Genomic DNA, 232,283 nt, shown 5'->3' on the forward strand with positions numbered 1-232,283 from the left:
AGCCAGAAAGAAAAAGAAAAATACCGGATGGTCTCACTCATAGCAGGAATCTAGAAAACTTAAATAAGGGACCAGGAAAATGAATAACTATAAGAAAGTGAAAATCAAAATCAACAAAAAACTATGAACCAGAGACACTTTTTGGGGGGCGGGGGCGGGAGGGGAGGGATTGGGGTCAGAATGGGGGGGATGCAATTGTATGGGGAATATAAAAATAAAATTTATTATTTAAAAAAAATATATTGCATTTGCAGTGCAAAACCAGTCTAAGAGGATGGGCACTCTGATGCTTTTCACTAAGCACTCCAGGCATTATTCTGACACTGGACGTATTGTCTCCTGACCTGACTCTAACACATTGGACTTGCTGTACTTTACTGTCCACACTGCATGCACATGGTAGCTGAGGCGCAGGACCCTTAGGTAACTTGCTCAGAGTCACACAGCTCACAAATGGCTTGCTAGGAGGTAAGTTCCAGCGTTTTTAACTCCTGGGACCCTCACTTCTCCTCCTTACTTTGTGTGTTTGATTTTCGAAAGTCAAGGGCAGGGAAGGGTCTAGATGACCTAGGGCAACTTGCCAGCAATCCTGAAGTCCAACTGGACCGCAACGTCATGCCAGAGGCAGACCCAATCAGTTTAGAGAAATCAGCCCACTAGGAACACCAGCCTTTGGAAGCCCACGGTTTTGAAGCAACAGATCCAGGGAGGCATTCGCGAGCAGCGGAGGGATGTACTTCTGCTGGCGCGCGGGTTCTGATCCGCAGGGGCGCAGGGGGGCGGCGGGCCCAGTCCCCGGGAATCTGCGGCAGGCGGCCAGCGGGGAGCGCCACTTCCTGCTGCTGCACAGCGACGGGTCCATCTCCGCGTGCGGGGACAACAGTCGGGGCCAGCTGGGGCTGGGGGACGAGAGGGACCGGGAGCAGCCAGGTGAGCGCCGGGCCCTGGGGCAGGACGTGGTGAGGGCGCTGGCAGCCTGCGGTGCTCCCACCACCGGAGAGCCGCAAACGGTGCTCCCACCACCGGAGAGCCGCAAACGCTGCTGTGGGATGCCCGGGCGCGACGTCCTCAGTTTCGTTTACCAGACGCGCTTGGGGTTTGTTTCACTTTCCAGTTCCTCCAAAGCGAAACTGAGCGGAACTAACCCTGCGCGCGCTGCTGCGGGCGGGGTCGGTGTCCCTCGCTTTCGCCTTTGAGACCAATCCTTGGTCTTCTCAAGGCATCACCTTTCAAATGCGCTTTGTGGGTTGCACAGTTGTAACGCTCTCAGAAATACCCTGAGACAGCTTTTTTCTTAAAATCAGCATATGTGTAACAGCATTTTTACCGCTAGTGAAATTGTAGGAATCGCCTATAATTGCATCACCAGAAGACAACTCCTAGTATTTTGATTCATTTCCTTCTTGCCTTTCCCCCTATTATGTGGCTAACCATTATAAAAAATTATTCATTGTACAGTTTTATGTATGCAGTATTTATACAGCTCTGTAAATTGCGTTTTCACGACACGTAATAATATCATGAACATTTCGTTATGCATTTTTAAAGAACAGTTTAAATTGTCGCATTACATTTCAGGCTCTGAGATTGCTATGATGTAATTTCTCTCCTTTTGTGGAAATTCGACTTTTTTCCATTAGGGCCTTTTATAAATAATACTATGATTGATATAAGTAAACACTTGACCAGATTTCTCATGCTTGCTTGGAATAATCCCCAAACATTTGTCTAGGAGGGAAAAACCTTTTGTCTACCTTATTAGGTCCTTTCGTGGGGACCTGCAAATTAAATAGACTATTTATCTTTTTCAAAGGTTAATAATAGAAAAAAGCATGCAATTTTATTATTTTATGTGCAGGGAAAGGGAGTGATATGCAAGAAGTGGTTTGACTTGGAACTTCCATATCATTTTAACAAAAGAAAGAAGTTGGGCTTTCAGGGCTACTAAATTGTGGGGAAGTGCTTTGGAAATATTTGGAGGAAATTAGTGAAAAACAAGGGGTATTTTAATAAAAGCTGTTTGTGGAGATTTATCTCAGTGCTGACTCTGGTGTTAAGGGTGACTATATTTTTGCTGGTATGAAGAGATACCTTCACAAAGGGAAAATTATGCCTGTCATTTAAGTAGATAAGGGAAGTATAGAGAATTTTTCCTACATCTGTTGCTTCTCAATTGTATTCAGAACAAAATAATTCTATGCCAAAGTGGCATATTGGATGTGGTCTATCCAGATCCCTTTTGGGCAGAAATAAGGGCATCATACTAATGTCAAATTGCTCTCCAGGAAAGTGGTAGTACTTCCCGCCTGCATAGTTTTATGAACTGCTGGATATTCTTTTATTGCTGCATAGTTTGAAAACAAATCATTGAAAAGGATAAGATCATAAAGAATCAGAAAAAACCTTCATGTTAACAAAAGCTTAACTGATAATGGTGTTCTAACTCTTACCCTCTAGCAACTCAGAGACAACACTTTGGAAAAACAGGTTCTGTTCAGGTTATCCTTTGTAGTCATATTTGACCCATTTAGACGCCTAGTACTGCTTCCTTCACTGTGAGAGTCTCTGGCATCTGCCCTTTTACAGGTTCCTCCTTTGCAAGGTAGTTCCTACTCTTACTGTCCAGAGCTGGGAAGCCAAAAGAAGAGAGTGGAGGTGATCATCTCTCCAGTTCCCTTTATTTTTGCTGGATTTTGCTGCTGCTGTCATAGAGATACAAGAGTCACAGTCCCCAGAGATTCCCATTATTCATGATGTGTGCTCCTTTATGTAGCAGCTATGTTCTCATAAAAACAGTATAATACACATTAAACTTTATACACATTAAACTTCTCTTTATACCTTCAGTATGGACTTCAGATCTGATTTAAAAGTTCATTGGAAGAGATAGAAATCCAAGTGATTCGTCTCTTTTGAAGGTAAGTACTCTCTTAAACTTGTTAAGTTGATATCCTAGTGGGCATTGATGTTTTGTTTTGCTTTTGTCCCCACAGCACCAGTTAAGGCATTTAAAGTTCTGCGTATTGGTTTTGTGAGCTGTGGAAAGGAGCACTCTCTGGCTGTCTGCCACAAAGGAAGGGTTTTTGCATGGGGAGCAGGTTCTGAAGGTCAGCTGGGAGCTGGAGAAGATAAGAAAATAAGCCTTGTTCCTGTGTAAGTATTTCAATTCATTCATTCAGTCAGTCAATATTTTTTAGTTCCATGTGCCAGGCACTGTACAAGATGCAGGGTACAAAGATGATTATGATAAGCATAGTCTGTAAGCTCAAGGATTACAACATATTGAAGGAGGAAGGAGGCAACTTATAGCACCAAGTATTATTTAATTAGAGTGAAGTGAAGGAGATGGGTGGGATAAAATGAGAATGTGTCATCTTTTTTGCATAATTTTCTCTATTGGAAATAACTGTGGGGACTCACTTGAAACCTAAGAGTTGGTATAAAGATTCTACCAAAAAGTGAAGGCATTTGAGCCACAGAAGATATAGAAAGATATCTCTCATCTTAAAGCTTCACCTATTGACTAAAATAGAGACTTTCAAAAAACACAGCTGCCCTAAGCTTCTTGAGGTGACCTTTTCTGTGAATTCAGCTACTATGAAACCAGATTGGTGAATCAGCTTAAAAAAAAAAAAAAAAAAAAAAAAAAAAAACAATCGAACCATCCATAGTCTCCCATCCAAGTCCTAAAACACCCTTTTTTACTAAGTAATATAAATAGCTGTTTACTCAGGCTATTCTACAAGTTTTCCATTATTGGGAACCCCCATGTGCATTTGGAAAATAACCTTGGATTTTCTCCATTCATCTGTGCCCCTACTAATTGGACCGATGTTGGAAGAGAGTTTTCTTCTTCTTCTTTTTTTTTAAAGATTTATTTATTTATGCTTACAAGAGCTGGGGAACAGGCCAGAGATCCGGCGAGGGGGTTGAGAGGATTCACCAGAGACAGAGTGGGGAACAGAAAAGGCAGACTGACTGAAATACACTGCTGAGGGGAGCAGCAGGCTAGACAGGAGAGGTCTGCTTCACCATGTGGCTTGCTCCCTGGCCAGCCAGGGATCGAACTCTTGCTGAAGAGGCTGCAGATTGCTTCATAGTGTGGTGCTTAACCCCTTGTGCCACCAGGGAGGCCCAAGAGTTTTCTTCCTAACAAAATCTTTTCCCTAGTCACAAACCACTTAGCGCTAGTATTTTACATAGTAAAATGGTGGGGAGTTGGAGGGAAGGGAGGAAGCCACATATTCATGTTATGTCTGCAACACCACACTGAGAGAACTGGGAGTTGTGGAGCAGGCTGCACAATGCAGGATGCTGCTGAACAAGCAAGGTCCTGGCCTTTTTATTGATAGAATAAGCATATACAGCATCAGTTACAGGGGTAGGAGAACAAGGAAAAAAGATGGGTGAAACTAAAGAATGTGTTTTTGTCAATTAGAGCTTGGGGGAGACATGAGTGTGTTGGCCAGATAATTCTTATCTGCTTGATGACCAAGAGTTGTAATCGAGGGGCCTCCCTGGTGGCTCAAGGGGTTAAGCACAGCACTATGAAGTGATCCACAGCCTCTGCAACAAGAGTTCGATCCCCAGCCTGCCAGGGAGCAGCCCACATGGAGCAGCAAACCTCTCCTGTAGCTCCTGCTGCTCCCCTCAGCCGTATGTTTCAGTCAGTCTGCCTGTTCTGTTCCCCACTCTGTCTCTGGTGACTTTTCTCACCACTCCTCCGCTCCCCGAACCTCTGGCCTATACCCCAGCTCTTGTATGCATAAATAAATCTTTAAAAAGAAGGAGTTGTAATCGAAATCATACCTCAGACCCCCATCCATGGTTCAATCAACAAGGCTTGCCACTGATCAGCTTCTGGGGTCCCTTGTCATACACGGTCCTTGGCCTCCCTGGTGTTCCCAGCCATCCTCATGATGTATGAGTGGGGAGTAAGTTTATGCATCTGTGATTAGCTCCTCAAGCGTTCCCAGTCATACCTCTTTATGATACCCTTCCCCTGATGATCCAGCTTTCTGCTCTTAATTGATTTGATAGGCACCTTGTAAGGTTTGGCTACTATGACTGATTGTCCGGGCAGTTCTGACCTTTATATAGGAATGCAGAACAGCAGGTAACTAAATGGTGGCCAAACAGGCTGCTTAAGTCTAGCAGACCCACCTCTTCACAAATGCCTTACTAGGACAAAGGGTATAACAGTCTGAATTGTGCATTCATGAGCTTCACACTTTGGGAATTTTCAAAAGCATGTGTTTTAATACTATTACCTTCTCCAGTATGAAATTATATGAGAGATAGGATGATCTCTATCATCAAACGAGGAATGAAAAGACCAAAGTGTGAGTCTAGTGCTATGACTTCTTTCTGTGTGACCTTTTACAGTTCTATTAAGTTCAAAGATATGAAATTGCCAACTTTTTTTTTGATTCGTACAAATTGCAATTTAATAAGATTGAACCCAATGATTTCCTTTTCTCACAGGGTTTAAATTAGTTGTTACATATTGATTTTCTATAAAGTATAAAGCCCTGTGCTATCGGTGTGTGAAGACATTTTTCTTTTAGCCAATAAGGATAGAATGAAAGCTAGTGATTATGTCATGCATTAGAAGTTCAGTAAAAGTCACTTTTGCATCATATACTCTTTTGGAGTCATCATTGTGCCTTTGTACATGTGGTTGTCATGTTAGAAACAGTTTGAGGGTTTTGGAATAAAAGTGCAGTGAGAATGGCACATATTAAAAAAACTAGCAACAACTAATGCTGGCGAGGGTGTGGAGAAAAAGGAACTCTTCTGCACTGCTGGTGGGAGTGCAAACTGGTCCAACCACTATGGAGAGCTGTGTGGAGATTTCTGGACCTACTAAACATAGAGCTTCCATATGATCCAGCAATTCCACTCCTAGGTATTTACCCAAAGGACACAGAAACATCAATTCCAAAGAGCACCTGCACCCCTATGTTTATAGCAGCACTATTTACAATAGCTTAGTTTTGGAAACAACGCAAATGCCCAAAAATAGATGACTGGATCAAGAAGATGTCGTACATATACACCATGGAATATTACTCAGCATTCAAAAAAGATAAACACACGCAATTTGCAGCAACTTGGATGGCGCTGGAAGGGATCACACTCAGCGAAATAAGCCAGAATGAAAAAGAAAAATACCGGATGGTCTCACTCATAGCAGGAATCTAGAAAACTTAAATAAGGGACCAGGAAAATGAATAACTATAAGAAAGTGAAAATCAAAATCAACAAAAATCTATGAACCAGAGACATTTTTGGGGGGCGGGGGCAGGAGGGGAGGGATTGGGGTCAGAATGGGGCTGCAATTGTATGGGGAATATAAAAATAAAATTTATTATTTAAAAAATAAATAAATAAATAAAAAGTGCTGGAGAAATACAAGAAAATAAAATTGTTTCCCTAATATAATGCATTACCTGGGATAGTTTTATATATCTGTAGGCTGCTTTGTGGCCCACTCTAAAGAAGGATTAATTTTCTCCATTTCATTATAGGGAGATAAAAACGTTCACTGATATAAAAATAATACAAGTTTCCTGTGGACACTACCACTGCCTGGCATTATCAGAAGGTATGAAAGGCTTTTTTGGTCTCCTACGGGTCATAAGGAAATACCATTTCAATAAAAATAGTATCTGGTGTTTTTTTTTTAAGATTTATTTTTATTTATTTATGCATACAAGAACTGGAGTGTAGGCCAGAGGTGTGTGGAGGTGAGAGGATTCACCAGAGACAGAATGAGGAGCAGAATAGGCAGATCTAGTGAAATACACAGCTGAGGGGAGCAGCAGGCGAGCCAGAAGAGGTCTCCTGCTCCATGTCGGTCAATTCCCTGGCCTGGGATCCAACTGAAGCCACAGTGGCTGGTAATATTATAGTGCTGACCTTAACCCCTTCACCACAAGGCAGGCCCTATCTGTGGATTTTTTAACTCATTGGGGTTCATTGTAATGCATTAGAAGTTTTTAACTCTCCAGATCTGATAAGATGTGTTGCCCTTCATCTTTCCTTTTCACTTTCCTTTGTTCGCATTGTATACTCTAAGTAGTGCCTCATTCTTATCTCACTCCCATAAATGGCCATCTCTGTTCACCTAACCTTACTGCTGACTCAGAATCACTTTATTTCCAGCACTTCACTCTTTATGCTGAATCATTTGTCTACACTGGCAAACTCAGACAGAAAGAAAGACCTGTATAAGGGCAGGACTGGACACTGAGCAGGGTTTCTAGGATCCCATGCAGACCAGGTAAAGGAGGAGTCAGAGTACACGTGGTTTTTTTGCAGGCTTTTTATTGGGATTTACACGGTATACAGCAGGCAGGGGTGCTGGGGGGCCGGGAGGCTGGCAGTCCTCCCAGCTCCCAGCAAGTCCTCACTTTATCAGGGCTCTTTGGTGTTCTCTCTGCTTCTCTGCTCTTCTGTTCATTCTGCTGCTTCTCAGCTTCTCTTTCAGCTTCTGCTGGCGTCCCCGTGATGCTGACCTTAAAAGCCCAGTCTCAGCCCAGGTGAATCCCATCTACCTATGCCCATACCCTACTCCAGGTGCCCACCATCAGGCATGCATTCAGGACCACAGGGTTCCATCATCTATCCTAATGGTGGGAGGGCAGAAAAGCCTGACATTTTTCCTTACCCTACAGTCCACGCCCTCAGGGTTTTCTGCCATATAATCTATATATATACAATTTTCTTAGCAAACGTAAACAATGCAGCCATGGCCCACAAAAGCAAATACATCACAATATAACAACAAAATACAATGGAACACAAATAAGTCCAGGCAGGGCCCCAACCTAGTGCAAAAGACAATTATTGGTACAAGCAGATGAGCCACGAAATCTGCTGCCGAAGGCACTGCTCATACAAGGGAGGGGAATCACTCACGGCATCTACTATATCACACCAGGAGCCGTCAGGCTTCCTGGCCTTCTCTGGCTGTAGTCTCGGCTACAAGCCACACACCGCATCCACCCCCAGGATGCACTCGCTCTGGGATTGGCGATTCTATTCTGTTGGGGGTAATCGGCAACCCTCAGGGTTTCTGTGGCCTTCATAGCCACCAATGCGACACACAGACCCCTGCACTCAGGCCAACCCACTGCACAAGCACATGGGTCGGGGATCCAAACTCTACATGCGGCCTCTTTCAGGTCCCCTCTTCAGCTTGGGCTCCACCCCAAGCCACGTTCCCCAGCCGTCCCCAAGGACGGGTTCCTCAGCTCCTTACCCTCACTCAAAAATGAGCAGGGCATCACCCACAGGTGATTTTACGAGACTCACAGGTCTTCAGCATACTCAGGCTGCTTAACAGCCGCTCAAGGCTTAGCATCAGTACCAGCTTTTGCCTTCTCAGTTGGCTTTTCTCCTCTGCCTGGCTGCTGGGCATACAGGCTGCTTTTGGCCACCAAGGCCCACTGGCCACCCCCAGATTCCCGTCTCCTGGGGTTTACAAACGAAACTGTTCCACCCCCAGGGTCCCAAAACATACCAACCCGCAAGGTCCTCCACCTTCTGGCGGGATTGTCAGTCCAAGTTCATTAGTCCAAGTCCATCAGTCCAAGTCCGTTGGCCTCTCCCTGCGTCAGCAACGGCGAACTCTGAATTGTGGTCCTCTCTTCGCCGATGATTCTTTCTGCCTCAGGGGTCATTGGCTGGTCCTCTCAGGGGTCGTTGGCTGGTCCTCTCGGGCATCTCCTTCATGCCAGGTCTCATCCTGCTTCCAGACCTTGTCCACCTCCTGTGCCGCCATGACGCCTCCAGCGCGGTCACAGGGAAACAGTCTGTTACTCCTCAGTCCCTCCAGGTCTTTCGAGGGCTCCATACCCATCTGCATGGATCATCTTGCCGACTTACGCCAATTGTAAGGGCAGGAACAGGCACAGTGCAGGTTTTCTGATCCCATGCAGACCGGGTAGAGGAGGAGTCAGAGTCCTCAGTGGTTTTTTGCAGGTTTTTTTTGGGATTTACCTGGTACACAGCAGGCAGGGGTGCTGGGGGGCCGGGAAGCTGGCAGTCCTCCCAGCCCCCAGCAAGTCCTCACTCTATCTGGGCTCTCTGGCCTTCTCCCTGCTTCTCTGCTCTTCTGTTTGTTCTGCTGCTTCTCGGCTTCTTCATCAGCTTCTCTTTCGGCTTCTGCTGGCGTCACCGTGACGCCGCCCTTAAAAAGAACAGTTTCAGCCCAGGTGAATCCCATCTACCTATGCCCACACCCTACTCCAGGTGCCCGCCATCAGGCATGCATTCAGGACTGTAGGGTTCCGTCATCTATCCTGATGGTGGGAGGGCAGAAAAGCCTGACATTTTTCCTTACCCTACAACCTGTTTGTCTTTTTTACTTCAGTCAGAGAAAGAAAATCAAAATGTCAAAATCAAGTGTTTTTTCTGCTAACATCCCCCATCCTTCATCTACCCTCTCTCCACATTTCTCAGGGGATGGTGTCTGGGAGGAAGATCTCTTGATGCTGTTTTTTCATTTCTTAAGTCTTTTCATTTCTTAAAATTCTTTTTCTGGCCTTTTTGGAGGTTTTTCTATCCTTTATTCCAACTTGCTGATTCTGTCCTCTGTTTCAAGGCTATGGTCTGAGCAACTGAAAGAAAACAGTTGCCCTTAACTTGGAGGGAGACAGAGTGGGATTTATTGGAACATACTGTGGAAGGTGATATCTTGAGCATCGCCCTTATCTTTAGGTAGAACACCTTAACCTCCTTTATCACTGGGCTATGCTTTAAAGATTTTGAGAATTAGCGTGGTATTTTCTACATGAATTTGGTGTTCCATTGTGAATTTCTCTTCCTTTTTTTTTTTTTTTTTGTGCAGATGGCCAAGTATTTTCATGGGGAAACAACAACTATGGGCAGCTGGGCCTGGGGAAGGTGTCCCCACCCCAAGCAAAACCAAAGAGGGTGGAATCCCTACTGGGGATCCCCATGACTCAGGTAGCTGCCGGAGGGAACCACAGTTTTGCCCTTTCTGTCTCTGGGACTTCATTTGGATGGGGATGGAACAAAGCAGGGCAACTCAACGGGAATGAAAGCCCAGGTAACAAGTCTTTTTCTTGTAATAAATCATTATTCCTTTCCAGTTGAAAGACCAGCTGTGCAAGGGACAGCCTTGAAGCTTAGAAGAAAGGGTTTCAAAACTTTATGACTGTAGGGACAGGAACAAGGCACTGAGCAGGTTTTCTGATCCAGCAGACCAGGTAAAGGAGGAGTCAGAGTCCTCACTGGCTTTTGCAGGTCTTTCATCTAGATTTACCAGGCATATGGCAGGCAGGGGTGCTGGGGGGCCAGGAGGCTGGCAGTCCTCCCGGCCCCCAGCAAATCTCCACTCTTATCTGGGCGCACACGCGCGCTCTCTCTCTCTCTCTCTCCCTGCCCTTCTGTTCGTTTTTTGGCTTCTGCTGGCGTCCTGTTGACGCCACCCTTATAAACTCAGTCTCTCAGCCCAGATGTACCCACTTCAGGTGCCCGCCATCAGGCATGCATTCAGGACCACAGGGTTCCCTCATCTATCCTAATGGCGGGAGGGCAGAAAAGCCTGATACTTTTTCCTTACCCTACAGTGACCCATTAGACACCCCCTGAAATGGGGCAGGGGGAGGTATGTGTGTATATATATATTTTTCACTGTGTAACAAATTACCACAAACTCAATGGCTCAAAATAACACAAATTTATTATCTATTAGTTCTGATACTTGAAGTCTCATTTATGGTCTCAATACATTAAAACCAAGGTTCTGGGAGAAAAACCTTTTTTTTTTTTTTTTCTTGTCTTTTCTGGTTTCTCAAAACTGCCTGCATTTTTTACTTAAATTCCTATTTATTCTTCAAAGTCAGCAATAGGAGGCCTTTGGGAGGCCATTATTCATCTGCCATAAGAACATTTAAAAATTTCAATGCCCAGATCAGACCCATACCAATGAAACAGAATGTCTAGAGACAGAAGGCAGGCATCACTCAGTATTAATCATCCAACAAGTGATTCCAATGTGCAGCAAAGTTTGGGAACCACTGGATAGAAGATTGCTGGCAGTAGGGGAAACTGACCTTGAAAACAAAACTTTAATGACCTTGAAAACAAAACTACTATGAATTCTTCCCCTGAACCCCTGACTTCAACTGAATTCTCTAGATTTAATTAACATATATTTACCAGTCGTTGTCTACCACACTATGCTGAGCATTTAGATCTCCTTTCATTTAACTCTATCAATATTAAGTGGGTCTTTTATTTTCTCACTTACTACAAATTTGCAAAACACCTACCATGTGACATAAATGAATGCAATATGATGCCGATATTATTGAATGAGGGTCTTAAAGTCTAGGGCAATTGCCTCTGTCATTTCCAGAAGATTGGTTTAGGCCCAAAGGCCTAAAGGATTGTTTTTCTCATCTTTCCAAAAGTGGGGCTAGTTATCTCTCTATTTTATAATATATCTGATTGTTTCCTTTTAAATTCTGTTAATAAGGTATAAAAATATTACAAAAGTATAAAAATAGAAAAACTCATGAAATCTGAATCTGCTTCTTGTGCTGTAGAAATCTGTTTGCTTTCTACAGTGCAAAGCCCCAAAACTCTTTTGATCGATGCACTGAAGAATCTCTGTGTGACTTACATCAGCTGTGGTCATGAGCACACCGCTGTCCTGACTCAGGTAATCCAAGATGCCTCGCCATTTTTTTTTAAATCCCAGAGAAAAGTTAACAGGAATAAGCACTGATTACTATTGAGAACAAGACATGTGTCAGTATCTCAAGGCAGCTAGTCTACGGGCAAATACTTCCTGAGGAGAAATGAACCCCATATAAACTATGAAATTTTCAAGGTCATATAACAAAAGCTAATGATGGGTTCAGGAAATATTTTCATATACCTACTAAATTAGAATATGTTTAATCCTTTCAGCGATTATTTATTCATTCATGATGTATTTCTATAGATGAAAATTACGATAGAGGCAACAAGGTCATTTTTACTGGTTTCAGAAGCCCAATTTTACAGAAGGGAACATACATCATTCCATATCCATGTGGCACATTTATGATCTGACTTCCCCAAAGTTTTCCTCCCATTCTTGTGCTGCTAGCACAGTAAATTCCAGGGGGATCCATTCTCTCCTTAGCCACAGGAATAGACTTGAGATAACTATTTGTGTAGCTGAAATATTTATTTAAAAACTAAGTATCTAAAACAATAGCTTTTTTTTTTTAAAGCAAGTATGGATTACATTATTCTTAGCCGGCAGGAGAAATCTAGAGTTATTTTGATGAAGAATCATCTTTTGAAAAGAGCTTATTTTCAGAGATGCGCAAATCAAGAAAGTAACCCTATACTTAAATGGTACCATTACCCTTGGACCAATTAGTTTATCATGATTTCATTCTACAAACACTTAGGTATTTGTGGTGCAGTTAAGAGCTTAAGTACTTCTTTTTGTATTATTATTTAAATATTTTATTTTATGTAATTCTTGCATCTTTTTTTCATCTTTGCACAATTTATGCGTTTTCATTTTGGTTATATTCCCCATACAATTGCACTCCCCACCTTATTTTGACTCTAGTCCTTCCTTTTCCTGCCCTTTCCTCCCCCCACTAGTGTGTCTCTGGTTTATAGTTGCTTGGTGATTTTGATTTTTACTTTGTATTGATTAGTCTTTTTCCTGGTCTCTTATTTAGGTTTTCTAAATTCCTGCTATGAGTGAGACTATCCAGTATTTTTCTTTTTCTTTCTGACTTATTTTGCTGATCATGATCCCTTCTAGAAGAGCTTAAGTACTTCTTAAGAGAATGTCTATTATATTTCATGCTTAGTCTGTTGACTTTATATTCACTATAAGAAATAAAAAATATAGGAATTATCCTATAGATTCTGTAGAATTTATATTTCACTTAGTCTCTCATAACTCTTTTATGGTACCTAGTCCTTTCATTTTTAGTTCATTTTTGCTTTTGTTAACCTGAAGTTATTCTGATTCATACTATTTTAAACAGAAGGGGAGAATGTTCACCTTTGGAGACAATAGCTATGGACAACTGGGACGCAGCTGCACTGCTGAGAAGAGAGGTCCACAACCTGTGGAAGGGATTGATGGGCTTGTTTCTCAGATCGACTGTGGAAGGTAACAGGCTGTATTTTTATGGTTTTCTGTATGAGAATGTTCCTAAAGCGAAAATCCATAAAATATGTAACTATTGTTTTTCTATATCATTTTCCTTTTTGTAAATTTACTTCTTTCAATATAATTTAATTCTCATTTAAAAATTTTTAAAATCTAGACATTGTATTTATCTAATAAGAATTTGTTGGAGGGCCTCCCTGGTGGTTTAGGGGTTAAGTCTCAGCACTATCAAGCTATCACCAGCCACTATGGCCTGCCATCATTCCGGGCCAGAAAGCTGACCTACATGGCGCAGAGACCTGGCCTGTTTCTCCTGCCGCTCCCCTCAGCAGTGAATTTCAGTAGATCTGCCTGTTCTGCTTCACCACTCTGTCTCTAGTGAATTCTCTCACCTCCCACACCTCTGGCCTAGACCCCAGTTCTTGTTTGCATAAATAAATCTTTAAAAAAATTTTTTTAAAAAGAATTTATTGGAAGCCTATTGTGTATAGAAGATATTGACAGTGGGGAGTAGTAGATTTATAACAAAAGTGGTGGTGCTTATCTAGTTAAGTTGATAAGACAAAATAATCTCATGCAAATAGAGGTTGTTGTATATTTGTATACCTACATAGACTTTTATGTAACTTATGTATTTAATCACTTACTTTGAGTATTATCAACCCAATTGATTTAAAAAACTCAGATGTGCTTGCTTTTTAAAACACAAATGACAGAAACCATGATAAAGATCCATTCTAGCTTTAAGATTTTGGGGTTGTTAGATGTTAATACCTTCCATCTGTTTAGCCACATAATTTGATTCCCTCTAACCCTGACATAGTGATAAGGGATCGGTACCCTTAGTATAAGATAAATCTGTTATTTTGTGTTAAGTTATCTCATTTTCTCAAAGCAGAGTATCTTAGGTCTTCATTGTTGTATTTCTTCCTTCCTGAAGTTTTCACACCCTTGCATATGTCTACACCACTGGTCAAGTGCTATCTTTTGGTCGTGGACCCAATCGCACCAGGAAACCAACTCGTTCAGAGACCCCAACAGAAAACTCTGACATTAGCTGCCTGATTTCTCCTCATGGTACGTGTGGTCCCACTCAGTCATGACTTTGTGTTTGTGATGCCACTGGAGAAAAAATATTACTCAGTTTCCTTTCAAAGAAACCTATAGAAATGTGCTTCTTTTAGTGCTTTTATTTTAAATTTGTATATTGTGCACTATTTCTTATGCAATCATTTCTGGAGTGTTAGGTAATCATTGCTAAAAATCAACATAATGCAAAAGAAGATCTTTAATTGGTTATTTAGGCATCCGAAAAGGTCGCGACTATATAATAAATCGAACCTCTTCTAAAGTACAGCAACCTGGTTTCATTATGCAAGTGGGTGAAAAAAATACTGTCTAACTAAGTGGACATATGGAATATAATCTGATAACGTTATGCCATTTTTAGTCAAAATCCATTACAAGGATATAAATTTCTAATAAATAAGTAAATTTAGCTAGGAAATATCAGATATTTTTAAGACTTAATTTTTTTAAAGCAGTTTTATGTTAACTGAAGATTTTTTTTACTTATAAAAAGAGTATTTATGTACACATGTATTTATGACTGTCTTTTAGATCTGGCAGGTGGTCAAGTCAAACACATTTTTGCTGGAACATATGCCAACTTTGTGACAACTCATCAGGTATCTATTACACTTTTTGTTTCCCTTAAAAATAATATTAAGATAGTCAAAGTTCTAACTAAAGTAATTAGATCCTCTGTTGGAATATTTTTTGAAAAACATTATGTACAATAATATGCACTTCCTCACTTGGCTGCCTAAGATTAGATCCCCCCAACCCTAAATTCACTTCTTTTTAACTATTTTTTATTATTAAGTAAAATTATTAACAATGATTTTTACAGTAATAATTAATGTTAATAGTAGGACTGTGTGTTAGGCACCAAATCACTTCATTAATCTTTATATCAATTTCAGTTGCTATGATAGTCTCCCTTTCATAATGAACAACTGGGTTTTTCATGTGTTATTCAGTTACAAAAGGAAGCAAATTCTGATAGATACTACTACAACATGAATGAACATTAAAAACATTACCCAAAGTGGCACTGCTAAGATTCTGGATACAAACTAGAATAATCCACCTCCAAAATTGAAAGAAAGCATCACCCCAAGTGCCGTAATACTTTCCTAATTGTTCGTTTTTTCTGTAACATTTTTTTTTAATTGAGGTCACATTGGTTTACAATACTGTAATGATTTGGGGATATAGGTTCACACTTCTTCAGAGGTATGTGACCACTCCAACAGGCCTCCAACCCCCTGCCATAGCCCTCTGGATTCCCTCTCCCTTTGCTCTTTACTTTTGCTCTTCCCCTTCTGGTAACTTCAGTTCTACAGTCAGATTTCTAGGGTTCATTTGGTTCAGTATTTTTCTCTCTGTTCTGTTTCCCTATATTTCAGGTATGAGTGAAATTATATGACATTTGTCTTTCTCTTGTTGACGTATTTCTCAATACTTTCCTGACTGTTATCAGAGATGCCATTATTATATTTCTGGGTGAGTTCTAAAATGCTCATAGGGAGACAAAAACATAGACAGTTATTTTCCTAATTTGCATTTCTTTCTACTATCAGGAATGTTTTAAACTTGACATCCATATAGACTGTCACCATACTTCCTGGCACCGAAAATGGTCATTGGCAATGGTTTCTGTGCTGCTGGAGGTAGTCAGGAGATTGTACTTGGTTGCTCTATCGTAACTATTCAATTAGCCAGTTTATAAATGCCTCCTATATCTCAGGCTTCTGTCTTGGTGTTTGGATGAAGAGAACAATGCAGAGGAGAGTGCACTCGTTCATGGTGTTTGAATTCCACAGGGAAGGACACACAACCATAGGTGCAGGAAAGAAATTTCCCCTCCCCTTCTGTCTTCTTCTTGGGCTGGATAAGCAATCAAATTCACATCAGACAGATTAGTAGGAGAAAAGAACAAATTTAATTGCATATGTATGAAGAATCTACATGGAAGTAGATTTAGACTGTAAAGTAAATGGGGTAAAATAAGTGTACTTATCCTGCACTAAGAAATGGGATAGAAGCCTGGACTTCAAGTAGAGAGAAGGGAGACTTGCATGATTTCTGTATTAGACTTTTGTCCCGTGAAAGATAGTTTTTACCAGTAGAAAGTTTATTTCTGGGAAAAAGCCTACATCTGGCAATGCCCCCAGCTTTTATTATCCCAGGTAATATAAGGAGTGGTAAAGGTGTCTTGTGAATCTGCAGGGCCCCAACTGACCTCAGTTTGAAATAATTCACATGTCAAAGTAACATCTTCGTGTCACAGTCCAGTCTGGACTTTTGGGAAAAGCCTGTCCTTCACAGTAACATGCACATAGAAATGTAATCAGCTATGTCAGGCAGTGACAGGTGCTCTAAAGAAAACCAAATGGTCCTTTTGAGATGGATGAGGTGGACATATTTAGAAAGGTCAGTCCGAGAAGGCTTTGCAAAGGCTGTGGCCTTAGGGCAGACATCTTAGCCACAAACCAATACAGAGAAAGGGCACTCCAGGCAGAGAGAATCAGCACAATGACAGGCCCTGGGGCAAGAATAAGTGCAGCACATGTGAGGGGCAGAGGGAAAAGTTTAGTAGGAATGGATGAAGAGGTACATGAAGTGGAGCCAGGTATCTGAGGGGGGTAATTTGAGAAGTTCTTGGAGAGGAGATTCAAACCCTTATTTAACATGTGAATCAGGGGGATGTCAGGACCACAGTATACACATGGCAGTAAATAGTTGTCTCAGTGTAGGAAGAAGCAAGAGTGGGACAGTCCTAGACATTGTGGAGTGCCCACTTGAAATTTGTGGTGATAGTCTTCAAGGGAAATCAGTCAGCAGAGTGGTGTGATTTTCTCCAGTGATGTTAAACTTTCATCTAATTTTGGCATAATCCATTGGACTTTTGTGAGGTATACACAATAAGAAAGAGACAACAGAATTATGAGTGTTTGTAAGGGCCCAGTTATAGTATTGACTGTGCTGGGTCAGGAAGAGAAGAGGAGGGTAATGGATCCTGAACTGACAATAGGATGAATGGATTGGGAATCCCAATGTCCTCAAAGACTGGGTTCTCACCTAAACTAAGTGGCTTAGTCTGTTCAGGCTGCTTTAACAAAACACCATAAATGGGTAGCTTACACACCACTGAAATTTCTCACAATTCTGGAGGCCAGGAAGTCCAGCATCAAGGCACCAGTACATTGGATGTCTGGAGAGGGCCTGCTTGCTCCTTTGTAGATGACTTTCTTCTCCCTGTGTTCTCATGGAACAGAAGAGTTAAGAGATCTCTCGGGTGCCTTGGGAAGAGAAAATGGCAGTGAAGGGACGCTGTGGTCACAGGGGTGAAAGAGTTCACCAGAGGCAGTATGAAAAGTAGGAAAGGTGAATTCATTGAATTTCCCTGCAAAAGGATGCAGGGGGTGAGAGATGAAAGTGTCTGCATGCTGGGAGGACTTGCTGCCTTCCTTTATACCCTGAACTCACGGGATTTCTAACATTTAGGACACAGGTATGTGCTGGTTATCCCCCCTAGAGTGTCAGGCCACGTTAGTCCCAGCATCCCTCAGCCTACACATCTGTCTTTTGCGGCCATGGGCAGGCTGGGTGGTCCCTGTTTAAGTAACAGTCATTTGGCTCCCTTATCTGGGGAAGGTCTGAGGACCCCTTTCCTGTGGTAACTCTTCAATTCCCCTACTCTGTTTAAAATGTTCCATCCCTGTCTGCCAGGTAAGAAAGAGACTGAACGTTTAACCTTATAAACCCCCAAATCTGAGGTCTCTTGTAAGAGTCCTAGCTGCATTCTTGAAGTCTCCACCCTCATGACCTGATAGCCCCTCAAAGACCCATCTATTAATACATCACAGGGGGTTAGGATTTCAACATTTCAACTTGAGGGAACATAAACATTCAGGCCATAACATTATAACATTCACCCCAGGCTCCTCCCCCAAATTCATCATCTTCTTGCAAAAAATACACAGGAGCTTGCAAAAAATACAAAAAATTGGAGCTCCCAAAGCAGCAAAGAATGCTGGCCTTGGGTTATAATCTAAAGTTATCAAAATTATGGTGTATAATGATCAGAGAGAAGAGAGTTTCCAATAGAAATTAAGAAGGTGTAGAACAATTTTTGATGATGATGAAGTACAGAATGCTAAGCATTCTGCAATGCAAGACTACCTGCCGCACAAAATGATCTGACTCAAAATGTCAATAGTTTCAGTTTAGAAACTCTGATCTAGGGTGTGGGAGGTTGGGTGCAGCAGTGGCAAAGAGTGGAAGGAGATCAAGACTTGAGAGATCAAGGTGGGAGATATATCGTGTTCATCAATTTTGAAGTTGCCAAGAATGAGAGGAAGAATAATAGGCCTGGTGGTGCCAAGGAAGACCTTCAGAGGTACTAAAGTTTTCAATGAATGGAAATGGCTGACACATTGGGAGATGTTATAGAAGGGAGAGGTGACAGAGTCTGTTGTGGACTTCAAGGAGCTGGGATTTTGAAGAAGAAAGTAGAAGAAATGGAGTGTACGTGTGAATAGGAATCACCCCATTGTCCTAAGTTTCCTGGGATGTAGAGGGAAAATAAGCTTCCTAATGATGGAACTGCAGGGCACATCAAGGACTGATCATAGAAGGAGACCTTAGGAATCATGGTTATGCATCTTAAAGACGTAGTTATTTAAGTATTAAATGAAAATGATCCAGAATTTCCTGACTCATCACAAGTTCAGTGGAGACAGAGGGATATAATATGTAGCAGAGCACGGAAATCTTTAGAGGACTATATTAAAGACAGATTTTTTTCTTCCACACAGTGATTTGACATCTCTGACTGAGCTATTTGGTTTGAAGTATTGTGCTGGTTTTAAACAACAATAATTAGTTATTTTGACAACAAATTGGATCCTATCTGCTCTCTCTTCTGTTATTTGTATACAACTAAGATATGCATGAGCTTCCTCAAATCCAAGTCTAAAAATTCCTTATATTACCTCTGGAGAGCCCCCCTCCCCTTCCAAGTTCCATTAGAGGAAAAAGAGTAGGAGATGCAAGGCATACTGGGACCTGTAGTTTGTGGATTTTGCGCAGGAACGTGCAGTCTCTTTCTAGCCTCCTCACCTAATTAAAACAGAGTTATCACAATTGTATAGAATCATGGTTCTCAGGGGTCCCTGAACCAGTAGAACTAGCATGTCCCAGGAATTTATTAGATACAAATTCTTGAGCTCTACCCTTGACCAGTTGATTCCAAAAATATAGGGATGGGTCCAGCAATGTCTGCTTTAATGATAGTGCTGGATGATTCTAATGCATGGTCAAGTTTAAGAACTATTGATATAAAGTAAAAGTGTGTGGATGACTGACAGGGAAAAAAAGAACAAATGTTTATTGAACACTACCTACCATAATCCCATAGACTTTTTATAACTAGTAACGTTTACTGTTAACAGGGGCCCAAAAATCTAGGTATTGTTTGCCTATTTTTTATTACAGTTGGGAAAAAATGCATATTAATTACAAAATTTGCTATTTTAAGTGTACAATTTAGTGCTATTAGTTATATTCAAAAGTTGTATAAGTATCACCACTATCCTTTCCCCAAATTTTATGACCCCAAACAAAATTCTATAGCCATTAAATAAATACCCCAGCCCATCCAATATCTTATACTTTCTATTTATGAATTTGCCTATTCTATATATTTTATGGAGTAGAATCCATATAATATCTGTCATCTTTTATCTGGCTTATTTTACTTAGCGTAGTGTTTTTAAAGTTCATTCATGTTGCAGTATCTATCAGAATTTCCTTCCTTTTGTCACTGAATAACATGCCACTGTATTCCACAAATACTTCCACAGTCATCTGTTGATGCTATTGGTGGATACTTGGGTTGTTTCTGTCTTCTTGGCTATTGTGAACAATGCTGTAATGAATGTTTGCATATCATTACCTGTTTAAGTCCTTGTTTTTAATTTTTCTCTGTTATTCCATTTTTTAAGTGATAAAAGTAAGATTCTGAACAAGTGGTCAGTCTGGGAATTGGATAGCTGGTCCAGTCTGTTACCAAAGTTCCTCCTGACAAAAGTCACTATCTGAGCGAGAGGGGCTTGTATTCTGCCTCTGCCATTAGCTTTACTGGGTTATTGCCCGGCGCTCACGTATGAATGTGTGTGTGTGTGTGTGTGTGTGTGTGTTTTCCGGATCACTCTTTTTGTCTTTTGAAGGAATGTTCCACAGATGTTTCCAAGAAAACCCTGGCTGAAATAAGCCGAATTAACCAGTCTCTGACAGAGAAATGGATAGCAGTGAGAAACATAGCTGAAGAAAAAGAAGCTGAGAGGTGACTCTGTCTGATATAAACCACTTCAATTTGTTTCTGAAGTCTTGGTCTTTTTTAACCTTGATATAAGAAAGAGGGTTTGGTTTTGTTATGAAGGCGCTTGCCTTTTAACCGTGATGCTCTTCTACCACCTCTTAGTGTGAAGAAGTCTTTGTTGTATTTATTCAGTCATCGTTCATTTCACAGAGGTAGATTGAAGAGATACAACATTCCAGGCACCTTGACAGGCGAGGGAGATGAAGGAGTCAGAGATGCTTTCTGTCTTGCAAAGTCTTCAGTAAGGAAGACAGTTTTAATATTTTCAGCCTATTTTCTGGGACTCTATGAGTTCATGTTTTCAGAAGGATGCATTTCATTTCAACCTACATGTCTCGATCAAGTCACCTAGCAGGGTTTGAGTGAGACTTAGCAGTAACATACAAAACATACCCAGAATTTGGGAAACTTAGGAGAGTAGCTATTTTCACTAATAATGATTCCCCCTAATCTGCTATACTTGGGTTGGATACTTGAATTCAGACACTAGACAAAAGGATGCATGTTATATAGTATGTTGTGACTCAATTCTTGATATTACCTTCACAGTGAAATTAGAACAATATTTTCATCTCCTGCTTGTCTGACTGCAAGTTTTTTAAAGAAAAGGTAATGTTCACAGAAGGTTTACATTCTTTTAAACTGGGGAATATTTAAAATGAAATGTTTTGACTCAGTCTTTTTAATTGTGAATTGTTCACTTGGAAAAAAAGTACAACATGTAACTGCATTAGTTGTTACAGAATTCTTCCATTTTGTAATTTTCTACTAGACCATTCATGGTAAATTGTAATTCCTAATTTACATTGTTTACTTTTCTGCCCTGCCCACCTCTATTATCAGACAGGGAGGACTGGTGGTTTTTCAGCTTTCAGTGATCAGTTCATTCTAACATTGTGTTAATAGTGAGAGGCCAAGGTTGCATTTTGCAGTTTATTGTAGTGGAACCAATAGGAAATCAAATCCTTTTATCCTTCACTAGTTTCATCTCTATAGAGGAAAGTCTAATTTCTCTCATATTTCATTTGACATTTGGTCTGATTCAGTACCTTAAACAACTCTTTTGTGAAATGCTCAACATTTGATCTTCCATTTCACCCCCTCCCGCTATGGTACCCAATACTGTGTTGGTAAGTATAAGGTGATAACTTAGGCATACTAAAAAATTTAATAGTTTATCTGAGCAAACATCATTGCAATGGACAGAGCCAAACCTGGAGTGGTTTGGGGAAACTCCCCTACGGAATCTGGGGGAAAGACTTCCATAAAGAAGATACAGAAGCAAAGTAAGTAAAGCTTTTGATTGACTATTGCTTGAAGCTAGTTGGCTGTTTATGACTGGTTGTCTTAGTTTTCGATTAACTTAGAGGCATTACAGACTTAGACTTGGGCTTGTTTAGGCAGGTACCACTGCATTAGAATGATCTCAGTGTAATTACCTCCTTGTTTAATTAATTTAACAGTTCATAAGGGAGGAGAAGGAGAAATACCAGCATAAAGGGGCTCTTAAGTATTCCTCTGCTTCCTCCATGGGCTGGGTCTCTGCTGATCTGTCCCTAGCTGGTGTAATTCATTCAGGTGGACATCAGCCATATCAGGTCCCCGCTACTTCCTTGTTAATTTGTCTTCAAGATGGCTCACTGGTTTGGTCGTTTTCTATATATCATACCATTCCTGACCACTAGGTGGCTGTAAGTTAACTCCCACTTGCAGGTATTCCTTGCTCCCACAGAATCCAAGTAGCACATTTATTTATTTATACAAGAGCTGGAGTACAGGCCAGAGGCATGGGAGGGTGAGAGGATTCACCAGAGACAGGGCAGGGAACAGAACACGCAGACAGACCAAAAGCACTGCTGAGGGGAGCAGCGGGCGAGACAGGAGAGGTCTGCTGCACCATGTGGGTACCTCCCTGGCTGGTCTGGAATCGATCCTGTGTAGCACAGGCTGCTGACAGCTTCGCTGCCCTGTGCTCAACCCACTGTGCCACCGGGGAGGCCCTCCTTTGATTCTTAACCTGGCTGTAGTCTCAGTCACCCTTCTGTGGTACTGGAGAACTGTAGTTTCAACATCCTCCCCTAGGAACTGGAGAAGCCTAGCAAAGTTCAATGGCATGGCTTCCCTCTGGCTGCTCACAAGGCTGTGTGTTTGGCCAAAGGTCAAAGGCAGAGTGAAAGCATGACACTTGTGTCCTCTTCCTGCTTTCTCAACTATTTTCCTTCCTCTTCTAGATATGCTTCAGCCTGGAAGGGAAGGACTATTATACAAAGTGTCCTGGTTTTTCTCTTCTATAGCTTCAGTGTAATCCTTATTGCCTGTAGACAAAACTTTTCTATACTAAGGCTGATCTTTCAAAAATATAGTGTCCGTGCCTCCCTCCCATGAGAGTTGAACCTCAAGATTTGGACTTAAAATGGCAAAGTCTATAAAGGAAAATAAATGTAAGGAGAATTTTGCAGTACTTTGTTTCGGTGCCTGCTTAAGTGTTTTAGACCTAATATTACAATTGATCCATTAATCCAGCAAACTGGTAAGTAGATTATATATAGGCTTCTCATATATCACCAACACAACCCAGAGGAGCATCAGACCTAGAGGGATCTTGGTCATGTTTCTGAGGGAAATGCCAAGCCTTTAATGTGGGATGGGGAGGCTGAGGGCTTGATTAGGATGGGAGGGAAAATGCAACCATCCAGGAGGAGGGAAATAGCAAAGCAGGATTCTTGGCCGAAGATTCAGATGACCTTAGGGCATAGAATGTCTGTTGATGCTTCTATTAAAAAGTTAAAGGATTGGGCCTCCCTGGTGGCGCAGTGGGTTGAGCGCAGTGCAGTGAAGTGTACGCAGCCTCTGCAGCACAGTTTTGCTTCCCAGCATGGGGATACCCACATGGTGTGGCAGACCTCTTCTGTCTTGCCCTCTGGTCCCCTCAGCAGTGTTTTTAGTCCATCTACCTCGTCTGCTCCCCGCTCTGTCTCTGGTGAATTTGTCACTCTCCACACCTCTGGCCTGTACCCCACTTCTTGTAAAAATAAATGTTTTTTAAAAAGTTAAAGGGTTTTTTCAGAAGTCCCTATAATGAACAATAAACCACTTTCCTGACTTCTTGGAAAAGGAAAGTAATGCTAGTAAAACAGTGGATATCCAAAGTAATGCAAATGTCCCCGGGAAGGCAAGGGGTGGGTAGGTAGTTTCATTCTCAGCGCAGGTGATGAGGGAAAATGGATTCAAATCTCAGCATATAAAATTTTACTATTATAGCTGCCTAAACTTACCTAGAGATAATAGGCTGTTAACAACGTTCTTTTATTTCATTACCTACCTTCTTTTAGAAGAGCGTGTAAAATTTTTATGCCAATAAATTATGTTGAAAGGAGGCAAACTTCAAGAACGTTTGCATCTGATATGTAATAAAGTAATAAATAATGATATATTTTCAGATATATTCCTCCACATTTGTTCATGTAATTTTTGCATTTCTTGTATCCAAAGAGGATCTGGAGAATCACTTTCCATTGATGTGGACTTGGAAATGGCAAGAGATACCTTTGAGAAGTTAACAAAAAAGACATGGATTTCTTCCCTGGTAATAGGCAATATTTACTAAAAAAAAAAATAGAGCAATATAATTTGTTTACAGGAACCAATATAATTGCAGTTGAATTCTGTTGGTAGCTGAGAGGAAACTGAGATAGGGTAGTTAGTTTTCATTGTGAGGTTTACATCCAGAGGCTGTATTAAGTGATGGCATTTATTTTATTCTTGAGCACTTAAAGGTAGTGAGGCTGTTTTGTTTGGAATTGATGAGTTTGGAGTGCGGGGTCCTTGGGTTCATTCTGGGAAAGGTTTCACCAGAGCTCCCCTTTCAGCAGCATGGGGCAAGTTTCCCAGGTGAGTTTCTCCATGAGACAGAGACGTTAGTTATATTTAAAGAACAGGTTCGTTGGGAAAGGGGACAGAAGAATAAAGGACACTTGCATAGACACAGGTGGGCCGATGGGCTGCCCCTTTGTGGGGGAAGTGTTAGGTTTATCCTTTTCCTTTGGTAGGGAGGGGCTCATGTTTGTGAGTGGTGAGATTGTTGCTGATTTTGGACAGCTCTGCAGAATCAGAAAGAGACCAGAGATTCCACTATGGGCCCAATCTCCATATCTTTACCTTCAGATCTGTGCTCCAGACATTCCCCATAGGAGTCTGATACCTACTTGGGTCTTAGGCCCTGTGATAAGGCACTAGGGCCTAAGGATCTTGATTTCTATAGCTGGGTTTATGGTCTTGTTAATCCCCTCTACCCCCACCTCCTTGGGTGAGTCAGGTTTTAGTTTCGTGATGCCTCCTTTAGATTTTCTATTCTTTCCTCTTCAGTATGTAACAGGGTGATCTCCAGGTGAAGAGGAGGTTCCTGGTTCCCTGCTCCACCCAAAGGAGGGTGGAGCTGAGCAGGAAGGAGAAGCTGGAGAAGAGACTGGAGAAGGAATGAAGCAGGATGGAGAGCAAGAAGGAGACCTGCAGGAGGCACATGGAGCAGAGAGACATGTGAAGGCAAGCTGTGCTTGCCTTTTGGTCCTGGACTGGGTGAACAGCTGTGGGTGAGAGACCCATGGGGGGTGACAATGGCAGCTTTTATTTTTATTTTTATTTTTTTAAAGATTTATTTTATTTATACAAGAGCTGGGGTACAGGCCAGATGTGTGGGAAGGTGAGAGGATTCACCAGAGACAGAGCAGGGAACAGAACAGGCAGATTGATGAATTACACTGCTGAGGGGAGCAGCAGCAGGACAAGAGAGGTCTGCTCACCATATGGGTTGCTCCAAAGCCAGCAGGGATCGAACCGGCACTGCAGAGGCTTCAGACAGCTTCACAGCACAGTGCTCAACTGCCTGCGCCACCAGGGAGGCCCTGATTTTGCTCTTTTCTTCCCAGACTTGTCTGGCTGTTTCTGACCCTTTTCCCTGGGTCTCTGCCAGAAGGGTCTTTAAACTCATGGCAGGCTTTCAGGCCTTGCTCTGGGCCAATCCTGTTCGGGTGGACTTTTAGCCATGAGGGATGGGTAACTTCGGGTGCTTGATTTAGGAACTCAGTGGGTAATTCCCAAAGGACTGAACCCGAGTAACAGTAGTTATGAGTTTTTTTATAGAGCTTGGACAGAAAAGCATGTGGAAATGGTACAGTTTGGTACAGGAGAACTCAACTGAACAGGTATCAGGGTTGGCAGGGCAAGGGTTTATATAAAGGCAGTATGTGGTTCTTTCGTGTAACAGAGCCTGGCCTTCAAGTCCCCTGGTCATTTTCCACTTCGCTAAGTTGTTTTTAAGTTCTATTGCAGTTTAGTATTTTGTGATTCTGGGTTGTATTGGGAATAAAACTTTCCCCATTCCAATTTATTTATCCATGTACAAATTTACTTTCACTGATTTACTAATAGGCAGGAGACTGGAAAATAGATCATAGACAAAGGTCAATAAATTTTTATTCTGTTACAGGGCATGGTGAGGGGCACCCCAGGACCCCCAAACCTGCCCAATCTGCCATCTGCCGCATCAAGACAAAACATACTCTAGTAAGTGAGACCATTAATGGAATGGAATACCATTAGTGGACAGTACAGAAAAGACAAAGAAAATAGTTTTCAAATCAAGCACCTGAAGTTCCCCATCCCCTCATGGGTAAATGCTCAGCCAATCAGGGTTGGCCCAAAGCTGGGACCACTGAGCCCAAAAGCCTCCCAAAGTCTAGGGCACCTCCTGGTGGGGACTCATCAGAAAGTGGCAGAAACAGCCAGACAAGTCTAGAAGAAAAAGAGCAACATCAAAATCAAGATAAAAGCTGCCATTTTGAACCTCTCCATGGATCCTCACCCACATCTGTTTCAACCAGTCAAAAACCAAGAAGCAAGTGCAGCTTCTTCACATATCTCTCTGCTCCATGTGCTTCTTCTTGCATTCTTTCTGGCTGTCCATCCTTCCTTCTTCCTTCCTCAGTCTCCATCTTCTACTCCTCCCTGCTCAGCTCCACCCTCCTTTGGGTGGGGCTGGGAACCTGGCACCTCCCTTTTTCCTGAGGACCACACTATTACAAATTAAATGCTTATGGGAGCATTCAGATGAAAAGGTGCTTTGAAAAGTCAGGGATAAGAGTTTTTTGGTTGTTGTTGTTGTTTTATAACAATTTAATAGGGAAAAAGGAAGGAGGAGAAAGAACTTCTTTGGGAAAACAATTGGGACTTCTAGGTTAGACTGATTAACTCTTAAGGAGATGGAAGAGTTACACCTTGTGATTATGTTCATTTATGCAAATTCTCATCCAAATCTTCCTGGCAGTGAAGCCCACCTGCCTGCAAAAGAAGTTATGGCTGCTTCACTCTTGGGGGTTCTGCATCTAGTCAGATAAGGGAAGCTCTGAGGCTTCTTTATCCATCATCTGTATCTCAGATGTCTTCAGCTTGAAGTCATCTTTATATCATTTTGGTGGGCCTGAGTGAGTTCCTATAGTTGGAAAGGAAAGAGAAAGAGGGTTCCTTAATATACAGTAGATATTACACTTATATTTTAAAGAGGGAATAAATGCTTTCAGGTGTATTTTCAAAATAATTTTATTTAGCTGATATGGCAGTGCACATTTCAAGGGACTTTAGTTTCATAGAATGATCCATGAGAAAAGGCTCTTAGTGAAACAACTTTGGCAACATTGAGTCATGATGTACATTAGTAATGAAAGATTCTATGATGTCATCCACCAAAAGAAATCCAGTTTTTTGATCCTCTTTTTCTCAAATGTATTTGACTTTGTGATACTATTGCCCCCTAATATATCTACTAGCTTTCCACAGAAATCATGTTCTTCTGGAGATATGAAGAAACAAATTATGAAAACATGAACAAAATAGCAACCATTTTCCAATTTGGCTGTTGCATATATCATCCTACTCTTATGTGGATCAGACACCTCAGTTAGGAGTATCTCAGATATTTCAGACAGAATAAATAATGCCAGCTGTTATAACCACTTCCAGATCTTGCAGAAATAGATTTCTTTCCCATACCATAGTCTAATGAGGGATGGAGATAGGAGACCCCAGTAGAAGAAGAAAAAATTATTTTTCCTTTACCTATTAGTCTCATTGACTGTGCCCTGCAAATCAGATTGAGAAGAGACAATTTAATAGGAGAAAAAGAAACTGAGGATTAACATGTGCACCCTTCATACACTTGCACTCAGTCATGAGTAACTTAGAGAACACGGACTTGGCAAAGAAGAGTTATTTTGTGGAGAAGTGCCAAGACAAAGAAAAGGAATTTTGAGCTTCCAGGGACAGCAAACTATGAGAAAGCAAAGTAAGCCTCATGTAAGAGTGGCATTTGGGGTGGCATGTTCAGTTCCCCATCCCACCTCTGCAACGCTTCCGTGGGGGGTAGCTATGGCTCCTTTCTGGAGTTCTGAGCCCTGGGGTCATAAGATCCTCCAGCAGATTTTTTGTGTGTTTGGTTGGCAACGAGGATAAAAGAGAACATGGCAGGTCATGGGAAGTTTTATCAGCCATTCCTGGACGTATCATGCATCAGCTTTGTCACGTTCCTTTAGCCCGAAGTCATATGGCCCCACCCCATAGCTTGGGAGGCCAGGTAGTCTTCCGAAGTCTCAGGAGAAAAAGAAACCTGGATAGCTGAGGGGGACAGGTGGCATTTTCTCTGCCATGGTGGATTTTGGGTCAGAGATATCTGGGTGTAGATCCCTGATCTGTCAATTTCTAGTTAAGCAACATCCACAATTCATCAGCATGTCGGCGCACATGTGATTCTTTTATTCCCTTCATGCAGCCCAATGTAGAGAGGATGGGAAATAGAAGTCATGCAGTTTGAGTAAGTTTCAGGGAAACTAAAAGATTATTCCAAATGAAATGTGCTAGAATGTACCCCTAATCCCACTTGTTTGTCACTGTGTTCTGGAGCTAACATTTCCTGGGTCTTTCCCTGGTCCTATTTCAACTGCAGATAACTACATGTCTCCAGAAAGCTCTGCAGACAGATCTTCCATGTCGTTCTCCACACCAAGAAGCATTATCAGTTTTCCTTCTGCTCCCAGAATGTCCTGTGCTGCATGATTCTAGTAACTGGAAGAGGCTGGTAGTTCCATTTGCAAAGGCTGTTTGTAAAATGAGTAGCCAATCTTTGCTAGTCCTAAGTAAGTTTGATTACTTTTATGTCTCATTATCTGTGTTCTCAATTGAGTTATTGTCTAAAGTAGAAGTTGTTACAAACTCTGAGTAGATTTCAAAACACACAAATGTTTGAGTATGTGGTATGTGAATTGTTGAAAAGATTAACCAACACTTTTATAGTTATTCCCATTGCCTTACAAAGCACATGTAATTCTCAGTCTGGGATGTAGCTTTGGCAGCAGGTTGAGAACTAGAGAGCATCCAGGCAAGATAAATCTAGAATTTAAAACTTTCTGTTCATGTTATTTTAAAATGTTAGACATTTTGACCATGGGTGATAAAAAAACAATGTTACTTTGTGTACTTTTTTAATTTATTTAATGCTATGGATCTTACTTTTATAATTTTAAGCTAATGTTAAAGACCAATATTAAAAGGTAAAAGAGAATATATACAGTGAAATAGAAATCATCCAACTCCCCTCTCAGAAAGAAGTTACAGAATGTAGTTTCTTGTGTAACTTTTGAAAGATATTGTATATATTTTAAAAAAACAGAATTTTTATTTTTTAACAGAATTTTATTCTTTGGCAACTTGATTTTTCCCATTTAGCAGTATATCATGGAGATGGTTCTGTTACAGCATCTTCTGAATTGCGTCTTCTATTTAATGGCTGAATGATATTCTAGTGCTAGAATATACTATGAATAGCTCCTTTAAACTTCTGCTATTATTGCAGTGCTAACATGTATTTCTTTATACATATATAAATTTACAAAGCAGGCAAACACCAGAAGACAATAATTACTGGGTGAAATCATTTGTACATTTTTAAGTTTGAGTGATTTTGCCAAATGACCTTCCATAGAAACCATGATCACCATGTTGTCAACTTTAAGTGGTTACCACTCAATTTAGTTCAAAGTAAAGTGTGCCCTTAGACTTGGGCAATGTACAACAGTGTTATTACACTGTGGCCTTCTGGTAAAAAAAAAAAAAAACCTCTTAATTTGAATTTCCTCATGGTGAATGAGATTGCTCTGATACTCATATACCTTAGTTGCATTTGTGGAATGCATTCTAAGAACTATCAGGTCATTTCTACCCATTTTTCCAATTGTTGTTAATATCTTTCTTTTTCACCTAGGAGCATTTAAGTTACAAAGACAATTAATCCTTTATCATTAATATAAGTAGCAATTTTTTCTCTGGGTTATTAACTTTTTTTTACCTTGTGATTTTTTCCCCCATCATAACTATTTTATGCATACACTGTATTAACATTTTCTTTCATGGTTTGTGAATTTAGGTCATACATGGAATAGTTTACCTCACTCTGAAATTTAAAAACTTTTTCCCATGTTCTTATTAGAATATGTTCACTCTTTCATTTTATGTTTAAATCTTGACATATATGGAGTTAATCTTGATGAAGCTTAATTTTTTTCTGGATCAGTGTCCAATTGTACCCATATATTTATTGAATGATCATCTATTTCATTCCCCAGTAATATGCAGTGCCACCTTTAATATATACTTATGTATATATTAATATATACATATCTATACTTATGTATATATTATATATAATATATACTTGTATATTTGGGTTCATTTATGGAATTTCTATTAAATTGATCTATCTTTCATGCATCTGCATCATACTATTTTAATTACATTAGTTTGCAAATATATTTTAATATTTGATAGTTTTATTTTCAAGGATTATCACTTAAATGTACCAAATTCTAACTTGTAACCTCAGTAGTAGCAAAATACTGTTAGTGAGCTAATTTTAAAAATACATCTGTATATATTAGGTGTTCATACAGTCTGGAAAGGTGGATAGTATTATTTTTTTGTTTTACAAACTGAAAATGTCCTTTTTGACATGTTGTGTCTGTGTGTGTGCACATTTCAGAATTTGTATTACCATATTGAATTTTCAGTTTGAAAATAATTAAATTAGTCAAGTAATGAAACATAAAGATGAAGAAATCTTTATTTGAGCTTTTCATTTCAATGATACTTAACCGGGAAAGTTTTTTTTCAACATGTGTGAGTAATAAACATCTAAGATGATATCCTTAGGAAAGGTATTTTTATGGGTTATTGCCTCTGAAATGAAAGATCAATTTCTTGTATTTAAGAACTCAGCAGGAACAGAGAGTTTTGGGCAGGTGTATACTTACGGTTGATGTTTACCCTCAGAGCAGTGTTGGGCATCTTTGCAAGACTCTAGTCTCAACACATTGGTACAGATGCTTAAAACTGCCATCATCGCTCAACTGCAAAACGAAACTGAAGCCCAGCAGGGTTACCCCAATGCTAAAGCTCTTCTGGAAGTGATGAAAGAGGTGTATGAGGTAAGGCTCATCTAAAGGAATGTACATACCATTTCACTAAATCAGAATCCCTTAGATCTCAGCCAATTGGAGTCTAGTTTTGTTTTCTGCAACAGAATTTTTCAGCCTTTATTAATTCAAAATTTTGCTTGCATTACTGAAAAGATACACTCTGGACCAATGTCTTACATGTTGTATATTATATTGATTTACAAATAATTAAATATCAGAAGGATCAGCATTTTTATTAGAATACACAATATAATCTTGAAGTAGCCTAAGGTTAGTCTACTACTATACCAAATGATTGTTGGGGAATAGTAAGGAGCTGTTGCATTTTAAATAAAACAGTAGAATTAAATTGTTATTTTCAATTAAAAAATAATTAACTAAATTAAGATGCATTTATGAATATAAATTGTTAAATGGCAATCAAAGTAAATTTTACTGTAAAATATCAATCTCAGTAGGAAAAATGTATTTTTACAAAAGCAGTATTTCTCTGAAGCTCAAATGTATTGGTATTTCTATATATCAGCTTTATTGAGATATAATGTGTATAAATGTTTAAGGTGTGCAGTATGTCATTCGATACACTTACAGATTATAAAACAATTACCACCAGATTTCTTTAGCTAACATCTATGTCACCTCACATAATTACCATTACTTTATTGTGGTGAGAATACTTTCAATTCTACTTTCTCTCACTGACTTTCAAGTATGTAGAAATATGTTAACTATATTCACTACCCTCCATAACTTATTCATCTCATAACTAGAAGTTTGTACCCTTTGACCAACATCTTCCTATTTTACTACTCCCAGACACTGACAGCCATCACTCTGCTCTCTGTTTCTAGGAATTGGGCTTCTTAAAATTCCACATTTAACGTGATATCATATAGTATCTGTCTTTCTCTGTCTGACTTATTTCACTTAGTGTAGAGTCCAAAGGTCTATTCATGTTCTGGCAAATGACAGAATTTTCTTCTTTGTTGTGGCTGAATAATACCCCACTGTGAGTGTGTATACATACGTATATCTTCAACATACATTCACCTGCCCATGGACCTGAAATTGTTTCTCTATCCTGGCTATTGTAAATAATGTTTTAGGGAACTTGGACCTGCATATATCACTTTGAGGTAGCGATTTCATTCCCTTTGGATGTAAACCCAAAAGTTAAATTGCTACACCACATGGTAGCTCTATTTTTAATTTTTGAGAAACCACTGTGCTGTTGTTCATAGTGGCTGGACCAATTTACATCCCCACCAACAGTGTGCAGGGTTCCATTTTCTTCACATCCTCCCTAACAATCATTATATCATCTTTCTGATGATAATCATTTTAACAGGTATGAGGTGATACCATATTTTAGTTTTGATTTGCATTTCTCTCATGACTAGTGATGTAGACTATCTTTTCATGTACCTCTTGAGTATCTCTGTATTTTCTTTGGAAAAAAGTCTACTCAGATCCTCAGGCCTTTTTTCTAACCAAATTGTTTATTGATTTTTGCCCAGCAGTGTGAGTTCTTCATATATTTTGGATATAAATTGTATCCTATGTATATGACTTATTTTATCCACTTCCATAGGTTGCTTTTTTATGTTGTTGTTTCTTTTGTGATTCAGCGACTCTTTGTTTACTCTAGTCCCATTTATTTATTTTCACTTTTATTGTATTTTTGCAGTTAAGCTCAAAAAAACATTGTCCAGACCTACGTTCAGGAGTTTTACCCCTGTGTTTTCTTCTGTTTTTTTGTTTTTAGGTTTAAGTTTTTAATCCATTGGAATTATTTTTTTTGAATGGTGTCATGTAGGGATAACTTTATTCTGCTGCATGTATTATCCAGTTTTCCAACCTATATTTATTGAAGAGATTTTTTTTTTCTCATTGAGTGGTCTTAGTTTCCATGTCAAATGATGTCAAGCATGCAAGGGCATATTTCATAGAGTTTCATTCTCTGCCATTTGATTATGAGTCTGTGTTTATGATAGTACCATACTGTTTTGATAGCTCTGTAGTATAGTTGTAAATCAGAAAGTGGGATATACTTTCAGCTGTGTTCATCTCTGTCAGTATCCTTTGTGACCCTGGGATCTTCTGTATTTCCATACAAATATTAAAATTGCTTTTTCCATTTCTGTGAAAAAAAAATTCTTTTAATTTTTTGGATTTTTGAGAGCGACTCCATTGAGCTTTATAGATGGCATCAAATAGTATGAACATTTTTACAATATTAATCCTTTAACTCTATGACACATCTTTCTATTTATTTTTGTCTTCAACATTTTTCATCAAATTTTGTAGTTGTCAGTGTAAAGATCTTGAATCTCTTTTGTTAAATTTATTCCTAAGTATCTTACTGGTTTTGATGCTGTTGTAAATAGTGAGTTGGAGTCTTAAGAAGACAAAAAGAATCATGAAGAAAAAATTTTAAAGTAGTGTGTAAACAGAAACAAACAACAATTAAAAACAAAACAATAGTATATAAAAGGAAAATGTTTGGCATGAAACACTTGAAGACTTAAGAAGTAAAAAACTTTATAAGGACTTAAGATGATATTTTGCAATGGATTTTATAAATAACACAAAGTATACATCCCAATCTGTAGTTTTGTCCAATTTTTTTACTTGTGACATTGGTTATTGGCCTTTTTAAATTCTGGATCATCTTTTTAGAGTTTTTTTTTTTCAAGGAACCAATATTTTCATCAGTTATACTCTGTTGTGTTGCTACATTTTTATTTCCTTAATTTATTTGCTTGCATTTCTTACTTCCTGCCCTTATGTTTTTGGATTAATTTGATGTGATGGTGGCTTTTTAGATCATTGGTTTTCTACAAGTGCTTCCTCTGGAAAACCTTCTTGAGCTACAAAGTCCTTCTTCAATAAGAAACTGTACCCTATATGTCTAATAAATTGTTTTTATCTACTAGACCATGGGTTAAGGTCAGCAATCTATACCCACAGGCAGTCTCTTGTTTTATACATAAAGTTGTATTGGATCAAATACTCACTGTTTATGAGCTTTTTAATAACTGTTATATGCTACAAAATGACAGGGTTTAATAGTTGTACCAGAGACTGTATGTGTTAAGCTGAAAATATGACTTTGGATTTGAAAAAGAGCTTAACAACTACTACACCAGATAGTAAGTTTGGCTAAGCCAAAACAAATTTTGCCTATATTTTGTCCCAATCCTGACAAAACGTATGTGCTAAATTTATATTAATTAATTAATAGAGAAAATGCTAGATTTATTTTAAAAGTAACTTGTATTTGTATGGTGCTTTTATTCTTAAGATCCAGAAAATTTCCATATACATGTGGCCTAAGAATTGGCTTATTAATTCCATTGCCAATATCTTATATACTTAATATTATGAAAAGGGGCCTCCCTTGTGGCTCAGGGGTTAAAGACACAGTGCTCTCAAGCTATCGCCAGCCACTGCAACATGAGTTCAGTCCTGGCCAGGGAGCTACCCACATGGCACAGCAAACCTCTCCTGTCTTACCCACTGCTCCCCTCAGCAGTGTATTTCAGTCAGTCTGCCTGTTCTGGTCCCCACTCTGTTTCTGGTGAATCCTCTCACTCCCCCCGCCACACACACACCTCTGGCCTATACCCCAGTTCTTGTATGCATAAAAAATAAGCCTTTTTAAAAAAATTATGGAGAAATTATAGATTAAAAATGAAAGTTTTATAGAACTTTACTTTATCATTTACAAATGCATTGGATATTAGAGCTCTATTCTGACTGCATAACAGTCATACATATACATATATGTATTAATTTGTTGATATAAAATGAAATTCACAGGTTCTATTCTCTCAAAGGTAAACAACAAAGCTAAGTGTCCACTATCAGAAAATACTTTCCACATAAATGAACTCTCTAATTGTTTGGACTTTGTTGCTGATCGAAGAAGACTGTTTATTAGAGATAACATGGTAAGAATAACATCTATACTTCTGAAAATTTTCATACCTTAAATGGAGACACATTAGTAGCTCTGTAGTTATCGCTTTGATAAATCAAGATTTGAAAATTTCTTCATTGCAATACTGAGGTTACTGAATTAAATGGTCATTGAAAACAAACATCCCTTATTCACAAAAACAAATTCACTTTCTTAGCAATTTGTAATCTGAAGTCTTACAAATTCCGAAAAATATAGAAGGAATAGTTTAAGGTGATAAAGTAATGGAATAAAGTTTTTCTTTTACCAAAACTTATTTCTGTTTGATTTTCAGGAACTTGAAAACTTTACTGAAGTTATTTTCTGTGATTTTCCATTTGTCTTTAATTTGCTATCCAAAATTAAATTATTACATGCTGAGTTCAAGTTTCGCCTGGAGGTATGTATGTCTTACTTTTTTTTATTACATAAAGCTTCAAACATAGGCAATATAGAGGGAATGGTGTAGTGAATCCCAAATAAAAAGTTTCAGCAGCCATCAACATTTTGTCACACTTTCTTCATCTATCACTTTTGTTATTTTTGTAGTTATTATTCTTGCTTAAGTATTTGAAAGAAAATCTCAGGCCCAGCTTTACCTCTCCATAGTTCAATGCATTATTTCTGGTAGCTGGCTCTCATGCATGCTGAGATCCATCAATAAGTTTAGGTAGTGACAACATGATTATTCCATTTTAATGACCCCCGTGAAGTTTTATTTAATAATTGTATCCATTATCTTGGGTAAGTTTGCAAAAATCACAATATTTCTAATTTTTATGATTCCTTCCAACGTGATTAACTAAATGCTATAAAGAACTTTTCCTCATCAATTAGGGTCATTTGTGACCATTACCAAACAAAAGGCTTGCTGCCCAATGTGTGTCAAGGCCCCTATTACTATTATTTGAGAGAAAAAGAGTTTATTTATGATGTAAACTGGGAAGGAGGCAGAGGCCAAAGCCCAAATCTGTCTCCCCATTTAAGAAAGAGAGTGGGTTATAATGGTTTTGGGGGAACAGGGTTGAGAACAAAGACTAAGGGGCAGGTTAAGGGCAAAGGAATGTGGACTTGGCTGCAGTGTATTGGTTGGTAAGAATATAGGTCCCTTCATGGTCAAGTAATTTCAGTTGCCTGTTGGCTTAGAATTTGGTTTAGGGCAATTCTTTTTTCACATGCTTGGATTTTATGACCTCACTGCCCCCCAAATCCCTGAAAGGCACTGCAGGTCGCGCCCACATGGAAGCAGTTCCTTGCATCTGCTCCAGGGTTTGTCCCAGGTGACTGTGGACTTCTAGATTCCAGACCAAGGCCCCATGTGCCCCAATGCCATGTTCCCGGCTACAGGCCAGCCAGGAAAGCAGCAGAGCCCCCAGGCCATGTCAGGGCAGGATCAGAGTTAGGAGTTAGGTTTAGGGCCTCCTTGAACCTTTATGTAGTTACATAGTTTTTTTTTTTTTTTAAGATTTATTTATTTATTTATACAAGAACGGGCTTACAGGCTAGATGCATGGGAGGGTGAGAGGATTCACCGGAGACAGAGCAGGGAACAGAACAGGCAGACTGACAGAATACACTGCTGAGGGGAGCAGCGGGCAAGATAGGAGAGGTCTACCATGCCATGTGGGACTCTCCCCGGCCGGCCGGGATCAAACCAGCACTGCAGAGGCTGCATACAGCTTCACAGCACTGCGCTCAACCACCTGCACCACCAGGGGAGGCCCTGTAGTTACATAATTTAGATGATGATAACTTGCTGTGTAGACTCAAAGTCTCTGGCAGTTTTACCTCACTTTTAGCCATAAAGGAAAGCAGGGTGGTAAGAATCAGCAGGTACAGAAGAGAAAATACTCTCAAGGTTGCCCAATTTTAATATCCAGAGGATGAAAAGGGCCCTTGAGGGATTGTCATGTTTTTCCTCACTCTCACCTTGTGGCTCTCCAGTGAAGGAAGCTACTGGAGGCTGTGACCCACCTCCCAATGCCCCAAGGTCACCTACCCACACCAGTCCCAAGACCACACCTACAGGTCATCCCTGATGGCATGAGGAATTAGTGGACAGGGCAATGCGACACCGGTAGACACAGGCACAACAGCATCAACCAGTTTTCACACTGGCCACTCACATTAGCTCTATGTCTTACCCTCACTATGCACTGGTCTCTCCCACATCCTGATGGAGAAGAAGGGGACCCAGCAAGCGGGCAGGTTGAGGAGCAGAAACCTGACATCTGTGTGACCATCTGCCCGCCCTCATGCCCTCTGTTCAAGCTCCTTGGAGCTCTCAGCCCTGTGTCTCTGGCTCCTCTGGCCACAGGTGGCACCGGCTCAGCCAGTCTCACCTTTCTGGGTCACCCCTGCATGACTGCTACCCGCCCCCGCAATGCCCTTTGTCTTACTGGGTTTCTCCCGTGTGTACTGAGGTATCAATCTGATTGACACTTATTTGATTATTTGGCAGTGTAGAAGAACCCAGGAGGGTATGGGAAGATTTCCTCTTTGCCCCTCTAAAGCAATTGTTTACAGTGCTGTAGGAAATTCATACATATTTTGAGGCAGACTTTGCAGACTTATATTCATATTTACTGCTCCATATTGTTTAGAATCAGAATAGTTGGTCATCTTTTGCAGACAGGAAAAAAAAAGCATGAGTTTTATTTACACAAACAGAGAAAGTGAAAAATATATGCAATAAAGGCTTTCAGGGGCCTCCCTGCTGGTGCAGGGGTTAAAGACAGCACTATCAAGATATCACCTAGCCACTACAGTGCAAATTCCATACCTGGCCCGCCAAGGAGCTAACACACCTGGCACAGCAGACCTCTTCTGACGGCCTCTGCTCCCCTCAGCAGTGTATTTCAGTAGAACTGCCTGTTCTGCTCCCCAGTAGAACCACCTGTTCTGCTCCCTGCCTCTGGTGAATCCTCTCACCCCCCTGCATCTCTGGGCTGCATTCAAGTTCTAGTAGACATAAATAAATTACTCTTAAAAGACCAAAGAATTTCATTAATTAAAATATTTTAAAATCAGGGTCACTTGGTTACCCTGAGAAATCACTCAGATAGGAAGATAGAAGTGTAATGAGACCTAACGTGGGCCCTTTGCCCACTGCACACAGATGGCCACGCCATGACAGTGGGTTGCACAGCAGGGAGAAAGCTTTGTTTATGTAACCAGTTAAGTATAGCAGCAGAAACGGGTGCAAACCTGCCCTTCCACCCCTACAGGACTAGCAGCTTTAGGGAGAGAGAAGGGCTTAGAAGTGCTCGGACTGGTCAGGGGTGGGGGAGTTCCCAACGTGCAGGTGTAAGGACTTCATTTTCTTCCCGGGTCACATTTCCTTTAGGTTGGGCTTAGCATGTGCCCTGTGCAGGGTTTCCAGCGTTTGGCATCTTAAAGCTACTCCTGGTCCACCAGAACTGCTTGATAACCTGCAAAACCCTGCGTTGCCTGGTTGTTTACTCATCAGACTCTGCTAGCCTTGCAAAAGAAGCCTGCCAGAGTGTGAAATGGGAGGAGGGAATATACACAGGAAGAGAAGGATGAGAAGTCTTTGACCATCCTTGTGAGGCAGGGTTGGACTTTGCAAAAATAGTTCCTGACCAGTTTCAGAATGATGTTTAATCTTTTTCATAATTATTACATGTTGCTCAATTATTATACATAGTGATTGCACCAATTTATGTTACTACCAGCAATGCATGAAATGCCTCTTTTATACACTTTCACCTGTGTGGAGTGCTACCAAGCTTTTCCAATTCCGTGGGCTAATCATGATACTTCATTGTAATATTCCATTTCTCATAATACAAAACCCAAATCCTTATTTACTATAGATAATATTCACAGTTTTCCTACTCTGAACAATACTGAAATTATCTAGTAACTGTCCCACGCCATTCCCTTACTTACTCAATCCAATTTCAGTTGCTATTATATTCTTAGTTTTAGTCTTTTGGTCTTATATTTGCTTAAAAGTCTTGGAGCTTGATTTATATCAAGTTCCAACTGATTTTTTTTTTTTATTTCCAGATAACCCCTATGAGCCAGTGTTTGTTTTCCACTCACTGTATCCCTTCTGCTTCTTGTCTGGCAGTTGCATTATTCCACATATCATTTATATGGTGGTCTAATACCAGGGTACCGTTAGAGCTATAGGGATGAAAGACTCCACCAGAGACAAGTGGAGAACCGGAAAGATGGATTTATTAAAATAACCTACAAGGGAACAATGGGTGAGACGGGAGATGTCCATGCGGGAAGGATTTGAGGGTCTCTTTTAAACTTTGTTTTCTCAGGCTTTCTTACTTGGGGCACTGGTTTGCACCAGTGATCTGCTGGGATGTCTGGTCTCAGGCCCTGCCTTTGACACAGAAGGTGTCCTGGCCCTGCTTCTGCATTTCTGGAGCTGAGCTGGTTTTTCTTGTCTTGGGGGTTGGTCTTAATGGCTCAGTTCCCATAGCATCCTTATCAATTCCCGTTTCTATTCAAGCCTCCCAAACTTGCCTACTGGGGAGGGAATGGGGGCTTAGTGGCTTAGTTTTAACCTTATTAAATGATACACAGATAATTTAAACAGTATTTTGTCTTTCCTATCAACATCAGCCTTAGTTCTCAGTTAAGAATATACATAATGAAGGGTCTACTGCACCCTCCATTCCAAGGCATTGTGCTATAGGTTTTCCAAACAATTTTTTTTTTGATTGCTAAGGCTTATTTTCTAAGCCATTCCTCATGAAATGTTCATGTTCATGATTTAAACTCTAAAGACTTCCAAGAATCCGAAATAATATCCATTACTTACTTCCATTAGTACTTGAAAGGATACAGGTCATCTTAGGTGAACAGGAAGACATTTGGGGCATCACATGCACACCAGGAACCTCTTCAGTTACAAAATATTTTATCTTTATAGTCTATTAATTACATAGCTTAAATGATATTTCCCAATGAACCATGTTTTGTAAAAGATAAAATCCAGTTTTATTTGTATTTTAAGTTATTCAGAGAGACAGGGTCCATAGCATTCCAGAGATAAGGACTCACCCACAAGTTACTCATATTAATACCTGTCATCAGCATGTTTCTTTTTTTAAAAAAAAATTTATTCTATATAATTCTTACATCATTTTTCACAATGTATGTATTTTGCACAATGTATGCATTGTGCAATGTATGCACAATGTATTTTGCACAATGTATGCATTTTCATTTTGGTTATATTCCCCATACAATTGCACCCCCCCCTTATTTTGACCCTAGTCCTTCCTCTTCCGTCCCCTCCCCGCCCCGTATTGTATCTCTGGTTTATAGTTGCTTGTTGATTTTGATTTTTACTTTGTATTAATTAGTCTTTTTCCTGGTCCCTTATTTAGGTTTTCTAAATTCCTGCTATGAGTGAGACCATCTGGTATTTTTCTTTTTCTTTCTGACTTATTTCGCTGAGCATGATCCCTTCTACCTCCATCCATGTTGCTGCAAACTGCATGTGTTTATCTTTTTTGATTGCTGAGTACTATTCCATCGGCACATTTCTAAGATTTGACTAGGCCATCCTTCTTTCTTAGTCATCTCTTTTTTTAAAAAAAAAACTTTCCTAAATCCATGGCAATGGGAGAAAGTAGATGGTCTTTCCTCCTCAAACCTAGCGTCCCCTTAAGTTTCCTTTAAACAAACAAGTCCTTTCTTCCATGGTGTTTCCTTTTCAGCAATGTTCTAATCTGTCTGCTCTGTCAGTGAGGGCTGAGTGGAGAGTGGACCCAAACAGGTTGCTTATCATGAAGAATTAGGGAAGGTTTGATGATCAGAAAACCCTTAGGTGTAGTTGGCATGGGTGAAGTTAGAAGCAGACTCCAGAATCTCATCCTCTAAAGGAGAGATGATGGGCAGTCAAATCTGTAAGTTCCAAATTGGGGTACTAATGCAAATGCATAAATGTAGAAAGGGACAAGCAATCCAGGAAGACCTGGAGTAGAGCAGCAGGGAATTATGATAGCATGCAGGTTTCCAATTCAACTTTTGTTAGGAGAGAAAAGGTTGAGCCTGCAGCAGCCACACACACCTCTCTCTGTTAAAGTCAGTAGGGGGCTTGCTGCGACTTGCTGTCACACAGGGCCAGGGAATGCACTGCACCATAGTGAGGGACGTTCAGGTTTCCCAGGAAGTGATGACTCATGACCATAAAGGCCCATTAATGGACTCTTCCCATTTTCCAACAAACCCAGAGCTTCTTTACAACCATCTTGAGGATAATCCAGAAGAATCCAGTGGAATCATATATAAATTTCCTGGTAGGAGAGACTTGGGAGAGGGCTAGCCCCAGCTCAGAGCCACATATGCATTTCTCGTGGATATTTGTAGAACGCTGCTATGTGCACCCACAGCCAATCTGGAAACACAGGCTGAGATAGTTACTCTCTACCATCTTGTCACCATTGTTGGACAAATCCCGAGAGGGATGAATTGGTTTATGTTGAAGATCAAAGCAAGTCAACACTAGATTTCTAATCTAAGAGAATTCAAAATGAGGTCACCAATAATTTTAGGTAGTTCCCAGGAAGATTTGGTAAAGGATTGCTTTCACAAGCAAGTCTTTACTGACATTTAACACTATCTCTGAGCTGCTAGGCTGCCATTCTGTTCTTGAGGATTATAGCGCCAACATTCTTCTTGTAACATATGGTAGATGAATGTCTTAACATGCTGAATATCACTGTTGCCTTTAAGTATCATGTTTTTATAAGTGGTGAGAGGTGACTTTTCATTACTTATCTATAATGCATGGGAGCTAATTTGGTGCCATAATTTCTCTGATTCTAGGAACATGTCCTCTTCCATAGTGGTGATATAATGCCCTTTCCCTTAAAAATGGCAATATGAATACATATAGCAGTGGTATGCATAAGGGTATTCTGTATAAACTTTTATTTGAAATATTAAATGCTTCATAGTATTCCTATGAAAATTCCTAAAATATTTCTTTTCCTAGGTGTTAAATGCAATTAGATTTCTTGATATCATGCAAGGAATCTCGACAAGTCATATATTACCTCTGTATCTTCTTAAAGTCAGACGTAGTCACCTAGTTGAAGATACTCTGCGCCAGTTGAGCCAAGCTGAAGATACTGATCTCCACAAACAATTAGTGGTACAGTAAAAAGTCTCATTGGAAATTTTTACTAAAGTGGGAGATATTTACTTTTTACTAAAGTGGGAAATACTTAATAAGGCATAATGAAAGAACCTGCAATTGCAACTATAGTTATCAGGCTTTAGTTTCCATTCCTTGCTTAACTTCTGAGAAAATTATGGAATGTTTAATTGAACACTGGGGTTATGAGGTAACTATTAATTATTATGCCTACAAAAATGCTACAAAATCCAAAAGTTTAATAAGTTATTTTTTTCAATAAGTCTCAATAGTTTTTTCAACAATCCCTTTATTTAATTATTTAAAATATTTGTTTATTTATGCATAGAACAATGGGGTTTAGGCCAGAGGTGTGGAGGGTGAGAGAATTCACCAGAGACAGAGTAGGGAGAAGAACAAGTAGATCTACTGAAATACACTGCTGAGAGGAGTCACAGGTGAGACAGGAGAGGTGTGTTGCACTATATGTGAGTAGCTCCCTGGCCTGGCATTGAACTCACGCCTTGGCAGTGATATCACTGAAACTTAACCCCTAGGCTAACAGGGAGACCTCCAAACTTTAATAGCTTATAATAATAATAATAACTTATTTTAGAAATCTACAATTCAGCTGAAAGTCTGCTGATCTAGATTGAATTCATATACGAGGCTTTGCTGATTTTGCCTGCACTTGTTTACATGTCTTGGAGTTGAGTAGGGTTCAGTTGAGCTAGGCTAGGCCTGAGTGGGGCAATTTAGTCCAACTTCTGATGTTTTTCATCTTCTTCTGGGCTATCATGGTGTTCTCAAAGCAGAGCCACAGACACAAGGTAATAAACTCAGTCACACAACAAACATCACTTTAGTCAAAGTATGCATGGGCCACTCCCATGTAAGCCTCCTTCTTGGAACGAATTGCAAAGTCACAGGCAAAAAACATGGATGAAGAAGGAAAAGAACTGAGGCTATTAATGCAATCACAAGGTGCAAGGGAAGCAGATATTTTTCTATATTTTGGCTCGAGTTTTAGTCATATGCTTTCTACTATGTTGGTTCCAATTCTGGCCATTTTCACTTCATCCATTGTGGACTCCAGCAGGGCTTTTATTGTGTGTGGTACCTCAGACCATTTGTCCTACTGAGGCAATAGAATAAGTCTAGCTGACTGTAGGTAATAACTAGAGTCTGTCCAGAAGGAGTGGATTTTCCTGATCAACCCCAAGAGAAAGAATTAGGTTATCAGAGAAGAAACCAGAACCTGGAGGGTGAAGAGACCAGATCAAGAGGGTATGTCCCAGCATGGAATTCCAATGAAAAATGAAGAAACTACGTTGTAATAAAGGCAGAATTTCTAGTTTCTCTCCCTGTGTGTATTTTCCTTTAAATATTGATTATGAGGAAACCAACAGAAAATATTTCTACCTATAGGAAGTGACTGAGGTGACAAGGTAAACTATAAGATAGAGCCAAACAAAAGATAAAGCCTGAGCAAGGTATGATCATCTAGGCCCATTATGAATGGGTCCTGTACACAGCAGATATATTACTATAAATGTGCAAAAATAAGGCAATTATAAATTGTCTTAATTTGTTATTGGAATATTTAGTTGGAATCTGAAGCAGGCCTTGGAGATGATAGTCTGCAGCCAAGGAGTTGGAATGATCAAATGGGAAGGTAATATCTTCCAAAGTCAGCAGAAAGGAAACTCTTAGTGAAGATTAGTAATTTCCACATTAAAATGGATAAAAAGAAATTAGCCAGAAAAGGAAGTAGGGAATAAATTATTGGAGGCATAGGATGAAAGCCAGTACTGGCCACAAAGTCCAAAGCTGGGCTTTAGAAAGAAGGACTAGTTCCTACTGATTTCCCACATGAAGTCTATGCACAGTCAGTTCGGAGGATTCCTGCAAAGTACCATGTCCAGGCTGATTGTAAGGTTGTTTATCAGAAATCCTAATGAGGGTAGAGGCAGGAGAAATCAAGTAGTTGTAGACTGAGCCAAAGTGGCAAATCTAATGATGAGATGAAGATAGATAACAGAACGGAAGAATCAGGAAATTTAGTGGCCTCCACCAACTTTGAAGCACATAAATACTTGGTTCTGGATGCTGGTCAACATAATTGGTGAATACTGTGTCTTCCCAGAGTCCCCCTTCATCAGATGAAGTAGCAGTGTGAAGGACCAAAGCACTCACTATACAGTAATCTGACAATAAATAGGTTCATGACATCCACTGCTCAGTAGCAAGATGAAGGAGAGCAGATGGCAGTGAGGTGAGGGAGGTGGGATTCTGGGAATCCTGGTGACTATAGGAGGTTTAAAACTTTTCCATGAAGATCAGGCATATATTTGAAATATAGACCTGGGAGTATATTCTCTTTCTTCAGATTGAATTTGTAGAAGAAATTACTTCCCTGGGTGAAGGAGTAATATCCGAGTTCTTCCACTGTATATTTGAAGAGATGACCAAGGTCGAATATGGAATGTTCATATATCCTGAAGAGGGTTCCTACATGTGGTTTCCTGTTAATGTAAGTTTTTAATGAATTTTCTTGTATTTCAAAACAGAAAAGAAATACCAGATACTACAATATGAAGACCTTACATAATAATGTAACAATAGATGACAGCTACTCAAAATGTGGCTCAGCATCACCTGGAATGGTTAGATAAGTAGAAACTGAGACCTACCCAGTTCTGAACATGAATCTTGTAAGATCCCAAGGCGATTCACATGCACATTAAATTTTCAAACAACTTTAATGTAGTGTACTTGATACACATGTGCACAGATTTAGTATTCAATCTGCTAAGTTTTGATATACACATATATCTATGAAACTGTCACCACAATCAAGAAAATGAACATTTCCATCATCCCCCAAACTTTTCTTCATATCCCTTTTTAATATTACTCTCCCCTTACTTGTACCCCTTCTCCTGTCACTGAGTACCAGGGTTGACTGCTTGGAGTATATCAGCTAATTAACCAGACCAAGTGGAAGATTTGTGGTAAATAAGATTGGATTACTTGAATCAAGTTGGAGGCAGAGGGATTGTTCCCAAAATACAGTCTTGCCTTCCTAAAAGATTAGTTAATATTTTTATAGGATTTCTGCTATTGGGCTGGGCTGGGCAGCGTGGAACATCTGGAATTTTTGCTTCGAAGGCACAGTGTAGTTTCATTACCAGATCACATCTCTTCATGGGGTGCTTGTTCAGGAAAAGATCCCCAGGTTCCCTCTTTATTTGTCTTAAGATTTATTTATTTATACATACAAGAACTGGGGTACAGGCCAGAGGTGCTAGGCATGTGAGGATTCACCGGAGACAGAGTGGGGAGCAGAACAGGCAGATCTACATAAATACACTGCTGAGGGGAGCAGCGGGCAAGACAGGAGAGGTCTGCTGTGCCACATGGGTTGTTCCCTGCCGACAGCCTCGTAGTGCTGACACTTAACACCTTGCACCACCAGTGAGGCTCCCCCCAAGTGCCCCCTTGATGGGGGATTTTATTAGGTAAATGAACCTAAGATGATATTAGGTGACTGTAAACTTCAATAGTGAAAACTGGCTCTATAAGACTACCTGAACATATATATATTTTTTTTATATTCCAGATGCAGTAACAAAAAGTAAATTCATTTAATAGCCTGAATTGTCCATTTGTATTTTAAAGTATGGATTAAGAACCTCAAATTATTATTTTTTTAAGGTCCATTTTGTTTTTAGTTTGTGACTTTTAGAATCAGGAACCAAAATCATTTTCACAATCTAATTATCCCTTCAGATTATTGATTATTTATAATACATTAAAGGATTTGTTTTCCTTTTCCAGGCTATATTTGAGAAGGAGAGATATTACCTCTTTGGAGTGCTGTGTGGACTTTCCCTACTCCATTTAAATGTTGCCAATATCCCTTTCCCACTAGCTCTGTTTAAGAAACTTTTGGGTCTCAATCCATCATTGGAAGACTTAAAAGAACTCAGTCCTCTTTTGGGGAAGTAAGTAGTTAGTCCTTATAATATCTAGGTCATTTAGATATAAATCATGCCCCTCCATACACACACATACATGCACACACTCACAGTCTTCAAATTCAGTAAATGTATGCCCTTTATATGAATTTGAATTTTAGCATGGCATAATCAAGTAAACCTTCAAAAATAGGAAAAAGCCAAATATTCCTCTAATTATAAAGCAATACACAGCTCTGGTCTGATCTCTTGATTTTATCCTGGTAGAAACAGTTGCCTGGATAGTTCATAATATTCTTAGTGAGAATCTTTCATGCTATATTTATTTTAAATGTTTTAGTATTTCATCAACTTTATTTTTTAACAAATGAAAAATAGTTTTTTAAGTTCAAAGGCAAGCTATATACTGTGAGGAGAATACTGGCAATATATATGATAAGATTGATATCGCTGATATATAAACATATATGTCCATGTAAGTACATTTATAGGTAATTTTAAGATGAAGACATGCTCAACTTCACTAGTAATGGAAGAAGTACAAAATGAAAAGGAGAGGTCATTTTTTGTTTACAGATTGACACCTGTTAAAATGTTTTTTCATAAAACATGGTGTTGGCCATAGACTGGGGAAAAGGACTCTCTTCTCATGGTGTGTTAGTGGAAGAATCAACTAGCTATATTTATACTGCTTGCCCTGACAGTCAGGAACAGGGGTTCTCAATATTTGCAATACTGACATTTTGAGCTGGATGACTCTTTGTTGTGAAAGGCTGTTGTAGGCATGGAGAGACACATAGGGCTTGTTTAGCTGCATATGGGGTTGATACCCACTAGATGTCCGCGACAACCATCTCCCTAAATGTGACAGATATGTTTCCAGATTTTTGTCAATATCTCCAGTCAGGGCAAATCAGCCCTGGTTGAAAATCACTGGTCCAGAGGAAAGGTTTTTTATTGTAATTGCCACAGAGACACAGTCTGACTGTGAGGTGGCTTGGGCCAAACAATCAAACTGTTAAGGTTAATTCTTAAGAGGGAGTGGGATGCTAGAGCAGAGGATTTACATTGCATTTTGTACATTTTCTAGATTGTTCAGAAATTTTTCCACTGAACATTTATAACTTTTATAATTACTTTTACAATCTCAATAAATATATTTTTTCCAATAAATATAATTTTAAACCAAAATTCTCATTAGGGGCCTGCAAGATGTTCTAAACTATGAAGCTGATGACCTTGAAGAACGATTTCAGATATATTTTTATGTGAGTACTGATGAAAGCCAGATTGTAGCTTAGATTTAATCTGCTTTTTTATTTTTTTTTAAAGATTTATTTACTTATACAAGCACTGGGTACAGTCAGAAGCGCGGGAGGGTGAGAGAATCCACCAGAGCCAGAGTGGGGAGCAGAACAGGCAGACTGATGAAATGCACTGCAGAGGGGAGCAGCGGGCAAGGCAGGAGAGGTCTGCGCACCATGTGGGACCCTCGCCAGGTGGCCGGGGATCTAAACGGCGCTGCGGAGGCTGCCAGCAGCTTCACAGCCCCTCCGCAGCCCTGCGCCACCAGGGGAGGCCCTAATCTGCTTTTTTAAAATAATTTTTATTATATTATCTTAAAGATGGGATTCCTTCTTTGATCTTGAAGTATGTTTTACACCTGTACGCTAAGACTTTCCTCCCACCTGCTACTTTATGTCCATCTACTCTTCAATTATAAGTAAAAGTGATTTTTTTCAATCAATGTGAACAATAAACAATAAAATAACACATGCTTAAAAACAATGGGCAATATATACTAAGGTAGACTTTATATTTTTACCTATTTTAGAAGACTGTGCTACTGAATAAATAATTAGGCAGCTTCCAGTTATTAAAACTTTATAGGAAAGAATGTACCAGCAATAACAGTAGTGTGGTTGATTATTCAGACTTTCCTTCATGTTTGGTGCAGATACATTGGGACCAAATTGATAAGGCTTTAGTTCCAGATGGATTCTCTATACCTGTGGACCAAACCAACAAGTAAGTTTTGAGATCTAGAATATCTGCTTTGAACACACATAAAATGTTTGTATTGTTGTATTTCATAAATGTGTTTTAGCTTCTCACATGGTCACTGAAGTGCCTCATCTTTTAGAAAGATAAAAAGGTGTGGGGTAAGAGGAGAAAGGAAACATTAAACATTTCCTTCGCAGCACTTTTCACTAATTATTATTGTAACAAAAATTCTTTTTTTAAAAGATTTGTTTATTTATGCATACAAGAGCTAGGTTGTAGGCTAGAGGTGCAGGGGGTGCAAGCATTCACCAGAGAGAGAATGGGGAGCAGAACAGGCAGATCTGCCAAATACACTGCTGAGGGGGGCAGTTGGCCAGCCAGGAGAGGTCTGATGAGCCATGTGAGTAGCTCCCTAGCCTGGGCTGTGATAGCTTGATAGTGCTTAGACTTTTAACCCCTTGTGCAACTGGACAAACAACTCTTTTTTAGCCTCTTGTCTGCATCAGACTTTATTTTAGGTGCTGGAGATACAGCAGGGCAAAAGATAGTCAAGATCAGGAGCATAAATTGCAATGGGGCAGAAAAACAGTGCATAAATAGATTATGTAATATAATGTCAGATAAGGATGAGCACTCTGAAAAAAATTAAAATCAAGATCCTAGAGAGTTACAGGTGAGCTATGCCAGATTGAGGACCACCTTATGAGAGCTGATTGCTAAATTTTCAAAAATATTGACAGTTTATTATTAAAATTTAGTTTGAAATCAGCCATGATGGTAATATTTATACCACAGAAATCAGCAAATTCTGCAAACCAGGGTTCCATCTCTCTTTTTTTGAGTGAGCTGGTTGTTGACCATTTACCAGTACCCCACTGGTCCCCAGGAAAGGCGAGGGGGTTGGTTTAGAAGGGATGGTTTGAGGCTGATCAGAGGATGTGACCCAAGCACATTCAAGTGAAAATGGCTTTGGTAGCAGACTTGCCAGCTGGAAATTCATCATGCAGTGAAGACAGACTTTGCAGAATAACTGTATGGTGACATGGGTTGGGAGAGGGGGGAGGGGAGGAACAGAGGACCAACCCTGAGAGGCATGTTTATACCTAAATGATGAATCTCAGAAATTGCAGGAGGAAATACCTCCTCTGTGTCCTAGCTACCAGATAAGACAGTGAGGCTGGTGACTGATGGTTAGTGCAGTTAGAAGAGGCAAAGGTCAGATCATGGAGGGTTTTATGTTTATGTTTTACATATTATTATTGCAGTGACGTTGGGGGACAATACTGTATATGACCTAGCCGTACAGGATCACACTCTTCAGTGTGTCACCACACCACACCCATTACCAAGGCACAGATAGTTCACCATGGTCCACTAGCCCCCCTCCACTTTGTTCTACTCCCTCTCCCCTCTAGCAGCCTCAATCTACAGTCAGATTTCTAAGGTTTGTTATGGAGGGGTTTGGGTTTTTTGATCCTCTTAAGGAGGCTTGGGATTTACTCTAAGGAAAATGGGAAGCCTTCAAAAGATTTTAAGCAGTGTGACATATTCAGATTAGTGTCTTTAATAATCGTCTTGACTGAAGCAAGGAAATAGAAAGTAGGGTTTCTATAAACCCTGTCTTCTTCAGGGTTTATCCTTTTAGCTGGCCAGATATTTTTATATTGCTGGTTCTTAAAGGCTTGTGTCCTAAGCATAACTAATTTATTTTCTGTTAAAATAAAAATGATAAAAAATGCAAACTAGATAATGTATTTAGTCACTTTGGTAAAGTATGTATCTTTTTTTTTCACTTCCCAAAGGAATGACTATATTCCTAAGTGTATCGACTACATTTTTGACACTTCTGTAAAGGCAATTTATGAGGAATTTCAGAGAGGATTTTATAAAGTCTGTCACAAGGAGATACTTAGATTTTTCCAGCCTGAAGAACTAATGACAGCAATGATTGGAAATACTGATTTTGACTGGGAACAATTTGAAAAGGTCAGTGATAACCAAACTGTCCCGAGTTTTCCCAAGAAATTTCTTACTATTCCTCCTAAAAATCATTTTCTCCCTCTTTTTCTCAAGAATTCAATTTATGAGTGTGGCTATCACAAATCACATCCTACTATACAGATGTTTTGGGAAGCTTTCCATGAATTAACTTTGGAGGAAAAGAGGAAATTCTTATGTAAGTATTGCTAGTAGATGGATCATTAATTATATACATTTTATTTATTTATTTTAAAGATTTCATTTATTTAGCATTCCTTAGAAGATCTGGGGTGTAACTGTCCGGAGCCGCCTGGCGCATGGGCCGTGTTTCGCATGCGCGCGATAAGTTGTTTCTTTTTTTTTTTTTTATAATAAATTTTATTTTTATATTCCCCATACAATTGCAGCCCCCCCATTCTGACCCCAATCCCTCCCCTCCAGCCCCCGTCCCCCTAAAAGTGTCTCTGGTTCATAGTTTTTTGTTGATTTTGATTTTCACTTTCTTATAGTTATTCATTTTCCTGGTCCCTTATTTAAGTTTTCTAGATTCCTGCTATGAGTGAGACCATCTGGTATTTTTCTTTTTCTTTCTGGCTTATTTCACTGATCCCTTACTGTTTCGCCTTCTGAGAAACCCTTCTGAGAAACCACTACGTTTTCCTGTAAATCACGTGGGACTGGGAGGTACGATGGGAGGAGCTAGGAGGATATAAGAAGGGAACCATGGGAGAGAGTAGAAGAGACTGCGTAGAGGATAAGGAGAGGAGACTTCGAGAAGGAGACTGCAGAAAGGATACTGCGGAGAGACTTCGAGAGAGAGACTTCGAGAGAGGATACTGAGAGAGGTTACTGCGAGAGGAGCAGGGAGAAGGCCAGGGAAGGTAGAAAGAAAGGGAAAAGAAAAACATGTAAAAGTAAGAGAAGGTAAAGGAAAAATAAAGAAGCAACCGCTAGCGGCAAGTCGTCTCAAGCCCCTCATTTCAATCCTCAGCCCTTCTCTTTTCGTGCCTCCGAATCCCGCGGGTCGGGACAGTAAGCCATAGGTGCAGGGGGTGAGAGGATTCACCAGAGACAGAGTAGGGAGCAGAACAGGCACATTTATGGAAATACACTGTTGAGGGGAGCAGCAGGCCAGACGGAAGAGGTTCGCTGTGCCATGTGGGTTAACTCCCTGGCTAGAGATCAAACTCAGGACATCATGGTAATAGTGCTGAGATTTAACCGATAGGCCACCAGGGAGGCCCCAATAATGTATTTCTTAAAAGATAAGTATCTTATTTGTGATGAAATCATTTACTAATGACAGGGACACATTAATAGCTATGCTATTATATTATTCACAGCTAACAGCTTGGCAGGGTTAGAACCCCAGTACCTACCTTCTAGATCAGTGTGTTTTTACTTACATAAGCTTACATTGCATTGACCAAAAAAAAAAAAATAATAATAATAATAAAGTTATTACTATTTTACTACCTTCTGTACATTATTTCTAATCCCACATCCAATTTTTGTTTGTGTCTTCTTTCCTCAGTTTAGTTGGCTCCTAGTCAAGCCTTTTAATCTCATATTCCTATCTTCATTGTATTATCTAAGTCCTATGGGCCAGTGTAATCTGTTTCCAATATTATTTTGGAAATAATAATAGCAAAGTCCACTGAAAACGATGATGATGATAACAGTGTTTATTTGCACATTTTATGCCAGGCATCGATCACTACATATCTGTTACTTCCCTCTATCCTAGTAGCAGCTTTCTGAGGTAGCCACTAGATTTTTCCCCATTTCGGATCTGAGGAAAAAGAGGTTTGGATCATTCAGTAGCTTGCCTAATTTCAGACACCTGGTGATTTTAGAATCAGAATTTGAATCCAACAGATTGATCCAAAGCCCAAGCTGTTGGTCGCTAAGCTCTGTGGCCTTATGGTGTAAGAACTTCTCTTGGGAATCCAAGATAGCCACTTTTCTTCTGTTATTTGTGTTGTTACTGAGGCTTTTGGAGGATAATTCCAGCTTTTTTTCAAACCTAACCTCCTATTTCTTCACTAGACAAAACTTCCAATATGGGGGAATCTGCTTCAGCACGCTGGTTCCATTGTCTGTACATTCAGTGAATTTATGTACATCTTCCTGCCTCTCTGACTTTTTTCTTAGGATTCACCCCCCACACCTTGAAATCTAACTCCTCCCTTCTCCTTGAGAACTAGGTAGAGGTGAAGTCTCCTGACTACCCCAGTCTGGTCTTTGTCCCTGTCCTGAGTCTTAGGGCTTTTGCTAGGCTCTATGCCTCATACTTCTAAATGAGCTAAACTGAATTTTCTTGTATCTTGCTGCTATGATTTCATGTATCCTCCTCCCCCCACTCCCACCGCTAGACCAGAAACACACTAAGGACAAAGACTGGATGTCATGATTTTTCCATGCTCTAAAAGCACCTATGTAGTTCTTTCTGTACAGTGTACACAGCAAATATCCATTGAATGAAGTGATTAGTTTCCTATTTTTCATTTTAAGTTCTTTTTTCCTAATATTTTAACTAAAGTTTATGCCTTTCTAGTTTTTCTTACAGGAAATGACAGGCTACATGTAAGAGGCTTGAAGAAGCTGGAAATCAAATTTCGCTGTCCTGATAACTTGAGTGAAAACCAGACACCAAGATCATATACATGTCATAATGTTCTGTACTTCCCTAAATATTCTACCATGCAGAAAGTGAAGGAAGCACTTCAGTTAGCAATCATTTTTAACACAGGATTTATAAATGCTTAGAGAATTCAGTGAGGCCTCGCTCTCATGCCCTTTCACCCCTGTATTCTTTCACTCTTCCTTAGATCCAAGAGGACCAAGGTTTGTTGGATTTTAGTGAGAATTAATTGATAAATGTTGGGATAAACAATAAAGTGATGAGTGAGTCACTTCATCATTAATGAACCAACATTTCCTAATCCCTAACTTGCAATTACATTATTTGCCATTACTGAACTTTTTTTCTGGACAGTCATTATCATTTAAAAATAAACCACATAACAAAGATAAAATTACTGCCATTGCAACAAGGATAGACAGAATGTATTATACTTCGTGAAACAAGTCAGATGTAGAAAGACAACAGTATATTTCACTTATATGTGCAATATGAAGAAACAAAGACATGAATAAAATAAAATTAAAAAAAAAACTTTTAGATTTAGAGTGGTGGTTACAGAGCAGGGAGGGGACTGGTAGGTTGGATAAATGAGTAAAGGGTGTCAACTGAATGGTGCTGATGGAAACTAGATTTTTGGTGGGGATCATGATGTAATATATATAGATATTGAACTATAAAGCTAATACCAAAACCAAACAAGAACAACACAAAAAAGAAAACTACAGGCCAATCTCTCTCTAATAAACACAGATGCAAAAATCCTCAATAAAATTTTAGCTATCAGAATCCAACAATGTATCCATAAGATAATTCACCATGACCAAGTAGGATTTATTCCAGGGACACAAGGATGGTTCAACATCTGAAAATCAATCGATGTAATCCAACACATCAAAAAAATATATAAAAACCATATGATAACATCAATAGATGCTGAAAAAGCTTTTGACAAAGTACAGCACCCATTTATGATAAAGGCCCTTGAAATTCTTGGGATACAAGGAACATACATCAACATCATAAAGGCCATACATGACAAGCCCATAGCCAGTATCATTCTCAATAGTGAAAAGCTGAAAGCATTTCCATTAAGATCTGGAACAAGACAAGGATGTCCACTCTCACCACTGCTTTTCAATATAATACTGGAAATCCTAGCCAGAGCAATAAGACAAGAGAAAGACATACAAGGAATCCAAATAGGGAAGGAAGAAGTTAAACTATCACTATTTGTAGATGATATGATAATATACATAGAGAACCCCAAAAACTGAAAAACTAATTAAACTAATCAATCAGTTTAGTAAAGTGGCAGGATACAAAATCAACACACAAAAATCAGTAGCCTTCCTATACACAAACAATAAATCTGAAGAAGAAATCAAGAAAACTATCCCTTTTATTATTGAAACAAAAAAATCAAATACTCGGGAATAAACCTAACAAAAGAAAAGTGTAAAACAATGTTAAAAGAAATGGAAGAAGACACAAAGCAATGGAAAGACATCCCCTGCTCATGGATTGGAAGAATAAACATTATCAAAATGGCCATCCTACCAAAAGCAATTTACAGATTCAATGCTATGCCAATAAAAATTTCAATGAAATTCTACAAAGAAATAGAACAATTACTGATGAGATTCATATGGACTCACCAAAAACCCCAAATAGCCAAAGCTCTCCTGAAAAAAAAAAGAAGGGAATGGAGGCATCACACTCCCAGGTTTCAAGCTATACTACAAAGCCATAATAATCAAAACTGCATGGTATTGGAACAAGAACAGACACAAAGAGCAATGGAAACAAATAGAAAATCCAGAAATAGGACCTCCCTGGTGGCACAAGGGGTTAAGCACCACACTATGAAGTAGTCCAAAGCCTCTGCAGCACGAGTTCAATCCCCGCTTAGCCAGAAAGAAACCCACATGGCGCAGCAGACCTCTCCTGTCTCACCCACTGCTCCCCTCAGCAGTGTATTTCAGTCAGTCTGCCTGTTCTGTTCCCCACTCTGTCTCTGGTGAATCCTCTCACCCCTGCATCTCTGGCCTGTACCCTAGCTCTTATATGCATAAATAAATCAATCTTTAAAAAAAATGAAAATCCAGAAAAAAACCCACAGATTTATGGTCAACTAATCTTTGACAAAGGAGCAAAGAATATGCACTGGAGCAAAGAAAATTTGTTCAATAAATGGTACTGGGAAAACTGGATCACTACATGCAAAAGAATGAAGCTGGACTACTACCTCACACCATGCACAAAAACCAACTCAAAATGGATTAAAGAACTAGACATAAGACCTGAAACCATCAAATATATAGAAGGAAATATAGGCAAAACATTATATGACATGCACCTCAAAGACATCTTTACAGACACATCACCCAAAGCAGTTGAGTGAAGGCAAAGATAAACAGCTGGGGCTACATCAAATTAAAGAACTTCCGCACAGCAAAAAAGAGACAATAACCAAAACAAAGAGAAACCCCACCGACTGGGAGAAAATTTTTGCACACAGCACTAATGATAAAGAACTCATCACAAAAATCTACAAAGAGCTGATGAGAGTCAAAAAAAAAAAAAAAGAAAAGAATCCAGTCAAAAAATGGGCAGAAGAGCTAAAAAGAAACTTCTCTGAAGAGGAAATGCAAATGGCCAACAGGCATATGAAACAATGTTCAACATCACTTGTAATCAGGGAAATGCAAATCAAAACTACAATGAGATACCATCTTACACCCGTGAGAATGGCATATATTAAAAAAACTAGCAACAACAAATGTTGGCGAGGATGTGGAGAAAAAGGAACTCTCCTGCATTGCTGGAGGGAGTGCAAAATGGTCCAACCATTATGGAAAGCTGTGTGGAGATTTCTTAACCTACTAAAGATAGAGCTTCCATATGATCCAGCAATTCCACTCCTAGGTATTTACTGAAAGGACACAGAAACATATATTCAAAAGGGCACCTACACCCCTATGTTTATAGCAGCACTATTTACAATAGTTAAGCTATGGAAACAACCCAAATGCCCAAAAATAGATGACTGGATCAAGAAGATGTGGTATATATGCACACTGGAATATTACTCAGCAATGAAAAAAGATAATCTCATGCAATTTGCAGCAACATGGATGGAGCTAGAAGGGATCATGCTCAGCGAAATAAGCCAGAAAGAAAAAGAAAAATACCGGATGGTCTCACTCATAGCAGGAATTTAGAAAACCTAAATAAGAGACCAGGAAAAAACTAATTGCAATAAAGTAAAAATCAAAATCAACAAGCAACTCTAGACCAGAGACACACTACAGTGGAGAGTAGGGGGAGGAGAAGAGGGATTAGGGTCAGAAAAAGGAGGTGGGAATTGTATGGGGAATATAACCAAAATGAAAATACATACATTATGCAAAAATGAAAGATGATGTAAGATTATATAAAATAAAATAATCTATTTTTAAAAAACAAAATTAAAAGGAAAAAAATAAACAAATTTCAAAAAATTATACACCTAATGATATTGTCCATAGTTATGAAAAACATGGTAAAGTTTGAAAAAAATAAAAATATAAACTAACTCAACATGATTCTGAAGCATGTGGATGTAGAACTTATATTCTGGAATGTCTTCAGAGTTTTGTCTTAAGCCAACTGCTGAAAAATGTATTTGAAAAATCTAAATGCTAAAGGATTCATTAATTCATTGAATAACTACTTATATTCAATATTTTGTTCCAAGAATCATTCAAAATGATCATTGTTTCAGTTAAACAGTGAACCCAACTAGGAAATCCTACCTCATTGTGGTTGGGAAATGCCTCAGCATAATGGCTATAGAGTACATTAAAAGAAAAATATGAATATGATTGGCTATGGTGAATGAATTTTGTAGACAGGTTTTATTTAATATTATTTTTAAAAAGATTTTTATTCCTTGATGCATAGAAGAACTGGGATGTGGGCCTGAGTTGGGGGAGATGAGAGGATTCACCAGAGACAGAGTGGGGAGCAGAACAGGCAGAACCACTGAAATACACTGCTAAGTGGAGCAGCAGACAAAACAGGAGAGGTGTGCTGTGCCATGTGTGTTGGCTCTCTGGCTAAGAATCAACCCCAGGCCACCGCAAGCAACATATGATAGCACTGAGACTTAATCCTAGGCCACCAGGGAGGCCCTAACATTAATTTAAAATTGCAGGCTGTTCTATAAATGTCTGCTGTTATACCCAACCATACACAAGAAATCTTGTGTCAGTGGTACTTTGGGAAAGGTAAGAGTATGGGCCAAAGACCATGCTGGGATGCTGATGTGAAAAGAGGGCAGGAATCACTTGAGGACAGAAAAGAGAGAGATAGAGGATCCACCAAAGACACCAGAAAGTGAGAGGGCCAGTAGGAATATAAGGCCCCAATGAATCCTCAGTTATTATTATTTTTTAAAGATTTATTTATTTATTTATTTATTTATTTATTTATACAAGCAGTGGGTACAGTCAGAAATGCAGGTGAGAGGATGCACCAGAGCCAGAGCAGGGAGCAGAACAGGCAGAAGGACAGAAGTACACTGCTGAGGGGAGCAGCGGGCATGGCAGGAGAGGTCTGCGCACCATGTGGGACCCTCACAAGTGGCCGGGGATCGAACTGGCGCTGCGGAAGTTTTGCAGCCCAGCGCTCAACTGCTGTGCCACCAGGGGAGGCCCAAATCCTCATTTATTTTAAACATACCTAACTTCTTACAATAAATGGAATGATGGTTCAGATGCATTCTATTTGAATCAGAAGAAAAAAGATAGTAATCTCTAAATCTCAGGGATATCCAGGCACCAAGATTTTGGGTTGTGTTTTTCAGGCCTTTTGTCTCCAATAGTACCTTCCCAAATGCAAAGGGAGTGACTAAACATTTAAGGAAGTGAGAGTACCAATTCTTTATGTACGTTTTCATAAAATAAGAGACACTTACCAATTAATTCTATAATGCCTGTATTATCCTAATACAAACCAGACAAAGACATTACAGGAAAAGAAAAGTATAAATGTCTCTCAAAACAACATAGGCGCACAAATCTTTTACAAAATGTTAACAGGTCAAACACAGCCAACAAAATAGTACAAGGATAACCTCTTGCTCTCGAATGAGGTTTAGTTCAGAAATACATTTGAAAATCCATTATATCTCACCGTATTAGACAAAGGAAAATCACATAATTACCTCAATAGAAAAAGAAAAAGTTGACAAAAATTGACTGCCATTCATGTATGATAAATACTATTAACAAATTAAGACCAGAAAGTAATTTCCTTAACCTGATAAAGTCTGCATAGAGGTAACCTCATACTTCTGGTGGCACTAATGTCTTTCCTACTAAAACTGGGAAGAGGACAAAAATGTCTTTCACAGGTTCTATTCAACACTGGTCTGGAAGTACTAGTACATATTATAGCACATGTCATAGAAAAAAGAAAAGGCATACTGATTGGATAGAAACAAAACATCTCATTTATATACTACATGATTAACTGTAGAAGATTCTAAGGGATCTACAAAAAGCAGCAATAGTGATGGAGGATACAAAATGGATAGAAAATGGAAATGAAGACCAGAAACCTGGCTCACATAATGCCAAGAGCTGGAGGTGGGGTAAAGGGGATTAACATAGCCATTAACCCAGCTATAGGTACTAAGATCTTTTGGCTCCAATGCCTAGATCACAAAGCACAAAACCCAAGCAGGTATCAGACTGCTGGAGGGGGTGTCAGGAGCTCAGACCTGAAGGTGAAGATATGGAGACTGAGGGCCACTGTAGAAATTGGCCACTTTCAAATTCTACATAGTTTATTCAAAGTCAGCAACAAACAAACCACTCCATTAAGGAGTGAGCCCCTCCCAAAGAAAAGACTGTATCACAACAATCTCTGCCCTGGCATGGGGCAGCAGTCCTTCTGCCCACCTGTGACTAATCAGGTGCTCCTTTTCGCCCACTCTCTGTCCATCTGCAAGGCAGCAGCCTTCCTGCTGGCCCATGATCTGTACCTGCCGGGACTTCTCTTCACTGACCTCCCTAAGCAAAGGCAGCTCTTCTCAAGGCTGCCCTCCAGTGACCATGCAGGCCTCTCTCAGAAAACCTGTCCTTTTAGGGGCAGCCCTTTCTGACCGCTTGTATCTATGCAAGTGTCCTTTATTCTTCTCTCCCTTTTGTAATAAAGCTGCCCTTCTGGATTTAGCTAATGTCTCTGTGTAGTGGAGAAACTTGCCTGGGAACTCACAGGTGCTGGTGAAAGTGGAGCTCTGGTGAAACCTTTCCCAGAGTGGGCCCAAGGACCCCACTCTTTGAACCAAACAACTCCAAAAATTACATCATCTGGTGCCCAGCGTGGGGCTTTTCACTTTGGTAAGATTTCTCCAGTTTCTCTATCATTTTGCTCTTGTGGACTCTCTTTCCCTGAGAGGAGTTGGTGTTCAGCGACTGCTGGCTGTCCTATGTGGACTGAGGGGCTCAGGCCAATGCTACTATTTGGTGGGCCCTAAAGCATGAGGAACGGCCTTCCAGTTGCCCTAGGCCTGACCAGGTGATCACCTCATGCCTCTCTCTTTGCCTCACTACCTCACTAATCTATTTCAGCTGAGCTGCCATTCCCACTCTACCTCAGGAAAAGAGCAGGATCCTGAGTTCTGTTTTTAAACCAGGTCTTGTTCTCACTGCTAAAATTAGTGGGCATGGGTCAGAGATGGTAAGAATCTATTAGGGCCAGCTGCCACTCTCTAGAAGACTCTGGTGAAAGGATAAGTTGGTGTTCACCCTGCGTTAGCTCTAGTCCCGCCACCCACAAGACAAAGGGTGCAGCAATGCAGGAACTCATACTAAGCACCCACATGTCCCATCCCCCACAGTTTTCCACCGCTTAGGATTATAACACGAGACCTGGACCTGCCTTTTACAACTGCCTCTCTACTGTTCTTCCCTAACTTGGGCTACAAGCTTTCACTGTTTCCTTTGTCATTGTAAGTAACTGCAAGCCGGACACACCTGACTAGTGAGTAACCCACCCAGCTTTTTTTCTTGCTCAGATCACGCCTCTCCTTGGTTGATACATGGACCCCAAGCCTTTAATTTGAGATTCAGAAACACTAGTGCCTATCCTACACAAACTCTTTCAAAAAAACTGAGAAGGAAGGGAACTACTAAATACGTTTTATGAAGCCAACATTACACTAATACACGAAACCAAACAAGGACAACACAAAAAAGAAAACTACAGGGTAATCTCTCTAACAGAATTTGACAATGCATCAAAAAGACAATTCACCATGACCAAGTGGGATTTATTCCAGGGTCACAAGGATGGTGCAACGTCCAAAGATCAATTAATGTAATCCAACACATCAACAAAAAGAAAAATAAAAACCATGTTTCAGATCAATAGATGTTGAGAAAGCATTCGACAAAGTTCAGCATCCATTTATGATAAAGGCCCTCAAAATTCTCAGAATAGAGGGAACATACATTAACATAATAAGGCTATTTACAACAAAAGCATAGCCAATATCCCTCACAATGGTGAAAAGCTGAAAGCCTTTCCCTCAAGATCTGGAACAAGACAAGGATGCCCACTCTCACCACTGCTTTTCAATATAATACTGAAAGTCCTAGATAGCAAAAGACAAGAAAAAGGCATACAAGAAATCCAACTAGGGAAAGAAGAAGTAAAACTATCACTATTTGCAGACAATATGATAATATACATTGAGAACCCCAAAAACTCCAAAGAAAACTAATGAAAATAATCAGCCAGTTTAGTAAAGTAGCAGATACAAAATAAACACACTAAAATCAGTTGCCTTCCTATAGACATCAAAGATAAAGAAGAAATCAAGAACCATCCCTTTTATAATTGAAAGAAAAAAATCAAATACTTGGAAATAAACCTAACAAAAAAGGTTAAGGACCTAAACAAAGAAAATTATAAAACAGTGTTAAAAGAAATAGAAGACACAAAGATATGAAAAGATATCCCCTGCTAATGGATTGGAAGAATTAACATTATCTAAATGGCCATCCTACTGATAGCAATTTACAGATTCAATGCTATTCCAATCAAAATTTCAATGACATTCTTCAAAGAAATAGAACAAATATTGATGAAGTTCATATGCAAGCACAAAAAGCTTTGAATCACCAAAGCTCTCCTGACCAAAAAGAAGGAGAATGGAGGTATCATATGCTCAGACTTCAAGCTATACTACAAAGTCATAATAATTAAAACTGTATGGTACTGGAACAAAAAACAGACACACAGACCAAGGAATCAAACAGAAAGCCCAGAAATAAACCCATATATTTATGGATGACTAATCTTTGACATGGGTGCAAAGAAAGTACAATGGAATAAAGACAGTTTTTTCAATAATTGGTGTGGGGAAAACTGAAGCCAGATTACTGCCTTACTCCATTCACAGAAACCAACTCAAAATGGATAGAAGACTTGGATGAAGACCTGAAACCAAAAAATATATAGAAGAAACATAGGCAAAAGACCATGACATACATCTCTGTAACATCTTTATTTTTTTTTAAAGATTTATTTATTTATGCATACAAGAACTGGAGTGTAGACCAGAGGTGTAGGAGGTGGTGGTGAGAGGGTTCACCAGAGATTGGGGGGGGGTGGGGCAGAAAAGGCAGATCCACTGAAATACACTACTGAGGGTAGCAGTAGGTGAGACAGTAGAGGTCTGCTGCGCCATGCGGGTTACTCCCTGGCCCAATGGGGATTGAACTTGTGCAGCAGTGGCTGGCGATAGCTTGATAGCGATGTTTCTTTAACCCTGCATCACCAGGGAGGCCCTGTAACATCTTTAAAGACACATCTCCCAAAGCAACAAAAGTGAAGGAAAAGATGAACAGCTGGGACAACATTAAATTAAAAAGCTTCTGTATAGCAAAAGAGACATTAACCAAAACAAAGACACACCCCACTGATGGGGAGAAAATTTTTGCACACAATACTACTGATAAGGAACTGATCACATAGATCTACAAAGAGCTGGCACGACTCAATAAAAACAAGGTACACAATCCAGTCAAAAAATGGGTAGAAGATATTTATTGCAGCACTTTTTACTATAGGTAAGCTAGGGAAACAACCCAGATGCCCAAAATTAGATGACTGGATGAAGAAGATGTGGTATACATACACAACAGCAATATTAGTCAGCACTCAAAAAAGATAAACTTATGCCATTCACAGCAACATGGATGGAGCAGGAAGGGATTATTATCAGCGAAATAAGCCAGGAAGAAAAACGAAAGTATCTGGCAGTTTTACTTATAGGAGGAATGCAGAGGAACCAAATTAGGGAACAGGGAAAGAAAGTAATTAATAACAGGCAACTATGAATCAGACACATTCTGAAGGGGAGGAGGAGGGGTGGGAAGAGCACAAGGAATTATGGTGACGGTACAGGGGTGAATTGGTGGTGGGAATTTCACGGGGACGACACCTGAGGGGAATAGCATACAGTATACAAAAGTAAAGAATGATGTAGAATATATAAAATAAATAAATAAATAAATTTCATAGTTATTCATATTTTTTTCATTTTCTAATTTATACATAAAATACAAATAAGTGAAGATAACATTTTTTTTAAAGATTTATTTATTTATACAATAACCGGGGTACAGGCCAGATGCGCAGGAGTGTGAGAGGATTCACCAGAGACAGAGCGGGCAACAGAACAAGCAGACTGACAAAATACACTGCCGAGGGGAGCAGCAGGCAAGACTGGAGAGGTCTGCCACACTATGTGGGACCCTCGCCGTCGGGCCGGGATCAAACTAGCACTGCAGAGGCTGCGGACAGCTTCACAGCGCTGCGCTCAACCGCCTCCGCCACCAGGGGAGGCCCAGAAGATAACATTATTTCATGTGACTTACACATTATTTCAATGACTTACACAAATTGGTCTAGAAACAATCCCTGTCAAGATACTTGAGTAAAGGTTATATGACTCTGATCACTCAAAGTTTCTTTCTTCTGGAATGTTTTTGATTATCGTTTTATATCTGAGTCCCAGGATGATGGAGCCATTTCTGTCTGGAAAATGACCAGTTGTTCTAAGAGAGGACAAAAGAATAGGTAAAATAAGTACTGGCTTTTAACCATCTACCTAGCATTTGCTTCCCTTTTGCTTATCATTGGACAGAACGAATTCCCATACTCAAGCTTCATGTCCAAGTGTGAACACCACAAATAGCTTTGAGTATAATAATGCAACTTACCAGTAAGTTTTCTTTTTGCTCAAATAAGCTTAGGTCATGTTTTCTAACACTTGCAACCAAAGTGCAAGAATTAAATTATGTATTTTATATAAAATTGTCAATATATGGTAAACAGTTAATAAGTGGGAGCTGTTATTTCCAAGTGCATGAACTCAGATGAATTGAGAACTAAATCTTTCTCAACTGTACTCAGTTTAAAGAAACTACTCAGTTTCTTTCATGTAAATGTTATCCACTTATCTCATTAACATGGAGACACAGTGCTCGGTGGTGGGGACAGAAAATGAGTACATTTATCTAAATTTTCCAATAGATTTTTTATAAACAAAATAACAATGTGAGAGCTCACTGTCATATGCTAAAGAAATCAAACTCTGAACGTTTATAACTGAGGAAGAAAATAAACATTTAGGAAACTGATATTTAGAAAAACGCTATAGGCCCTCCCTGGTGGCAAAGGGTTAAAAAAATTTCAGCACTATCAAGCTATCTGCAGCCACTGCAGCATGAGTGTGATCTCAAACCTGGGAGTTAACACACATGATGCTGCAGACCTCTCCGGTTTCACCTATTGCTCCCCTCAGCAGTGTATTTCAGTAGCTCTGCCTGTTCTGCTCCCCACTCTGTCTCTGGTGAATCATCTCATCCCCTCCCCCCACACCTCTGGCCTACAACCCAGAACTTGTATGCATAAATAAATTTTAAAAATCTTTAAAAAAAGAAAAATGTTATATATGGCATATGCTGAAATGAAACTAGCAGTATAAATGCTACTTCTACCATTCATCAACTCATCTGCCCAATACATGCTTACTAACATCTGCCATGTGCCAGAGGCTCCTGAGATAGCAAACGTATTTTGGGTTGTTATTATTATATATTACTATATCACTGTTGTTTTGTCATTACTATTATTTTGAGAATAAAAAACAGTCTCCTCTTTAGAGAACTTAAAATATAGTGGCACAGTCACACATTGCTTATGTCAGATACCTTCTGAGAAATGCATCCCTCAGCAATTTAGTCGCTATGCAAACATCATACAGTGTAAGTACCCATCCCCAGGTAGTTCAGCCCACTGTACACCCAGGCTATATGGTGCAGCCTATTGGACCACCATCGTATATGCAGCCCATAGTTGACCAGAACAGCATTAAGTGATTTGTAACTGTAAAGAGAGGTAAGCTGAAAGTATATAAATGGATGAAAAAAACAATGTAAGTGTAACCAATGGCTGAAGCGGAAGCAGGTGATGGCCCCTGGAGTGGGGCACTGATGAGGATAGTGAGCTCCAGGGAAAACGCGAACAAAGTATCAGTGGAGTGGAGGCTCTGATGGGGTATGTGGAGCACGGTGAGGGTAGCTCCCAGGAAAAGTATTTGGGATTTCAGGATTTTCAGATCTTCAGCAATTCGAGCGTCAGCAATTTCTGTCCCCACCGTGCTGATCTTCCAGAAGGTTGTTGAAGGCCTTGAAGGACACAAAGATGCTTCCAGCTGCCAACCTCAGAGAGGAAAAGTTTGGAGGTTTTGCAAGTAGCTGAATGACTGAAAGTGTGCCCAATTTACAGCCTGGCAAGGAAGGCAAAGTCCCAGAGTGGGTGCCTTGTTGAGTTGCGTGAGTGTGGCCGTTTGTCCTGTAGTTGGCTGCTTCAGCTGCTGTCTTGAGTGTCACTTGTCTAGTGCCATGCTGGGGCATCTCAGCAGTGTCAGTGAGCATCTCCTGTTGTGTCTTCTGTTGTCTTTGTGAATTGGAACCCAGACTAGTCTGGCTGCCACGTGCTCTGTGTCCACACTGGCTGGAAGACACCATCTTGGGAGATTTTGCAGTTAGAGCTTTAAAACACTGAACACTGCTTTGGTTGAGGCAAACGGCCATTTTTGGCCTCAGTGACTCTTTGCTTTTCCCTGGTTTGTTAAAAAAAATCCCATTGTTGTTGTTCTCTAAGCCTGAGTAGTCTTGAAATTGTGCACTCAGGTAAAGAACTCAGACAGTGACTGGTAAACTATTTGGGCAGCGTCCTTGTCAAGTTTTAGTGCCCCTTGCTGCCCGGTATCATAAATAAAACAATGCTGATGATGGTTAATTTTATCAGTTATCAGTGACTTCCATTTTGCAAACCAAAAGACCAACATACAGGGGCCTCCCTGGTGGCACAAGGGGTTAAGACGCAACCTATGAAGCTAACCGCAGCCACTGCAGCACAAGTTCCATCCCTGGACAGAGAGCTACCCACATGACGCAGCAGACCTCTCCTGACACCCACTGCTCCCCTCAGCAGTGTATTTCAGTCAGTCTGCCTGTTCTGTTCCCCACTCTGTCTCTTGTGAATCGTCTCACCACGCCGCCCCCCCCACCCCCCGCTCCCCGGCACCTCTGGTGTGTATCCCAACTCTTGTATACATAAAAATAAAATAAATCTTAAAAAAAAAAAAAGACAAACACACAATCCTTATCTTGCCCCACAAGCCATTGACAGAGTTGATCTGTCCCTTATGCTTCACTGGTTTGGACACACCAGTCCTCCCGAACCTCTTCTTAGGATCCCCTCTGTTAGGTGTTAGCCACACTCACCCCCTGGGTCACCTCACTCAGCCATCTGGTTTAAGTATCAAGTACCAAGTTTATGACTCCACTGTGACTTCTTTCCACTAAAAAATGGCTGACTCTTTTCCTTTTATAACAACCACCTCACTGTTATTATCAGATTGGACTCCTGACCTACCACCCCAAACTAGCACCTCCCTCAGTTACCCCATCTGTTGTGTACTGACTTAGGATTTCAAAGCCATATTTTGAAAGCTTCTTTTAGATGCTTTGAACTTGTCATGAGTAAATGGCTTTAATGAAAATGTTTTATTTATTTATCCTTTTTAAAATTTTATTTTTTTACTTTTGTATAGAACTGGGGTGTAGGAACAGCTATACTTATATCAGATTAAAACAGATTTCAGAGACACAGTGGGGAGCATTGCAAATTTAATGAAATATACTGGTAATTATACTGGTAATGGGAGCTGCAGACAAGACAGAGAAGCTAGCTGCTTCATAGGTGGGTTTGCATCCTTGTTGGGGATCAAACTCAGGCCGTAGTGGTGATAGCACTGAGATTTAACCATATGCCACCAGGGAGGCCCGAATGAAAATGTTTTAAGTTGGATAGAAGGACTTTCTTATCAATATGAGCATGTCAGGATAATATCAGCAATAGTGTTATGCTCCTGACTGCTTATGCATAATAATGTCAACAAACCTCATGATGCTACCTAGTACTTATCAGTATGAACATACAGGGGACCATGTCACTGATGCTATAATAATGACAGTAGTGTCCATGGTGTAATGGACGTCTATACTTTAAATACTGAAAGTTTATGCATGCGTGGCCTGGGCAAGGCTACACATCTCATCTAATTACTTCTTCAACAACCTTGGGGCAATAGCCATTCCTGCGGCAAAGTCTCTGCTGCAGCAAAGGCTAATCTCTGTTGCTGGTGGGAGGGTCTGTGAGGCAACCCCTGAAGGATCTCGCCTATAAACACAGTGCCTCCCCTCCCTCAGCATAAAGCTCTAGCAGCAAAAGTCTTGTGCTTTGGCCTGGTGACTGGACATCAGCCCCTGGCTAACAGAGTAACACGCCTGAGTACCAACTCAGACAGGCACTCCAGGGGAGAAGGGAATGTCCTTCTTCCCTTCTAGGCTTTTCTTGGACTGGCTGAGTAATCCTAGCAACATCAGATAGATTAGCAGGAGAAAAAAGCAGTTTAATTATTTACTTATGGGAAATCTACATAGATTATGAGGATTTCATTTCTCAGTGGGGAAAGGGCATATATCCTGTGTTAGGGAGTAAACGGGGGCCTGGGCTGCAAAGAGAGAAGAGGGCTCACATGATGAGGAGAGGGTAACTAATGTGACCAAAAACCCAGATGCTGTGTAATTACATTGTGGTCCTGCCATAGGGGTTTTTTTCTGGTAGAGTGGTCATTTCTGGAGCTAACCCTAAATCTGGGTAAACCACCCCCCCATTATCATCCATCTATGTAGTTAAGGGAGTGGTTATTGTTCCTCTTGAGCCTGTAGGCCTCAAATGACCTTAGCTTGAGATAATCTGCATGCCATAGTGACAAGTCTTTTGAGGTAGACTCTTCTGAGATCTTTCAGTACACCTCCACTAAATTAGGACTTTATTTCTTACACACACACACACACACACACACACACACACACACGCTGCCAGCATCAGTGATCTATTATTGGTATGGAGCCTGTTATTCCTATACTAACTTGTTAAGAGATTATTTTGTGTGTTATTGGTTTGTGTTATTACAATACATTGCATATCCCACAGAGACCTGTGCCACATAGATTACTGACAAAAACAGTTACATTGCTCAGTCGCTGAGTAAGAATTTGAGCTTCCCCTGTAAAAAGAAAACACTATCCAAGTAAAGCATACCATCAACAAATCTGTGGTTCCCACTTGAAAATATCTTGAATCTGGAAATATTGTCCTCTCCTCCCCTCTACTTCATCACCTAAGTCCCCACATCTTCTTTTGGGCTTAGACTCCCCAGGGGTAACCAGAATGATTCTTTTCATACTAAAGTCAGCTCATTACACTTCCCTGTTCAAAACCTTCCAACTGCACACAAGAGCTGGGGTACAGACCAGAGGTACCGGGGTCGGGGGAGGTAGGGGGGTGAGAGGACTCACCAGAGACAGAGTAGGGAACAGAAAAGGCAGACTGACTGAGATACACTGCTGAGGGGAACAGCGGGTGAGGCAGGAGAGATCTGCTGCGCCATGTGGGTAGCTCCCTGGCTGACCCAGGGATCAAACTGGTGCTGTGCCGCAATGGCTGAGGATAGCTTCATATTATTGCTGCGACTTAACCCCATGTGCCTCCGGGGAGGACCCAGAACAATTCTTTTAATACTAAAGTCAGCTCATGTCACTTCTCTGTTCAGAACCTTCCAACTGCTCCAGGTGCTCTCTGCCCCTAGATAAGAGCATGATGCATTTCCTCACTTCCCATGTCCCCTCTACTCTCTGCTCAGTTGCCATTTCATCAGAGAGGTCTTCCTGATATCTTGTCAAAAAAGTACTGGTTGTCTGCTTATGTTTTGTTGTGGTTTGTATTGATAAATCAAAGACATACTATAGGGGAGGAGGAGGGAGAGGGATCAAGGGAGGGAGAGAGGAGGACCGGGGACTGAGATGATGGTGCACGGGTGCACTGATGAAGGAAACTCTACCAGGACTACACCTGAGGGGGGGGCGGCAAGCAAACATTGTTTAAAAATCAACAATGATGTAAAAATAAAAATATAAAAACAAATTTGTGTAACCCTAAAAATATACTAGTTCCTTCTGCCCGTACTGCTTTATATTTCTGTACTGTTTTATTCTTCTTCATGTTGCATTGTTATATTAAGTATTTATTGATCAGCTTTATAGGAGAATGTAAAACTGCATTTGCAGTTTGAATTTGCAGTGCAAAACCAGGCTAAGAGGATGGGCACTCTGATGCTTTACACTAAGCACTCCAGGCATTATTCGAACACTGGACATATTGTCTCCTGACCTGACTCTAACACAGTGGACTTGCTGTACTTTACTGTCCACACTGCATGCACATGGTAGCTGAGGCGCAGGACCCTTAGGTAACTTGCTCAGAGTCACACAGCTCACAAGTGGCTTGCTAGGAGGTAAGTTCCAGCGTTTTTAACTCCTGGGACCCTCACTTCTCCTCCTTACTTTGTGAGTTTGATTTTCGAAAGTCAAGAGCAGGGAGGGGTCCTGATGACATAGGCACCTGGCCAGCAATCCTGAGGTCCAATTGGACCACAACGTCATGCAAGGGCCAGACCAATCAGTTTAGAGAGATCAGGGCACCAATGACACCTGCCTTGGGAGCCCAAAGCAACAGATCCAGGGAGGCATTCGCGAGCAGCGGAGGGATGTACTTTTGCTGGCGCGCGGGTTCTAATCCGCAGGGGCGCAGGAGGGCGCCCGGGAATCTGCGGCAGGCGGCCAGCGGGGAGCGCCACTTCCTGCTGCTGCACAACGACGGGTCCATCTCCGCGTGCGGGGACAACAGTCGGGGCCAGCTAGGGCTGGGGGACGTGCGGGACCGGGAGCAGCCAGGTGAGCGCCGGGCCCTGGGGCAGGACGTGGTGAGGGCGCTGGCAGCCTGCGGTGCTCCCACCACCGGAGAGCCGCAAACGCTGCTGTGGGATGCCCGGGCGCGACGTCCTCAGTTTCGTTTACCAGACGCGCTTGGGGTTTGTTTCACTTTCCAGTTCCTCCAAAGCGAAACTGAGAGGAACTAACCCTGCGCGCGCTGCTGCGGGCGGGGTCGGTGTCCCTCGCTTTCGCCTTTGAGACCAATCCTTGGTCTTCTCAAGGCATCACCTTTCAAACGCGCCTTGTGGGTTGCACAGTTGTAACGCTCTCAGAAATACCCTGAGACAGCTTTTTTCTTAAAATTAAAATATACGTAACAGCATTTTTACTGTTAGTGGTAACGTAGAAATACCTGTAATTCCATCACCCGAATAGAACTCCAAAATTTTGAGTCATTTCTTTCTTGCCTTACTCCTATTATAAGGCTAAGCATTATAAAAATTATTCATTGTACAGTTTTATATACGCAGTATTTATACAGCTCTGTAAATTGCGTTTTCACGACACATAATAATATCATAAACATTTCATTATGCTTTTTTTAACTACTTTTTTAAATATTTTTTAAGATTTATTTATTTTTTATACAGGAGCTGGGGTACAGGCCAGAGGTGTGGGAGGGTGAGAGCATTCCCCAGAGACAGAGCAGGGACAGAACAGGCAGACTGGCGAAATACACTGCTGAGAGGACCAGCGGGAGAGACAGAAGAGGTCTGCTGCGCCATGTGGGACTCTCCCTGGCTAGCCAGGAATCGAACCCACGCTGCAGAGGCTGGGGACAGCTTCACAGCGCTGTGCTCAACCCGCTGCACCACCGGGGAGGCCCTCATTATGCATTTTTAAAGCACGGTTTAAATTGTTGCATTACATTTCAGGCTCTGAGATTGCCATGATGTAATTTTTCTCCTTTTGTGAAAATTCGACTTTTTTTCATTAGGGATTTTTATAAATAATACTATGACTGATATAAGTAAACACTTGACCAGATTTCTCATTACTTGCTTGGAATAAATTCCAAAGCATTTGTCTAGGAAGAAAAACCTTTTGTCTACCTTCGTAGGTCCTTTCCACGGGACATGCAAATTAAATAAAGACTATTTAACTTTATCAAAGGTTAATAATAGAAAAAGCATGCCATTTTATTATTTTATGTGCAAAGAAAGGAAATGAAATGGAAGAAGTGGTTTGACTTGGAACTTACATACCATGTTAACAAAAGAAAGGGGATTGGGCTTTGAGGGCTGCTAAATTATGGGAAAGTGATTTGGAAATATATGGAGGAAATTTTAGTGAAAAACAAGGGCTATTTTAGTAAAAGCTGTTTGTTCTAATTTATCTCAGTGCTGACTCTGGTTGTAAGGGTCACTATTCTTTTCCTGGTCTGAAGAGATACCTTCACAAAGGGAAAATTGTGCCCTTCATTTAAATAGATAAGGACGTATAGAGAACTTTTCCTACATCTGTTGATTTTCAATTGCATTCAAAACAAAATGATCCTATGCCAAGGTTGCATATTGGATGTGGCCTATTCAGATCCCTTTTGGGCAGAAATAAGGGCATCATACTAATGTCAAATTCATAAACATAGGTTTATGAATCGTTGGAAATTCTTTTATTATTGCATAGTTTGAAAATAAATCATTGAAAAGGATAAGATCATAAAGAATCGGAAAAAACCTTCAGTGTTAACAAAAGCTAAACTGATAATGGTGTTCTAACTCTTACCCTCTAGTAAATCAGGGAAAAACATTTTAGATTGACTTGTAGGGAGATCTGGTCAGGTTATCATTTGTAGTCATATTTGACCCATTTAAAAGCTTAGTACTGGGCCTCCCCGGTGGCGCAGCGGTTGAGCGCTGGGTTGCGAAGCTGCCCGCAGCCTCTGCAGCACCAGTTCGATCCCCGGCTGCTCCCCGGCCATCGGAGGAGGGTCCCACATGGTGCGCAGACCTCTCCTGCCGCCCGCTGCTCCCCTCAGCAGTATACTTCGGTCCTTCTGCCTTTTCTGCTTCCCGCTCTGGCTCTGGTGAATTCTCTCACCCTCCCATGCTTCTGACTGTACTCAGTGCTTGTACAAATAAATGAATGAATGAATGAATGAATAAATAAATCTTTAAAAATAAATAAATAAATAAATAAAAGCTTAGTACTGCTCCCTTCACTGTGAAAGGATTTGGCATCTGCCGTTTTACAGGTTCCTTCTTTGCAGGGCAGTTCCTACTCTTACTGTGCAGATCTGGGAGGCCAAAAGAGTAGAGGTGATCATCTCTCCAGTTCCCTTTATTTTTGCTGGATTTTGCTATTGCTGTCATAGAGATACCAGAGTCACAGTCCCCAGAGATTCCCCTCATTCATGATGTGTGCTCCTTTACATAGCAGCTCTATTCTCATAAAAGCAGTGTAATACACATTAAACTTATTTTCTTCATACCTTTAGTATGGACTTTAGATCTGATTTAAAAGTCCATTTGGAAGAGATAGAAATCCAAGTGATTCTGGGCCTCCCCAGTGGCGCAGCAGGTTGAGCGCTGTCTGCAGCTTCCCTAGAGCCAGTTCGATTCCTGCCGGCCAGGAAGAATCCCACATGGTGAGGCAGACCTCTCCTGTCTTGCCCGCTGCTCCCCTCAGCAGTGCTTTTAGTCCTTCTGCCTGTTTTGCTCCCGGCTCTGTCTCTGATGTATCCTCTCACTCTCCTGCGACTCTGGCCTGTACGCCAGCTCTTGTATAAATAAAAATAAGTCTTCAAAAAAATAATAATAGGGCCTCCCCTGGTGGTGCAGAGGTTAAGCGCTGGGCTGCAGAGCTGCCCGCAGCCTCCACAGTGCTGGTTCGATCCCTGGCCACCAGCTAGGGTCCCACATGATGCACAGACCTCTCCTGCCGTGCCCGCTGCTCCCCTCAGCAGTGTATTTCATCAGCCTGCCAGTTCTGTTCCCCACTCTGGCTTTGGTGAATCTCTCACCCTCCCGTGCTTCTGACTGTACCCAGTGCTTGTATAAATAAATAAATAAATCTTAAAATAATGATAATAATAACAATAACAATAATAAAAGTTTGCCAAAAAAAATCCAAGTGATTTTTCTGTTTTGAAGGTAAGGACTGTCTTAAACTTGTTAAGTTGATATCCTAGTGGCCAATGATGTTTTGTTTTGGTTTTGTCCCCACAGCACCAATTAAGGCAATTAAAGGTCTGTGTATTAGTTTCGTGAGCTGTGGAAAGGAGCACTCCCTGGCTGTCTGCTACAAAGGAAGGGTCTTTGCATGGGGAGCAGGTTCCGAAGGTCAGCTGGGGGTTGGAGAAGATAAGAAAATAAGCCTTATACCTGAGTAAGTATTTCAATTCATTCATCCATTCATTCAGTCAGTCAGTCAGTCAATATTTTTCAGTTCCATGTCCCAGGCACTGTACAAGATGCCAGGGTACAAAGATGATTATGATAAACATAGTCCGTAAGCTCAAGGATTACAGCATGTTGAAGGAGGAAGGAGGCAACTTATAGCATCAAGTATTATTTAATTAGTGCAAGGAAGGAGGTGGGGGGGATGAACTGAGAATGTTTGATCTTTCTACATAATCTTTTCTAGTGGAAATAACTGTGGGGACTCACTTGAAACCTAAGAGTTGGCATAAAGATTCTACCAAAAAGTGAAAGCATTTGAGCCACAGAGGATACAGAAAGATATCTCTCATCTTAAAGCTTCACCTATTGACTAAAATAGAGACTTTCAAAAATACAGCTGCAGTAATCCTCCTGGGAGTGAGCTTTCCTGTGAATTCAGCTACTATGAAGCCAGATTGGCAAATCAGCTTCAAAAAACAAAAAAACAATCGAACCATCCATACTCTCCCACTCAATTCCTAAAAAAACCCTCTTTAAATGAGTTGATATAAATAACTGTTTACTCAGGCTATTCTACAAGTTTTCCATTACTGGGAACTCCTGTGTGCATTTGGAAATAAAGCTTGGATTTTTTGCATTCATCTGTGCCCCTAATAATTGGACCCAAGTTAGAAGAGGAGTTTTCTTCTCAGCAAAATTTTTTCACTAGTCACAAACCACTGAGTCCTAGTATTTAACTTAGAAAATGGTGCATAGTCGGAGGGGAGGGAGGAAACCATATCTTCACAAATGACTTACAGGGACAAAGGGCATGACAGTCTAAATTGTGCATTCATGAACTTCACACTTTGGGAACATTCAAAAGCATGTTTTTTAATACTAAGAAATTACTTCTTGTTTCCTTCTCCAGTATGAAATTATATGACAGATATAATGATCTCTTATCATTGAACATGGAATGAAAAGACCAAAGGTTCAGTCTAGTGCCATGACTTGATAGCTGTGTGATCTCTTTCAGTTCTGTTAGGCTCAAACATGAAATTGCCAATAGTTATTTTTTTTTATTTATACAAATTGCAATTTAAAAAGATTCAACCTAATGGTTTCTCTTTCTTACAGTGTTTAAACTGGTTGTTCTATATTAATTTTCTATAAAGTGTAAAGCTCTCTGCTGTCTGTGTGTGAAGACATTATTTTTCTTTTGTGCCAATAAGGATAGAATGAAAGCTAGCGATTGTAATGCATTAGAAGTTCAGTAAAAGTCACTTTTGCATCATATACTCTTTTGGATTCATCATTGTACCTTTGTACATGTGGTTGTCATGTTAGAAACAGTTTGAGGGTTTTGGAATAAAAGTGCTACAGAAATACAAGAAAATAAAATTGCTTCCCTTATATAATGTGTTACCTGGGATAGTTTTAAATATCTGTTTGGTGACCCACTCTAAAAAAGGATTAATAAATTTTATCTTTTTCATTATAGGAAGATAATGTCACTCACTGATATAAAAATAATACAAGTTTCCTGTGGACACTACCACTCCCTGGCATTATCAGAAGGTATGAAAGGCCTTTTTTTTGTCTCCTAAGTGTCATAAAGAAATAACATTTCAGGGCCTCCCCGGTGGCACAGCAGTTGAGCGCTGGGTTGCAAAGCTACCCGCAGCCTCTGCAGCGCCAGGGGTCCCACATGGCGTGCAGACCTCTTCTGCTGCCTGCTGCTCCCCTCAGCAGTGTACTTTGTCAGTCTGCCTACTCTGTTCCCTACTCTGGCTCTGGTGAATTCTCTCACCCTCCCGCGCTTCTGACTATACCCAGTGCTTGTATAAATAAATAAAAAATAAAAAAAGAAATAAAGAAATAACATTTCAATAAAAATTATATCTGTTGGGTTTTTTAAGATTTATTTTTTATTTATTTATGCATACAAGATGGGGGTATAGGCTAGAAGTGTGGGGGGTGAGATAATTCACCAGAGACAGAGTGGGGAGCAAAACAGGCTGATCTATTGAAATACAATGCTGAGGGGAGCAGCCAGTAAGACAGGAGAGGTCTGCTGTGCTGGTGGGTTAACTCCCTAGCCGGGGATTGAATTCATGTTGCAGCTGATAGCTTCATAGTGCTGATGAGACTTAATCCCTTGGGCTGCCAAGGAGACCCTATCTGTTAATTTTTTAAATCATCGGGATTCGTTTTAATGCATTTAGAAATTGTTAACTCTCCAGATCTTATAAGATGTGTTGCTCTTCATCTTATCTTTTCAATTTCTTTTGTTCTTACTATACTCTAAGTAGTGCCTTATTCTTATCTCACTCCCGTAAGTGGCCTTCACTGTTCACCTGAGCTGACTGCTGCCTCAGAATCGCTTTATTTCCAGCACTTCACTCTTTACATTGAATCATTTGTCTACACTGGCAAACTCAGACAGAAAGAAAGACCTTTTTGTCTTTGTAAAGGCAGGAATGGCCACGGTGCAGGTTTTCTGATCCCATGCAGACCGGGTAAAGGAGGAGTTCTGGAGCCCTCAGGGGTTTTGCAGGTTTTTATTGGGGTTCACCAGGCATATGGCAGGCAGGGGTGCTGGGGGGCCAGGAGGCTGGCAGGCCTGCCAGTCCCCAGCAGGTCTTCACTCTGGGCTCTCTGGCCTTCTCTCAGCTTCTGCTTCTCTTGCTTCTTTCTCGGCTTCTCTTTCAGCTTCTCCTGGCGTTCCCATGACACCGCCCTTAAAAAAGCACAGTCTTAGCCCAGGTGAATCCCATCTACATATGCCCACACCCTACTCCAGGTGCCCGCCATCAGGCATGCATTCAGGACCGCAGGGCTCCGTCACCTATCCTAATGGCGGGAGGGCAGAAAAGCCTGATATCTTTTACCTTACCCTACAGTCTTTATTACTTTAGTCAGAGAAAGAAAATCAAGATGTCAAAATCATGAGTGTTTTTGTCTGCTATCACCCCCCATCCTTCATCCACCCTCTCTCCATATTTCTCAGGGGAGTGTGTCTGGGAGAAAGATCTTTTGATGTTGTCCCTTAAGTCTTTTCATTTCTGAAATTCTTTTTCTGGCCTTTTTGGAGGTTTTTCTCTCCTTTATTCCAACTTGCTGATTCTTTCCTCTGTTTCAAGGCTATGGTCTGAGCAACTGAAAAAAAAACAGTTGCCCTTAACTTGGAGGGAGAAAGAGTGGTATTTGTTGGAACATACTTTGGAAGGTGATATCTTGAGCATCGCCCTTATCTTTAGGTAGAACACCTTAACCTCCTTTATCACTGGGCTATGCTTTAAAGATTTTGAGAATTAGAGTGAATTTGGTGTTCCATAGTGTGTGCAATTCTGAATTTCTCTTCTCTATTTTTGCAGATGGCCAAGTATTTTCATGGGGAAACAACCACTATGGGCAGCTGGGCCTGGGGAAGGAGGCCCCATCCCAAGCTAATCCACAGAGGGTGAGGTCCCTGCTGGGGATCCCCATGACTCAGGTAGCTGCAGGAGGGAACCACAGTTTTGCCCTTTCTGTCTCTGGGACTTCATTTGGCTGGGGATGGAACAAAGCAGGTCAGCTGAGCCTCAGCGGGAATAAAATCCCAGGTAACGAGACTTTTTCTTGTAATAAATCATTATTTCTTTCCAGTTGGAAGACCAACTCTGCACAGGATAGTCTTGAAGCTTAGAAGAGTGTTTCAAAATTTGTGACGCATTAGACTCCCCTGAAATGGGGCCGGGGGGTAGTATATTAATTTTTTTTTATTGTTGTGTAACGAATTACCACAAACTCAATGGCTCAAAATAACACAATTTATTATCTATTTGTTCTGATAGTTGAATGTCTTATTTATTATGGTCTCAATTGATGAAAACCAAGTTCTGGGAGAAAAACTTTTTTTGTCTTTTCTGGTTTCTCAAAACTTCCTGAATTTTTTACTTAAAATCCTATTTATACTTCAAAGTCAGCAATAGGACTTCATCTGCCATAAGAACATTTAAAAATTTCAACACCCAGGTCAGACCCATATCAGTTAAATCAGAATGTCTAGAGACAGAAGGCAGACATCACTTGTATTAATGATCCAAAAAGTTATTTCCAAGTGCAGCAAAGTTTGGGAAACACTGGGTAGACGATTAATAGCAGCAGGGAGACAACCAGTTCTTTTAATAACCTTGAAAACAAAACTTCTATGAATTCTTCCCCTGAACCCCTGACTTCTGTTAAAATTCTCTAGATTTGATTAACATATATTTAACAGCTATTTTCTATCACACTATGCTGAGCATTTAGATCTCCTTTCATTGAACTCTAACAATAATAAGTGGGTCTTTTATTTTCTCACTTTTATTACAAATTTGCAAAACACCTGCCAATGAATTCATATATGAATACAATATGATGCCAATATTATTTGAATGAGGGTCTTAAAGTTTAAGGTAATTGCCTTTGACATTTCAGAAGACTGGTTTCCAGAAATAAATGCTAAAGGATTGTTTTTCTTATCTTTTCAAAAATGGGGCTGATGATCTCTATTTTATAATATATCTGATTGTTGGCTTTTTGAATTATGTTAATGAAGTATGTTAATGAAGTGTAAAAATATTTGAAAAGTACAAAAATATAAAAGCTCATGAAATTCGAATCTGTTTCTTGTACTGTAGAAATCTCTTTGCTTTCAACAGTGCAAAGCTCCAAGCCTCTTTTGATCGGTGCACTGAGGAATCTCTGTGTGACTTACATCAGCTGTGGTCATGAGCACACCGCTGTGCTGACTCAGGTAACTCAAGATACCTCGCCATTTTTTTTTTAAATCCTAGAGAAAAGTTAACATAAGGCATTTGAACTGATTATTATTGAGAACAAGACATGTGTCAGTGTCTCAACGCAGCCAGTCTATGGACAAATACTTCCTGAGAAGAAATGAACCCCATGTAAGCCATGAAATTTTCAAGGTCGTATAACAAAAGCTAATGTTGGGTTCAGGAAATATTTTCAGAGACCTACTAAATTAGAATAAGAATTAATCCTTTCAGCGATTATTCATTCGTAATGTATTTCTATAGATGAAAATTACAATAGAGGCAACAAAGTCATTTATACTGGTTTCAGTAGCCCAGTTTTACAGACTGGAACATACATTGTTGTATATCCATGTGGCACATTTATGACCTGGCTTCCCCAAAGTTTTCCTCCCATTCTTGTGCTGCTAGCAAAATAAATTCCAGCGGGATACATTCTCTCCTTTGCCACAGGAGTAGACTTGAGATAACTATTTGTGTAGCTGAAATATTTATTTAAAAACTAAGTGTCTAAAATAATTGCTATTTAATTATTTAAAATCAAGTGTGGATTACATTATTCTTAGCTGACAGTGGAAAGCTAGAATTGTTTTAATGAAGAATCATCTTTTGAAAAAAGTTTATTTTCAGAGATGTGCAAATAAATAAAGTAACCCCATATTTAAATGGTACCATTACCCTTGGACCAATTAGTTTATCATGCTTTCATTCTATAAACACTTAGGTATTTGTGGTGCATTTAAGAGCTTAAGTACTTTTTTTTATTTAAATATTTTATTTTATATAATTCTTACATCTTTTTTCATCTTTGCACAATTTATGCATTTTCATTTTGGTTATATTCCCCATACAATTGCACCCCCCCTTTATTTTGACTCTAGTCCTTCTTTCCCCGCGCCCCCCCCCCCAGTATGTCTCTGGTTTATAGTTGCTTGTTGATTTTGATTTTTACTTTGTATTGATTAGTCTTTTTCCTGGTCTCTTAGGTTTTCTAAATTCCTGCTATGAGTGAGACCATCCGGTATTTTTCTTTTTCTTTCTTTTTTTTTTTTTATGTTTTTCTGTGAACGGTTTATTCAGATTTTTTTTAAATAAATTTTATTTTTATATTCCCCATACAATTACAATCCCCTTATTTTGACCCCAATCCCTCCCCTCCCTGCCCCCCACCCCCCATAGAGTGTCTCTGGTTCATAGTTTTTTGTTGATTTTCATTATCACTTTCTTATAGTCTTATAGTTATTCATTTTCCTGGTCCCTTATTTAAGTTTTCTAGATTCCTGCTATGAGTGAGACCATCCGGTATTTTTCTTTTTCTTTTTGGCTTATTTCGCTGAGCATGATCCCTTCCAGCGCCATCCATGTTGCTGCAAATTGCATGTGTTTATCTTTTTTGTTTTTTTAATAATAAATTTTATTTTTATATTCCCCATACAATTGCGACCCCCCCATTCTGACCCCAATCCCTCCGCTCCCGCCCCCCACCCCCCAAAAAGTGTCTCTGGTTCATAGTTTTTTGTTGATTTTGATTTTCACTTTCTTATAGTTATTCATTTTCCTGGTCCCTTATTTAAGTTTTCTAGATTCCTGCTATGAGTGAGACCATCCGGTATTTTTCTTTTTATTTCTGGCTTATTTCGCTGAGCATGATCCCTTCCAGCGCCATCCATGTTGCTGCAAATTGCATGTGTTTATCTTTTTTGAATGCTGAGTAATATTCCATGTATATATGTCCCACATCTTCTTGATCCAGTCATCTATTTTTGGGCATTTGGGTTGTTTCCAAAGCTTAGCTATTGTAAATAGTGCTGCTATAAACATAGGGGTACAGGTGCTCTTTGGGATTGAAGTTTCTGTGTCCTTTGGGTAAATACCTAGGAGTGGAATTGCTGGATCATATGGAAGCTCTATGTTTAATAGGGCCAGAAATCTCCACACAGCTCTCCATAGTGATTAGACCAGTTTGCACTCCCACTGGCAGTGCAGGAGAGTTCCTTTTTTTCCACACCCTCGCCAACATTTGTTGTTGCTAGTTTTTTTAATATGTGCCATTCTCACTGGTGTAAGATGGTATCTCATGGTAGTTTTGATTTGCATTTCCCTGATTACAAGTGATGTTGAACATTTCTTCATATGCCTATTGGCCATTTGCATTTCCTCCTCAGAGAAGTTCCTTTTTAGCTCTTCTACCCATTTTATGACTGGATTATTTTCTTTGTTGTTGTTGAGTCTCATCAGCTCTTTGCAGATTTTTGTGATCAGTCTTTTATCATTAGTGTTGTGTGCAAAAAATGTTGTCCCAGTCAGTGGGGTTTCTCTTTGTTTTGGTTATTGTCTCTTTTGCTGTGCAGAAGTGCTTTAATTTGATGTAGTCCAAGCTGTTTATCTTTGCCTTCACTATCACTGCTTTGGGTGATGTGTCTGTAAAGATGTCTTTGATGTGCATATCATGTAGTGTTTTGCCTATATTTCCTTCTATGTATTTTATGGTTTCAGGTCTTATGTCTAGTTCTTTGATCCATTTTGAGTTGATTTTTGTGTATGGTGTGAGGTAGTGGTCAAGCTTCATTCTTTTGCATGTAGCGACCCAGTTTTCCCAGCACCATTTATTGAACAAACCTTCTTTGCTCCAATGCATAGTCTTTGCTCCTTTGTCAAAGATTAGTTGACCATAAGTCTGTGGGTTTATTTCTGGATTTTCTATTCGATTCCATTGGTCTGTATGTCTGTTCTTGTTCCAATACCATGCAGTTTTGATGATTATGGCTTTGTAGTAGAGTTTGAAGTCTGGGAGTGTGATGCCTCCATTCCCTTCTTTTTTTTTTCAGGAGAGCTTTGGCTATTCGGGGTTTTTTGTGATTCCATATGAATTTCATCAATAATTGTTCTATTTCTTTGAAGAATGACATTGAAATTTTGATTGGAATAGCATTGAATCTGTAGATTGCTTTTGGTAGGATGGCCATTTTAATAATGTTTATTCTTCTAATCCATGAGCAGGGGATGTCTTTCCATTTCTTTGTGTCTTCTTCTATTTCTTTTAACAGTGTTTTATAGTTTTCTTTGTATAGGTCCTTTACCTCTTTTGTTAGATTTATTCCCAAATATTTGATTTTTTTTGTTTCTATAATAAAAGGGATGGTTTTTTTCATTTCTTCTTCTTCAGATTTATTGTTTTTGTATAGGAAGACTACTGACTTTTGCATGTTGATTTTGTATCCTGCCACTTTACTGAACTGATTGATGAGTTGAATTAGTTTTTCTGTGGAGTTTTTGGGGTTCTCTATGTATATTATCATATCGTCTGCAAATAGCGATAATTTGACATCTTCTTTTCCTATTTGGATTCCTTGTATGTCTTTCTCTTGTCTTATTGCCCTGGCTAGGACTTCCAGTATTATATTAAAAAGCTGTGGTGAGAGGGACATCCTTGTCTTGTTCCAGATCTTAATGGAAATGCTTTCAGCTTTTCACCATTGAGAATGATACTGGCTGTTGGCTTGTCATATGTGGCCTTTATGATATTGAGGTATGTTCCTTGTATCCCAAAAATTTCAAGGACTTTGATCATGAATGGGTGTTGCACTTTGTCATAAGCTTTCAGCATCTATTGATATTATCATATGGCTTTTATATTTCTTTTTGTTGATGTGTTGGATAACGTTGATTGATTTTCGGATGTTGAACCATCCTTGTGTCCCTGGCATGAATCCTATTTGGTCGTGGTGAATTATCTTATGGATACATTGTTGGATTCTGATAGCTAAAATTTTATTGAGGATTTTTGCATCAGTGTTCATTAGGGAGATTGGCCTGTAGTTTTCCTTTTTTGTGTTGTCCTTGTTCGGTTTTGGTATTAGTATAATGTTGGCTTCATAGAACGTGTTTGGTATTGTCCCTTCCTTCTCAATTTTTGGAAGAGTTTGTGAAGGATAGGCACTAATTCGTCTCTGAATGTTTGGTAGAATTCATTTGTAAATCCATCAGGTCCTGGGCTTTTGTTTTGGGGGAGGTTTTTGATTACCATTTCAATTTCACTGCTTGTAATTGGTCTGTTTAGGTGTTCTATTTCTTCTTTATCTAGCTTTGGGTGATTGTAGAGTTGTAGGAATTTGTCCATCTCCTCTAGATTTTTGAACTTGTTTCCATATAACTGTTCATAGTTACTGATTATTCTTTTGATTTGTGCTGTGTCCGTTGTGATTTCTCCTCTTTCATTTATGATCCTGTTTATTTGTGCTTTCTCCCTTTTTTCCTTTGTGAGCCTGGCTAGGGGTTTGTCTATTTTATTGATTTTTTCAAAGAACCAGCTCTTGGTTTCATTATCTTTTGGATTGTTTTTTTAGTTTCAATTTCATTTATTTCTGCTTTGTTTTTTATTATTTCTTTTCTTCTACTGGATTTGGGGTTCTTTTGTTGTTCTTTTTCTAGATCTTTGAGCTTTGAGATTAGGTTGTTTCTTTGAGTTCTTTCTTGTTTCTTGATGTGAGCCTCTATTGCTATATATTTTCCTCTTATTACTTCTTTTGCTGCATCCCATACACTTAGGATATTGGTGTCCTCCTTGTCATTCAATTCAAAGAATTTTTTAATTTCTTATTTGATCTCCTCATTAGTCCAGTGGTCTTCCAGTAGTGTGGTTTTCAATCTCCATGAGGTAGGAGAGTTCCTTGCCTTCTTTTTATGGTTTATTTCTGGTCACTAGGTGGCGCCAGAGATATCCCCTAGTGTCCTTGGGGAGCTGTTTTTTTCTCCCCGTGGGACGGGGAACAGAGTGGGAATGGCTTTGGGGTGCTGTGTCTGCCTTGTGCCCCACCGTTGTGGGGATCCCACGTCCCGAATTTCATGCCCCGGGTCTCAGTTCCAAAGCCCTCAGGTCCAGGACGCGGGCTGTAGCCCAGTTCAGTGTCCGCAGAAATGGAGCCTTTTGCACCCTACTCCCGTGTCCGGGCACCTGGTTTCTGATTACTCAGTGAGGGACATTCACCTCAATGAGGGCCCCCGCGCATCTCCCCGCAAGCCTAGGTGGCAGGTGTGGGGACCTGGCAGCCGCAATCCGCGTTTGCTTTTCAAGTGCGCCGCTTTTCCGCGCAAGCTTACCGGCCGGCCTGGGGCTGTGTGCAGGTCTCCAGAGTCTTTTTTTTTCTCTAATGGCACCTGGAGCCGTTCGCTCACCTCCGCGGCAAATCCTACAGGGTTCTCCACAGCTCCAGTTCTTGGGGTGTGGTGACTGAAATAGTTCCTTTCCATTCACAGTCCCACTTGATGCGTAGTTTGTTCTTGTTGGTTGTTTTAGTTTTTTTGTTGTTGTTGTTTTCCTCCTTTCTGTTGGTTGGAGAGTGCCGACTTTGTCGGTGGGGGTGTGTAGCAGGGTTCTGCGCTTTCCTCCCTTCTAGGCCTCTTTTATGGCAACTTTCTTTTTCAGGTAGTTTGCTGGAGTCGTCCGTTTATCTTCTGTGTCCCAGTTCTCACTGGGACCTGCCGCTTTTCCTCCCTTTTAACTTTTTTTTAATGGAAACTCTTACTCGCAGTGTTTCCTCGCTGCCATGTTGATCCGCCATTCCATTTTTCTTTTTCTTTCTGACTTACTTCGCTGAGCATGATCCCTTCTAGCTCCATCCATGTTGCTGCAAAATGCATGTGTTTATCTTTTTTGATTGCTGAGTAATATTCCATGGTATATATGTACCACATCTTCTTGATCCAGTCATCTATTTTTGGGCATTTGGGTTGTTTCCATAGCTTAGCTATTGTAAACAGTGCTGCTGTAAACATAGGGGTGCAGGTGCCCTTTGGAATTAATGTTTCTGTGTCATTTGGGTAAATACCTGGGAGTGGAATTGTTGGATCATATGGAAGCTCTATGTTTAGTAGTTCCAGAAATCTCCACACAGCTCTCCATAGTGGTTGGACCAGTTTGCACTCCCACTGGCAGTGCAGGAGAGTTCCTTTTTCTCCACAACCTCGCCAACATTTGTTATTGTTAATTTTTTTTAATATGTGTAATTCTCACTGGTGTAAGATGGTATCTCATTGTAGTTTTGATTTGCATTTCCCTGATTATAAGTGATGTTGAACATTTTTTCATATGCCTGTTGGCCATTTGCATTTCCTCTTCTGAGAAGAGCTTAAGTACTTCTTAAGGGAATGTCTATTATTTTTCATATTTAGTCTGTTGACTTTACATTCACTATTAGAAATAATAAATATAGGAATTGTCCTATTTGTATAGAGGTTATATTTCACTTAGTCTCTCATAACTCTTTTACAGTACCCAATCCTTTCATTTTTAGCTCCTTTTTACTTTTGTTAACTTGAAGTTAATCTGATTCGTACTATTTTAAACAGAAAGGGAGAGTGTTCACCTTTGGAGACAATAGCTATGGACAACTGGGACGTAGCTCCTCTGCTGAGAAGAGAGGTCCACAACCTGTGGAAGGGATTGATGGGCTTGTTTCTCAGATCGACTGTGGAAGGTAACAGGCTGTATTTTTTTGTTTTTTTGTATGGGAATATTCTTAAAGCTAAAAAACCTAAAATATGTAACTGTTGTTTTTCTACATCATTTTCCTTTCTGTAAATTTACTTCTTTCAATATCATTTAATTCTCATTTAAAACTTTTTAAAATTTAGACATTGCATTTATTTATTGAGAATTTATTGGCAGGCTTCCCTGGTGGCTCAGGGGTTAAGTCTCAGCACTATCAAGCTATCACCAGCCACTGCAGCCAGCCTTCAATCCAGGCCAGGGTGCTAACCCACATATGGTGCAGCAGAACTCACCTGTCTCGCCCACTGCTCCCTTCAGCAGTGTATTTCAGTCAGTCTATTCTGCTCCCCACTGTGTCTCTGGTGATTCCTCTCACCTCTCACCTCTTGCTTAGACCCCAATTCTTGCATGCATAAATAAATCTTAAAAAAATTTTAAAAAGAATTTATTGGAAGTCTTATGTGTATAATCCATCTTATTAGATACTGAGGGTGGAGAGTAGATTAATAACAAAAGTAGTGGTGCTTGTCTACTTGAGTTGCTAAGACAAAATTAATCTCATGCAAATAGATGTTGTATATTTGCACACCTGCATAGAGTTTTATATAACTTAAGACACTTAGAGTACTATCAACCAAACTGATTAAAAAAAAAAAACTCAAAAGTGCTTGCATTTTAAAACACAAATGACAGAAACCAGATATAGATCCATTCTATCTTTAAGATTTTTGGGGTTGTTAAAAGTTAATACCTACCCTCTGTTTAGCAACATAATTTGATTTCCTCTAACACTGACATTGTGATAAGGAATTGGTACCCTTAGTATAAGATGAATCTGTTATTTTGTGTTGAGTTATCTCATTTTCTCAAAAAGCAGAGTATCTTGGGTCTTCATTGTTGTATTTCTTCCTTCCTGAAGTTTTCACACCCTTGCATATGTCTATACCACTGGCAAAGTGCTGTCTTTTGGTCGTGGACCCAATCGCACCAGGAAACCAACTAGTCCAGAGACCCCAACAGAAAACTCTGACATTAGCTGCCTGATTTCTCCTCATGGTACGTGTGGTCCCACTCAGTCATGACTTTGTGTTTGTGATGCCACTGGAGGAAAAATATTATTCAGCTTTCTTTCAAAGAAGCCTGTAGAAATGTGCTCGTTTTAGTGCTTTTATTTTAAATTTATATATTGTGCACTATTTCTTTTTTTTTTTTAAATAATAAATTTTATTTTTATATTCCCCCATACAATTGCAAACACCCCATTCTGACCCCAATCCTTCCCCTCCCGCCCCCCACCCCCCAAAAAGTGTCTCTGGTTCATAGTTTTTTGTTGATTTTGGTTTTCACTTTCTTATATTCATTTTCCTGGTCCCTTATTTAAGTTTTCTAGATTCCTGCTATGAGTGAGACCATCCGGTATTTTTCTTTTTCTTTTTGGCTTATTTCGCTGAGCATGATCCCTTCCAGCTCCATCCATGTTGCTGCAAATTGCATGTGTTTATCTTTTTTGAATGCTGAGTAATATTCCATGGTATATATGTCCCACATCTTCTTGATCCAGTCATCTATTTTTGGGCATTTGGGTTGTTTCCAAAGCTTAGCTATTGTAAACAGTGTGCACTATTTCTTATGCAATCATTTCTGGAGTGTTAGGTAATCATTGCTAAAAATCAACATAATGTAAAAAAAAAGATCTTTAATTGGTTACTTAGGCATCAGAAAAGGATACTTTATATAATAAATCAAACCTCTTCTAAAGCACAGCAACCTGGTTTCATTATGCAAGTGGGTGAAAAAAATACTTTTTAAGCTAAGTGGACATATGGAATTTAATCTGATAATGTTAAGCTCTTTGTAGTCAAAATCCATTACAAGGATATAAATTTCTAATAAATAAGTAAATTTAGCTTGGGAATACCTCAGATACTTTTAAGAATTAGGGTTTGTTTTTTTTTTTAAGATTTATTTATTTATTTATACAAGCACTAGGTAAAGTCAGAAGCGCGGGAGGGTGAGAGAGTTCACCAGAGCCAGAGCAGGGAGCAGAGCAGGCAGACTGACGAAATACACTGCTGAGGGTAGCAGCAGGCAAGATAGGAGAGATCTGCTCACCATGTGGGACCCTTGCCGGCGGCGGGGGATCGAACCTGCGCTGCAGAGGCTGTGGGCAGCTTTGCAGCCCAGTGCTCAACTGCTGCGCCATCAGGGGAGGCCCAAGAATTAGTTTTTTAAAGCAGTTTTATGTTTACAACCGAAGATTATTTTTACTTATAAAAATAATATTTATGTATTCATATGTTTATGACTGTCTTTTAGATCTTGAGGGTGGTCAAGTCAAACATATTTTTGCTGGAACATATGCCAACTTTGTGACAACTCATCGGGTATCTATAACACTTTTTGTTTCCTTTAAAAATAATATTAAGATATTCGAATTTCTAGCTAAAGTAATTAGATCTGTTGGAATATTTTTTAAAAACATTATGTACAATAATTTGCACTTCCTCACTTGGCTACCTAAGATGAGATGCCCCCCCACCTAAATTTACTGCTTTTAGACTATTTTTTAATAATTAAATAAAATCATGAACAATGAAAATAAAAGTAATAATTAATGTTAGTAGTAGATCCATGTGTTGGGCACCAAAATACTTCGAAAGGATTGACCCATTAATCCTTACAGTAGTTTCAGTTGCTATTATTTGCTCCCTTTTACAGAGGAAAATCTGAGTTTTTCATCTTACCCAAATTGAACTTATCCAAAGTGGCACTGCTAAGATTCTGGATACAAACTGGAATAATCCATCTTCAAAACTGAAACCATTACCCACATGCCATAATACTTTGCTAATTGTTTGTTCATTTTTTTCTGTAGCATGTTTTATTGATGTCACATTGGTTTACAACACTGTACATGATTTGGAGATATAGGGTCACACCTCTTCAGACACACATGGCCACACCACCCCACAGGCCCCTGTCCCCAGCCAGAGTCCTTTGGACCCCCTCCCCCTTTGCCCTCTACTTTTGCTCTTCCCCTTCTGGTAACTTCAGTTCTACAGTCAGATTTCTAGGGCTTGTTTGGTTTAGTTTTTTCTTTCTTTCTTTTGTTCCTCTATATTTCAGGTATGAGTGAAATTGTATGGCTTTTGTCTTTCTCTTGTTGACATGTTTCACAATACTTTCCTGACTACTAACAGAGAGATGTCATTATTATATTTCTGGGCGAGTTCTCAAATGCTCACAGGGAGACAAAAGCAGAGACAGTAATTTTCCTAATGTGCATTTCTTTCTATTATCAGGAATGTTTTAAACTTGACATCTATATAGACTCTCACTATATTTCCTGGCACCTAAAAGGGTCAGTGGCAATGGTTTCTGTGCTGCTAAAGGTAGTCAGGAGATTGTATTTGTTGCTCTGTCATAACTGTTCAATTAGCCAGTTTATAAATGCCTCTAATATGTCAGGCTTCTGTCTTGGTGTTTGCATGAAGAGAACAATGCAGATGAGAGTGCACTCATTCGTGATGTTTGAATTCCACAGGGAAGGACACACAACCATAGGTGCAGGGAAGAAATTTCCCCTCCCCCTCTGGCTTCTTCTTGGGCTGGATAAGCAATCAAATTCAGATCAGATAGATTAATAGGAGAAAAGAAACTTTCCATCTCTGTCTGCCAGGCAAGGAAAAGACTTAATATTTAACCCTATAAACCCCCAATCTGAAGTCTCTTCTAAGAGTTCTAGCCACATTGTTGAAGTCTCCACCCTCATGACCTGATATCCCCTCAAAGAGCCGTCTATTAATACATCACAGGGGGTTAGGATTTTAACATTTCAATTTGAGGGAACACAAACATTTAGTCCATAACATTATAACATTCTGCCCCCGGCTCCTCCTCCCAAATTCATAGTGTTCTTGCAAAAAATACACTAATTCCACAGGAGCTCCCAAGCATCAAAGATTGTTGGGCTTGGGGTTACACTCTAAAGTGATCAGAATTAAGGTGTATAATGATCACAGAAGAGAGTGTTTCCCATAGAAACTAAGAAGGGGTAGAACAATTATTGATGATGATGAAGTACGGGGTATCACCTTACATAGGAGAGTGATTTTCAACTAGGGGTGATTCTGTCCCAAGGAAATATTTGGCCATGTCTACAGGTCATTTTACGCCTGCAGAGGGGCGTTTGTGTTGGAGTGGCTGCTACTGCCATCTAGTGGTAGAAACCAGGCACACTGCTAAGCATTCTGCAATGCCCAGACTACCTGTTGCTCGCCAAAGAATGATCTGACCCAAAGTGTCAATAGTGTAAGTTTAGAAACTCTGATACAGGGTGTGGGAGGTTGGGTGCAGCAGTGGGCAAAGAGTGGAAGGAGATCAAGACTTGAGAGATCAAGGTGGGAGATACATTGTGTTCATCAGTTTTGAAGTTGCCAAGGATGACAGGAAGAACAACAGGCGTGATGGTGCCAAGGAAGACCTTCAGAGGTACTAAAGTTTTCAGTGAATGAAAATGGCTGACACATTGGGAGATTTTATAGAAGGGAGAGGTGACAGAGTCTGTCATGGACTTCAAGGAGCTGGGATTTTGAAGAAGAAGTTAGAAGAAAAGGAGTGTATGTGCAAATAGGGAGCACCCCATTGTCCTAAGTTTCCTGGGATGTGGAGGGGAAAAAAAGCTTCCTAATGATGGAACTGCAGGGCACATCGAGGACTGATCATAGAAGGAAACCTTAGGAATCATGGTTACACAACTTAAAGAGGTATTTATTTAAGTATTTAACAAAATGATCCAGAATTTCCTGACTCATCACAAGTTCAGTGGAGACAGGGATATAATATGTAGCAGAGCACGGAAATCTTTAGAGGACTATATTAAAGACAGATATTTCTTCCATACCAATGATTCTGACATCTCTGACTGAGCCATTTGATTTTAAGTATTGAGTTGATTTTAAACAACACTGATTATTTATTTTGACAACAAATAGGATCCTATCTGCTCTCTTCTTCTGTTATTTGTATACAAGTAAGAGACACACAAGCCTTCCCCAAATGCAAGTCTGACAATCCCTTATATTACATCTGGAAAAACTCCGGTCCTCTTCCAGCTCCATTAGAGGAGAAAGAGTGGGAGATGCAAGGCATGCTGGGACCTATAGTTTGCTGATTTACACAGGAACGTGCAGTCTCTTTCTAGCCTCCCGACCTAATTAAAATAGAGTTATCACAAATGTATAGAAACATGGTTCTCAAAGTGTGGTCCCTGAACCAGTAACATTAACATGTCATGGGAATTTATTAGATGCAAATTCTTGAGCTCCACACTTGACCAATTGAATCAGAAAATGTGGGGCTGGGTCCAGCAATCTGTGCTTTAATGATACTACTAGTTAATTCTAATGCATGGTCAAGTTTAAAAACTATTGATATAAAGTAAAAGCCTGTAGATGACTAACGGGGAAAAAGAAACTAGTGTTTATTGAACACTACCTACCATAATCCCATAGACTTTTTTTTTTTTTTATCAAATCTCCATTACTTTTATTTTTTTTATTTTTTTTTTATAAATTTTATTGTTATATTCCCCATACAATTGCAGCCCCCCCATTCAGACCCCAATCCCTCCCCTCCCGCCCCTGCCCCCCTAAAAGTGTCTCTGGTTCATAGTTTTTTGTTGATTTTGATTTTCACTTTCTTATAGTTATTCATTTTCCTGGTCCCTTATTTAAGTTTTCTAGATTCCTGCTATGAGTGAGACCATCCGGTATTTTTCTTTTTCTTTTTGGCTTATTTCGCTGAGCATGATCCCTTCCAGCGCCATCCATGTTGCTGCAAATTGCATGTGTTTATCTTTTTTGAATGCTGAGTAATATTCCATGGTATATATGTACCACATCTTCTTGATCCAGTCATCTATTTTTGGGCATTTGGGTTGTTTCCAAAGCTTAGCTATTGTAAACAGTGCTGCTATAAACATAGGGGTGCAGGTGTTCTTTGGAATTGATGTTTCTGTGTCCTTTGGGAAATACCTAGGAGTGGAATTGCTGGATCATATGGAAGCTCTATGTTTAGTAGGTCCAGAAATCTCCACACAGCTCTCCACAGTGGTTGGACCAGTTTGCACTCCCACCAACAGTGCAGAAGAGTTCCTTTTTCTCCACACCCTCGCCAACATTTGTTGTTGCTAGTTTTTTTAATATGTGCCATTCTCACTGGTGTAAGATGGTATCTCATGGTAGTTTTGATTTGCATTTCCCTGATGACAAGTGATGTTGAACATTTTTTCATATGCCTGTTGGCCATTTGCAATTCCTCTTCTGAGAAGTTTCTTTTTTAGCTCTTCTGCCCATTTTTGACTGGATTATTTTCTTTGTTGTTGTTGAGTCTCATCAGCTCTTTGCAGATTTTTGTGATCAGTCCTTTATCATTAGTGTTGGGTGCAAAAATGTTCTCCCAGTTGGTGGGGTTTCTCTTTGTTTTTGTTATTGTCTCTTTTGCTGTGCAGAAGCTCTTTAATTTGATGTAGTCCAGCTGTTTATCTTCGCCTTCACTATCACTGCTTTGGGTGATGTGTCTGTAAAGATGTCTTTGATGTGCAAATCACGTAGTGTTTCGCCTATATTTCCTTCTATATATTTTATGGTTTCAGGTCTTATGTCTAATTCTTTAATCCATTTTGAGTTGATTTTTGTGTACGGTGTGAGGTAGTGGTCAAGCTTCATTCTTTTGCATGTAGCGACCCAGTTTTCCCAGCACCATTTATTGAACAAACTTTCTTTGCTCCAATGCATAGTCTTTGCTCCTTTGTCAAAGATTAGTTGACCATAAATCTGTGGGTTTATTTCTGGATTTTCTATTCGATTCCATTGGTCTGTATGTCTGTTCTTGTTCCAATACCATGCAGTTTTGATGATTATGGCTTTGTAGTATAGTTTGAAGTCTGGGAGTGTGATGCCTCCATTCCCTTCTTTTTTTTTCAGGAGAGCTTTGGCTATTCGGGTTTTTTGTGATTCCATATGAATTTCATCAATAATTGTTCTATTTCTTTGAAGAATGACATTGAAATTTTGATTGGAATAGCATTGAATCTGTATATTGCTTTTGGTAGGATGGCCATTTTAATAATGTTTATTCTTCCAATCCATGAGCAGGAGATATCTCTCCATTTCTTTGTGTCTTCTTCTATTTCTTTTAACAGTGTTTTATAGTTTTCTTTGTATAGGTCCTTTACCTCTTTTGTTAGATTTATTCCCAAATATTTGATTTTTTTTGTTTCAATAACGAAGGGATGGTTTTTTTGATTTCTTCTTCTTCAGATTTATTGTTTGTGTATAGGAAGGCTACTGACTTTTGCGTGTTGATTTTGTATCCTGCCACTTTACTGAACTGATTGATGAGTTGAATTAGCTTTTCTGTGGAGTTTTTGGGGTTCTCTATGTATAATATCATATCGTCTGCAAATAGTGATAGTTTGACTTCTTCTTTTCCTATTTGGATTCCTTGGATGTCTTTCTCTTGTCTTATTGCCCTGGCTAGGACTTCCAGTATTATATTGAAAAGCAGTGGTGAGAGTGGACATCCTTGTCTTGTTCCAGATCTTAATGGAATTGCTTTCAGCTTTTCACCATTGACAATGATACTGGCTGTTGGCTTGTCATAGATGGCCTTTATGGTGTTAAGGTATGTTCCTTGTATCCCAAGAATTTCAAGGGCTTTTATCATGAATGGGTGTTGCACTTTGTCAAAAGCTTTCTCAGCATCTATTGATATTATCATATGGTTTTTATATTTCTTTTTGTTGATGTGTTGGATAACGTTGATTGATTTTCGGATGTTAAACCATCCTTGTGTCCCTGGAATGAATCCTACTTGGTCGTGGTGAATTATCTTATGGATACATTGTTGGATTCTGATAGCTAAAATTTTATTGAGGATTTTTGCATCAGTGTTCATTAGGGAGATTGGCCTGTAGTTTTCCTTTTTTGTGTTGTCCTTGTTCGGTTTTGGTATTAGTATAATGTTGGCTTCATAGAACGTGTTTGGTATTGTCCCTTCCTTCTCAATTTTTTGGAAGAGTTTGTGAAGGATAGGCACTAATTCGTCTCTGAATGTTTGGTAGAATTCATTTGTAAATCCATCAGGTCCTGGGCTTTTGTTTTGGGGGAGGTTTTTAATTACCATTTCAATTTCGCTAATTGTAATTGGTCTGTTTAGGTGTTCTATTTCTTCTTTATCTAGCTTTGGGTGATTGTAGAGTTGTAGGAATTTGTCCATCTCCTCTAGATTGTTAAACTTGTTTCCATATAACTGTTCATAGTAGTTACTGATTATTCTTTTGATTTGTGCTGTGTCCGTTGTGATTTCTCCTCTTTCATTGATGATCCTGTTTATTTGTGCTTTCTCCCTTTTTTCCTTTGTGAGCCTGGCTAGGGGTTTGTCTATTTTATTGATTTTTTCAAAGAACCAGCTCTTGGTTTCATTGATCTTTTGGATTGTTTTTTTAGTTTCAATTTCATTTATTTCTGCTTTGGTTTTTATTATTTCTTTTCTTCTACTGGTTTTGGGGTTTTTTTGTTGTTCTTTTTCTAGATCTTTGAGCTTCGAGATTAGGTTGTTTCTTTGAGTTCTTTCTTGTTTCTTGATGTGAGCTTCTATTGCTATATTTTTCCTCTTATTACTGCTTTTGCTGCATCCCATACATTTAGGATATTGGTGTCCTCCTTGTCGTTCAATTCAAAAAATTTTTTAATTTCTTCTTTCATCTCCTCATTAGTCCAGTGGTCTTCCAGTAGTGTGGTTTTTAATCTCCATGAGGTAGGAAAGTTCCTTGCCTTCTTTTTATGGTTTATTTCTAGTTTGATGCCTTCATGGTCAGAAAAGATGGTTGATATGATTTCAATCTTGGTGTATCTGTTGATGTTTGTCTTGTGCCCCAGTATGTGATCGATCCTGGAGAATGATCCGTGTGCGCTTGAGAAAAATGTGTACTCCGTTTTTTTGGGGTTTAGTGTTCTATAGATGTCTGTTAAGCCCAATTGCTCTAGGTCCTTATTTAGAGCTTTGGTTTCTTTACTTATTTTTTGTCTTGTTGATCTATCCATTGTTGATAGTGGTGTGTTGAAGTCTCCCACTACGTATGTGTTTTCTCTGATGTCTGTTTTCAGAGAGGACAACAGTTGTCTGATATATTTTGGTGCTCCTTCGTTTGGTGAGTATATGTTAATGAGTGTTATTTCTTCTTGAAGTATTGTCCCCTTGATCATAATGTAGTGACCATTGGGGTCTCTTTTTATCTTTTTGAGTTTGAAATCTGTTTTATCTGATATAAGTATAGCTGTCCTGCTTTCTTTTTTGGTCCATTTGCATGTAGGATTGTTTTCCATCCTTTAACTTTGAGCCTATTTTTATCTTTTGTAGCTAAATGTGTTTCCTGGAGACAGCAAAAGGTTGGGTTTTGTTTCTTAATCCAGGCTGCAACTCTGTGTCTTTTTATTGAAGAGTTTAGTCCATTTACATTTAGAGTTAATATTGATATGTTAACATCTGTATTTGCCATTGTGTTTGTCTTTCCTTTGATTTTATTTATTTATTCTTTTAATAACATTTTTTTTTTGGCCTTCTTTCATTGTTATTCGTCCCTCTGAGGTTCTGGCTTTAGGACTCCTTGTAGTATTTTTTGGAGTGGCGGTTTAGTTGCAATGAAATTCCGGAGTTTCTGTTTGTCTGGGAAAGTCCATATTCTTTCTTCAAAGAGGAAGGAGAGCTTTGCGGGATAGAGTATTCTTGGTTGGCATCTGTTTTCTTGGAGTCTGTTGACTATGTCCCTCCACTCTCTCCTTGCCCGTAGTGTTTCTTCGGAGAAGTCTGATGTCAGCCTGATTGGCTTTCCTTTGAATGTTATCTGTTTCTTCCCTCTTGCCAGCTTCATTATTTTTTCCTTGTCCTGGATTCTTGGGAGCTTTACTATTATGTGTCTTGCTGTATTTTTCCTTTCGTCGTGGAAGTTTGGTGTTCTTCTTGCTTCTTGTATATCAATTTTCAGCTCCTCCTTCACATTTGGGAAGTTCTCTTCAATTATCTCTTTGAATATTTTCTCTGTTCCTACTTCTCTCTCCTCTCCTTCTGGTATTCCTATAACTCTTATATTTCCTTTCCTCATGGAGTCAGATAGTTCCCGAAGTCTTTGTTCATTCTTTTTCCTTCGTACTTCTCTTTCCTTTTCTGTTTTGGTTCTTTTTATTTCTGTGTCTTCAAGAGTACTTATTCGTTCTTCCATTTCATCAATTCTGCTTTCATTGCTTTTCCCAGAATTCTTTAGTTCTTCCATTAATTCTCCTGCATTTCTTTTACTTCCCTCTTTAGGGACTCAATTTCATTCTTCTGATCGTTGATTATTTTTCCCTTATCATTGTTTTCCTTTATGACTTCTGTCAGTTTTTTAATCACGGCAATTTTAAATTCTCTTTCTGGAAGGCTCAGAAGTTCTTCCAAGTTACTGTCGTTGCAATCTGGGGGCTGGTTTTCTTTTTGTGGTGTGCTTTTTCTCTGGAGAGTTGCTAGGTTGCGTGTGGTTCTTCTCCTCCCTACTGTCTGTTTTCTAATTTGCCGTATGCGTTGGGACACTGTGTTGTTGGGACTGGCCGGCATCTTGGGTGGGCTTCTCTGCTCCCCTCTGGTTCCTCCAGGAGTCATCTGTCAGTTTCAAGCAGTCTTTACTGGAGAAAGGTCCCTGTTCTAAAATGCCGATGTGGGGACACACTCCCCTGTGCGCCTGGTCTGCCCCGGCGGTGGGTTCCTGCTCCCCCTCTGGGCTTGGACTGTAGGCCAGAGGGGGTCTGGCGTGGGCGAACTTCCCCCGCTCACCTCTGGCTCCTGAGGAAGCCTTCTGCAGGTAGTCTTTACTGAAGAAATGTCCCTATTCTATAATGGTGATGTGGGACCCACTCCCTGCACGTCCAGTCTCAGGCACACTCTACTGCGTGCTTGGTCTGCCCCGGCTGTGGGTGCTCGCTCTCCCTGTGGGCTCAGACTACTTGTTCGGAAGGGGCCCAGCGTGGGCTAACTCCCCAGCTGGCCACTAGCTCCTTCAGGAGCCTGTGCTGGCTTCAAGTCGCTAGGTGGCGCCAGAGATCTCTCCTAGAGCCCTTGGGGAGCTGATCCTCCACCCCGTGGGACAGGGAGCAGAGCGGGGATGGTAGGGTACACCTCAACGGCTTTGGGGTGCTGTGTCTGCCTTGTGCCCCACCGTCGTGGGGAACCCACGCCCCTAATTTCATGCCCCGGGTCTCAGTTCCAAAGCCCTCAGTTCCAGGACTCGGGCTGTAGCCCAGATCAGTGGCACGGGAATGGCGCCTTTTGAATCCCACTCCCGTGCCTGGCCGCCTGGTTCCTGCTCACTCAGGGAGGGCCTCCGCGCGTCTCCCCGCAAGCCTAGGTCGCAGGCGCGGGGACCTGGGCAGCTGCGATCCGATCTGGATCCGCGTTTGCTTTTCAACCGCACTGCTTTTCAGCGCGATCCACGCCGCTTTCCGCGCAATCCTGACCGCGATCGGCGCCTGCTTTTCCAGCGCGCCGCTTTCCGTGCAGGCTTACCGGGCGGCCGGGGCTGTGTGCTGGTGCTGGTCTCCTCCTGGGCGGGGCTCTCTTCAATGGCACCCGGAGCTCACCTCCACGGCGGATCCTGCAGGGATCCTGCAGGGTTCTCCACAGCTCCCGTTCACGGGGTGTGGTGGCTGCAATAGTTCCTTTCCACGCACAGTCCTGCTTGCTGCGTCGTTTGTTCTTGTCGGTCGTTTTGGTTTGCTGTTTTCCTCCTCTCTGCGGGTCAGAGAGTGCCGCCTCTGTGGGCGGGGGAGGGGAGCAGGGTTCTGCGCTTCCCTCCCTTCTGGTCCTCTTTTACGGCCACTTTCTTCTTCGGGCAGTTTGCTGGCGTCACCCGTTTATCTTCCGTGTCCCGGTTCTCACTGGGACCTGCCGCTTTTCCTCCCTATTAACTTTTTTTTAATGGGAGATCTTACTCGCAGCGTCTCCTCGCCGCCATGTTGCTCCGCCCCCTCCCCCATAGACTTTTTATACTGAATAATATTTAATCTTAACAAGAGCCCCAAAAGTAGGTATTGTTAATTCATTTTCTTTGTTATAGTTGGAAAAATCCATATTAATCACAAAATTTGCTATTTTAAGTGTACAATTTAGTGCTATTAATTATATTAAAAAATTTTACAAACATCACCACTATCCTTCCCCAAAATTTTATCACCCCAAACAAAAATCTGTAACCATTAAATAAATAATCCCAACCCATCCAATCTCTTATAACTTTCTGTTTATTAATTTGCCTATTCTATATATTTTATGGAGTGGAATCATATAACATATGTCATCTTTTATCTGTCTTATTTTACTTAGCATAATGTTTTTAAAGTTCATTCATGTTGCAGTATCTATCAGAATTTCCTTCCTTTTGTAACTGAATATCATGCCACTGTATTCCACAAATACTTCCAGTCATCTGTTGATGCTATTGGTGGATACTTGGGTTGTTTCTGTCTTCTTGACTATTGTGAACAATGAATGTTTACAATGCTATTGTAATGAATGTTTGCATATCATTATCTGTTTAAGTCCTTGTTTTCAATTTTTCTCTGTTATTCCATTTTTTAAGTGATAAAAGTAAGGTTCTGACCAAATGGCCAATCTGGAAATTGGACAGCTGGTTCAGTCTGTTACCAAAGTTCCTCCTGACAAAAACCACCATCTGAGTGGAAGGGGTGTATTCTGCCTCTGCCATTAGCTTTACTGGGTTATTGCCCGGTGTGTGTGTGTGTGTGTGTGTGTGTGTGTGTGTGTGTGTGTGTATTTTCATGATCACTCTTTTTTTTTCACCTTGAAGAAATGTTCCACAGATGTTTCCAAGAAAACCCTGCCAAAAATAAGCCAAATTAACCAGTGTCTGACAGAAAAATGGATAGCAGTGACAAAAAAAGCTGCAAGAAAAGAAGCTGAGAGGTGACTCTGTCTGATATTAACCACTTTGATTTGTTTCTGAAGTCTTGGTCTTTTTTAACCTTGATTTAAGAAAGAGGGTTTGGCTTTGTTATGAAGGCACTTGCCTTTTAACCGTGATGCTCTTCTACCACCTCTTAGTGTAAAGAAGTCTTTGTTGTATTTATTCAGTCATCGTTCATTTCACAGAGGTAGATTGAAGAGATACAACATTCTAGGCACCTTGACAGGCAAGGGAGATGAAGGAGTCAGAGATGCTTTCTGTCTCACAAAGTCTTCAGTAAGGAAGACAGTTTTAATATTTTCAGCCTATTTTCTGGGACTTTATGAGTTCATGTTTTCAGAAGGATGAATTTCATTTCAACTTACATGACTCGATCAAGTCACCTAGCAGGGTTTGAGTGAGACTTAGCAGTAACATACAAAACATACCCAGAATTTGGGAAACTTAGGAGAGTAGCTATTTTCACTAATAATGATTCCCCCTAATCTGCTATACTTGGGTTGGATACTTGAATTCAAACACTAGACAAAAGGATGCATGTTATATAGTATGTTGTGACTTAATTCTTGATATTACCTTCACAGTGAAATTAGAACAATATTTTCATCTCCTGCTTGTCTGACTGCAAGTTTTTTAAAGAAAAGGTAATGTTTACAGAAGGTTTACATTCTTTTAAACTGGGGAATATTTAAAATGAAATGTTTTGACTCAGTCTTTTTAATTCGTGAATTGTTCACTTGGAAAAAATACAACATGTAACTGCATTAGTTGTTACAGAATTCTTCCATTTTGTAATTTTCTACTAGACCATTCATGGTAAATTGTAATTCCTAATTTACATTGTTTACTTTTCTGCCCTGCCCACCTCTATTATCAGACAGGGAGGACTGGTGGTTTTTCAGCTTTCAGTAATAAGTTCATTCTAACATTGTGTTAATAGTGAGAGGCCAAGGTTGCATTTTGCAGTTTATTGTAGTGGGAACAATAAGGAAATCAAATCCTTTTTTTTTTTAAGACTTATTTTTATTTATTCAAGAACCAGGGTATAGGCCTGAGGCGCGGGAGGGTGAGAGGATTCACCAGAGAGAGAGTGGGGAACAGGACAGGCAGACTGACGAAATACACTGCTGAGGGGAGCAGTAGTTTAGACAGGAGAGGTCTGCTGCACCATGTGAGTTGCTCTGAGGTCAGCGGGGATCGAACTGGCACTGAAGAGGCTGCGGCGGACAGCTTCACAGCGCGCGCCCAACCGCGTGCGCCACTAGGGAGGCACCTCAAATCCTATTTCTTTTATCCTACGCTAGTCTCATCTCTATAGAGGAAAGTCTAATTTCTCTCATATTTCATTTGGCATTTGGACTGATTCAGTATTTAAACAATTCTTTTGTGAAATGCTCAACATTTGGTCTTCCATTTCACCCCCTCCCGCTATGGTACCCAATACTGTGTTGGTAAGTATAAGGTGATAACTTAGGCATACTAAAAAATTTAATAGTTTGTCTGAGCAAACATCATTGCAATGGACAGAGCCAAACCTGGAGTGGTTTGGGGTACCTCCCCTATGGAATCTGGGGGAAAGACTTCCATAAAGAAGATACAGAAGCAAAGTAAGGAAAGCTTTTGATTGACTGACTATTGCTTGAAGCTAGTTGGCTGTTTATGACTGGTTGTCTTTAGATTTCAATGAGATTTGGGTTTGCTTAGGCAAGTACCACTGCAATAGAACCATCTCATTGTAATGAGATGGTTTTAATAATTAATTTAACAGTACATAAGGGAGGAGAAGGAGAAATACCAGCATAAAGGAACTCTTAGGTTTCCCTCTGCTTCCTCCAGTGGCCGGGTTTCTGCTGATTTGTCCATAGCTAGTGTAATTCATACACATGGACATCAGCCTTATGAGGTCCCCACTCCTTCCTTGTTGATTTGGCCTATATCTTATACCCTTCCTGACCAATAGGTGGCTCTGACTTAACTCCCATTTGCAGGTATTCCTTGCTCCTACTGAATCCCTGTGGCCCCTTTGATTCTTAAGCTGGCTGTAATCTCAGTCACCCCTCTGAGGGACTGGAGAACTGTCAGTTTCAACATCCTCCCCTAGGAACTGGAGAAGCCTGGTGAAGTTAAATGGCATGGCTTTCCTCTGGCTGCTCACAGGCTGTTTGTTTCTAGAGGCCAGAGGCCAAAGGCAGAGTGAAAGCATGACACTTATCTTTTCTCAACTGTTTGCCTTCCTCTTCTGGATATGCTTCAGTCTGGAAGGGAAGGACTATTATACAAAGTGTCCTAGTTTTTCCTCTTCTCTAGCTTCAGCATAATCCTTATTGCTTATAATCTAATCTTTTCTATACTAAAGCTATTATCTTTCAAAAATGTAAAGTGACCATGCCTCCCTCCCATGAGTGTTGAGCCTCAAGGTTTGGTCTTAAAATGTCAAAGTCTGTAAAGGAAAATAAATGTAAGGAGAAATTTGCAGTACTTTCTTTTTTTTTTTGGTGCCAGCTTAAGCATTTTAGACCTAATATTACAATTGATCCGTTAATCCAGCAAACTGGTCCGCAGATTATATATAGACTTCTCATATATCACCAACACAACCCAGAGGAACATCAAACCTAGAAGGATCTTTGGTCATGTTTCTGAGGGGGAAGGGCAAGCCTTTAATGTGGGATGGGGAGGCTGAGGGCTTGATTAGGATGGGAGGAAAAATGCAACCATCCAGGAGAAGGGAAATAGCAAGGCAGGATTTTATGGCCAAAGATTCAGATGACCTTAGGGCATAGAATGTCTCTTGATGCTTCTATTGAAAAGTTAAAGGGTTTTTTTCAGAAGTCCCTTGAATGAGCAATTAAGTCATTTTCCTGACTTCTTGGAATATTAAAGTCGTGCTAGCAAAACAGTGGATATCCAAAGTAATGCAAATGTCCCCAAGAAGGCACGGGGTGGGTAGGTAGTTTCACTTCTCAGTGGGCAAGTGATGAGGGAAAATGGATTCAGATCTCAGCATATAAAATTTTCCTATTATTGCTGCCTAAGGTCCTTTTTTTTTTTAAAGATTTATTTTATTTATTTATTTATTTTATTATACAAGCACTGGGTACAGTCAGAAGCCCGGGAGGGTGAGAGAATTCACCAGAGCCAAAGCGGGGAGCAGAGCAGGCAGAAGGACCAAAGTACACTGCTGAGGGGAGCAGCGGGCGGCAGGAGAGGTCTGCACGCCATGTGGGACCCTCCTCTGGTGGCCGGGGAGCAGCCGGGGATCGAACCGGCGCTGCAGAGGCTGCAGGCAGCTTTGCAACCCGGCACTCAACCACTGCGCCACCGGGGAGGCCCCTGCCTAAGGTTTTTGTAACTACTGTAGACATACCATGCTGTTAATAACTCTCTTTTATTTCATTACCTACCCTCTTTTAGAAGAGTGTATAAAAAAAATTTTTGCCAAGTAAATTATTTTGAAAGGAGGCAAACTTTAAGAAAGTTTTCCTCTGATATGTAATAAACAATAAATAATGATATATGTTCAGATATATTCCTCCACATTTGTTTATGTAACTTTTTGCATTTCTTGTATCCAAAGAGGGTCTGGAGAATTGCTTTCCTTTGATGTGGACTTGGAAATGGCAAGAGATACCTTCAAGAAGTTAACAAAAAAACCATGGATTTCTTCCCTGGTAATAACCAATATTTACCTGAAAAAATAGAGCAATAGAACTTGTTTACAGGAACCAATATAATTGATAATTGCAGTGAATTTTGCTGAGGAAATTGTGATAGGGACAGTTAGTGTTTATTGTGAGGTTACTATTATCCAGAGATTGTATTAAGTGATGACGTTTATTTTATTATTGACCCTTAAAGGTATTGAGGTCGTTTTATGGAGTTGATGGGTTTGGAGTTTGGGGTCCTTGGGTTCACTATGTGAAAGGTTTCACCAGAGCTCCCTGAGACACAGGGCAAGCTAGGAATTAGGCAGATTTAGGGACAATGCAGGAGGAGAACTCCTCGGAGAATTGAGGAAGGCTTCAAAGATAAGGGCAGCAAGAGGAGTGTAACCAATTCCACTAGGAAAAACAAACATCCCAGGACCAAGGACAACATTGTTAACGCTGGTCCTGGTTTCCTTCAGATGGTAAAGGGAGGCAGAGATTGGAGAAATGGAGAGTGGTTTAATTTATGGACAACTTAGAAGGGCAGCTGTTTAACTTCAACGCAGGGATGCCCATCCAGAGGACTGGGCCATAAAGATAAAGATGTAACAAATGGGGAAAGACAAAGCTGTTAGATAAGGAATGTGAAGATCCCCCACTCAGTAGCAAATTAAGTGAGACAGCCGAGAACTGACCAATCACAAAGAGACTGGTGGAGCTTTAGAATAATTAGGGAAAGAAGGTATATATTCCCTGAGACACGACTCCACTTTGGGCTTCCTTGCCTCTCCCTGGCCTGTTTTCATGGCCTGGGAGTCCCACTTTATTTCTGTTCTTTTTCTCCTCAATAAACTTTTTCTTTCTTTAAACTTTTAAACAAACCTGTCTCTTCTTGCTTGCTTGCCTGAGAGTCTGCGAAGTTCCTGCTGCGGCTTCATGAGACACCAACCCATGGTGGTCTAGTGGCTGGGACTCAGCACTGCCCCTGCAGCCTGGGATCTGTTCCTGGCTGGAAGACTAGGCCTGACAATTCCGGTATCATCCCCAGGCGAGTTTCTCCATGAGACAGAGATGTTAGTTATATTGAAAGAACAGGTTTGTTAGGAAAGGGGACAGAAGAATAAAGTACACTTGCATAGACACAAGCAGGCAGATGAGCTGCCCCTTTCTGGGGGACAGTGTTAGGTTTATCCTCCTCTTTTGGTAGGGAGGGGCTCATCTTTGTGACTGGTTAGATTGTTGCTGATTTTGGACAGCTCTGCAGAATCAGAAAGAGACCAGAGATTCCACTATGAGCCCAATCTCCATATCTTTACCCTCAGATCTGTGCTCCAAACATTCCCCATAGGAGTCTGATACCTACTTGGGTCTTATGCCCTGTGATAAGGCACTAGGGCCTAAGGATCTTGATTTCTATAGCTGGGTTTATGGTCTTGTTAATCCCTTCTACCCCCACCCCCTTGTGTGAATCAGGTTTAGTCTCGAGATGCTTCCTTTAGATTTTCTATTCTTTCCTCATCACTATGTAACAGGGTGGTGCCCAGGAAAAGGGGAGGTTCCAGGTTCCCTGCTCTACCCAAAGGAGGGTGGAGCTGAGCAGGAAGGAGAAGAAGCTGGAGAGGAGACTGGGAGAAGAAGGGAGCAGGATGGAGAGCAAGAAAGAGACCTGGAGGAGTCATATGGAGCAGAGAGACATGTGAAGAAGCTGCGCTTGCTTTTAGGTCCTGTACTGGTTGAAACAGCTGTGGGTGAGAGACCCCTGGGGAGACTAGCAATGGCAGCTTTTATCTTGATTTTGATTTTACTCTTTCCTCCCGGACTTGTCTGGCTGTTTCTGCCCCTTTCCGATGGGTTCCTGCTGGAAGGTACTTTAGACTCATAGCAGGCTTTCGGGCCTTGCTCTGGGCCATTCCCGTTTGGGTGGACTTTTACCCATGAGGGGATGGGTAACTTTGGGTGCTTGATTTAGAAACTATATTCTATGTTTTTTTGTATTGTTCCTGATTGCATTCAAGCTCCCTTCATTAAATGTCATATATGTATTTTCTTGATGTGGTAGATGGCAGAACTTTTTTAGAGCAGGCAGTTGGGCATTCTGGGGTGCCCCTCTCCCCGCCCTGTAACAAGTATAGTATATAACATTATACTTTTTTCCAATATGTAAGAAGCTATTTGTTAAGAGGTAAATAATATCTAGCATGACATATGAAAAGTTCACTAGAATGGAGAAACAGAATTCTCTTATTCTGGATTGGGATACTGAAAAGCTCATTCTGTAATTTGATGACTTCAATTCTAATTGAGATGGAATCTGTGTCTGTTATTCATCTTACCTCTTTGGGTCATATTTTCTTTTCTATTGTTATGGCAATTTCCCAGAGAAACAAGATGGCACTCAGAGGTGCAGAGAGAAAGAGAGATTTTTTCGTCACACTGGCAGGCTCAGTGGGGTAATTCCCAAAGGACTTAGTCTGAAAAACAGCGGTTCTGGGTTTTTATACAGCTTGGGCAGAAAAGCATGTGGAAATGGTAGAGTTAGCAAAGCCCAGATAAGCATCTTCTTTGTTTGCTGAGCTCAGCTGAACAGGTATCAGGGTGGTGGTGGGAGGGAGGGCATGTTTAAAGGAGGTATGTGTTTCTTTCAAGTAACAGAGCCTGGCCTTCAAGGCCCCTGCTCATTTTCCACTTCACTATAAGTTGTTTATAAGTTCTATTGCAGTTTAGTATTTTGTGATTCTGGGCTGTGCTGAGAAAAAAACTTTCCCCATTCCAATTTATTTATCCCTGTACAAATTTAGTTTCACTAATTTACTAAGACAGGAGACTGCACAATAGATCGTAGACAAAGTTCAATAAAATTTTATTCTGTTACAGGGCATGGTGAGGAGCACCCCAGAACCCCCAAACATGCCCACTCTAAATAGGTTCTGCCATCTGCCGCATCAAGACAAAACATACTCTAGTAAGACCTTTAATGAAAAGGAACTTTAATACAATTAGTGGGCAGTACAGAAAAAGACAAAGAAAATAGTTTTCAAATCAAGCACCCTAAGTTCCCAATCCCCTTGTGGGTAAATGCCCAGCCAATCAGGGTTGGCCCAAAGCTAGGGCCACTAAGGCCCAAAATCCTCCCATAAGTCTAGGGCACCTCTTGGTGGGGACCCATCAGAAAGGGGCAGAAACAGCCAGGCAAGTCTGGAAGAAAAGAACAAAATCAAAATCAAGATAAAAGCTGCCATTGTGAACCTCCCCCCCAGTCTCTCACCCATATCTGTTTGAACCAGTTGAAGACCAAGAAGCAAGTGCAGTTTCTTCACATGTCTCTCTGCCCTGTGTGCTTCTTCTTGCTCTCCTTCTGGCTCTCCATCCTTCCTTCCTCCTTCTTCAGTCTCCATCTTCTACTCCTCCCTGCTTAGCTCCACCCTCCCTGGCACTGCCCTTTTTTTGGGGACCACACTGTTACAATTTAAGTGCTTATGGGAGCAATCAGATGAAAAGGTGCTTTGAAAAGTCAGGGATAAGTGTTTTTCGGTTGTTGCATTTTTTTTATAACAATAGGGAAAAAGGAAAGAGGAGAAAGAGCTTCTTTGGGAAAACAATCGGGACTTGTAGGGAAGACAGATAAGCTGTTAGGGAGATGGAAGAGTTACACCTTGTGATAATGTTCATTTATGCAATTTCTCATCCAAGTCTTCCTGGCAGTGAGGCTCACCTGCCTGCAAAAGGAATTATGGCTGTTTCCTTCTTGGGGGTTCTGTATCTAGTCAGATGAAGCTCTGAGGTTTCTTTCTCCATCATCTGTATCTAAAATGTCTTCAGTTTGAAGTCATCTTCATATCATTTTGGTGGGCCTGAGTGAGTTCCTATATTTGGAAAGGAAAAAGGAAGAGTGTTCCTTAATATACAGTAGATATTACACTTGTATTTTAAAGATGGTATAAATGCTTTCAGGTGTATTTTCAAAATAATTTTATTTAGCTGATATGGCAGTGCACATTTCAAGGAACTTTAGTTTCATAGAATGATCCATAGGAAAAGGCTCTTAGTGAAACAACTTTGGCAACACAGAGTCATGATGTACATTAGTAATGAAAGATTCTATGATGTCATCCACCAAAAGAAATCCAGTTTTTTGATCCTCTTTTTCTCAAATATATTTGACTTTGTGATACTATTGCCCTCTAATGTATCTACTAGCTTTCCACAGAAATCATGTTCTTCTGGAGAGATGAAGAAACAAATTATGAAAACATGAACAAAATAGCAACCATTTTCCAATTTGGCTGTTGCATATATCATCTTACTCTTATGTGGATGCAGACACTACAGTGAGGAGTATCTCAGATATTTCAGACAGAATAAATAATGCCAGCTGTTATAACTACTTCCAGATCTTGCAGAAATAGATTTCTTTCCCATACCATAGTCTAATGAGGGGTGGAGATAGGAGGCACCTCTGGAGAAAGAAAAAAATATTTTTCCTTTACCTATTAGTCTCATTGACTGTGCCCTGCAAATAAGATTGAGAAGAGACAATTTAATGGGAGAAAAAAAACTGAGGATTAACATGTGCACCTTCATACACTTGCACTCAGTCATGAGTAACTTAGAGAATATGGACTTGGCAAAGAGTAATTTTGTGGAGAAGTGCCAAGACAAAGGAAAGGAACTTTGAGCTTCTAAGGTTAGCAAACTGTGGGAAAGCAAAGTAAGCCTCATGTCAGAGTAGCATTTGGGGTGGCATGTTCAGTTCCCTTCCCACCTCTGCAACCCTTCCTTGGGGGGTGGCTATGGCTCCTTTCTGGAGTTCTCAGCCATGGGGTCATGAGATCCTCCAGCGGATTTCATGTGTGTGTTTGGTTGGCAGATGAGGATAAAAGAGAACATGACAGGTCATGGACACTTTATGGGCCATGCCTGGAAGTGTCATGCATCAGCTTTGTCACATTCCTTTGCCCACAGTCATATGGCCCCACCCCATAGCCTGGGAGGCCAGGAAGTCTTCCTAAGTCTCAGGAGAAAAAGAAACCTGGATTGGTGAGGGGGACAGGTGGCATTTTCTCTGCCATGGTGGATTTTAGGTCAGAGAGTTCTGCGTATAGATCCCTGATCTGTCAATTTCTAGTTAAGCAACATCCACAATTCATTCAGTATGTCTGCGCACATGTGATTCTTTTATTCCCTTCATGCAGCCCAATGCAGAGAGGATGGGAAACAGGAGTCATGCAGTTTGAGTAAGTTTCAGGGAAACTAAAAGATTATTCCAAATGGAATGTGCTGGAATGAACCCCTAACCCCATAGCTTGTTTGTCACTGAGTTCTGAATCTAACATTTCCTGGGTCTTTCCCTGGTCCTATTTCAACCACAGATAACTACATGTCTCCAGGAAACTCTGCTGACAGATCTTCCATGTCGTTCTCCTCACCAAGAAGCATTATCAGTTTTCCTTCTGCTCCCAGAATGTCCTGTGATGCATGATTGTAGTAACTGGAAGAGCCTGGTGGTTCCATTTGCAGAGGCTATTTGTGAAATGAGTAGCCAATCTTTGCTAGTCCTAAGTAAGTTTGATTACTTTTATGTCTCATTATCTGTGTTCTCAATCGAGTTACAATCTAAAGGCGAAGTTATAGCAAACTCTGGATAGATTCCAAAACACACAAATATTTGAGTATGTGGTATGTGAATTATTGAAAAGAGTAACCAACACTTTAACAGTTATTCCCATTGCCTTACAAAGCACGTGTAATTCTCAGTCTGGAATGTAGCTTTGGAAGCAGGTTGAGAACTAGAGAAGATCTAGACAAGATAAATCTAGAATTTAAAACTTTCTGTTTATGTTATTTTAAAATGTTAGACATTTTGACCATATGCTGTCCAACTTTAAGTGGTCACCACTCAATTTACAGTTCAAAGTAAATTGTGCCATTAGACTTGGGCAACCTACTACAGTGTTTTTAAACTGTGGTCTTCTGGTAAAAAATAACTCTTAATTTGAATTTCCTCATGGTGAATGAGATTGTTCGGATACTCCTATACCTCAGTTCCATTTGTGGAACACATTCCAGGAACTATCAGGTCATATCTATCCATTTTTCCAATTGTTGCTAATATCTTTCTTTTTCATGTAGGAGCATTTGCGCTACTAAGCAATTAATCCTTTATCATTAATATAAGTAGCCATTTTTTTCTCCAGGTATTAACTTTTTTTTACTTTGTGATTTTTTTTTCATGCATAACTATTTTATGCATCTACTATATTAACATTTTCTTTCATGGTTTGTGAATTTAAGTCATACATGGAAAAGTTTACCTCACTTTGAAATTTAAAATTTTTTTCCCATGTTGTTATTAGAATATGTTCACTATTTCATTTTTATGTTCAAATCATTGCTGCATATGGAGTTTATGTGGTGAAGCTTTTGTGCCCATATATTTATTATATGATCATCTATATCATTCCCTAGTAATATGCAGTGCCATCTTTAATATATACTAAAATCTTATGTATTTGGGTTCATTTGTGGAATTTCTTTTAAATTAATCTTTCTTTCATGCATCTATGTCATACTATTTTAATTACACTAGTTTGCATTATGTATTTTAATATTTGATAGCTTTATTTTCAAGGATTATCATTTATTTTATTTTTTATTTTATTTTTTTTATAGAAGCATGTTTCATTTATTTATTTGTTTGTTTGTTTGTTTGTTTTTTGTTTATACATGCACTGGGTACAGTCAGAAGCGCGGAGGATGAGAGAATTCACCAGAGCCAGAGCAGGGAGCAGAGCAGGCAGAAGGACCAAAGCACACTGCTTAGGGGAGCAGCGGGCGGCAGGAGAGGTCTGCGCGCCATGTGGGACCCTCCTCCGGTGGCCGGGGAGCAGCCGGGGATTGAACCGGAGCCTCAGAGGCTGCGGGCAGCTTCGCAACCCAGCGCTCAACCGCTGCGCCACCGGGGAGGCCCTCAAGGATTATCATTTAAAGTTACCAAATTCCAACTTGTAACCTCAGTAGTAGCAAAATACTGTTAGTGAGCTAATTTTAAAAATCCATCTGTATATATTAGGTGTTCATACAGTCTGGAAAGGTGGATAGTATTATTTTATTGTTTTACAAACTGAAAATGTCCTCGTTGACATGTTGTGTCTGTGTGTGTGCACATTTCAGAATTTGTATGTACCATACTGAATTTTCAGTTTGAAAATCATGAAATTAATGAAGCAATCAAACATAGAAATGAAGAATTCATTTTTGAGCTTTTTATTTCAATGATACTTAACTGGGGAAGTTTTTTTTCCACACGTGTGAGAAATAAACATATAGGATGATATCCTTAGGAAAATATTTTATGGGTTATTGCCTCTGAAATGAAATATCAATTTCTTATATTAAAGAATCAGCAGGAACAGAGAGTTATGGGCAGGTGCATACTTATGGTTGATGTTTACCCTCAGGGCAGTGTTGGGCATCTTTGCAAGAATCTTGTCTCAAGAAATTGGTTCAGATGCTTAAAACTGCCATCGTTGCTCAACTGCAAGACAGAACTGAAACCCAGCAGGGTTACCCCAATGCTAAAGCTCTTCTGGGAGTGATGAAAGAGGTGTATAAGGTAAGGTTCATCTAAAGGAATGTACATACCATTTCACTAAATCAGAATCCCTTAGATCTCAGCCAATTGGAGCCATGTTTTCTGCAACAGAATTTGTCAGCCTTTATTAATTCAAAATTGTGCTTGTTTCACTGAAAAGATACACTCTGGAGGAACATTTTACATGTTGTATATTATATTGATGTACAAATAATTATCAGAATGATTCAGAATTTTTATTAGAATACACAACATAATCTTGAAGTAGCCTAAGGTTAGTCTACTAATATTCTAAATGATTCTTGGGGGATAGTAAGGAGCTGGACCATTTTAAATAAAACAGTAGTATTAAATTGGTATTGTTCAATTAAAAATAATTAAATTAAGATGCATTTACAAATATAAATTGCTAAATGGCAATCAAAGTAAATTTTACTGTTAAATATCAATCTCAATAGGAAAAATGTATTTTGTACAAAGCAGTATTTCTCAGAAGTGCTAATGTTACTGATATTTCTAAATATCAGCTTTATTGAGATATAATTAATATATGACATTGTATAGTTTAAGGTGTACAGTATTTGATTTGATACTGATTATAAAATGATTACCACCAGAGCTTTTCTTAGCTAACATCTATATCACCTCACATAAATACCATTGCTTTATTGTGATGAGAATACTTTTAATACTTACTTTCTCTGATTTTCAGGTATGTAGAATGATGTTCTTAACTATAAATCACCACCACACTCCATAACTTATTCATCTCATAACTAGAAGTTTGTACCCTTTGACCAACATCTTCCTATTTTACCACTCCCATACCCTGGCAGCCATCACTCTACTCTGTTTCTAGAAATTGGGCTTCTTAAAATTCCACATTTAAAGTGATATCATATGGCATCTGTCTTTCTCTGTCTACTCATTTCACTTAGTGTAGAGTCCTTAAGTTCAATTCATGTTCTGGCAAATGACAGAATTTTCTTCTGTCTTGTGGCTGAATAATATCCCACTGTGAGTGTGTATACATACATATATCTTCATTATACATTCACCTGCCCATGGACCCTTAGGTGTTTTTCTGTCCTGGCTAATGTAAATAATGTTTCAGTGAACTTGGACCTGCATATATAACTTTGAGGTAGTGATTTCATTTCCTTTGGATGTAAACCCAAAAGTGAAATTGCTACATCACATGGTAGCTCTATTTTTAATTTTTGAGAAACCACTGTGCTGTTGTTCATAGTGGCTGGACCAATTTACATTCCCACCAACAGTGTTCAGGGTTCCATTTTCTTCACATCCTCCCCAACAATCATTATGTCATCTTTCTGATGATAATCATTTTAACAGGTATGAGGTGATATCATATTTTAGTTTTGATTTGCAGTTCTCTCATGACTAGTGATGTAGACTATCTTTTCATGTACCTCTTGAGTATCTGTTTTTTTCTTTTTTGTTTGTATTTTTGGTTTTTTTTAAAATTTATTTTTAATGCTATTTTCTTTTTACATCATTGATCATTTTTGAACAATATTTGCTTCCCCCCACCCCCTCTGGTTGAGTCCCCATAGAATTTCCTTCCCCAATGCATCTGTGCACCATCACCTCAGTCCCCTGTGCTCCTCCCTCTGATCCCTCTCCCTCCTCCTCTCCTGCAGTGTGTCTCTGATTTATAATTGTCAGTTTTTGCTTTATTGTGTTTTGTACTGTTATTGTTTTTTTTTGCACTGATGTCTTATTGGTTCCCCTATATTCCTGTTATAAGTGAAATGATCCACTATTTTTCTTTTTCCTGCTGGCTTATTTCACTGAGCATAATTTCTTCTAGCTCCATCCACATTGCTGTGAATGCAATGAGTTTATCTTTTTAGATTGCTGAAAAATATTCCATTGTGTATATATGCCACATCTTCTGGATCCAGTCATCTAATTTTGGACATTTGGGTTGTTTCCAGGTTTTACCTACTGTAAAGAGTGCTGCAATAAACATAGGGGTACAGGTGCTCTTTTGAATCAATGTTTTTGTATCCTGTGGGTTAGATCCCTAGGAGTGGAATTGCCAGGTCATATGGTAGCTCCCTTTTTAGTAGACTGAGGAACCTCCAGACAGCTTTCCATAGTGGTTGGACCAATTTGCAGTCCCACCAGCAATGTAAGAGAGTTCTTTTTTCACCACATCCTCGCCAACATTTGTTGTTGCTTGTTTTTTTGACATGTGCCATTCTTACTGGTGTAAGCTGGTATCTCAGTGTGGTTTTGATTAGCATTTCCCTGATATTAAGGGATGTTGAACATTTTTTCATATGCCTGTTGGCCATTTGCATTTCCTCTTTGGAGAAATGTCTTTCAAGTTCTTCTGCCCATTTCTTGACTGGATTGTTTATTTTGTTGTTGTTGAGTCATGTGAGTTCTTTTTATATCTTTGTGATCAGTCCCTTATCAGTTGAATGGAGTGCAAAGATTTTTTCCCAATCAGTGGGGTGTCTCTCTGTTTTGATTAATGTCTCTTTTGCTGTACAGAAGCTTTTCAGTTTGATGTAATCCCTGGTGTTTATCTTTGCCTTCACTATCACGGCTTTGGGTGATGAGTCTTTAAAGATGTTTCTGAGATGTATGTCTTGTAGTGTTTTACCTATATTTTCTTCTATGTATTTTATGGTTTCAGGCCTTTTGTCCAGTTCTTTTATCCATTTTGAGTTGATTTTTGTGTATGGTGAGAGGTAGTGGTCTAGTTTCATTTTTTTGCATGTGAAGGTCCAGTTTTCCCAGCACCATTTATTGAACAAATTGTCCATGTTCCATTGTATATTCTTTGCTCCTTTGTCAAAAATTAGTTGTCCATATAAGTGTGGCTTTATTTCTGGGCTCTCTATTTGGTTCCATTTGTCCGTGTGTCTGTTTTTGTTCCAATACCAAACTGTTTTAATTATTATGGCTTTGTAGTATAGCTTGAAGTTTTGAAGTGTGATACCTCCTTTCTCCTTTGTTTTCATCAGCGGGGCTTTGGCTATTCGTGGTTTTTTGTGGTTCCATATAAATCTCATCAGTATTTGTTCTATTTCTTTGAAGAATGTCATTGAGATTTTTATTGGAATAGCATTGAATCTGTATATTGCTTTTGTGAGGATGTGGCCATTTTAATAATGTTAATTCTTCCAGTCCATGAGCAGGGGATGTCTTTCCATTTCTTTGTGTCTTCTTGTTTTTTTTTTAAATACTTTTTTTTTTAGATTTATTTATTGATTTATACAAGCACTGGTATAGTCAGAAGCGCGGGAGGGTGAGAGAATTCACCAGAGCCAGAGCAGAGAGCAGAACAGGCAGACTGACGAAGTACACTGCTGAGGGGAGCAGCGGGCAGCAGGAGAGGTCTGCATGCTATGTGGGACCCTCACTGGGCACCTGGGGATCAAACTGGGGCTGCAAAGGCTGCGGGCAGCTTCGCAGCCCAGCCCTCAACCACTGCACCACCGGGGAGGCCCTTCTTCAATTTCTTTTAACAGTGTTTTATAATTATCTTTGTATAGGTCTTTCACCTCTTTTGTTAGGTTTATTCCCAAGTATTTGATTTTTTTTGTTTCAATTATAAAAGGGATGGTTTTCTTGATTTCTTCTTCAGACTGACTGTTTGTGTACAAGAAGGCTATGATTTTTGTATGTACAAGAAGGCTACCGATTTTTCTATCCTGCTACTTTACTGAACTGGTTGATTATTTTGAGTAGTTTTTCTGTGAAGTTTTTAGGGTTCTCTATGTATATTATCATCTGCAAATAGTGATAGTTTTACTTCTTTCCCTATTTGAATTCCTTGTATGTCTTTCTCTTGTCTTATTGCCCTGGCTGGGACCTCCAGTATTATATTGAAGAGCAGTGGTGAGAGAGGACATCCATGTCTTGTTCCTGATCTTAAAGGAAAGGCTTTCAGCTTTTTGCCACTGAGAATAATATGGGCAGTGGGTTTGTCATATATGGCTTTTATCATGTTAAGATATGTTCCTTTATCCAGAGAATGTCCAGGGCCTTCATCATAAATGGATGTTGGACTTTGTCAAATGCTTTCTAAGCATCTATGGATATGATCATATGTTTTTTATTTTTCTTTTTGTTGATGTGTTGGATTACACTTACCGATTTTTGTATGTTGAACCATCCTTGTGCCCCTGGGATGAATCCCACTTGATCGTGGTGTACTATCCCTTTGATGCATTGTTGGATTCTGTTGGCAAGGATTTTGTTGAGGATTTTTGCAACAGTGTTCATTAGGGATTGGCCTGTAATTTTCTTTTTTTGTGCTGTCTTTATTTGGTTTTGGTATTAGTGTAATGTTGGCTTCATAGAACGTATTTGTTAGTATTCCTTCTTTTACAATTTTTTGAAAGAGTTTGTGTAGGATAGGCACTAATTCATGCTGAACGTTTGGTAGAATTCATTTGTGAAGCCGTCTGGGCCTGGGCTTTTGTTTATGGGGAGTGCTTTGATTACTGCCTCAATTTCGCTGCTTGTAATTGGTCTGTTTAGTTGTTCTATTTCTTCTTTGTCCAGCTTTGGATGATTATATTATTCTAGGAATTTGTCCATCTCTTCTAGGTTGTTGAATTTGTTTGCATATAAGTGTTCATAGTAATCTCTGATTATTCTTTGGGTTTCTACTGAGTCTGTTGTGATTTCTCCTCTTTCATTTATAATCCTAGTTATATGTGTTTTCTCCCGTTTTTTCTTTGTGAGCCTGGCTAGAGGTTTGTCTATTTTGTTTATTTTTTCAAAGAACCAACTTTTGGTTTCATTGATCTTTTGGATTTTTTTTTAATTTCTATTTTGTTTATTTCTGCTTTGATTTTTATTTCCTTTCTTCTACTGGCTTTAGGTTTTTTTTGTTGTTCTTTTTCTAGCTCTTTGAGATGTGAGATTAGGTTGTTTCTTTGAGTTCTTTCTTGTTTCTTGATGTGAGCCTGTATTGCTATTTATTTTCCTCTTATTACTGCTTTTGCTGTATCCCATATATTCTGGAAAGTAGTATCCTCCTTGTCGTTCAACTCAAAGTATTTTTTAATTTCTTCTTTGATCTCATTAGTGCAGCGGTCTTCCAGTAGTGTGGATTTTAATCTCCATGAAGTGGGTAGGTTCCTTGTTTTCTTTTCATGATTAATTTCTAGTTTGATCCCTTTATGATTGGAGAAGATAGTTGGAATGATTTTGATCTTCATGTATCTGTTGATGTTTGTCTTGTGGGCCAGTATGTGATCGATTCTAGAGAATGATCCTTGTGCACTTGAGAAAAATGTGTGCTCGGGGTTTTTTGGGTGTAGTGTTCTATAGATGTCTGTTAAGTTCATGACTTCTATGTCTTTATTTAGGGGTCTAGTGTCTTAATTTTTTCTCGTTGATCTGTCCATTGGTGAGAGTGGGGTGTTGAAGTCTCCCACTATATATGCATTTTCTTTAATGTCTTTAATGTCTGTTTTCAGAGCTGATAATAATTGTCTAATATATTTTGGTGCCCCTTTATTTGGTGAGTATATGTTGATGAGTGTTATATCTTCCTGATGTATTGCCCCTTGATCATAATATAGTGTCTGTCTATGTCTTTTTTTACCTTTTTTTATTTGAAGTCTATTTCATCTGATATAAGTATGGCTATTCCTGCCTTCTTTTTTGGTCCATTTGCTTCTAGGATTTTTTTCCAACCTTTTACTTTCAGTCTCTGTTTATCTTTTGTAGTTAAATGTGTTTCCTGGAGACAGCAGAAGGTTGGATTTTGTTTTTTGTTTTTTTTTTTTTTTAAAGATTTATTTATTTATTCATACAAACACTGGGTACAGTCAGAAGCGCAGCGCGGGAGGGTGAGAGAATTCACCAGAGTCAGAGCAGGATGCAGAACAGGCAGAAGGACCGAAGTACACTGCTGAGGGGAGCAGCGGGCGGCAGGAGAGGTCTGCGCGCCATGTGGGACCCTCCTCCGGTGGCCAGGGAGCAGCCGGGGATCGAACCGGCACTGCAGAGGCTGCAGGCAGCTTCACAACCCCGCGCTCAACCGCTGCGCCACCGGGGAAGCCCTGGATTTTGTTTTTTAATGCAGCCTGCTACTCTGTGTTTTTTTATTGATGAGTTTAACCCATTTACATTTAGAGTTAATATTGATATGTTGGCATCTGTATTTGCCATTTTGTCTGTCTTTTTTGTATTTTATTCCTTGTTTTATTCTGTTCTTTTTGTTTATTCCTCTGTTGATTTTGGCTTTAGGACTTCTTGTAGAATTTTTTGGAGTGGGGGTTTAGTTGTAATGAATTTCTGGAGTTTCTGCTTGTCTGAGACAGTCCATATTTTTTCTTCATAGAGGAAGGAGATCTTTGCTGGGTAAAGTATTCTTGGTTGGCATTTGCTGTGTTGAAGTTTGCTGAATATGTTACTCCATTCTCCTCTTGCCCATAATGTTTCTTCAGAGAAGTCTGAAGTTAACCTGATTGGTTTTCCCTTATAAATTGTCTGTTTCTTCCCCCTTGCCAGGTTCATTATTTTTTCCTTGTCCTGGACTCTTGCAAGCTTTACTATTAGATGTCTTGCTGTAGTTTTCTTTTCATTGTGGTAATTGGGAGTTCTTCTCACTTCTTGTATGTCTATATTCATCTCCTTTTTCATGCTTGGGAAGGTTTCTTCAATTATCTCCTTGAATAATTTCTCAGTTCCTTTGTCTCTCTCCTCACCTTCTGGAATGCCTATAACTCTTACATTTCCTCTCTTCATGGAGTCTCATAATTGTCTAAGCGTATCCTCATACTTTTTCATTTGCACTTCTCTCTCCTTTTCTCTTTTGGCTCTTTTTATTTCTGTATCTTCGATAGTACTGATCTGTTCTTCCATTTCATCAATTCTGTTTTCATTGCTTTTCCCAGAGTTCTTTATCTCCTCTAATAATCTTTTAATCTTCTGCGTTTCTTTTCTTTCCTTCCTTAAGGTCTCAATTTCATTCTTCGGTTCAGTGATTATTTGTCTCAAATCATTTTTTTCCTTTTTGTTTTCTTTTGGCTATTTAATCATGATGATCATTAATTCTCTATCTGATAGGCCGAGAAGTTCTTCCATGTCATTGTTGAGCTCTGGTGACTGTATTTCTTTTTGTGGTGTGTCCTTCTCCTGTCAGCTTGCTTGTTTATATTTTTTCTTCTCCCTGTTGTTTGCTTTCTAATTAGTTCTATGCTTTGGGACATTGTGCCACTGGTGGTGGTGGGCATCTCTTTGGAGTGCTCTAAAGCTTTAGGGGTGTTGGAAACTGTTTACCAAACTGAGACCAGCACTGGTAGGCCAAAACTCCACCAGGGTGTTGATGTGTTGCTGGGCATTGTCCCTTACATTTCCCTCCCTCTGTATTTACTCAGTTCCAGCAGGGAATTAACTAGTTGGTGATTTTGTTCTGGTCACTAGGTGGCGCCAGAGACATGTACTTGCTGACCTGTGCTTTTTCCCAGTGGTTCTCTGAGAAATGGAGAAGGGGTGGAGGGGAGAACCTCAACACACAGGGACTCTTATTCAAGCTGGGTGCTTTGTCTGCCCCATGTTCACCCTGGTGCTATGCCCACAGCTATACAGATCCCATGCCCTGAATTCTGCACTCTAGATCTCAGTCCCAGGGCTATCAGATCCAAAACACTAGCTCTCACCCTGTGCAGTGCCCGCTTCTATGGTGCGTCCCACGCCTTTGATCCTGTGCCTGGCTCTCAGTTCCAGAATGGGGTCTTGCTCCACGCCTTATTTCCCTTCTTACCCCCGTTTGCGTGGCCCACACTTTCTCAGAGCCTGAGGGTGTTTTTGGGATCCCTGGTTTCCAACTATCAAGATGCTGGTGATTTGTTCTGGTCACTAGGTGGTGCCAGAGATCTTTCCTAGTGTCCTTCCAGAACTGTTTTTTTCCCTGTGGGTGACTGGTGAAGAGAGTGGGAATAGCATGCAGCGCCTCAACGGTGTGGAAGTGCTGTGTCGGCCCTGTGCCCCGCCATCGTGGGGATCCCATGCCCCGAATTTTGTGCCCCGGGTCTCAGTTCCTAAGCCCTCAGATACAGGATATGGGCTGTAGCCCAGTTCAGTGTACGCAGAAATGGTGCCTTTTGCACCCCACTCCCATGCCTGGGCTCCTGGTTTCTGATTACTCAGTGAGGGACATTCACCTCATTGACAGCTCCTGTGCGTCTCCCCACAAACCTAGGTCACTGGTGCAGGGACCTGGGCAGCCGCGATCGGCATATGCTTTTTGAGCATGCACCGCTTTTCCGCACAAGCTTACCAGCTGGCCTTGGCTATTTGTTGGTCTCTCCAGGGAGTCCTTGTTTTCCTCTAATGGCGCCTGCAGCCTTTCGCTCACCTCTGTGGTAATTCCTGCACAGTTCTCCACAGTTCCTGTTCACGGGGTGCAGTGCCTGAAATAGTTCCTTTCTACTCACTGTCCCACTTGATCTGTAGCTTGTTCTTGTTGGTTTTTTTTTTCTTCTTCTTTTCTGTTGGTTGGAGAGTGCCCACTTTGTGGGTGTGTGAGGGTAGCAGGGTTCTGAGCTTTTCTCTCTTCTTGTCTGCTTTTATGGCAACTTTCCTTTTTGGGAAGTTTGCCAGAGTCGCCTGTTCTCCCAGCGACCTTCCGTTTTCCCTCCCTATTAACTTTTTTTTTTTAATGGGAGGACTTACTCACAGCATTTCCCGTCACCATGTTGAATCGAGTATCTCTGTATTTATTTTCTTTGGAAAAAAATCTATTCAGATCCTCAGGCCATTTTTCTAACCAAATTGTTTATTGATTTTTGCTCAGTAGTATGAGTTCTTCACATATTTTGCATATAAACCCTTTACTATGTATATGATTTATTTTATCCCATTCCATAGGTTGCCTTTTTATTTTGTTGTTTCTTTTGTGATACAATAGCTTTTTTTTTTAATATAGTCCCATTTTAAAGTATTTTTTTTATTTTTTTTTATAGCGGCATGTTTTATTTATTTATTTGTTTGTTTGTTTGTTTGTTTTTTGTTTATACATGCACTGGGTACAGTCAGAAGCGCGGGAGGGTGAGAGAATTCACCAGAGCCAGAGCGGGGAGCAGAGCAGGCAGAAGGACCAAAGTACACTGCTGAGGGGAGCAGCGGGCGGGCGGCAGGAGAGGTCTGCGCGCCATGTGGGACCCTCCTCCGGTGGCCGGGGAGCAGCCAGGGATTGAACCGGCGCCGCAGAGTCCGCAGGCAGCTTTGCAACCCAGCGCTCAACCGCTGTGCCACCGGGGAGGCCCTATAGTCCCATTTATTTATTTTTCACTTTTTTGTATTTTTGCAGTTATGCCCCAAAAATTATCCAGACCAGCATTCAGGAGCTTTACCCCTATGTTTTCTTTTAGTTTTGTTTTTAGCTTTAAGTTTTTAATACACTTGAGTTAATTTTTTTGAGTGGCATAAAGTAGGGGTGTATTTCATTCTCCTGCGTGTATTATCCAGTTGCGCAAGCTAAATTTATTGAAGATATTATTTTTTCTCATTGAGTGAGCTTAGTTTCCATATCAAATGTTGTCAAGCATACAAGGGTATATTTCATAGAGTTCCATTCTCTGCCATTTGTTTATGAGTCTATGTTTATGCTAGTACATACTTTTGATAGCTTTGTAGTGTGTTTTACATTAGAAAGTGGGATATACTTCCAGCTGTGTTCCTCTGTCAGTATTGTTTTTTACTTTGGGATCTTTTGGATTTCCATACAAATATTAAAATTGTTTTTTTCTGTTTCTGTGAAAAAAAAAAAAAAACTATTGGATTTTTGAGGACTACGTTGAGTTTTATAGATGGCTTCAGATAGTATGAACATTTTAACAATATTAATCCTTTTAATCTACGAAATATATATCTTTCCATTTATTTATCTTCAACTTTTTTCATCAAATTCTATAGTTATCAGTGTAAGGAGCTTTCATCTCTTTTGTTAAATTTATGCCTAATTAGCTTATAGGTTTTGATGTTGTTGTGAATGGCCAGTTGGAGTCTTAAGAAGACAAAAAAGATCATGAAGAAAAAAATTTAAAGTAGTGTATAAATGGAAAAAAAACAAACATTAAAAACAAAACAATAGTTTATAAAAGGAAAATGTTTGGCATGAAATACTTGAAGACTTAAAAAGTAAAAGACTTCATGAGGACTTAAGATGGTATTTTGCAATGGATTTCTTTAATTAACACAGAGTACACATCACAATCTGTAGTTTTGTCTAATTTTTTTACTTACGACATTGGTTATTGGCCTTTTTAATTTCTGGATCATCTTTTTTGAGTTGGGTTTTTCTTTAAATAACCAATCTTTTTATCAGTTATACTCTCTTGTTCATCTACATTTTTATTAACTTATGTGCTTGAATTTCTTACTTTCTGCCTTTAGTCATTTGGATTAATTTGATGTGATGGTGGCTTTTTCAGATCATTGATTTTCTACTTGTGCTTCCTCTGGGAAACCTTCGTGAGCTACTCAAATACTACAATCAGAAACTGTACCCTATATGCCTAACAACTTGTTTTTATCTACTAGACCTTGGGTTAAGGTCAGCAATCTATACCCACAGGCATTCTCGTTTTTGTAAATGAAGATGTATTGGAACAAATACACACTTGTTTGTGAACTTTTTAATAACTGTTTTATGCTACAAAAATGGCAGGGTTTAATAGTTGTACCAGAGACTGTATGTGATAAGCTGAAAATATTGACTCTGGATTTGAGAAAGAGCTTGCTAACTACTATACCCGTAAGTTTGTCTAAGCCAAAACAAATTTTGCCTATATTTTGTCCCAATCCTGACAAATAGTGTGTGCTAAATTTACATTAATTAATTAATGGAGAAAATGCTAGATTTATTTAAAAAGTACTTTGTATTTGTATAGTGCTTCTATTTTTAAGATCAAGGTACTTTTTCCATAAACCTTGGCTTAAGAATTGGTTTACTAGTTCCATTGCCAATATCTTATATCCTTAATAATATTTATGAAGGGCCTCCCCGGTGGCGCAGCAGTTGAGCGCTGGGTTGTAAAGCTGCCCGCAGCCTCTGCAGCGCCGGTTCGATCCCCGGCTGCTCCCCGGCCACCGGAGGAGGGTCCCACATGGCGCGCAGACCTCTCCTGCCGCCTGCTGCTCCCCTCAGCAGTGTACTTTGGTCCTTCTGCCTGCTCTGCTCCCCGCTCTGGCTGTGCTGAATTCTCTCACCCTCCCGCGCTTCTGACTGTACCCAATGCTTGTATGTATAAATAAATAAATAAATCTTTAAAAAAAAAAATATTTATGAAAAGGGGCCTCCCTGGAGGTGCAGGTGTTAAAGACACAGTGCTATCAAGCTATCACCAGCCAGTGCAACATTAGTTCAATCCCCAGCCAGGGAACTAACCCATATGGCACAGCAGACTTCTCCTGTCTTGCCTGCTGCTCCCCTCAACAGTGTATTTCGGTAGATCTGCCTGTTTTGCTCCCCATTCTGTCACTGGTAAATATGCTCCCCCCCACACCTCTGGCCTACACCAAGTTCTATTATGCATAAATAAATGAATTTTTTTAAAAAATAATATTTATGAAAAATGGAGAAATTGTAGATAAAAATGGAAGTGTTACAGAACTTTATCATTAACAAATGCATTGGATATTAGAGCTCTATTCTGATTGTAAAATAGTCATACATATACATATATGTATTCATTTATTGATATGAAATGAAATTTACAAGTTCTGTTCTCTCAAAGGTAAACAACAAAGCTAAGTGTCCACTATCAGAAAATACTTTCCACATAAATGAACTCTCTAATTGTTTCGACTTTGTTGCTGATCGAAGAAGACTGTTCATTAGAGATAACATGGTAAGAATAACATCTATACTTCTGAAAATTTTCATGCCTTAAATGGAGACTTATTAGTAGCTCTGTAGTTATCACTTTGATAAATCAAGATTTGAAAATTTCTTCATTACAATACTGAGGTTGCTGAATTAAATGGTCATTGAAAACAAACATCCCTTACTTACAAAAACAAATGCACTTTATTAGCAATTTATAATCTGAAGTCTTACAAATTCCGAAAAGTATAGAAGGAATAGTTTAAGGTAATAAAGTAACGGAATAAAGTTTTTCTTTTACCAAAACTTATTTCTGTTTGATTTTCAGGAACCTGAAAACTTTACTGAAGTTATTTTCTGTGATTTTCCATTTGTCTTTAATTTGCTATCCAAAATTAAATTAATACAAGCTGATTTGACATTTTGGTGGCCGGTAGGTAGCCATATTTTTTTTTATTATGTAAAGTTTCAAACATACACAAAATAGAAAGAATGGTATAATGAACCCCAAATACAAAGTTTCATCAGTCATCAACATTTTGCCACACTTTCTTCATCTATCACTTTTGCTGTTTTTGTGGTTATTATTAAGCAAATATTGCTTAAATATTTGAAAGCAAATTGCAGGCCCAACTTCACTCCTCCATAGTTCAATGCATATTTCTGGTAGATGGCTCTCATGCATACTGAGATCCACCAGTAAGTTTAGGTGGTGACCACATGATTATTCCATTTTAATGTCCCTCATGAAGCTTCTATCTAATAATTCTATCCATTATTTTGGGTAAAGTTTGCAAAAATCACAATATTTCTAATCATTATGATTCCTTCCAAAGTGATTAACTAAATGCTATAAAGAATAATTATTCCTCATCAAATTAGGATCATTTGTGACTGTAACCAAACAAAAGGCTTGCTGCCCAAAGTGTATCAAGACCCTGATTACCAGTATTTGAGAGAAAAAGTTTATTTATGAAGTGGGAAGGAGGCAGACATCAAAGCTCACATCTGTCTCCCCTTTTAAGAAAGAGTGGGTTATAATGATTTTGGGGGAACAGGGTTGAGAACAAAGACTAAGGGACAGGTTAAGGGCAAAGGAATGTGGACTTGGCTGCAGTGTATTGGTTGGTAACAAAATAGGTCCCTACATGGTCAAGTAATTACAGTTGCCTATTGGTTTGGAATTCAGTTTAGGTCAATTGTTTTTTCACATGCTTGGATTTTATGACCTCACTGCCCTATGAGCCAATGTTTGTTTTCCACTCACTGTAAATCTTCTGCTTCTTTTCTGGCAGTTGCATTATTCCACGTATCATTTATATGGTGGTCTAATACCAGGGTACTGTTAGAGGTGTGGGGGTGAAAGACTCCACCAGAGACAAGTGGAGAACCGGAAAGATGGATTTATTAAAATAACCTACAAGGGAACAATGGGTGAGACGGGAGATGTCCGTGCGGGAAGGATTTGAGGGTCTCTTTTAAACTTTGTTTTCTCAGGCTTTCTTACTTGGGGCACTGGTTTGCACCAGTGATCTGCTGGGATGTCTGGTCTCAGGCCCTGCCTTTGACACAGAAGGTGTCCTGGCCCTGCTTCTGCATTTCTGGAGCTGAGCTGATTTTTCTTGTGTGGGGGATTGGTCTTAAGGCTCAGTTCCCATAGCAACCTTATCAATTCCCTTTTCTATTCAAGCCTCCCAAACTTGCCTACTGGGGAGGGAATGGGGGCTTAGTGACTTAGTTTTTAACCTTATTAAATGATACATGGGCAATTGAAACAATATTTTGTCTTTCCTATCAACATCAGCCTTAGTTCTCAGTTAATAATATACATAATGAACGGTCTACTGCACCCTCCATTCCCAGGCATTGTGCTATAGGTTTTCCAAACAATGTTTTTTGTTTTTGGTTTTTTTATTGCTAAGGCTTATTTTCTAAGTCATTCCTCATGAAATGTTCATGTCTATGATTTAAACTTTAAAGACTTCCAAGAATCCGAAATAATATCCGTTACTTTCTTCCATTATTAGTTGAAAGGATACAGGTCATCTTAGGTGAACAGGGAGACATTTGGGATATCACATGCACACCAGGAACCTGATCTTCAGTTACAACATATTTACTCTTTATAGTCTATTAATTACATAGTTTAAATGATATTTCCCAATGAATCATGTTTTGTAAATGCATAAAATCCAGGTTTATTTGTATTTTAAGTTATTCAGAGAGACAAGGTCCATAGCATTCCAGAGATAAGGACTCAGCCACAAGTTACTCATATTAATGCCTGTCATCAGCATGTTTCTAAGATTTGACTAGGCCATCTCTTCTTTCTTAGTCATCTTTTTTTAAAAAAGCTTTCCTAAAATCCATGGCAATGGGAGAAAGTAGATGGTCTTTCCTTCTCAAACCTAGCTTCCCCTTAAGTTTCCTTTAAACAAGTCCTTTCTTCCACAGTGTTTCCTTTTCAGCAATGTTCTAATCTGTCTGCTCTGTCAGTGAGGGCTGAGTGGAGAGTGGACCCATACAGGTTGCATATCATGAAGGATTAGGGAAGGTTTGATGATCAGAAAACCCTTAGGTGTAGTTGGCATGGGTCACGTTAGAAGCAGACTCCAGAATCTCATCCTCTAAAAAGATGATGGGCAGTCAGAACTGTAAGTTCCAAATTGGGTCACCAAGGCAAATGCATAAATGTAGAAAGGGACAAGCAATCCAGGCTGGGAATAACAATAGAATGCAGGTTTCCAGTCCAACTCTTTGTTAGGGGAGAAAAAGTTGAGCCTGCATCAGCCACATACACTTCTCCCTGTTATAGTCAGTAGAGTGCACTGCTGCCACTTCCTATCACGCAGGGCCAGGGAACTTGCTGCACAGTAGCAAGGGATGTTCAGGAAGTGATGACTCATGACCATAAAGGACCATTAAAGGACTTTTTCTGTTTTCCAGCAAACCCAGAGCTTCTTTACAACAACCGTCTTAAGGATAATCAGAAGAATCCATATATAAATTTCTTGGTAGGAGAGACGTGAGGTAGGGCTAGCCCCAGCTCAGAGCTACATGTGCATTTCTCATGGATGTTTGTAGAAGGCTGCTATGTGTACCCACAGCCAGTCTGTAAACAAAGGCTGAGATAGTTACTCTCTAGCCATCTTGTCACCATTGTTGGACAAATCCCAAGAGGGATGCATTGGTTTAAGTTGAAAATCAAAGCAAGTCAACACTACATTTCTAATCTAAGGGAATTCAAAATGAGGTCACCAATATTCTTAGGGAGTTCCCAGGCAGATTTGGTAAAGGATCACTTAAAGTAGAGTAGCTCTTTCGAGAAAGTCTTTACTTACATTTACATTACCTCTGAGCTGCTAGGCTGTCATTCTGTTCTTGAGGATTATAGCACCAACACTCTGCTTCTCATAACAGATGGTAGATGAATGTCTTAACATGTTGAATATCACTGTTGCCTTTAATTATCGTGTTTTTATAAGTGATGAGAGGTGACTTTTCATTACTTAACTATAATCCATGGGAACTAATTTGGTGCCATAATTTCTCTGATTCTAGGAACATGTCCTCTTTCATAGTGGTGATATGATGCCCTTTCCCTTAAAAATGACAATATGAGTATATATAGCAGTGGTATGCATAAGGGTATTCTGTATAAAATGTTTATTGAAATATTAAATACTTCAGAGTATTCCTATGAAAATTCCTAAAATATTTCTTTTCCTAGGCATCAGATAGGAAAACATGTATTGATTTCATACAACAAGGAATCTTGATCCCTCCACCACCCCAGTATATTCTTAAAGTCAGACGTAGTCACCTAGTTGAAGATGCTCTGCGCCAGTTGAGCCAAGCTGAAGATGCTGACCTCCGCAAACAATTAGTGGTACAGTAAAAAGTCTCGTTGGAAATTTTTACTAAAGTGGGAGGGAAATACTTAAATAAGGCGTAATGAAAGAACTTGCATTTGCAACTATAGTCATCAGCCTGTAGTTTTCATTCCTTGCTTAACTTCAGAGAAAACTATGGGATATTTAATAGAACACTAAGATTATGAAGTAACTTATTAATTACTTATGCCTACAAAATTGCTACAAAATCCCAAAGTTTAATAATTTATTTTTTAAATAAATCTCAATCTTTTTTTTAACAATTCCTTTTTTTTTAAAAAAAGTTTATTTATGCATAGAAGAATCGGGGTTTAGGCCAGAGGTGTGAAGGGTGAGAGGATTTACCAGAAATGAGTGAGGAGCAGAACAGGTGAACCTACTGCAATACACTGCTAAGGGGAGCACAGCGAGACAGGAGAGATCTTCTGTGCTATATGTGGGTTAGTCCCCTGGCCGGGGATTGAATTCAGGTCTTGGCAGTGTTAGCACTGAAAATTAACCCCCAGGATACCAAGGGAGGCCCCTGAAGTTTATCAGTTTAAATAATATTAACTTATTTTAGAAATCTGCTATTCAGCTGAAGGTCACCTGACCTATACTGAATTCATATAAGGCTTTGCAGATTTTGCCTGTACTTGTTCACATGTTTGGAAGTTAACTAGGGTTCAGCTGAGGTAGGCTAGGCCTGAGTGTGGCAATTTGGCCCCACTTCCTATGTTTTCAACTTCTTTTGGGCTAGCTACCATGGACTTCTCTAAGCAGAGCCACAGATACAAGGTAGTAAACCCAGTCACACAACAATCATCACTTTAGTCATAGCAAGTATGGGCCATATCCATGTAAGCCTCCTTTGTGGAACGAAATGTAAATTCACAGACAAAAGACATGGATGAAGAAGGAAAAGAATTGAGGCTATTAATGCAATCACAAGCTGCAAGGGAAACAGATACTTTTCTATATTTTGGCTCTAGTTTTAGTCATATACTTTCTACTATATTGGTTCCAATTCTGACCATTTTCACTTCATCCTTTGTGGACTCCTGCAGGACTTTTATTGTGTGTGGTACCTCAGACCATTTGTCCTATTGAGGTGAAAGAGTAAGTTTAGCTGACTGTAGGTAAGAACTGGAGTCTGTCCAGAAGGAGTGGATTTTCCGGATCAACCCCAAGAGGAAGAATTAGGTTCTCAGAGAAGAAACAAGAACCTGGAGGGTAAAACTTAGATAAAGAGGGTATTTTCCAGCATGGAATTCCAATGAGAAATGAAGAAATTATGTTGTAATAAAACCAGAATTTGTACTTTTTCCCCCTGTGTGTATTTTCCTTTAAATCATGATTTTGAGGAGATCAACGGAAAATAATTCTACCTACAGGAAGTGACAGAGGTGAGAAGGTAAACTATAAAATAGAACCAAACAAAAGAGCCTGAGCATGATATGATCATCAAGGCCCATTATGAATGGGTCCTGCACACTGCATATGTTAGTGTAAATGTGCAGAAATAAAATCAGAAGTAGTCTTAATTTGTTATTGGAATATTCAGTTGGAATCTAAAGAAGGCCCTTGGAGATGACAGTCTGTAAAGTCAGCAGAAAGGAAACTCTTAGTGAAGATTACTAATGTTTATATTAAAAAGGTTAAAAAGAAATTAGCCAGAAAAGGAAGTAGGAAATAAATCATTAGAGACGTAGGATAAAAGCCAGGACTGGCCACAAAGTCCAAAGGTGGGCTTTAGAAAGGAAGTTCCTACTGATTTTCCACATTTCTAAGAATTCCTGCAAAGTGCCATGTCCAGGCTGACTGTAAGGTTGTTTATCAGAAATCCTAATGAGGGTAGAGGCAGGAGAAACCAAGTAGTTGAGACTGAGCCAAAGTGGCAAAGTAGGAAAGATGAGATGAAGACAGATAACAGGAAAGAAGAATCAGGAAATTTAGTGGCCTCCACAGACTTTGAAGCACCAGAAACTTGGTTCTGGATGCTGGTCAACATAATTGGTGAATACAGTGTCTTCCCAGAGTCCCCCTTCATCAGGTGAAGTAGCAGTGTGAAGGACCCAAGTACTCACTATACAGTAATCTGACAATAAATAGGTTCATGATATCCACTGCTCAGTAGCAAAGTGAGGGAGTGCAAATGGCAGTGAGGTGAAGGAGGTGGGATTCTGGGAATCCTGGTGACTATAGGAGGTTTAAAACTTTTCCGTGAAGATCAGGCATATATTTGAAATATAGACCTGGGAGTATGTTCTCTTTCTTCAGATTCAATTTGTTGAAGAAATTACTTCTCGGGGTGAAGGAGTAATATCCGAGTTCTTCCACTGTATATTTGAAGAGATGACCAAGGTCGAATACGGAATGTTCATATATCCCAAAGAAAGTTCCTACATGTGGTTTCCTGTTAATGTAAGTTTTCAATTAATTTTCTTGGGGCTTTTCAAAACAGAAAAAAATACCAGATACTGCAATATGAAAACTATACATAATAATGTAACAGTAGATGACAGCTACTCAAAATATCGTCCAGCATCACCTGGAACAGTTAGATAAGCAGAATCTAAGACTCCCTAGTTCTGAACATGAATCTTATAAGATCCCAAGGTGATTCACATGCACATTTAATTTTTAAAAAACTTTAATATACAACTGCACAGATTTAAAGTGTTCATTTTGCTAAGTTTTGATATAAATATATATCCATGAAACAATCACCACAATCAAGAAAATGAACATTTAGATCATCCCCCAAACTTTCCTCATATCCCTTTTTAATGTTATTCTTCCCTTACTTGTACCCCTTCTCCTGTCACTGAGTACCAGGATTGGCTGCTTGGAGTATATCAGCTAATTAACTAGACCAAGTGGAAGATCTGTGGTACATAAGATTGGATTACTTGAGTCAAGTAGGAGGCAGAGGGATTGCTCCCAAAGTACAGTCTTGCCTTCCTAAAAGAGTTAATATTTTTTTTCTTTTTTTTTTTTTTAATAGAGGCATGTTTTTTTTTATTTATTTGTTTGTTTGTTTGTTTGTTTTGTTTTTTGTTTATACATGCACTGGGTACAGTCAGAAGCACGGGAGGGTGAGAGAATTCAGCAGAGCCAGAGCGGGGAGCAGAACAGGCAGAAGGACCGAAGTACACTGCTGAGGGGAGCAGCGGGTGGCGGGAGAGGTCTGCGCGCCATGTGGGACCCTCCTCCGGCGGCCGGGGAGCAGCCGGGGATCAAACCGGCACCCCAGAGGCCGCGGGCAGCTTCGCTTCGCTGCCCAGCGCTCAACCGCTGCGCCACCGGGGAGGCCCAAGAGTTAATATTTTTATAGGATTTCTGCTATTGGGCTGGGCTGGCCAGTATAGAACATCTGTTATCTTTGCTACCAAGGCACAAGGTAGTTTCATTACCAGATCACGTCTCTTCATGGGGTGCTTGTTCCGAAAAAGATTTCCAAGTGCCCCCTTGATGGGGGATTTTATTAGGTAAATGAACCTAAGGTGATATTAGGTGACTGTAAAATTCAATAGTGAAAACTTGTTTTATAAGACTACCTGAACATGTTTTCTTATATTCCAGATGCAGTAACAAAAAGTAAATTCATTTAATAGCCTGAATTGTCCATTTGTATTTTAAAGTATGGATTAAGTTTAAATTGTATTCTTGCCTGCGTAAGAACCTTAAATTATTATTTTTCTGAGGTCCATTTTGTTTCTAATTTGTGACTTTTAGAATCAGGAACCAAAATCATTTTCACAATCTAATTATCCCTTCAGATTATTGATTATTTATAATACATTAAAGGATTTGTTTTCCTTTTCCAGGCTACATTTGAGAAGGAGAGATATTACCTCTTTGGAAAGCTGTGTGGACTTTCCCTACTCCATTTAAATGTTGCCAATATCCCTTTCCCACTGGCTCTGTTTAAGAAACTTTTGGGTCTCAATCCATCATTGGAAGACTTAAAAGAACTCAGTCCTCTTTTGGGGAAGTAAGTAGTTAGTCCTTATAATATCTAGGTCATTTAGATATAAATCATGCCCCCCACACACACACATACATGCACACACTCACAGTCTTCAAATTCAATAAATGTATGCCCTTTATATGAATTTGAATTTTAGCATGGCATAATCAAGTAAACCTTCAAAAATAGGAAAAAGCCAAATATTCCTCTAATTATAAAGCAATACACAGCTCTGGTCTGATCTCTTGATTTTATCCTGGTAGAAACAGTTGCCTTGGCTAGTTAATAATATTCTTATTGAGAATCATTCATGCTACATTTATTTTAAATGTTTTAGTATTTCATCAACATTATTCTTTAACAAATAAAAAACAGTTGTTTCAAGGTCAAAGGCAAGCTATATCCTGTAAGGAGAATATTGGCAACAGGTATGGTAAGATTGATAACTCTGATATATAAATCCATATATATATCCATATAAGTACATTTATATAGGTAATTATAAGATAAAGACATGCTCAACTTCACTAGTAATGGAAGAAGTACAAAATGAAAAGGAGAGACCATTTTTCTGTTTTCAGATCAAAAACTGTTAAAAATTATTTTTTGTAAAACATGGTTTAAAAAACTAAAACATGGTGTTGGCAGTAGACTGCGAAAAAAGGACTCTCTTCTCATGTTGTGTTAGTGGAAGAATCAACTAGCTCTATTTATACTGCTTGCCGTGACAGTCTGGAGCAGGGGTTCTCAATATTTGCAATAGTGACATTTTGAGCTGGGTAATTCTTTGTTGTGAAAGGCTGTTGTAGGCATGGAGGGACACGTAGGGCATGTTTAGCTGCATATGGGGTTGATACCCACTAGATGTCCGTGACGACCATTTCCCTAAATGTAACACAGATGTTTCCAGACTTTGTCAAATGTCTCTTGTGGGGGCAAATCAGCCCTGGTTGAGAATCACTGGTCTAGAAGAAAGGGCCTTTTTGTAATTGCCACAGAGACACAGTCTGTCTGTGAGGTGGCTTGGGCCAAAGAGTCAAACTGTTAAGGTTAATTCCTTTTTTTTTTTTTTTTTTAAGATTTATTTATTTATACAAGCACTAGGTACAGTCAGAAGCACGGGAGGGTGAGAGAATTCACCAGAGCCAGAGCAGGGAACAGAAACAGGCAGACCCACGAAATACACTGCTGAGGAGAGCAGCGGGTGCAGCAGGAGAGGTCTGCATGCCATGTGGGACCCTCGCCCGTGGCCTGGGATCGAACTGGTGCTGCAGAGGCTGCAGGCAGCTTCTCAGCCCAGCGCTCAACCGCTGCAACACCAGGGCAGGCCCTGTTAAGGTTAATTCTTAAGAGGGAGTGGACACAAGAGCAGAGGACTTACATGGCATTTTATACATTTCTAGATTGTTCAGAAATTTTTCCATTGAACATTTATAACTTTCAGAATTACTTTTACAATCTCAAATATAATTTTAAACCAAAATTCTCATTAGGGGCTTGCAAGAAGTTCTACATTATGAAGCTGATGACCTTGGAGAACAATTTCAGATATATTTTTCTGTGAGTACTGATGAAAGCCAGATTGTAGCTTAGATTTAATCTGCTTTTTTAAAATAATTTTTATTATATTATCTTAAAGATGGGATTCCTTCTTTGATCTTGAAGTATGTTTTACTCCTGTATGCTAAGACTCTCCTCCCACCTGCTACTGATTTGATACTTTATGTCTGTCTACTCTCAAATTATAAGTGCAAATGTGATTTTTTCAATCAATGTGAACAATAAACAACAAAATAATACATGCTTAAAAACAATGAACAATATATACTAAGGTAGACTTTATGTTTTTACCTATTTTAGAAGACTGTGCTACTGAATAAATAATTATGCTGCTCCCAGTATTTAACATTTTATAGGGAAGAATGTGCCAACAATAGCTGTAGTATGATTGATTATTCAGACTTTCCTTCATGTTTGGTACAGATACACTGGGACCAAAATGATGTGGCTTTAGTTCCAGATGGAATCTCTATACCTGTGGACCAAACCAACAAGTAGGTTTTGAGATCTAGAATATATGCTTTGAATACACATAAAATGTTTGTATTGTTGTATTTCATAAATGTAAGTTTTAGCTTCTCACATGGTCATTGAAGCTCCTTATCTTTTAGAAACATAAAAAGGTGTGGGGTAAAAGAGAGAAAGGAGTCCAGATTAAACATTTCCTTCACAGCACTTTTCACTAGTTATTCATGTAGCAAAAATCTTTTTTTTTTTTTAAGATTTATTTATGCATACAAGAGCTAGGATGTAGGCTAGAGGTGCTGGGGTGAGAGCATTCACCAGAGACAGAGTGGGGAGCAGAATGAGCAGATCTACCAAATACACTGCTGAGGGGAACATTTGGCCAGGCAGGAGAGGTCTGCTGAGCCATGTGGGTAGCTCCCTAGCCTGGGCTGTGATAGCTTGATAGTGCTTAGACTTAACCCCTTGCGCCACTGGACAAACAATTCTTTTTTAGCCTCTTGTCTGCATCAGACTTTATTTTAGGTGCTGGAGATACAGCAGGGGAAAAGACAGATAAGATCTGGGACTTAAATTGCAATGGGGCAGAAAAACAACACACAAATGGATTATATAATATGTCAGATAAGGATGAGCACTCTGAAAAAAATTAAAAATCAAGATCCTAGAGAGTTACAGGTGAGGTATGCTGGAGTGAGTACCACCTTATGAGAGCTGATTGTTATATTTTCAAAAATATTGACAGTTTATTATTAAAATTTAGTTTGAAATCAGCCATGATGGGAATATTTATACCACAGAAATCAGCAAATTCTGCAAAACAGGGTTCCGTCTCTTTTTTTGAGTGATCTGGTTGTTGACCATTTACCAGTACCCCACTGGTCCCCAGGATAGGTGAGGGGGTTGGTTTAGAAGGAATGGTTAGAGGCTGATCAAATGATGGGACCCAAGCACATTCAAGTGAAAATGGCTTTGGTAACAGCCTGGCCAGCTGGAAATTCATCATGCAGTGAAGACAGACTTTGCAGAAATAACTGCATAGTGACATGCGTTTGAAGAGGGGGTAGGGGAGGAATAGAGGACCAATCCTGAGAGGCATGTTTATACCTAATTGATGAATCACAGAAATTGCAGAAGGAGGAAATACCTCCTCTGTGTCCTAGCTACCAGATAAGACAGTGAGGCTGGTGACTGATGGTTAGTGTGAGTGGAGAACCAAGTGGCAGTTAGAAGAGCCAAAGGAGGTCAGATCATGGAGGGTTTTATGTTTATGTTTTACATATTATTATTGCAGTGACATTGGGGACAATACTGTATATGACCTAGCGGTATAGGATCACACTCTTCAGTGTGTCACCACACCATACCCATTACCAAGGCACAGATAGTTCACACCACGGTCCGCTAGCCCCCCTCCACTTTGTTCTACTCCCTCTCCCCTCTAGCATCCTAAATCTATAGTCAGATTTCCAAGGTTTGTTATGCAGGGGGTTGGGTTTTTTGATCCTGTTAAGGAGGTTTGTAGTTTACCCTAAGGGAAATTACTTTAAAAGATTTTAAGCAGTGTGACATACTCCAATTAGTGTTTTCAATAATCGTCTTGACTGAAGCAAGGAAATAGAAAGCAGAAAAAAGTAATAATCCTTCTGCTGTCTTCTTCAGGGTTCCCTCTTCTAGCTGGCCAGATATTCTTATATTGCTGCATCTTTCAGGGTTGGGTCATAAGCATAACTAGTTTATTTTCTTTTAACATAAAAATGGCAAAAAATGCAAAGTAGAGAATTTATTTAGTCACTTTGGTAAAGTATGTATTTTTTTTTTTACTTCCCAAAAGAAATGACTATATTTCTAAGTGTATCAACTACATTTTCAACACTTCTGTAAAGGCAATTTATGAGGAATTTCAGAGAGGATTTTATAAAGTCTGTCACAAGGAGATACTTAGATTTTTCCAGCCTGAAGAACTAATGACAGCAATGATTGGAAATACTGATTTTGACTGGGAACAATTTGAAAAGGTCAGTGATAACCCAACTGTCCTGAGTTTTCCCAAGAAATTTCTTAATATTCCTCCTAAAAATCATTTTCTCCCTCTTTTTCTCAAGAATTCAATTTATGGGTATGGGTATCACAAATCACATCGTACTATACAGATGTTTTGGAAAGCTTTCCACAAATTAACTTTGGAGGAAAAGAGAAAATTCTTATGTAAGTATTGCTAATAGATGGATCTTTAATTATATACTTTTCATTTATTGATTTTAAAGATTTTATTTATTTTTTTCATAGAACTGGGGTGTAGACCAGAGGTGCGGGTGATGAGAGGATTCACCAGAGTCAGTGGGGAGCACAGCAGGCGAATCTACTGAAATACACTGCTAAGGGGGTGTGGGGGGAAAGGAGAGGTCTGCTGAGCCATGTGGGTTAGCTCCCTGGCCGGGGATGGAACTCAGGCCATCATGGTGATAGCACTGAGACTTACCACTAGGCCACCAGGGAGGCTCCAATTATTTAGTTTTTTAAAAAGTTAAGTATCTTATTTGTGATGAAGTTATTTACTAATGGTGGGGACACATTAATAGCTATGCTATTATGTTATGCACAGCTAACAACAGTGGCAGGGTTAGAACCCAGGTACCTACCTTCTAGAATAGTGTGTTTTCACTTACATAAGCTTACCTTGCATTGACAAAAAAATAAAAAAGAAAAATAAAGTTATTACTATTTTACTACCTTCTCTACACTAATTCTAATCCTACCTCCAATTTTAGTTTGTATCTCCTTTCCTCAGTCTAGCTGGCTCCTAATCAAGCCTTTTAATCTTACATTCCTATCTTCATTTTATTATCTAAGTCCCATCGGACAATGTAATCTGTTTCCAATATTATTTTGGAAATAATAATAGCAAAGTACACTGATAGCGATGATGATGATGATGATGATGGTGACAGCGTTTATTATGTGCACATTCTATGCCAGGTATCAATCACTACATATCTGTTACTTCCCTCTATCCTAGTAACAACATTCTGAGGTAGCCACTAGATTTTTCCCCATTTCTGATCTGAGGAAAAAGAAGCTTGGATCATTTAGTAGTTTGCCTAAGTTCAGACAGCTGGTGATTTTAGACTTTGAATCCAACAGATTGATCCAAAGCCCAGGCTGTTGGTCACTAAGCTCTGTGGCCTTGTGGTATAAGAACTTCTCTTGGGAATCCAAAGGTTTCCCTAGGACAGACTGACTTATTCTTTCACCTACTCCTCCCATTTTTCATTTTTTCTGGAGATAGACATCTTTCTTCTTGTTATTTTTGTTGTTACTGAAGATGTTAGAGGGTAATTCCAGCTTCTTTTCAAACCTAACATATTTCTTCACTAGACAAAACTTCCAATATGGGGGAATCTGCTTCAGCACGCTGGTTTCATTGTCTGTACATTCAGTGAATTTACGTACATCTTCCTGCCTCTGACTTTTTTCTTAGGATTTTCCCCCTCTCCTTGAAATGTAACCCCTCTCTTCTTGAGAACTAGCAGAGGTAAAGTCTCCTGACTATCCCAGTCTGGCCTTTGTCCCTGTCCTGAATCTTATGGCTTTTGCTAGGCTCTACCCCTCATACTTCTAAATGAGCTAAACTGAATTTTCTTGTATCTTGCTGCTATGTTTTCATGTATGTAATCCCCCCCACCATTAGACCAGAAACACACTAAGGACAAAGACCAGATGTCATGATTTTTTCATGCTCTAAAAGAGCCTATGTAGTTCTTTCTGCACAGTGTACACAATAAATATCCATTGAATGAAGTGATTAGTTTCCTATTTTTCATGTTTAGGATTTTTTTCCTAATATTTTAACCAAAGTTTATGCCTTTCTAGTTTTTCTTACAGGAAATGATAGGCTACATGTAAGAGGCTTGAAGCAGATGGGAATCAAATTTCGCTGTCCTGATAATTTAAGTGAAGAAGACGACCCAAGAACACTGACATGTCATAATATTCTAGACCTCCCCAAATATTCTACCATGAAAAAAGTGAAGAAAGCACTTCGAGACACCATCAGTAATAACAGAGGATTTACAACAACTTAAAGAATTTAGTGAGGCCTCACTCTCATGTCCTCTTACCCTTCTATTCTTTTATTCTTCCTGAGACCTAAGAGTACCAAGGTTTGTTAGATTTTAGTGAGAATTAGCTGATAAATGTTGCGATAAACAATAAAATGATGACTAAGTAACTCGGTCATTAATGAGTCAACATTTCCTAATTCCTAACTTGCAATTGCATTATTTCCGTTACTGGTCCTTTTTTCTCAATAGTAATTGTCGTTTAAAAATAAACCGAGGGCCTCCATGGTGGAGCAAGGGGTTCAGACACAACCTATGAAGCTATCTGCAGCCTCTACAACACAAGTTCAATCCCTGGCTGGCCAGGGAGCAACCCTCATGGCGCAGCAGACCTCTCCTGATTCACCAGCTGCTTCCCTAGGCAGTTTCCTTCGGTCAATCTGCCTTTTCTGTTTCCCACTCTGTTTCTGGTGAATCCACTCAACCCCCCCATACCTCTGGCCTGTACCTCAGCTCTTGTATGCATAAATAAATAAATTTTTAAAAATAAATAAATAAATAAAAATAAACCCAATAACAAAGATGAAATTACTGCCATTGCAACAAGGATAGACCTAAGGTGTATTATGCTTTGTGAAACAAGTCTGATGGAGAAAGACAATAGTATGATTTCACTTATATGTGCAATATGAAGAAAAAAAGGAATGAAATAAACAAAATTTAAAAAAACGTTTAGATTTAGAGGACAGATTGGTGGTTACAGAGCAGGGAAGGGATTGGTAGGTTAGATGAATGAGTAAAGGGTGTCAACTGAATGGTGCTGGATGGAAACTAGATTTTTGGGTGGTGATCATGATGTAATATATACAGTTGTTGAACTGTAAGGCTGTACACCTGAAACATAAATTTATAAGCCAGTGTTACCTCAATAAATATGCATATATGATTTGTCAAATGAGCCTTGAAATAAACAGAAATTTTTTTAAAAAATGTACATCTAATGAGTATGTGTATAAATATGAAAAACATGGTGAAGTTTGAAAAAATAAAAATATAAACTAACTCAACATGATTCTGAAACATGTGAATGTAAAATTTTTGTTCTGGGGCCTCCCCGGTGGCACAGTGGTTGAGCACCGCGCTGTGAAGCTGTCTGCAGCCTTTGCAGTGCTGGTTTGATCCCCCCCCCCGCACCGTGTCAGACCTCTCCTGCCTCGCCTGCTGCTCCCCTCAGCAGTGTCTTCGCTCTGTCTGCCTGTTCTGTTCCCCACTCTGGCTCTGGTGAATTCTCTCACCCTCCCACGCTTCTGACTGTACCCACTGCTTGTATAAATAAATAAATAAATCTTTAAAAAAAAAAAAATTGGGCCTCCCCGGTGGCGCAGCGGTTGAGCGCTGGGTTGCGAAGCTGCCCGCGACCTCTGCGGCGCCGGTTCGATCCCCGGCTGATCCCCGGCTGCTCCCCGGCCACCAGAGAAGGGTCCCACATGGCACTGCAGACCTCTCCTGCAGCCCGCTGCTCCCCTCAGCAGTGTACTTTGGTCCTTCTGCCTGCTCTGCTCCCCACTCTGGCTCTGGTGAATTCTCTCACCCTCCCACACTTCTGAAATGTACCCAGTACATGTATAAACAAAACAAACAAACAAACAAACAAATAAATAAAAACATGCCTCTATTAAAAAAAAAAAATTATGCTCTGGAATGTCTTCAGAGTTTTGTCTTAAGCCAACTGCTGAAAAATGTATTTGAAAAATCTAAATGTTAAGGGATTCATTAAATTATTGAACAACTACTTATATTCAATATTATGTTCCAAGAATCATTCTAAATGATTATTGTTTCAGTTAAACAGTGAACCCAACTAGGAAATCCTATCTCATTGCAGTTGGGAAATGCCTCAGCATAATGGCTATAGAGTACATTAAAAGAAAAATATAAATATGATTGGCTATGGTCAATGAATTTTGTAGACAGGTTCTATTTAATATTAATTTTATTTTTAAAGATTTTTATCCATTGATGCATAGAAGAACTGGGATGTGGGCCTGAGGTGGGGGAGATGAGAGGATTCACCAGACACAGAATGGGGAGCAGAACAAGCAGAGCCACTGAAATACATTGCTAAGGGGAACAGCATACGAGACAAGAGAGGTCAGCTGCACCATGTGAGTTAGCCCCTTGACTGGGATCAAATCCAGGCCACAGGAGGCAACATGTGATAGCACTGAGACTTAATCCTAGGCCACCAGGGAGGCCCTAATATTAATTTAAAATTGTAGGCTGTTCTGTAAGCTTCTGCAATTATACCAAACCATACATAAGAAATCTTGTGTCAGTGGTACTTTGGGAAAGCAAGATTATGGGCCGAAGACCATGCTGGGATGCTGATTTGGAAAGAGGGCAGGAATCACTTGAGAACAGAAAGGAGAGAGAGAATCCACCAAAGACACCAGAAAGTGAGAGGGCCAGTAGGAATATAAGCCCCCAAAGAATCCTGTTATTTTAAACATACCTAGTTTCCTACAATAAATGGAATGATGGTTCAGATGCATTCTATTTGAATTGTTTTTTAAAAAAGATTTATTTATGCATACGAGAACTGGGCTGTAAGCCAGATGTGCAGGGCAGAGTGGGGTGGGATGAGAGGATTCACCAGAGAGTGAGGTCTGCTGAGCCCTGTGGGTTGCTCCCTGGCAGGCTGGGGTTGGAACTCATGCTGCAGGGGCTGGCAATAGCTTGATGGTGCAGTCTTTAACCCCTGAGCCACAAGGGAGGCCCTATCCTATTTGAATTGTAAGGAAAAAGGTAATATCTAAATCTCAGGGAGATCCAGGCACCCAGCTTTTGGTTTGTGCTCTTCAGGGCTTTTGTCTTCAACATTACCTTTTCTAATGCAAAGGGATAACTATGCTAAACATTTAAGGAAGTGAGAGAACCAGTTCTTTATGTACTCTTTCATAAAATAAGAATCACTTAGCAATTAATTCTGTAATGGCTGCATTATCTTAATACAAACCAGACAAAGACATTTCAGGAAAAGAAAACTATAAATGTCTCTCAAAACAACATAGGCACAAAAATCTTTTACAAAATTTCAGTATGTCAAACACAGCCAACAAAATAGTACAAGGATAACATCTTGCGATCAAATGAGGTTTAGTTCGGAAATATATTTGAAAATCCATTATATCTCACCATATTAGACAAAGAAAAATCACATAATTACCTCAATAGAAAAAGAAAAAAAATGACAAAATTTGACAGCCATTCATGCATGATAAATATTATTAACAAATTAAGACCAGAAAGTAATTTTCTTAACTTGATGAAGTCTACATAGAGGTGACCTCATACTTCTGGTGACACTAAATGTCTTTCCAACTAAAACTGGGAAGAGGGCAAAGGTTCTATTCATAGGTTCTATTCAACACTGGTCTGGAAGTACTAGTACATATTATAGGGCGAAGAAAAAAGAAAAGGCAAACTATCAGATAAAAAGAAATAAAACATTTATATATTACATGGTTAACTAGTAGATACTAAGGGGATCTACAAAAAGCAGCACTAGAACTATTAAGTGTGTATAGAAAGGTCTCAGGATTCATGGTAAATATATAGGAATTATATTTCTACATACTCACAGCCATCAAATTGAAATTTTTAAAAGTACCATTTGCAATACATCAAAAAACACGTGGGACTCCCTGGTGGCACGAGGGGTTAAGCTCCGCACTATCAAGCAATCCACAGCCTCTGTAGCACGTTTGATCCCCAGCCAGGCAGGGAGCAACCCACATGTCCAGCAGACCTTTCCTGACTAGCCCGCTGCTCCCCTCAGCAGTGTTCTTCAGTCGATCTGCCTGTTTTGTTCCCCACTCTGTCTCTGGTGAATCCTCTCACCCTCCACACCTCTGCCCTGTACCCCAACTCTTGTATGCATAAATAAATGAATCTTTAAAAAAAACAGCAGGAAATATTAGAGATAAACTCAACAAAATGTTTGACTTACACTGAAAACTAGAAAATATTGCTAAAATTAAGAAGTGTTTTAGAGTGAAAAATGCTCAATACAATAAGATTTTTCCCAAATTGATCTAAGTCAGTGTAAACTCAAACAAAATCCCTGCAGCTTGTTAAGAAATTGATAAACGGATCCTAAAATATATATGTATATAAAAAGGACCTAGAATAGTCAAATCAACATTGAAGAAAAATGGTGGGGCATTTGAATGAACTGACTTAGAGACTTATAATCTACAGTTACCAAGGCAGTGTGGTACTGGACTAAAAACAGACACAAAGATCAAGAAAACACAAAAAAGTCCACAAATAAATTGAGTCACGTATGGCCAACAGAGACTTGACAAAGATGCCAAGTCAATGGGGAAAAGCAATCTGAAATAATTAGAAATTCATAAGAAAAAAAATCAACTTCTTACCTCACACTATAAAGAAATGTAACAAAAATTAAAATCAACAAAGGACATTTAAGAAAGTCTTTGTTACTTTGGGTTACAAAAGTATGAAGTATTTAAAAGGACAAAATTAATGTTTTGTCAAAATTAAAAACTTTAGCTCTTCAAAACACACCTCTAGTAAAATTAAAAGGCAAGCCACAGCGTGGCAGAAAACATTTCCCCGCACATATCTGACAAAGGACTTGATATATAACATAAAGAATGGTATTATATGCAAAAAGCTTTTGGGTAACAAGCAATCAAATTAAAAAATGAGGGAAAAAAACTGAGACAAAGGAGATAATGCAAATAAGCACATTAAAAGATAATCAACATCACAAAGCACAGGGGAAATAAATGTAAGTTAAAAATCACAATAAGACCCCACAGCAACTGCTAAATTAAAAAGACAACACAGGGCCTCCCAGGTGGCGCAGCGGTTGAGCGCTGGGTTGCGAGGCTGCCCGCGGCCTCTGCGGCACCGGTTCAATCCCCGGCTGCTCCCCGGCCACCGAAGGAGGGTCCCACATGGCGCGCAGACCTCTCCTGCCGCCCGCTGCTCCCCTCAGCAGTGTACTTCAGTCCTTCTGCCTGCTCTGCTCCCCGCTCTGGCTCTGGTGAATTCTCTCACCCTCCCGGCTTCTGACTGTACCCAGTGCATGTATAAACCAAACAAACAAACAAATAGATAAATAAGACATGCCTCTAGAAAATTAAAAAAAAAAAAAAAAAAAAAAAAGACAACACAAAATGTTGGCAAAGATACACAGCGACTGGAACGCGTATAAATTGCTAGAGGAAATCCAAAATGGTACATACAGCACTTCGGAAAATTTTGTCAGTTTCTTATAAAGACACTCATGTACCTACCAACTCACAAAGCGATTCCATTTTTAGATATTTGCTCAAAAGAAATGAAAACATTTGGGGCCTCCCTGGTGGCGCAGGCGGTTGAGCGCTGCAGTGAAGCTGTCCGCAGCCTCCGCAGCGCCGGTTCGATCCTGGCCAGCTGGTGAGAATCCCACTCGGTGAGGCAGACCTCTCCTGTCTCTCCCGCTGCTCCCCTCTGCAGTGTGTTTCATCAGTCTGCCTGTTCTGTTCCCTGCTCTGTCTCTGGTGAATCCTCTCACCCTCCTGGTCTGTACCCCTGATCTTGTATAAATAAATAAATAAATCTTTTTAAAAAAAAAAAAAAACCTTTGTTCACTCTAAAGCTCGTTCACAAACATCACAGCATCTCTGTTCATCGGAAAGCAGCTCTGAAATGGCCGTCAACGGTGAATGGATGAGCAAACTGCAGCATCGCCGGGAAAAGGTGTGATACCGCTGGGCACCAAAGAGGCAAGCAGAGACGGAACACGGCCATTAATGACTCTCAAAAGCGCTCTGCGAAGTGAAAACCTCCAGATAAGAAACAGTACACAGTTATGATTCCATTTATAAGAAATCTAGAAAAGGCAAAAAAAAAACAACAAAACAAAACACAAAAAACCCTACATTAACCGAAAACATCACTGGCTGCCAGGAACCACGGAGTGCGCGCCCGGGGGGAGGAGGGGCTGGGGGGGGAGGGGAGGGGAGGGCTGAACGCCTGGCTCTCCGCAGCTCCACGGCGATCCCGAGGACCAGAGCCTGGACCCCCACGCTTGACGGACTTGGCTCCCCTGATGACAAGCGTCTGGAAATGGCGCCAGAGCGCCCCAGCCAGGCTCCTCCTGGTGGAACCCCCGCGTTTCCTCGAAGGCGCCGGATTCCCGATGGCCACCCCCGCCCGGGGACGCTCTCTCGGGTCGGCCCACTCCCCTCCTCACCTGCTTGGTCGCCTCGCAAGCCAGTGTGGACTCCCTCGCGTCTCACCTGCCCTTTCCAGAAAATCCCAGCCCCGCGCCCCGCTCGCCGTTGGGGCCAGGCCCCGCCCCCGAGGCGCACGTCGCGAGCCCCGCGTCCGCCAGGCGGGGTGGGGGCGGCTGCGGAGCCTCGACGCCGCGGCGCGGTGGGGTCGCCCTGGCACGTCGCCGCGACGCCGGCCCAGGGGGCGCGCTCGGCCTTGGCGGTTCCCCTCGCGTCTCGCCACGAGGCCAGCCGGGGCTCCGTTTTCGCCTGAGGCGCGGCCGTGGGGCCCGGGAAAGCGGCGATGGAGCAGAGGTCACAGAGGCGGTCGCGGGGCGGCGCGCGCTCGGCGCCCCGGCTGCCCCCCGAGTCCCGCCCCGCGGAGCCCCGGGGTACCCAGCTCTGGCTGTTCCCCAGCGCCGCGGGCCTCCACCGCGCGCTGCCGCGGAGGACCGAGGCGACGCGCCAGATGTGCTGCTCTCAGGGGCGCCTGGTGGTGCTGAGGCGCGGCGGCGCGGGCGTCGAGGTCCACCAGCTGCCCGCGGGGAGAGGCGGCGCCCGGAAGCCGAGTGAGTGGGGCCGGGCAGGCCCGCCGGCCCTCCCGCCCCGGGCTGAGGGTGCGAGGCCGGTGGCGGGGGCCGGGGGTCCCGAACTCAAAGTGGCGGGAGTTCCGGGGAAGGCGCTCCAGAAGGGGCCCCGACGCCACCGAGCCCACGTGGCCCGGGCGTTCAGCGCCGGGACCCGCCAGGCTCGCCCGCGTCCGGCCGGCTACTGGGCGCGGAGTCGGCCGCGGGGTTGGCGGGACGTTGTGAGGAACTGGCGGTTCACTCGGGAGCGAGTTGACCGCCGTCTGGGAAGGGAGTTCTGTCCAGGCAGCATCTTCATTTCAGCCATTCTCTCTTTATCTTGGGCTCTCTTTCAGACTTGGTTTTTCACTCGCTCCTCTTTAGTACCAGCCTGCTCTGACTTTCTGAGGCTTTGGCTGGTTCTGTTGTTCTCACTGATATTATCGTAATTTGCAATTTGCAAATCGTTTAAAGAGTGCTCTTCTCTCGTGAGGTAGCGTCCGGAGAGATTAAGTACTGTGGCTCCTGTTTTACAGGTGGGGGAGATAGCAAACGCACTCGCTCTGAATCTTTAAAATTTTTCCATCTCTTGAGTTAAGAGGTGGTAATTCGTTTTGCTTTTAACTTGCATGGAGTTCTCCAGCACCTTTTCTTTCTTCGATGGGTTATTTGCATTCCTTTATCAGTGCACTGTGCCAACATTTTTGCTTGTCGTTTAAAAAATAGGTATTTTTCTTATTTATTTGAAAGTTATTTGAATAGTAAGTAAAAATAGCCCTTTGTCCGTCTTATAAGTTGTAATAATTTCCCTAGCTTGCCTTTAGAGGATGAATTATTTTATAGGCTACTAATTTAATCTTTTCTTTTAATGGACTTTGTGTTGTTAGAAAGCTGTTACGCTCCAAGATTTTTTTTAATGTACTCATCTTTATAGTAATTTAAACTTCTATTTTTAAAGTTTTTGATGCACTAGGAAATTAGGGAACAATTCTAGGGAAACTAGGTTTGTTTCTTCAAATGACTAGGCAGACTTTTTTTAAATAACCTTTTTTATTTTTTTTCACCAGTATCCTCTAAAAATAATACCCCAAGTAATTCTTCCTTTTAAGAATATAGACCTTGGCTTTGTCGAGCAATCAAGAGGGATTTATTGTTACTTGTTTTTTTGAAAAGGGTACATCTTGGAATACCCAATATATTTGTTCCTAAAATGAGTTAATGTCCAAAAATTAAGTTCCATTTCCTTAATAGATTTTTTTCATTCTGTAACTTCTTATTTAGTTTCTCTGTCTCAACTTTAAACAGGAGTCTTAAATTTTTTGTTTTCGATAAGAGGTATGATTTTTTTTTTTTTAAATTCCCTCCACTAACTCACCAGTGCCCATGCCCCATCTCCTTGACTATTTTAAGGTTATGTTCGGTTTAAAGCAAAAATTAAAAATTTTTAAAAGTCTGTTGTCAAGATGATAGTCATTGTTAATTTGTCTCCATTCTATTCTTGATTTTTTTAAGTTCTTTCTAAGTCACAGTTTGTCTAGTTGAAATTTTTGTAGGTGTTTTAAGTGTATTAATAGTAATCAATAATAATATTGCTTAATAATCAGAGTGATGGTAGTTTCTGGTTGGATTTGCTCTGCAGAGTGCATTAAGTTAGGAAGAAGGATGAAGATACATTCACTGGATCAAGGAGCAGACCACATGCTGATTCTATCCTCAGATGGAAAACCATTTGAATATAACTATAGTGTAGAAAATGCAAGGTAGAGAACATTTTTTTCTTCCTTTAAATATTGTTTTAATTTAAATCAAAGGGCAGTCATAAGATTTCTAGAAAAATGTTAACATATCATCCTTGTTTCCTGCTTATGTAGTAGCATCTTAAATAAAGACAGAAATTGACTGGTAGAAGTTCATCAAAAACTACAAACCAATATGTGTCTCCTAAGGAAGATATCTTCAGTTGCTTTGACACTTAAATGATTTTCTTCCCATACTGGGGCTTTCATATTCATTCATTCATCAACTCTCATAATAATCCTGTAAATCAGATTTCCAGGAAAAAAGTTTCACTTTGGGGAAAAGTGTGCTATTGTGTTAATAATATTATTCCTGCATCATAAAATTGTTTGTAAAAGAGTTCTTAGAATCATTATTACAAATATACGATACACATTATTTTCCTTTTAAGTTGCTAGTTAAAACATAGTTTGTTCGTTTTTTTAAGATTTATTTTATTTATTTATGCTACAAGAGCTGGGGTGTAGGCCAGAGGTGTAGGGGAGTGAGAGGATCCATAGAGACAGAGTGGGGAACAGAACAGGCAGATTGTTATAAGTACAGGGCTGAGGTGGGGCTGAGGGGAGCAGCCAGCAAGTCAGAGATCTGCTGTGCCATGTGAGTAGCTCCCTTGGGGGGGGGGGCGGTTTGCGCAGGAGGTCCATGCTGCAGTGGCTGCTGCATAGCTTCATAGTTCTGAGACTTAATCCCTTGTGCTACGAGGGAGGCCCTAAAACATAGTTTTTTAAATAAAAATTTTAGCTGTATTGAATGTTGTAGTAGTAAATTTGAATTTTTTATTGAGCTTCATTCCTAGTTACAATTAATTTTATACTCAGTTTGTGGCTTTCATTATGCCATTGTTATGAAATTAATTTTTTTTTCAGGTTTCATTGCATCTTACAAGAAAAAATTATAATTCAGGTCACATGTGGAGATCATCACTCACTTGCACTTTCAAAAGGTATGTTTCTGTAATAGCTTTTTAAAGGGAGTAAATATGTGTTTATATATTACTAGTAGAATGTGTACGTTTCATTTTGTAAATGGGACAAAAATATGGCTTTGAACTTGATATGCTCAGAGCACTTTTTTTTTATTTTTATTTAAAAGTAACATTAGTTTACAAAACTTTGTGATTTCTGGTATATAATTTCTCACCTCACCTTTGCATGTACACACACACACACCCCCTCGCCAGCAAATGGCCAATCACCATCCTCCACCAACCTACCAGCCCCCTCTGTCATTAATCTCCACCTCTTTTCCCCCTGGTTACCACCATTCACTTATCTAGGTATTTGTGTTTCAGTTTTGTTTGTTCTTTTCCCTTTTTCAACTTTGTATTCCACAAATGAGTGAAATCTACAGTGTTTCTTTCTCCTCCTGAATTATCTCAGTATAATCCCCTCAAGGCCTATCCATGTGAGAAATGGCAAGAATTCATCTTTTTTTAATGGCTAGAGCATGACTTTGTTGTTTTTTTGTTTATCTTTTTGTTGTTTTGTTTTGTTTTTTGAGGATCAATAGTATCTAAGCTTCCACTTACCCTCATCTGCAACTCTGGTGGTAACTCCTAGTCCACCAGTTATCTCTTAGCTGCTAAAGAGACTAGACCTCTGGTCTTCTGCTTCAATATAAAAAATCAATTATTGTTAACCTTTTAGCTTCCCAGCTTATAAGTATTAATTTTTATGTTGACTTTTCTCTGTTTGCTTTTTTCCCCCTCCACCAAACCACTCATGATCATATCCCACCTACTTCCCTCCACTACCCCATCCACCTTTTCCCCCATTCCTTCTGTTAACCATTATCTTGTTTTTGCTGAGTTTAAGTTTTATTCTATTCTTTGCATATGTATTTTGAGTATTTGTACTCCATAGATGAATGAAACCAACCAATATCAGTCTTTCACTTTTTTTTTTTTAAGATTTATTTTTATTTATTTATACAAGCACTGGGTACAGTCAGAAATGCGGGAGGGTGAGAGAATTCACCAGAGCCAGAATGGGGAGCAGAGCAGGCAGACTGAAGTACACTGCTGAGGGGAGCAGCGGACGGCAGGAGAGGTCTGAGCGCCATGTGGGACCCTCCTCCGGTGGCTGGGGAGCAACCGGGGATTGAACCCGTGCTGCAGAGGCTGCAGGCAGCTTCGCAACCCAGCGCTCAAACGCTGCGCCACCGGGGAGGCCCCAGTCTTTCACTTTTTGACTGATCTCCATTGATTTTGTCCCCAGTGCTACCACTTCATCTTTCTTCACAGCTGTTAATACTCCATTGAGTATGTGCTGCTATGTACATAAACATGGATGAGTATTAGCTTGTATTACAGTTTTCATATTATTTGGATAAATACCTAATAGAAGTATTGCTGGATCATACACAATTTTTATTTTGAGAAATCTCCATACTGTTTTCCACAGGGGCTCTACCAATTTGCATTCCCAGAAGAAGTGTATGAGAGTTCATTTTTCACCACAGCCTCACCAACGTTTGTTAATTCCTTTCTTTTTTATATGGGCCTTTCTCACATGGGTTGTGGTAAATCAACTTTTTTTTTTTTTAAGATTTATTTATTTATACAAGCACTGGGTACAGTCAGAAGCGCGGGAGGGTGAGAGAATTCACCAGATTCAGAGCGGGGCGCAGAACAGACAGACAGACCGAAGACACTGCTGAGGGAAGCAGTGGACGCAGGAGGAGAGGTCTGTCGAGCCATGTGGGACCCTCGCTGGCGGCTGGGGATCGAACCGGTGCTGCAGAGGCTGCAGGCAGCTTCGCAGCCCAGCGCTCAACCGCTGCACCACCAGGGGAGGTCCAATCAATGTGGTTTTTAATTTGTGTTTTCCTTATAATAAGTGATATTGAACATTTTTTCATGTCTGTAGGCCATATTAATGATTTCTTTTGAGAAGTGTCTATTGAGGTCCTTTGCCCATTTTTTAAATTGGGTCATTTGTTTATTTGTTGTTAGATTATTTAAGAACTTTGTAAATTTTGTAGATTTTTCCCCTTGTGAGAAGTATAGTATGCAAATGCCACACTTTAATAATATTTTTTCCCATTCTTTAGGTTGCTTTTGTTTTTTGTCATGGTTTATTTCTTTTTTTTTTTTTAATATTTATTTATGCATACAAGAGCTGGGGTACAGGCCAGAGATGCGGGGGGTGAGATGATTCACCAGAGATAGAGTGGGGAACACAACAGGCAGACTGACTGAAATACACTGCTAAGGGGAGCAGCGGGCGAGACAGGAGAGGTCTACTGTGCCATTTGGTTTGCTCCCTGGCCGGTGGGGGATCAGTCTCTTGCTGCAGAGGTTTCCAATTGCTTCATAGTACAGAGCTTAACCCCTTGCACCACCAGGGAGGCCCCTCTCATGGTTTCTTTTGAAGTACAAAGTCTTTTAAGTTTGATCTCGTCTCACTTGTCCACTTGTTTATTTTTGCTTTTGTTTCCCTTGCCGTTGGGGTTGTGTTAGAAATACATCTTCATGGTAGATATCCTATAGTGTGCCCCCCCGATATTTTCACTAAAGTACTTTATGTTTTCCAGTTTGGTTTTGTTTTCTGGTTTTTTTGGGTTTGGGCGTTTTGTTTTTTTTTTGTTTTTTTTTTTTTGAGATTTAGAGATGCATAGAAGTGGCTTGGGGGGACGGGAGGTGGGAGAGACTGTGAGAGGATTCACCAGCAACAGAGTAGGGAGCAGAACAGGCAGATTGACTGAAATATAAGAGACATCTGCTGCCCCATGTGAGTTAGCTCCTTGGCTGGGTATTGAACTCATGCTGCAGAGGCTGCGGATAGCTTCATAGTGCTGAGACTTAACGCCTTGCACCACCAGGCAGGCGTAACCTGTTTGCAGTTCTTATGTCCAAATCTTTAATGCATTTTGATTTTTGTTTTTTTGTTTTTTTTTTTTTGTTGTTGGACCCTCGCCGGTGGCCGGGGATCGAACTGGTGCTGCAGAGGCTGCGGGCCGCCTCACAACCCAGCGCTCAGCCGCTGCGCCACCAGGGGAGGCCCTCTTTAATGCATTTTGAATTGATTTCTGTATGGAGTCAAATACGGGTCTTGCTTTATTTATTTATTTTTTTGCAAGGGGCTGTCCATTTTTCCCAGCACTATTTATTGAAAAGGCTGTCTTTTCTACATTATGTGGCTATAGCTCTTGAGTAACTATCAATATTTATATGGATTTATCTCTGGACTTTCAATTCTATTTCACTGGTCAGAGTTTCTGTTTTGATTATTGTTGCAGTGTAATAGTTTGAAGTCAGGAAGTGTTGTTGCCTTTGCTTTGCTTTTCTCTCAAAATTGTTTGAACGATTTGGTGCATTTTGTGATTCCATATAAATCTTGTAATTGCTTGTTCTATTTCCTTAGAAAAAGTCATTGGCATTTTGATTGGTATTGCATTAAATCTATAAATTGCTTTAGGTAATATCGCCCATTTTAATGATAATTCTTCCAACCCATGAGCACAGGCTATCTTTCTATTTCTTTGTGTCTTATTTTCTTTAACAGAGTTTTGTAGTTTTCAGTGTATAGTTTCTTCACCTCCTTAGTTAAATTTATTGTCAGGTATTTCATTGTAAATGAAACTGTATTCCTTATTTCCTTTTCTTCTAATACATTGTTCACATATAGAAATGCCACTGATTTTTGTGTATTGATTTTTTTTTTGTTTTGTGTTTTTTTTTAAGATTTATTTATTTGTTTGTTTGTTTGTTTGTTTGTTTATTTATACAAGCACTGGGTACAGTCAGAAGCGCGGGAGGGTGAGAGAATTCACCAGAGCCAGAGCGGGGAGCAGAGCAGGCAGAAGGACCGAAGCACACTGCTGAGGGGAGCAGCGGGCGGCAGGAAAGGTCTGCGCGCCATGTGTGACCCCCCTCCTCCGGTGGCCTGGGAGCAGCTGGGGATCGAAGTGGCGCTGCAGAGACTGCGGGCAGCTTCGCAACCCAGTGCTCAACTGCTGCGCCACCGGGGGAGGCCCTGTCTTTTATTTTTAAATAAGTCTTTTGTAAAGTACTGGTGGGTGGAATTTTTTCATTTATATTGTTACCCTATGTCTTTTTATTGCTGAATTCAGACCATTCTTGATTATTGATATACACTGTTTATTATTATTTTGTTTTTGGTTTTTAGTTGTTTTATTTTTCTGTTGTTTCTTTTTCTATTTGTTTCTCTGTACTGTTTTTGAATCGCTCTCCTTAGTATTTCTATCACCTTTTGCTTCTTTGTGGGAGTCTATTTCCGGATTTTTGGTTAGTGAATACCAAAGGGGTTTTACTTAAATTTTCATATTTTAGGTCCTTTACACTTAACTATAGAAGTTCTGCCCATTTCTTTCTCCACCTTAGTGTTTTATTGTTGATTCAGCATTATTGCTCATGCTTCTAACCTTACATTTCTGTTGTCACTTTGCTCAGGCACATGTATTTCAGTTTTTGTTTTCTTGTAGAAGTCACCAGGGAGGCCCTCAGTTATTATTTTTTTGAATAAGGTTTCTGTTCCTGTTTTTTGTTCTTTCCCTGTTGAGGTCCCTAGGTTTCCTCTTCCAATTGAGTCTGATATTTCTCAGTTTCCTCATTTTTTCCTTTGTCTTGACTCTTCTTTTAAAGGTATAATTCGTATATACCTTCTTCTAAAGGTATAATTCTTTGGTCAGTTTAATTCTACCTAAAGAGTTTTCTAAATTTGTCTGCACGTCTTTCAGAATCTTTTTTGTGATCTTTTTATACAGTCAATCTCTTTTGTGAAGAAATCTCTTTGTCCTTGAATCTCCTTTCTGAGATCTTGTGTTTGCCTATGTTCCTTTGATTGACCTTCCACTAGCTCATTTAACATTTCTAATATTGTTGTTTTGAAGTTATTGTTTCTTTATTTTTGTCTTTTTTGTATTTGTTCCAGCACTTCTGTCCTCATTTTACTTTTCTATCTTATGTTGAGATGTCCCTTGCTTCCTAGGCATGCCTTTAGTTAAAGGCATGTTGCTTTTTTTAATAGCTGTGTGTGTGTGTGTGTGTGTGTGTGTGTTTGGGGTGCTGGGGATTTACCTTTGTTTCTCTTCTCAGGCTACCTGTTGGATGAAGTGGAGGTAGGAGGGGGGTCTAGGGCTTTAATACAAAATTTCAATTTGAGGAGTGATGTTGGTCACCTCTGTCTCTTGTTCCACATCAAGCTGTGTTCTGTGCTTAGTTTGTCTTCATTTCCCACCTTTCTTCCCTGCTGTTCCTTTCTGTGGAGCATCTGTGAAGCTTTGTTCCCCCAGTTTGGGAGAGCAAGGTCTAGACCACCATGCTGGATTAATTTGCACTTGGCCTGAAGGCAACTGTGTGTACCAACTTAAAACACTATGACTGCCCACAATGGCTGTCCCTTCCTGCCCTTACCTCAGCTGCTGTTTCTTCAGCCTTGGGATATACCTGTCCTTTGTTTACTTTCCCAAAAGTTTCTGGAGTTAACTCTAATGTCCTTCTTTGTGCTGTTGGGCTCTATAAGGAGTTTGGCCTGGCTTTTCTTTGATCTTTTTTGGGAGGAGAAAGTGGCAGGAGATTTCGGTACCCATGCGAGTCTGCAGAGTTCCCAGTTTCCCAGGTCTGAGTCTGCATAGTTCCCACTGCCACAGGTTGGGTCTGTCATGTCAGCAAAGTTCCTTGGGGAATTTCACATTGTCCTGGGTTGCCCTTCCACCCCTTTGCTTCCTCCTGTTCTTTCTCAGTGGCCACCAACCTTAATTCTCAAACTCCTTGGGAAGGTCCTGAGGCTGTAAATCTGGAGCAAAGCCTCTGGATCTTCCTAGAAGCAAATATTACATAGTTGTTTTTAAGGGAAAGGGTGATTCCAGCCTCTCTATTCCTCCATGCTTTTGATCCTTTTATTTTTATGTGGTAACACTGGTTTACTAACACTGTAGTGAGTGTGATGCAGAGGTATATAGAATTACACCTCCTCAGATGCATGTTACCACACAGCATTCACCAGCAAGACACCCACAGTTCTCCACCATAGGCCATTGTACCCCCTCCCCACTTTGTTTTCCAACCATTCCCATCCTCTCTGGTATTCTCTGTTCCACAGTCAGATTTCTAGGGTCTGTTATTGGTTTGGTTTTGTCTGAACCTTTGTTTTGTTTCACTGCTTTCTACATATAAGTTAAACTAGAACCCTGTTCTTAAAGGAAATACAAAATAATTCTTGGACCTATAAAATCTTCAAGTTCCCATCATTACTATTCCTAAATTTTGTTCTGTGATATGACAAAACTAAACAGTTTGGCAATGGGTTTGATGTCCTTCAAAGACAAACAGTGCATGGTTGGGAAAGCAAAGTACTTTGCAAGCAATGAAATAGTTTTTTTTTTTTTTTTAAAGATTGATTTATTTATGCATACAAGAGCTAGGGTACAAGCCAGAGAGAGGTGCAGGGGGTGAGAGGATTCACTAAAGACAGAGAGGGGAGCAGAACAGGTGGATCCACTGAAAAACACTGCTGAGGGGAGCAGCTGGCAACAGAGGGGGAGGTCTGCTGTGCCATATGGGCAGCTCCCTGGCTTGCTAGGGATTGAACTTGTGCTGCAGAGGCTACAGATAGTTTCACAGTGTTGTGCTTAACCCCTTGCACCACCAGGGAGGCCCTGGAACAGTTTGTAAGGATTTGGGGTAATAACAGGTTTTACAGAGTTTTAGAGGTAGGTAAGTAGCAACTGGGCTGGATTGGCTGGGGTTGCATGTCTGATCTTTTGGATCAAGGAAATTAGTGTAGAGTCCTGCCTTCTAAGCATGTTGTTTGGGAATTGGCTGACTGCATATACTTCATTTCTGGTCAAGTGGAGCATTTACCAGGAATAGAAAAGTTCACTTTGCTGAGTATGGCACCCCAGGCAAGAGCGGTTTTATCTTGGAAATAGAAATTTATTTCAGCAGTTCCCCTTTTTTTTTTTTTAAATATGAAAGAAAAAATCTCTGAGTAATCAAAATCATTCTCTGGAATTAGGACCAGGCCTGGGGCCACCCTTTTTCAGATCCTTAGAACTCTTCCATCTCCCTTGGAAGGAACTCAGAATCCCTTGGGTATCCTTTTGTCATCTGTCTGCAGGCCTTTTGAGTGTTTTACCATTACCCTTTGAAGTCAGAGAATCTTCCTAGATATCATCAGACCATACTGGTGGAAAATGGAAGCAATGTATTGTTTCCTACAGAAACTTGGAAGAAACAGGATAGGGGAGTGGTAGAATTTATGGTAAAGGAAAAAAAAATTAAAAGCTATGGGACAAATAACAAGCTCATAAACCAAATGGAAACATGATTCAAGGGAAATAAATATAAATAATCCAGTATTTGACCTGTGCTGAAGGCCCTCTTAAGGTTCAAGATTGTACATATGTGTTGGAAAAAATGGGCGTACTCATTTGATTTGACTTCTTCCATTTGTGAACAAATATTATGTCCTATTGAGTTTCTAGCATATTTAGATAAAGAAGATGAAATAGACACACAGTGCCTTCAAGAAGTCCAGGGTCTAGTGACTTTGGGGAGTGGGGAGGGAAGATGTTCAGGGTTTATTATCTATAAATCACAATCTAGCAAGATAAAGGTTGGGGAAGTAAGAAAAGGAACTGATTATGCTGCTCTTGATATTCCTGGTGGCTGGCAGTCTGGTGATAATTATATTTAAGGAAAAGGCTCTGCCTCCCAACAGATATGCTCAGTAAGTATTAATTCTCTGATATGTTTTTGCAGACTACATCAGGCTTTTGTCAACTCCATTAGATAACATCTAAGAATTTTCTTGACTAAGTTTGCTCCCTGTAATTAATTAAGAAGGTGCTGACTCTGAAGATACTGTGCTGCAGTTTCAAGTGTATTTTCAAGTTGTTTATAGGACCTTTAGGGGAAAAAAGGGATGGAGGGGGGTAGAGAGAAAATACTAGTGTTAGATTTTATTTTCCCAGATGTTTCTGTTTCTCATGGACCCATCCTGTGGATTTGTTATGCTTGAGTTTGATTATAATATGTTCCATTGGCTTTATTCTGTCTTTGTCCTTTCGAGCTACTCTAACAAAAATAGCATAGACTGGGAAGTAATTTCTTACAGTTCTGAAGGCTGTAAGTCCAATTCAGGGTGCCAGCAATTCGGTGTATGGTGAGAGCCCATCTTCTTACATGCCGAGGAATCTCGTATAAGAGATCTTCGGGGATCTCTTATAAGATCACTAACCCCATTCACAAGGTCTTGACCCTCATGATTTTATCTAATCCTTATCACCTTCCAAGGAGACCCCCCACCCCATACCATCACATGGGGGATTAGGATTTCAACATTGAATTTTGGGGAGGAACACATTCTATCCATAACAGTACTCTTTGAAGTAGGAGATAAAAAAGTGTAAGTGTTGCTGCTAAAAAGAAGATTCGTCTGTGTTTTCTGACTCAGACATATGGGATCTGAGAGTCCTGTCAGTTTGAATGTGAGTATTGTGATATTATAGTATGGATAGCATAGATAACACTCTTGGGTAACATCTGCTGTATTTAACTTCCTAAAATTTCGTTTTCTTTATTTATGTCCAGGCGGTGAGCTTTTTGCCTGGGGACAGAACTTACACGGCCAGCTCGGAGTGGGAAGGACGCTTGTCTCAATCCCTGTACCGCAGGTTGTAGAGCAGCTCTCAGGAGTCCCCTTGGTGCAGATCTCAGCAGGGGAAGCCCACAGCATGGCCTTATCCATGTCCGGAAATGTTTACTCATGGGGAAGAAATAATTTTGGACAACTAGGCCTGGACCACACTGACAGTATGGAAATATCTTCAAATTATATTATCAACATGTATTTGTTACATAAAAAATGAATTTTACATGGACCTCCACGTCAAAAAGAGTTCATATCCTCACTTTCATTTGCACTGGTCTTTTTGGTTATCTCTGTCTTAGAGCATCATTGGTATAAAGGACATGCTTAGTATGGAAGTTTTTATTCTAGTTAAGATGCTTGTCAAGGTCCTGTGGCAAAAGGGAAAATCATTGAACCTGAGTTTGGTATACCTGGATTCTGATTCCCACTTCACAGTTAACTAACTGTAGGACTTGGGGAGTCACATAACTTTTATCTAGACCTGGGCACTTAATATCTACTAACATAATTCTATATTGACAAAAGGATACCAAAATTCTATTTAGGAATTCACATATCCTAATCTTATTCTTAAGGCACTAATTACATCTCTGTGTGTGTTTCATTCATGAACTACCTCCACAAAGCAGATGGCAAAATTTCTCATGAGCCCAAGCATTTTGTTAGAGTTTTCAGGTGCAGCTATCTTGGCTCCTTTACCAACTGTGGTTATACATGCTGGATTACTGGCCAAACAGTATGTTTTTCTGTGGTCTGATGTTAATTACTCAAGAGGACCCATAATTCAATAGTAGAATAATATTCAGAAACAGGAAATGTATAAAGGGCAGTTAAACTGCTTTTGTGGAATCTCCTAAGTGCTTTGACAAGAAAATAATTGTGAAAGAAAGAAGAGGTAGTGTGAGGCTAGGACACTATAGAGAATTTTTTTTTCTTAAAGATTTATTTATTTATGCATACAAGAGTGTGGTACAGGCCAGAGGTGTGGGGGGTGAGAGGATTCACCAGAGACAGAGTGGGAACAGAACAGGCAGATTGACTGAAGTACATGGCTGAGGGGAGCAGCAGGCAAGTCAGGAGAGGTCTGCTGCGCCATGTGGGTTGCTCCCTGGCTGGACGGGAATCGAACTTGTGCTGCAGTGGCTGTGGATTGCTTCATGTGGATTGCGCCACCTAGGAGGCCCACCATAGAGAATTTAAAAGAAATAAAGAACCTTTACATTCATTAAAAGGCTTATTCTAGTTCGGAATTGGAAATATCAGATATGCTGCAGTTAAAGTTAATGAAGATAGGTTAAAAAGAGCAGAATGGACTCTGGAAGGGGTTTGTCTCTCACAGGTGGGTGTACCCAAGTCTGACCCTTTGACCACTGTCACACCCTCCCCAGCCCTACCTGTGGGCCTAAATACTCCAACAAATGGTCTTTCTTGTCAGAATGTGTCAGGGAACTATGATTGCTAGGCTGAGGAATTCATCTGGGTAATTTACAGCAGAATGGAGCTCCAGTGTGACACTCAGTATTGGTCACTTCAACTGTTATTTCCTTTGCATAGGTAAAGATTCTCCTTCCCTCATTGAACCCCTGGATAATCAGAAAGTTGAATTTGTCGCATGTGGTGGCTCTCACACTGCCCTGCTCACGAAGGTGAGTGTACCCTTGTCTCAGTTTGACTGCAATTCCAGAAGCACTAGAATATGAGGTGTGGGAGTTAATGTTTCCCATGGAAGAAGTTTGTCACTTCCTACAGGTCCTCCTGATGGTTTCTGAGGTTTGCTTTGACAGTGCTTTTAATTAATTCACTGATATCTTTGTGTCCGTGAATATTACTTTTGTGTTTTGTGTCATGTTTCTTGAGAGTCTGATATGAGTTCCTTTGCCTTAGGATGGGCTGGTATTTACCTTTGGTGCTGGAAAGTTTGGGCAACTTGGTCACAATTCAACACAGAATGAGTTAAAACCCCGTTTGGTGACTGAACTTGCTGGAAGTAGAGTGACCCAGATAGCATGTGGAAGGTAAGATGTAAAGTGTCAGTGACGATTGCTAGAAATTAATATAATAAATTTAGATAGTTTCTTTGAGATAGAAATAACAAATTTTCACATGTGTAAAGAAGCTTAGTTTACTTTATCGTATAATCATAAATATTTTAGTATATATTTGTTTTTATTGATTTTTAAAATATAATTTAAAAATATAATTCATTTTCTGTTGAAAAAGAGATTCAGGAAGTCCCTTTGTACCAATTCAGTTCGCTTTATCTTCAAGGAAAATGTCATTATTATTTTGGGAAAGTATAAATAACATGAATCACAAAGGATCATTCATTGGTATAATCATTCTTTTCTGCAGCTCCTGGGGGGCAGCCAGTGTGCTTCCTGATTACCATCATTCTTCTAGTATGAACACAGTCAAGTCAGTAGCAGTGGTGCTTTGGACTATTCTGAGGAGTTTGATACTCATTTTTGTTTTTAAACAAAAGCAGAAAATTTTGCTCAGACACCTTATTTTGCTTACTTATTACCTTCCTTGAACATCAGATTCATAAATCTACTTCTTGCCAATGAGATACTGGGCTTTGGTGGGATTAAGTAATGGTTTACCTAGACATATTTATTATTCTTCTGGATATTTTTTCCTCATTGTACACAAGCAAATTCAGGGTAAATCTAAGTAACGGGTTTGTTCGATTATTGAAATTTTTATTAAAAAATGGGTATATGTACTTTCAGTATATAGACATATAATCATGATCTCAGAGTAAAATTATATAATTGGGTTTTATTAAGGTTAACCAGATTATTGGGATGATAAGATTCTCTGCAGTCAATATCTGAGTTAACTAATGAAACTTTACCACAGTGGACTTTTTATAACACAAAATCCTTTGAAAGGCATATATTACAAAGAGTCAAGGTAGATGTTTCTTAATACAAACCAGAGCAAACCTCCCTACAACAGAATTCACTGGAAAAAGTCACAGCAGTCTCTGAAATCTATTATAATCATGGTTTTATTTAGTATGAGGACAGGATACTAATTAAAAGCAGTCAAAAAAGAGTCTAGGAAGGTTCCAAACAAGGAATTTCCTGGGTCCACTTCCCTTGGAGCTATGGATTATAGTACCTTTTCCCCACTCAATACATGATAGTATAGTAGAGTTTTGCCACCCAGGGAAGCTCACCTGAGTCCACAGTTATCATGAAGTAATATAGACCATCAAACACATCAGTATGAAAAATCAGTGTGACAGTGATCTTTGGGTAACAGAGTAGTAGCTCAGAGAGAGCATTACCTAATTCCATCTTCTAAGATAGGGTGAGGAGGGATTCAGGGGTGGCTTCCAAGAGGTGGAAAATATCAAGCCAAGGCTTGGAAAAGGAATCAAAGGCAACAGAAAATTATTTTCTTGATAAAGGAAACACCATTTGAGAGGATAGGGCATTATGGTCTAGAACAGATTTATGGGTTCCAGAATCATCTCGAGCATATATTGGTATCATGTCAGCATCCAGATAGCTAATTTCATTCATTGGAAGGTGGTTAACTAGTTGAGAACTAGTTTGACTCACTTGGAAAACTTTATTTCAGCAGTTTACTATATTGGTGCATGCTCTCATCATTATGAATAATTGAGAATTGACTGTATGTGCTTTTATTTAATAGGTGGCACACACTTGCCTATGTTTCTGATTTGGGAAAGGTCTTTTCTTTTGGTTCTGGAAAAGAAGGACAACTGGGAAATGGTGGAACACATAATCAACTGATACCACTTCCCATGAAATTGCCATCAAATGAAGAACTCAAATTTGGTAAATTCTATAGGAGCACAGAAGTTGGCACTGATTTTTCTAAGTGTATATTGTGGCCACAATAACTGTGAAACCTTTTTTCTTTTTTTTTATTTATGAACAATTTAAAATATCCAGTCTAATTATTAAATCAACCATTCGTTTTCTCTTACTCCTTCATATTAAGATTATTGTGCACTTAAAAATGATACAGCATAAAAGAGACTATTGATTCAAAAGCAAATGCAGCTCTGATTCCAGTTTGCAAGAGACTTATTAATTTCATGGTGATTGATTTTCTTACCTGGCTAAATTGGCCCATAATCATGTAATACCCTCAGAATGATGAGCAGCTGGGCCTCCCCTGGTGGCACAGCGGTTGGGCACTGGGCTGCGAGGCTGCCCACAGCCTCTGCAGCGCCGTTTCATTCCCCAGCCACCGGCGAGGGTCCCACAAAAAAAAAAAAAAAAAAGAATGATGAGCAGCTGACACATGGGCACTGTGATTGTGCTTAAAATGTGTTTTCTCACCAATTGTAAACACTTCTGGGATATATACTCTCAGTGTCCCATTTTACTAGGGGGTACACAGAAAGCAAAGTGTTGTCAGCTCTCATGGCCAGTAAGTGGTTTGGCTGAATGTGAACTGTGCCCTATGTGACTTCAGCGCCCTACCTCTGAAACACTATCATAGAAGTGCCTCGGTACACCGTAGTTACTTGTTTCTGAAAGCTTAGTGGTATTATAAAGTACCAAAATTCTCTCAGTCCTCTGGGGGAAATTAACAGTACGGTTGTTGCCTTATGCAGTTCATAATCTCATTTAATTATGTAGACTTGAGGTTTTTAGTTACGTTCTTGACAACCAGCAACATTGGTTAAATCTTGAGTTGTAGAATATGATTTTTTAGTAATAGCAGCTGAATTAAACCAGGAAACAGTTACCTAATAAAATATTTGTTTGTGTTTTAAATATAAGCATATATGCGTTAATTATGTGTGTTAAACTGATGCCACATATCAACCTTGCAAATCACCTATGTTTTCCAATTAGATTTTACCCTGAAATAGGTATTTCTTCTATATATGTATAGTATATATATATTTATGGAGGGGAAATATGTTGACTCTATCAAAAAAAAAAAATTAAAGGACTAACTGGGCCTCCCTGGTGGCGCAGCGGTTGAGCACTGGGTTGCGAAGCTGCCTGCAGCCTCTGCAGCGCCAGTTTGATCCCCAGCTGCTCCCCAGCCACCGGAGGAGGGTCCCACATGGCGCGCAGACCTCTCCTGCCACCTGCTGCTCCCCTCAGCAGTGTACTTTGGTCCTTCTGCCTGCTCTGCTCCCCACCCTGGCTCTGGTGAATTCTCTCACCCTCCCGCACTTCTGACTGTACCCAGTGCTTGTATAAATAAATAAATAAATAAATCTTTAAAAAAAAATTAAAGGACTAAGGTTAAGAAGAATCAGAAACTATTTAAATTGAGTGTGCATGTTTGTGCCAAATTACTTTGTTAAACTCTTCCCTTTTCTATATCCCTTTCAGAAAGCCACATCTCAGGAAAGGTGTTACTAATGATTGCTGGAGGGAATCAAAGCATTTTGCTCTGGATGAAACCAGAGGTAAAAATAGATATTTAGATATTTTATAACTTGGTATGTTAAGCAAAACCAAGGGTTCCAGAATCCAGATTTGGTGAATTCCAAATCATCAGATTAGTAAACTGATATTTGGGGACTGGCTAGACATAACTGATACTTTATTGTATTAACTACATAGATATTTCCCCAAAAAAATCAGCAGATTTTTCCCTGGCAAATGTGAATCTGTGATTTCCTTAGATTCTACTTACCTTTTAGAAAGTTCCTTGCCAGTGGTTTTTACTTACTAGTGAGTTGGCATTCTAAAGAGATTTTGCTTGCCAGTACTTTAAGAGCTAAAAAGAAACTTCTCAGAAGAGGAAATGCAAATGGCCAACAGGCATATGAAAAAATGTTCAACATCACTTGTCATCAGGGAAATGCAAATCAAAACTACCATGAGATACCATCTTACACCAGTGAGAATGGCACATATTAAAAAAACTAGCAACAACAAATGTTGGCGAGGGTGTGGAGAAAAAGGAACTCTTCTGCACTGTTGGTGGGAGTGCAAACTGGTCCAACCACTGTGGAAAGCTGTGTGGAGATTTCTGGATCTACTAAACATAGAGCTTCCATATGATCCAGCAATTCCACTCCTAGGAATTTACCCAAAGGACACAGAAACATCAATTCCAAAGAACACCTGCACCCCTATGTTTATAGCAGCACTGTTTACAATAGCTAAGCTTTGGAAACAACCCAAATGCCCAAAAATAGATGACTGGATCAAGAAGATGTGGTACATATACACCATGGAATATTACTCAGCATTCAAAAAAGATAAACACATGGAATTTGCAGCAACATGGATGGCGCTGGAAGGGATCATGCTCAGTGAAATAAGCCAAAAAGAAAAAGAAAAATACCGGATGGTCTCACTCATAGCAGGAATCTAGAAAACTTAAATAAGGGACCAGGAAAATGAATAACTATAAGAAAGTGAAAATCAAAATCAGCAAAAAACTATGAACCAGAGACACTTTTAGGGGGGCGGGGGCGGGAGGGGAGGGATTGGGGTCAGAATGGGGGGGCTGCAATTGTATGGGGAATATAACAATAAAATTTATTATCTAATAAAAAAAAAAAGATACTAGGTATGGATAGAAAGGAAAGTTTGAGTAGTCAGACTAAAGCTAATCAGCCACATTTAAAATAGATAGCTTTTTCCTTTTATTTTTCCCCCAATCTTTGATGGTTTCAATTGAAAACTTGTCAATACATTTAAGTTAGGATTGTAATAATAAAAACAGTGTTTAGTTGCTAGAGTAATTAGTTTACTTCATGCTGCAGTCGTCCCTCTAAATCACTAATTCTAACTCTCATTTTGCATCACTGCAGAATATTATCCAGTTAATATCCAGAATATTATCCAGTTAATCCAAAATATTTGAGAAAATTTAAAACATTACCAAGTAATTATATTTAATTCATTTTATTTTCTAAAAGTTACTTTTAAATTTCTCTGAATATACAAAGAATTTGAAGCAACTTACCATGGGCGTGGGGATAAAAGGCTATCTAGACAAGAAAAATGTATTTCCATAAGAAAGAAAAGATAAAGGGAAAAGACTGAATGCATATGTAAACCATAAAGACCACATTATTATAGCTTTTAAGAAAATGAAAAAGTAGTTTTTAAAATTTTGGGAAAAAAAATAAATAAATAAATAAACATAAAAAAAAAAAGAAGGTTTTTAAGCTTACGAATAATCAATCCATAACTTCCTTGCCCTGCTTAACCAATACAAATCAAATTCCTCCCATTTCTACACACTCTCCTTTTAGGGTCTCCCTTCAGGGCTAGCTTAGGTTCAGTATAATCTGACAGTACCTCTATGAAATGCTGAATATTGGGACACAGAGAAATTTATGTTACATTTAAACCCCCTTAAATAATGAATTGTCAACTAGGCAAATGAGTGATTATTCCTCGGTAGAATCTTACTTTATGATTTTTCAGAGGTATATTATCCATATGTAAAAATCAATATTACCCTGTAGCCTTAAGATGTGCCCCCAAATTGGGTAACTATTTCTGTTGTGTCTAAATTATTGTATTTTACTTTTTTGTTTGTTTCCAGAATTCCTATGTTAATCTGAAGAGGAACATTCCTACATTGAATGGAGGGACTGTAAAGAGATGGATTGCTGGTGTGGGGACTACACAGTGGCAGAATACAAAAAGGTACACCCCTGGTGTCTCTCTGTTTATATAACCTCTAAAGTAATGTTTCCCCATCTGGTTCTGCACAAAGTAGAGTGTAAGATACTGTGGCCAACTAGTGGTCAATTACTCAGAGGTCACCAGAGAAACAGAACCAAGAGGATGTGTGTGTATGTATGGGTGTAGACAGATTTATTTTAAGGTATTGACCTATATGATTATAGGGTCTGGCCAAGTGCAAAATCTGTAAGGCAGAGGAGTAGTGTTGCAGCTTGAGTCCCAGACAGCCTGGAGGGAGTGACTCCTTTTCTCAGAGGACCGCAACCTTTTTCTCGTCAGTTGATTGGATAAGTTACCATCCACACTACGGAGGCAGAGTCTACTGATTTAGATGTTAATCTCATCTGAAAAAGACCTACACAGTAACATCTAGACAAATGTCCGAGTACCATGGCCTAGCCAAGTTGACACATAAATTCACCATCACATGTAAGCTTCATGAGGACGGCTCGCTTTACTGCAGGATTTCCCTGGGCTCTGGTATGTTTGTGTATATTATGACTCTGAGCAGAAAGCAACTTGTAGTTTCCCAACCCTGCTTTACCTGGTGGGAGCCACTCATTTGTGGACCTCCTTTTCACAGCTAAACAGCTTGGGCAACCTTGCTGTAAACGATAGAAATCTTAGTGTCTGTCAAGATTATACTCGTTTTTCCAAACATCCTCTTTTAGAGATTTTTAAGTATGATTCTCTAATTCTGGGAAGTATTTATACAAAATAGTTGAATCATAATTTGCAAAGCATAAATGATTAGGAACTATTTGTGTAATTATTTGTATGACAGAACTGAGCTTACAATCCCATCCCACCCTCCATTTAATTTCTGCTAATTGTTTTTCCCCACTTCAGTGGAACAGAAATAAACAGGGCTTGGAAAGTTGAGTAGGATGGGAGTGTTTTGTTTTTTGTTTGTCTAAGAAAATACTGACCTTAGGTCAACCTTTTTCCTCTTTCCCTGTGGCTTCTTTGTTTGGGGCATGTGTCCCACGTTTGCTACTGAAATTTTGAAATTTAACAAATGGAATGACTTTTAGATTCCCAATGAACTATGAAAACAAACTGAGATAGGGAGAAGTTTCAAGGATAGTGATGAGATGTTTCATTTGTCAAAGTTTCCTGCTATCAGGAGCCATAATCTGCTTTGCTTTAACTACCTTCTTATTCCTAATATAGGGAAATCAGAGAGATATTTTCATCCCCTGCTTGTCTGATTGGAAGTTTTTTAAAGGAAAGGTAATACATATGATAAATTCTGTGTATAACGTGTTGTGATTTTAATTAGTAACACTGCATTATATATTTGAATATTGCTATGAAAGTAAATCTTAAAAGTTCTCATCCCACAAAAAAAACCTGTAACTGTTTGGTAATAGATGTTAACAAGACATCTGTGTTGATCATTTTTAAATATATACAAAGATAAACATCAAATCATTATATCGTACAACTGAAACTAATATAATGTTTTATCAGTTATACCTCAATTAAAAATAACTGAAAAATTGTTTAAAAATGATTTGAGAGTAAAATAATTAGCTGTGTATTAGTTCATTTTTTAAATAAAAAAAAAGCAAATAATGCGCTCGCTATAAAAATGTCAAAAATACAGACATGCAATAAAAAGAAAATGAAACATCCCTTTTATCCACCACTCGAGAGTAATAGCTAGCACTTGTATATATATTTTTTTACATGCAGTATTCTTTGACAAAAAGGCATATTTTTACATTGCCTTACATTTAACATATTTTAGATTTTATTCAATTTCAATGTTTAATATTTTTTAAACTATTTGAATGGCTGCATGGCTGTGCCTTAATTTTTTTAACCAATATTGGAAGTTATTACAGCTTCATTAAGTTTTTAAATATTACAAAACTATGTCTTTGCACTTTCGTAAGTATTTTTGTAATGTTTATTTATTTAAAAACATTTCCTATTTTTAGACATTAAACATATTTTATAAAGAATATCTGTTTTTAGGCAGTGGATATATTCAGTCACCATAAACATGTTATGGGCTAAGATATACATTTTAAAGTAACTTTCTACTGGAAGAAAAAAATTTACTGTTCTAAAGCCACCTCCTTTTGGACCTTACTTTTAGTTCATATGACTGGGAAAAATGTTTTTTTTTTGTTTTGTTTTGTTTTGTTTTGTTTTGTTTTTTTCAGAAATAGCAAGACTACCTTTTTTAATGACTTTTTACTGGAAAATATTTATTGATTATTGATCTAAGATAAGACAATACCTGAGTTAAATTCCGAGGTTATAGCGAATGAAACCTTGATTTTTTTTTTTTTTTTTGCATTTTAGAAATAATCACATTGTCAGCTATATTTTTAATTGTATTTGTATTGAGTCCAGAGTATGACAGTTATTGTAAAGTTGAGGGGAAAGGAAATTTTATTGAAGTAATGCATACTTTAGAAAAAACTTTTCATCTGATTTTGAAGTGTCCTTTTCCATTTCCATATCCATCCATTTTCAAATTTATTTTCCTTCCACAGAATAGCTACAGAAACCATGTCTATGCATTTGGATTTAAATAAAGCAAGAAACACCTTTAAGGAGTTATCTCAAAAGGACTGGATAACTAACACGGTGGTATTCTTCAGACTGTTATTTGGAAAAAGAAAATATACTAAAAGATTTCTTAAAAGCTCAGTTTCACAGGAAGTGTTCTGAGATTCTCTGAGATCCTATAGCACATGCAGAATAAGTGGAAGTCAGCATTCTGGAGTTTGCCTATTTTTCTTTTCTTTTCTATTTATTTATTTATACAAGAACCGGGGTACAGGCCAGATGTGCGGGAGGGTCGAGATGATTCACCAGAGACAGAATGGGGAACAGAACAGGCAGACCGACTGAAATACACTGCTGAGGGGAGCAGCAGGCGAGACAAGAGAGGTCTGCTGCGCCATGTGGGTTCCTACCTGGCTGGGGATCGAACTCGTTCTGAGGCTGCAATTTACTTCATAGTGCGATGCTTAATCCCTTGCGCCACCAGGGAGGCCCTGCAGTTTGCCTATTTAGGGCAAAGTAGTTGGTTTAGTAATCACATAGTTTCCAAATAGTCTAAATAGTTCATCTGTGCCTGCATACATACGCATATCTGCACACTCTCCAAGAGGTAGTTTTTTTCAACTCAAGGCTATAGGCAGATTTGTTGAGATTAGTGCACTAAAACAACAGCATTTTTTATGTAATTCTCCTTAAGCATAAATACAGACTTTAGAATACCTTTTGTAATATGAAGGTCCTTTCACCAAGGAATTGTCTGAATTCTTCCTCTCTTTTATCCCATTGCATTTCCTTATCTCTAGGATATTCTTTTTCCTTCTGTGAGTATTGCTTCTTTGATTTATGACACTTACTACTGTCATTAGGTTTCCACTGGCAGATGCTCCAAACATGCTTTCTTTTGATTTTCTTGCTACAGCTTTATTAATTTATTTTCCCATTCTGTTGTTCCAGTTGCTTTAAGGTGGTTACTTCCTATGTTCTCTCACTCTCTTTCTCTCTGTTCTCACTCTGGTGTCTCTCTTTGTTTCTCTCTCGTTCTGTACCTGTCATTCTTTTTCCTCTCCATGTTGCTGTCTTCTTTCACCTGTCTTCCTCACCGTCCCTGCCCACTCCCTCACTTGCTTGGTTACTCTCTCTGCCACTGCCAGCATTCCATAACTTCATTACAAGTTCTTTCTCTCACACTTTTCTTCTCCCAAGAAAAGATGGAAAGATTAATTCTGTTAATTTTGCAGGACCACAGCCCAATTAAAGAGTCTGGAGTAAAATGGATCCCTTTATCAGCACTACTATGCACTAGTTAGTGGAAAGATCACTAAAGATAGGTTATTTCTGCATCTGTGAAGGGAAAAGGTTGGACCAGTTTCTCACTAAAACTAATTATGCCTTGGTTGTGCCAGAACAGTATCATACAGTGTGTAAGCAGCATAATCAGAGTAATCTTTGTTTCAGAAGGGATAGGTGGCTCCTAAGACTTGTAATATTTCCTTTTATTTTGAGATTTCTGTGATTGTGATTCAGACTTTTGGCATTCATTTATTTATTTATTTGGCAACCATTTGAATAATTGGTATGTGTGGGGACTCTGATTCCTAATGCAAAATGAAAGGTGAAAAGAAGCTCATGGTTTTAGTAAAGGAGCCAGACACATAACTCATAGATATCAATGTGAAGACTGTATGTGTTTTATGTGCCACTGTCTTCTGTAGTGCCTACCTTAGAACATAGTGGTATGTAATACTATTTTTGGATGAAAGATTTAGTCATTTCAAGGGCAGTGAATGGTCACCTCTATTCAGAGTACCCAAAACCAGAGGAAGGGGGCCTTTCCAAGATGCTTACATGGGGGAATGTATTCCTGGCGGTCAGGAAAGTATGGAAGCACAGCATGAAACATAACTGTCTTGAGAGTATCTCAATAATCCTAAAGGGTGGGGAGTGGATCGTGGGAAGTTTAGGGATGTGGCTGATGAGGAAGAAAGAGAAAAAAGGAGTGTATGCTATAGAGATATGTTAAATAAGGTTTCAGATGTGTGTTATTCCAAAAACTAAACCTCATGATAAAATCCTGATATACTTTGGCATAACAATAAATAATTATAAGAATTAGTTAATTTAGAGATATCTTTTAACCCGTGTCCCATAATTTAGTGATTAAGATTTTGTACTTTGTCATCAGAAACATCCTGGGAAGATCCCCACTTGGCTGTGTGGCCTTGAGCAAGTTAATTTCTCGAAGAGTTCTGAATTATAAAATCAGTTTGTTTATGTTAATAGAAAAACCATTAATTAGTGACCTAATTAATACATGTAAATCACTTAGCACACTACCAGATAAATATTTCATGAATAATGACTTACCTTAGTGATTTTTCTTTTTTTTCTTTTTAAGATTGTTTACGCATACAAGAACTGGGGTACAGGCTAGGGGTGTGGGGGTGGAGTGAGAGGATTCACCAGAGACAGAGTGGGGAACAGAGTAGGCAGATTGACTGAAATACCTTGCTGAGGGGAGCAGTGGGCGAGTCAGGAGAGGTCTGCGACACCATGTGTTCGATCCCTGGTCGGGGATCAAACTGGTGCTGCAGTGGCTGCAGATAGCTTCATAGGTTGCGTCTTAACCACTTGTGCCACCAGGGAGGCCCTACCTTAGTGATTTTTCAAGCAGTTGTTGTTATCTGAGAACACTTAACATATATTCAGTATTCTATTTGAATTCCCCCCTGAATACTTGCATTTTCAATTAGGGAAACTACAAGGAATTGGAAGGGCTAGAAACTAGAGTTTGGTGGAGAAAGTTAGTGATGAGACAGATGGTCCTATGAGAAACCCTATTCTTTCTGTTGTTGCTTAGTTTTGGTCTATATTTTTGTCATCTTTTTTGGGATTCTGACACATTCTTTCTCTTTTGAGAAAAATGGGGTGGGAACATGGAAATGGTGGGGAGATAGTGTGTTTAGAATGTAGCACTATTGCTGAGAAGACTGCCTGTTAATTGGGAATCAGTCCATTCATCCAGTACCCCAGGAACTGAATGCAGGGGAATACTTACAGTATCTACACCTCATGTATTAGGGAGGTTAGGCAAGGTGAGATGTATACACTTAGAAAGACTAAATGATTTTTCCAGCTTCATGGTAGAATGAAACTCTTCGCTACTACAAATTTCACACAGTTGCTGCTGTTATTTGAATGTCTTTTCCCTGATCCTTTTTGACCATAGATAACCACATGTCTCAAGGATAATCTGTTCAAAAATCTTCCATTTCATTCTCCATACCAAGAAGCTTTAGAAGTTTTCTTCCTTCTCCCAGAATGTCCCATGATGCATGATAGTAACAACTGGGAGAGTCTGGTGGTTCCATTTGCAGAGGCTGTTTGTAAAATGAGTGAGCAGTCTTCAAGGGGTCTAGGTAAGATTGATAACTTACATTTGAAAATACTTTATCATCCTTCCAATGAGGAAACATACCTAATAAAGTTATGGCAAAACAAAGATACACATCTACAATTTTTAGTCCATATCCTGATTATAATCTAAAGATGCTATAATTACTGTGATCATCCAAAATAGATTGTTCTAGTACCTAGTAGAGTTCTTATAATAATATATGTGTGGCATAGTCATACAAGTCCTTTCCCTAACTTTTCATTATGAAAAATTTCATGCATAGACCTTGAGAGATTAGTGCAGTGAGTATCCTCTACCTTAGAGTGGCCAACAATTAATATGTTGCCATATGTGCTTTCTCAATCCTGTGTACAGATTGCCTTCATTTTTGTTGAACTATTTGAAGGATGAAGACATTAATGATATTTCACCCCTAAATTTATATCCTAAGACTATGGAACCCCTACCATTACCATGACATTGTGGTCACACATAATACAATTAGCTATAATTCCATAATTAATGTTCTCTAGTTACTAGCCCAAGTTAAAATTTCTACCCATTTGTCAAGTATTTTATGACTTTTTAAAAAATATATAGTTATTTATTCTATAGAATGTCCCAAATCTAGGATTTGTTTCATCCTTACATATTTCCAGTACCCTGGAAGTTTAGGTGTAGGGGTTTGATTAGATTGCATATTATATGTCATTGATAAGTTCTTAGAAACTGTGTCTGTGAGTGAAAAGAACGTGTAATGAAACCATTTTACCATGGGCTAATTGACATAAACAAGAGTTAAGTTTCTATAGTATATTTCTGGTTACAAAAACACCATTAGACTTTTAAAGACCCACAACAACACTTTGGATATGAAACAATAATTTGCCCATTCACTTATTTTCCAAGTCACATTTCACTTTGGGATCATGGGCTGAAGCCCATCCTGGCAGCTAGGTCATAAGGCAAGTACCAAGCCTAGAGAGAAGGCCCTTCCATCACAAGATACTTACTGCACACATGCGGAGATGAGGAAAATGTGCACACTCCACATACACAGTGGCCATTACTAGAAATCATTTTTTTTTCCTCATTAACATTGTACCAAATAATAAGGACCTGCTGAGATGAGGTATTTGTGATGCATAGTGAACATATTAAGCCCAAAGGAGTCCAATCTTAAGTTTTCTTACATCTAGATATCATTGTAAGTGATAAAAAACTATCTTTAAGGTGTTTCTTGTTTTTACAATGCTGAAAGATGTTTGTGAGAGATAAAAACTGAATGACACAAAAAGTTTCATAATCAGATAATTTTTAATTCAGTTTTTAATACAGTATGCTATTTCAACTGTGCAAAAATGTGACAATTTTTCCCCCCACAAATTAACTAGATCAAGGACTACTTTTCTAGTATTTTAAATTTTAAACTTTTAATTATAATTGTATTTACTGAAAACATTACTATAAATGTGTTTTTATAGCTTCATATATGTGAGAATATTCTATCAGTTCTGGGAAATACTGACCAATTTTTTACCTCTAAGTAAGAATCCAAGAGACATTACCCAAGAGTTATATTTGCCTTTGCATTTCTAGAGGAATATTGGGCATCTCTGCAAGAATCCACTTTCAGCAAGCTGGTTCAGATGTTTAAAAGAGCCATCATCGCACAGCTGCATTATTGGACTGAAAGTACTGAGAATAATTGTCACATTAAAGCTCTCCTGGAAATGTTGAGAAAGCTGCACAGGGTAAGGATTCATTTAGAAACCCATGTCTTTATGTTACAATAAAAATGTGCTTGGTTCTGCCTGACATGAATCTTAAGCTCTTATGTATAACATTTCGTAATTGGGCGCCTGCGTCCAGTTTCCAATATGGGGGTGTGTGAAGGCTTCTCCACAGCATCAAGAAATTCTCAGACTCCAGCAAGGTGTCTAAGAATTCAGCTTAGTTCTGAAACTGTATTGGCAATTGTAGCATCATATTCCACAGGTTAAAGGTCAGTCTTCCAAGACCACCCTCCACTTTATACACTAGCTGCAAGCCCCAGGCAGACACCTTTCAAAAGCCCTGGATTATTAGCTGTGTAAGCCAAAGGTTTGATTAATTTTCTGGAATGGCACAAAGAACTCAGAAAACCCATTTACTCACTCTATCACAAATACAGTGCAAATATATACAGATCAACAGCCAGATAGAGGAACTGCATAGGGTAAGGTATGGGGGAAAAGGGTACTAGGTAGAACTTCCATGGCTTCTCCAGGAAATCTGGTAGTGGGACTGAAAGTTCCACCACCATCATGTTGGTTTCCCTGGCAACCAGCCCATCCTTAGGTTCTTTTTGTTTTTTTTTTTTTTAAAGATTTATTTATTTATACAAGAACTGGGGTATAGGCCAGAGGCATGGGAGAGTGAGAGAATTCACCAGAGACAGAGCGGGGAGCAGAACAGGCAGATGACTGAAAACACTGCTGAGTTTTGCAGCGGGCAAGACAGGAGAGGTCTGCCATGCCTTGTGGGTATCTCCCTGGCAGTCTGGGAATCAAACCTGTATGCATGCATGCATACAAGAACTGGGATACAGGCCAGAGGTGCGGGGTGGAGGGTGAGAGGATTCATCAGAGACAGAATAGGGAGCAGAACTGGCACATCTACTGAAATACACCACTGAGGGGAGCAGCGGGCAAGACAAGGAGAGGTCTGCTGCACCATGTGGGTAACTCTCTGGCCTGCTGTGCTGCAGAGGCTGAGGATAGCTTTATAGTGCTGTGCTTAATCCATAGCACCACCAGAGACCTCGCCCCTTAGGTTCTCTTCAGAAGTTACATTTATTAACATAGTAAGAGACATATTTAACATTCTCAACACTTAAATTCTGAATACAGGGGGCCTCCCTGGTGACTCAAGGGGTTAAGTCTCAGCACTACGAAGCTATCAGTAGCCACTGCAGCTACCGATTCCTGGCTCAAGTTCGATTCCTGGCCAGGGAGCTAACCCAGATGGTGCAGCAGATCTCTCCTGGCTCACTCACTGCTCCCCTCAGTACTATATTTTAGTCATTCCACCTGTTTTGCTCCCCACTCTGTCTCTGGTGAATCATCTCACCCCCCACACACCTCTTAGCGCTTTTATGCATAAATAAATCTTTTAAAAATACATGTGAAATATATTTTGGTCATCTGGGAAAAGAAAAGTTCATTGAAAATATATTTTGGAATTTTAGAAATGGAGAAATTTATTGGAAAACTCAGGGAAAATGTATTTTATTTTGTCACATACAAAGAGAACTCAGAGAAATACTAAAGCAGCAACAAAAAAAATCCTCAAGCCTTCCTGCATTGTCCTTTGATACAGTAGTGACATTAAAATATTTGTCAATCCTAGTCCCAGCCTCAGAAGGGGAACACAAGAAGCCATGAGGATGAATCCCTCATTTTCTCTGTGACTCTAGGGACATTGGGGCTAATGACAATGCAAGGTTGAGATCATTAGGCTCCAGAGCACCACAGTCACGGGGGTGAATTAGCTTCACTATATTTTTAGTTGTAGTACAGGAAGACCTCGATCATTTGGGACCTGGGCCAGAGTCAGTAAGAATATTCAGAAGAATGGTCCCAGCTGAAGCAGACAGGAGAGGTTTTCAGAAGACCTGAAAATTATAGACACTTAGGCCAGGACTAGGTTCATCCAATTCAAATACTAATGCTCACATGTATAGCATCTAACATCATTATTACTCAGCATCTTCACAGACTGTATGACTGCAGGGATAAATAAATTCCCCCAAATTGAGAAAATAATTTGCGTCCAACAAGGAAGCTGGCATGTCCATTAGTTACACTTAAAATTTATTAAGGGCATCTTACATGCGGGACTCCTCAGCATGGAAGCCAGCGGATTAGTATACTTCAGTTGAGGTTGGGTCCATATCACGCACCCTGACAGGTGCTTACCTGCTTAGTACACGTGATCATTCGTATGTAAGACTGCTGACTCCAGATGTATGGGTTGGGGGTAAGGGGACATGTCATATGCCTCTTTGTTCTGCTAAGATTGATGAGAGTTTTGTATGGATCATGAGTACAGATTAATACACAGAAAGAATCAGTGGGGAAATTGGTTATCTTCCCAGGTTAGGGCAGTTATGGGCCTAAGATATCATAGATACATGATGGAGTCTCTTTCATTTTCCTGCAATTACTAATGATTAACATGATGCTGGACTCTAGAATGTTCATATTCATGTCATAATAACCCTGTTCATTTCAGGGGGTGGAGGGCTGGAAAATTCCTCTTCAGAATAGGAATATTCCAATATGTCTTTCCAGTGAAACATCTATAAATTGTATACTGTTAATCTCTAAAGAACAAGACATTAACTGTTGGCTCCCAAAGTACTTTGAATTCATATTGCCCTATTTTCTTGGGACAAAAAGCTTTTTAAAACTTTTCTATGAATCAAAATTAACTGGAAGTTTATCATCACATGAATCTTTACTATTATATTTTAATTATTTTTTATGTTCCTAAAAATTTGAGACTGACAGTAGAAGAACTGCTATAACTTTATTTTGGTCAGTTAATGTTCAGTTTGTATCAATTCTGATAATCTAATTAATAGTAGTTAAGCAAGATTATATATGAAACTGTCTCAATGGTTATATTTTATTTTAGGTAAACCAAACTAAATATCAACTGCCTGAAAATATTTTCAAAATAAACGAACTCTTAAACTGGCTTGATTTTTATGGAGAAGCATACAGAAGGTCTTCTTGGAAGAGAAACTCAGTAAGTATGGAATATTTAAGAAGGGAAAGTGACCATCAGTGAGTTAAAAAACGCATTTCTGTTCTTACTTTGTACGTGAATTTCCAAAAATCCTACTTTGGAAAACTGCAAGACAGATATAGCAGGCCTATTGGAAAAGTATGATAATAGACAGCCCCCTATGCATTTTTGTTTTTTGGGGTTTTTGTTTGTTTGTTTGTTTTTTTGTGGGACCCTCGCCGGCAGCTGGGGAACAAACCGCTGCAGAGGCTGCGAGCAGCCTCGCAGCCCAGCACTCAACCGCTGCGCCACCAGGGGAGGCCCTATGCAGTTTTGTAACTAGAACACTAGCAGAAAAGTGGGTGTCACTAGAGAAATAGCTTAGACCAACTAGGCAAGCAGCTCGTGGAGATGCCAAGAGAATGTGAAAGATGCACAAGAACAAAACAGCAGAAATTCCCTGTCTAACTGGCCAACTGAGACAGCAGAGGACATGGAGCACTGATGCTCTCAAATGGGCCTGGAAGGCAGCATGGCTCACCAGGAGCTGCCAGTTTAGGGCTGTAACTTTGGGAGAGCATTCTAGTTATGTGTTCCTTTTTATGTTCTTAAAATACAGTTAAGGTGCACTTGCTGCCAAGTCAACACTGACCTGAGTTTTCTTCCATTTCTAAAGGTTATAGTTCTACTTCTAGCACATTGAAGCTCTTGCCTGGCAAAAACCATGTATAAGCTAACCAGCTAGCAACATTCCATCTGTCTTTTTACCAAATACATCTGAACTAATTTACATTTCAGAGTGTAGGTGGAGTAGAATAAACTCCTGGGAATGTATCTAGAGTTTATAATTAATTGCTAAATTACATGAACACTGAAAATGTTATGCATAGATAATCTTAGGTATCTCAGTACCGCTGTATAGCAATTTGGATTGCTTTGACTGGAGGTACTGGGATCTTAAGCTGACAGGGATTTAACGCTAGAGGTAAGCCATAAACATTCTCTGTCCTTTTATTGATCAGAATTATTGTCATTTTCTTTTGTAGGAAACTTCAGTAAATATCCATTATCCTGTTATATTCAGTCAGTTTCCATTTATCTTTAATTTTCTGTCAAAAATTAAGCTACTATACGCAGACTCGCTTTTAAAGATACAGGTATGTATGCACATTACTTTGTTTTCATGAACTATCCAGGTGCTAAATGTACAATATTTTAGGAGTAATGAAAGAGCTACCCACAGGTGAAACCAATGGTGTAGGAATTCAAGTAGCTGACACTAATGAAAAAGAGAATAAATATCGAATATTGAACAATCTGCCTAGCTTAGCACTGAGGCTTGTTAATTCCTCAGTAGCAAAGGATAGAGCTTCAGCAGGTGGCCTACTTGAAAAACTTTGACCATGAAGTACCTGGTATCTTCTGAATGGTACTCAAAGAGGCATAGCAAACAGGGCTTGGTTAGGATTAGTACCGATATTTAAGGAGATCCAGTCTAATGAAAAAAATATGGCACTGGGAATAGATCTGGCAGGATTCTTGAAATTTGAACCCTTTAATTGTTGATACTTTGTATTGATAACCCATAAATAAAGGTTTGTCAAAGTATCCCCTTTTTAATGTACTGTCACCAGCTAATTTGGTTTTATTTAACAACATACACAACAAAGTGGTTTTGAACTTAAAAATGGGACAGTTGTAAGTGCCTTGGGAAATGTACTTCATTCCAATTTTAAAGGATTAAATATGTTAATATATCAATGGATAAAACATTGAGAATAGCACCTCACACAAAGAGCCCCAAATATTTAAATGTCCTAAAAGTAGATACTTTCACATAATTCATTTAATAAAGTAAAATAAGAATTTGATACGTGAGTTCTAAATATCACTATTAATGAAATATTTAACAAGGATAATTAAAAGCTTCAACTCTTAGATTGTTCTCTTCTGATTTTAAACAAACTCCTAATTTTACAGAACTGACATTTGCTTGCTTTCTGATTTGCTAAAAGCCACAGATTTAATGATCCCAAGTGGCCTCGTGGGTTTCGGATGTCTTTGCGCCTGTCTCACTTTATTATCTTGCACTAACTTCTTTTTTTAAAATATTTTTTAATGTTTTATTTTATATAATTTTACATCATTTTTCATCTTTGCACAATGTATGCATTTTCATTATGGTTATATTCCCCATACAATTGCAACCCCCCTTATTTTGACTCTAGTCCTTCCTCTCCCTGCCTCTCCCTCTCCCGCCCCCCGTAGTGTGTCTCCGGTTTATAGTTGCTTGTTGATTTTTATTTTTACTTTGTATTTATTAGTCTTTTTCCTGGTCTCTTATTTAAGTTTTCTAAATTCCTGTTATGAGTGAGACCATCCGGTATTTTTCTTTTCTTTCTGACTTATTTCACTGAGCATGATCCCTTCTAGCTCCATCCATGTTGCTGCAAACTGCATGTGTTTATCTTTTTTGATTGCTGAGTAATATTCCATGGTGTATATGTACCACATCTTCTTGATCCAGTCATCTATTTTTGGGCATTTGGGTTGTTTCCATCGCTTAGCTATTGTAAATAGTGCTGCTATAAACATAGGCGTGCAGGTGCCCTATTGGAATTAATGTTTCTGTGTCATTTGGGTGTATCTAGGAGTGAAATTGCTCGATCATATGGAAGCTCTACGTTTAGTAGGTCAAGAAATCTCCACACAGCTCTCCATAGTGGTTGGACCAGTTTGCACTCCCATCCGCAGTGCAGGAGAGTTCCTTTTTCTCCACAACCTCGCCAACATTTGTTGTTGCTAGTTTTTTTAATATGTGCCATTCTCACTGGTGTAAGATGGTATCTCATTGTAGTTTTGATTTGCATTTCCCTGATTACAAGTGATGTTGAACATTTTTTCATATGCCTTTGGGCCATTTTGCACTAACTTCTTACATTATATATCAGCTAAAATTTCATCTGGATTTTCCTCCTACTGTATCTTTAAAGAGTTCACTCAAACCTGAGTTTTTCCAGCAACCTGCTTCTTTCTAAGATGACCTTCTTAATTATAATAATCTTTTCTGATTATGATTGCACACTGCCTCAGTGCCTAGTGATGAATGGATACTAATCAGTCTCTCAGCCTATTGATGATAATTATTTTTGGTAACTTAAGTATTTAACAACTGTGTTTACAGGATAAAGGGATTCAGTGGGACCTGCAGCTGGTCCCTTTGCTGTTCATCCCGCCTGGCTCCCTGGAACTTTTTGTTCCTTAGGCCCCATGTTTCTTCTGCTCATCAAGGGTGAATAGGCTATGTAACTTATCTCCGGTAGTGTATGTGAAGCTCTTTTCATAAATATTTGTGATGTGCACTTTTCATAAACTCAAGTCAATGTGTTCTACTTTATGAGTTTCTACTTAGAACAAATGGCAAAATGAAATGAAACATTTTTTTTCCTAGGAGAAGAAATTTAGAGCCTGTATGAGGTTGGTTGGAATTATGGAACAAAGAGGGTCTGAATTAGCTTTGCTGCCCCCCACCTTGAATCTAACAGTCAGAAGGAGTCACTTGATTGAGGATGTTTTGAATCAGCTGCGTCAATATGAAAACGATGATCTAAGGAGAGAGTTACTGGTAAAGTATAATTCTCACTTAATATTTTTGCTGCTGAGAGAAGGAGGGCATAGGAAAAATGTTAACAATGGGTCTCATAAAAGGGAAATTATCTCCTTTTGCCACCAAGGCCTACTTTACCACCCTAATTACCTGGTTTTGATTCCAATTGATAGCTATGGGCACTTCGTCAGTACACTTGGGCTAAGAAACAACTATTAAGATGGTTTCCTCTCCCTGCCTAGTCAGAAAGACCAGTACTAGCCCTAGGAATTTTCAGTCCCTTGAGACCTGACCTTGCTGGCCTGGATGGTCAGCATCTTTTAAGGGTGCCAGTGAGGCAGGATTGGCATCAAAGATTTGCTAAAGCTCTCAGACAGGAACCTGGTTTGCTCTATGGGAGAGAGTGACTTCTATTTATTGACAGCGTGGTGATTTGGGGGTATAAGTATATATATCTTAGCCTGTTTAGAGCATTCATAAATGATTTTTGGTTTAGTTGCTTTATAACTTGTCCTACTACTCAGTATTTGACACTGAATAATAATGACAAGGAGACCTTGTGCCAGGAACTGTTGTAAATACTCTGCAGTTACTTTCTTAATCCTCTCAAAATACTTTGTGTAGTGGGTTCTGTTTTGCCCTTTTATTATAGGTGAGGACATTGAGATCCAGAACTACTGGATTGTGTTAGAAGAGTAACACAATTGATAAGTATCAGCCAGAATTTGGACCCTCCCATCAGGCTGTAAACTTTCCACTTAAGATAATGCTTATTAGTGTTTTTTATCAGAGACCCTCGTTTATTACTTATCCAACTTAGATGAAAGAAAAATGGATGTGATTAAAGTTAAAGATAACTATTTTAAAAATATGTGACATTGGGTTTTGCAGAGTTCGCATTTCCACAAGTTTTTGCACACAATTTTAAAAATCAAACACTATGTGATTCTAACCAGTGTCAAGCTACAACCAGACCATTCAGTTGTTTTGGTTCTACTTTTTTTTTCATTTATGCATGTAAGAACTGCAGTACAGGCCAGAGGTGTGGGGGTGGGGGGGTGAGAGGAGTCACCAAATACAGAGTGAGGAACAGCACAGGCAGACTGAAGTACACTGTTGAGGGGAGCAGCAGGTGAGACAGGACAGGTCTACTGCGCCATGTGGGTCACCTCCCTGGCTGGCCAGGGATCGAATTTGTGCTGCAGAGGCTGCGGATAGCTTCACAGTGATGTGCTTAACCCCTTGCGCCACCAGGGAGGCCCTGTTTTAGTTCTATTTTTATATTTCATTCATTTGTTTTTAAAATTTAGGTATTAATGAGCAGTCACCATTTTCCACACTATGTGAGGTATTTACATGTTGTAGTGTCAGCAAGCATGGGGCAGGTTCCCTGTCGATTTAGACAGGTGGGTAAAGGAGAGTCCTGGAGCCCTGTTGTAGCAGGATGGGGACAGTGCAGGATCTCTATGATCCGAGCAGACGGGTGAAGGAGTCCTGGAGTCCTTGGTGGCTTTTTCAGGCTTTATTTTACATCTTACCAGGTACACGGCAAGCAGGGTTGTCAGGAGGCTGGCAGGCCTCCCAGCCCCCGGCAAATCTTCAGTCTCTCTGGGCTCTCCGGCCTTCTCTCATGGCCTTTGCTTCTCTGCTCCTTTTGCTCTCCACTGTTCCTCTTGCTCTGTTCTGCTGTTCTGGCTTCCCCGTGAGGCCTCCCTTAGCCCAGTCTCTAAGCCCAGGTGTACCCATTTATGCATGCCCACACCCTACTCCAGGTGTCAGCCATCAGGCATGCATTCAGGACCATAGGATAGGGTCCCATCATCAATCCTAATGGCGGGAGGGCAGAAAAGCCTAATACTTTTTTTAACCTTACCCTATAGGCCCTTGTAAGGGCAGGACAGGCCACGGAGCAGGTTTTCTGTGATCCCATGCAGATCGGGTAAAGGAGGAGTCAGAGTCCTCAGTGGCTTTTGCAGGTCTTTTATTTAGATTTACCAGGCATATGGCAGGCAGGGGTGCTGGGGGGCCGGGAGGCTGGAAGTCCTCCCAGCCCCCAGCAAATCCTCACTCTATCTGGGCTCTTTGGCGTTCTCTGCTTCTCTCTCGGCTTCTGCTTCTTTCTCAGCTTCTGCTGGCATCCCTGTGACGCCGCCCTTAAAAGCCCAGTCTTAGACCCAGTGAATCCCATCTACCTATGCCCACACCCTACTCCGGGTGCCCGCCATCAGGCATGCATTCAGGACCACAAGGTTCCGTCATCCTAATGGCGGATGGGCAGAAAAGCCTAATACTTTTTACTTTACCCTACAGCCCTTAATGGCCTTTTCAGGGTTCAATGCTCTTTCTACACCAATTGTTGTGGGGCAAGCCTGCAGGCTGGCAAGGCAGGGAGGCTGGAGTAGGGGTGAGGGGGGGTGGCTGCATCCCAGCCCCTGGTGAACCTGTACGCTTTTTCTTGGGGCTCTCACTGGCATTTTCTTTTCTTTATTTTTTAAGTTTTATTTATTTATGCATACAGGAACTGAGGTGTAAGCCAGAGGTGCAGGTGGTGAGAGGATTCACCAGAGAGTGGGGAGCAGAACAGGCAGATGTACTGAAATACACTGCTGAGGGGAGCAGCGGGAATCACCTCCCTGGCCAGCCAGGGATTGAACTCATGTAGTAGCTGGCAGTAGCTTGATAGCACTGTCTTTAACTCCTGCGCCACCAGGGAGGTCCCTCATTGGCATTTTCTCATGGTAGCCATTCTGCTGTACTCGTCTGTGTGATGCCGCATTTATATCCTCCGCCTCCAGCTTCAGGTGTGCCCACTACACATGCCCACACCATACTCCAGGTGTCCACCATCAAGCATGCGTACCCCCAGCCCAAGCTCCCAAACGCCTTCTGCATTCAAGGCCAAAGGTGATAGCCACAGAGGCCAGCGTCATAAAAGCCTGACTAGTCTTTATTTACCCTCTATATGTGTTATCCCATTTAATCTTTCTGATGATGATGTGAGGAAACTGAGACTTGTGAGATCAATGAGTTGGCCCATAGAGGGGCACAGTGAGGATTTGATACCTAGTCTTAATTTAATTAAGTCCCTGAAGTTTAAATGGAAGAGACATTCGTCTAAATACAGAATCCTTAAAAGGAGCTATCTGGAGGTGGTAGTGGAACATCCAGATGAAAAGGTTGTGTTAATCATCAAAAAAAGGATGGATACGAAGGTTAAGTGCCAGTTTGTGATAAATGAAGTTTAAAGAGAAAAGAGCATTAAATAAAATCCATAGAGACGAAATAGAGTATGAGAGCATAGACCATTGGAAATTCTAGCCTTAACGCAGCAGGAATAAGAGAGAGAGATGTAAATAGTGTGTAATAAGAGAATGCAAGGAAGAGAGATGGGTCAGTGTGTGGAATTGTCAAACCTAGGGAATGACACATGAGAAAAGTCCTTGGAATTGGAGGTTCATAGGTTCTTGCTCTCCTTAGAAGTACTTGGGAAGAGCAGTGGGTTTGGGGAGTTCGCATCATTCTTCTTTGAATTTTGCCAGCCTAGAGTAGGAGGAGCCCGACTGTCTGTGTTGGAGACAGTGGTGCTGAGCTTTGTTTTGTTTTCCTTTAAAGATAAGAGAGAGCTTAACACATTTGTAAAATGAAGTGAAGATTACAAGAAGGAAAGGCAGGAATAGAGCAAGTAATTGAAAGAACAAAGATGAGATGGGTTATGATAATCATCTTGGGGAGAAATCAAATGGGTGTTAACAACAGGTACTCTCTCTGTACGGAGTAAACAATAAAATAAAGGTAATCAACCAATATTTATGCATGCCATTTTCTGATATTTGAAAAATCTAACATGATATTTTTATAATAATTTCCATTATAGTCACTGTACTTTATGACTATAGTAGTAATGCCAGTTGAGGTCAATTTGATGGTAAAGATCTCAGGCTCTAAGGGTTGACAGACTAAGCTGTACCAGTTATACAACTATGGGAAATTTCAAATTCTTTAAAAATTATAATTCTTGAAACTTCATTGTCCTACAGAATTGATGAGAAGATATAATAAGATGCTTACCACAATTGACCTTAGCTATTACTATTATATTAAGTGAGATTTAACATACAGCGGTGCAGAACCCTGAAAGTAGTGTGTTATTTATTGTTTCCTCAGGTTTCATTTAGTGGAGAAATTGGACATGACTTTGGAGGGGTCAAGGCAGAGTTTTTCCATTGTTTGTTTGAAGAGATGACCCGGCCAGAATATGGGATGTTCACATATCCTGAAGAAGCTTCCTGCATGTGGTTTCCTGTCAGGGTTAGTCCTCATAGCTTTACTTACGGTGTCACAAGGTAGAAAATCATGGTATTACATGCCATAGACAATTAGATTCCTCGACTATTTTATGTTAGGAGAGGAGTTACAAATGTAATTGTGGAGGCAAACTTCAGTTCTTATGAAGTGATTATTTTCTTTAAAATGGAGTCTACTTTCCGTGGGTTCCCATGTCTTTCTATACAGTTAAGTGTTGTTTTTAGAGAATGAATACTTAAAAATGAACCCTTCCTTCCTCAGGCACTCATTTTTTGTTTCAGTTCTGTTTTTCCTGATAAATTTGAAGACAAAGCCTATGAAAAGAAGAAATTATAAGCACTTTAGCTTACTAATTTTAATGTGTTTCTAGTCTTGTTAGTGTTTTTGTAAACAGAACTGTAACGGATTTTAACTGACTTCATGACCAAATATAATTGTCATGCTTTTTGGTTTTAATTTATAACTTGATTTGGCACAATGGGGGAATAGAATTTTACATAATGTAAGTACTCCCCATTGTGCTAATAAAAATTCACAATACATTAATTTTTTTTCTCTTTTCAGCCTAAATTTGAGAAGAAGAGCTATTTCTTCTTTGGCGTTCTATGTGGACTTTCCCTGTTTAATTGCAATGTTGCCAACATCCCTTTCCCATTGGCTCTTTTTAAGAAACTTTTGAACCAAGCACCATCACTGGAAGACTTGAAGGAACTAAGTCCTGTTTTGGGAAAGTAAGTAAGCATAGTTTCTTTTTCAGAACCTGTCTAACACAGATAAGTATCTAAACACACACACACACACACACACACACACACACCCTAATATTTTCATGTTCAACAGTAGCATCCTAGGTACTTTCAGTAAGTCTGAACTTTAGCAAGAATTATTAAGACAAGTTAACTTTTTTCTTGTGATTAGGCCTCAATACTTTGTCTTTGAATTTTATTTGTGTAAAACCAGTTATGAACAGCACAGGTTATACCTTGGTGTGAAGTCTATAAACGATGTTCATTTATAATGTTTTATAGGATTATCTTTGAAGTGGAACTTACTACTAAGTTAAAAGACAGCTACCACTTCACACACCCACAAAGGCAGTATACATAATAGAAAGGTTTAATGTCCCATTTCTACATATCCATAAAAAAAATTGACAAATATGTAAGAGGGTCCTGCACCTTACATAACTATTGTATTAATGAGGAAATTAAAGCAGAAATAAAATACTTAGAAACTAATGAAAAATGAGAATAGAAGCTACCAAAATCTATAGGATGCAGCAGACAATCTAAAGAAGGAAGATAGGGCCTCCCCTGGTGGCACAGTGGTTGAGCACTGGGCTGCGAAGCTGCCTGCAGCCTCTGCAGTGCTGGTTCAATCCCCGGCCACCGGCGAGGGTCCCACATGGCGCGACAGACCTCTCCCGCCGCGCCCACTGCTCCCCTTAGCAGTGTATTTCAGTCAGTCTGCCTGTTCTATTCCCTCTTTGGCACTGGTGAATTATCTCACCCTCCTGCATTTCTGACTGTACCCAATGCTTGTATAAATAAATTTTTTTTAAAAAAAAAGGAAGATAATTGCAATCTAGGCCTACATCAAGAGGCAAGAAAAACCCCCACTTGACTGCTTAATATTGCATCTAAAATGTCTTCAAAAAGAAGAATAAACAAGACCTAAATTTATTTTCTTTAAGGATTTTATTTATTTATTTATACAAGCAATGGGTATAGTCAAAAGTGCGGGAGGGTGAGAGAATTCACCAGAGCCAGAGCGGGGAGCAGAACAGGCACAAGGACTGAAGTACACTGCTGAGGGGAGCAGCAGGTGGCAAGAGAGATCTGCACGCCATGTGGGACCCTCGCCCCGCAGCCGGGGATCGAACCAGCACTGCAGAGGCCGCGGGCAGCCTCGCAACCCAGCGCTCAACCGCTGTACCACCGGGGAGGCCCAACAAGACCTAAATTTAGCAGAAGGAAAGAAGTAAAAATTAGATTAGAAATAGATGAACTAGAAATCAAAAGGAGTACACAAAAGATAAGTGAAACTAAGAGGCTGGGTTCTTTGAGAAGATAAAATAGACTAACCTAACTAACTAACAAAGAAGAAAGAAAACACTGAACATAATCAGAAATAAAAGAGGAGAAATTACCACAGGTGGCATAGAAAAACAGGATCACTGGGGATTACTATGAATACATACATACAAATACATTTGATACTCTGAAGAAATGGACAGATTACTAGAATGATACAGTTTATAAGACTAAATGAGGGGCCTCCCCGGTGGCGCAGCGGTTGAGCGCTGGGTTGCGAAGCTGCCCGCAGCCTCTGCAGCGCTGGTTCGATCCCCAGCCACTCCCCGGCCACCAGAGGAGGGTCCCACATGGCGCGCAGACCTCTCCTGCCGCCCACTGCTACCCTCGGCAGTGTACTTCGGTCCTTCTGCCTGCTCTGCTCCCCCCTCTGGCTCTGGTGAATTCTCTCACCCTCCTGTGCTTCTGACTATACCCAGTCCTTGTATAAATAAATAAATAATAAAATCTGTGGGGGGAAAAAAAAAAGACTAAATGAGGAAGAAACAGAAGAGTTGAAAAAATCAGTCACAATCATGGAAATTCAAAAAGTAATAAAGAATCTCCCACCCAAAAAATCATGGAACCCAGATGGTTTTACAAGTGAATCTATCAAACTTTTAAAGAAGAACTTGTACCCACCTTGCTCAATTGTTTCAGAAAACACAAGAAAAGGGAATGTTCCCTGATACATTTTATGATGCCAACATTACCCTAAGACCAAGCAGGACAAGAAAACTGAAGATCAATATCCTTGATGAATATTGATGCAAAAATTTTCAATAAAATACTAGCAGATAAAAGTCAACAATGCATTATAAGTATGATATATCTGTACCAAGTGTGATTTATTTGAGGGATACAAGGATGATTAAATATACATAAATTAATGTAATATATAGCAACAACAAAAGAAAGGATGAAAATCATGTGATGGTATCAAAAGACAAAGTATTGGATAAGATTCAGCACCCCTTTATATAAAAACTCTACACAAGGTGGGAATAAAAAGATATTAAGTTGCCAGTGGAATAATCTATAACTAAAATAATACTTATTCATGAAAAACTGAAAACTTTCCCTTTAAGGTCAGGAACAAGACAAGACTGTCATCAGCCTTGTCTGTTTAATCAGATAACAGGAAATAAAAGAAATCCAGGTTGTATAAGAAGTGAAACTACTTTCACAGGTGATATGATGCTTTATATTGAAAACCCTAAAATTTCCACCAAAAATCTATTCGAAGCAATACATGGATGCTGCCAAGTGGCAATTGACAGGTTACATACAAATTTCTGTTGCATTTTTATACAAATTGTAAATGGGAAGGGAAAAAATTAAGATAATAAATTAACAGTTGCTTAAAGGAAAAAAAAGCAAAAATAAACCCTTGGCATGACCTTCAGTGTAAAGCTTTTACACAGAAAAAGGAAATATTAAAAGATCAAGAAGCAGAAAATAGTCACACAATACATAATGGACAAGGGCTTAATATTCAAGATATACAAAAACTTATTCAACCATTTTTAAAAAACACCCACTTGACTATATCAAACTGCTAAATAGACACTTCTCCAAAAATGGAATGTAGGGCCTCCTGGGTGGCGCAGTGGTTGAGCGCTGGGTTGCGAAGCTGCCCTCAGCCTCTGCAGTGCCAGTTCGATCCCCGGCTGCTCCCCGGCAACCGGAGGAGGGTCCCACATGGCGCGCAGACCTCTCCTGCCGCCCGCTGCTCCCCTCAGCAGTGTACTTCGGTCCTTCTGCCTGCTCTGCTCCCCGCTCTGGCTCTGGTGAATTCGCTCATCCTCCTGCGCTTCTGACTGTACCCAATGCTTGTACAAATAAATAAATAAATCTTTAAAAAAAAAAAAAGGAATGTAAGTGGTCAACAGGCATATGAAAAAGTGTTCATCGTCACTTGTTATCAGGGAATTGCAAATCATAACTATAATGAAATACCACCTGACACTAGTGAGAATGGCTCATATTAAAAAATCTGGAAGGCCTCCCTGGTGGTGCGAAGGGTTAAGTCGCAGCACTATGAAGCTTTCAGCAGCCTCTGCAGCGCATGTTCAATCCCCAGCTAGGGAGCTAATCCACATGGCACAGCTGACATCTTCTTTCACCCGCTGCTCCCTTCAGCAGTGTATTTCAGTCAATCAGCCTGTTCTGTTCCCCACTCTGTCTCTGGTGAATCCTCTCACCCCCTACACCTCTGGCCTACCCCCCAGTTCTTGTATGCATAAATAAATAAATCTTCAGAAAAAATAAAAAACTGGAAATAAGTGCTAATGAGGATGTGGAAAAAAACAGATCTCTCTTATACTTCTGGTTGGACTGTAAAGTAGTTCAGCCATTATAGAAAGCTGTGTGGAGATTCCTTAAAACACTAAAAATGGAGCTGCTATACAACCCATCTATTCCACTCCTAGAAATCCATCCAAAGAACATAAAAACACTAATTCAAAAGGAATCCTACAACCCTATGTTTATTGCAGCATTATTTACAATAGCCAAAATATGAAAACTGTGAATTTCCCAAAACAGATGAATGGATCAAGAAAGTGATCGAAAAGGACAAGCTCATGCCATTTGTGGCAACATGGATGAAGCTGGAAGGGATTATGCTATGGGAAATTAATCAGAAGAAAAAAGATAAATATCCTATGGTTTCATTATATGTGGAATATAGAAAACAAAACATCAGACAAAAACAAACCTGGAAAACTGACCATAGATGTGAGGCATCCAAAAAGAAAGGCTGGGAGAGGTGAAAACTGGGGGGAAGAGCACAAGGGAATATGGTGATGGGCCATGGGTGTTTTGGTGGTGGGAGAACTACAGTGATCACACCTGAGGGGAGAAATCACACATTGCCCAAAAATGAACAATGTTCTAAAAAAACCACTATATTTCATTTTTTAAAACCACCCTCTTAATAAGTGGGCAGCAGATCATTTCACCAAAGAGAATATCAAGAAGGCCATAAATACATGGGAAATGGTTCATTATTGCTTTTAATAAGGGAGGTGATATAGGTCTCAACCACCATGAGCCATCATCATCTCACACCTGTGTGGGTGGCAGATATTAAAAAGACCACTGACACAAGTGCTAGAGAGAATGCAGAAAAAGGAATTCTACTACTCTGTTGGCAGGAATGTAAACTGATTCACTATTTTAGAAGTGATCTGGATTTACTTTAAAAAGTAAAAATGGAAATACTGTATGAACCAGTATCCCTACTCTTGGACATCTATTCAAGAAACATAAAGCCATCAACTTAAAAAATTATATCCTCTGCAATATCATGGCATTATTTACTATAGCTCGGACATGGGGACAACCAAAGTACATGCTGATAGAAGATTGGGTCAAGAAAATGGATATCCACACAGGGCACTATTATTCAACCATAGAGAAAGAAAAAATGTTGCTGTTTGCAGAAAAATGGAATGTATATAATGGAATTTGGTCTAGTATAGCAAGTCAGAATGACAAAGACAAATACTGGAAGTTTACATAGTAGATGATTCACTTGTAAACGAAGTGAGGCTTCCAGGCATAAATGGAAGGGGGGAAAAGAGAAAGGGCCAAAGAGGTATAAGGGAGAGTGTTGGGGGAAAATATATAAAATTCAGAAAATATGGACAAATATATTAATTAATTTCCTCATTTCTTAAGACCTAAAAAGTGCCGGCATTTAATAAAAGATTGCCAATTTTAGCTATAAGATTTAAGAATTTCTATGTGAGAAAAGACACTTCTGAATTGGGTAATTATTTGTAACACATTTTGGGGGTGGTAGGAAAACCCCTATATGTAGAAACCCGTATACGTAGGTACAAGATATGTTTAAGTACTAGTTTGGGGAGGTATGTTCACAGGTGTTATTCATTAACATACCTGTAAATAAGTAAATAAGCCATACATGAACATAAAATGACAGAGTATCATGATAAAATCCAATTTTCTCCTGAGCTCCCATCACTCTCTCCCCAGACAAAACAGTGAATAAAATGTGATCTGTTTTGTCACAGTACTGGAATAACAGATTCAATAGGGAAAAAGTCAGCTTGAATTCCACCTTCTCCTAGAGGCTTTCCCCATCTTTACATATCTATGGAAGACGTTAACTAAACTCTTATAAGCTATACCTGTGCCAGTTACAGTTTCTGCTTGTACCTGTCTCACTACACAGCAGGTGCCACTTTCATCTGCCTATTATACCAACTAGTCTCAGTGGTTGTTGACAGTAATGTGTTCGTTTCATCTTCACATCTCTTATAGCTGCCACATGACTGTTTAATAAATGTTTGTTGAAAGAATAAATGAGTGAATGAGCAAATAATGCAATATGAGACCATTACTTTAAAAGTGTGTATAAAGTACCATAGGACAGAAGGATAGAAATATGAAAAGACTGATACCAGAGAATGGTCTTATATAACCTCTATTATCACAGTTGCCTTGAAACAGTAATATAGTCAGATTTCAGATTTGTCTTAAGTTTGATAATATTGGCACATGAGGTACTATGACGGTCCTTTTACCAACTCATTCCTTGAACCAATTCACTCTTCATTTAAATTTCCTAAGTGCTACCTGTTATTTAAAGGGAGATCTATTCTGTAAGTAAAGTTCAAAAGCTTAAATTAAAGTAAGTATATATGTTAGCAATCCTTTTCTAAATAGAAACCTATAATTAGGTAATTGTACAATGCAGGTAAATTAAGTCAGGATGGAGAAAAGAGAGCTGGGAATCAGGTGTGGACCCTGCAGGATTGCAAATCAACTTTTTTTTTTAAAGATTTATTTATTTATACAAGAACTGGGGTAGAGTCAGAGGTGTGGGAGGGTGAGAGAATTCACCAGAGACAGAATGGGGTGCAAAACAGGCAGATGAACCAAAGACACTGCTGAGGGGAGCAGCTGGCAAGGCAGGAGAGGTCTGCCATGCCATTTGGGTTTCTCCCTGGCCAGCCGGGAATCAAGCCCACGTTGCAGAGGCTGCAGACAGCTTCACAGCTCAGTGCTCAACCCGCTGTGCCACAGGGAAGCCCTGCAAATCAACTCTAAATTGCGATCTGGCCCTATGTAAACAATACGTAGAGAAATAGGTGCTGTGGGGTGTACCTGACTCCCCACCTTCATAAGAGCCATGCATTTGACAATTTAATTTAGATGATATATCTAGTTATTGTCACTTTTTAAAAATAAAATGAATTTGTTCTTTAGGAGTTTGCAAACACTTCTGGATTATGACGGCGATGACTTTGAGGAAGTATTTTTTGTCCTTTATAATGTGAGTAAGAAGACAATATTATAAATCAGATTTAATTTGATTAACCTTTTACATACTTACCTAAATATGTCACCCTTTATTCTAATAAAGAAACAACTTGTGAATTAAGATAGTGGAAAAGATTTTTTTTTCTCATTTTTCATGAGCTAAATGTAGCAGTTATGTATCAGACAACTCCTGAATTTAATGATTTAAAACAAGAAATGTGGTTCTGTGGATTTTGGGGTCTGGGCAGCTTGGTGAGGCTTCAATAGTCTCAAATGGCCTCACTGGTTTGCCAGATTATTGGCAGACTGTTTGCTTTATGGGATGTCCATTGCTGCAACTTATCTCTGTTCCAGTGGCCTCTTATTCTCTGGAGGTAGATGAGGCTTCCTCACACAATGGTGTCAGGGTTACAGAGAGCAGGATGAGATAGCCAAGTCCAATGTGTACAAGCTTCCTTTAAAGCTCTTGCTTCTCTCAGATCCCATTGATCCAAGTAGGTTTAAGGCCAGGAAAAACTGACATTTTGATGAAAGGTGTTAGAAAATCACCTTGAAAAGGGGTCTAATATGAGTATGGGAGGAATTTGTGGGCATTTGTTTTTTGAAAATCTACCGTACTAGGTCAGTATAGCAGAAAGTGAATATTGAGATTTTGTATTTTTTGATTGCCTTTTTCAGTATGATCAATTAAAATAATTTAAGGTTTTTGTTTTTAATTCAGTTTTCATTTTGCATAAGATGATAATTTTTATTGGTACATTTCTTGCCAGTTTCTATGACAGAAATGTACATTTTTACAAATTCTTGAAGAAAACTGGTATGCTTCAAAGTGCTTTTTTGATGAAAAATTGTTTGGGATTTTGAGTTCATTTATTTTACAGGTGCATTGGGATAAAAATGATGTGGACTTAATTCCTAATGAAAGTTACAGAATTGTCAACCAGACTAACAAGTAAGTACAAATAAATGAAATATTTTTGTTTTTACAGTTTTGCTACTCTAAAAAAATCTTTCACTAATTTTATTATAATGTTCAACTACAAATTAATCATTTTTCAATAAAACAGTGAAGTGGGTGTGTGTTGTGTTTATATGTGCAATTCATAGAGTTAATGTTCTTTATGGGGAAGGGAAATGTTTTCTCAGTGAGGCCTGTCTAGAATTATACACTAACTTCTCACTTTTTATTCCCCTTATCCTATTTTACTTTCTCTTTTCATGTCACTAATTACCTATCTTTAGTATTTACCTGCTTACTTGCTGTTTCCCCCACTGTAACGAGCTGCATAATGGTAGGCACTTGCTCTGTCTTCTCTCCACTTGATATCCAGTGCCCAGAGTGGTCCCAGCAGTGCCTCGTCCATGGTAGTAGTTATTTGTAAAAGAAATTTTTGTGGTTATCTTGATTTTACGACAACTTACATGGGATGTCATTTCTAACTAGACAGTTGAGATGATAGAATGTTCCTCTGATACTTGTTGGTCAGAATAGCAAAAGCAGTGTCTTGTGAGCATTCTGACCTAAGCCAAATATTTTTCTTTAATTTTTTAATGTTTGTTTTAAAGAAACTTTGTTTTGAAGTATACAGAAAAGTATACAAATCATAAATGCATCAATGGAGAAAGAGAACATTTCTAGTTCTGTAGTATAATTTATGAATATGGCCCAGTTTATCCATAGTGTTATTGGTAGACATGTCTCTTTACTTTTTACCTGGCCCTTTCCATAAAATATAGGCAAAGGTGCTCAAAGGAAAAAATTGCAATTAAAGTGCTGGACTCCCTTTCTGCGAGTTTCCCTTCTCTTTAATCCAGGCCTCTGGAGTCTTAATTCAGATTTGCAAACTTGTAGCTAGATCTGTTTTTGTATGTTATCTGACTTTTCTAGTTAATCATAACTAGAATTGCAAATCTACTCTTTGTGTTTACCCACAAATAATATTAGCAACTCACTTTGCCAAATGCAGACTTTACAGAAGAGTATAAAATTAATAGGAAATTTCTCATATCTTTCAAACTTATTCCCCAGAGCTGATCTCTGCCAGCAGGTCAGATTTAATTATTCCAAATTTTCTGTATGCTAATCTGTGTTGATTCTCTTAACGGTAACCTTGAACGATCATGTAACATCACAATATCTCAGCTGTCTTCTCACTAAAATGGCGTAGGAATCTGCCTCAAAGTTAAATTGTTATATAAATATATGGAAAATAACTGTCCATGGCACATGGTTTGTGCTCAATGTTAGGTATTTTAGCTCTCCCCCAAATGCCCACCCCGCTTTGTTCAGTATATTTCAGTAGCTGACACTGTTTTTTGTTTCATTAAAGGAGAGACTATGTTTCTAAGTGTGTCAGTTACATCTTCAACATCTCTGTAATGGCAGTTTATGAGGAATTTCAAAGAGGATTTTACAAAGTGTGTGACAAGGATATCATTGAATTTTTTGAACCTGAAGAACTAAAGGATGTGATTATTGGAAATACAGATTATGACTGGGAAACATTTGAGAAGGTACATTGTAAGGGCCAAGTTGTAGTGTTGAGTCAGGAACACGACAGTGTGTCCCGGGGAATAAACTGAGGGCTCGCTCAGTTGTGGAGCAGGTTTGCAAGGCGAGACGGCTGCTCAGGGAACAGCCCTCTTGCTATTTATTAGTAATAACACACAAGTGTGATTGATTATGTGACAAGAGCAGGAGGAACAGGGTCCAGGGGAGACACAGGGTAATCAATTTTTATGGGGAGCTGGAGGAGACATGTCAGCCACGTATATAGGGAGGACTTCCTGTGCAGGTACTTGATGTAATTTCTGAGCTACTCCCAGACCACCTCAGACCACGGCCACACAGTCAGTCAGCAGCTACCTAGGCATTCCCAGCTGCCTCGTGGTGTGGACTGTTGTCTTGGGGCAGTCGTGCAGGAGTGTTTCTTTTCTTTTTTCTTTTTTTTTTATATTTATTTATTTATTTGTTTGTTTGTTTTATACATGCACTGGGTACAGTCAGAAGCACGGGAGGGTGAGAGAATTCACCAGAGCCAGAGCGGGGAGCAGAACAGGCAGAAGGATCGAAGTACACTGCTGAGGGGAGCAGCGGGCGGCAGGAGAGGTCTGCACGCCATGTGGGACCCTCCTCCGGTGGCCGGGGAGCAGCCGGGGATCGAACCGGCACCGCAGAGGCTGCGGACAGCTTCGCAACCCAGCGCTCAACCACTGCGCCACCGGGGAGACCCAGGAGTGTTTCTTTTCGAACCTTACAACACAGGTGCATATAGAGGCCATAGTTCGAATTTAAATTTTGTTTCTATTTCCCAAATATTTTTGTGTGTGTGCTTTTTTCTCTAGAATGCACATTATGAACAAGGATATGACAATTCCCATCCCACCATAGTGATGTTTTGGAAGGCTTTACACAAATTGACTTTGGAAGAAAAGAAAAAATTCCTTGGTGAGTATTTTATCAGCAGTAGATCTCTAATCTTGGGTCTTATTTATGGAATAAAAAAATCTTGTTTGTGATAAGCACTGTTTGTAATAAATCATACTGTAATAGCCACTCCTAGCCCAGGTGAATATCCTTTATGCCAGGTTGTCCCAATATCAAAAAAACAAATGTTAGTGTAGGTCTCTCTCCGCTTTGATTTCAGCCCTGCTTGTTCAGCCCTGCTTTTTTTGCCCAAATTAAATACTGAGCCTTCTTCTGTAGCTTGTGCCATCATTTAATTATCTAGGTCCTGTGGGATTAGCCAAGCTATGTAATGTCACTTACCTCCAAACCGGTTTTAGTTTGTCACCTTCGAGACGTTGAACTCAGTTTATGCTTACTTGGAGCTTTTCCTGAGACTTGTTTCATGACTTTCTCATTTTCTTACTCCATTTCCTTACTTATTTTTGAGAAATATTTATCTTGTTCTTATGTTTGTGGATAGCATATATATTAGAAGATGCTTGGATTCTAAGCCCATCCTAACGTTCCAGTGTTACCTTCTAGAGGAAGTTTTTATTCTAACCCAGCAGTTCCAAATTCTGTACACCCTGCATCCGCCCATTCCCAGGCTTTCTGGGACTCTTTGCACTGCCTTAACCTTCATCCATCCCTTTGTTGGCTTTCTGAACCTTTTCCTTCTTAAAGGTCCCCTGATTTCAGGATTCTTCGGAGGTCTTTCCATCATCCCAGTCTGAGTCTCTCCCTGCTCCACCATAGCATCAGATTCCATGGCATCTTGTGTGTGTCTCTTACCATTTAACTTTTCTCTTGCTGTTTGTCTTTTTTCTGCATAAGAAACTAATATTCCCAACCAGATGGTGAGGTGCTTAAGAGCAAAGACAGTGTGTCAAATTTTGTCATGAAATGGTCATCGATATGGTGGGACTCTGCACATGGGCCCTCCGTAATTGTTATTTTTTTTAAAAGATTTTTTTTTTTAAATAAAAAACATAGTCTATTACCAGCAGGTTTTGGTTCAGACAACATTATAATTTCAAAGGTTACTGCCTTATCGTCTGGAAGTTAAAAAAAAAATCTAACAAAATACTTATAATCTGTATGATTTTTTTAAACAACCCCATTGAGGAAATACTAATTATGAAATACAATAAATAATTTAAAGTCACCAATAGTCTTCAGAGAATGAAATGACCTCATCCCTTAAGTAAATATCTGATGGTCTGAATTTATTTTTTTTTAATTTTATATATTTTTTACACCATTTTTCATTTTTATACAATGCATGCATTTTCATCTTGGTTATAGTCCCTGTACAATTCCCACCACCCTTGTTTTAATCCTATTTCCTTCTCCTCCCCCCAACAGCCCCCCCCCCGTAGTGTATCTCTGGTTTATAATTGCTTGTTGATTTTGATTTTTACTTTATTATAATTAGTCTTTTTCCTGGTCCCTTATTTAGGTTTTCTAAATTCCTGCTATAAGTGAGACCATCCGGTATTTTTCTTTTTCTTGCTTATTTCACTGAGCATGATCCCTTCTAGCTCCATCCATGTTGCTGCAAATTGCATGGGTTTATCTTTTTTGATTGCTGAGTAATATTCCATTATGTATATGTACTACATCTTCTTGATCTAGTCATCTATTTTTGGGCATTTGGGTTGTTTCCATAGCTTAACTATTGTAAATAGTGCTGCTATAAACATAGGGGTGCAGGTGCCCTTTTGAATTAGTTTTTGTGTCCTTTGGGTAAAAACCTAGGAGTGGAATTGCTGGATCATATGGAAGCTCCATTTTTAGCAGATTGAGGAATCTCCACACAGCTCTCCATAGTGGTTGGACCAGTTTGCAGTCCCACCAGCAGTGCACGAGAGTTCCTTTTTCTCTACATCCTCACCAACATTTGTTGCTAGTTTTTTTAATATGTGCCATTGTCACTGGTGTAAGATGGTATCTCATTGTAGTTTTGATTTGCATTTCTCTGATTACAAGTGATGTTGAACATTTTTTCATATGCCTGTTGGCCATTTGCATTTCCTCTTTGGAGAAGTTCCTTTTTAGCTCTTCTGCCCATTTTTTGACTGGGTTGTTTAGTTTGTTTTTGTTTTTGTTGAATCTCATCAGCTCTTTGTAGAGTTTTGTGATCAGTCCTTTATCATTAGTGTTGTGTACAAACATTTTCTCCCAATCAGTGGGTTGTCTCTTTGTTTTGGTGACTGTCTCTTTTGCTCTACAGAAGCACTTTAATTCGATGTAGTCCCATCTATTTTATCTTTTCCATCACTATGACTGCTTTGAGTGATGTGTCTTTAAAGATATTACTGAGGTTATGTCATGTAATGTTTTAACTATATTTCCTTCTATATATTTTATGGTTTCAGGTCTTACGTCTAGTTCTTTAATCCATTTTGAGTTGGTTTTTGTGCATGGTGTGAGGTAGTAGTCAAGCTTCATTCTTTTCCATGTAGCAACCCAGTTTTCCCAGCACCATTTATTGAACAGACTTTCTTTGCTCCATTGCATATTCTTTGCTCCGGTCAAAGATTAGTTGACCGTAAATGTGTGGGTTTATTTTTGGATTTTCTATTCAGTTCCATTGGTCTGTGTGTCTGTTCTTGTTCCAGTACCATGCAGTTTTGATTATTAAGGCTTTGTAGTATAGTTCAAAGTCTAATCGAAGTCTAAGAGTGTGATGCCTCCATTCCCTTTTTTTTTTTTTTTTTCTCAGGAGAGCTATGGCTATTCGGGGCTTTTGATGGCTCCATATGAATTTCATCAATATTTGTTCTATTTCTTTTTTTTATATAATATATATATTTTTATAGAGGCATTATTTATTTATTTGTTTGTTTGTTTTGTTTTGTTTTGTTTATACATGCACTGGGTACAGTCAGAAGCGCGGGAGGGTGAGAGAATTCACCAGAGCCAGAGTGGGGAGCAGAGCAGGCAGAAGGACCGAAGTACACTGCTGAGGGGAGCAGTGGGCAGCAGGAGAGGTCTGCGCGCCATGTGGGACCCTCCTCCGGTGGCCGGGGAGCAGCCGGGGATCGAACTGGTGCTGCAGAGGCCGCGGGCAGCCCCGCAACCCAGCACTCAACCGCTGCACCACCGGGGAGGCCCAATATTTGTTCTATTTCTTTGAAGAATGTCATTGAAATTTTTATTGGAATAGCATTGAATCTGTAAATTGCTTTTGGTAGCATGGCCGTTTTGATAATGTTAATTCTTCCAATCCATGAGCAGGGGATGTCTTTCCATTTCTTTGTGTCTTCTTTTATTTCTCTTAACATTGTTTTATAGTTTTCTTTGTATAGGTCTTTTACCTCTTTTGTTAGGTTTATTCCCAAGTATTTGATTTTTTTTTGTTTCAATAATAAAAGGGATGATTTTATTGATTTCTTTTTCAGATTTATTGTTTGTGTATAGGAAGGCTACTGATTTTTTTTTTTAAGATTTATTTATTTATTTATACAAGCACTGGGTACAGTCAGAAGCACGGGAGGGTGAGAGAATTCACCAGAGTCAGAGTGGGGAGCAGAGCAGGCAGAAGGACCGATGTACACTGCTGAAGGGAGCAGCGGGCGGGCGGCAGGAGAGGTCTGCGCACCATGTGGGACCCTCGCCAGCGGCCAGGGAGCGAACCGGCACTGCAGAGACCGCAGGAAGTTTCGCAGCCCAGTGATCAACTACTGCACCACCAGGGGAGGCCCAAGGCTACTGATTTTTGTGTGTTGATTTTGTATCCTGCTACTTTACTAAACTGGTTGATTAGCTTGATTAGTTTTTCTGTGGAGTTTTTGGGGTTCTCTATATTATCATATCATCTGCACATAGTGATAGTTTTACTTAAAAGATTTATGTTTTATTTATTTTATGCATACAAGAGCTGAGGTGTAGGTCAGAGGTCCGGGAGTGAGAAGACTCACTAGAGACAGAGTGGGGAGCAGAACAGGCTGATCTACTGAATCACACTGCTGAGGGGAGCAGCAGGCGAGACAGGAGAGGTCTGCTGCACCATGTGGGTTATATCCCTGGCTGGGGATCGAACTCGTGCAAGCAGTAGCTGCGGATGGCTTCAAAGAGCTGAGATTTAGTCCCTTGGCCCACCAGGGAGGACCCTCGATAATTGTTTTTGAATAAACACATTTTTGCTATATAAATTTTCATCTCTGTGAAGCAGACCACTCAATGCTATCCTATTTTTAGTGTTTCTTACAGGAACTGACAGAATTCAAGTAAAAGGTTTAAAGAACATGAAGATAACATTTTGCTGTCCTGAAAATTTGAATGAAAAAGATCCCATAAGAGCACAGACATGTTTTAGTGTTCTCTACCTCCCTAAATATTCCACAATGGAAAGAGTGGAAGAAGCGCTTCAAGTAGCTATCAACAACAGCAGAGGATTTGGCTGACCTCCATCATATTGTTTACCCTTTTTTGAAATTATTTTCAAAAATAAAATTATGTACTCAAAAATTTCACATAAAAAAATTCTTGCTCATTTTTCAGTGTGTTTACCTGCTCCTTCAGAATTGCTGTTATTTGCATGTAAGATATATTAGTAATGATACCAATTCAACTGTTAAAACAAAGCGACCCCAAAACTGTATGTGACAATGCATTAAATAAGAGTTTTTCTCTTATAAGCATCCAGATAGTTTGTTCCAGGCTGAATTGGTGTTTCTTCCACGCAGTGGAAGCTTGTCCATTTTCATCTTAAGTCCTATCTATAGCATTTGAAATTGTCATCTACATTCTCAAAACTTGTATATTGCCAGATCATGACATTGTGTTTCTTTCTTTCCCATTTGTATGTCTGCTTTACATTTAGTGCCAGTGTAGCCTTTCTCACTCTTCACATGCTCCTTTTCAGCTCCATGGTTTCAGTGAATCCATGCTGGCAGTACCCAGATCTGTCTGTCTCTAACATACAGGAACATACAGGATAAATCCTTGCACCACAGCTCTTTTCTGTTTTTCTCTGTGGCCTGTTTGTACCTGCATACTCCCTGGTTCCTTTTTTTTTTAAAAAGATTTTATTTATACAAGAACCGGGGCCAGATTGGGGGGAGGGTGAGAGGATTCACCAGAGACAGCAGGGAACAGAACAGGCAGACTGAAATGTACTGCTGAGGGGAGCAGCGGGTGAGACAGGAGAGGTCTGCTCGCCATGTGGGTTGCTCCGAGGCTGGCAGGGATCGAACAGGCACTGCAGAGGCTGCAGAGAGCTTCATAGCTCTGCGCTCAACTTCCTGCACCACCAGGGAGGCCCCCCTTCTTTTAAGGTTTATTTATTTATGCATACAAGAGCTGGGGTACAGGCCAGAGGTGCGGGCAGTGAGAGGATTCACCAGAGACAGAGTGGGGAGCAGAGCAGGCAGATCCACTGAAATACACTGCTGAGGGGAGCAGCAGGCACTACAAGAGAGGTCTGCAGTGCCATGTGGGTAGCTCCCTGGTGGGGATGGAACTCAGGCTGCAGGGGCTGGTGATAGCTTGATAGTGCTGTCTTTAACTCCTGCACCACCAGGGAGGCCCCATTGTTCGTATTTGTACAATGTTTTCTCTTCTCAGGTGTCCCCATAAAATTCCCACCACCAATTCACACTAGGAAACTGTTGAGTTAGCAAAAAGGGTCTCTCATATCTCAAAGGCCAATAAGAGTGTTAGCAGGCAGAATGAGGGGCACCCTAGGACCCCAAACTTGCCTGCACTAAATGGGCCCTGCCATCCTCTCAGACGTGCACCATTGCCATAGTCCCCTTGTGCTCTTCCCTCCTGTTTTGATCCCTCTGCCTCCTCCTCCCCTGCAGAATGTCTCTGATTTATAGTTGCCTGATAACCTTGTTTCTTTATTATTCTTACTACTCTTTTTCCTGATCCCTCCCTCATTTGGTTCCCCTGTATTCCTACAAGTGAAAACCCTTTTTGTTCCTTCTGCTGGCTTAGTTGGTGGTGGTGCTGTGAACTGGCAAAGAGTGCCACCTAGAGGCATCTGCTGAACACAGCGGTCACCTCTAAATGGAGCATTTCATCAAGAGAGACAAAACTTGGAAAGGGGGACAGCCTTTTCTCTCCACAAATACACATAACAATGTACTGTGGCTGAAATTTCATATTGTCTTTTCTTTTTTGCATAGAAGAACTGGGTATAAGCCAGAGGTGCCAGGTGGTGAGAGGATTCACCAGAGACAGAGTGGGGAGCAGAACATTCAGACATTGAAATACACTGCTGAGGGGAGCAGCAGGCGAGGCAGGAGAGGTCTGCTGCACCATATGTGGGTTAGCTCCCTGGCTGAGGATCCAACCCAGGCTGTAGCAGTGACAGCACTGAGACTTACTCCTAGGTCACCAGGGAAGCCCTAGTTCATATTTCCTACCTCACTTAAAACCCCCTTCAGGACAGGAAGTAGTTATCATTTCCATCTCACAGACGAAGAGTCAGAAGTTCAAAGAGCCTTCCTTAAAGCCTGCAGGATTGGAAGAAAATGAAGAGGAGGTCATGATAAGTCCTATTTGGCTGCCTCAGACTAGGAAATCCTCACTTGGGAGGTGGTAGGAAAACTCTTAATTCAGCAGGTGGTTACAGTAATGCAGAGGACACGAAGGAAGAAAAAGGCTCTAAGGAGACAAGAGGTCCTTTTAGGCTGTCAGCTTATTATTAAAGATCAATGGGGGAGAGTCCCAAGTACTACAAGAATGACAGTAGATAGTATTTCTCATGGAGGGTTCTTAGTAAAACACTCGGATGTGGTGGGGTCGATGCCATTGTGTGCGTGTGGCACAAGCTATGCAATGGGAAACTAGCAAAGGAGAATCCCCATTAACAGATCAGAAGCCAGGGTAATAGTGAAGAATGTGGGATTGGAACACTAGGAAATGGTTGAATTAGCAGAAAGGGTCTCATATCTCATAGGCCAAGAAGAGTGTTAGCAGGCAGAATGAGGGCCACCCTAGGACCCCAAACTTGCCTGCACTAAATGGGTCTTGCCATCCCCTCATAAAGACGTAATATACTTAGTAAGACCTTCAATAGAAAAGAACTTTAATTCAATTTGTAAGCAATTGAGAGAGGAGAAAGAATATAGTTAAAATAGTTTCCAATTAAGGGCCTCCCTGGTGGTGCAGGGGTTAAAGACAGCACTATCAAGCTACTGCCAGCCACCACACACCAGTTCAAGCCCCAGCCAGCCAGGGAGCAAACCACATGGTGCAACAGACACCTCCTGTCTCACCCGCTGCCCCCCTCAGCAGTGTATTTCAGTGGATCTGCCTGTTCTGCTCCCCACTCTCTCTCTCTGGTGAATCCTCTCACCTCCTGCACCTCTGGCTTACACCCCAGTTCTTGTATGCATAAATAAATAAATCTTAAAAAAAATAGTTTCCAATTAAACACCCAAAGTTACCCGTACCCTCATGGGTAAATTTCCGGCCAAATAGCCCAAAGCAGGGCCACTGGGGCCTTATCTTTCCACAGTCTAAGGCACCTTCTGGTGGGGAACCACAGGAAAGAGGCAGAAGGGGCCAGCCAAGTCTGTAAGAAAAAGGGCAAAATGAAAATACAAGTCAAGATAAAGGCTGCCATTGCCGGCATCCCCACAGGTTACTCATCCACATCTTTTTTTCAAGTGTCTCTTTCATGTTCCCCAAGTCCTGATACAGGTCCAAGGCCAAGAAGCAAGCATTGCTGCTTCTTCACGTCTCTTCTCCACGTGCCTCCTCCAGTTTTCTCTCTTCTTCCTTCTTTCTTTAGCACCTTTCGCTTTCCCTCTTCACTCAGATCCACCCTTCCTTAAGTGAGGCAGGGAACCTAGAAACTCCCCTTCCTGGGGCTATCCCACTGTTAACAGTAGTAGCACAACATGGTGGATAAAATGCGAAAGACCTAAGATCTACATTTCACTTTCAGTCACGCCTCCAACAAGCGTTTCACCTGGAGCAAATTACTCGGAACCACTGACTCTTACACTGGACAGTAGATACTGCTTTTTCTTTTTTCTTTTTCTCTCAAGTTTTATTGATGTGATTCACATATAAGTCAGCCATGGAAAGTGTACAGCTCAATGGAGTTAGTATATTCACAGAATTATGCAACCAGTGCTACACCTAATCTCAGAACATTTTTATCTCCCCGAAGAGAAATGCTGTACCATTCGGCCCTAACTCCACAACCTCCTCTTCATACCGACCCTATACAAACACTGTTCTTTTCTGCTCCTTCACTGTATTCATCACATTTACCCATTTATTGGTTGATAGACATTTGGGTTATTTTCTTTCCGGTTATTATGAAAGGTGCTGCTATTGTTAGTGTGCAATCCCAGAAATAAAAAGGGGGTGCCCTCGTTTGTGAGTTTTTACCTGAATGCTTAAGAACTTAGAACAAGATCCAAAAGCAGAAATGCAGAAACTTAAAAAAAAAATTGTTTACAGGAGAGAGACAAGGGGGAACAGAGAGAAAGATGAGTCAGCAGGTGGCTAAATGATGTCTATCCTACCAGCAGCACCAGGGTACAAGTCAAAGATAAAAAAGCAAGAGAGTCGGGCCCATCTGCCTTCAGTATTTTAAAGGTACACCAAGCTGTTCAACTCTGCAGCACCCAAACCCTCCATCCCTACTCAGGAAGTCCAGTTTGTGGCATGCGAGGAGTTGTAGTCCAAGGTATCTGAGATGTAGCAGCGGTAGGGAAGATGGTGCCTGTCCCTACAGCCTCCCCTTATAGGTGACACACCATGTAATGCTATGAATAATTGCGTAAGTTTTTGTGTGGACATGTTTTCATTTCCCTTGAGTATATACTAGGAATAGGCTTACTAAGTCATAACTGTTTACCTGTCCGAGGGATTTCCAATTGTTTTCCAAAGAAGTTACACAGCTTTTTAAATTTTTTTTTAAAGATTTATTTATGCATACAAGAACTGGGGCACAGGCCAGAAGTGGGGGGTGGTGGTGAGGGGATTCACCAGAGACAGAGTGGGGAACAGAAGAGGCAGATTGACTGAAATACACTGCTGAGGGGAGCAGCGGGAGAGACAGGAAAGGTCTGCTGCACTAGGTAAAAAAAATTTTGAGCCAATGTAATGAGTTGCCTCAAGTTCTGTTTGAACAGGTGGAATAAATCATGGCTGGTGAGCCCTGAGCAAAGTCTGGCCCACCACACTGCCAGTGAGGTGCCATGTTAGACAAAAAGCATTAGCTCCTGACTAAAGATTATCTCAGTTTCCTGGGAAGTTCAAGAGACCGTATGTGTAGTTGGAGCATAACCAGAGCATGCCCAAGTGTAGCCCAGCTCAATGCCCTCCTCCTCCCCACCTCATGGACTTACCCTTCAAATGTCTCCTCCTAAATCTGAGGAAAAAAGTTCAATTCTCCTTTCTGACACTGGTTTTCTCAAGCATGAGTTTCTAATAAAACATTGATTTGTTCAACTACATGTAGCACTTTTTGGTGAATTCTTTCTTATAGGGTCAAGGCCTCTAACATTAAGAGGCTTCATGAGACATTACTTCTATAAATAGCTCTATTACATTTACATATGAAACTCAACAATACTTTATTATTTTATCTAATGCCAATCCCCTCACTCTCCTTATTCTCACACTATAAACTTATTTTTGTTTCTGCTTTTGGTCTCATCCCAGGCTAAGCATACAAGTGAGGGCTCACAGTCTGGGTCACCCGTTTCCCCTGTAACAAAATCATATTGCCAGATGATTGAATTTCAGTCATTATTGCTCAGTTACCCCGAGTAAATGACTGAATCTCTCTGTGCTTGTTTCTTCTGTAAAATGTAGTATCCCTCCTTATGCGGAGTTTCACTTTCCAGTTACCCAGCTCAACAACTGTCTGGAAATATTATGTAGAATATTTGAAGAAGCCACAGTCACTTAACTTTTATTATAGTTACAGTTGTTATACTTCATACTGTTTGTTAATTTTACTAGACCCTTGCCTAATTTATAAAATAACCTTTATCATAGAGGTACTATCAAAGGTTTCAGGTATCCACAGGGGGCCTCAGAACCCATCCCCCTCAGATAATGCTAACATTATTGACTCTACCTTTTAGGTTACTGAGATTGAAAATTATGTGTAACGTGGTGCTGAGAGCCACACCTACTGTACTGTTGGTACTATACAGGTGATTGTTAATTCTATTAGTGAGTGGATGGCATTACTATCTCCCAGGACGTATTTATCAGTTATCTCTAAAATGATAAAATGCTTCATTTGCACATGCTACAGTGACTTTTCAGAATTTAGTGTTAATTTTATTGGCAAAATTTCATTTACACTAACCACAGTGAGATTTAGGTCAGTAAAAAGAAACATAACTCCTAGGAAATGATGGGGACCTCTACTGCCTTTGCACTGTAATTACACTGAATTAATGTAATAGAAAACACAAGTAACCCTGTTTTGATTTTATTTTGAATACCGTCTGCAGCTTGTTAAACAAGAATTCTTTTAAGATTCAACTAAGTTTATATTCAATTCACAGATTTAAGGTAAATACCAAAACATTTATGCTATGCCTGCCTCTAAACTAGTTATTGTACTATTCTCAATTAGTCTTGTTGAAAGTTTGGGAAAATCACAATCTGTCAATTCTCATGCTCTAGTGGTGCCAACTAAGTCTCCTAAAGCAGGATAATAAACTGAAAATGTGACTCAAAAAATAACTAAGCTCTGTAGGACATAATCAGCTATTTACAAATGCTACAACTCCACTTCAACCTCCAAACATACATATTTTTCTGGGAAATTATTCTATTTTGGGTATTAACTGTTTTTGTAAACATAGCCTATATTTAAAATTTTAGAATATTTTTACATTTCCCCTTCCTTAGAATCACTGTTGTGACTACCCCTTCCCTCAAAAACACCACAAATACTTTTTTATGAAAGTGTTAACATCTTATTTTAATGTAAGCATTTGATGCCAAAGAAATAAAGGTAATTTTACAAACACCAAATTTTTGCAAGTATGTAAAATTTCCATTTTACTGTAGTTTTAAATGCATATCTCTACCAATTACTTCAATATAGCGCCTTTAAAAATATTTCAGTCATCATTAACGTGTGACTTTACCAAAGATTCTGAAATATAAAATTTCAAATTATTAACTTTAAGATAATGGGGTAAGAAATAATCATGACAGTTGGGTGTATTAATTTCCAAGACTTTTCTGAAATGTTTTTCTGATATAGCAGTTATAAATTAAAATCTGAAAAAAAGGGCAGAACAAAAATACAATAAAAGATCCTTCCACAGCTTATGCCACCTCTCATAGTCCTAAGCCTCTAATCAAGGTAAAGCATCTTTCCTACAAATTAAGTGGATTTCTAGTATTTCCATGGAGTTGAGCTTTCAGAGTTGCTCAAGCCAAATTATTGATATATACCATGTTGGTTCTTGTTGCATTAATTATGCCTGAAGAGTTTGATACCCATCCAAGTCCAAAGATGGAAGAACACATAAACTGGTATGGTAATGGGCAAGAGCAGACTGTAAAAACACAGGCTGGCTGTGCTAGTGCAGCCCTGTGGGAAGTTTTCCTCCACAGAGGCTGAGTAGAACAGTCCTGCTAAAGATACCAGTGGAATAAGGACAGTCAACGTAGGAAGAGACAAAAACATTCTTCTCCCCCAGTTATTTCCCGCCACTGTGATACGACTTTTGATCAGGCAGAAGGTGTTAAGAAAAATAAAATGCTGTGTAGTTTTTAATTCTGATCTGGTGTTACTCTTTCTTCTTGCTTCATACTTTGATGTGTCCTCCTGGCTGCCTGTGGTATCATATTGGGAATCCCATCAATGATTGGATAAGCTATTCCCAACTCTTCATTAATCAATTCATTCGTTGATGCGTCATATCTGAGAAAAGGAAAAAAAAGATGAAACTGGGGGGCGGGAATGCCTGGGAGAACTTTTTATGTTCAATAAACAATACCTTTTATCCAATTCTTGCCATAGTTAATCTCAGGAAAATAGAATTAAATTCTAACTACAAAAACAGCAATAACCAACTGAACTATTTTTCCTAGAAAATGAATTTCTACTTGTTCCTATTTTAGTCCGTTTTGCTCATATTTTCCTCTTCATTTCATTCTCAAGTTGTGCCTTAATTTACTTTTTACACAAGTCAGTAAAGATCTACCTCTGGTCAGCCCAAAATCATCTCAGTTAATTTAACACAAAAAGAACCTAGAGAGAAGCTCAACTTTCTCATTTTAGAGCACGCTTAATAAAGCAACCTATCTGATCCATTATTAGGAGAAATCACTGAAAAGTCAAATACACAAAATTTTTAAAATTTGAGAAAGATTAGAGGACAAAAATGAGGAAACTAGAAATAAGTGAGTCTGCAATTAGCTAATTAAAATTGTCTAAAGATAGCTCAATCGGCAATTTCAAAGTTTAAGAAAATTGCATGCATAATACGTCATCATAGGAAAAATCCTGAGAGAGAAACGCTAAAAGATGAAGATAAAAATTACTAGCAATCTACAACCCAAAGAAAACCACTGTGAACATTCTGGTGTTTAGTTCACTCAGTTCGCAAGTGAATAGTTGCCAACGTTCAGTTTCAGTAGGCTGAAACCGGAGTTATTTTTCAGGGCTCTAGATTAAAGGTTCAGGAGCCTTTTACAAAAGCCCAGCTAGTCCAGAACTAAGAGGCGCGAAACAGAAGCACACAGTTTAATCGCTTAGGATCGCTAAGTATCCACTGTACAAAGCACTTTCACAAGAATCTGGAAATTACTGCAATATTTTTCATGATCTTGGCTTTAGAATGTGAGCGCCTTGAATAGTCCTGAATCCCACTGGTTACTAAAAAGACTCAGGTCCTTGTATAAAAATACATAAATGCTCAGTCGCAGCCCCAGACCCTCCGGCTCGGCCAGCCAAGTAGCGCACCGAAATCGAAGGCCATTTCCGGAGCAGCCAGGGGCGAAGCTCTAACTGCTCTGTCCCCTCCCCGCGGGCCGGCGGTGCAGGCCGGAGGCCGGGCCCGGCTCCCCTCCCGCCTCCTCCCGCCCGCCGCGCCACGGGGGCCGTCCCCGGAGCCCGCCCGGTCCAAGAAAATGGCAGCGGACGTCCCCGCACGGGCCCGGATCCCCAATGGCCGCCGAGGCCGCGCGACGCCCCCGCTGCAACCCGCGCCCGTGGGCCGCGCAGGGAGGCCGTCCGCGGCGAGCTCACCGGAGCGGCTTCTTGGAGAGCGGGCACACCAAGAGCTCCAGCAGCGCCGGGTCGAAGGCACCCTCTGCCCGCTCCCTCCGGTCCACCGACGGCCGCGCCCCCGATGCGTGCAGGCGCCGAAGGGCGACCGCGGCCGGCAGCGCTCGCGTCTCCCGCAGCGCAGAGGCGAGCCGGCCGCGCGCTCCGCTCAGCATGGTCTGGCAGCCGGCGACCGCGCTCGCCGCGTCCCCCGCAGGCCGGGCCGCGCAGGCTGAGCCACACAGCCCCGCCCCCCCTCCCCCCCCCCCCCCCCCGCCGACCAGGCCCTGCCCGCGGTGCGCTGGGAAACACAGTCCCGGGGCAAATGGCGACTCGCGCTTCGGTTCCGAGGGCACTCCAGACCCGGCTGCTTTCCATGCAGCACTGTCGGGTAGTTAAGAGCGTGGCGCGCAGCCGGAGGCCTCTGGTGGGTGTTTCCCCCGAGGTTGCAAGCTACGAGTTCCAAGCAGAGCCCTACTGAGGTTTCACCAGGGCCTGTCGCGGTAGTGCTGGGAAGCCACTGGCAGTACCCCCGCGTGTTCTCGCCAAAATGAGGTTTCAAACACTGTTGTGGTGGGTACGTTAAAAGCGTTAATTTGTTGGGCTTCCCCAGTGATGCAAGGGGTTAAGCACCGCACTATGAGGCAATCCGCAGCCTCTGCAGCACGAGTTCGATCCCCAGCTAGGGAGCAACCCACGTGGCGCAGCAGACCTTTCCTGTATCCCCTCAGCAGTGTATTTCGTCAGTCTGCCTGTTCTGCTCCCTGCTCTGTCTCTGGTGAATCCTCTCACCCGCCCCCCGCATCTCTGGCCTGTACCCCAGTTCTTGTATGCATAAATCTTTTTAAAAACTTTGTAAAAAAAATAAAAAACATTAATTTGGTTTATGTAAATATTTCCCATCCCAGTTCCTGTAATCTTTTCCCTCCTTAGTTAAAAAAAATATTTTAAGAATCTGATCTGAAAAGAAACTATGGGGACTACACCTGAGGGGATGGGGGGAAGCAAATGTTTAAAAATAAACAATGATGTAAAAAATAAAAAAAAAATTAAAATTAAAAAAAGAAAAGAATCTGAAAAGAATGACGTAGGCCTCTTGACTCGAATCAATTGGATAATAAAGCACAGCTAATTTACTTCTTTAAATGATTTCGGAGACAGCGTGGAGTTAAGTAATTGTGTAATCAGACAGATGTCCTTTAGTTAATTGAATGATGCATTGAATGGATTTTTCTCCCCTAGTTTGTCTGACTCTTCAAGGAAGTGATGCAAGTTTGAACTTCAACTATGGGGTATAAGCTCTCGGGCTTTCCAGCTTGGCAGCTTGGTTCTGGTCCATAGTTTACTGGCTGTATGATTTATTCAATTTCCTTACTGTGTAATAAGATTAATTACTATCTACCTCATGAAATCCTCTGGTGGGAATCAAATGTCATACATACAGAGAGTATTTAGAAGAGTGCCTGGCACAAATTAATGCTTGGTAGTATTTACTGTGATTTTTTTTTAAGATTATTTATGCAAACAAGAATTGGGGTACAAGCCAGAGGCACAGAGGGTGAGAGGATTCACCAGAGACAGAGTGGGGAACAGAACAGGCATATCAATGGAAATACACTGCTGAGGGGAGCAGCGGGTGAGTCAGGAGAGGTCCACTGTGCCGTGTGGGTATCTCCCTGGGCAGGGATAGAACTCATGCTGCAGTGGCTGCGGATAGCCTCATAGGCTGCATCCTAACCCCTTGAGCCACCGGGCAGGCACTAGTATTTACTGTGATTTTATGTCCTCTGTTCTTTCCCAGTTTTGTATGCTTTAAAATTTGTTAGTGATCAATTTTTCCCTTTTTGCTAAATATTGATGTGAATGGTTTTCTTGCCTCATTAGGCTTTATCATTTCAACTTTGAGCCACTGATATAGGGGTGGGGATGAGGGATATACGGTGTAGATAGAAACACAAGATTATATTTTCAAATTTCTCTTCCATTCAGCAATAAAACAACAAATTGAGAAAATTTTACGTTGTTTATTAAAAAAAAACCCACTACATTATTCCATCATTAATCATTAATGCTCAAAAGATTTCTAAAGGCCAAAGCCACTGCTAGGATACTGAAAAGTAAACTTCTTTGGTAGATAAATATTTAAAAGATAGTGAAAGTCTGATTGCCAACCAAGTTCTCTCCTCCCCATCCCCACCCCCAAAATATTTCACAGCCAGAACTTTCCATTATTAGAGTCACTAATGAATTACAACACAGGGTGGTTGTCAAATATGTAGCCTCAAGAGGATCTGTTATAAAATTCTGATGTTACCTTTATACTTCCTACTAAGACAGTAGCAGGAATAAATTTTTCAGTTGTAGTTAGTTGATACTTTGGGCCTGTAAGGGCAGGAACTGGACCACAGTGCAGGTTTTCTGATCCCATGCAGACCAGGTAAAGGAGGAGTCAGAGTCCTTAGTGGGTTTTTGCAGGTCTTTTATTGGGGTTCACCAGGCATATGGCAGGCAGGGGTGCTGGCTGGGGGGCTAGCAGGCTGGCAGGCCTCCCAGCCCCCAGCAAGTCTTTACTCTATCTGGGCTCTCTGGCGTTCGTTCTGCTGCTTCTCGGCTTCTCTTTCGGCTTCGGCTGCTGTTGCTGCTGCTGCTGCTGCTGCTGCTGCTGGCGTCCCCGTGACGCCGCCCTTAAAAGCCCAGTCTTAGCCCAGGTGAATCACATCTACCTATGCCCACACCCTATTCCAGGTGCCCGCCATCAGGCATGCATTCAGGACCGCAAGGATCCATCATCTATCCTGATGGCGGGAGGGCAGAAAAGCCTGACATTTTCTTTACCCTACAGGGCCCTAGGGAGGGAACCAACTATGGGAGATATGTTTCAGCAAGGGACAGGGAGGAACCCAGGCTTCTGCCTGCACTGAGCTGGCCCAGGCAGCTCAGACCTGGGACTTGCCCCCTGTGGGCTACAGCTGGGCAGGGCCACATGCTTGAGGCCCACTTCATTAGCCTCAGTTGGCCTAACTCACAGATCTCTATCGACTGGGTTTTCTAACCAGTTATAAATAAATTAGTTTCAGTTTGTCTCCTCATAGATGCTTTGAAGCAGCTCCATTTACTTTATAGTAGTATTGGGAAAGAATGGAGAATAAGAGCCAAGCAGGAGCATGTCCTCAAATTTGTAACACCAAAAATCAACCACCAACATTTAAGGAAAATCTGAGTGCTAGATCAAACCACGTAAATATCAAGTGGCAATATGTAAAAAAAAAAAGTCTTAATAGACAAAAAATAAGAAAGAATTCATTTTTGCATTTAGTATAGTAAATATACTAAGCTGAATGTAGGTGGCAGTATGGAATTGTAAGATCATTAGTCCTTTCTCACTATCGGTGTGACTACTATCTTTTCCATCACAGAGCCCTGAGCATACATGTAGTAACATGATGGGCTCTCAGCAAAGGTACTGCCTTGCTGTGTGATCTTGTGGAAGTTCCTTAAACCCTCTTCCTCAATCTTCTCATGTGTAAAATGGGATAATAATCATACCCACTTTATAACAGTTGTTGAGGAGAGGATTACATATAATAATACAAGTATTGATAGCACAGGGCCTGACACAGACTACACAAATGAATTTTATCAGCAACGAGTTTACTTACAGTGGTGAAGTTGGAGAAAATGCTGATTAAAAAGGGAAAGTATAGTACCATAGTAGCACTTAATTTTAACCCGTGGATTTTTTATAGTTTCCAATCTGAATAATATTGAAACACAACTTTTGGGCTGTTATCTACATTCATTAAATGAGATAGATCTCTCCAGGCAGAAAAGGGGCTAAAGCATCTTTCCTTATAAAGTCCCATAAATACCAAATTTAGGGGCATTGAAATTGGAAAATCTCTAACCCAGAGAGATAAAATAAGCTTTCCAGTAGATGGCATCATACAATGTTTCAACTAACATTCCTGATTCCACTTCTTTTCTATGATCACAAAATTTGCTTTTATTTTGCCTGTTATTTTCTTGATTTGATGACATATATTTTAGGAACAAAAAAAAAATCACAAAATCTTATTAATAAATTATAATTGTAATGAGTTCATTACAATTTCGGGTCCAATAAAATGGTCAAAAAATATTAAAAGAGAAAATGCAGTTGATCAATAAATACATTAAAAATATTCATCTACAATAGTAAAGTAATGCAAGTTTCAAACATCAAAAAGGTTTTCATTTCTCACCTGTGAAAATGGCAAATATTTAAAAGACAATTCTTAGCACTGATCTTTAACGTATTCATTTTATTGAATGCCCACTAGGTAGAGAAACAGAATGAATGGGATGTGTGTATATATGTATACACACATATATACATATATACATATATACACACATATATACACTTGTCGTTTTTTGGAGTCTGTGGGTTTGTTGTGCGGGATCCTTGGGTTCACTCTGGGAAAGGTTTCACCAGAGCTCCCCTTTCAGCAACACGTGGCAAGTTTCCCAGGCGAGTTTCTCCACCAGACAGAGACATTAGTTATATTTAAAGAACAGGTTTGTTAGGGAAATGACAGAAGAGTAAAGACACTTGCATAGACACAAGCTGGCAGGAAGAGCTGCTCAAAAGGGACAGGTTTTCTGAGAGAAGCCTGCATGGTTGCAGGTGGGCGGCCTTGAGGAGAGCTGCCTCTGCTGAGGGAGGTCAGTGAAGAGATGTCCCGGCATAATACAGGTCTTGGGCAGGCAGGGAGGCTGGGGCTCTGCAGAGGGAGAGTTGGTGAAAAGAGGCACCTGCATAGTCACAGGTGGGCAGTGGGAGTGCTGCCCTGAGCCTGTACAGAGATTGTACTCATATAGTCTTCTTCTCTTTGGGACGGGGCTCACTCCTCCATGGAGTGGCCTGTTTGTTGCTGATTTTGGATAACTAGGCAGAACTAGAAAGAGACCAGAGATTGCAGAATGGGCCCGATCTCCATATCTTTACCCTCAGGTCTGATCCTGCTTGGGTCTTATGCCTTGTAATAAGGCACTGGTGCCTAAGGGTCCTGACATCTACAGCTGGGTTAATGGTCGTGTTATTTTCCTCTACCCCTACCTCCTTGTGTGAGTCAGGTTCTGGTCTTGGGGCACCTCCTTTCCAGTCTTTTTATTTTTGTCCTCCATCATACTCACATGTGTGTTTGTGTGTGTGTGTGTGTATACACACCTGTATATATGAAGAAATTTATTATGAGGAATTACCTCATACAAGTAGTGAGACTGAGAAATCCCATGATCTATCATCTGCAAACTGCAAAAGTGGTATAATTTCAATCAAAATCTATTCGGGGGCCTCCCCGGTGGCGCAACGGTTGAGCGCTGGGTTGCGAGGCTGCCCGCAGGCTCTGGGGCGCCGGTTTGATCCCCAGCTGCTCCCTGGCCACGGGAGGAGGGTCCTGCATGGCCCGCAGACCTCTCCTGCCACCCGCTGCTCCCCTCAGCAGTGTTCTTCAGTCCTTCTGCCTGCTCTGCTCCCCGCTCTGGCTCTGGTGAATTCTCTCACCCTCCCCCGCGCTTCTGACTGTACCCAGCGCTTGTATAAATAAATAAATAAATCTTTAAAAAAAAATCTATTCGGCCTAAAAGCCAAGAAACCTATAGTGTAAACTTAAGTTCAAGAACAGGAGAAAACCAATGTTTCAGTTAAGCAGCCAGACAAGATGCAAAAGGGGTGATTTCCTCCCTCCTTTTGTTCTATTCAGGTTTTTAAATGACTAGGTGATACCTGCCTGAAATCTACTTCATTGAAGCTCCTGATTTAAATGCTAATCTTATCTGGAAATACCATCACAGATACACCCAGAATCTTTAATTTGGGCACCCTTTGGCCCAGTCAAGTTGACATAAAAAATTAATTGCTACAGGGCCTGTACCTCCCTGGTGGCACAGGTGGTTGAGCACAGCGCTGTGAAGCTGTCCGCAGCCTCTGCAGTGCCAGTTTGATCCCCGCCAGCCGCGGAGCAACCCACATGGTGCGGCAGACCTCTCCTGTCTCGCCTGCTGCTGCCCTCAACAGTGTATTTCAGTCAGTCTGCCTGTTCTGTTCCCTGCTCTGTCTCTGGGGAATCCTCTCACCCTCCCACACATGTGGCCTGTACCCTGGTTGTTGTATAAATAAATAATAAAATCTTAAAAAAGTAAATCATCCTAAAAAAATTAATTATTACACAGTCCTAGGGCTGGAGCTAACCTCTGGATGCACCATTATGCAGTTATAAAAATTAAAACTTGTCACAAAACACAGTAAATGATTGTAAAATACAATAAGTCAAAACAAAGCAGAACAAAAAATCTTGTGCACATTTAGTGCAATTCTTTTTAAACCAAGAGCCTAGGAATAGAAAAAAAAAAAAAAAGTTTGGTTGGCTTGAGATAGTTAGAATATTGCTTAATTGTTGTTTTGTTATAGAGCAGCCCCGATATTAAACGGGTTCCTGGCTGTGGGTCCTCACCCAAGCGCTTAAAAGGGACTTACTAATATTCCACTACAGACACACACAAGGTTAATAAAAGGTTTATTTACAAGGGAAAAGGAAATAAGGAAAATGTACAACTCAGGGAGAAAATAGGGAAATAAAGTCTTTATTGCGTCCTACCCGATCCGACGACCTGGAAACCCAAAGTCACTTTCAGAGCTGGCCGGACGCTGCGAGCTGGCAGAGAGCCAAAATGGGGATCCCCAAAAGCCCACGTGTCTGCCTTTTATATCCACCTGGCTACTTAACCCCACCCTCAGGTCCCAGCTACCTTCCCTTTGGTGGTGATGGGATTTGGAGTTTCCAGTGTCTTTGGCTTTGGCCTGGGGTGGGGGTGGAGTCCACAAAGCCTGTATGGAATTAGCTTTAGGATATCCTGTTCCCCCTAACAGTTTCTCTTTTTAAAATTTTTTATTAATAAAGTACTTTTAAAATGTAAAGATTACATTAATATTTAAGGTTAATAACTGTCAAAGATGTATTTTAATTCAAACTTGTTTAATTCAATGAATATTTATTGAGCATTTCCTATGTTCATAGTATTAGAATGTGAAAAGGAGGTGTATAGAGGCATATCAGAGGTGATCCCTATTCTTAGGAAGTTATAATCTTTTTTTTTTTTTTTATTGCGGCATGTTTTATTTATTTGTTTGTTTGTTTGTTTGTTGTTTATACATGCACTGGGTACAGTCAGAAGCGCGGGAGGGTGAGAGAATTCACCAGAGCCAGAGCGGGGAGCGGAGCAGGCAGGCTGACAAAATACACTGCTGAGGGGAGCAGCGGGCGGCAGGAGAGGTCTGCGCGCCATGTGGGATCCTCCTCGGTGGCCGGGGAGCAGCCGGGGATAGAACTGGCGCTGCAGAGGCCGCGGGCAGCTTCGCAACCCAGCGCTCAACCGCTGCGCCACCAGGGAGGCCCGGAAGTTATAATCTTAAGTGGAGTTAAAAAGCAGAGGATAAAATTAACTGAAAATTCTGATTTATATGGAATGCATTCTTTTGTGTGCTTATTTAACAGTTGTTCAAGTTATACTGTACATCAGATATATAAGGAGAAAGTGATATTTGTACATGATGATAACATTGGGGGAGTGTCAGTAAAGCTTGGGGCATGTCACATTATCAAATTATTTACTTCAATCTCAGGAGACACCCAATTTATTCCATTTTATACTTTTTAAAATCCATTAATATAAATTTTAATTTTGCAAGGAGGAATTAGAAGCTTGATAAACTTAGATCAGTATGATGAACCATCACTACTACATAGCAACTCAGAGAAGAATGAATAATACAGAACTGAGTGGATTTTGAAGGGATGCATGTTAATGTAGATTTTAAATGACTCCTTTATAGAACAGTCTGATTTCAAAACTGATTACAAAAATAGCCAGATTTGATCTTTAGCTTAAAATCTTAACATAATAGAATGTGAACATATGTGAAGAATAGTATTTTTTTTAAGATTTATTTATTTATGAATACAAGAACTGGGGTACAGGCCAGAGGTGTGGGAGGGTGAGAGGATTCACCAGAGACAGAGTGGGGAACAGAACAGGAGGATTGACTGAAATACACTACTGAGGGGAGCAGTGGGCGAGACAGGAGAGGTCTGCTGTGCCATATGTGTAGCTCCCTGGCCAGCCAGGGTGCGGGTAGGGGATTGGGGATTGAACTGGTGCTGCAGAGGCTGCATGCGGATAGCTTCACAGTGCTGTGCTTAATTAACCCTTGTGCCACCAGGAAGGCCCCAAGAATACTATTTCTTTCTTTAAAAAAAAAAAAAAAGATATATTTATTTATATAAGCAATGGGGTACAGGCCAGAGCCACGGGAGGGTGAGAGAATCCACCAGAAACAGAGCAGGGAGCAGAAGGACTGAAATACCCTGCTGAGGGGAGCAGCGGGCAAGACAGAAGAGGTATGGCATAATGTGGGAATTCCCTGACTGGCCGGGAATTGAACAGGCACTGTGGAGGCTGCGCAGAGCTTCACAACACTGTGCTCAACCCGCTGCACCACCAGAGAGGCCCAAGAATAGCATTTCTTAAAGAGACTTCTTACCAGTATTTTGCTCTTTAAAAATTCTATTCATACATATTTCAAAATACTTCAAAAACAAGATGTCACTAAAACTGTTAAGTATATCAAAGAGAGAGTATTCAGATATCCTAAGATATTAATTTCTTTATTTAAAATAAAGGAAATCTAAGACAAGTAGCAGGAAGTTCTTTCTAACTGGCTTTAAATAAGGACAATAGTAGCCCTGATCTGTGCTGGCTGGCTGCACCTCCATTCCACCCTTCTTCAATTTGGAGAAGTTGAAAAGCTAAGAGTACATTTGTCACAATGTCTTACAGGTTGGTTTGTAGATGTACAACAAACTCTACACACATGAGATCTGAAAGAGAGGCAGAGGTAGCAGGGAAAGCTGGCAAGATACCAGGTTTGCCTGGGTTAGATCTGGCTTGTCCTCTGAACACATTTGAGTGAGACGCAGTAACAGCAATGATAAAAGCATCAGTTTCCAGCCCTCTGGATCACAGCAATGAAGGTATGACATTGACCTCAAAACTTCAGAGCAAACCCCATATCACTGATCTTTCAATCCCTCTGAATTTCTAAGCATGTGCCTCCCCACGTTCAATTCCATTGTGTAAGATTCAGCACTCGGCCACCAGCACCTCAGGAGCCTACACAAGCTCCAGTCCTGGTCTCACAAATCCTAGCTTTTCACCCTGGGACACTGGCCTCACCTGGGAAGTTCATTCCATTCATCACTCAGCCACCAGCACATCCTAGCAGACCTGTGCCCCAGCCTGGGCCTCAGCAACCTCCCAGTAAGCAACCCCGATCCTCGGTATGCACAAGAAGGCTTTGTTCCAACTGCACATGTGGGCTCTAGGCTTTCCCCTCTAGGAAACTGTGAGAGGATTATTGGTCAGGATCTAATATATTTTGTCTCTCGGCATCTCATGGTTGGTATAGTGGGCCAAAGTGTTTGGACTTTTTCAAACAGGACTTGAGGTAACATCCTACCGGTTCACAATTTCTTTTACTGAGGCTGCCTCAATATGAGGACTGGGAAGTACTCTGAAAATAATATTGATACTGTTGTCATGTTTAGAAAATTATTTTGGGAAATTTTCCTTTTGCAAGGATTCAAAGTAGAACATTAAGGAGGGGGAAGATGCTATACCATACAAAGTTCTTATTGTATATGTAAGATCAAAGGGATGAAAGGCAATAATGGTGTCTGAGATCTCAGCAAGTAATTTGGTGCTACTCATAATAACACCCTTGCCACTTCCCAAGATTTATGTGAGTTAGTGCAGTCTAGCTTGGAAAGTGACCATCTGAGAAGCAGCACGCCAAGACTGTCTTACGTTCTTCACATCATGTCTGTTAGCAGTTCTTACAACTTGCTTCTTCACAAGTCCTGTGGCTTCACCCACTTTATTTTTTTTAAGATTTATTTTTATATATTTATATATTTATTTTTATATATTTATGAACTGGGGTGTAGGCCAGAGGTACAGGGGGCTGAGAGGATTCACCAGAGACAGGAGGAGCAGAACAGGCAGAGCTACTGAAATACACTGCTGAGGGGAACAGTGGGTGAGACAGGAGAGGTCTGCTGCGCCATATGAGTTATCTCTGTGGCCAGGTATGGAACTCATTTTGCAGTGGCTGGCGACAGATTTAACCCCTTGCGCCACCAGGGAGGCCCTGACTTCACCCACTTGAGTGTAATAATCACCATTCGAATCTATGCCTCAGTAAGTTAGAACCATGGGAAACTTAATATAGTCCTAACTGCTCTTTAATTTTTTCCCTTTTATATTCCAAGAATAAACATTTCTTTCTATCTCACTGGCAACTTTATTAAAAATTTCACTAAAAGAAAAATTATTTATGCTTTGTTAACTGAGAAATAATGTCTCAAGAATAGTTAGAGCTTGTTAGATAATCAAGGTGAGGATTTGAACCTGGAAATGAGCCCAAACAGATATTTCTCTGACAGAACAGTTCTGAATAAACATAAGTTTGAATTTAGTTTATATAGCTAGAAACAGTGAGTCATTGACATTAAGAATGTAATTCTTCTTGATAGGAGGGGCTTCCAGCTTCTGATCTGAAGATATGCTAATGCCAGAGGAAGGCAATTCAGGATCTAGTTTCCTCTCTGAAGAACACCCTTTAGAGATGCAAAGGCTAGGTGCCCTTTGTTAAATCTTATATCTGTAAAAAGTGACTTACTCTTTTAGACTGTAGATTCTGCATATAAGATGGATCCTGTGAAGATGGCTTGTTGTTTGCCTGGCAGACCAGAGGTGAGTGCCCCAGAAAATTTTGCATTATATCCACAGATCAGTTTTGAATTTTGGAAGATTTAAAAATTTTTAAAGATTTATTTAGTTATACATATGATGTGGTTTTTGGAGTTTGGAGTGCGGGGTCCTTGGGTTCACTCTGGGAAAGGTTTTGTAACAGGGTGGTCCCCAGGAAAGGGGGAAGTTCCAGGTTCCCTGCCCCACCCAAGAGAGGGTGGAGCTGAACAGGGAGAGAGGAAGCTGCAAGAGAGACTGAGGAAGAAAGGAGCAGGATGGAGCCAGGAGACCTGGAGGAGGCGCATGGAGCCTAGAGACACGTAAAGAAACAGCTTGTCTTTTTGGTCGTGGACTGGGTGACACAGATGTGGGTGAGACCCGTGGGGAGGTGACAATGGCAGCTTTTATATTGATGTTGATTTTGCTCTTTTCCTTCCGGGCTTGTCTGGTTGTTTCTGACCCTTTTCTGTGGGTCCCCACTGGAAGATGCTTTAGACTTGTGGCAGGCTTTGGGGCCTTGTTCTGGGCCGATCCCATATGAATGGAGTTTTACCCACGAGGGGACGGGTAACTTTGGGTTCTTCGTTTAGAAACTAGACTCTTTGCCTTACCTGTATTGTTTCCTAGTTTTATTTAAGTTCCTTCCCATTAAAGTCTCATATGTTTTGTGTTGATGTGGAGGATGGCAGAACCCATTTAAAATAGGCAGGTTTGCGGGGTTTGGGCTGCCCCTTTCCCTGTCCTATAACAGATTTGGCCCCCAACGTCCTATAACAGTTTCACCAGAGCTCCCCTTTCAGCGACACACGGCAAGCTTCCCAGGCGAGTTTCTCCACGAGACGGAGACGTTAGTTATAATTAAAGAACAAGTTTATTAGGGAAAGGGACAAGAGAATGAAGGACACTTGCATAGACACAAGCGGGCAGGAAGAACTGCCCAAAAGGGACAGGTTTTCTGAGATAGGCCTGCATGGTTGTGTTACAGGGCAGGGAGAGGGGCAGCCCAAAGACCGCAAACCTGCCTATTCTAAATGGGTTCTGCCATCCGCCGCATCAACACAAAACATATTGTTGTAGAGCAACCCCGATACAAAACGGGGTGCCTGACTGTGGGTCCTCACCCGCGCGCTTAAAAGGACTTATCAATGTTCTACTGCAGGCACATGGGAAAGGTTAATAAAAGGTTTATTTACAAGGGAAGTGGAAATGAGGAAATGTACAGCTCTGGGAGAAAAGTGGGAGACAAAGTTTTAAATGAGTCCTACCCAATCTGCCGATCAGGAATCCCAAAATGGCCGCCAGCCAGGAGAGGTGAAGCCAGGAGGTGAGCGATCTCCAGCCAGAGCCCCCAAGGCCCTCGTGTTTTGTTTTTATATCCAACCTGGCTGCCCAACTCCACCCTCAGGTCCCAGCCACCCTCCCTTTGGTGGTGATGGGATTTGTCTTTCCCAATATCTTGATGGCTTTAGTCTGGAGTGGGGGTGGGGTCCACAAAGCCTGTATGGGATTAACTCAGGACATCATTTCCCCCTAACAATATGAGATTTTAATGGGAAGGAACTTTAATACAATTTGGAAACAATACAGGAAAGGCAAAGAATATAGTTTCTAAATCAAGAACCCAAGGTTACTCGTCCCCTCGTGGGTAAAACTCCATCCAAATGGGATTGGCCCAGAGCAAGGCCCCAAAGCCTGCCGCAAGTCTAAAGCATCTTCCAGTGGGGACCCACAGAAAAGGGTCAGAAACAACCAGACAAGCCCGGAAGGAAAAGAGCAAAATCAAAATCAACATAAAAGCTGCCATTGTCACCTCCCCACGGGTCTCACACCCACAACTGTGTAACCCAGTCCACGACCAAAAGACATGCACAGTTTCTTCACATGTCTCTAGGCTCCATGCGCCTCCTCCAGGTCTCCTGGCTCCATCCTGCTTCCTTCCTCTTCTCTGCAGCTTCTCTCCCTGCTCAGCTCCACCCTCCATTTGGGTGGGGCAGGAAACCTGGAACCTCCCCCTTTCCTGGGGACCACCCTGTTACAGTTGCAGGCAAGCGACCTTGAGGAGAGCTGCCTCCACTGATGCAGGTCAGTGAGGAGAAGCCCCGTCATGGTACAGGTCACAGGGAGGCGGGGAGGCTGCTGCCCTGCAGAGGGAGAGAGTTGGTGAAAGGAAGCACCTGCATAGTCACAGGTGGGCAGACAGACTGCTGCCCCATGCCAGAGCAGAGATTGCACTGATATAGTCCTTTTCTCTTTGGGAGAGGCGCACTCCTTTGTGGAGTAGCCTGTTTGCTGCTGATTTTGGATAACAATGAGAATCCTAAAGGGACCTAGATTCCAGGATGGGCCCAATCTCTGTATCTTTACCTTCAGGTCTGTGCTCCAGACACTCCCTGTAGGATCTGATAACTGCTTGGACCTTACGCCTTGTGATAATGCACTGGCGCCTAAGGATCTTGATTTCTATTGCTGGGTTATGGTCACATTAATCCCCTCTACTCCAACCTCCTTGTGAGAGTCAGGTTTTAGTCTTGTAATGTCTCCTTTAGGTTTTCTATTCTCTCCTCCATCACATACAAGAGCTGGGGTACAGGCCAGAGGTGCCGAAGGGTGAGAGGGTTCACCAGAGAGAGTGGAGAACTGAACAGGAAGATTAACTGAAATATACTGCTGAGGGGAGCAAAGGGCAAGACAGGAGAGGTCTGCTGTGCCATGTGGGTCAGCTCCTTGACTGGGGATGGAATTTGTGCTACAGTGGCTGTGGATAGCTTCATAGTAGTGAGACTTAACCCCTTGCACTGTTAGGGGGAAAGGATGTCCTGGACTAATTCCATGCAGGTTTTGTGGACCCCACCCCCACTCCAGACCAGAGACATCAAGACATTGGGAAAGACAAATCCCATCACCACCAAAGGGAAGGTGGCTGGGACCTGAGGGTGGAGTTAAGCAGCCAGGTTTGGTATAAAAACCAAACACGTGGGCCTTGGGGGGCTCGCTCTCTTGCTCGCCTCATAGCTTCATGGCTCCTGGCTTGCAGCCAGCGTTCAGAGTGCCATTTGGGATTCCAGATCGGCGGATCGGGTAGGACACATTTAAAACTTTGTCTCCCACTTTTCTCCCTGAGTTGTACATTTCCTCATTTGCCCTTCCCTTGTAAATAAACCTTTTATTAACCTTTCGCGTGTGCCTGCAGTAGAGTATTGATAAGTCTTTTTAAGCGCGGGTGAGGACCCACAGTCAGGCACCCCGTTTTGTATCGGGGCTGCCCTATAACAGTTTGGCACCCGACGTGGTTTCCAAGTTACACCCGCGGTTGACCAGCCCAAAGAAACATTCCTTGCATTGGTCACCATAAGCGCACTAGGTCTGCAGGACTCGCAGTGTAATCTTTGTCTCAAGTCGGCAACCTGTTTTGTATCGGGTCTGCCCTATAACAGCACCACCAGGGAGGCCCAGATTTAAAATTTTTGAAGAACAGTTTTAGATGCACAGCGAAATTGAGAGGATGGTATAGAAATTTCACAAAACCTCTGCCTCTGTACAGGAATATCCTCTCCCACAAGTTCCTCACGGAAAGGTTCGGCGCGGTAAAGAAAAGGAGAGCCAGGATAAATTTCTCAAAGGAAGGGAAAATTTATTGTGCCCCGGGTGGACCTCACCAACCCAAGGTGGGGGTCAGTGAAACCATGCATGTTGTCAGGGGAAGGCAGGCTTTTGTAGGGTGAGGAGAGGTCAGGTGGGAGACTGGGTTCGTATGGTGGGGAAAAAGTTTGTAGGGCACGAAAACATTTGTAGGGCGAGGGGAGTTTCTTTGTCTGAGAAAAGATTTGTAGGGTGGGAGGAGGTTCATTGTCTGAATTCTCTATGCAGGCTTCCGCATTCCTGTTCCCAGGTGGGCTTCCTGGTGGGTTTTTGCAGTCGGTCTCCTGCATGGAACTTAAACTCACTGGAGTAGAACTTTCCTTCCTTCCTTCCTATTTCCATTCCTCCATTCCTCTTCTGTGTATTGCACATTTATTATTGTTGTTGTTGTTATTTGTTTTCTTACATTGTTGTTTATTTTTACAATATTTAATTTCTCCCCTCATATGTAGGTCCCCATAATTTTCCCATCACCAAGGCATCTTTTACCATCATGATAGTCCCTTTGTTACAGGGCAGGGAGAGGGGCAGCCAGAACCCGTAAACCTGCCTGCTCTAAATGGGTTCTGCCATCCGCCACATCAACACAAAACATATGAGACTTTAATGGGAAGGAACTTTAATACAATTTGGAAACAATACAGGAAAGGCAAAGAATATAGTTTCTAAATCAAGCACCCAAAGTTACCCTTCCCCTCATGGGTAAAACTCCATCCAAATGGGATTGGCCCAGAGCATGGCCCCAAAGCCTGCCACAAGTCTAAAGCATCTTGCAGTGGGGACCCACAGAAAAGGATCAGAAGCCACCAGACAAGTCTGGGAGGAAAAGAGCAAAATCAAAATCAAGATAAAAACTGCCATTGTCACCTCCCCACGGGTCTCACACCCACATCTGTGTCACCCAGTCCACAAACAAAAGGCAAGCACAGTTTTCTTCACATGTCTTTTGGCTCCATGTGCCTCCTGCAGGTCTCCTTCTGGCTCTGCATCCTGCTTCCCTTCCTTCTTCAGTCTCTTTTGCAGCTTCTTCTCTCCTTGCTCAGCTCCACCCTCCATTTGGGTGGGGCAGGGAACCTGGAACCTCCCCCTTTCCTGGGGACCACCCTGTTACACCTTGTGCTCCTCCTGCCCCTGTAATGACCCCTCTTCCTCCCCCTCCCCTGCTGTATGCCTCAGATCTAAGGTTAGCCTACAAATTTTTGTCTTTTTCCTGACCTGTTCAGTTTCCCTATAAGAATGGAAGCTTTCTTTTTAATAATTGATGAACCTACTTTGATCACATCATTATCACTGAACCCATAGTTTACATTAGGGCTCATTCTTGGTAGCATTTGCTCTATGAATTTGGACAAATATAATGATAGGTATAAATCCTCTCTACCCCACTTGTTGTTTGATTTTGAAGGTTTATATATCTTTAATTTAAACCAAATTTCTTTTTTTTTTTTTTTTTTTGTGGGACCCTCGCTGGTGGCTGGGGATCGAACCAGCACTGCAGAGGCTGTGGGCAGCCTTGCAAACCAGCGCTCAACTGCTGCGCCACCAGGGGAGGCCCTAAACCAAATTTCTTAATTTTTATTTCTCCCCTTTTGTTACAGATATCCCTTCATGAATAGGGGAGGTACCATCCATTTTCCCTGCCCTCATTTACATGCCGCCACCTTGGATTACAAGTCCCACTATGCCATGAGCCGGACTTCCTGTATCAGGGACAGCTGAAAAGGAGCAAGGAGCAAAGATCACTCGGAAGAGACATGTAGGTGAGGAACACATGGAGATACTGCTTCTGGTCTTGGTAGAGACAATGGCAGCCATTATGTTGATGGGTGGTATATTTTGATTTTTGATTCTCTCCTTCTATTTCAGCTAACTGGGACATGCGTAACCTTTGTTTTTTGTTTTTGTTTTTTTTTTTTTTTTTGATGGTTCTTTGACAGAGAGTACCTTAAACTTGTGGCATGCTTTTGAGTTTCAATGGCCTGGTTTCAGGCTGAGCCTATTTGGTCATTTGCTTATGAAGGAATGGATAATTTTTGGAGTTTTATTAGGAAGCTATTATTTGAAATACTTTCTTCTCTCTTTATGCACACCAATTCTATTAAAAATATATCTATCATACTAAGTGTCTTCTTCCTTTTTTTTTTGCATGCAGATGGCTGAATCCCTTTTAGAGTGTGCACACCTTAACAGTTTGGGGTCCCTAGGTACCCCTCAGTTGTGCACTAATACTTTCTCTCTCTCTCTACCTCCCCCATACCTTCACTTCCTTTACACTGATAAATACTCTGTGTGATCCATATAATCTGACATTGCTTTTCAAACTTGAATGTGCATGAGTCACTTGGAAACCTTGTTAAAATGCAAATTATGATTCAGTATGACTGAGATCATATTGAATAGGCAGCTTGAAATTCCCATTTTTAAAAGCTTACATGCAATGCTGGTGCGTTTCAGACCACACTTTCAGGAGCAAGACTCTAGAATAGTGTTTCTGAAACTGGGATGATTTGGGGCTTTAAGGGGTATTTTGGCAACATGTGAAGAAATTTTGGTTGTTAGTACTGGAATCGTGCTACTGGGAAGAGGCCAGGAATGCTCTGAACATCTTAGCATGCATGGGACAGTCCCTCACAACAAAGAAGTTTCTGGCCCTAAATATCAGTACTGCCAAGGCTAAGAACCCTGCTTTAGAATGATCTTGAACTTTATAAATACCCAGTGTAGGTATTTTATTTAATAGTCTTTTTCTGAGGAAAAAGATTTCTAGGTTACTCCCATTCCTGTTCCCTCTTCAGCGAGCTCCTGTGACGGAAAGGGTTTCTTATATCATCTTCCAGTTTATTAAATGAAAATTATGAATGGAATTTTCCATAGTATGAACATGATTTTAAAATCCCCACAATCCTAGAAAAGGATTTTAAAAATTAAGTCATTTGTAGTCTTGAAATATGTGATCTTTTATTACTTTTGTAACATCCATGTTTAGGTTAGTGCATGATAGGGTTTTAGGAAACAACTGAAAAAGATTAATAAAATAATCAGAGGTATTTTATTTAGCATGTTTCCAGTGAATCTTCATATTAAATCAATCATATAATCCCTGGTATCAAAGGAGACGGACCTCTAAAAGATGGATTTCCCTGTATTTAGATGAAAGGTATGGAGACTATTTTGAGACTTCTTTACCCTAATTGTAGAAAACTATCTTCCATGGTCGAAGAAGTTCAATGTATTGACCCAATGTGATTTCATTATTAGTGATGTAACTTGCACAAAGAACTATTGTATATAAAAAAAAAAAAAACAAAACAAAAACATGATTTTAACCAGAATCACGTGAAGGAAATTGATTCCAGAGTATTTTTATTTAAATTGTTGTCACAATCCCAAGTTTTTTAAAGTCTGCTTTTCTTTATTTTCCAACCTATCAGGGATCTTTGGTTCTCCTAACCAACATTCAACTTCCCACCAAGCACTTACCACCTCTCCCGCCAGCTCCTGGATCACAGCTCTGTGATTCACTCTGCCCTAATTTCTTCTTGATTTTCTTGCAGAAGAAAACAATACTGACAAGAAATATGAAAAGATTTGTAGTCTTTTGAGTCTAAGTCACTAAAAGAGAATTAGGAGGTTGTTAGGATCTGAGCCCAGGTTTGGTCAGTTCCTCTGGCATGATTGGACATGCCCAGAAGCATCCACCAAGATGAAATTGAAACACACCACCTTGCCACAGATTGAAACCACACCCAGTGATTGAAATTTGGCCAACTACCTCTCAGCCAACATTCCAAAATTCAGAACTACACTGACTGAAAACCTTATTTGCATAGTGTAGATCTGAGTGTGGAGTAGCCTGTCCCTTTCATGCATATAAATGTTTCCAAACCCCAGCAATATGGGCACACAATTCTAGTGCTTCTTGGGTCTGTTTCCATTGGCTATAGTCTTAAGACTCGATAAAATCAACCCAGCTTTGATTTATTGATCTCTGATACAAAATTTAAAATAGTGTCTGGTCTACTGTTGGTTTCAATAAGTTGAGGCAAGCAAAAGTTCCTTGAGTTTATTCAAGAATCAAGACTGAAACTTGAACCTGGGAATAAGTATCCAGGTAACTCTGGGAAAGCTATCCAAATTCTGAGGCTCACAATGAGAATTTTATATAACCTGAAAGGAATACATTTACATTTTCAAGGATTTTTATAGAGAACATATGGGCAAGCATCCAGTTAATGTATCTATTTGACATTATCCTATTTAGACCCTTATCTTCTGGGAGCTTTGAGTTCCATGTTTTAGCAATGCTATAAACCTTAAGTCTGGCTTTCTTTGAAGTTACTAATTTTCCTGGAGACAACTTTATTTTGTTGTTATTGATGCAGCTTCTTGGCAAGGTCAGTCAGTCCAGCTGTGCCTTGGCTCTTAGGCTTGCATCCCTTAGTTGGGACCAGTGAGAGGGGGATCCTGTTCAATGTTGATTTTAGTTAACACATCACCAGGATATTTCCTTTTTTAAAAAAAGATTTCTTTATGCATACAAGAACAGGGGTACAGGCCATAGGTGTGGGGGTGAGAGGATTCACCAGAGACAGAGTGGGGAACAGAGCAGGCAAGTTGACTGAAATAAACTGCTGAGGGGAGCAGTGGGCCAATCAGGAGAGGTCTGCTGCACCATGCAGGTAGCTCCCTGGCCTGGGATCGAACTCACGCTGTAGTGGCTGCGGATAGCTTCATAGGTTGTGTCTTATCCCCTTGTACCACCAGGGAGGCCCCCGGATATTTCCTTTTAATGTAATGATCTCATTGACATGTGGCTGTGATATTATAATATACAAAAATTTCTCATACATATTTGGTCTTTATACCAGTTCTCCCTCATGGCTCTCAAAAGTCTTGACATTGCCTTAGTGTTAAATGTGTTTCTTGGGCCTCCCCAGTGGCGCAGCCATTGAGCGCTGGGTTGCAAAGTTGCCCACAGCCTCTGCAGCGCCGGTTCGTTCCCCGGCCACCGGCGAGGGTCCCAAATGGTGCGCAGACCTCTCCTGTTGCCCACTGCTCCCCTCAGCAGTGTACTTCATCAGTCTGCCTTTTCTGCTCTCCGCTCTGGCTCTGGTGAATTCTCTCACCCTCCCGCGCTTCTAACTGTACCCAGTGCTTATATAAATAAAATAAATAAATATTTTTAAAAAAATGTGTTTCTTATTATGCTAATGAAGGTAACTTTGAGAAAACACAAGGAAGAGACTGGTTGCCAGGAAAAACAATATAAATAGAGGTGATATTTTCAGCCCCAATCCCTGATTTCCTGGGAGAGAGAGGTGCTAGAGGTTGAGTTCAATTGCCAGTGACCAATGATTTAGTCAATCATGCCTATGTAGTGAAACTTTCATAAGAACCCAAAAAGTAGGGACTTGTGAGAGCTTCTGGGTTGGAGAATCAGAGCAATTCCATCTGCCACTGTTTTCAGGTAAAGGTTTAAAATTGACACCAGGTCCGAATCTCCATCACTGGTTCTGTTTCTGTGCACTGTGCCACAAATGCAAACAAAAAGTTCTTTGGTGTGACAAAAGAGGGGAAAAAGTATTTTAACAGTATAGAGGGAGAGGGAGAACTAGCAGATAGAGAAAGATGGAGAAGTTCCAGTTACTCAAGGTAGGACTGCAGCTGTAGGACTTGGATGGGTGCAGAAATGTCTATTGCATCCAGAACCAGGGCCTGCTGGCACATCAGGGCAGTCTTATCAAGTCCTGCTACCATCCAGGGTGGTAGGGTGTGGCAGAGGTCTGTCACTGCTGAGACTGAGCCCCCAAAGTTCTCCCCTCAAGGGTGGGGGGCCAAGCCCTGCTGCCTGCCTGACCAGTGTGGTGGCTGCTTTCTGAAGCTGAGTGACAATAAGGATAAGCCAGGTGCCTCGCCCCTTTTAAAGGCTCTTAAAATGGCAAATCCACTCCACCCCCTTCTCAGCAGCCCCCTTGCTTAAGACATCAGGGGAAGAAATTCGACCATGCATCTTCCCCTCCAATGCTTGGATGTCTGGGAAACAAAGTCTGAGCTCAGTCCAGGAGGCTGTGCTGCCAGCCCCAAGGGCTTTGGGGTCTAAAGCTCAGCTGCCCTGGGCTGCTCCAACACCACAATTTTGAATCCTAAGCTCCAAAAGGACAGAAGCTTCTTTGAACCTTGTCCTTTGTATCTCTTCATCTGGCTGTTGATTTGTATCCTTTGTAATAAATCAGTGATCTAATAAATAAACTGGTTTACTTAGTTCTGGGAGCCATTCTGGCATGTTAAATAAACCTGAGGAGAGCATCCTGCAGACCAATCTGTAGGGTTGATCAGAAACAGTTAACAGACTGTGCCTGCAGCGGCAGGAGCGTGGTGTTAAGAGACTAGCCCTTGAACAGACTGTCAAATGTTCTAGGAACATGACCCCTCCTTGCTCTAGCAGACCAGAGCGCAAAGCTACCTGCATAGACCTGAAGCCTGAAACATTTATGTGAAATCAGCTGCCTGCAGGTAAAGTCAGTCTTTTCAACCCTCCCTATTCACCAAGTAGCCAGATAAAGAAGATTTAAATAATGGGTACTCAGACTTTGCATTTCCACAGTGCAAATTTCCACATTTTTTAGAAGAGATTGAATCCCTACCTTCCTGTTCATAGATAACATCAACATATATGTAGGTCAAAATCATGGTGAACCAGAAGGACTCCCCGCCTCAAGAATACTTACATTTTTAATGCCAATGATTAAATGTTCTGCCTCTATAAACTAGTTGAGACTTGCATTTATTAGAACAGTTCTCCCAGAGTAAAATCTGATGTACTGTTTCCTAGGTTTGAATCTTCACTTTGATTATTGGATAAACTATTTTTTTTGATAAAATATTTAACTAACCATCATTGAGACTTTATTTCCAGTTTACAATCCTTTTGGGTGTAATCTGATACTAACTCTTTGTAGGGTCAAAATTGAGGTGAATTGAGTTGAGTTCTCAGAACCCTGCTGGTGTCCAGTAATTGTAATACTTATAGACAATCTTCCACACATCACGTTGGCAATGGGTCTGGGAATCCTACGCAGTACTTTAGTCACTGATTTATAGCATTTTCATTAACTGGACATGTTAACTAATGTTAAATCAGACATAATGATCTTCTTAAACTTAGTGTTTCCCTCTCCTTATTACTCAACTCTTTCTTTTTATTAAACTTAGTAAAAAACACCACTAGTGCCTCTGTCATCTGGGCCGTAGCACTGAAGCAAACCTAAAATTCTCCCTTTCTCTCACCTTCTACATCCAGTCTGTCACCAAGTCCTGTCATCTGCATCCCTTACTCGAGTCCCTCATGACTTCTGTCTTATTCTTTAACAATAATCTTCTTCTAGTTTTGTCTTTTTCCAATTCATCCTGCACACTGTTGCCAAAATAGCCTTTTAATGTGAAAATAAATTACAAAACTTACTGAAAATATCATTTCCGAATTCCCAAATGTGACTGTTTTAAGGGAATTTCCTCCTGGTGATATATAAAATGTTATATGCATTTATTTTTTTAATTAATAAACTTATTTTTAGAGCAATTTTAAGTTCACAGCAAAACTGAGTGGAATGTACAGAGTTATCATATACCTGTTACCCACCCCGCCGCCCCCACACATCCACAGACCTGTCAACATCCTTCACCAGACACATTTGGTAGATATGAGAACCTACAGTGTCTGTTGTCTTATTAGGGTTCATTCCTAGTGTTGTACATTCTATTGGTCGTGACAAATGACATGTGTCCGTTGACTGTAGTGTCATAGAGAAAAGTTTCATTGACTTAACAGTCCCCTCTGCTCCACTTATTCATTCATCTTCCCCTCTCCACCCTGCACCCCGAGCCCCTGTAAGTACTGGATTTCTTACTATCTCCATAGCTTTGCCTTTTCTTGAATGTCATATATAGTTGGAATTATGTCATTTGTCGCTTTTCCAGATTGGTTTATTTCACTCAACAATATATTCCTAATGTTTCCCCATGACTTTCCATGACTTGATAGTTCATTTTTTATTGGTGAATAATATTTCACTGTCTGGATATACCACCATTTATTTGTCTGTTCACCTACTGAAGGACATCTTGATTGCTTCCAAGTTTTGTCAATTTACAAACAAAACTGCTAGAAACATTGATGTGCAGTTTTTTGTGTGGACATATTTGGGTAAATATCAAGGCATGTGATTAATGCATCTGTGATTAAGAGTATGTTTAGTGTTTTTTTAAAAGATTTATTTATTTATGCATAAAAGAACCAGGGAACAGGCCAGAGGTGTGGGGGGTGAGAGGATTCACCAGAGACAGAGTAGGGAACAGAACAGACACATCTACTGAAATACACTGGGCAAGACAGGAGAGGTCTGTTGCACCATGTGGGTAGCTCCCTGGCCAGCTGGGGATCAAACTTTTGCCACAGTGGCTGCGGATAGCTTTCCAGTGCTGTGCTTAACCCCTTGCACCACCATGGAGGCCTAAGAGTATGTTTAATTTTGTATAACACTGCCAAACTGTCTTCCAAAGTAGTCATACCATTTTGCTTCCTCACTAGTAATGAATGAGAGTTCTATATTGCTGCACATTCTCACTATATTTGGTAGTATTGGTGTTTTGAATTTTCTCCATTCTCTCTCTCTCTATGAATGAATCCTCAGACAGATATGGATTAGAAATATTTTTCCATTAAGGACCTTTTATTTTTACTCAAAATAAGCTTCGGTAACCAGCATCTATTTCCTGCATTCATTCCTCCACCTTCCAAGGCAAGGTTTCTCTCCTCACTCTTTCAAAGATGAGAGCAGATTATGAGAGGCAAACAACAAAAGATGTACCTAAGATCAACCCCGTGTCTCTTCTGGACCACCTGACAGTGATGACATTCACTTATAACTTTACCTTTCTCTTTGGCACATTGAGAGTCAACTCCCCTTCACTCTCTGACCGGACTGTTGCAAAGTAGAAAGAACACAAACATCTCTGATGTCATAATATGAGATCTGAAGATGACCAAGCATCCCATCCCAATCTCTGTTCCATTCCTTTTTTTTTAATAACCACAAGTCACCTCATGGGAATAGGATGACCTAATTTAATGTACCTTGCTTTCCTTGTAATAATTTAATATTAGGTACTCACAGACACAAATGGTCAAGAACTCCCAGCCCCACTTCCATAGGACTGCAGAAAGTATCCTGATGTAATGGCTTAGGAGGCCCTCAAGAAACTGGCCTCTGCCTCTTTCCAACCTTTTTTCTCACAGTGACAATGTCCCACTTTGGATTCAACCTTTTATGCATTATTTGATGCCCTATTAACATTCTATGCTGTTTTCAAGCTACATGTCTTTTACTCATGCTGTTCTACCTGCCCAGAATCCCTCCCTCTACATTTGTCCATCCAAAGCACTTTTCATCTTTTAGGACCTGGTTGTTTTCTGTTTTTTTTTTTGTGTTTGTTTTTGTTTTGACCAAGTTTTAACACAACTTCTTTTTAGGAGATATTTCTAATTCCCTCCTTTTCCCTGCTGGGAATTGGCCAGTTCATCTTTTCTAAAAATGATGGAGGGCATACATAGGCTCTTATTTATGCTAGTCTACTTCTGTGAAATTATTTATTGTATGTCTTCCCTATTGATCTATAATATCCTTTAGATCATACACAAAACATGTATGTTTCGTTTTTCCTATCCCTGCATCTAGCACAATGACTGGCACATAGTAATAGGTTTTTAATAAATACATGCAAAATGAATACAATATGTTCAGTACCAAATGTTTAGTTGTTCCTCTTAACTTGCCAACAGAAAAAATTACTACACCGTCATGCCAGGATTATAGCTACCAGTGAAAAGAACAGCACAACCTTTTTTTTTTTTTAATTAGAAAAATTTTAAACACAAATTTTTTCTAGTCTGTTTATAATTTTGAGCAATGTAAGTTAGGGTGAAGGTCCTAGAAGGAATACTATTTTAGATGTGTTTTCTAAATCCTTTTGTGTTTGACATTAAATATTTTTTAAATTATAACAAAGTTACAAAAATAGAAAAAAGATTTCTTACATATATGCTCATCTAAGTTCTCTAAGTTAACAGCTTTTCACAATTAAATTTTATCCCCTTTTTATGAAGATGGCTCCAAAAATAAACAAGGAAGCAAACCCCTGTCCCTCCCAATGTCAAAGCAAAGCAAAAGCTTTAAAGGCCAGGAAAGCAGCATTAAAAGTCACCCACAGTCGCAAAAAAAAAATCCACATATCACCCACATTCTGGAGGCCCATGCCACTGCAACTCTGAAGAGAGCCCAACGATCCATGGATGAACACTCCCAGGAGAAACAACTTTGACTGCTATGCCATCAAGTTCCCTGACCACAGAGTCAGCCATAAAGAAGATAGAAGACAGCAAAATATTTGTGTCAGTTGTGGATGTCAAGGCCAACAAGCACCAGATCAAACAAACTGAAGAAACTCTATGACATTGATGTCAAGATTGACACCCTGATCAGACTCGAAGGCAAGAAGAAGGCTTCTGTTCAACTGGGTCCTGACAATGATGCTTTGAATGTTCCCAACAAAACTGGGATTATCTAAACTGATTCCAGCTGGCTTATTCTAAACATAAATTTGTCACCATAAAAAAACTAGACTATTTAAAAAATGAGAGTAACTTACAGATATGAGGATTAACACTTCAAGACAAAAGCAAAACAAAAGACATTAACATATCACCACCATACAATGATCAAAATCTTGAAATTAAAATTGATATGATATTATTGTACAATCTATGGATGGACATTTTACCAGTTGCCCCATTAAGGTAATTTGTTATTTAAATTTTATTACTGAGGTAACATTGGCTTATATGTTAGTATTTTGGAAGTATAGGATTCCCCCCTTAAGGTATTGCCGCCATAGAGTACCCACCACCAGTTCACCCGTGGGCCACCACCATAATCCTTAGTGCTTCCTTCTTAGTGCTTCCTTACCCCCCCTCCACTCTGTCCCCCACTGGATCCTTTACTTCTACAGCCAGCTTTCAAAGGGTAGTTTTTGTTGTTTTTTATTTGTGGGACCCTCACCGGTAGCCGGTGATTGAACTGGTGCTGCTGAGGCTGTGGGCAGCCTCGCAACCCAGCGCTCAACCGCTGCGCCACCAGGGGAGGCCCAAAGGGTAGTTTTTAAGCTTATCTTTATATGACCATTACTTTGGTTTCTCTAAGGGTTTGGTGACTGAGTAACATTGCATTGTGGCTTTTCTTGGTCTAATCAGCTGATTTGGGGTACTTGGGATGTTTCTATAGTTTGGCTATTGTAAATATTGCTGCTATAAACATGGGAGTGCAAGATTCCTTTTGAATTAGTATTTTTGAATTTTTTGGATAAATGCTTAGGAGTAGAATTTCTGAATTACAACAAGGTAGATTAATTTTTTTTTTTAAAAATATTTATTTGTTTATTTATACCATCACTGGGTACAGTCAAAAGCTCAGGAGGGTGAGAGAATTCACCAGAGCCAGAGAGGGGAACAGAGCAGGCAGACTGACAAAGTGCACTGCTGAGGTGAGCAGCAGGCGGCAGGAGGAGGTCTGCGCGCCATGTGGGGCCCTCACCGGCTGTCAAGGATCAAACCGGCGCTGCAGAGGCTGTGGGCAGCTTCGCAGCCCAGTGCTCAACCACTGTGCCAACAGGGGAGGCCAAAGGTAGATTCATTTTTAATCTTTTGAGACACCTCCATGCTGCTTCCCGTAAGGGCTGGACAAGTCAGCACTCGCCACCATGACTCACTTCCTCTTTTGCTATTGTTGTTTCTAGTCATTTCAATATGGGCCATTTTCACATGCTTGAAGTGGTATCTCATTGTAGTCTTTTTTTTTTTTTTTAAAGATTTATTTATACAAGCACTGGAGGGTGAGAGAATTCACCAGAGCCAGAGAAGGGAACAGAACAGGCAGAGTGACGAAATACACTGCTGAGGGAAGCAGTGGGTGGTAGGAGAGGTCTGCGCGCCATGGGGACCCTTGCTGGTGGCGACCAGGGATCGAACCGGCTGTGGGCAGCTTTGCAGCCTAGCACTCAATCGCTCCACCACCAGGGGAGACCCTCATTGTTGTCTTGATTTGCATTTCCCTGATAATAAATGATGTTGAGCATTTTTTTCTTTTTTTTTCTTTTTTACATCATTGTTCATTTTTAAGCAATATTTGCTTCCCACCACCCCCTCAGGTGTAGTCCCCATAGAGTTTCCTTTACCAATGCACCCGTGCACCATCACCTTAGTCCCCTCCCTCCTTCTGATACCTCTCCCTCCTCATTCCCTGCAGGACGGCTCTGATTTATAATGGTCTGTTTTTGCTTTGTTGTGTTTTGTACTGTTATTAATTTTTTGCACTGATGTCTTATTTGGTTCCCCTATATTCCTGCTATAAGTGAAACCATCCAATATTTTTCCTTTTCGTTCTGGCTTATTTCACTGAGCATAATTCCTTCTAGCTCCATCCACATTGTTGCGAATGGCATGAGTTTATTTTTTTGATTGCTGAATAATATTCCATTGTGTATATATGCCACATCTTCTTGATCCAGTCATCTATTTTGTGCATTTGGGTTGTTTCCAGGTTTTACCTATTGTAAATAGTGCTGCAATAAACACAGGGGTACAGGTGTTCTTTTGAATCATTGTTTTTGTGTCCTTTGGGTAGATCCCTAGGAGTGGAATTGCCAGGTCTTATAGTAGCTCCATTTTTAGAAGACTGAGGAACCTGCAGACAGCTTTCCATAGTGGTTGGACCAGCTTGCACTCCCACCAGCAATGGAGGAGAGTTCCTTTTTCTCAACATCCTCGCCAACATTTGTTGTTGCTTGTTTTTTGATATGTGCCATTCTTACTGGTGTAAGGTGGTATCTCAGTGTGGTTTTGATTTGCATTTCCCTGATATTAAGGGATGTTGAACATTTTTTCACATGCCTGTTGGCCATTTGCATTTCTTCTTCGGGGAATTATCTTTTAAGTTCTTCTTCCCATTTCTTGACTGGATTATTTGCTTTGTTTTTGTTGAGTCATATGAGTTCTTTGTATATCTTTGTGATCAGTCCCTTATCAATTGTATGGAGTGCCAGAATTTTTTCCCAATCAGTAGGGTGTCTCTTTGTTTTGGTTAATGTCTCTTTTGCTGTACAGAAGCTTTTCAGTTTCATGTAATCCCAGGTGTTTATCTTTTCCTTGACTTTCTTTGCTTTGGTGATGAGTCTTTAAAGATGTTACTGTGATGAGCATTTTTTCACATGCTTATTGCTTGGCTGTCTAACTTCTTTGCCTGTTTAGCTCATTTGTCCATTTGTTGATTAGGTTATTCATTTTCTTTTTGTTAAGTTGTATAAGTTTTTGTAGGTCTTCAATCAGTCCCTTGCCAGATGCATGTGAGTGTGTGAATATTTTCTCCTATTCAGTAGGGTGTCTTTTTGTTTTAGTGACAGTTTCTTTCACTGTGCAGAAGCTTTTTAGTCTAATACACCTCAGTTGCCTATATTCTTTTTTTGTTTTTCTTGTTTTTGGAGATGAATCCCTGAAGACATTACTGAAGTATATGCCATGAAGTGTTTGTCTGTGTTTCTTTCTATATATTTTACGGTTTCAGGAGTTACATCCAAGGTTTTTTTTTTATCCATTTTGAATTAATTTTTGTATATGTCTTTTGATAGCGGTGTGGTTTCATTCTTTTGCATATTGCTGTCCAGTTTCCCCAACACCATTTTTTGAAGAGGCTTTCCTTGTTCCAGTGTATATTCTTGGGCCTTTTGTCATAGATGTGAGTTTATTTTTGGGTTTTCAATTCTGTTTTATTGGTTTGTGTATCTATTTTGGTTCTACTACCAGTATGTTTTAATAATTATGGTTTCATAGTACAATTTGAAGTCTGGAAAGTGTGATACTGCCATTCTTTTTCTTTTTTTGTTAGGATTGTGTTGGCTGTTCCAGGTAAAGATATTTTTATAGCAAAAGAAATGACATTTCTAGTCTAGTATTCAATCCAGGATCAAACATTACATTTAAATGTTATGTCCCATTTGTCTCATTCAGTACAAAACAGTTCCTTGATTTTTTTTTTTTCTTTCACGATATTGACATTTTGAAACACACAGATCAGTCACTTCATTGCCAGCGCTTTCCTCTACTTAATTTCACTATGTGTCCTCATGATTGGATTCAGTTTATGCATATTTGCCAGGAATACCATAGAGTGAATCTCTATCCTTTTCAATACAAAAGAAGAAGTATTAGCAGTGATGCTAACCTTAAATACTTTATTAGGTGGTGCCTACAAGTTGTCTCTGCTATATTACTGTTTTTCTCCATGTAATTAATAAGCATGTGGAGATGAGGTTATATATAAGGCTAAATTAAAAAGAACTCAGGTTTTCCTAAGAGATCTGATTGAATACTGTTAGTGCTGTTGTTTAACTTTCCTAGAGATTATGTATAAAAATGAGAAGACTGTTTGAAATGGTAATTTTCTGACATTTTTGTGCTTTACTTGCAAAATTATTTACAAAAACAAGATGTAGCTCTGAATTTCTTAGAGCTGAAAATTAAAACCTGAAGTAAATGTGAATTCTGTATTTGGCAGCCCCCAAAGGGAGATGAAGCTTGAATAGCAGCAGACCAGTTGTTTCTGTGATGCTCTATGCATTTGCTTCACTGTTGGATCACTCTTCAAAAACCCTCTGACAGGAAGATAATGTCCTATGCTATTAGTCATACTTTACAATAAAAAAACAGGTTTGTATTGGTGTTACAGTGATGAGTCCTGACTCTTTGTTCAGCCCACACATTCTTTAACAGAGAATTATGCTGAAATTTTATAGGCAATTTGATTCGTATTTACTTGTTTTATAGATTTAAAAATTCAATATAATACATAGGATGTTTTTAAACTATTCTTTCAGGTGGTTCTGTATCTTAGTAAAGGAAGCATTCAGTTCTTTTTCAATGCGTAATTGTTAATTATTTTACCTTACTGAGATACAATTACATATATTTAAGGTATACGACATAATATGATGTACATAGTGTAGGGTAAATGATTTTCAGGCTTTTCTGCCCTGGCCTTTGGGGTTGCCCTGCCTAATGGTGGCACCTGCATTATGTTACATTGTTATTTTCAGTTGTATTGTTTATTCTTGTGGGCCATGGCTGCAGTGTTGATATATTGGCCAAGAGAAGCAGAGGCAGGAGAGTGAACCGGTGAGAGAGAGGGAGAGAGAACTGAAGATT

The 232,283-nt window shown here is 40.1% G+C and overlaps 4 protein-coding genes and 1 long non-coding RNA gene across 6 annotated transcripts; 3 read left to right on the forward strand and 2 right to left on the reverse strand.

Moving 5' to 3' along the window:
* Positions 1 to 731: 731 nt before the first annotated feature.
* Positions 732 to 134,448, forward strand: HERC6 (HECT and RLD domain containing E3 ubiquitin protein ligase family member 6). The gene is made up of 27 exons (XM_054687906.1): positions 732 to 930; positions 2,994 to 3,153; positions 6,531 to 6,607; positions 9,857 to 10,078; positions 11,604 to 11,698; positions 13,038 to 13,165; positions 14,106 to 14,242; positions 14,786 to 14,853; positions 20,464 to 20,579; positions 21,165 to 21,224; positions 24,108 to 24,201; positions 28,609 to 28,798; positions 30,987 to 31,141; positions 34,972 to 35,085; positions 35,389 to 35,493; positions 42,082 to 42,240; positions 44,612 to 44,755; positions 119,909 to 120,022; positions 120,326 to 120,430; positions 123,728 to 123,886; positions 126,150 to 126,293; positions 127,700 to 127,866; positions 129,336 to 129,402; positions 129,826 to 129,896; positions 131,702 to 131,885; positions 131,973 to 132,075; positions 133,741 to 134,448. The coding sequence occupies exons 1-27, from the start codon at positions 732 to 734 to the stop codon at positions 133,950 to 133,952; spliced, it is 3,549 nt and encodes a 1,182-aa protein (XP_054543881.1). The 3' UTR covers positions 133,953 to 134,448.
* A 6,042-nt stretch (positions 134,449 to 140,490) lies between these two features.
* Positions 140,491 to 193,876, forward strand: HERC5 (HECT and RLD domain containing E3 ubiquitin protein ligase 5). Of its 2 annotated transcripts, none has more exons than XM_037529539.2 (23): positions 140,491 to 140,784; positions 142,421 to 142,541; positions 143,445 to 143,521; positions 152,135 to 152,356; positions 153,750 to 153,841; positions 154,080 to 154,210; positions 155,862 to 156,007; positions 157,532 to 157,608; positions 159,711 to 159,814; positions 161,027 to 161,086; positions 162,364 to 162,457; positions 165,603 to 165,792; positions 167,370 to 167,524; positions 170,451 to 170,564; positions 171,590 to 171,700; positions 173,995 to 174,168; positions 178,315 to 178,458; positions 179,020 to 179,186; positions 185,766 to 185,832; positions 186,701 to 186,771; positions 188,150 to 188,333; positions 189,165 to 189,267; positions 193,471 to 193,876. In XM_037529539.2, the coding sequence occupies exons 1-23, from the start codon at positions 140,520 to 140,522 to the stop codon at positions 193,674 to 193,676; spliced, it is 3,075 nt and encodes a 1,024-aa protein (XP_037385436.1). In that variant the 5' UTR covers positions 140,491 to 140,519; the 3' UTR covers positions 193,677 to 193,876. The 2 variants fall into 2 exon arrangements, with proteins under 2 accessions (XP_037385436.1, XP_037385437.1); XM_037529540.2 differs by lacking the exon at positions 140,491 to 140,784 and adding an exon at positions 141,026 to 141,317.
* A 3,801-nt stretch (positions 193,877 to 197,677) lies between these two features.
* PIGY (phosphatidylinositol glycan anchor biosynthesis class Y) lies at positions 197,678 to 200,912 on the reverse strand. Its single transcript, XM_054688193.1, has one exon. The coding sequence runs from the start codon at positions 200,903 to 200,905 to the stop codon at positions 200,690 to 200,692; it is 216 nt and encodes a 71-aa protein (XP_054544168.1). The 5' UTR covers positions 200,906 to 200,912; the 3' UTR covers positions 197,678 to 200,689.
* Positions 200,913 to 200,987: 75 nt separating this feature from the next.
* Positions 200,988 to 202,665, reverse strand: PYURF (PIGY upstream open reading frame). The gene is made up of 2 exons (XM_037529164.2): positions 202,472 to 202,665; positions 200,988 to 201,142 (listed from the first exon to the last, which is right to left on the reverse strand). Exons 1-2 carry the CDS (start codon positions 202,663 to 202,665, stop codon positions 200,992 to 200,994), a joined length of 345 nt encoding a protein of 114 aa, XP_037385061.1. The 3' UTR covers positions 200,988 to 200,991.
* Positions 202,666 to 202,919: 254 nt separating this feature from the next.
* Positions 202,920 to 219,076, forward strand: LOC119260863 (uncharacterized). The gene is made up of 4 exons (XR_008549208.1): positions 202,920 to 203,066; positions 213,275 to 213,340; positions 215,289 to 215,419; positions 218,575 to 219,076. It is a non-coding gene; the product is annotated as an uncharacterized LOC119260863 (long non-coding RNA).
* The last annotated feature ends 13,207 nt before the right edge of the window (positions 219,077 to 232,283 follow it).

This window comes from Talpa occidentalis, unplaced genomic scaffold, assembly GCF_014898055.3.
Source record: "Talpa occidentalis isolate TD23 unplaced genomic scaffold, MPIMG_talOcc4v2.1 talOcc4.6, whole genome shotgun sequence".
NCBI classification, from domain to species: domain Eukaryota; kingdom Metazoa; phylum Chordata; class Mammalia; order Eulipotyphla; family Talpidae; genus Talpa; species Talpa occidentalis.

Bases quoted from the DNA above. Each gene is read 5' to 3' on its own strand.
- PYURF (XM_037529164.2), bottom strand. From the start codon at position 202,665: ATGCTGAGCGGAGCGCGCGGCCGGCTCGCCTCTGCGCTGCGGGAGACG. The intron at 201,143-202,471 runs GTGAGCTCGCCG...TCCTTTTCTCAG, and splicing joins CTCTCCAAGAAGCCGCTCCG to ATATGACGCATCAACGAATG.
- HERC6 (XM_054687906.1), top strand. From the start codon at position 732: ATGTACTTCTGCTGGCGCGCGGGTTCTGATCCGCAGGGGCGCAGGGGG. The intron at 14,854-20,463 runs GTATCTATTACA...TGTCTTTTGAAG, and splicing joins ACTTTGTGACAACTCATCAG to GAATGTTCCACAGATGTTTC. The intron at 120,431-123,727 runs GTAGGTAGCCAT...TTCTTTTCCTAG, and splicing joins ATTTGACATTTTGGTGGCCG to GCATCAGATAGGAAAACATG.
- HERC5 (XM_037529539.2), top strand. From the start codon at position 140,520: ATGGAGCAGAGGTCACAGAGGCGGTCGCGGGGCGGCGCGCGCTCGGCG. The intron at 174,169-178,314 runs GTAAAGTATAAT...TTGTTTCCTCAG, and splicing joins ATCTAAGGAGAGAGTTACTG to GTTTCATTTAGTGGAGAAAT. The intron at 188,334-189,164 runs GTACATTGTAAG...TTTTTTCTCTAG, and splicing joins ACTGGGAAACATTTGAGAAG to AATGCACATTATGAACAAGG.
- PIGY (XM_054688193.1), bottom strand. From the start codon at position 200,905: ATGTTTTTGTCTCTTCCTACGTTGACTGTCCTTATTCCACTGGTATCT.